This window comes from Podarcis bocagei (genome assembly GCF_964188305.1).
Source record: "Podarcis bocagei genome assembly, chromosome: 6".
Lineage (NCBI taxonomy): Eukaryota > Metazoa > Chordata > Lepidosauria > Squamata > Lacertidae > Podarcis > Podarcis bocagei.
In genome coordinates this window covers 78,595,170-78,860,611 of record NC_138130.1, presented here as the reverse complement: position 1 = coordinate 78,860,611, position 265,442 = coordinate 78,595,170, and the positions used below count along the sequence as shown (strand labels likewise).

The following is a 265,442-nucleotide window of genomic DNA, read 5'->3' as shown; positions in this document are numbered from 1 at the left end:
TCTGAAACTGATATTAAAACTGGAGAATGCAATGGGTATCTGCAACACACTGTTGCATTGTGGGATACTGTTCAAGATTCCAGGCTGCCAGCCTTGCCCTTCACAAAATGCTCCATTTCTTTCCTTCTCCCTCCAGTTTTCCACCTCACAACAGGCAGGCGGTATTCTGACTCTGTCCTCATTGGGCTGTTCTGTTTTGGTTTCACTCTCTAGATTTCTTTCTTTCTTTTTTGGAGTTGTGTACTTTCTTTGACTTATGGAAACCATGGGGCTCCAGTAAGCCTGCTGGTGCACTCATGTGCATTGATGGTGACATTTTGGCTTAACGTAAGTAAATGTACGAGTTTACCATTAGTATATAGGATATATGATGATGTGGTACAGCCCTCTAGACAACACATTGACCCAGTTGGTCATCTTATAACTTTTTAACCAAAAGCAAATGGATCAAGCAATCTGAAAATGTTTGGCCAGGGAAACTGGGCCACTGCAATGCAAATCGTGCATCTTTTGGTTTCTTATATCTTATGAAGGTCTTCCTCAAGGCGACCTGCAGTGTCAGACATAAGCCATGTTCTCTCACTATGAAGTCATAGTTCAGTTTGATGGGGTTGTATTCAAAAAAGGATTTCTATCTGTAAATCTTTGTTGGATTTCAAGAAGCAGCCATAAAAATGAAGATAGTGTGGCACCCCTCTCTTGCTCTTTCAAACACACAAACACACACACACACACACACAGAGAGAGAGAGAGAGAGAGAGAGAGAGAGAGAGAGAGAATAGTAATAACTGCAGCACTTGTGCCAATAAAGCTAAAGGCCCACTAAATGTTTCTGCTGACCCAGAGAAATGTGTCATAGCTAGCCTGCAATCATTTTTGCTGGGTCAAAGTATCATGTCCAGGAAAAATAAGGTTATAATTCTGTCATGAATAGATCTATCTAATTAAATCTTCAGCTTCCCGCTGTGAGTGAATGACTGATCCTATAAATGATCTGGCAATGCTGTCATGGACTGTCCGTTCTCATTTTTGTTTTGCTTGAATGATATTTTGTCAGTGGTGTGTAGGGCCTATGAAAAGGATTCACAGAAGCCCCATTAGCCCACATAAAAGGGATTGGACTACATCCTTTTCACCACACTTGAGGGCAGCAGACTAGCTGCAGGGATCCAGGGCAGGCTGGGCTGCACACACTGTTTTGTACTCCAACAAAGGGGCTCAGGAAGAATGCCTGAGACAGCTACCTCAATTTGTCTAATGGTAGGGCTGGCCCAGTTTGGCCTTATCATTGCATGTATGTTTTTTGTTTGTATATCGGAAGGATTTGGAGAGTGGTGAGGTATTTGTTCAGGCCAATGTACAACAGGGAGATTAGTTGTCATCCTTTTGTCTTAGCTCTGGTCCTTTGATTGCAGGATCTTCACCCCTTGTGGAGCTCCTGATGGCCTCCTCCATCTCACTTGCCTGCATATGCCAAGCACTCACTCACTTTATCACTGCATGTGCACACAGCAGTCAGTGATAATCATAAATCTGATCGTTAACTCTCTGAAGTGTCAAGGAATGACTGCTTTATTGGATGCCTTCTCTGTGGAATAGTGAAAGCTGGGGTCTTAAGTGTGCTGTTCAGATGCAGCTATTACTTCTTAATGAATGGGTAGGAGAAGGTCACACTGATGAAATCATTTATTTGCTTTACTTTGAGGAGGCTGGAGAGGTTTGGGTGCAATAACGATTTCGGTCCATTTATCTCATATTTCATCATTGACTGACTGACTGACCTCTCGGTGCTTCAGAATGAACATAGCTTCATAACCTACTCTCAGAAGTCTTTCCTTGTTTTCTTTTCAGCTTCTAAATATACAGGAAATGGTCTCTGTGGGGAGGAGGTTTTAAGCAGCAAGAAAATCCTTATTTTTCCTCTGTAGTGCTAATAGCAGCTTCAGGGAAGTGACTGCTGCGTACACACACACAATACCCTTCAAGTACATTTGAAGCACACTCTTTTCCCTAAAGAATTCTGTAGTTTACCCCTCACAGAGTTACAGTTCCCAGCAACCCTCAGCAAACTACAGTGACAAAATTGCTTCACATAGGCTGGACAAGTGGTAGAAAAATACTTTGTATATTGTCTCCAGGGCCAGCCTGCCCATGAAGTAAGGTGAGGCAGTGTTAGAAGCCAGAGTCAGGAGTAAGTCGGCCATAAAAAATACTGGTGTCAGTCCAGTTAACTCCATGGCAAACTAAAACAGTGCAGGCCATGTGAGCACAGAAACTCTTCCCAGTAGGTCTTGTGCCAATGAGGTAGTTGTGAGAAGCCTGCACCTTCCCCCGGCATAACGGAGAATAGCAACAACCGGAAAAAGATAGACATAATATTTTACAAGGACAGGAAGAAACATCACGGACTGAATAATTGCCACACACAAGAAGAAGAAGGATAAAGTTTGAGTGCCTCACCTGTAGTTTTATAGATCATTTAATGTGTCAATATGAATGGAGGTTGTTAATATTGCAGTTGTTGTATGAGGGATTGTTATTTTGATTGGAGTGTAATTGAAATTAATAAGATTTTGGAAGGCAGAAATAAAGTAAATCATCAAACCATCAATAATTCTAGCACACCGGGGGGGCACCTAAGTTATATAATTTGGTATCTGAATTATAGGTTTTAGTAATTGTGCTATAATTTGGCATTGTTATAATGAAGCTATTATTGGATTATTGTAAATGAAAACTAATAAAAATTATTATAAAAAAAAATTCTTCACAGGCTTTGCTGCATCACAAGATTTTGTAGCCATGGGGGGTGGGCTTATCTTTTAGTGTGCGTTTTTTTACTTGTATGAACACTTGCTCAATGGATTGCCTTGTTCCAGCTTTTGCATATAAGTTATATGATTAAAAAAAAAATAATGAATGTGTTTTAAAGGTATAGTGTGTCTGTAGCATTAGTGGAGGACTACAGCTGGCAGGTACATGAGACAAGACTTTTTGGGTAGTGATGCCCCAGTTTTGGAACTCCCACTTAAGAGCAGATAGACTGGCTTTGAAGGGGTAGACTGTGGTGTATTTTTAGGCAGATAGTTTAATCTTGCCTGTTTAATCTTCCCTTTAAAAAAATAAAATATCATTTTTATTCTGCCTTTTTAATGCTCCCCAGTTGTGTTGAGATTTGAATTGTTGTAAACTACCCTGGAGGCCCTTTTGGGACCGAAAAGCAGGTTAGAAGCATTTGAATAAATGTTATCTATGCAAACATTCATATTCTGCCCTTCTGGAGCAAAAGTACCACCCAGGGATGCAGCTTTCAAACCATTTCAAAATTACAATTTCACAAAAACATCAATATCCACAGAGAAAGAATCATGTTGCATCCGCTTGGATCTGTTTAGAAAGGAGCCCAAGAATCCTATGCTGATGAAAGAACCCTAAACTGTTTAATTAATGACTGTTTATTCTGTCAGTATCCCACAGTTTCCAAACAACCTGCTGTCTTCAAGCGATGTTGGTCTCTCCAACAGCTGCAATGCAAATTCACAGTGGGGTTCAGTGGGCTGAGTAAGGATTACAATAGGCACAAGGTGTCATGATTCATTACACAGACTGATTGTTGAGATAGATGGGGGGTCCCAGCTTGCCATTGTCTCCGCAGACTGAGAATTTTAATGAGTCCTTCATTGCTCATTGCAAAGTGTGATTGAGTAGGGGGCATTCTGCAGTCATCAAAGAGCGAAATTCAGATTCCTTCCAAAGGAAGAAGAACTGGGTTATACCATCACAATTTGACCAAGAACACAAATAAGGAAATGAAATTAAATGGTGTGAACTCTGTGGACACTTGTGTTTTTATCTTGTGAACCACTCTGAGATCTTTTGATGAAGGGTAGTATATAAAGCTAATGAATAAAAATAAATAAAATAATAGTCTTGAGTTGACTGTGGAACTCACTCCCACCAGAGGCATAGATGGCCACAAACTTGGATGCCCTTTTTTTTCTTTTAAGGATTGGACAAATTCATGGAACGGCTACTAGCTGCAATGGGTAAGCTCGGCCTCCATGGCTTAGTGTGAAGTGATCTAGGTGTCTGAATGTCAAGAGAAATGGAGGCGAAAAAAGAGTTCTGTGTTTTGGGCTCTCTAAGCACCTTAGGGTGCAGGCTATCTCCTAGAAATCAGATATGGGAACAATGGCCCTTGACTGCCTGTTGGAGTGCTTAAATTGTGCCTCTGCTCAACCTATATATTTACAAATAACATATATGAAATATTATAAAATGTCAAAATTGCCTTTGGAAATTCTTACTGCTTGGAGAAGTTCTATGTGTGCAACAATGTGGTGAAAACTCACATAATAAATATTCAACAGGTTAGGCATTTAGATTTTGGGACACGGACTTTTAATTTTTTTTATCCAATGGTTATCAGAATGTTCTGCAGAGAAAGCTATTACTTAAAAAGCGAATCTATTCTGTCTGGTGACTTGAGGTTTTATTCACGTATCGTCACCTCAGGATCTGAGCATGACTCAAAAGCTCAGTGCTTGAGGAAATTGTCCTTTCCTTGGGCCAGCTTCTGTATTACTCTCTCTCTCTCTCTCTCTCTCTCTCTCTCTCTCTCTCTCTCTCTCTCTCTGTTGTTCACCTTTAAAGCATAGAATCGTTCTGGGATCAAATCAGAAAACAGGATGGCTTCTGTAATTCCAGGAATGTCTCTGGAAAATAGGGACACTTGGCAGGGGTGGAATGAGGCTCTATTTCACCTGAGTCAAAGTCCCAGTTTGGCACACACCCAGGCAGAGGGCCTTCTCGGTAGTGGCACCCGCCCTGTGGAATGCCCTCCCATCAGATGCCAAGGAAATAAACAGCCACCTGACATTTAGAAGACATCTGAATGCAACCCTGTTTAGGGAAGTTTTTTATGTTTGATATTTTATTGCATTTTTAATACTATGTTGGGAGCAGCCAGATGGGCAGGGTATATATTATTATTATTATTATTATTATTATTATTATTATTATTATTATTATTTCCACATTTGCATACACACACACAGAGGTTGGGAGCCTCAAGGGCGCCCCTGTGGAGGCTTCACCTGGGGCAAAAAAAACTGGCTAGCCCTCCCCCCCCCCCATTATGGCTCTGTGCCCAAGTGAATGAATTGAGCCTGTGTACAGGACGAGTAACCCAGTGGCACAAAGGGAAGGTAGGAAGTGACTTGGCAAACAGTGGAGGGACCAAGCAGGAGGGACACGGTGTGTATAAAGTTTGAAGCTGGCATGTTAAGTAAAAGACTTCGGTTTACAGAAACACTGCCTGATTCTTTAGTGGCTGCCAGCAACACCACTTGGAAGCACCTGGGCTCAGCATGCTTTTGCACAAGGCTCCTGTTGATGGATCTTAGGATTTTATATATACACATATAAAAACAAAGTAGAACCTGGAAGCCTGGAGTCTGGAGCCTGGACTATAATCATTAGGCAGTGTGGTGTCTGGTGTCTGCCCTGGGTCCCCAGGGCCTGCCAGCCGCTATTTAACTTTCCCTCAAGGTCCCCAGTGTAACATTGTTCCAGAGTATTGTGAGGAATTAAAATAGCAGCTCCCACTCTGTGCTCTGATGAGGCCTCCTGCCAGCGGGTAAGCTCAAGGATGTCAACCAGAGATAAGAACATAAAGCAAGCCTCTGACCAGGCCATCCCATTCTCCCAGTGGCCTGTGGGAAACCAGCAAGCAGGACACAAGCCAGCGCCAGATTTACGTATAAGCTAAACAAGCTATAGCTTAGGGCCCCACTCCCTTGGGCCCCCCCAAAAAATTTAAAGGGAAAAAACTGGATGTACATTTCCAAAATATAAGATGAAAAAACAAATAAAATAAAACCTACGTACAGCAACAGTGTTTTGTGTTGTGTAGGCTCCTACAGTCGTACCTTGGGTTACAGACGCTTCAAGTTACAGATGCTTCAAGTTACAGACTCCCCTAACCCAGAAATAGTACCTCAGGTTAAGAACTTTGCTTCAGGATGAGAACAGAAATCGTGCGGCGGCAGCGGGAGGCCCCATTAGCTAAAGTGGTGCTTCAGGTTAAGAACAGTGTCAGGTTAAGAACGGACCTCCAGAACGAATTAAGTACTCAACCCAAGGTACCACTGTATTTATTATGTGCAAATGGCTTTAGATACCTATTAGGACCATAAATTACCATATAGCATACAGTCATACCTCATGTTGCAAACGCTGCAGGTTATGTCTTTTCAGGTTGCGTCCCGCAGCAACCCAGAAGTACCAGAAGGGGTTACTTCCGGGTTTCACTGCTTGCGCATGCACAGATGCACAAAATGATATCACGTGCATGCGCAGAAGCAGCAAATCGCGACCCGCCCAAGCGAGCACAGACACGGGTTGCATTCCGTTCAGGTTGCAAACAGGGCTCCGGAACAGATCCCTTTCGCAACCAGAGGTATCACTGTATATTCAACACAAAAAACAGTGACAATTTGTTGTTGACAAAGGACAGCTGGACATATAAAGGGCCCCATTACCTTCAGTAGCTTAGGGCCTCCTCAAACCTAAATCCGGTCCTGACTTGAGCACAATGGTACTCTCCCCTGCTGTGGGTTCAAGCAACTGGCATTCAGGAACATTACTACCTCTGATCAGGAAAGGTCTTGCTCAAACCTGGAAACGACCCAGAACAGTGGCCTGGAGATGGTAGATGGGTGCCTGGAGCCCTAGGAGCAAGGGAGCTGTAAGGTCTCCCTGAACACAAGTATGTTTCATCAGCACCTTCTTTCTTTCTACTGACTGTGGTTGCAGGATTTGTGCAAAGTGCTTCCTTTGTCCAAAGTGCTCCATCATCAAAATCCTCCTGAGCCCCTTTGTTAAAAAAAAACCAAACAAACTCCTGGCATTCCTCCAGGCTTTCCATTTTACTGTCAAGATATAGAGCCATCATTGTCTGCTGATTGGACCCTAACCTCTCATCGTGGTGTGAGAACTAATATTAAAAATACATAAGCCAAGTCTGGGAGGGAGAGGACTTTGAGAGACACTTAATACCACCCCCAGTTTCCTTTCTCTGTGCTGCAGAACTATTATGATGTGCCATCTAATTGAGCTGGCTATGCAAGGTGTTGGCATACTTCCAAGTTACCGTAAATGTCATATATATTTGCATAACCCAGCTGGCAGCATTATAATTGGGAGAAAAATAGCCATTTTGTTTGAGCAAGATTGCTGCAAACAAAATATGGGAAATAGGGTTTCTCCACCACCACTTTTATGAAGATATCCTCTATGTTTGCTCCACAGAATAACTATTATACTCTCCTGTCTCTTTGCAGGGCTCCACACATCATCCTAAAGTTGTTATTTCTGCTGATTCATGGATCACCAGTGACTATAATGTACGGAAATGAGTTTAAGAGAGGTATAAATTCCAACTATGGTGGGGAGCTGGTAAAGTTACATCCATTAGATCTTCTGAGTACAAAACTGAAAGGTTCAAGGCCCTTTTGTACCATAGTCTTTTTGTGCAGACTAAGGGAAATCACGTTATCTTAGCAACCAAGGTTGTAAACCTATGCGCTAGGAATATGCCTCATATTTGGATTAATCCCAAATCAAAATTGGGGAGCTTTGGAGGGATTAAGGACTTGTCAGAAGAGAAGGGTGATCTGCACAAGGCAGTGTGAGTTGAAGTGACTACCTCTAAATCTCTTTGTGATACCTTGACAATTAAGATGCTTAAAAAATGCAAAATGGGAATGACTCCAGGGTTGGGGGGAGGGGGGAACAATACCAGCAAGAAAAGAGAGTAGATAGATAGCTCAGTTGTGCCTGACAAGTCAACCTTGTAATTAGAGGGAATTATTTTACCTGAAAAGCAAATCTTTTTTTTTAAAAAAAAAATCTCCTCCCAATCAACTTTGAAGGTGTGTTGCACAAGAGCCCTGATGTCGCCTTTCTATAAACCCCAGTTATTACTTAGAGGCCAATTTCCTACCAAAGGTTAAGTCCGGAAAGCGCTGCAGCTAACCTTTTGTAATTTGATAGGATTAACATCCTTAGAAGGGACGCGGGTGGCGCTGTGGGTTAAACCACAGAACCTAGGGCTTGCCAATGAGAAGGTCGGCAGTTCGAATCCCTGCAATGGGGTGAGCTCCCGTTGCTCGGTCCCTGCTCCTGCCAACCTAGCAGTTCGAAAGCACAACAAAGTGCAAGTAGATAAATAGGTACCGCTCCAGCGGGAAGGTAAACGGTGTTTCCGTGCACTGCTCTGGTTCGCCAGAAGTGTCTAAGTCATGCTGGCCATATGACCCGGAAGCTGTATGCTGGCTCCCTCGGCCAATAAAGCAAGATGAGCGTCGCAACCCCAGAGTCGGCCACGACTGGACCTAATGGTCAGGGCTCTTAACATCCTTAGAAGGAGTAATTTTGTAATTTCTATAATTTCCTGCCCCAAAATCAAAAAGTTATAGATGTTTCCTTTAAAAGGGGGGGGGAGAGAACATTTAATTGCCCAGCACAAAAACCATTAGAGCTATTTTCTTGTAATAGTGCAAGAACAGGTTTTATCTACTCTAGAGGGGAAGCCTTGCCTGCAAATTTCAGCCACTTTTGTCAAAAGGAAGAAAATGCTACAACCATTTTTTAATTTCCTGGTTGTGAATTGGGGGTGGGGGTGGATAATGTGGACTCAGGCGGACCCAGATCTGAACTGGACAGCCTTCAAAGTGCTCAGCTTTTCCAAAGCACTGAATTGGAGTCTAAACTGAATCTTATAGTTGGTGTCACACCCACATTTGCATGGGAGTAAGCTTCATAGAAGTAGGGCCTGCTTGGTTCGGATTCAACCCACAAAGACAGTGCACTGTTGAGTCCCAACAAGCCCAGAACACATCTATTTTTAACAGCTTCAATAAAAAGTGTCCATAGGCCTGTTTTCATTGGCATGGTACCTGACGATGTGTTGCCTGGTGTTCCATGCAGGGTACAAGTTGGAAAAAAAAACCAAAGTCCTTTGCCAAGCTGCCTAGTGGTGTCCTGTTTGCTGTTCCTTCCAAGGTGGTGGTGGTCCTGGTTCCATAAGGTTTCCTGACAGAAACTTCCTGCAATCTCAGCTCACGTAATTGTTGGCAATGTGGGAAGGAGCAGGCACTTTGAGAAGTAGGCATCTGATTTATTTTATGGACTCGGAGAAAAGCTGCAAATCTGCTGACTGCGGGTCTACACTGTGATCACAACCCCCTGCAGTGTGGACAGAAGAGAAATGGACCGAGGGTGCAAAGTGGTTGCAGGTGCTCTGTGAACTGTAGGAGACACAGGTGTACTACTCCTTTCAGAGCCCCCGTGGGCAAGAACACGACAAATTGGGGAATTTTCATTTCAGGACTTAACTTCCAGGCAGTTTCTTGCTTCTTAACCTTTATGTTCTAATTTATCTTAAAGACTCAAACTGCAAGATGGGTGCTATTACCTTTCTGTGCTTCTGCTAAGGGCTACATGTACGCGGCAAAGTGACAGAATCAGGGCAAAGCTCGTAGAAGCACTTGATGATGAAGCTTCCTCTAGGAAAGAGCTGAAAAAGCAATATATATATATATATATATATATATATATATATATATATATATATATTCCAACTTGCTACCTGGGAAGCTTTTAGCAAGGCTTCCAGAGAAATGTGCTCCCCCCCCCCCCAGCTTGCAGTGGTAATGCTGAGATAGAAGCCCTACTTCTTTTGAATCCTGTGGGTCTCTGTGGCAAGTCTATTCCTGTTATCTTGGGTCAGCCTGAAGGGAGAAAAGGTAACAGAACATTGAGGGCAAAGAGGAGGAGCAATGTGGCCATCAGCACAAAGTCACCAAAGTTCTTAAAATGATAGAATTGTATAGTCGGAAGGTGCCACAAGGGTCATCTAGTCCAACCCCTTGCAATGCAGGAATCTTTGGTCCAACATGGGGCTCAAACCCACAACCCTGAGATGAAGAGTTTCATGCTCTGCCGACTAAACTATCCCCATAGCTGTCAACTTACAGATTTGAAAATAAGGGACCAGCAGCCTCGAAAATAAGGGATCAGCAGCCAAAATAAGGGATCAACAATTACTTTAATAAAATACATATTTTATTGCGTGCAAATGGCTTTAGATACCTATTAGGTCCATAAATTACTATATAGCATATTCCTTCCAGTAGCACCTTAAAGACCAACTAAGTTAGTTCTTGGTATGAGCTTTCGTGTGCATGCACACTTCTTCAAATACACTGAAACAGAAGTTGCCAGATCCTTCTATATAGTGAGAAGGTGGGGAGGGGTATTACTCAGAAGGGTGGTGGGAATGGGAGATTGGCAGATAGCTGAGATGAGCCTGTTGACGACTCTTAACGACTGCAATAGGTCTTACAGGAAAAGGCAAGGGGTGAGAAGGTGAAAAATGGCTTAGTCATGTATAATGAGATAAGAATCCAATGTCTTTGTTCAGACTAGGTCTCTCCATGGTTTTGAGTTTGGTAATGAGTTGCAATTCAGCAGCTTCTCTTTCCAGTCTATTTCTGAAATTCCTTTGTAGTAAAACAGCTACTTTGAGATCTTGTATAGAATGTCCTGGGAGATTGAAGTGTTCTCCTACTGGTTTCTCTGTTTTGTGATTCTTGATGTCAGATTTATGTCCGTTTATTCTTTGGTGTAAGGTTTGGCCTGTTTGTCCAATATAGAGAGCTGAAGGACACTGTTGGCATTTGATGGCATACACAATGTTAGACGATGAGCAATTAAATAGTCCCGAGATGGTATGTGTGATGTTGTTGGGGCCAGTAATGGTGTTGTCCGGGTGTATGTTATCGTCTAACATTGTGTGGGGTAAGGGACTGTCCCGCCAAATAAGGGACACTTGACAGCTATGACTATCCCACAGGTGAGAGCCACGCTGAGAACCATTTCCCACAATAAGCAGAGGACCAGGTTGAATTTGCACCAGTTGATTTCCAAGGCCAGGGCTCAACATAAAGTTAAAATTTTGAGAGGGAGAGAAAATGTTTGTTTGAAGTGCATTTTAAAAGTTGGGTTAAATAACTTGCAAGTTTGAATGTCGCATGTTGAGTTGATAAGAACAGGTTAATGAAAAACCTACATATTCATCCCCTTAAAAAAAACACACCTCCCTCCTTTAATTGTTGAACTATCACTGCGTTTCACACAATTTCACTTCTGGTGCTTCACAGGCTTTATAATTAATCAAGTTACTGGCTAGCATATTTGCAGTGCATAAAGCTATTTTTTAATGTATTAGCCCAGTTGAGATATCCGGAGGTTTCTCACATTCAAAAAACATTCCTGTCTTGCACGTCATTCTAAAGATAGTGAGAAATAATAATTTCCTTCTAGGGTAAAAGAACACACACACACACACACACACACACACACACACACACCGGTATAATTTAATTCAAAATATGGTTCTAGTAAAATACCCCTGAATGGAGTAGTTTTGCTGGTGGTGTTTTCCTCTGTGTGCTCACATTCATTCTTGATCTTTTGCTGCTATGCCCCTTGAGCAAAGCAGTCCCCTTCTACCAACTTATATTACATCATCATCATCATCATATATATATATATATATGCAGGTTTTGGTGTCTTCGGGTATCTTCCCGTGTAAGAGTTGGGGTGTCTAGGCGACGTTTCGACGAGGTCTCACTCGTCATCTTCAGGCTGGTGCTTTCGGCTTCTTGTTACTAGAACAGAGCAGGATCTCAGTGTTTGAGTTCCTATAAATACTGTTGAGGGGGTGTGGTGTATAGCCTCCAACGTTCTGGGCAGAGAGGAAGTTCCCAGGTTATTGTGCCTTTTCTTCTTTTGTTCATTAATTACTTGAGGGATATCTTGAGTGATTTCTTGAGTGATATTCTGAGTACCACTTAGGAGGGTCATTAGGTGTGGATTAGTTGCTAAAGCTTTCGTGTCTTGACCTCTTGAGCTTGTGAAGAGTTTTTCTGAGAAGATGGCTGTACTGCACTTAGTTGTGCTCTGGCTTGGCTTCGTGTATAGGGGCGAGCTGTGGTTTTGTGCCCTGTGCCAGCCAGATCTGTGTAGGGATTGCAGGGGGGTGCAGCATCCGGAGGTGCCACTATGGTTTGGCTACTGGATGGTGTCTGTAATTTATCTGTGGAGAGGGTCTGGGTTTGGGTCTGGTGTGGTTGATTGGAGATGGCGTTCTGTGTGCCTCTGGTTCTGGTGTCGGTTTTTGTGGGGAGGGCTAATTTCCAGATGTCTGGCAGGCGGGACGTGTCGTCACGCTTGTTCATGTTGTGAGGGTGTTTCTCTATCTCGATGGCTTCCATGATTATTCTCTTGTGGTGATGTTCCATGTTAAAGAGCAATTTGGAATCTGCAAAATTAATTTCGTGTCCTGTTTCTTTCATGTGTTGGTAAAGAGAGGAAGTTTTTTCTTCTTTTTTGACGGCATTCTTGTGTTCTGCGATACGTGCATTTATTCGTCTGTTTGTTTGTCCAATGTACGTGGCTGGGCAGACTTTGCAGGGTATTTCATAGACCCCTTGGTTTTCTAACTGGATCTTATCTTTTGGGTTTCTGAGGATATTGGCTATTTTTTGGTTGGTGCAAAAGGCTGTTTTGATATTGTGTTTATGGAGGATTTTGCTAATTTTATCTGTAGTGCCCTTGATATAAGGAAGGAGGGCCATGCCATTGTTTTCTTCTGTGTCTTGGTTTTTGGGGGGTGTTTCTTTTTGGATTAGCTTCGTAACCCTGTTTTGCTGGTATCCGTTGGCGATTAACACATTTGAGAGATTCTGTAACTCAGTTGTCAAGTGGTCTTTGTCAGCCAGGCGTTTGGTTCTGGAGATGAGAGTCTTGGCTACGGAGTTTATTTGTGCAGGGTGGTGGTGTGATTGTGCATGTAAGTAGCGGTTGGTGTGTGTTTTTTTCGGTAGATAGTGTGTCCTAGGGAGCCATCAGGTTTTTTGTAGATTAGGACGTCAAGGAAGGGAAGTTGGTTGTTGGCTTCTATTTCCATAGTGAATTGTATTTTGGGGTGTAGGCTGTTGAGATGTGTGAGGAAGCTATCTAGTTTTTCCTTCCCGTGTGGCCAAATTACAAAGGTGTCGTCAACATATCTGAGCCAAAGTTTGGGTTTGTGTTCTGACTTGTCTAAAGCATTGGTTTCAAAGTGTTCCATGTGCAGATTTGCGATGACCGGTGAGAGGGGTGATCCCATAGGTGCTCCTTCTATCTGTTTGTATCTTTGTCCATTGTGGATGAAGTACGTGTTGGTTAGGCAGTGGTTGGTCAGGTCCAGGATGTATTCGGGGGGATTGTATTTGTTTTGAATGGCTGTCAAGGCTTCATTAATGGGCACTTGTGTGAAGAGAGATACAACATCGAAGCTCACAAGTAGGTCATCGGGATGTAGGTTTTGCTTCTTTATTGTTTCTATGAACTGGAAGGAGTTTGTAACGTGTGAAGCGATAGATTCTGCATAGGGCTGAAGTTGCTTAGCGAGAAATTTAGCGAGATTTTGTAGAGGTGAGCCTATGGAGCTGACTATTGGTCTGAGTGGTGTTCCTTCTTTGTGTATCTTGGGGAGACCGTAGAGTTTGGGGCATCTGGATGATTTTTCTCTGGGGATGATTCTTAGCTGGATTTCTTCACTGATAGGAGAGGCTTTTATTTTGGATTTGGTGGTTTTTTCCAGATAGGTGGTGGGATCTGTTTTTATAGGTTGGTAGGTAGGGTCTTGGAGTAGATTTGATAGTTTTGCTTGGTAGTCCGATGTGTTCATCACAACAGTGGCATTACCTTTGTCTGCTGGGAGAATGATTATGTTGTTGTCTTTCTGAGTGGAACACCACTCAGACCAATAGTCAGCTCCATAGGCTCACCTCTACAAAATCTCGCTAAATTTCTCGCTAAGCAACTTCAGCCCTATGCAGAATCTATCGCTTCACACGTTACAAACTCCTTCCAGTTCATAGAAACAATAAAGAAGCAAAACCTACATCCCGATGACCTACTTGTGAGCTTCGATGTTGTATCTCTCTTCACACAAGTGCCCATTAATGAAGCCTTGACAGCCATTCAAAACAAATACAATCCCCCCGAATACATCCTGGACCTGACCAACCACTGCCTAACCAACACGTACTTCATCCACAATGGACAAAGATACAAACAGATAGAAGGAGCACCTATGGGATCACCCCTCTCACCGGTCATCGCAAATCTGTACATGGAACACTTTGAAACCAATGCTTTAGACAAGTCAGAACACAAACCCAAACTTTGGCTCAGATATGTTGACGACACCTTTGTAATTTGGCCACACGGGAAGGAAAAACTAGATAGCTTCCTCACACATCTCAACAGCCTACACCCCAAAATACAATTCACTATGGAAATAGAAGCCAACAACCAACTTCCCTTCCTTGACGTCCTAATCTACAAAAAACCTGATGGCTCCCTAGGACACACTATCTACCGGAAAAAAACACACACACCAACCGCTACTTACATGCACAATCACACCACCACCCTGCACAAATAAACTCCGTAGCCAAGACTCTCATCTCCAGAACCAAACGCCTGGCTGACAAAGACCACTTGACAACTGAGTTACAGAATCTCTCAAATGTGTTAATCGCCAACGGATACCAGCAAAACAGGGTTACGAAGCTAATCCAAAAAGAAACACCCCCCAAAAACCAAGACACAGAAGAAAACAATGGCATGGCCCTCCTTCCTTATATCAAGGGCACTACAGATAAAATTAGCAAAATCCTCCATAAACACAATATCAAAACAGCCTTTTGCACCAACCAAAAAATAGCCAATATCCTCAGAAACCCAAAAGATAAGATCCAGTTAGAAAACCAAGGGGTCTATGAAATACCCTGCAAAGTCTGCCCAGCCACGTACATTGGACAAACAAACAGACGAATAAATGCACGTATCGCAGAACACAAGAATGCCGTCAAAAAAGAAGAAAAAACTTCCTCTCTTTACCAACACATGAAAGAACAGGACACGAAATTAATTTTGCAGATTCCAAATTGCTCTTTAACATGGAACATCACCACAAGAGAATAATCATGGAAGCCATCGAGATAGAGAAACACCCTCACAACATGAACAAGCGTGACGACACGTCCCGCCTGCCAGACATCTGGAAATTAGCCCTCCCCACAAAAACCGACACCAGAACCAGAGGCACACAGAACGCCATCTCCAATCAACCACACCAGACCCAAACCCAGACCCTCTCCACAGATAAATTACAGACACCATCCAGTAGCCAAACCATAGTGGCACCTCCGGATGCTGCACCCCCCTGCAATCCCTACACAGATCTGGCTGGCACAGGGCACAAAACCACAGCTCGCCCCTATACACGAAGCCAAGCCAGAGCACAACTAAGTGCAGTACAGCCATCTTCTCAGAAAAACTCTTCACAAGCTCAAGAGGTCAAGACACGAAAGCTTTAGCAACTAATCCACACCTAATGACCCTCCTAAGTGGTACTCAGAATATCACTCAAGAAATCACTCAAGATATCCCTCAAGTAATTAATGAACAAAAGAAGAAAAGGCACAATAACCTGGGAACTTCCTCTCTGCCCAGAACGTTGGAGGCTATACACCACACCCCCTCAACAGTATTTATAGGAACTCAAACACTGAGATCCTGCTCTGTTCTAGTAACAAGAAGCCGAAAGCACCAGCCTGAAGATGACGAGTGAGACCTCGTCGAAACGTCGCCTAGACACCCCAACTCTTACACGGGAAGACACCCGAAGACACCAAAACCTGCATATATATATATATATATATATATATATATATATATATATATATATATTCTGCTATGTACTTTACATGGGGCTACCTTTGGAGGTGACTCGGAAACTACAGTTAATCCAGAATGCAGCAGTTAGACATGTGCCTGGGAGTGGCTGCTGGGACTATATAACACCAGTCCTTAAGAATCTACACTCATACCCTCCAAAATTTATCCGATGAGAATAGGGACATATTATTATTATTATTATTATTATTATTATTATTATTATTATTATTATCATCATCATCATTAATTATGTATACCCTGCCCATTTGACTAGGTTGCCTCAGCCACTATGGGCAGCTTCCAACATATATAAAAGCACTATAAAACATTAAATACTTTTTTTTAAAACTTCCCTATACAGGGCTGCCTTCAGATGTCTGTTTAGGATTGCTGTTCTGAAAAAATGGAAGGCCACAGCCACATTGCTTTTGATTGCTTTCCATATTACAAAAGATGTGATTCCTTCGGAGACAGCAGCCTTTCACTCTTCTTGTTTCCACAAACCGTAAATTCAAAAAATCATCAAATAGCACCAGCCATACCACTGAATGCAACACTGCATAATACGTACATAAACTAAAAATGAAGAATAACACTGATTTGCACATAAGGAAACTCTTCAAAATATTTCTTTCTTAATAGTCTAATAACCTTTCCACCACTCATTACAATATACACTAGGAAAGTCTCCTTTTTATTCAGTGTTTTAATCGATTTTGGGATCGAAAGGGAGGACTGAATTTCAACTGTGGAAACTCAACAAGGCTGTGTGTGAAGAATGTTCCCTCTGGGTTATTTGCTTTTAGTGGCCAAATATTATTCCTTGTACACAGAAAATCATTTCAGCTCCCCTAAGGCTGCAGGTTAAAGGGCTTGGGTTATGAAATTTACTGGTACAGACTGAGCTAGATGCTATAATTGGTGCTCAGGCTGTGAAACTTCACTGATGGATGATCCAGAGAGAGAGTTTAAGGAACCCTCAAAACAACTTTCTCCCTCAATATATTAGAACCACTTACATAGTAGGTGGTCCTGTCCATGCCACATCCTCCAGATAGTAAAGACAAGACAACCTATGTTTCTGACCTCACCATCCAAGCTCAGCTTTTCTCTGTGGGTTGAACCACACCCATTGCTTCCCATGTTCCCATGTGTTTGCCCTCTGGAACTCATTCAGCCATCTGTGGCAGTAGCTTGAATTTGAAGTCCAGAGGAGTATAGAAGGGAAAGTGCCAGGGCTTCACCTGAGATAGAAGTAATTAAGAATGACAGGAGGAGCTTGGAAGCAAGTCATTAAGTCATCAGTGGAAACCATCAACCAGGCTGGTGAGGGGATGAGGTTGCCAGGGTGAGAGGGGGATGATGTCACACAGGAAAAGAATGTTGTCTTTAAAAAAAACAAAAAACAGAGGTCTGGATAAGGGGGCAAGCAGACAGATGGGGAAGAGTTGCTCAAGGCAGTGGTTCTTGAGAAGAAGAAAGAAAAATGGACAGAACTTCATGAGTGGCTAAGAAGGCCAGAACATCTTGCCAGGCTGGGACAAAAGCCCAGAGATGGCATGCAGGATGATTATGATTATGATGATTATTATTATTATTTATTGAATTTATATACTGCCCTATACCCAGGGGTCTCAGGGCAGTTCACAGAATAAAATCAATATATAAAGCCACAAAATACCTAATAAAAATAAAGACAACAACCCAATAGCCCCCCCCCAAAAAAACCCCACATTTTAAAAGGGCATAGGATGTAAATCAGATCAACCAAAGGCCTGGTTAAAAAGGAATGTTTTTGCCTGGTCCCTAAAGGTGTATAATGAAGGCGCCAGGTGAACTTCCCTGGGGAGAGAATTCCACAGATGGGGAGCCACTGCAGAGAAGGCAGTGTTGCCACCCTCCGGACCTCTCGAGGAGGGGGCACACGAAGAAGGGCCTCAGAAGATGATCTCAGGGTCTGGGTAGGTTCATATGGAAAGAGGCAGATGCCTTGGACTCCAATGCTGCACAGCGGTGGGGAACAATCCCCCATTGAAATGTAATGCTCTGAACTCTCACCAAAGCAGACCCAGGTGTAAATATGTATACAACAAGCCATATTTCTTAAAGGCCCTAGTTGCCACAGTGCTTTGATTTCCCAACAGAAACACAACCCTGGGCGAGGGCCTGCAACCCCCTGGAATCTTGTTACCACTCGGCAGAGATTGGGGGTGGCACACAACCTTTGAAACAATGCCATCACCCAACTCCTCCAGACTTTCTTTGACAAACAGGGAGGGCTAATCTGTTGCCCTCCAGATATTGCTGGACTACAACTCCCAACCCCCCTGACTATTGGCCATGGGGCTGATAGGAGTCCAACATCTGGATGGCCATAGGTTATAGCCATCCCATAGTATTTTATAGGCCCCCTCACCATATTTGTCACCCTTCTCTGGGCATGGCCCAGTTTGTTTATATCAGGGTTTCCGAAACTCGGGTCTCCAGCTGGTTTTGGACTACAATCCCCATCATCTCTGACCACTGTCCTGCTATTTAGGGATGTTGGGAGTTGTTGCCCAAAATAAGCTGCAGACCCAAGTTTGGGAAACCCTGGTCTATATCTTTAAACTATGGAGCATCTTACCTGCCCACTGCCCTGCTCACCCCTTTCATGCCCTGGCCCTGTCCTTGCCCAACTTTGTTGCTGCTAATAAACATGGATGCTGGAAAAAGCCAGGAGAACTATTTCTAACATTGAGACATATGGCAGTACATCCCATGGCCATATATATTTTTTTAAGAAAGGTACAAGGTTGCTATCTTATTAGCATGCTTTAGAGCCTGCTAGCACCCCTGATATCAGCAGAGCCTGCCAGGATGACAGAGCAAAGCCCCCCCCCAACAATGCTTGCAAATATCTGAGATGTTAGTGCTCTCATTCCTCCCCCCCATTAATATTCTGCTGATGGAAGTAAGTCAGCAGGAGATAAGAGGCATGATGGCATGTTGCGGCTTATGAAAAGAATATCTGAAACTGAACAGCCTGCTGCACATGAATCCTCATGGAGATGGGTGGTTTTCTTGATACATCAATTCAGGGTTTTAGCTCAAATTGCCAGCAGTGAGCATCGCAGCCCATTAGTTCAGCCAGCCAGCTCTGCTACAGATTTCCTAGGTAAGAGCAGAGGCGTTCCAACTGTAAATAAGTGCGACAGATGGCATAAAAGCAGCAGTATACAATGGCAAAAGCATACAGATATTAGGCTGCGGAAAACTCTTCCGAGCATGAGCTCAAGGCTCCAGCTTTTGCACCTGGGTAGACGTCTCGGAATTGATGGACCTATTTGTATTCTAAAAGAACTTCTGTCAGACTTGGAGCAAAAGCAGCCTGCTTTTCTATAGAGAACTTCTCCATCGCACACAGTTTTACAGGGAGTCCATAATGACCAGCGCTTTGCGGCTAGGTCAAACCCTTTGCAGACCAGACATGTCACAAGTCCAAAATGTATCATGCTGATGCATAAACAGTTGAGTCTGGATAGACTTAGAATCAGAGAATTGCAGAGTTGGAAGGGACCACGAGGGTCATCTAGCTCAAACCCATCTAGTCTAATCTCGAACCCACAACCTTAAGATTAAGAGTCTCATTCTCTACTGATTGAGCTAGCTATCCCAGTTAGACTTATTGAAACACACACACACACACACACACACACACACACACACACACTGCTTAACAACCATAATCAGCATAAATTATGACTGCAGATTAAAAAATTATAATTGACAGCCCCTCTTGGTTTTTGAATATGAGAGCTTTGCCACAAGCAACATATCACGAATGGCTAATGCAAGGATGGACCTTCTAGTTAGAGGCTTGATATGGGTTAGAATCCATGTGATGGAGTGAGCGCCAGTTCCTGCCAACCTAGCAGTTCGAAAGCACATCAGTGCAAGTAGATAAATAGGTACCACTATGGCAGGAAGGTAAATGGCGTTTCCGTGCACTCTGGCACTCATTGCTGTGTTCTGTTGCACCAGAAACAATTTAGTCATGCTGGCCACATGACCCGGAAAGCTCTCTGTGGACAAACGCCAGCTCCCTTGACTTGAAGCGAGATGAGCACCCCACCCCATAGTTGCCTTTGACTTTGACCCAGGGGTCCTTTAACTTTTTTTTTTAACCTTTACCAAGGGTCATTGTGAATATCCCTGTCCTCCACAACTCAGAGCTGGGGTCACAGGGTGGATTGTTCCACAACCATGTGAGGTCCATCTGTCTAGCTTGAGGTGAATACTGAATAGTCCAGGAGCCCAGTGCTCTTACTTGAAAGAAGTCACTGCGGAGGGGAAACTAGTGACACCATGCACAGCCTACATCCCTCCAACAGAAGCCCTTGAAAGAAACCTGCTCAGTTTTCCGAGTTCGAGTCTGCATTCTTGCAGTTTCTGAAATTAGTTCTCACTTTCCCCCTTGATGCCGTCTGTCTTTGTCTAGGCTGATCCATCAACAGATGAGTACTTGCTCTGCCGCCCTGTATTTCTATGCTTTGTATCATCCACAGAACTAATTACTTGTGATGCCCACTGCCTTGTTAAGCATCACCTCCTCATATACTTCATGTTGAGGTAAGGAGCTACCTTCATGAATCTATAGGAGAAATCCAGACTGCTATTATTTTGTGTGATGTAGCTGCAGTATGGCAGTCTACATATGTCTCAAGACCTGACTGCCACTAAGGATGGGGTAGGAATACGTTCGCTCTGCATTTTAACTTGTGCGATTCACACATCCTAAACCAAAATGTGAATCAGAACACAGGTCTTTGAAATTCATAAATCTTCAGAATTCATAAACCTATGAATTTCCCAGTACATTTCTTCAACCCAAGATCTGTGTAGAAAAGCATCCGCTAGGAAACAATGCATGTGTACATTAGTGAAAATAATGTACAAGAACACATTCTGTTTAAGGGGTAATTGCTTGCAAAAATGCATATTGTTATAGACTCGGGGGCAGGGCTGACCTGGATGGTAGCTATGGATCCCTTCCAGACCTGTGATTCCAGATCTATGACATTAGAATCTGGAAGAGTGAACATCATGAATTGGTCAAACCAGTTCCCTTCTTAAGGGTGAATGGCTTTGGCAGGCCTCAGCAGCATTGTTAAAGCTAAGATGATATCTCTCTAGCACAGCTATGATAAGCAAAGGCATAAATATCATTGCCAAGTCCCATAAAGGAAACATTTACACTTGCCTCTAATAAAAAGTCTGTCTCCCAGTCACTCTGTTGAATCCTCCCCTGTCATTGTGAAATGACTGCTGATCAGTGTTGCAGACTCAAGGTCACTCTAACTGGGGATGCGACAAAGATAATGGAAGTGAGATGATGGTTCATCAATAAACGCAAAGAAAAGCAATGAAACTAAACCTTGGCTTCAGATAAAGTGGAGGATCAATTCACAAACCAAAGAAAAGGTACAATGCTTTTGAAGTATGGTGCTATTGAATGTTGTCATAGAAACATTGAGGGTGGTTGCTGCACCACACACACACACACGCGCGCGCGCGCGCGCGCACACACACACACAGCATTTTGCTATCACTTTGTATCTGCTTTTCATCATTAGCAAAGTGTTCCTTGGGTAGAATTTGTAAATGTGAGTGCCTAATTGCCTGGATGACACTGATCATGTTGGAAAGTTGGAGAGAGCGGAACAAAAGCTTTGAGACAAGAACTCCTAATTGTGACCACCAAGGAGAAAAGGCAAACTTGCTCCACTGGGCTACAAAGGAGTTGGATGGGAGGCGACTTTACATCTTTGTCTTGGATCCTCAACAAGGAAAGCCCCAGGGTGGAACTGAGGAGCGCTTATTTAATATATTACAGAGAACATGAAGCTCAAAGAATGATTCAGTGAAGGTGGTTTTTATTCACAAAATGTCTCTAGGAAATTTAGAAGGTGTGATACTGGTGCAGGTGTCTGCAATGTACCACCTTGGATACAGATGAACAAGCAGGAGCATCAATGCAAGTTACATTGATGGTCCAGTCCCTTAATTTACTGTGTGGTGTTCCTTGTTTCAGAACAAGTCAGGGTCATATAAGAAACACTCTGTGTAGTTTATAGTGTTCAGCATCCTCCTCAGATTTCCATAACAGAAGGCATGGTGATAAAGAACTGGGGCACAAAACTGTTGTGTGATATGAACAAGATTCCCCCTCCCCACAATGAAACTGAATTAACATGAACTTAGAAAATTAGTTGCATCTTGGTGTTGATGGAATCAACAGGACTTCAGGTAGTTGCAACTAACTTGTCCCACAGAAGGTCCCAGGGCAATATCTGAAGGTGCATGGTAAAGTAAGCTTGTTGAAGCCCAGCAAATATGGGTCTGGTCAGCACTCAGAGGGGCCGCCATCTTGTTTCAGATACTTTTATCTGACAGATGGAGTGAACCTGGTGAGTCCTATATATTTATATCCCTTGCCCCCATGAGCCAATTTTGACAGGTGGAAGAGATCACCCAACTGTAAATCATTTGATGTCTAAACCAACCAGGAATGACATCCCCTCTCATCAGTTGATGGGCAGTGAGTTCAATCCTGCTTTCTAAGGGGAACTCACTCATGCAGCCCAACCAAGAAGGATTGAACTTCGGTGGGGAGATCAAACCTGGCTTTTGCAGGGATCAGCTGCACCAGATGATGGGTGATAAGTTTAGTCCTGCTTTGGAAGTGATTAGAAGTCTTGGTTCCTTCTCCTTTTGCTCCTATTTTAGCTCATAGTGGTGGATGAAGGAAGCAATGGGCTGGCAGAATTTCATTCAGCATTTAGAGATCCCACTACAATTTGTCAAACGAGATTTCTGAGAAAATTTCTGGGAATTTTATCCCCCTCCTCCCAAATCCAAACTGTTGGAGATCCATCTATGAGATCCATGTATGTATAGGGATTTGTTATTTTCGGGAATACTGGGAAATAACAAAGTAAAGAGTAATAAGCAAGAGTTGTACAAGATTATGATTCTAGCTGGAATGGCAGTTATTGCTTTGGGATGGAAAGAAAAGGCCAAATGGAATATGGAAAAATGGAATAATTATGTTTTGAATACGCACAATTAGAAATATTCGCACAGATAGTGGCAGAGGATAGATGGGAAGATAAATGCCAAAGAATCACAAATAAATGGGCATTTTACAGGAACTGGATAGAAAGAGGGGAAGCCAACCCTAACATACAAGCTTGAATGAACAAACTGTGTACATGGATAAAGATATGAAGAAGGAAGGCCTGACCCGGGGGGGGGGGGGCTGGAGAGGGGAGGGGGGAAGTAAACCAGATGGTATTTTGAATTGATTTCGTTATGTAAGCCTTTTTTTCAGAAACCATATATATTAATGTTATGTAGTTAGGCATTGTAGTATGAATTAGTTTTGTTCTGTATTCTTTGTTTTATAGAATATATATAATAATGTTATGTTACTAAGCAAATTTAATAATAATAAAAAAGATCCATGTATGTGTGTATTTTTTTTTTTAAATCATACCACCTATTCCCTCGCTCTCAAGGTGGCTCACAATATCAATATTCAAAATAGCCAATTTGCTCAGTGAAGAGGCAAGCAGCCGTATCCTTCACTAGCTTCATCTCTCATACCATCATCAAATGATTGCATCTCAATTTGTTAAACCGATTCAGCCCATAATCATACCCAGACAGTCATTTAAGGATGTTCCCTGTGATCTTCCTGATTTTGAAGGAAAATTAAAATAGAAATGGGTGCTATCATCCTACTGATGATATGGCATTCCTGGTCACTGCGTGGTCTCCCCCAGCAGCTGTACATAAGCATGACTAAAGCTCCCATAACACATCAGCACAGTGGTACATGAATCATTTCCCACAATGTCATTAGGGTGAGTTAACCATGGAGGCAAGGCCAGTTCTGCAGCTCATTCCAGCCTTATCAACGCTCTTCTTCTCCTGAGGAACAAGCTCTCCTGTCATATTGTGCTGGTGCAGATGTGCTAATGGAGGTCTTTCTCTGGATCAGAGGTTTAACACAGATGTGGAGAGAGATTTTTAGTTTTTGCTTTACTACCTTTTCAAGCTCTTTCATAAGCTGTTTCTTGAGCTGCTTAGATTTTAAGAACCAGGTGTTTCGAATGCTAAGGATTTTCAGGTTTTTCAGGCTCCTGAATGAGGGTGGGTTTTTTTACCCCAAAAGGAGTTGAGCTACAATACAGTGCTGTACACCACTGAGCACCAGAGCTTCTTCCCCTTTTTGTCTTGTTCATTTGAGGTGCTCCCCCTTTCCCTTGGCTGTCTTTTCTTGTGATCTCTCCTGCATTAAACATTAACTTCTATGTTTCCTATACCAGAGTTATGAACAGCCCCCTTAGCACTCATTCAAACAGTAAAAACATCGAGGAAAGTAAGAGTAAGTCCCTTTTTGTGGGGCTTGTTGTGGCATTAATCAAAAACAAAGGTGAGCTTTCAACACAGCTTTTAAAACACCCCCCTTTAATATTGTTATAAGTTTGTGGGGTCCCTGTACTCCCCTTGTAATTCTGGACCCCTCCCCTGTTCTAATTCCAGGGTGCCAGACATTGAATTTAGCATGTTAAAAATATAAGCCATGTCAAAATACAAGCCAGGCTAATAAATGGTCCACCTGGGGACCATTCAAAGAGCTCAAAGAAATGGTTGTTGTCCCATTAAGAAGGCCATGAACAGAGACTCTGTGGGCCGGACAGCAAATGGGGAAAGTCACTCCCTGAGGTGAGAGATAGCAGGGAAATGCCAGGAGTCTGTGTTGTCAACATGCCTGGTTTTTGTGAATGACCATTGTTAATAATGCACTTATGCCCATCTGTACTTTTCTGCATTTCATTTTCTTCTTATCTCACACCCAAACCATACAATGGATTACAATCTATAATGCAGGATAAAACTTCATGCATCTGACAAAGTGGACCATAGCCTACAAAAAACTTTTCCTTAATAATTTTGTTAGTCTTTAACAAGACTACAAGAGACTGGCAATGGAGTTGTTGTTGTTGTTTAGTCGTTTAGTCGTTTCTAACTCTTCGTAACCCCATGGACCAGAGCACAGCAGGCACTCCTGTCTTCCACTGCCTCCCGCAGTTTGGTCAAACTCATGCTGGTAGCTTCGAGAACACTATGCTCAATGGTAGCCCTCTGGAAATAATCAAAGATGGCAGTGTGCTTAAATTCAAATGTTCTTATGGAATTCAGGGTGCTTTGCTGCGTTAGATTGTAACCTTAGAGAGATCTCAGTAGCCTATGTGTAAGAGGGAGAATCTTTAGATAACTTCGCTCTAGCAGTGTTTCTCATTATTCCAGTCCTGCCTAAGCTCTCAATCACAATGGCTATAATGACAATCAGAAAGAACTCTCTTCTCCGATACTATTTCCAAGGGCAGCTCTCAAAATCTTTTCCCTCCCCAAAATAAATTACTACTTTTAAGCTCTCTAATCATTAGACCAGCTTAACTCTCCCATCGGAATATGGAGATCAGTCTAACTTAAAGAGTGCTTCCATTGATTGAAGCATGTCCTTTGTTTCTTGATAATTAATTTCTAACCTGGACCATAGTAAGGATGTAATCAGATTCTTGGTACCAGTTCAGACTACATTTCAACAGACTTTTCACCCATACCACTTCTCCTCAGTTTTAACTATTCCCAGTCCTTTCCTTTAGCTTTTTCAAAAACATTATTGTTTACATGTTTTTATGATGATGAGCTGGTGAAAACTCAATGAGTCGGTAATTGCCCACTGAAGTATGCATCTTCCTTCAGGGTTATTGTCTGTTCAAGTGAAGCTGAGGGGTGAAGGACACACACACACACACACACACACACAGAGAGAGAGAGAGAGAGAGAGAGAGAGAGAGAGAGTTACAGATCACTCCCACCAACCAGTCCACACACTCTGCCCAGAAAAAGGATCAAAAAATGTCCTTTGTACTTTTGCATGGATCAATAATGAAAAGTAATAAGCATCAACAGGATGATAGGAAACTGTTTATTATAATGTACAGTGGTACCTCAGGTTAAGTACTTAACCTGAAACTGTTCTTAACCTGAAGCACCACTTTAGCTAATGGGGCCTCCCACTGCTGCCGCGCCGCCGGAGCACAATTTCTGTTCTCATCCTGAAGCAAAGTTCTTAACCAGAGGTACTATTTCTGGGTTAGCGGAGTCTGTAACCTGAAGCGTATGTAACCTGAAGCATATGTAACCCGAGGTACCACTGTAATAATAAATAATGCAATTATGTTATTACAAAAATATGTATCAGACTCACATTTTAACACTAACAAAATATAAGCAGAGTCTATGTTTGGTTACATTAATACAGGGGTCAGCAAACTTTTTCAGCAGGGAGCTGGTCCACTGTCCCTCAGACCTTGTGGGGGACCGGACTATATTTTTTTGGAGGGGGGAATGAATGAATTCCTATGCCCCACAAATAGCCCAGAGATGTATTTTAAATAAAAGCATACATTCTACTCATGTAAAAACACCAGGCAGGCCCCAGATGTAACCCCAGATGCATTTTAAATAAAAGGACACATTCTAATCATGTAAAAACACGCTGATTCCCGGACCGTCCATGGGCCGGATTTAGAAGGTGATTGGGCCAGATCCGGCCCCCAGGCCTTAGTTTGCCTACCCATGAATTAATATATATTGATTCACATTAAGATGCCAGACAGCAACTGTGATTTCTGTGTGAGGGTTGGCTAAGACACAAGGGACAAAAAAAGTGAGAAGGTTAACAATAAAACAATGAATGTTAATGTCAGTTAATAGCTAATATAATCCACTCAACAGGGAATCAATGAGACAGAAGTTAAAGTGAATACACATTTTAGCAGTACCAAGTTAGCAGACAGTTATTGAAATAATTATTTAAAAATTCCACCAGGAGATCTGCAAAGAGTTGTTGCTACACAAAAATAGAGGCCAAGCAGACTAGGGGACAGTTCAATACTGGATCCATTTGTTGTGAATTCTGCCACTGTCCCTACATCAAAGTGGAAGCCACATTTTCAGAATTCCAGTTGGTCTGAGGCAGGGGTATTAATGGCCAGGCCAAGTCCTGTGTGAGGAGAGGAATGGCTGGTAGGCAGGCGAGTGAGAAAGCAGCATAGGAGGCAAGAGGACCCAGGTGAGCTGTTTAGCAGAGAAGGGAGCTGTATCAGAGAGTGGGGAGGAGAAGAGGCAAGGAGGTTTGGGTGAACTGTGAGGGGGTATGCAAGGGGGATTGAGGTATAAAGGGAGGAGATCTGGTCAGGTGTAAAGGAAGGAAGGAAGGGTTGGTCAGGTGCAAGGGACAGGAGTTTGGCAAGAGATTGGTGGGTAGGTAACAGTGGCGTAGCGTGGGTTGTCAGCACCCGGGGCAAGGCAAGTAATTTGCGCCCCCTAACCCATGGATTTGCGCTCCCTAACCCTAACCCCCAGATGTTGTGCCCGGTGCGGCCGGCCCCTCCTGCACCCCCCATGCTACGCCACTGGTAGGTAAGATTGATGAGTGGAGCAAGCAGGGATGACAGCCCCTAGCTTCTAAAATTTATATCAAACTGATCCCAGGGCAGTTGCCAAACACATGATAAAAGATACAACAGATCCATGAAAAATGCAATCATCTAAAATAGTCATTGAAACTGGCTGCAATGGCGGTTTAGCCCTGGCACCCAGGGAGTTTTGGGGTAGGCAGTTTTCATTGGGACAGTGGAGAAGGAGGAAGGAGATTCATCTCCTTCCCCATCCTGGAATCCTGATCTCCCCATGGCTGCTATTTAACAAGCACATCCAGACATGATATAAAGATCTGTTGAAATAGTCACGCAGGGGACTTACAGGAGCGTCTGCCTGATGACTTGTCGTTGTAGCCCCATTTCCTTGAACCAAATACAGTACCTCAATATTTAGTGCTGTGTGTGTAATCAGGGAGTAAAAATAGCAGACAGTCTGCACAAAAGGAACTGTCTCAGGCAAACGTGTGGCATAAACAGTAAAGCCTCGCAATGTGTTTACAGCCAGCCAGCAGAAGCTTATGCAAATAATCCAGCTGGCAAATTGAAAACCTGCCGTGAGTGTCTAATGAAGAAAGGAGGGGGAAAGAGAGAGAAAAAGAGGAAGAATTAATTTCTTAGGAATCATTTAATCAAGCAGAACATTCCAATGGGTTTATAAAGGGTAATCATGACTGTCCCTTGGTCCTGGGAAGAAAACAAGTTTGGGACAAGAGAGGACAGCCTTTCAAACATCCTAAATGAAGGCATGGATAAACAGACAAATTATTCATAGAAAGCTGGAAAGTGAAGCAAGCAAGTCTAGTCAGATATTATGCAGTGAAGCACTAATTTTTATATACAAATTCAAATTCTTACAAGTGGGGCCTGCAATACCATACTGCAGTGTGGAGTCCTCCTACCAAGGTTCCTGCCAACTTGCTGGCTCTACCTTCCTAAGATACTCCATTCCATTCCTCCTCACCCTACCATCCTCCCAGTGTTCTGTTTTGCCCCTCAACAGTCAAGTCTGCATTCTTCGCCTATCTAAGTAGGTTCAATCTTCATTGAGTTGTTTTGGGGTTCATCCCCCACTGTAGGGTTCCCCCCCCTCCTGCAGTTCTGCAAAATTTGAGGCTTTCAACAGCTTCTTGAGTGGTGCCATTTTGGCTACATAAGGATCAGTGCCTAGAAAATTGAATTTACTATGCCATATGGGATATTCTTATTTTTAAAGGATTGGATGGTTTCACAAAAGTTGGGTCTATCACAAGCATGGGGAAGCTGTGGCCTTCCTATAGTTTTTGGACTGTCAGCTCCAGCCAACGGAGGCAGAGCACAGCCATCAAGGCTAGTATCCATCAATAGCCTTTTCCTCTATGACTTTGTCTAATTCTCTTTAAAAGCCAACTAGGGTTGTGGCCATCACTGCCTCCTGCGGGAGTGAGTTCCATAGATTAACTCTGCACTACGTGGAATATGGATTCCATGTTCCAGTATGTTTCAGCATGCATTGCTATTTCAGGGTTCATTCCTCCTTGCTCATGTGGACACCTTATTTCCTTGCCCCTTGAAGAACGCTCGCCCATGTCACACACAGACCAATACAAGCATAGCCTTCGAAGGAGGCAAAACATGATAGCAATCCTGGTTTTAGACTTGGCACCCTACGAATGTGATTCAAAGCAAATGAAGGATGTTGATGCTGCTGAACCAGCTTCGTCATTAGTCAGATGACACTTCATTGCTCGAAGGCACTTCGCAAATATTAAATAATTGATGGATTCTCATAGTTTTCCAACAGGGAAGAAAACAGTGTGAACTGAAGGGGACACGTCAAATATTTGATAAACATTTGACAAGGTGCTATGGTGTTCTTGCTTTATTTCTTGCACACATCACTAAAAAGAACACAGCAGCATAATTTTCTGTGCTTAAAAATATATATTTCCTTTAATATTTATTTATAGGTTGCCCCTCAACACATATTTTCAAGACACTTAACAAAGTCAACACATTGCATGATTTAAGACAGAATAGGGTTGTCACTTTGCAATGTGTATGCTAGACACAGTTTGGTCAAAGACGTCTTACTGTCTGAGGCAGAGCAGTGCATAGACACCTAAGCCAAGCTGTGCAGTACCCAAGGCCAGCCAACTTGTTTTTGACACTTGAGGAAGGAAGTTCTCACGAACACTTGGCAGCAAAAATACAACAATAACAAATTAAATGACCAACAAGTTGTTGCCTGTTCACAACATCTTAAATCAGCTACCTGAGATGGTCACCTCAGTCTGCCTAACACTGAGGCTGGCCCTGTCACAGATATTTAAATCTGCCAACACAGGAGGTGACAGAGCCATCAAGGTTTTCCCCATCTGTTCTCTTGTTGGTCCTGTATTCAGCTTCTTCCCTCTCCTGTTGTGCTGCTCAGCTACAGTCCTGCTCAGCACAGCAAGCAAAGGAGGGAGCAGACAACAGGATTATGGAGAGATCAGGCAGAGCCATCTCAAGACGAAATGATACCTTTGGCAAGTGGCCTATTTGGCCCCATTCTCTCTTTGTTTGACTAATTGTTTGTCATGAATACCACATTTTAAAAATTGCATTTGTAACCCATTTCACAACTTCAGTGTACGATGTGCACAGAAGATTGTCACATAGAATAAACCTACATCCCCAGCTCTGTTCAGAGTCACTCACAAGTGCACCATTGGTTGAATAAGCAGTAAAGTCAACATTTCCCCCATGAATTGGAAATAACAATGACACAACTGTGGCCGTTCAGGTCAGTGTTACAAGCTTTACAGGAGGAGATTGACTGCTTGTGGAATGTTTGTTTCAGCCATCACAGACTCCCCTGAGCCAGCACCCCAGCAGGTCATCTGCTCCTAAATCCACAATGTTGTGTCAGGAAGAAGGTTGGTCTTTGCTCCATGGTGGACTCTTAATGGCCCCATAGCTATCCCTGTGGTCTCTTCAATACCTTTTCTCTCTCAAATGTTTCGCTTTCCCTCTCTGAAACTTCTCACCAATCCTTTCCCTCAGAAACTCCTCAGAGAATCTCCTCTTGAGACTGCAATCCTATACACACACCTATCAACTTTCTAGACAGACATGTACAGGGTTGCACTGTAAATCCTCTACAGTAGCTCCTCAGACTAAAAAAAAATAATTGCATTCCAGGCATCATACATTACTTGTATATATGTAGGTGTTTAGCTAGATGATAGATAGATGATAGATAGATAGATAGGAGATAGATGATAGAGATAGATAGATAGATAGATAGATAGATAGATAGATAGATAGATGATAGATAGATAGATAGATAGATAGATAGATGATAGATAGATGATAGATAGAGATAGAGATAGAGATAGAGATAGAGATAGAGATAGAGATAGATGATAGATAGATAGATAGATAGATAGATAGATAGATAGATAGATAGATAGATGGATGGATGATAGATAGATGATAGATAGATAGAGATATAGAGCATGTGTCATCCTCAAGATATGCTGGATGGGTAGGGTATAAATAATAATCATTATTATTACTATTATTATGCTTAGGACCCCGACTGAGCACCAATTAAAAGCTTGCCCACTTCAGCTTAGGGATCTGAGTTCACCTCATCCCTCCCTACCTACAGTCACTACTGGGATAATAATTATAACTACAGCTATATATTTCTTACTTTTGACAGAAGTGGATGAAATCTGTAGGCCCTTCAGAGTGGATAAAGTCTGACAAAATACAAGCCTCAATGACCCTAAACACAACAAGGCTGCTTTGTCATCTTTTGAAGTAATTGAAATAAGCCACATTGCCATCTAAAGCAGGCATAGGCAAAGTCGGCCCTCCAGATTTCCCAACCCTCCAGGGACAGGAAAGTGCAAATGCAGGAGAGGAGAGAGGGGAAAGTCCCATTGCACAAGCAGTAGCCCTTGCAATGTAATCCTTGTGATGGGAAGTAGCAGTAGAATACTGTCCATTATGTCCAGAGTCTAGAACAGTGGTTGGGAACCTGTGATCCTCCAGATGTGGCTGGACTACAACTCCCATCATTCCTGAGCACTGGCCATGTTGGCTGCTGCTGCTAGCTTCCCCATCTCTGATCTACAACTACTTATCTGCACCCCTGCCTCTGGTCCAGAAGATTTCCCTTCTTTTCAGGTACTTCAGAGAGAAGAACACAATATTTTTTTTAAATGACAGATAGATTGATAGTTTATTCATGTATGCAAATCACCAGCTGCCACTGGCTGAAAGATATTAATAACTCTAATTAAACTGGAGTGGAACTGAAGATGAAACACTTGATATGGGTACATGCTTGACAACTACATCCTTATTGTAACCTCTGGTTATTTCATGAATTATGCTTCTAATAGGAAATATTGGTGGGGAAGCAAATGACCATAATGTGGTCAGCATGGAGGAGGAGGGGCAAATGTGTACAGTATTTGCACATGGTGCACATAATATTTCTTTTTGCTTTGTCCACATTGTCCAATTACATTTTTTGTTGAGACCTATAAATTAGGGGTAGGGAACTGCTGGTAAAAAAAGGTAAAGGTAATGGACCCCTGGATGGTTAAGTCCAATCAAAGGTGACTATGGGGTTGTGGTGCTCATCTCACTTTCAGGCCGAGGGAGCCGGCATTTGTCCACAGTTTTCTGGGTCATGTGGCCAGCATGACTAAACCGCGTCTGGCTCACGGAGGACTGTGACGAGTGCCAGAGCACACGGAAACGCCGTTTACCTTCCCACCGCAGTGGTACCTATTTATCTACTTGCACTGGTATGCTTTTGAACTGCTAGGTTGGGAGGAGCTTGGACAGAGCAACGGGAGCTCAGCCCGTTGCAGGGATTTGAACCGCCGACCTTCCGATCAACAAGCCCAAGAGGCTCAGTGGTTTAGACCACTTGTCCACATTGTCCAGTTACTTTTTTTGTTGAGACCTCTAAATCAGGGGTAAGGAACTGCTGGACCCTTAAGCAGATGTAGCCCCATGGGCTTCCCCACCTGGTCTGCAGTATCCCCTCCTATTGACCTATTTGGACAAAACACAAAGAATGGAAATTACCTACCATTTTCTTGTCGATTCCATCACTTATTTGTGTATAAAGTAACACCACAGGATGAGGTTTGATGAACCAAAGAAAATATATGAAAAGATTATGGTATTCATGTTATGCATAAAACATGTCTGGTATATAAAGCACGTCATCCCAAAGCAATTTTTACTGAAATAAACTAACACTTTAACGACCCAATATACTAGACAATATATATCTAGAAAATATGCTAATGCCTTCATTTGCTTAATGTGCAGAGAATTAACTTCAAAATACCATGTACACTGATTGTCAGGCATCCTTTTTCTGTAACAAATGAATGGTGGATTAGTAGAGATTGGGCGCCGGTGGGAATTTGAAGACACAAAGAAGGAACTGTTCATTCAGCACCACAAAGAGCACATTAAAGAATGTCGTAACTAAAAATCAGGGGGAACTATTATCCAAAACAATTAGTCCCACTCTCACAGCTTGCAGGAGCTGTGGGGAATCTGCAGAGACACCCTCCATGCTTGTTTTATAGAAGCTGTGTCCCACAGCAGAGAAAACACAATATCAAAACTCTCAATCTCTCCATTATTATTAAACTCCTGGCATTTTCAGACTCTGTGTCTGAATGGTAATTCAGAACCCCCTTGAGCCGTGAATGTTGCGCCAAAGCAAGAGGAGATACAAACTTTTATTATTCCTACATTCTCAGCTGGTGACACAGACTGCATTATTGGATGGGCTAGACTAGAGAGCAGTAGTTAATCTCATGAGAGACAGCATCCCACATAATCTTAGACTAGGCTGCTGCTAGTGCACTCTCTGGAGGCCTTAACTTGATTGTATCTTTAAAAAAAAAAAACATTGGTGCCACTATATTTTATACCACTGTGCTGTGCTATGCAATGCTATAGTGATGGTGTGATAGAGATATTTGTCCTTTATTTATGTGCAGCCAGGATATTCATAGATAAGTAAAGGTTAGCTATCAGAAGAATCAGGGCCACAAAGCATGAGCTAGCCTTTCAGATGTTAAAAATTGTATATAAATATCTGCATGTGGTGCCCAGATAAACAGATGCTTAAAAACTAAAATTACTTTCCCATCTCTCTCTCTTTTTCCTAGTGTTAGTGGTGAGCGTCTAGCTGCAAATCTGTGCAATGCTTTCAGATGTTCGGATGCAATGTTTTGAGAGGCACATGATGCCTTTGACACAGCTACGCTTCGCTGCAGGGATGTTGCAATAGTTGCTCTGATTGCTGCATAGTTCAGAGGCCTTTATGTTTGTTTCTCTTTCACCTCTGCCATTTTGCAAGCTTCCATGTGCAGATAAAGGAAAGCAAACGCATGTCCACTCAAAGTTGTAAAGGAATAAAAGCCATGTCACTCTTTCCATCGCCATTGTGTTTGCCACAGTGGCAGCACTGCTGCAGCCGAGCTCTTTGTAGCAAACCAATAAGGTGTGAAGGGGCACAAAGTCTGTACCAGAAGTCAACGGTTATTCAGGGTTCTAAAATACACACCCCTGAGCATTAAGGAGCATTACTGGTCTCTAAAAAGAGACTAATAATTTCACAGAGAATTGCATCATTAGTTTTCTTTCTTATTATTCTGGGCAGCTAGGTATGAAAGTTAAGGTCCACTGTGTGCCTCACTATGTCACTGCCAGAAACTTAATAGCAGGGACTGGATCGCAGCATCGCTGCCTTTCGACTTCCACTGAATCATCTGCAAGAAGCCCTCAGCCATTGGCAAAAGCAGAATACTGACACAGCAGTTTTTTTCTCCTCCTCCAATTGCAAACTAATAATTAAGTACAAAGGCTCCAGTCCATAACCATGAATAAATCTCATGGGTAGCAACAATCAATGGGTTGGTCTCAACTACCTGTAGCTGGACCAGTGCTGAAGAATAAGGATCTGATCTTACGATGGCAGGTTGGCTTTCGTCACCCTATAGTCCTCCATGTGGCTCTTACAACACAGTTCTATTTATACTTATTCATATATACCGTATTGGCCCGAATAGAAGATGCACCTGAATATAAGCAGCACCTTTAAAATTCGGGGGGGGGGGGAGGAGACAATACCTGAACATAAGCTGCTCCCTTAAAATTCCGCAGGCACTCACACCCGTTTCAGTTTACTGTATGTCTGTTTCAGCAGCAATATAGTAAAAGCCAATTTTTGTAAGGTCGCGAATTTAAGCTGCACTTTAACTTTTCAAGGTCGGAATTTGGTGGAAAAAAGTGTGGCTTATATTCGGGCCAATACGGTAAAATTTGAAAGGTCACACACCATTTTGTAACATTTTGGTTGGTATGAAAAGGTATTACTTTGATATGAATATCAATTTTATATTTTCCCCAATATCTTGAAATTGTTTGTCTAGCTGCCATGAGTTCTTTATCTCTGGCATTCTCTTGCTCATCTGTAAAAATGTTCAATAAAGCTATAATTGATTATGAAACTACCTTTTCTTTCATAATTCTACTCATGTTTTTGAACACATTATTATTCCGAATGATAGTATCTTTAAAACAGCTAAATGTTAAACGTTTTGATGTTTAGGTAAATGTTAAATTATAATTGACTGATCCAGTATATATTACAGCATTTAATATTTGATACAGATATATATGTGATGAGTGACGAGTCTTGCATTTTCTATTGACTCTATGAATTTGTGAGTACAATACAAATGACATTTAGGATGATGAATTGTCTGTTATTCTGGAGGGCCCTTGTTAAAAATGTTGTATCTCCAGAGGTTACTCTAGCAGAGAAATATCTTCAGTGAATTAATAGGAAGTATGGATGGACTGAATGAACTCTGAAATGTCTAGTCCCAAGAATTACTACAGCTTAACACAACATAATTGGAAGGTTGGATATAGTTTTTATTAAGAAACCTGTGAGTTCCGAGTAAATGTCATTTAGAACAGCTTAACAGGTCTGGTTTCTGGGCAAAATTAGGAAGACTAAAAGTCAGCAACTGATCTTCCCTTTACCTACTACAGTAGTACCTCAGGTTACATACGCTTCAGGTTACAGACTCCGCTAACCCAGAAGTAGTACCTGGGGTTAAGAACTTTGCTTCAGGATGAGAACAGAAATCGTGCAGCGGCGGTGCAGTGGCAGCGGGAGGCCCCATTAGCTAAAGTGGTGCTTCAGGTTAAGAACAGTTTCAGGTTAAGAACAGACCTCCAGAATGAATTAAGTTCTTAACCCAAGGTACCACTGTATAGTAAATGAGTTAATAAATACCATTTACTATTTTTGTTTAAGAGTTCGCAGTATGCATGCATGCAGCATTCTCATTGTTTAAAACCGTGTTTATGGAAGACAATCTTACTTGGCTACGCCAAAGAAGAAGAAAGAAGAAGCATGCAACATTGTCAGGGGAAACCCTGTTGAATTTCAGTTTACAAAATGACAAGCTTCCTCCACTATATCCACAAAGCCAACAAAGCAATGTTGAAATGTCTAGCTATCCTTTTGCTGTGAAACTCTCAGGGGTCAGAATCTGTATTGTACAGTATGGGTGGAAAATGAAGTGGTGCCCAGATGTTGTTGGACTACCACTTCCACCATCTCTGGCCATTGGCCAGCAAGGCTAGGGCTGAAGGGAGCTGGAGTCAAGGCTAACCAAAGGCAACCAAAATGATCCAAGGGATGGAACAACTCCCCTATGAGGAACGGTTGAAACATTGGAAGCAGGGGATTAGATTAGAGAAAAGGCAAGTAAGAGGAGACATGTTAGAGGTGCATAACATTTACACATCCTATGGAGAAAGTGGATAGAGAGAGGTTTTTCTTCACTTCTCGTAACGCTAGAACTCAGGAACATCCAATGAAGTTGTTTATTCAGGACAAACAAATGGAAGTAATTCTTCACACTGTGCAGATTTAAACTATGGAACTCACTTCCACAGGAGACTGTGATGGCCATTAACTTGGATGGCTTTAAGAGATTACTTCCACTGTCAGCGGCACTGTGCTTCTGAATACCAGTGGCAGAGTGCTGTTGTGTTCAGGTGCTGCCTGTATGCTTCCCACAGGTATCTGTTTGGCCACTAGAACAGGATGTTCAACTAGGCCTCATCCAGTAGGATATTCCAATGTTCTTATGAGTCGAACAACATCTGGAGGGCTACAGGTTTCCCACCACTGCATTTGCTAAAATCAAGTCAGGTTTATACCTGTCTAATACCTCAAGCAAGTGGCAGGAAGTTCTAGGAGCTACTGAATCCTGGGTCTGCTTCCTTGTGAAGAGAGAACACTGGAGGCATGGTGCTTTTGTAATATCTGTTTATCTACAAATGTACAAGCTGAGCATGGAGGAAAAGCAAACATCCAGACAGACAATTCCAATTCCTCCAAAAGCAAACAGCATACCACTCCCAGGCCGAGAGAAAAACTCTGTCTCTTTCATAGGTCACATTCCAGTTGCAAATTCTTTTTCTCCAGCCGCCAGCTAAGCAAATGGAGTGTACTAAAGATAGGAGCCACCATATGTGAAAAGCTATTAGGCTAGCACCTTCAGCTAGTTCGAAAGACATGAAGTAGTTATCACTGTCCTTTATCAACCATTCAAGCAATGTTCTTCTCTTCACTTAACATGATACACACAAAAAATCTGCCATAACATCCTTTGACATTGGTTTTTGTGGGTTTTGTGTGGACAAAATATGAGAGATGATAATAATAAAAATATTGATCCAAACCTGATATATACCAGTTTTGCCTGCAATTGATGGAAATAATAGATTTTCAAATGTTGTGGTGCCACTGATTACAGTAGATGCTCGGGTTGCGAACGTGATCCATGCGGGATGCACGTCCGCAACCCGCAGCGTACGCAACCCACAGCGGCTCATCTATGCATGTGCAGGTTGTGACTCGGCACTTCTGTGCATGCGCAAAGCGCGATTTAGCACTTCTGTGCATGTGCAACCGCCCAAACCCGGAAGTAACCCGTTCCAGTACTTCCGGGTTTCAGCGGTCCACAACCCGACAAAACACAACCTGAAGCATCTGTAACCTGAGGTATAACTGTACAGAACACCAGGATGATCCTGTCTTTTGATTTCACAGCAAAATACTCCTTCTGCTGTGACTGTACAAACCAATACGGGAGAGACATGTTTTGTTTGTTGTAGCTGAGATGAAGCCATCTGGTTGTGCTGCTGCTGTACTGAGCACCTCTCCAGTGGTGACTGGTACCCATTGGGCAGAAAGGAGGACCAGCAGTAGGTGGAGCCAGAGGCTATGACAGGCTGAGCCAACTAATGCCACTTTTGTCTCCCTCCTCCTCCTTGTTACGTTCCACACACCATTAATTTTAAACACAAGAACCCAAATAATTATGGGAACTGCAGTTTAGTCAGGGTGCTGGAGACTGCTGCTCTGTGAGGGGGTTAACTACAATCCCCATGATTCTTTGGGGGAAATGCATGGTTTGTAGCACCCTGAGGAGGAGGAGGAAGTTGCCTCAGGTAGTTCTGGCCTTCGCTCCCCAACTGGTTGAAAGAAGAAGAAAGGCAGGTGGGCAAGGGACAGGTTGATGGCAGGCTGAGGTTGGTGAAGCTGTACCTCTTTAGACCTAATGGAGCAGACTCCGCTTTTCCAGAAAACATCCCAAAGTCCTGTGGATCCTACTGCACGAAATCTTTGTTGGATTGCAGAAGGGTACCTGTTCTCAGTGGCAGCCTGCCCCATTTTGCTGCCTGAGGTGAAACAGAAAGGAGCCGCCCTGTGCCCCGGCCAAAGCCTTGCTTACCTGGGTTGTGTGGCGGCGACTTCCGGGTTCCAGCGAGATCTCTGCAAGTTCTCTTGGGGCTCTCACAGGATCTCACCAGAACCTGGAAGCGGGGGTAGATTTTGGTAATATGCTGCCTTGGTCAAGGCCAAAAATGGGATCTTCTCAGTTATGGACCTTCTCAATTTTGCGTCCCTTCATATCAGCATCCCGTGCACGGGAACCTCTAAAGGTAAAGATAAAGGTACCTCTGACCATTAGGTCCTGTCGTGACCAACTCTGGGGTTGTGCGCTCATCTCACTCTATAGGCCGAGGGAGCCGGAGTTTGTCCATAGACAGCTTCCAGGTCATGTGGCCAGCATGACTAAGCCACTTCTAGCAAACCAGAGCAGCACACGGAAACGCCATTTACCTTCCCGCCGGAGCGGTACCTATTTATCTACTTGCACTTTGACGTGCTTTTGAACTGCTAGGTTGGCAGGAGCAGGGAACGAGCAACGGGAGCTCACCCCATCGCGGGGAATCGAACCCCCGACTTTCTGATCGGCAAGTCCTAGGCTCTGTGGTTTAACCCACAGCACCACCCGGGAACCCCTAGCACTGCCCTAAATCCTGCGTTGCTGCCACAGCTTCTCCCTTCAGTAGGGGCACCCATAGCAGCTGCCCTTGGATTCTGGCTGCCTGAGGCGGCTGCTCTTGTCTGCCTCATGGCCGGGACGGTCCTGCCTGTTCTCAGCAGGCCAGGTGAATTATGTATCTGCTAAACGAGAAAGTGGGGAGGGGTCTTTAAAAAAACAAACACGTGTCTGGAAGGAAATGGAAAGCAGAGCCTTCGCATCTCACATATCTATGCGCAGGTAGCCTCCACCCCACCCGCTCTAGAATATGCGAAGGGAAGCGACTGCGGCCAAAGGTGAAGGAATTCGATGGGGAGTCTTTATTCTAAATAGGGCGAGAGCCGGCTGCTGATTGGGCGGCGGGGGCCTCTGCCCTCCCAGGGGCGGGCCAGCGGCAGCCACGCCCCTCGGGCTCTTGCCAGCCGCTTCTTCGGCGGAGCGCAGTGCTGGCCGGGTGGCTTGTAGAGCGAGGCGGGCGGTAATTCGGTGTCGCTCCGGCTGCCCAGCGCTTCGCAGCCTCGTTCCTCCGGAGAAAGCCAGACGGGATCCCGCCCGCGCAGGTCAGTGAACCGGCGTCCCCTCCGCGGTCTCCCTTTCTGGATTGCACGCGCGCCTTCCCTAACCCTCCTCGGCTCCAGATTTTCCTCACCTTGTTCTGCTCAGAGAGGCTTTTGAATGGTGTCGTTTAAAGTCCTGCCATCGGAGCAGCCTTCCCGCCCCGGAGATCTCCCGGGACAGCCTGGCATTTCCGCAGCGTCCCTCCGCCGAACGCAAAAGGACGAGGCGATCCCCCCCGGATCCGAAGCAATTTGCCTCGGAAAGAAGCCTCGCTAGAACTTGCCTGTTTCCAAGGAAGTAGTAGTCCAGGATTGCAGCCGAGCAACCCGGTTCTGGGTCGGTTTGCTAGGAAAGCCTTCCACGTGGCTTACTCCCGAGTAAACATACAAAAGAACGCAGCCTTTAGGTGCAGAAACCGGCCTTTTAGTTTGCTTTCAAAAAAGGGGACCTGTGGGAGGGGGAGCGAAGGAATTAGATTAGTTTCTTTCTCGCTTTTTTTTTTAGGGGACGGTTTTCTTGCCTGGTGGAACGGTTTGGATCTCTTTAAGTTTTGCAGGGCAACCCTAGGCATGCCTACTCAGAAGTAAGTGCCACTGGCTTCGGCAAGACTTGCTCTCAAGAAAGCGTGTCTAGGATTGCAGCCTCTGTGACTCCCTTAACTGCCTGCCCCCCCAAAACACCCGCCATCCCCATTCATTTATTAACCCAGGTTGCAGGAACATCACCTGTCGGTGGAAAACCAACCTGTGCTACAGAGGAGCAAAGCTCTTCAGTGTTACATACAATTTGCCCTCTGGCTGGTGTTTAGAGGGCAAAGAGTTTCCGGCAGGTATTTTTGTGCCCATTCTGCATCATCTCCAGATTAGAGAGTTTTGCAAAAATGCTCTTCTCTCCCCCTCACACCTGCACACTGTTGCAGACACACACAAAGCGGGTGATAGGAAGAGGGAAATATCTGATTTGCACAGCATGAATAGCCTCCTGCAAAATGAATTATCTACCACACTGGAGAAAAAGATTGGGCAGTGCATCTAAATATATCTATTTCAAAATGCAATCTGGAGATTTATAGGAGGTTCTCATCCATTCAGATTAACCCAGGGATGGTTTTCCAAAGGTATTTCCATTGAGGGAGTGGGAGAAGAAGCAATGCTGTCTTTAAATAGTAAAGGGATCTGTTGCTGATCAATTTACAGCAGAATTTTACAGATGTTTCTTTGGAAGTAAGGCCCACTGTGATCTGTGTGACCTTATTCTCCAGTAAATGTTTCTAGAATTATGGACCCTTAAGGGCTGCAGAACAGATGGATGTGCATAATCTAGTGACTTGCAGCCAGATGTGCGAATTGCCTCCATATTTGAAGAAGTGTGACCTGTGAAGGTTGTCACGCTCACATGCATGTCACATGCGCTACAACTTGACACTGCAGTCATCAAGTCTTGGACATGGATGTGTGAACTTCTCAGGCTGGCTTCATTGCTAATATTTTATGAGGTGACAGAGAAGGTTTCATATGGATGGAAGCAGAATAGAATATGGGGTTGGGGGAGATAATAACCATTGGCTTTTATTTGCAGTTGTCCTCTAATCACAATAAATGGCTGGATAAGACTTCTGAAGCAGAATATTTGACAGACCTTAAAATAAGGGGTTTTTTAAAGTTGTTTGTTTCGCTTCTCACTTGGTCATCCTAAATAAATATTTCTGGTCAGCATATGTGTAACTAAGGAAAGTGAGATGTGAAAACATCTTTGGCTACCTGAAGTGGTTGTTTTTGTTTTATTTAAATTTTCCCAATTGCTCTTTTGAAAGCCAATGTCATGCTTTGCTTAATATGAAAAGTTTTTTGTGTTCTACTGGCCATTACACTCAGTTTTGCTTTTTCTGAATAATTTTTAAAAAGTCAATTTACAGATCGGCACCTATCCCTTGTTTAAATAACATTGTCAAGCAATATTTACAACTAAATACAGTTTACTCAAAATTATTTATTAGGTTTTCCACACTCTGCCATTAAAAATATTTCTCATTTATGCTCAAATTGCTATTGAGATATATTAGTGTGTACATAGGGCCATGGTGAGTGGGGGGCACTAATTAAATTCTGCAAGTTGTAATGAACTTTGAGAAAGTTTGACTTCAGCCCTAGAGAATGAAATTGTCTCTGCTGTTCGCACTGCACTGAAAAAAACCTATTTTTTCTGTTGTAGTAAAAATAACTCTGCTTCTCCAGTGTAGATTTACTGGGCTTATATTTTGGGTCCAAATTGGCCATTTCCTTAAAACCTGCTCAGTTAAAATCCTCCATTCTGGCAAACCTAAGCCAATAATTAATGCGCAGCCTCTGGATTTTACATCTGAAACAAGTTATTCTTCTTTCCAGCCTCAAAATGTAGGCTTGAGAAAGAGCTGGAACTGACAAAAGCAAACTTTTAAAAGTTGATCAAAATACTCCTTCCATTTCAGAAATAAAGCCAGTCCACTACTGAAGTTGCAAAATTGTTTTCACTATTTAAAAAAATATTGTCCTGCTGCAATTTCAAAACAGCCTTTGGTCTTCTTGACCACTGAGCACTGGAAATTGCAACTTCCCCTGAAAGAAAGAAAGAGAGATCTGCAGGTATTTTTTAAAAGTCTAGCATGTTTGAATGGAATTCCACCCAGAGGCCATGTTTTAGACAGCAGTATGCAGAGAGCACTGATTTAATTTTCTGATGTTCAGTTTTTAGCTAATCCCAAGAACAAAGAGAAGAGAATTTGTGAAGCAGATGTCACAGTGCTATTTGCATTTGTGATCATAAGGATTGTGTCCTAGTGATAAAGCAATAAAACTGCCAGCACATTTGCAAAGCTAAGCAGGCCCCAGTATGGTTTCAAATTTGGATGGGGGACCGCATGTTGAGATTCCAGCATTGCAGGGGGTTGGACCTTGATCCAATAGAAATGCCTGCAAAAAAAATAATTAAAAGAAGCACCAGGTGTCCCACACTCTGTCACATAGATGTGTGTCCATGGGCAATAGCCCTTCTCCCATTAGAGCTGCAGACCCCCCTACCCAAGAGATTTGGATAAACTGTACACCGTCGCCCTGGGGGCTCCACATTCTCAGTGAGAAGTACCACCACTGGTCCCCACAAACAGTAGCAATGTAAAACAACAAAGGTGATGGTATCCTTGAATAGATCTGTGGGCAGGTGCCTAGCAAATTTGCAGCAAGACACACCCCATCACTCTTCTGAGTTGTAGCGGAACCCAGCAGTTCTGCTACAACTCAGCAATAGCCAGCCTAGTAGACCTGCCAGAGAACTGGGGAGAGAGATGGAATCTGTGGCCTCTGCCCTTTCTTTGTTCTCATAGTGCCTGGTTTGACCATCAGTCAACATCCTCTCCATCTCATGCTCTATCAGCACCTCATGCTCCAGCTGCTCACTCTCGGCCATTATGCTCTCGTCCTTCAGCTTGTACTAAAGGCTCGATTGGTTACGTTTCCACTTCTGCAAGCTCTTGCTGGAATGTGGTTGTTGCATGTCACAGATGATGGGAGCGGCAGACCAACAACATCTGGAGGACCACAGGATCCCCATTTCTGTTGTACCATATGCCAAATACAGTTTTTGTATACACCTAAAAAAAAAGTAGGGTTGCATCCAGTGAAGCCCATTCTGTTCACTCAGGGACTTCTGCTTGTCCAATGGGACTTCCTTTCTTGAAGCTGTTCCTATAGTTCCCCTTACCCCTTGGAGCAGATTTCAGGCGGTGCAGGAATGTGTAGAGAAAATAAGAGGAAGTCCCATTGTACAGGTGAAATTCTTTGTGCTAATGGGACAGCCTTGTCACATTTGCACTGAATGGGTTGTATTCAGCATACAGCACATCTTCAAACAATTTAGGCTATTAGGGCGGGGGGCGGGCTGTGATTAGCTGCAGTTCTCTGCTGAGGGTATAAGGAGAGAAACATGGGCTGCCTCTCTATAATGCCCTGATCTAGTAGCTGCTCGTAGTGAAATTCTGAAAGCATGCTATATCCAACGCTCTTCAACTGGAATATATTAACAGTTTTATGCCGAGTGATGCTGTTACTTTTTCCTTTTGCTCCCTCACTTCCTCCCCGACTTTTATTTGCATTCCAGGGCCAGTGTGCTTTTTTCGCTGGAGGATTCTGTAGGCATTGTTGTCTCAGCTGTGATTGAGGACCGCTGCACTGCATGCAATTTTGGGAAGGAATAATCAAATGCTGTGCAGCGTGTGAGAAGTGCCTGTTAAAGGAGCTCCTAGGGCAATGGGAGAGGATTGGAACAGAAGTGGAATCATTTATATTTGTCTCATTTGAAGACAATGCCACACATTCAGCCTCTCCAGAGATTTTGTTTTCACAGACAGAAGTAGGATCGATGGAGAGGAGCGGATGGTTGTTCTCTGGCATCAGGGACGAAGATTGTGTGTGAGCTTCAAACCTCACATGCATGTGTACAACTTTCCATTGTATGACATCTTGTTTCCGTGATTAAATTTTAATGTGTCATCAACTTGGAATGATAAAAGACAGGGTGTGGCTGGCTTCCGTTATCTTCTTTTGGCACCGAATACCAGTGTGATAAATATAATTATCAATACGTTTTGGTATTAATGGTGTACTATATTCTGCAGTAGTTTTGTTGCATTCGATAGCTTCCTTTATTACATTCTGGCTGATTTCAAGGTTGAGTGGTTCAGAGTTAGAATAAGAAAAAAGCAACATAATAAGAGATTCAAATGCAGCCCTGGAGAATTGTTTATCTACTCAATCAAAGTATGCTTAAAGAATGGGAAATAGAAACATCCAGAGATTCTGCCAGATTCTTGTCTTTCTCACGGAAAGAATCTTTCTGAAAGCAGATCTACTTCTTGCTTTATGTATCCAGAATGGGCCTTGTCTGTGGTGGCTCCCGATTTGTGGAATGCTCTCCCCAAGGAGGTGTGCCCAGTGAAAACGTTCCTCTTCAACCAGGCCTTTGGCTGATTAACATTCAAAACCCTTTTAAATGTATTTGTGAGAGCAGGGGATTGCTGGTTTGTTCTTATTTTTTATTATGTACCTTGTGGTTTTTATGTTGTATTTTTATGTTGTGAACCGCCACTGGATCTGCGGATGAAGGGCAGTATACATATTTAATAAATAATAACAAATAAATCAACAAATAAATTGTTTTGTATGTGTGTGTCTAGAAGACCATATTACCATTACAGTTAATGTTATTAATCACATTCTAAACCAATGTTTAGACACAAATACATTTAAAGCAAGATTTGAAGTGGATACTTGTGGGTTACTTTTGTTCAAAACAAAATCATCTTCAACTGTTTCTGAAAAATGCAGATAGTGAGTGCCTGCTGTATGTATCTTGACAGGAATGTTATTCCACAGAACAAGGGCAGAAATACTAAAAGCCCTGCTCTGAGTTGCTGCAGGCTTCTGAGATCTTTGGAACTTGCAAGAGTAGCTCTCCCACAGAGCTCAGGCATCTACTGGGCATATTTGGGATAAGGTGACCTCTAAAGTAACCTGGTCCCAAGCTGTACAGGACTTAAATGTTAGTAGCAACACCTTGAACTTCATCCAGTAGCAAATTGGATGCCGGTTCAAATCATGCAAGCAAAGTGTTATGTGCTGGCAATAGTTTTCCCCACAAGCAACCAATCTGCCTTGTTCGGTACAGGCCACAGCCTCCAGATCAATTCTGAGAGTAGCCCCACAGATAGCGCATTGCAGCAGTGACACAGCTGTGAGGTTACCGTTACGTGAACAACTGTGGTCTAGCTGTCCCAATCCAAGAATGGCTGTAGGTGACATACCTGGCGAAAGGCCAGGAGTGCCTTTGAGGACACCTGTTCCACCAATGATAGAGGAAAGTGCTATGAGTCAAAGGTCTGCCTTGCTCTGCAGGTCATTCCATATAATATCATGGCAAAATAAAACGGTTTGGTCATCTGCCAATCATATCACCAAAACAGGGAGAGACCCAAAGTTGGGCCCCCAAGGAGCTTGCACTTTTGCTGCAATTAGCCAAGGGACAAGCAGAACCTTCCACTTCCGCTCTATAATAAGTCTAGCACAACTGGTTAATTTGTCAGATGTCTACTGAATCTCTTGATTTTCACTCCAGGGTCTCTTCCAAATTCCCAAACTCAGTCACTGAAGATATCATGTCTAGTTTTAATTAGCTGGCACTTGATGTAAACATTTTATTCATGCCTGAGAAAGTTGTTCCGACGTTGTGGTTAGATTTGCGCCATTAGTTGCACCAAACCTCAAAAGTGAATTGTTTGGCAAGAGTATGGCTGCTGTGGCTGTAGTTCAGACACCTTCCTGTTCAGCCAGGGCCATCTGGCACTATTTGTGCACATAGAGAGTGCACAGATTTCCAGCAACATTAGACTGCCTGCTCTCGGTTATAGTACCCCAGCAATTTAAGAAAGAAACTATAAGCTAGTGTGTAAAGCTGGCATACCCAGATTGTGAGCCACCAAGCCAAACAGCCTTGCATCCATGAATTGTGATTTTGCTGTCTATTGATAGGTTTTTTTGTTGCTCCAGTTTGCTGCTCTTTTATTGGGTCTGTTCTGTGGCTATTGTATGGCTTTTTCTGCAAAGCATTCTTCTGATTTTATGTTCTGCTCTTCAAACTTTGTAAGTTTATCGGAGAATACTTAGGCAGCGAGTGCCTAATAAATGGAATTAATATAATTAATTGCCTTCCGCCACCACTGTGTGGCTGAGGGCCAAACAAGATAAGACACCATTCGAGCAATTAGCATGAATGATTGTATTGTGTGGCTGGCTGTTAAAAAAACATCAAAGTCTAGATCAGAAACGGGAGGGAGCAGTAGTCTTAAATCTTTTGCCTTCCGTAGGGGTCCTAATCTCTCTCTGCCCCCTATGCCTCTTTGCACTGGAAGACAAGTTCCACTAGCATAAATAGGATACTTTCTCCCAATGCAAATACAGTCGTACTTCGGAAGTCGAATGAAATCCGTTCCGGAAGTCCGTTCGACTTCCAAAATGTTCGGAAACCAAGGTGCGGCTTCCAACTGGCTGCAGGAGCCATGGAAGTCTGGTCAGACGTTCGGGTTCCAAAGAACGTTCGCAAACCAGAACACTCATTTCCAGGTTTGCAGCGTTCGGGAGCTAAAATGTTTCGACTCACAAGGCATTCATGATCCAAGGTACAACTGTAGCAGGTGTGGGGAGTGGTCTGGATCAGAGCAGAGCAAAAGAGTTAAAAGTGCACACCACCAGTGTCCTGATGCATACTAGACTCCCCATGCCTGCTCTTAATTTTTTTTAAGCCATTAGCACAATTACTAATTGCAATGGTCTTGCCTTATTTTGCCTCAGATTCTCAACTTAAACCAAGTCTGGCAGGTTAGTGAGCACGGTTTCAAAAAACAGCTAAAGAGTTGTCCTGCTAAAAACTCACATTGGATTTGGTTCTTGGAACTAAGCCATCTGAGTTGTTGTATTAGCAGCTAGCAAGCACCAACTGAGCAGCTTTCTAACCATCCTTATTGCCCTAGTCCTTCCTCAAGGGAGAGAAACTTTGAGCTGCCAGATGTCCACTGACCCTTCTGGTCTGGGCCTTGACCTGAAACCAATGCCACCTCTGTTACTGAGGATGATGTGGGAAGCCTTTAAAGCTGATTGATGGGGCCACTTGGGATGAACTGGGGTCCCCAAATCTGTAGGGGTGATAATTGGGTTCTCCTCATCTGAGGTCTCAATTCTGGTGCACTGTAGCACATCCGTTGCATGAAAAACTTGTCTGGAACGGTCCCAAATTGTTGTTGTTTTGTCAGCAACAAGAATTATGCCTTTATCTGAGTTGGAACATTGGTCCATTCAGCTCTGTGCTGTCTACCCTACCTGGGTGATATTGAGCTAAGGTTTACTCAGACTAGACGCACTGAAATTAATGAAACATAACTTAGGTCCAGTAATTTCCATAGGTCAACTAAGTTTTGCTCAGAATAGAATACCATATACTGGGTATTGAACCTAGGGCATTCTTCACAGAAAGCTCATGCTCCCATCACTGAGCTACAGCCCTTCCACTAAAAGATTTTGTTTTAAAAATATCTGTCCCATCATTTATCATTGCTGATCTTAGGACTGTTTACATCATAAAGAAAGACTAGAGCAATTAAAAGTAATTAAAAATTCAAAGGGTAAAGATTGTGTAGACTTGTCTCACATAAAAGCCTGGAGGAACATATACATTTTAAGTTGGCACCACAGTGAATAAACTGTTGGTGCTGACTTTTATCTCCAAAGAGAAGGTATTCCACAAATGGAGGGACCCCACTAAGTAGTCCCGTATGTGCATTCCTGCTAACCATACCATTTCTGAATAAAAAATTCCTTCCAGTAGCACCTTAAAGACCAACTAAGTTAGTTCTTGGTATGAGCTTTCGTGTGCATGCACACTTCTTCAGATACACTGAAACAGAAGTTGCCAGATCCTTCTATATAGTGAGAAGGTGGGGAGGGGTATTACTCAGAAGGGTGGTGGGAATGGGAGATTGGCAGATAGCTGAGATGAGCCTGTTCTGGTAGCAGAACATTTAGAAGAACCCCTTCTGAAGATCTTAATACCCAACAAGTTGATGTCAGGATGGCGCTCCTTCAAGTCTGTGGGTCCCAAGTTCTGCCTTTGGTCTAATCTGTCAAGCCCAAGAACTGCAAATGAAGCCTCTGCAGCTGCATTTTCATAGAGGTTGGCAGATAAAATAGAGTAATAGAATCAAGATTTACACAGAGAAGAACCACAGGCAATAAAAATGTAAGGGAATTTATAACACTATGCAATCAAGGTTATCTGAAAGAACACTCAATTTACTGCAGTATGTAGAGCTGAAATTGATGTGATCCTATCAGTAGCTTACATCTGAACTCTTCTGAGACTGACTCTTAAATGCCGTTCGCCCTCTCCAGTTCTGCTAAGAATGGACTTATCTGCATTGTTTTGAAGCCATTTGCTCCACTCTTTTTAAATAAATAGACAGGTGTTCAGGGAATGATTTTAATGATTTACTATAAAGTGGATATATAATGAGCTGTGAAGAGTTTTACTCAAAAGACAAAAGAGGAGACAAATTTTAAAAAGAGAAGGAAAGTAGGAATTGTATACCGTAGCAGGGTCATTCCCATGCCAAATGGCTCCCCAAGTGAGGAGCATCTTTGGTGAACATGCATGCACACACATCTTCCATCTGTTCAACTCTCAGATCCCTTGTTTTTGTTATATCGCCATGCATGATTTATCCCGTTAATACAGTACACAATTAATTTGCTTCCCAGGATCTGATCACAGTCATCTTGCCATTTGTTGATTGGACACTGGTGTTGTACATATTTTTTTTTAATCAATGCAAGCCGCACAGATCATTGTACCAATTGTATGACTATTTATACTATTTGTTTCAGCAGTTGAGTGGATAATTACAAAGCCAGTAACAGGCCTGAGGTCTAGCTTGCTTGGAGGCAAGATAACAATCACATGAGCCAAAGGTAGGAGGCACTCTAATGACCTGGCTGGAGTCAACAGCGCCAACCAGAGGCCTGTGGGAAACCAGCAAGCGGGCCCCAAGCAAAGAGAACTCCTCTGCCTTGTGGTTTTCACCAACTGGTATTCAAAAACATTATTGTCTCTGGTTATGGAGACAGAACATAGCCATCATAAAGGTAAAGGTACCCCTGACCGTTAGGTCCAGTCGCAGACGACTCTGGGATTGCGCTATAGGCCGAGGGAGCTGGCGTTAGTCCACAGACAGCTTCTGGGTCATGTGGCCAGCATGACTAAGCCACTTCTGGCGAACCAGAGCAGTGGATGGAAATGTCGTTTGCCTTCCCGCTGGAGTGGTACCTATTTATCTACTTGCACTTGACGTGCTTTCGAACTGCTAGATTCTGCAGGAGAAGGGACCGAACAACGGGAGCTCACCCCGTCGCGGAGATTCGAACTGCCGACCTTCCGATTGGCAAGCCCTAGGCTCTGTGGTTTAGACCACAGCGCCACCCGCATCCCTATAACCATCATAGCTAGTAGCTTTTAGTAGACTTCTCCATGAATTTGTCCAATTCTATTTTAAAGCCATCCAAGTTGGTGGCCACCACTGCTTCTTGTGGGAGCAAGTTCCATAGTTTAACTATGCTCTGTGTGGGAAAAATGACTTTCTTTTATCCGTCCTGAATCTTTTCACATACAGGTTTATTGGAGGTCAATGACTTCTAGAGTTACGGCTCGTCACATGGGGCAATGGTCAGCAGTTTCTGACAGCACATAAGCTGGCTTTCACATCCAAACCAACTCACACTCCCTTGCTTTAATGAGATGCACATTCAAATATATAGTCCGACACACAGTCTAAGGCAATTCATATTGTGCAATGTGCAGCTAGACCTGGATTTGGGCATTTACATTCATTAAAACCATACTATTAAGCTTAGGATAATATGTCTACCATACAAATGAGAAATTTGATGCCATTGCTTCCTTTTCTGCTAAACTAGGCATTTATAAGGCGCATAGACAAGGCGACAGAGAAATGAAATCAAATTGGGTATAAATTATTTACCGTAGCTGAAGTTTTAAAGATATCTGAAGCTATTTATAGTATTGTCAAGACCCTTACCTTTAGATTACTATTGCAATATAGCGGTTATTTTATGCACGCTTTTGCAGAGATCTAGTGGCAAATTATTTCGCTCTCTTAGAAATTGTGTGCTGAGGCATCTTTTAATCCGTCAGAAGAGAAATGGTGCTTGGAGAGACTTGTTTGCATGTCTTGAAGATCATTCATCTCTTCTGGGTTTTCTCACAGACAGAAGAGCTGCTGGCATCTTGAGGAAGAAGCTTCTTAATTAGGTCAGAGCAGTGGCAGCTAACCTGTGGCCCTCTGGCTCCTTCTGAGCTCCAGCTCCCATGAGTCACAGCCAGAATGACCCATAGTCTGGAATGGCAGGAGTTCTAGTCCAAGAACTGCTGGAGGGCCAAAGGTTAGCCACCCCAGTGTTAGAGGAACCAACAAGAAATAAAGAGTGATAAATGAAAATATCAAAGTAGAGTATTATCGGTAGCAATGTTGGCACATATTTATGGAATCACCAGATTCTTTTAACCTCGTTTCATTTTATCCCACCCTCCATGTTTTTCAGGGTCAGTTTCTGAGGCTCCAGAATTGGAGTGGATTCCAAACAGACTTCTGCTAGCGCAATGGGGCTTCATCTCCTCCTCCACCCCCTTGCAGTTCCCCATATGCCCCCAAAATATGCTTCAGAAAGACCCCGGTAAAAATCCCACTGTGCAATCAGAAGTCCTTTCCACTCACACATGGACAGTGTTGGATACAATGATATAGTTATGGAAGACCTAACCACACAAAAAACCTAAACTGGTACAAAACAGTTCTGAGTTCAGCAAAAGACTAGTTGATGGGTTGGTTTCAAGAGATACCAAAGTCTGCAATGCCCAGATTTCTGTACTTAGGAGATTACTAGCAGCACTTAAGTAGAAAGTATACAGTGGTACCTCGCAAGACGAATGCCTCGCAAGACAAAAAACTCGCTAGACGAAAGGTTTTTTCCTCCGCGATTTGCCTCGCAAGACGAATTTCCCTATGGGCTTGCTTCGCAAGACGAAAACGTCTTGCGACTTTGTTAAGCCGTTTAAACCGTGCTTCGCAAGACGAAAAATTCGCTAGACGGCAAAACTCGCGGAACGAATTAATTTCGTCTTGCGAGGCACCACTGTACATTTAAAATCTTACATGCCAAGCTTTCTGTTACCACTTGCCTCTAAGAAGAACCAAAACATGAAGTTGAAGTTATTCGCTTGCTCAACATTCTAGCATTGCATCAAATAAGAAATGAACTTTTAAGTACTATAGTCTAATTTTTCCTCTCCCCCTTTTCTTTCTTACAGCAACAAAGGATAACACCATCCAGATTTATTCTGACCTAAGAAGTGAAGGATAACAGCCATCACTGGGTAGCTCAATATGCCAGCTTTCTTCTGGAAGGTTGCCTTTGAATGTTAGGTCTCCTCCATTTATTTTACAACACACACAAATAAAATGTCGGAACTCCACCCTACCTCTGGATTAATATCAAATATGGAAAATGGGACTTTTCTGGAGCTGTATCCCACCTCTCTCTCGACATCCATGGATTCATCTTCTGGACACATGTCTAACGTCTATGTCTATGTCTCAATATTCCTCAGCCTCTTGGCATTTCTTCTTTTGCTATTAATCATTGCACTTCAGAGGCTGAAGAACATAATCTCTTCCAGTTCTTCCTACCCAGAATACACCAGCGATGCTGGGAGTTCCTTCACTAACCTAGAAGTCTGTAGTATTTCTTCCCAGCGGTCTGCTTTTTCAAATCTTTCCTCCTGAGAAGGAATGAAAGAGAATACATTGGGGGATGGAACAACTTTGTCTAACTCTTGGGAGGAAGTTGTGCATGCAGTATTTTCTTTGGAGGACTAGTAGTCATAAAAGAGGTGACTTTTAATTTTCACTTTGGTTTTTCTTTCCCTTTTTAGTCTGCATTTCCCCTCTTTATTAATGACATTTTTCATCTCTGAGCAGTGAAATTGATGAAGGTCTCCTGCCTGTAATAGTGTTGTAGCATTTCCCCAACCCATTTAAACTGGGTCTTCAAACTTAACAATGGGAAGATTCTGCTTCCCGGGCTTTGTCACCTATGGTTTTATCGACTCAAAGCTTCAGGACTTTAACTTCCTCAGAAACACCATGATATCATACAGGATATTACTAGATCTCTGAAAGTTATTTATCTCACCACTGAAAGAATCTGTTGTGCCGTAGTTCTAGAACTTAGAGCAACTTTAAGACAACAAAGCTTAATTTAATTTAACAATTTAATTCAAAAATTTGTCGCTGAGGTCTCTTGTATGTTTTCCTGTATACAGTCGCCGTGTTGTCTGGTGTGCTTGTTTTATTTTAGCCAAATGATTATAATAAATATGTGGGCTCATTCCATTTCACACTAAAACCGCATTTGGTAGACTTGCAGATTTTCATGAGGACTTTGAATTGGAAGAATTGGGCTGTGTCCAAAGTAGATCTAAGAAAGAACTGTGCGAGCGGGAACCAGACAGTGGCGATTTCCCGCTCTCAGGTTGCTTAAATGGAGTACACCATGCCCCCGGCCGACCAGATTGGTCAGCCTAGGGTGTGACGTGCCAGGGACTCCCTATGATGCGGGGGCTAGCCATATCCCCGCAAAAGGGGCGGGTTTGCGTCCCGCTCGCAACTCCATTTCCCTGGCGAAGGGAAATGGCTTTATCAGTACAAGGATTTCGCCTACTTCACCTCACCCAAGCACCCCCTAAATCTGTTCTGGGGGATCTCCCAAGCCTCCAGCGCGGATTTGGGTACCAACCTGTGCTTTGAAGGCCTCGGTGAGCTCAACACCTTTGAGGTCATTGGTTCCATTGTTCAACTGCTGTTATCATTAAAAAGTGTTTTCAAATGCCCAGTCCAAATCTACCCTCTTTTAAATTAAGCCTGTTAGCTCTAACCTTGCTATGTGGCAGCCCTTCAGAGAAATAAAAAGTGTTATCATGTCTCCGTTCCTTTAAATGTTCCTCATTGGACTTGTTTTCCATATCTCTGATCATCTTCATTACCTTTCTCTGAACTTCTTTCCAGTTTGTCTGTGTGCTTCTCAAAGTGTGGTGCCCAAAAGTGAACACAGTGTTCCAGTTGAAGATGGCCTAGCACAGAATAAAGTGGAAATATTACTTACTGTGACAAACTATTCTAAGAGTTCCCTGGGGAGAGGAGTTGATTCTTAAGGCACTTTGAAAACTGTGAGAAGAACAGGGGTCGCCTAACAATTCTCAGAACCCTTAACAAACTACAGCTTTCAGAATCCTTTGGGGGAAGCCACAACTGTTTATTTTTTTTATTTAATCATATTTATTGAAGTTTCCAAAACTCAAAAAAGAAAAAAAACAAAAGAAAAAAAAATAAACCTTTACAATTAAAGCCTTACTTTCATTAACATCTTTCCAGGACTCCCCCATCCCCCTCCCTATTGTATTCCCCTTTCATTAATTTGATTCCACAAGTTCTTACTCCCAATTTAAAACTTATTTTGTTTAACCCACTATTCAATTTAGTTATATAACCACTTTCCCTTTACATTCCACCATCCCTCATCATTAAAAGAAAGTTTTTCCCCCAAGGTCCACCCCAATTTCCTTCCACGAATTCCCTTTTTTGATAAACACGTCCAAACAAGGTAAAAAATATAAAAAGATTCAAAAAATAGTTGTACACCCTTTGGATTCCAGATCTCCCCCCACCCTTCCCCGGTTTCGATTCCCCATGTCCATCAGTCTATCTACTGTCAGCCTGGAGATCTCACGTCCATAGCCGGGGGTTTTTTTTCCCCAGTTCCACCTTGCCGGTTGTTTTTTTTAAAATAATGTTTAACTTCAGACGCCCAGTCTTAAAGAGGCCCCTAACAGGCCTTTAGTTTTCCTTGGTCTTTCACAATGATATGGCTCCTCCCTTGTTCTTTCCAAGTCGTCATCAGTCCTTTGTTCTTTTTTCTCACTTTCTCAGTTTCTTTTCCTGTTCCGCTGCAAAAACATTCTAATTCAAAAATTTGATACCTCTACAGGGGTTGTTGTTAGTTCAGGAACAAAAACTTGCGTCCAGTCCCTTCCATTCTTCAATAGATGATTCTATTGTCTCCTTTAATATAAACACCTCTGTAGACAAAATACTGTTTCGTTTTTGCAGCTTTCCCAGAAGATAACAAGTCCTGTGCGATTCCAAGAGTATTTTTCCACTTACGACCGTTCTTGTAATGTCCCAAAACCCCTCTAGGGGGATTATAGTAACTTTGTTTCCTCAAATCCAAAAGTCAAATTGTTAATCCTTATTTTTGACAATTTATATCCAAATTGTAACAAAACTAACCAGCAAAGTCCTCATAGCAAAGTCCTCTTTATATACTCCAACTTTGACAGCTACTTTGACAGCTGTCAAAGTCTCTGTCTCTCTTCGCCAGGCTCTCTCGCGGATCGCCCCGGTTCCCGGGGGGGTTGCACTTTCACTCTCACCATCCACTCTTCTCCTCCAGCACAGTTCTTATAATTTCCCATCGTGGAATTAATAATTTTTATCAATAAACAGAAGCAAGCTCCTTTCTCGACCTTAGTTGCCAAATCCTTGTTTTAAAATGTCTACAATAGGGGGGAGACTGACTTCCTTTTTGGATCTCCCCCGCTCGTGCCGAATCCGAAAATAATAATAATTTTTTTTCTCCTTTTAAGTCCGATTTCCAAATTACTCACGGGTTGTTGTTTATAGTCCAAATTTTCAATAGAAGAAGTCAGCGCTCTCCGTCGAATGGCATGCGGCTTCGCTCGGCAGGGAAAGCAGAGGACTCATAGCACCACGCCACCCCCATCACCCGCTCCGTAGCCTTTAAAAAGGCTCCTTCGCGGGTCGGGGGGCGGTAACGGTGCCCGCCGAGTCAACCATGTCCACGGGCTCCGTGCCCGTGGTTTTTGAGGGTCCCCGCGTCGCCAGCGCGGTAGGACCCAACCCCTGCTGAGCAGGCTCTCTCCGGAGCTCGGAGGGAGTCCTCCATTCGGCGATGGCGCCAACCCGGAAGTCGAAGCCACAACTGTTTAAAGCACTATGGTGTGACACTGGATTCTAGTAACCTAAGATGTAATTCATCTGATACTGAAGACTTGGACTCATTTAAAATAGCTAGATATTTCCTTATCTACTGCCTCCAAGCAGCCTTCCCCTTTCCCACAAAACCCCACTGCTGCTAAAATCATTTGAACTAAGATACCAGGTTGGTCAAGGTCTCTCTTCTGTTGCTGAAGATATCCTGAATATTATGTTGCCCAAAAGTGGAACTGTTTAAATGAGATTGGCTTACTCCATTAGCACTCTGCTATTTGTCCTCTAAAGTCAGAGTGGGGAACTTGTGACCCATCTGACTCCCATCAGCTCCAGCCAACATGGCCAATGATCAACAATGGCGGGTATTGTAGTCCTGCAAAAATGTGTGAGGGGGGTGGCAACTGTTCTTCACCTTGCCCTAGATCATGGTGGAATTGGCTGGTGTTAGAGACAAGGGAAACTTGTTCTGACAGCCTCAGCAGCCCCACCAGCAGTAGGAAAGTCCAAATTTGGGTTTTGCGTTCTTTCATATCTTATACCCTGTAATAATAAGTAAACAACATGTTGACGAAATTTGCTACTTGTTATGAACTGAAAATACTTTCCTAACAACAACAACAACAACAAAAGATTAAGGATTATTTCAGATAAAAAAGATGCTGGATAGAAATAAGATGCAAGAAAAGGCAACGGGCAATGCCTGGAGATATGGATCAAACCCATCAAACTATCTCTTTCTTGCTGTGAGACAGAATCATGAGTAGCTACTGCAATTAAAAGATTGTAGCTTTCTGCCCATTGCCTCATATTTTTCAATCATCTTTGTGTGCGATGGTGGCTTCAGGAAACACCATCATTCCATATACATGTTAAATAGCACTAGGGAGAGGGCAGTATCCAGTGGAACCCTGTAGCACAAATGCCAAGGGGCTGAGGAGAACTCATCTTGTGTTACTCTCTGAACATGGCCCTGCAGGTAAGAATGGAACCAGCCTAATACATTGCCTCTAGTACTCGTCCCATGGAGCCAGTCTAGGATGATACCATGGTATCAAAAGCCACAGCAATCAAGCAGAAGTAGCAGGTTACACTTCTCCTGTGTCTATCACAATAAAGGTCACCCATCAGGGTGAACAAAGCTGATTCAATTCCAAAACTGAATTCTAAATTGAGATTGTAGTTTATCCATGCCATCCAGGAATACCTCCCATTGCACATATTCTCAAAAGCGCCATTGATGGCAACATCACGGTGTCCTAAGAATTTGCGCCAGCTCACAAGTACACCCTAGTCCAAAATCTTTGCACAATTTACAAGACCACTACATATGAATAAACATTCGTGTTTCCCTGCCACCGTTTCAGCTGTGTGGGCTGAGACTGATACCCACCCAAGATAACTTCACAGAAGGGAGATACCAATGATGTGTAAGCTTTAGTGAGGGTTCAAGGATTCGGCTTTCTGTGTATATCCATGTGTCAGTAAACACTGCTTTTCACAGAACACTTAATTTTCAATGGTGACTGTAGGGCCTTGGAACCAGTAGGGTGAAAAGCAGAAAAGTCCACAGCAGATGGAGATGGAGCCAGGGACAGGAAGAGCCAACCTATGCCCTCATTCTCCTCTGTGGTGTATTCTCCACCGTGGTGCAGTGGTTAAGAGCGGTAGTCTCGTAATCTGGTGAACTGGGTTCACGACTCCGCTCCTCCACACGCAGCTGCTGGGTGACCTTGGGCTAGTCACACTTCTCACTCACCTCACAGAGTGTTTGTTGTGGGGGAGGAAGGGAAATGTTAGCCGCTTTGAGACTCCTTCGGGTAGTGGAGATAAAGCAGAATATCAAATCCAAACTCCTCTTCTTCCCATTGAGTTCTACAAGGACAACACGGAGGGCTCATCCACACTTAACCTCTGCTCCACATTGCTAGGGACAGGTCAGGGCTTTCCAGGCCAGTGACTGAGTGGTGTTTTCTGCTGAATTGGAGCAAATGGCAATCAGGTTTTGTGCAGAGTGCCATTCGCTCTGATTCACTGGTAAAATGCAGATTTTCCTGGGGAAAGTACTAGGACAGGAAGGGGGTGGGAAGCCTGGGACAGGAAAAATAAGCCTGCTCAGACACAGACCTGGAAAGTCCAGACTTGTGCCTGGAAAGCATAGAGCAAGGGTAAGTGTGAATAAGCCCTGAGACTAAAGAGTAGGAAGCCAACAGGCAGTGCCACCCCCACCCACACACCCCAGACTTCTTGTACATAAGTAAAAACACAGGCTGGGAGGGGCTGGCCCTATTCATCCCAGTGGATCATCTGCCACTGCTTACTTTCCAATGCAACGAAAGCAAAATCCTAAGCGTAGCCGCAGATAGACATGAGCACATCTCACACAGACTGGAATTTCACTGCTTGCAACCTTTTCAACACTTCTCACTCAAGCACCAGATGGTTATATAACTAGGTCCCTAGATCCATGCCCCTTCCTGTTGGTTCTGGGACACTTGGCAAAGGTGACCCTCTTCCTGGCAGGTGTTTGCGGTGGCCTGACTGTCACCTTCTGACTGCACACTGCTGCTTGCTGCTTTGTCATCGTGCTCCCCATGTGCTGTTCTTGTGTTTAACAATTACGTTCTTGCTTGTTTCAAAATCCCGTAAGACTGGTTGTGCATGAAAGCACCCAAAGCAAATGTATTCAGGGGAGGCCACATGGTGAATATTCTACCAGGACCTCCAGACTTTGAGCAGAAGGTAAACAGAATGCGAACATTTTCATTTCTGTTACAAACACCATGATTTCCCACATGCATCGCTTTTCATTGATATTCAGCAGAACTGAGATATCACTCAGCTGTACAAAGCCAAACGAGGCTGCGTCAAGAAACCAAACACCTCTGTTACTGAAATATGGCAGTGCTCCCTGCTGTGAAAAGCTGCTGGGAGGTTGGGGTTGCAGAACTGGCTGCAACACCCGACCGACAGGGACTTGGCCTTCCAGAAAGTGGCTTCCTTGGGGAAGCATCAGAGGGCCCAACCCACTGTGCTGCCATTTCCAACCATCAAAGGAAATGAAAGCCGTGTGTGTGTGTGTGTGTGTGTGTGTGTGTGTGTGTGGCTGCAACTGTGATATTTTCATTTTGGGAGCCAGGAAGTAAACTGCAGTTTGAACAGGACGAAGCATAAGCACAGCAGGTCTGGCTTACCACCTTGGGAAGTAATTGAAATAATCCACAATCTGATTTTTTTTAAAAAAAATGGTATCCAGAGTCTAAAGTTACCTAAATGCAAACATACCTCTGTTTGTGAAAGGAAAACAAGGAGGGGCCCTGAGACTGAGTGCTACAGTCAAACCCATTCATAAAATTCAGGCCACGGTAATATCTGGCACATGAATACTTAAGCAATCGACAACCATGAGACGCTGCACCAGTTTCCCTGCCATCTGCTGAGAACAGAGCTAACAAAAAACATGTCAGTGGTTTCTGTAAAAATATCTACTTCTGTAATCTGATGGTAAAGATCTGCATAATTCCAATCTTGAGACTAAACTCCTAGAAGAACTGCTAAGCAATCACTTCAGATGCAATTTTTGCTTAGCTGAAGCTAAAGCCCATGAATTTCGATGGAGAGCATATAAAAAAGGATAAATATAAAGATGTGGGGGGCCCTACCCCCCTGGCATTGTCATTTCCCTGTCCTAGAATGAAGTCATCTTGGTGTGAACAACTGCAAAGTGATCTGGAATAAGCTTTGTAGTTTAAGTGAATGCTTAGAGGTGATGTGGCATTATCTTGCATAAAAAATATAGTAATGACATATATGCTCCTTTTATTAAACCTGTGTTTTTATCCAGTAGTGACGTAGGGACCACAATGAGTGCACTGAGGTTTTATTATTTGTTTTTAGATCTAGGCTTTGCCCTATTCTAGCAGTGTGATCAGCTAATGTTTAGATTATGGAATGAATAGTCTTTCAGGGAATATGCAATATGCATTACTTCACTTTCTCTGAAATGTGGTAAGTCAGTCCTGATGTATGCATGAGTGCTTTTAAAATGCCACACATCCCTGACTCACTCAGGTCCATGGTGTAGCAGCATTTGTACAGCAGACTTCAGAAAGCACAGCCGTCTGTCTGTCTGTCTGTCTGTGGTGAGAGGAGGAATTGGGGATCAGAAAAGTGCTTGAGAAGGGGAAGCTGTGAAGGCGCAACATGACCTGACTGACAACCACCAGATCTGCACCTACAACAGCTCTAACCATGACCTCTCAGACAGGGGAGATTGTCCTGTAACTTCAAGAATCTCCAGAATGTGGCAGCTAGACTGGTGACTGGGAGCGGCCACCGAGACCACATAACACTGGTCTTGAAAGACCTACATTGGCTCCCAGTACGTTTCCAAGCACAATTCAAAGTGTTGGTGCTGACCTTTAAAGCCCTAAACGGCCTTGGTCCAGTATACCTGAAGGAGCGTCTCCACCCCCATCATTCTGCCCAGACACTGAGGTCCAGTGCCAAGGGCCTTCTGGCGGTTCCCTCAGTGCGAGAAGCCAAGTTACAGGGAACCAGGCAGAGGGCCTTCTCGGTAGTGGCACCCACCCTGTGGAACACCCTCCCACCAGATTTCAAAGAGAACAACAACTACCAGACTTTTAGAAGACATCTGAAGGCAGCCCTGTTTAGGGAAGCTTTTAACATCTGATGCATTACTGTATTTTAATATTTTGTTGGAAGCCACCCAGAGTGGCTGGCGAGGCCCGGCCAGATGGGTGGGGTATAAATAATAAGTAGTAGTAGTAATAGTTGTTGTTGTTGTTTGTTATTCAACTGCTCCAAGCTATCCTTTCTCCGGCAGGGGAGTCAATTTCTAAGAAGAGTCTGCTGAATCATGCCAATGGCCCATCTAGTCCAGGAACTTGTTCTCCCAATGCCCAAGCAGATACCTGTGGGAAACCAGCAAGCAGGATTCCAGCACAAGAGTACTCTCCAGCAATTCCTGAATGACAAGGTGGCCATGTGTCCTACTTTACAGCAGACAATCCTCTATTTGGAGCATTGTCGGAGGGCAGTCCTCTATTCGAAGGGCTGTCTGGTCCAAGTCCAGCTTAAAGATAGAGAAACATAACAGTGGTCTTTAAATTGGCCATTAACAGTGGCCCACCTGGACAGCAGACAGGTTCCCCACTGCAGGGAGATGAATTATAGTTCTGTTTACCATTATTATGTCTAGATTTGCATATAAAATAGCATATAAAACAGCATGTGCAAATTTTATGGCATTTGTATGGCAAGTGTTATGCAGATCTCTGTCCTCTTTTTAAGTGATGACTTTCTTCTTTCTAAGTGGCTGCCCTACTAAAGGACAAGGTAGGTGCCTGCCAGCATTTGCTAGAAGCCAGAGGCCACGTTCACAGCCGGATGGCTCTTTAAGGTCGATCTCTAAGATGGTATGGCTTGGGTGTGTCACAGAAGGAGGATGGCAAAGCCATAAAAAGCTGTAGTTGGTTGTATCTGTTTATTAAAGTATTCCTTTACCGCCATATCAAGGTGGGTGGTGTACAACAACAACAACACAAAGCAAAAGCCCATCATTAAAAGCAATATAAACATTCCTCAGTGACTTGAGGGAGGCACCTGAAAGTCAGAAGTGGGACTGCCTTTGCGTCCTTGTTAAAGCTATTTTATTGGGATGTGCTGACCAGCATCTCAAAAATAGAAAATTTTACTGCATGTATTTCCTCACCCTTTCCAAATACACACACATTTTAACTTTTTATTCAATTCATATATCTTTCACTCTATCCCCCTTCATCTTTAAAGCTGACGGGGTTTTCTGCTGCGTAATTTAACAGATGAGCCTGCGGAGCTATAAAGCTTTTCAGCCCGCCGCCCTCCATAATACTGAACTTCATGTATCCCATTCAGAAGGCCTACTTCACGAAGAAGAAAATGCTCTGAAGCCTCTAGTCTTCTTCCCATTAGGGCTTCTGCTGTTCCATATTCTGCAGAGGCCTTTGATATGATAATGAGGCTGGGGTGAGGGATCTCCTGCCTTTAAAAAATGTGGTACAATTCATATTTTAACTCTAAAGGCAGCTGGACATGTTCCAAAAAAGTGTCTGTGGGAAATGAACATTTGTGGCAGAAAAGTGGAAATTTGTGGAGTTTAGCTGATGAATTGCACAATGAGTTGATTTCAGCAATGTGCTCATTTCAGAATACGGTACAGTCTTGTCATGAACTAGTGCTGGGATCTTCTTCCAGGAGAAAATGTTCCTCCTTGCAGATGTAAAGTATTTATTTATTCCTACACACACAAACAAGAGATGCGGGTGGTGCTGTGGGTTAAACCACAGAGCCTAGGACTTGCCGATCAGAAGGTCATCGGTTCGAATCCCCGCGACGAGGTGAGCTCCCGTTGCTCGGTCCCAGCTCCTGCCAACCTAGCAGTTCGAAAATGCAAGTAGATAAATAGGTACCGCTCCGGCAGGAAGGTAAACGGCATTTCCGTGCGCTGCTCTGGTTTGCCAGAAGCGGCTTAGTCATGCTGGCCACATGACCCAGAAGCTGTACGCCGGCTCCCTCGGCCAATAAAGTGAGATGAGCGCCGCAACCCCAGAGTTGGCCACAACTGGACCTAATTGTCAGGGGTCCCTTTACCTTACACATACACACACAAGTATATTTTATTCACTTATATTTTTCAGTAACAGCATAAGTCTCAGGGCCTACATATTTATTTATTTGTTTGTTTGTTTACTTCCCACCCAATATGGGCCTTGGGCCCATCTGCTACCTCTTCATCAGTAGTTGATTCTGCTTTCATCTGTGACATTTGCTCAAAATCCCTGATCAGATGATGGCAGTGGAACAGAGCACATTTGCTAATGAAGTGTTTTATTCAGAGATGGCGTCCTGGAAAAACGAAATCCTCTGGGGATGGGTATTTCATTGGCTCAGATGTATTTTCCTGCCCATGAAAGTGTGAGAGACCACGATCTGTGAGTGAGCTGAATTTGAAAGTGGATGGCTTTAATTTGCCATGGCTATTATGTAAAATCTCTGCAGGAACATATTCAAAGCATGGAAGTTCCCCAAAGGGAAAAATGATCAGTGGTTATAATCGACCACCACACACCAGGAATCACTGCAATATTCATAAGAGCAGCGCCCTTCCATGATAGCTGCGTTTTAGGATTTCTTGCTTGTAATAACTTAGCATCACAAAACACCATTTGTGCAACTTTTTCTGATCAGATCCCAGCCTTGCAAAGCAGCACAGGGCTGGTTCGGGGAGGGCAGCATGAACACACACCCCTTCAAATGTGCCTGGGGCAATCACCCCAGCAGCGACCCCTGCCCCGGCTGCACCTCTGGAAATACCTCATTTTGATGTGTTTCCTCCCGAACAAGCTTTGATCCAAATTGAGAAAATTCTACCAGTGTTTTAAGGCAGCAATGTCTACACAGCCTATTATCTTAAGCACTCCCCCCCCCCCATTTCTACCTATAGATCTTGAAACGGGGAAAGTTCCATTGATTCAAATGGGCTTTTGCTTAGGTACTGATAGGGCTGCAAGAATCACAGTATCTGCTTCCGTGCAGTTATTCCATCCACTCTCCCCCACCACTGAAAAGAAAAGCATATTATCGCATTATTTTGTTGAAATACCAAATTTATATTTAGAGCCAGAATGAGCAGATGGAAGCAATTTTAACTAACAATTGTACATCTTTGATGTGTGCTACAACAAATCCCGCAAACGCTACCAATTAGTTTCTTCCTCTCTGCTTCCCTCCCACCCCACCCTGATCTAATTGTGTAATTTATGATGTTCTAAAGGGCAGGTGTCCTAGTTGGGACTGAGCCATCCAATTCTCTAGCAATGCTGATCTGTAAATGTGGGAGGTGGAACAATTGGGGCATTGCTAAGTTCACAGCTGATCATTAGTTCAAGTTTCTAAAGGGCAGTTTCCAAACCAGACCCATCTATATAAGGAAACTGAGCTGCTCGTGTTAGATCTTGGGAGGCTTATATTTTTAAAGTTCGAACTATAAGAGCAGGGTAGGATTGTTTTTTGACAGCAGCTCAGTGGTAAAGCCTACGCTTTCCTTGTGGTATGACCCAAGTTCGGTCTCTAGTTCAATCAGGGATAGAGAACCTGCGGCTTTCCAGATGTTGGACTCTCAACATCTGCAGGGCCACAGCTTCCCCATCCCTGAGTTAAGAGAAATAGGTGACTGGTGATGTGAAGGAACTTCTGCCTGGGATGCTACAGAACTGCTGCCAATCAGGATCGACAATCGTTGAAGGTATTCCACTGGTGCAATGCAAGTTGCTGCCAAGCTCGGAGAGTCCTCCCCTCACTTCAGTAACTTCACAGATAAGAATTAACAAGCAGTTGATAGATTTACAGTCCTTTTTATTACAGCTTCATGTTGCAAGCACAAATACACAGCTCTCCGCAAGGAGGGCAGTTGCCTACTCTAAACCCGCCTTCCGACTTCCTTCTGCAGCAAGATGGGCGCCAATGGGAAGTTCCTCCCTCCCTATGCCTCCTTTGTTCTCTGATATGTTCAGACCTCTGAGTCCATGGTGAGGAAGGGGGTCCCCCACACTCTCGATTGACGTCTCTCCTAGCTGTCCTCTCCCTTCTGGTTCCCTTGTCACTGTCTCGTAGCTGGGTAACTCCTTTCTAAGCTCTTCACCTTCTGTGTCTGGCTCTCTCTCTGCTTCTGAAAACACTGGAGGGGGCAGGAAGTTGCTATATTAAGAACATAAGAAGAACCACCAAGTGGACCAGGCCAATGCCCCATCTGGTCCAGCATCCTGTCCTCACAGCTGCCAAACAGATGCCCATGGGAAGCCTGTAAACATAACCTGAGCATAACAGCAGTGTGGCCAGAAACTGGGATTCAGATGCCAACTGTGTCCAGCAGTGGAGGCAGAACATTATGTTACAATTCTATCTGATAAAACTACCTCTAATTATTGAGACAGGGTCCTCTCTGTGGCAGCTCCCTACCTGTGGAATGCCCTCCATGATGGGCATGGAGTTTGCGTCTTGTCTCTCTCATTATTGCCTTTCAGGAGAAATTTCAAAACATTCCTGCTTACTCAGGTATTTGATGGCTGAAAGGTAACTGGCAACATTGGAATTACCAACTGTGAGGCTATGTGGCTGCTTTTAAAAGTTTTCAAATGTTCTAAATATTTTGAAACGCTTTTAGATGGGGTTTTAAAAAATATTTTTAATATGTTTTTAGCTCAGTGGGATGAGCATGAGATTCTTAAACTCAGGGTCATGGTATTCAAGCCCCATGTTGGGCAAAAAGATTTCTGCATTGCAGGGGGTTGGACTAGATGACCCTCGTAGACCCATTCCAACTCTACAATTCTATGATTTTGTTTTAACTTCATGGTGTGCTTGCTATCCTGAGGTCTGTTGGGATAGAAATTGTAAGTAATAATAACATCCTCAAGATGCTTCGCATACTTTATTGCAGAAATCCTTACAACAGTGCTGTAAGATAAGCCATGTGAAGCGATCTTATACTGAGTTAGATCATAGGTCTGCATAGCTCATAATGGCCTACTGCTTTTGGAAGAAGCTTTGTAGGGTTTCAGGGATGTGTTTCTCCCAGTCATGCTGCACAATATTTTAATTATTGGTGATGCTCAACACTTAATAAACCTGGGATTTCTGTTTGCAAAGCAGGTATTCAACCACTGCACAATGGCAGAGTGATTTAGGCACACTCATATTTCTCTTTTCCAAGAATTGTAACTGCATGATACACAATGTGCTGTTGTTGTGACTGCAGGGAACAAAAGAAATATGTATTCCATCAAACTACTTCAAAGAAAAACTTCAGTGCAAGACGTTGTGCCAGTCGAGTGTTATGCTAAGTTGCCTTCTGACATTTTAAAGGCCATTATTTGAAGGCCCTTTCTTAATTTAATGAATCAGAAGGATATCTAGTTCTCTACAGTTCTCAGCTGGAAAAGACTCCTTAAAGAGCTTTAATTACCTGGCACAAAAGCTAAGACACAATCTGGGACCACTTGCTGGCTTCTATTGTTAGTTTCTGGTTTGGAAGAATCCTCCCTTCAGCAGTAACAGTTTCTTGTTTGGAATAAAATTCTTTCATGAGACAGCTAAGTGGTGGTTTCATTAGAAAGATCAAGCATGATGTCACTAACATTCATGAAGGTCTTTCAAATACTAAAATTATTCTGATTGTTGTTTTCCATACGGATCTGAATAAAACATGGCACAACCAGGATAGATTATGATCACTGGGTGAAAATAAAAATCCAGAATGGCAAATGATACTGTTTTGATATGTAATCAGGTGGCATAGTTGTGTTTTACAAATATTGCAGTGATTTTTTAAGCAGGAAGAGCAAATGCAATTCAGCTGTCTCGGGTAACAGCACAGTGGGAGCACTTGGGAGCCAAATGCAGTAGCAGAAATTAGATTCCTTCTGCAAGATACTGAGGTTTTAGATTTGATATGCTTAGCAGTCATGAAATAAGAGGCGAGGTCCTGGTTAACTGGTGAACCTCAGTAACTGGTTAAATATCAGAAAGCAGGGCTATACGGACTGTTCTCTCAATGGAGGGATGTGGAAGGTAGAATTCCCTGAGAATTGGGACTGGAAAGCTGTGGGAAAATATTGTTAAAACAGAATAACTATAGAATTGTAGATTTGGAAGTGAGCTTGAAGGTCATCCAGGTTAACACTCTGTAATGCAAGAATCACAGCTAAAGAATACCTGGCAGATGGGCATCCAACTTCTGCTTTAAAACCACCAATGAAGGAGTCCACCACCTTCTGAGATCATCTGTTCCACGGCTGAACAGCTGTCAGAAAGTTATTCCTGCATACAGAAGCAGGTAGAACAATTCTTCCTGAAGCGGGACCATCATGACTTCTGCAAGAGTACTGTAAGTCCTGTCTCACTAACCTATTAGAATTGTTTGAGAGTGTCAACAAGCATAGAAATGATCTGATTGACAACAGTGCATTTTCAAAAAGCTTTTGACAACATACCTCTCCAAAGATTCCTGAGTAAGCATAGCAGGCATGAAAGAAGAGGCGAGGTCGTTGTGTGGATCAGGAACTGGCTAAGTAACAGGAAGCAGAGAGTAGGAATAAGTGGACTGTTTTCCAGATGGAGAGATGTAGAAAGTAGAACCAAGGATCAGTATTGGGACCTACCTGTGCTTTTTAACTAGTTCATAAACTGTCTAGACTTAATAACAATGATGAAAGATTTTTAAAAAAATGAAAGATGTTCCAGTAGCACCTTAAAGACCAACTAAGTATAAGCTTTCTAGGTATGAGCTTTCATACACACTTCTTCAGATACTCTAGACTTTGTGAGCAGTTTGCTGATGAGATGAAGTTGTTCAGGGTCTTTAAAACAAAAAAGGACCTCTCCGAACTGAGTGAATGGGCAGTAAAGTGGCAAATGCAATTCAAAATAAACAAGCATAAAGTGATGAACATTAGTGCAAAAGATTGCAATTTGACATATGCTACCCAAGGTGATGGGAGCCCTGCTCATCTGTCAAAATGGCCCATATTGGCTGGGGGGGGGGGAGGGATACAACCCACTATTCAGATCGAATTTCCTACCCCAGCATAATCGGCTTCATGTGATAACTTCACATAATAAAGCAAAAAGTTGTATTTGACTCTGCATATATCTTGCTTGTAAGCTAAACAAAGGTTTGTATTAGATTTATAGCTCTTGTTTACCTCTAGAAGCAGTAGAATTAAAAGCCTTTCGAAATCCTTTGTAAAATGTAATTTTAACAGCCCAATCCTGTGCAAAGTTAGGCACCGATAAGTGAGTTTATTAGGTGTGCCTTGACTCTGCAATGGATTGTGATGTAGAACTGTTCTAAATGCTACTCACATTGTATATGATCACATCTTCACATATCTTTCAAAGAAGCATTTTAAAATCCCACATTGTCATCTTTGGTGGGGTTTTTTTTAGCATTTTATAATACTGAAGTACAACAATTGTAAGGTAATTTGCATTTAGATGGTTTTTTTCTGTAAGGTTAGCATGCCATTAGATGCACACATTTCTTAGTCTTGCTTTACAATGACGTTTTTAAAGCTACATCTGATAGAACACCCACCCACTCACCCTCAATTCCTTTGTGTATTTTAAAAAATATATAACAAGATAAAAAGCACAATAGTCCATTTACAGATACATTTTAAATAATAAATTATGGCTAGGGAATTTGCCACTTATGAATTTGCTCTATACTCAGACAGGCAAATTGGCTCCTCTTGCTAGGTACAGTATTGTCAGTCTACATTGACTTGCAGTTTCTCTCCCTGATCTCAAGTAGAGATCTTTAACTAGAGATGCTAAGAGTGAACCTAAGTTATTCTATCCACAAAGCTCTACTATTGTGCTAAGACAGGCATCCCCAAACTCAGCCCTCCAGATGTTTTGGGACTACAATTCCCATCATCCCTGACCACTGGTCCTGTTAGCTAGGGATGATGGGAGTTGTAGTCCCAAAACATCTGGAGGGCCGAGTTTGGAGATGCCTGTGCTAAGACCTCTCTCTACTTGACTAGCTCATATGATAAAATAAGTTTGTTTGTTTCTTAAAACTGTGGCCAGATTTCAGTAGAATAACTTTCAGTACCAGGAAAGCTTTATCCCAGCTTTGGCAGTTACGTCAACTGCACCCCTATCTGGAGAGGGCTGACCTTGCCACAGTGGCCGATGCTCTCATTATGTGCAGACTACACCACTGCAACACAGTCTCTTTGGGGTTGCCTTGAAAGAAGATATAGAAAGGTTAGCTGGTTCACAATACGGTTCACAATATAAATCCTGTTGGATTTCTATATCAGCTGCACTACTTACCAGTGCCTTTCTAGGCCCAACTGGTTTTGACCCTTAAAACTGGGGTGGAGAACCTCTCGCCCACTTTAAGTTGCATAAGCCGTAAAGCAAATCATGAGCTCTCTAAATAAAATAAGGCATCTAGTGTTTGCTGTTAGACAAGATGACACGTGATCGTTTCCAAGTTGTGTACTGACTGAGGTGTGATCCACTCAATTTTATATTCATTGTTTGATAAAGCTGTTATAGAATTATGCAACTATATCTCTATACACTCACACACATATAGCATGCCTATTCTCTTCTGTGGTATGATGCAACAAGATACATATTCTGCCCAGGAATGAACCCACATTATGACACCAACCTGCTGCTCTATATTGTTACAAAGATGAGCGCTGCACATCATAGTTGCCTTTGACTGGACTAAACCATCCAGGGGTCCTCTACCCTTTACAAAGGCTGGATGCCACCCCAATCTCTGCTGTGTCTCAATCTGTGTCAAGATTTCAGGAGGTTTCAGAACTTCTTATACTTTTTTCAGACGTTTTGTGCATTCTCAACTGCAGTCAACTTGGACAGACCCCTCTAGTCCCATTTTCACTTTTTCTTCTCATGATGGGTAAACTTTGCATCTGTTTAAGAAACCGTATGTTCTGAGAGTACTGGAAGACTGCTCCCTGCCTTGCAGGCCTTTTCCCACCAGGCTTGGGAGGGCAAGTCCCTGACTGACTCCAGCTACAAAAGCTAAAGCTGCTGAACAGGCTCTTGGGCTGGGGCGTTGTTTGGGTTGTGTTTTCTTTAGGTTGTTGTTTTTTGTGCAGCTCTTGCTGTTGTTGCAATTAATGTTTAGTATCTTTATTCTGGATTTTACCATTTATGTGGAAATTGTTCAGTTTGGTCATGTACTTTCATGTTTTGTTTATGACTTCTTTTGTTATATTTGCAGTTACGTATTTTTTTATGTTGTAAGCCGCCTTGAGAACAGTGTGAACTATGGAAAGACCGCCTACAAATAAAATGATTGATTAGAACTGTTACATTGTAACCGGGGAGTAAAACACACTAAAGTTGGTGGAACTTACTTCCGAGTAAGCGATTTTCCCCGACCCGCTATTAGAATCTGCCCAGACCACTCGCCCGTCGAACAGGCTGCCAACACGACGGCGCATGCGCGCGACGAATCCTCCCGCTACTCCAATATCATAAAGGAGAGCGCTTAACCCTAGCGGCCTTTTTTGAACATGCGCGACGTCGGGCTTGCAACGCGCACGCGCAAGCGGGGAAGGATGGAGGGGAAAGCCCCGCCGCCGCCTCTGCGCTTGCGCGCTTAAGTGAGCTTCCGGGGAAAAGGAGGCGGTAAGGTCGCACGCGCGCCGCCTTCGCCGCGCGTGCGTAGTAGCCGGCAATCTGTCAGCGCCCGGCCCGTGGCGCCCGTTTGCCGTTGCTGTGGCAGCCGAGGGGCCCTGCGGGAGGCCCTGGCTGCGAGGCCTGCCGGAGGGACGGAGCCTTCCGGGAACACGAGCGGCAGCTCGGCCGCTTTCTCCTCGTCGTCGCCTTCCCCCTCCCCGCCGCAGCCGCTCACGCTGCTGGTGATGCAGCCCTGCGGCGGGGACGGGGAGGCGGTGGGCGCCTTGCTGCAGCCCCAGGTGGTGCGGCAGCAGCAGCCGCCGTCGCGGGGGGCCTCGGAGGCGCCCTCGGGCCTCATGGTCTTTTACGAGCTGGGCCCGGCGGCGGGGGGCGACGCCGACGGCGAGGGGGGCGGAGGCGACAGCGCCGGCAGCCCCGGCGGAGGCCTGGAGGATCTGGACGACGACGAGGAGGGCGGCGCCCAGTCGGGAGGAGGAGGAGGAGGAGGCGGCGGCTGCAAGAGCTGCACCTACAAAGGCTGCAGCGAGACCACCACGCAAGTGGCCAAGCAGCGCAAGCCCTGGATGTGCAAGAGGCACCGCAACAAGATGTACAAGGACAAGTACAAGCGCAAGAAGAGCGACCAGGCCTTGGGGGGCGCTGGAAGTGGCGGAGCAGGAGGAGGCGCCCCTTGCTCCGCCACAGCCGCCGCCGCCGCCGCCGCCTCTCAGGCTGGAGCTGGGATCTCTCCCGGAGGCAGCGCGAGAATTGAGGTGAGGAGAGGGGCACGGGGAAACCGCTGAAAAGAGCTTATTTCTGGAGTTGGGATGCTGGGAACCAGAGAATCGCAGAGTAGGAAGGCACCCCCAAAGGTCCTCTAGTCCAACCCCCTTCAAGGCAGGACTCCAAGTATCCATCCTACCCCCTCTTAAAAGCCTCCATGGAAGGAGAGACTGTTCCGAGGGAGACTGTTCCGCTCTCCAACAACCCTTCACTGTCAGAAAGTTTCTCCTGATGGTTAGGCAGAATCTCCTTTCCTGTAACTTGAAGTCATTGGTTTGAGTGCTCCAGAGCAAGGACAAAACAAGCTTGTTCCATCTTCCTCGTCGCACGTACAGGCAGCCTGTTTTCTGTCCTGAGGTGTGTAAAGCAGGAAAATGAGTTCTTTCCCTTTTTGCACAGCAGTGTAGCTGTAGTACCATCACTGGCCCTTGAACATGGGCAACCATCTCAGAGATGGGAACCTGTGGCCTTCTAGATGTGGCAGGACCTTGGCTAGAATGATCATTCCTGACCCCAGCTGGCTGGCTGGCTGGCTGCCTGTGATGGCAGGGAAAGGCCATGAGCTCCTGGGGGACCACAGGTTCCTCATCCCTGTTCTAAGACTAGGTATATTTTGAGGTGCTGAAATAACTTCATAATGCTGTTTTTGTGGTTGCATTTTGTGTGTGTGTGTGTGTGTGTGTGTGTGTGTACCATCCCTGTGACAACATTGCTGCACTGGTGCAATGCCCACAGGTTATGCAGATAGTTTTGTTTGTTTATTTGTTTAAACATTTATGCGTCACTTAATACCATGTATCAGAGGAGCTGAAAAAACCATACTACATATTTAAAACATAAATTAAAACATCAGAGTACATCACTCAGGGGGTGTTGTTGTTATTGTTGTCGTTATATATTTTGTGTTTTTATACTACAAACTGCCCTGTGATCTTTGGGTGTAGGGCAGTATAGAAGTTTAATTAATAACAACAAACAACAACAACATTATTAATGGTGCAAAGTCCCCCTGAAATAAAACGGTTGCTAACTTGGACCCTGAAATTTAGCAGAGGCAGTGCCTGCCTGATTTCTAATGGGAATGAGTTCCATCGTTTTGGGCCTATTATTACACTGAAAACGTGACTCCTAATTCACAAGTGTCCTGATTTTTTAGTTTTCGGAGTCCAACCTACACATTACAGCCAGCTTGGAACTGGTGTGAAACCAATCTGTCATGCCTTCCATGAAACAAAGTGGGGAATTTTTAAAGGCTGCTATGACATTTTTGTCACAGATCTCTGTTAGAGCTTTTTACCTTTGTCACAGAATTCATTATTTGGCAGCCATCTTGATTAAAAACAATTTTAGCTGATTTAAATGTATAATGCATGGGTCAACAAACTTTTTCATCAGCCCTTGTGGAGGGCTGGACTATATTTTGAAAAATATAAATACCCTGACAAGCTGGTCGTACAGCTGCCTCTGGTCCTGGAGGAGGTACACACTCTGCACGTGCTCAGGAGCGCGTCTTGGTTCCGCCCACTCACCGGCGTTGTTGACCAGCAGCCACTCCATCAGCCCATCCCTGTGGAGCTCCCAGGTAGCGTGCACCACGGGCTGTGGCCCATCATCCGAGGCCATGCACGCAGAGCACCAAGCAGGCAGCACACAGCTCGCCATCCAGCTGCTCCAGCGCAGCCGCCGAGCGCGCCACCAGCAGCAGTGCCAGGCACGGGGCAAGCAGGCGCACCAAGCTCTGGCTGAAGCCCTGCGATGTGCCCGTCACGATGCCCATGGCGTGGCCCAGACCCACTGGCCGCCCGCCAGCCTCTCTGGGTTTACCTCAGCACATGGGCAGCGAGGCTTCGGATTGGCTACAGGAACTTCCTGCAGCCAATCCAAAGCCACGCCAGCACTGCCGCCTGCCCAGAGCCGTCTGCAGCTTTGGATTGGCCGCAGGAGCTTTGCAGCCATCTGAAGCTGCGCCAGCGTCACCGCCCACCCAGAAGCCATGCCAGCATCACGGAAGCCAGTCCCCGTGCGGCGAGGTGTCCACAGCGCATGGGGACTGACCAAGCAGGCAGCAGGGTCCACGGGCTGGATTTACGAGCCTGGGTGTTGCATCCAGCCCCCGGACAGTAGTTTGCCGACTCCTGGTATAATGTAAATCTGTCTTTAGTTACTCTTGCCAAGAAACATTATTAATCATCTGCTTTACGATAATTGTGTGTCAGTGTCATAATAATAGCTGAGAGTTGCCACTCAGTTGTTTCCATCAATAGGATAGGGAGGGAAGCAATTTTTAGCTATTCCCACTTCCCCAGTAGTCAGCACTAAATTGCACTGTGTTCATAATTTTTCAGGAAAAGTCATTGAGAAGTCTTGTGTTGAAACTTCCCATTAGTGCTTTCTAGTGAGAATAAGTACATTTCCCCCCTCTGTTTTTTGTGTGGTCAGGATTGCACTGAAAGTTCAGTTTCCATGTCAAAGCAAAGAACAGGAAACATTGGTGATCGGCCAGCCAAACCTACACTTTTGGAACAAGTGTTGAACCACAAAAGACTGGTAAGTGCTTCTGGCCTTTGAAATAGAAAGTGTCCAGAGGATTCCTGCATCATGATGATGATATTTAAAAAGTCATTTCATATGTTGAACATAAGTGATCATGTTTTCTCTTGGCACATCCTCTGTACCACTTTTTTAGGCCCTACATGCAGAACTTAAATCCAGCTCATGAGAATGCTGAATGCATCAAATGAAGAGCAGAGGGCCTTATCTTTTGGTGCCTGGTTAGGTGTGTTGCATGCTCACCACCTCTATTCTGGGAGGTGGGAGGTGTATTTTGGCGCTAAGAAATCCTTGCATACCTTGTACTCTGTGTGTGGAAGGGGAAGATTGCAGACATTGTCTAATTTGGTGTCTTTTGTCTCTTTTTAGTCACTTCTGAGAAGTCCAGAAGTTGTACATTTTCTCCAGAAACGACAGCAGCTACTAAGTCAACAAGCATTGGAGCAAAGGCAGCAACAGTTTCCAGGAGCACCAGTGTGAGGATAGGAATGTAGTTCAAATACCCTCAGCTCAGTTTCATGTTGGAATGGTGGATGAAGGAAAGAAGTTGATTAACAGAGGCCTACAAGCTGTTCTAGCTCTTTTATGCTGTGGTTTTATTTTCTATTGGACAAGTAAGAAAACCTATTTGGTTTCCCCCCCAGAATTTATTTATTTGTAATTGTTTTTGTTAGCTTTGATACATCTTCTCTCCGTCCACTGAAGCTTTCTGTTAATATTTTGGAAGCCAAGTTTTAGTATTCTGGGAGAGAGAAATTAATAGATCAAATAAAAACCAATTTAATTATTTTAATGTTTTACTATGTGAAAATTTTTTATATCTTGCATAAAGTTATTCTTCGATGACAGTCATTGAAAAAGCAATACTTACTTTCTATGGAAGTTTTAAATTGTAAACTTTGAGCCAATCTAGTAGCCTCTGTTGCTCAGGGATGTAGGAGAGGGGAATGCTGGGCTTACAGCTTTGTGAGGGAAGTTCAGCAAGATTTGGCCCACCATTCTAACACTGGTGTGACATTTGACACTGGCCAATCTAGTCGATCAGTTTCTATATTGCATTATAAAATAATGTATACTCGGTTGGTATTAATTTCATGAGCATTTTTGTAAACATGATTTAAGTATTAGTGTGAGTATTGCAGTATATTACTGACATGATTCATAAAGAGGCATCCATTTGAGCTTATTTATATTAATTTTATATTTTTAATGACTTGTTTACTAAAGAACACAAATTGTTCATACAAGGATACATTAAGGTATCAGTTTTGTATCTTTGTAATTTTCAGGCTATTTTTGAACGTGTTCAAGGATTTTTTGAAACTTTTTGAAAAATGTCCTTTAAGTTAACTTTTGTACATCAGATTTTTAAAGCATTTAAAAACTGTACATATTGTATATAATTGGTGTCCTGTTCTTTCATAGCAATTTCCTGACTAGTTATTGATAAGCTGAAGTAAATGTGTATGTTTTCTAGGCTACTATTTTTAGAGAAAGAACTCTAAGCTGTGTTGAGTGATTTAAAAGATATGTCGCTTGTCTGTTCTTTCATTTGCAAATTAAATGTTTTCACCTTGACTTGCAGTTTTCAATTCTGCATGAAGGAAATTAACTGTTGTTTACAGTAACCTTCCTTGTCAGATTTATTATATCATGGGGCACATAACTGAGTCTAGTGCAGTAAAATAGGAATGAAATATTCCAGCATTTTGCTAAGAGTGCTAATCTTAGCTCATCAAAAGTGGCATTATCTACCTTGCAGTTGAATCGTATAGATGTTTTGGGACTACAACTCCCATCATCCCTAGCTAACAGGACCAGTGGTCAGGGATGATGGGAATTGTAGTCCCAAAACACCTGGAGGGCCGAGCTTGCCTATGCCTGATATAACCCATTGCACTGAGTGAGGATTTCTGTCCACATGCCCCTTGCAATCTCCTACAGTTAGTGCAAGGTGTCGTAACAGAAGCTACTTTGGAGCTAACAAAGCAAAGAAGCTTTAGGAAAGACAACATTTATTAGGAGAATATCTTAGATCAGATGTGCACGTAAAAAGGGTCCTTGGTCTGGAAGCAGTCAAATGGATGGAAATATATACCTCAGAGTTCAGTTGAAAATTGTAATACAGATGTGAGAGGATCATTATGCAATTATCATATTTGAAGTGGTGCTAGGTATACCGAGTTGACAAGATTAAAATAAACCTTTCTTTTGAACATACAATTGAATACCGGTACTTCTTACCTATAGTGTACAGTGATGTGCCCTGCCCTAGAGAAGTATATGCACTCCAAACATGCAATAGTTCATTTGTACAGACACACCTCTGTTAACTGCAAAGATGGAAGCAAATGTCCTATACATAAGAAATTGATGGGCAAACCCTTGTGTGCATGGAAGCTATGGATACATTCAGTGCCTGCTAAAAACATTCTTGTTTAGACAAGCCCACCCAGATGCTTAGACAGTTGAGGTGATTGTGTTTTTGTGCGTTAACTTCTGTATGATTTGTAGGATTGTATTTTTTTTCTTGATTTTCTTGTCTTTTTTTGTAAGCTGCTTTGAGGTTTCTTACAAATGGTGTTTAAATTTGGGGGGGGGGGATAACCAGTGCTAAAAATCATGCTGGAAGAGGCAATGGCTGTCAATGTAGCTAATCTATATGGATATAGAAGCAATGTAAATCTCACTACAAATTAGGTTTGTACGGATTTGTTTCCAATAATATGACTACTGCCAACCATCATTTTGGTAGTATGGAGAGCAAACTGGACAGGTTGTTTTTTTTCCTGAATTGGTGCCATGTGCAGCTATTTTTCATTCAAATTTCAGCCATAATGCAGTTCAAGTAGCTTTTGTTATATTAATTCTTTTGAGAAGTCTGAGTTGTTCCAGCTTCATGTGTTGTATTTTCTTTTTGACATATTCACCCTTAAGTGACAGGTGCAAATTTTTGGTTTGTATGTAGTAATGTTAATGGGAAATAAAAGAGCACATCACATTCAAGCTTGTAAAATGATTAGTAGGTATGAAAGTGAATTATGAATTCTAAAGCTATTTTGTTCATTTATGCTGGGCACACCAGAATTGGGCTGTTTTTTATGTTTGTTGTTGAGTGCCACCTTATTGCCACTTCACTTGGAGCAGCTGTTTATCAGAATTTAAACAGATCGTTTGAACTATCAAGAAACCTATTTACTCTTGTCATGTAAATTTGAAAATTAAGAGTTTGAATTTGTATACAAGCTTTGATGAGGCTCTTGAAGCACAGATATAGTAATGTCATTATAAGGACTTCATGCACAAATTTCATGAATGAAATTTTATAGCACTACAAACAAGATAAGGATTAAACCGATCTTTCACTAGGGCCTTTGAGTGGAAAAGTGTACTTTGTGTTTGGTATAAGGAAGAAGTTACCTGTTACTTTGCCTACATGAATGTCATAAATTGTGTTCTATACTGTCCTAGAGCAAAATTACTTTACGTGCGGATTAAGCAAATTTGCAGATGGTGGTGTTAGTGTGTCAGCTCTGAAAGATGGAGAGGCCAGTTTGGCCTTAGCAACCCTCTGAACAACAGTGATAAGGTATAAGCAAATTGTCATTACAGTTCTTTGTATTTGCTCTTTAATGGCACCCTTCTGCTTCTGTAGGTACATTTTATTTTTGTTGTTCTGAGTTGCTCCTACTCTAATTCTGCTGTTGACCCATTTATTGATATGTTACTGCTTTTCAAACGGAATAAACTTCTGTCTAAAAAATTGTCAACTCTAGACATGAAAATAAAGCTGCTGCATTTATTTATAGAGTAACTTTATTAACAGTAAAGACAAAATTTTATCACTGGTACAGCAGGGCAATTAAGCTGTTCATGACAGCATGTCAAATTTATTCACTGGCCAGCCTTTAAACAAGAAGCTATAGGAAACAAACATCTGCTTTTTTACTCAACTAGTCTAACTGCCCACAGTGACAGTAGAGCTTTTCAGTGCCTGTTTACAGATTTGAGAGTGGCTTTGAATTCTGGGGTTAAACAATGTTTGACTTACACTGCAATTGTGTAACACTCAACAGTAAGCCCTACTGAATTCCATAGGGCTTATCTCTAGGTAAGTGTAAAGGACTGTCTGGGCATAGCAGCTGCCATATCAGTTTCCCTGCCATTCTTCTGTGGGTAAGGCATTTTTTCTTCCTCCTCTCCATTTTAGTCAAAGTGAGGGTGTAGTGTCCCTCCGTTTGTTTGTTTGGGAAACAAGGAGCTTTGAGCACATCTTTATGGCTGCCCCTAACATAACCTGTTTCCCCCTACTCTATTGGCAGAACGTTTTGTGCTGGTGGAACTTTGCATTGGTATATTAGGGGACTTCTTCCCGCATTTCATTTTGCAGAGGTATCTCTGTTCCTGCTGGTGGAGCAGCACTTTCTCTGCTTCCCAAGGCCCCTAAGCCAGCTTTCAGAGGTTGGGATTACTCCCTTAAAACTCCTGAGGCAAAGTTACTAGGAGCACTATAGTCAACATTGTAGAGCTGTTTGCTGCAACCTTTCTGCAAGAACTAGAACATTTCTTGTAGCAGCTTTTGATCTGGCTGTTATAGCGATGGAGGACGCTGCAGAAAGAAACCAATCAGAGAGAACAATTTATATTGCATTGTTTTCCAGCTGCTATTTCACATTCAACTTGGCTATGACTATTGGGTGTCAAAAATGAAACCTTTGCAAAGCCACATGCATAGGTAGGTGAGTTTATGTCTGGGGTGTTAGTATGCTTTAATTTACCCAAAATGTGAATTGTGGTTTCTTCCTGCTTCTCTAGATTAAATATCAGATGTAGTAGTATGTACTCGGACTCATAATGATCATGTATACTTGAGTACATCTATTTAAACCTTCCGAAATAGTTACAAATGCATAGGTCATATCCTGAATGAAGATAAGCTCTCTGGCAATTATCTATCAGTATATATTTGTTTACTAATCAAAGGATACTGTGGCAGGAATGAAATTCTGCTACAAGGAAGATGGATTTGTTACAGATAGCTGTCATATGTAACTGATTAATTTATTTACACCTTATTTGTGATTGTTTTACTTTCAGTCGAGAGACAAAATCGGGGAAACAATGAAATGTTCTGCACGTTAAAAATATTCACAAATAACAGTCTAGATTCAAGTTATAGTAAGGAAAGCACCACCAAATCCACAAGACAGATTAATATCCAGCCTTTTGTTTTTAAACCAATACTCCACAGGTAATGTCTGAAGGAGAAATAATGCTCTCTTTATATTTGGGTAGCTATTAACATTACAAACCACAGCTGCAGCTGTACCTCATAGAATAGAATCATAGAGTTGGAAGAGACCACAAGGGCCATCGAGTCCAACCCCCTGCCAAGCAGGAAACACCATCAGAGCACTCCTGACATATGGTTGTCATTGGGCCCATTAAACACTGGCTGCTGTTGTTAGTGCTCTCACCCTATGCACTTGCTATATTTTAGGGTCACTAATAGGCAGAGAATGCCTGACTGGGCGGAAGCTCACCTAGTCCCTATTTCCAGAAGAGTGACGTCCTTTCCAAAAGAGAATGTCCTTTCCCCTCCTTTAATGCTATGGGCATAAGCTACAGAAGTGTCTCTGTTTTATTGTAGGCCTGATACCATGCTTAGCAAAGTTATTTTCCCCCCTTAGTATTTTGGACAACTTAAGTCAAAGTCTTCAAGGATGAGAGGGATATTTGTTCTTTGGCTTGTGTTTGTACAGTACCTCTTCAGGGGACTGAATTGACCAACAATTTAGTGCATCCAGTATTCTGGGTCACCTACTGGAGGCACCAGCCTTTTCTGGCTTCTCACCCAAATGTATAGCATATGGAAAATGTGATCTGCATAACCCTGAGATGCATTTTAAATAAAAGGACACATTCTATTCATGTAAAAACACATTGATTCCTGGACCGTCCGCGGGCCGGATTTAGAGGGCGATTGGGCTGGATCCGGCCCCCGGGCCTTAGTTTGCCTACCCATGGTGAAAGTATTGATTACTTAGAGGGATGCTTCCTTTTTTTTTTTGAAGAAGAGTTTGGATTTGATATCCCGCCTTATCACTACCCAAAGGAGTCCTAAGGCGGCTAACATTCTCCTTTCCCTTCCTCCCCCACAACAAACTCTCTGTGAGGTGAGTGGGGCTGAGAGACTTCAGAGAAGTGTGACTGGCCCAAGGTCACCCAGCAGCTGGAGGGATGCTTTCTCTATTTAGATGCATGGCTGTTTACACATTCAGCCAGCCTAAGGAATCTCCCAGAAAAGTCAGGCACACACAGCATTTAATAAATTACAAAACAATAATTATACAAATACACATCATGAGCAACGTTTCTCAATTTCCTACATTCTCAAAGCAATTTTGCTTGCCATGTTAGATGTATAGGTTTAGTACTGAATAATTCATTATAGGATTTTAATGCCCATCTACCCAAACACTACTGTTATGCATATTTCACAATGTTTCAAATGAAGTCGATGAAAACTGTCAAATTGCATAAAATTACATATTCTTGAAAATTAGTGTTGCACAAGAAAAAAATAAAACCTCTATTCGGTAAGTTAGGAACATTTATGTAGTAACATTTTCTACATGTCCACTTGGAAGGGTCATGTAGTTAATTGGGATTGCCTTCCAGCTGTGTATAAAACTGCAGCCTTAATAAGCTTTTCTGATATTAATTACAACCTTGACTAAGTCAGGAAGCTTTATTAGACTGAGCTTACTATGCTTAGTAAGTTCCATGCTTAAGACTGCAGTTTTATTTGTATATATCTGAGTAAGCACCACTGAATTTAGTGGGATTTAGTTCGGAGTATCCAAATATGGGATCCGACTGTAAAATTCACATAAACCAGAGGAAATAATCTATATAGTGTGATGATTGCAGTCCAATGTGCATCTTTTAATGTCTACATTTGTGACTTTGGGAGGAAGACTTAAGAAGCATCTCTTAAGGTTTTCACTATGAGCTTGTTCCCACAATTGACTTGGACGACTGGCTTAGGCAAAATGAAGTACTGTTTCCACAGATAGTTAACTTACAGCATTTGCTGCCACACCACGAGGGGATGGGCTGTAGAAATGGCTTTTTAAAATGCTTTGGATAGGGTGATCAACAACTATTAGCCACGGGGCACTCAGCATAGGACTCTGAGCCAAAAGGCCAGAGCTCCACTCATCAAAATTAGCAGAAAATGCAACACAAGGCTAGTTGACCACATTTTGAAGAGACCCTCTGGTAAGACCACTTTAAGTAACATGCATTGCTAGCTTTAAAAAAAAAAAGCCCACTCAAGGAGACCATTCCCCAGAGTCCCAAACTGCCAACTGTACTGTTGAATGGAAGCAGTATGGTTAAAGGCAGTATGTCTCGGAACACCAACAAACAACAGAGGAAGACTGCCTTCATGTCCTTTGAGAACATTCTGGAAATATCTGCCGGATCATGGTTGGAAACAAGACTTTTGGCTCGATGCAACAGAACTCCTTGCAGTTAGTTGAAGAACCTGTCTTTACTCATGGTACATTAAAGGTCTGCCCATGAAAACTAACATATGTTCATTGTTCCATACAACATTTCAGATACAATTACCTCTTGGTTAAAAACTATGGTCTGGTAATCTCTGTCTAGGAATCCTTCATTTTAGGCAGTGGGATGAGATGCGTCTGATCACAGCAGTTCATTATGTGGGAGTGTTCCCCAAGGGCTGTGGCTCAGCACTTCTACAATGCACAGTGCCAGGTTTCAAACCTGGATGAAGGGCACATATTCTGAGCCAATGATCCTCTCGCTGTGAATCCCAGCTGTGTGTGGCTAGCTGTGGTTACTGGTGGCTGCAGGTAAGCACTTTTCAAATACTAGCAGCATCTCATCCACTACCTTCCTGTGAGAATTATTTTGCAGGTAATTTTTTAATAGGAAAACGGCAGCCCTGAACACTAGGATGCATTAAAAAAATAATAATGACAGAACACTCATAGCTCCACAATGATAAAAGATTTTCCACAAGAGGCTTCAATGTGCTTGGAATTGTTGACACACATATCTGCCTCAAAACATGTCTTTTCCTTAAACTGGCCATCGATAAATAGCTTTTCTAGTAAACGGCTTTTAAATATTTCAGGCAGCACATCTCAACAGATGGCACATTTATGAGAACATTGAAAGGCTATAAATTTTATACTGGCTGATAACTTGGTACAAAAAGTACTATTTAAAGGGGCCATTTCTATATGAAGAGCCGGAACAGAATATTGAAGGAAATGGTCTGGTCCCCGTCCCCCCCCGACCCTTGTGGCAGTAATTAGTTTATTTCTATGTGCTGGGTTCAGTTACTTCTGCTCTATGTGGCTGAACAGAGCCTCTAACTTAGAAGCTAAGGATGATTTAATAGCCATTAACTGTCCATTATTAGAAACATTGGAAATTAAGGATGCTGGCAGTTCAGTGATATTTCAGAGTCTGTGCTCCTAATTACCACTGCTGTCATGTGCTACACAGCTTCTGGAAGGTGCAAAAAGAACACTCATTTGATTCTTAGCGCAGCAAGTGTAAGAAGATACCAAAAAAACGAAAACAAACCTGCACTAATTAGACTGTGAAACAAGTAACCTAGATACTGTTTGGTGAGAGAAAGAATCTTCCATGTTCGCATCAAACACAGGAAACTATGAAGTTTCTATCTTTTAAAGCAATATGCATCCTGCTATTTTTGAAACATCTTTATATAGGCACACTTTTTTGAGGTAGAGACTAGCAATCCTAGGTATAACTAATCCTGTCTGAAGATGCTACGTCAATGAGGTGCACTCATATGACACCATTAAATGTTGTCCATATCTATTTTTCTACTCGTGTACATTTTGATGTCCTGTTTCGTTTCTCCTATTCACTCAAAATCCCAATAAGCAGCAGAGATGCATATTTGTAGCAAGAGCAATAATCTGCCCAATTCAGAAAGATGGACCTACCTGGCAACGAAATGCAAAAAAAAAAAAAAAGACTGTGACAACTGAATACAGAGTAGGGGATAACCACACTTCAGGGTTGCCAGGGCTACTTTTTTTCTAAAACCCCATGATCTACTAGTCAGAGTCAGGTGCAAAAAACACAAGAGTTCCTGTCTGAACACATTTTGAGCCCAGAAATTTGTTTTAGGTACTAGAAATGAACTGAACTCGCTGTCCTTTCCCATAAAAGTCTACTCCTTGTTAGCTTTCTCCATGTCCCTTGTTGATCTACTGCCTATCGCCCCAAGATCTATTAGCAGATCCTAATCTACTTTCTGCCCACCCCTCAATTACAGCCTTTTAAATCTGTTCTTCTGCATTTCACTATTATGTTAATTCTCCCTTTCACATACACAAAAATGCAGAATAGGACATTTTACGTGAAAAAAGTTAACTAGAGAATTCAAGGAAGGAGCTACATATTACAGTAAGCAAGGAGCAGTTGCCAGAAACATTTAGGGCAGCCTTTCTCAACCTGTGGGTCCCAAGATGTTGTTGAACTACAACTCCCATCACCCCTAGCTAGCAAGGCCAGAGCTCAGGGATGATGGGAGTTGTAGTCCAGCAACATCTGGGGACCCACAGGTTGAGAACCACTGATTTAGGGCATTAAAGAAAATGCATAAACCCATTAACACCCAGTACTGAGTACTCATGTCCTGGTATCAAGATGGTGCACGTCCCCCACCACACACATAAACAAAGAGGGTGTGGAGGAGGAGTTGCAGAATTTCTTGATGCCACAACACAGGAACTTTGTCCTAGACAACACTGCAGGGGGAAGAACTAAAAACACTGGCTGTATTCAGCAGCGGCTGCATGTGTCTTGGATAAAGTGGGGCGGCATGGGAAAATGCCCCGGGCCGAGCGTATTAGGACAATTGTTCTAGGGACGTTACTGGTCACACTACTGTCTTCTTAACTAAATAGACATAATACATCACATGAAAAAAAGAAACAAACAAACAAACCCCGGCATGGGAGGTGAGAATTAAATGTGTGAGCACCAGCCATCTGCTTAGTGTAACACATAGTTCCAGCAATGGCCATCCTCCTTTTGAAAAGCAAATTTTAAAACTTGAGGCTTGAAATGACGTGGGCACAGCATGGTTGAAAACTCGGGTTTGTGTGAAGAATCGGCACAACTTCTATGAGATCTGCGGGTGGGGTTTCCTTGCCAAGCATAGTTTTGCTCCCTTCCCATGACTGACAAAGGTGCAATAAATTACCCCAAATAATGACAAATAGGCCATTTAATGGAGGGCAGGCCTGCAAATGGTATTTATTTGTTATAAATAAATGGAACCTCTGCGATCAGATTTCGTGTTGAGTACTGCCTGCCAGGGGCAAAACAGAGGGTATTCAAAGCCGTCCACTCCTGAGCTTCCAGAGGCTATTGCAGAAAGTCGACAAGATGGAGCTTCATCTATTCTAGCAAGGTTTTTACAAGCCAACTTTGCTTGATTTGCAAAATGCATATGGGCCTGTAGAATTTAACTTTGCTTAGTGCATAATTTTATTAAATTATTTATTTATTTATTTATTAAGAATACAAATAACACTGGACTTATTCCATTAACCACAAACTGGCCTGCTAAACCCAAACATCAATACCTTTGTCAGCAGGCAGCAACACAACGGATCATACAACCATCTTATGAACTGAAAAACACTGAACATAGCATGACAAAAATCCACCAACAATATACTATATACATAAACCTTCATATATTTACAGCTACATACAGAACTTTAGGTTGGCTGCAAGGTGAGAAAGTTCTGCATCCCATAGGTGGCTGGTAGAGGATTCTTAAGAAACGGAGGAGATTGGGTTATGAGGAGAACCCATTTGCGTCAGCACCTTATCTAGCCATTGCAATGGTCCATGCAGGTGGATCTCGATCCAGCACGGAGTACTCGTGACATCCTGCCGATGATACTCCGCTCCCCAGCCCTACAAAACAGGAAGAAATGCCAAAGGATTTTAAAAAAACACCAAACACTCTCATGGTATTTGCCATCTTATTCTTCTTTCCATCAAGGCAGATCAAATTGTAGCAATAGAAGGTTGTGATGGCCAATGGCTGAACAATAAAGTATAAAATTAATTGTGGCAAGATAAATCTGTTCATTCAAGGAAACTGATCACAGACAAATCTGCAGTAAAGCAAAAAGCTCCATTGCATTGTCTCAAATTTGAACAGATTTTATACTCTCTTAGGTCATTATCTAGGATGCTAAAGGTCTGTAGCTCAAATGCACTTGCTTTGAGGATGGTTTCTGAACATACAGAGGCCCAATTCACGCTTGAACGACTCACAAATGAACATATGAAATGCATTCACTGAGCAGCACTGTGCTTGGAGACGATAAGATTGTGAGTTGCTGTTTCACACAGACAAACCATCACTCAGTGACAAATCATCACCCATCACAAAAGCAGAATTTTTTTTTCATAAGGCATATATTATCAGGGGAAGAGAGATAAGATTTGTGACCCACTTAAGTGAATATTTTCTCTTTTTTAAATAATAATATTTATTAGTTTTCCAACAAATTGAACACCACACTACAAAAAACCAAAGTGAATATTTTCTCTTACCTCGTTTTGGTGTAAGGCGCAAACCTTGAACATATTTATTGTTTTAAATGTGTACATTAATGCCAGGTAATCACTCCTATGTAAATCACCCAAAATTGTTGTTTTAAGGCTGTTCTATTTGTTACTAAGTTGCAACATGTCAATCACAAGCCGTAATAGGATACAGAGGTGGCAGAAGGAAGAAATCAGACTTTGCACAGAGAGAGAGAGAGGCCATCTGTTATGCTGCATAATGCTCACGTCTGACTTTATATGAATGAAACGGTGTCTGACACAGCATGGCGCCTATCAGATTCTTGGTTCATTAAGTGGTTCTTTAACCCCCTCTGCTGGTGGTTTAAAAACACTGACAGGTATAAAAAAAAACCTAAGATCATGGCCACTGGTCCCATCACTTCCTGGCAAATAGAAGGAGAAGAAATGGAGGCAGTAAGAGATTTTACTTTCTTGCGTTCCATGATCACTTCAGATGGTGACAGCAGTCATGAAATTAAAAGACACCTGCTTTTTAGGAGAAAAGCAATGACAAACCTAGACAGCATCTTGAAAAGCAGAGACATCACCTTGCCGACAAAGGTCTGTATTGTTAAACCTGTGGTTTTCCTAGTAGTGATGTATGAAAGTGAGAGCTGGGCCATAAAGAAGGCTGATCGCCAAAGAATTGATGCTTTTGAATTATGGTGCTGGGGGAGACTCTTGAGAGAGTCCCATGGACTGCAAGAAGATCAAACCTATCCATTCTGAAGGAAATCAGCCCTGAGTGCTCACTGGAAGGACAGATCGTGAAGTTGAGGCTCCAATACTTTGGCCACCTCATGAGAAGAGAAGACTCCCTGGAAAAGACCCTGATGTTGGGAAAGATGGAGGGTACAAGGAGAAGGGGACGACAGAGGACGAGATGGTTGGACAGTGTTCTTGAAGCTACCAGCATGAGTTTGACCAAGCTGCAGGAGGCAGTGGAAGATAGGAGTGCCTGGCGTGTTCTGGTCCATGGGGTCACAAAGAGTCGGACACGACTAAACGACTAAACAACAACAACAAAAATGTCCAAGTCACAAAACGCACTGGTTTTGCTTCACTGGGCCCCATGGGATACCCTTTATATACAAACCTGGTGTGCCACCAGCTTATATGATTAAGATACTAGAAGCCTTTCAAAGGATTCTAGGTAAGTATCAGGAGTATCCGATTAGTACAGGCTGTTCACCCAAATAAGCAGATTGAATAACTAGATGTCCTTGTGTATAATTAGACCAGAAGATTGCAACAGAAGAGTGGGCACCTGTGCAGATGTGGCTATTACGTGGGTGAACAAAAGCCGCCCATGTTTCCTTGCCTGCCTTCCAATAACTATGGCCAGGAATAGGAGGGGCCACCTTGACAAATTACAGAGGCATGTGGCAATTTCCCCAGTCGCTCTGACTTGAATCCTACGTGACGGTTGGGTAGAAATGAACTTACACGCAGCGCCTCACGCAAGCAACACCTGCTCCCCGTGTCTGTGAATTGCAGAACTTGCTTTGCTGGCTGCTGTTCGGAAAAAGCTCCGCTGACAATTAATCGTGCCACATTGGCAGCTCACACCCGTCAGGTTGGGGGTAGAGAAGACAGGAAGGAGTCCTTACTTTGACGAAGCTCATTCGGATAGTGCACATCTTGGTCAGCTCATACACCACCTCGAAGCCGTGGTTCACGGACTGGGCCAGCAACTGGGCAAAGAGCTGGTTGTTGAAAATCTTCAGGCTGCAGCCGCTGGGGATCTTGCAGACGGTGGCAGGGTGGAAGCCGTGCTGGTAGTTGCAGTTGCGGCTCTGTACAAAGATGCTGCTGTCACTCACGCACTCTGCGTACACCTCTCCCCCCACGTAATACAGGTGGACACCTGAAAAGGGGGGTGGGGGAGAGAGGAGAAAACAGAAAGGTTTCAACATAGATAAAAGCAAATTTATTTATTAATTCACTGCCATTTATGTACCGCCTTTCTGCCAAGGCACCTAAGGCAGTTTACAATTTTGTAAGTACTGAGACAAAAGATGGACAATATTACTATTATTTTCGTATCCCCCACCCATCTGACTGGGTACATGTAAAATTGGGGGTGGGGGGGGCATAGTCTGCCTGCAGCAGATCCCTTCATCAATTAAATTTACCAGTTCATAATAGTACAGTGGTACCTCAGGTTACATACGCTTCAGGTTACAGACTCTGCTAACCCAGAAATAGTGCTTCAGGTTAAGAACTTTGCTTCAGGATGAGAACAGAAATCATGCTCCAGCGGCACGGAAGCAGCGGGAGGCCCCATTAGCTAAAGTGGTGCTTCAGGTTAAGAACAGTTGTAGGTTAAGAACGGACCTCCGGAACAAATTACCGTATTTTTTGCACCATAACACTCACTTTTTTCCTCCTAAAAAGTAAGGGAAATGTCTGTGCGTGTTATGGAGGGAATGCCTACGGGTGGCATGCCTACGGATTTTCCTCCTCTAAAAACTACGTGCGTGTTATGGTCGGGTGCGTGTTATAGAGCGAAAAATACGGTAAGTACTTAACCCGAGGTACTACTGTATACTATTTGCTTAACAGTGCATTATGTGATATACAGTACAAAAAAGACACTTTTATTTGAGAGAGAGACATTATAGTCTTAAAATATAGACCACTCTAAAAATCTGTGCTTGGAGAAGGAGTTTGGCAGACATTCCTCACCTAAGTTTTGAAGGAGCCTACTTGCTGCAGGCTTCTCACACTTCTCACTCTTTGGAAAGCAAAGAAAGTGCTCCTGAGTGGCCTGCTCATCATACCTCCTTGTGTAGAACCCGTATCCAAGTGCACAACCCACCCTTGGGTGCCTTGGAACGCAACCCCAGTGTAAATGGGGAGCTGCCTGCGGTCCTAAACATTTGCTACCACTGCAATAAGGGGCTTGCTCTCACCCTTTCCTATGTGCCTCCTGGTGTTTTCTATAGTGGAATTCCTGTTCACATTAGACAGCAGCCCAAGGCAGAACCTGTTCTTATTGTTCGACGGATCTGTAAAGCCATCTATCAGTATGCTTCGCGAAGAAGCCTGGAAAGTCTCTCCGACTCGGTTGTTGAGTTCATAGTACGCTACCGAACACCAGTGCTGTGGCTCCTCATAGCAAACGGGCCGGAAGTCTGGAAGGAAAGTCAAGAATGAAGAAAAGAGGCACGGCCATCTCTTCCCTCACAACAATATGTCTAGTCACATATGCTGTCAGGAGTTGCCTCCATGGCAAGTTCCTTTTCTTCCTAATCTTCCAGCTACATCATTCCAAAATACTGTTAAGTGTATATTCAGACAGCTGGAAGGTACTGGTTCTGGCTGCAGTAAATGATAAAAGGGATACTGATCAAGGGGGTGGAGCAACTGACCTATGAGGAAAGTTTTTGATATGTTTGGGCACCATGAGGTGAGTTTTGATGCCCCCACCATGTCATCTGATTCTACCCTGATTAACTTGGCGCGATGTGTATTTAGCAAATTTGTCCTGAAGTGGATCTGATCCTTCTGTGTTCATAAAATTCAATATATTGCTTTTATTTTCCGATTGGTGACAGCCCCACCATTAAGTACGGTGCACTTCTGACACTGCTAAAGAGTGCCTGACAATTCATCAAATCCACCAGCCTCAAGTTAAAAGCTGCAAGTCACTATCACTCCTAGCACATGGCAAAAACAAGGAGTAACTCATGTCCTGAAGCAGGTGGAATAATTCTGTTCTGATTTGAATTATAGCAACTCAGGAAAGGAGTCAAAGGGATCACAAAGTACCCTGAAAATATCCACTTGCTGAGCTGTGGAATGGAAAGGGCAAACATGACTTGAGCAGCCTTTGGAAAAGGAACAGAGGCTAGAACAGAAAGCATTAGAGTGGCTTTGTACATTACAAGGTAAGATTTATGGCAGACGTAAGCAGGCACCAGTGCATTTGCTTTCCGCTACACATTGTAAGTGTGATGTTCCAAGGAGAACTGGACCATTAGCACGTCCTCTTTTCAGATGTAATAATATGGTGATAAATGAAAAAGCGAGGTGTACTTTGGCACCGCCTGTCTCCTATGTGTTGAGGAAGGATGACTGCAACCTTACTCACCACTGCAACTCGAGACAGTAACAGGTGCCTTCAAACTTCAATATATCAAATATTGTAAGCAGTTCCGATAGTCTTATCTCAAAAACAATGTTAGAGATGGTAAGTTCAGAAAAGGACAAATGCATTAATTAACCTTCACTTTATCAAAAAATAAAAAGTGGATTTAGCTTACAAAACCACAGCTGTAATCAGGAACATGGAAAGCAAAGTGTTTTAGCTTACAGGGCCGGAGGTGGCACACACATTGATTTGGAAAGCAGCGGGTAGTGGAGTTATTCTTTGCTCTCTCAAAATGTAAGCTCTCACAGCTTTTGCAATAAAACTGATAGGCAGTAGGTTTAAGTCAAAGAAAAGTTATGTGGGAGATATCCTGGAAAATTCACTGCCAAAGGATGCTGCACGGCTTCACTTCCTTACCTGCTGAAGTGGGATTTCAGATTATGTTTGCCTCATGCTGCTGCATGGCAAACAGATTTGGAAAATATGGGGTGTCTCAACAGCAGCATGCCTATAAGGGCTCTTTGGATAGGCCAACAGGCCTATCAGATACTAACCAATGGAATAGTGGTCTAATCTGCCTTTGTCTGTGGAGATATTTTTTTTTAAAAAAAAATGCTTTAAAGAAGTGCCTCACGTAGCCCTGGAGTTGGTGGGATCACTGGTTGTCACATACATAGAAAGCACGACCTGAATGTGGACTAGAATGTTTCTGCTTCCTTGGGCTTTCATTTATCAGACTAATGGCTGTTTTCTCAGCTCAGAGGTAGCTTTCAAACAACTAGCTAGTTTACCAATATTCCAGCCACATCAATTAGAACCGTACCAATAATACTGTATTCTAGTGGTTCAGCACTGGAAGCAATTTCATTAAGCATCACTTTTAATCCAGGTTAAGGATTTGATTTTTCCCCCCTGCTGTCAGAGGCCTATAAATCAGGCATAGCTCAAGTCATTTCCCCCTAGAAAACGATACAAGTATTTACATACTTTCAGGTTCTCCATCGGCAGATTTACCTCCATTGGGCAATGACAGGACTAACTGATTCTCTGCGGTTGCATGTATAGAGCGTACATGGTGGTTTCCTGGCGTTTCTCTCATGTTGTAAGGCGGAGGTGGCGTTTCGACTAGAGAGGGGGGATAGAAAAGGAGAAAGCTACTGGGCCTGCCATTTCATTAACTGACTAGTTTACGTTCACTGGAGAAGGAGCAAAACCTTCTGACTTAAACTGAATCCGTGTCTCATCCAAATTAAGATGGATTTTCAAGGGTTTTTGTTTCAGATGAAGGATCAGACACAGGGCCCAAGATTCCCTTGTAAACATTTCGACAGTGCACATCACATGAAATGATGAAAGCAATACAACTGTCAGCACCAAAATTGTATGGACTGTATGCTTTCATATGAACCAAATACCACACAAAAGTTGATATTCTATGTCCCCAAAAAGATAAAAGGTAAAGGACCCCTGGACAGTTAAGTCCAGTCAAAGGGGACTATGGGGTTGCAGTGCTCATCTACTTTCCAGGCCGAGGGAGCTGGTGTTTATCCACAGGCAGCTTTCTGGGTCATGTGGCCAGCATGACTAAACCACTTCTGGCGCAACGGAAACCAGAGTGCATGGAAACGCCGTTTATCTTCCCGCTGCAGCGGTACCTATGTATCTACTTGCACTGGTGTGCTTTCGAACTGCTAGGTTCGCAGAAGCTGGGACAGAGCAATGGGAGTTCACCCCGTCACGGGGATTCAAACCACCAACCTTCAGATTGGCAAGCCCAAGAGGCTCAGTGGTTTAGACCCTAGCGCCACCCGCATCCCTCTTGTCCCCAAAAGAGAAGTCACTGTAGACCCATTCATCAGCACTGGAAACGTGTTCAGGGAGACTGCCGCTTATTTATTTTTTACCTGTAAGTTGATAAGGACTTCCTGGTGTAGAGGAACTTCCGGGGGAGTCAGGGTAGCTCATGCTGCTAGGGGACTGAGAGAACATGTGGGGGGACGCCGGGAGAGGGGGGCATGGAGGATGCTGGAAAGAATCAGGGTAGGTCGCGTTATGAGGCATCAGTGGCTCACTGTGAAGAGACGCATTCCGGAATTTGGCAAGGAGGCTGAGGTGAGGGTTGAACTCACTATGTCTTGGAACCAGAACAGGAGGCAACACTAGAACAAGAGGGAAAACATGTCCGGCATTAAAAGCAGTTAGGGCACAGTTTGAACTGGTGTCAGGCAGTTTCCCTGTTTGCTTCTCTTGCCCAATTACTCTGGAAGCAGCTCTCCAGAATCTCCTGAACCTTTCACTTAAGAGACGATTGAATCTGAGATCTCCTGCAGCAAAGCACGCACCACACCACTGAACTGTGACCTCTCCCTAGTTACATGAGATGCCACTCCTAAGATCTGGCATGCCAGTCACGTTACCAAATTTTCATGCAAGAACGTATGCAATTCCTGGAAGGGGGGGGGGACATGCAAATTCAAATTAAATAACCTGTGAGTGCATATTAGGAATTTCACAAGTAGAGACCTGTGAAAATTCCTTGTCCTTAAGGCTGCAAAGGTCTGAAGACTGGTGGGCAAAAGACACTGAAATCTCAGAAACCACAGGTGGTGGGGGAAGAAGGAAGGAAGGAAGGAAGGAAGGAAGGAAGGAAGGAAGGAAGGAAGGAAAGAAAGCATGACGCAGAATTTTCAGTGGTGCAAGTAGCAAGGCTTCAATGCAGTATCTGAATCACCTTGGCATACATATTTTAAAGACAAAATTTATAGGGTACAAAATCTCAAATAACAAAACATATTTAGTCTAAGTATCCAATTAATATAATTATTCAGAAAATGTAAATTACTGTTTCCTAAGTTCTACGAACTGATAAAATTTAAATCATGAATGCAATTAATATTCTAAACTTCAGGTCAACAAATAGAGAAAATGTGCAAAAACATGCTATGTATAAAATGGGAAATGAGGCTGGCTGGGAAATAACTGGCTTCCACACTAGCAAAACAACAACCACAAGAGAAAACTCTACTGGATCTATCCCATCAGAAACAAAGACGACTGTATGACAATAATAATATAAGGGTGGTGATTAGGGAAATCACACATATATTTGGAGAATTTTACCATTATACATGAAAAAGCCACCTTCCCACCACTGCAAATGGAGGGGGTCCTTAAAATAAAAACCCACCCATTCGACATTTACCAAAAGTTGACAGAAATTTGAAAGGTCAAGTATTACAGGAGTCAGAGAAACTATTATATCTTTATAGGGCAATAAATCTCAAGGGCCAGATGGAATTACCACCAGAATATGATAATGCTTTCTTTCTGACATATTGTTAACTCCATTAACAGATGTAATAAAAAATACATGAGAACAGAAGATTTGTTGACTCATGGGTCTAGAGAAACGCTGGCAGGAGATCTATGACTGATCTCTCCCAACATTTCCCCCCACCCAATCAAACACACCCATGGGGAAGAGGGAGTGCTAATTTGACTAATAAAGGGGTATGGGACTTGGAAGAAGTGTTTTCAAGTCTCCCTCCCTGAATTATTTTCCCCAATCTAATTCACAACCTGCCCCTGAAGTTGCAATTGGCCAGGAAGGAGAACAATACTAGGCAAGCCAGGAAAGGATCCAAGGAATGAATCATCATATCAACCAATATCATTATTAAATTTATGATTACCAGGTGATGGCAACAGTATTAGCAAAGAGGTTTAAAATAATTATAGGACACAATATTCATTTCCCCCCCTGCTCTTCAGCAACACCCAGGTTGCTAGACTAAACAGCAACACCCAACTTGCATATATCACTGGTAAGGCAGTCCCTGCCCTCAGGATTACAATCTAAAATACACAACATGAAAGGGAATGGGGATGGGAGGAAAGAGGAACATTGTAGTGTCCTTCCATGGGGGAATGTGGCAGTCACATGGTTCCTTGGCATGATGCTATGCTATGATGAAATGTCATTTTGGGGCATTTAGTGGGGATGGTTTTTTTTTGGGGGGGGGCAATGGACACCCAGAAGAGCTCTGTTGCTGCTGCCACAGATTGCAGCAAAAGAGACATTTTTAAAAATTATTTATTTAATAGAGAGAAATCACAACCACTTGCGTAAGGTCCCAGGTTTAAATCTCCAGTTAAGAACTGCTAAGTGTTCCCTGTCTCAGTCCCTGGTGTGCCTCTGCCAATCAGGGTAGGCAATACTCAGCCAAATGGACCAATGGTCTGACTCAGTTAAGGGCTTCCTGTGCACACACCCCACTTGAATCTTATTGAATCATCTTAAGCTCAAGATACATAAATGCAAGAAAGAAAGAAAGAAAGAAAGAAAGAAAGAAAGAAAGAAAGAAAGAAAGGGGTTTTTCGTGGCTATATCTGTACTACACTGCAAGTGAGCCAATGGAAGAGATTGGCTGAAGGACAAAAACACATATTCTTGCCATAAGAACAGAAGCAATTATTGTTATTTTGGCGGAAAGTCCATTGGAGCAATGCCACAGTCAAACGGAAGTAAACAATATAATTTACTCAAGAGTGGACAATTTTATTGCCGAGTTAAACAGATGTCAAACAGATAAACAACTACACAACTTTCCAAACACAACTGAAGGCAGGACTGTACTGGGATGCCTTTTAATGTTTGATGTTAAAACATTAACATCCTAGGTGGGTCAGGACTATGCAGTGAAACAAATGCCTCCATTTCCCTCCCCACTATCCTGTGCAACCTATAGGACATATGAGATCACACAAAATTAGGGTTTTTTTATCGTGTTTTTAAAAAGATGTTAGTTGAAGATATCAATTTTAAAAAATATTTCCAGACAGGAACTTAGGTTAAATTCCAAAAAGCAGATACATGAGGTGCATAAATAACTTTGGTAGAGACTAATCAGGAACTGCAAGCAATCAGGAAAGCAGGTTGAGCATTTTAGAGGCCAATTCCCAAGACTGTAGCTGAAGATCCATATACAAATACACATCGTTCATTGATTCATAACACTCCAACGCACATCATTTCCAGATTTGGGCATAGCCTCTGCCCATAGTCTCAGAGACCAGGTACAATCCATGCTTTCTCTCTTATGCTCCTCCAGTGCTCTCTCAGAAGAAAGGGCAAGAACTAGCAAAACAAGGAAGACCAAAAGCATAGGCTGTTGACTGCTTGGCAGAGAAGCCTAATTCCAGAAGCGTTCAGGTTAGGCTGATCCCTGAACCAGTCTTGTGTACTGGCTTCAGAAGGTGAGGCCGGCCAACGCGGTAAAGCCCAATTATCCTAGCAATGTGAGAGAAGGTGAGCTCATCTGGGGCCTAATCCTCTCCAAATCATCAACAGGATTTTCCAATCCTTTCAGAGTGCAGGTGTGACAATATTGTAGGGCAAAAAACAACCACCACCTTAGGCTCTGTTAATGAAATGTCTCTTGTTTGTTTTCCTGTGCTTCCTCCTACAACATCCTGTCCTGAATTCCCATGAGCGTCCACAGTACCAGCAAGGCAAAAAGCAGCTGGGAGAACATAGATTGGGTAAATGGTGTCAGGGTACCCCAGCAAAGGGTTAACGAGTCCATGCCCTAGGGGTGCTTTTCATTGGATATCTACGTATTGGGTGACTGATGAATTATTCCTTGCATAGCATCTAGTATGGCTTTAAGAAAGAAGCTTTTAAAAAAACTACCTTCTGAAGTTTCAGCACCCTGGACAAGTACAAATATGAGCAAGAACCACAAGGAGAGAGGAACCTTTGGAGAAGGAAATGCAATTAACGGTACCTACATTCCAGGAATATACTACCACAATGGCTTTTTTCACACCTGATTTGTGACTTTAGGGCAGCACTTGAAGGAGGAGACAAGAGTTTGCAAAACCACAGCAGCAAAGTAAGTTGAGTTCCACTGTGCCAAGCTGCACTTGAGGTAAAGCAATCATTTGTCTGCTTCATTCAGTGCAGAACAGAAGCACAATCCAAATTTGCCATGGCACATCTGACCAATTTAGGGTAGCTCTGTAACTACACAGAACATTATAGGCTGAGTTGCAAATTATTTCATTACATGACCACAGCACTGTTCTAACAGTGCAAGTTTAACTTGGTGTGTGATTTACACTGAGAGAGCGGAGGAGAAAGGTTGAATCTTACCTCCCCAGTGGAATGTTCCCAATCCAATCCCCAATTCTTGACATTTTTTTTTAATGCAGCGTATGGCAGATATGATCACAGATCTCCAGCATCTCGTCTAGTCTCCCCTTTATTTTGGAAAATGTGTCATGTATTCTCCTATTATTACATTTTTACAGGATGTTTTAGAATTGGCATGAATTTGTTCAATTTCAATTGTTTTATGATTCTGTATATTTGCAAGGTTGCAAAGAGACTGTTGTTAGCTGCCCTGGGCTCCAATCAGGAGGAAGGGCAGGGTATTTAAAACAAAGAAACAAATCACTAAATAAAAACAAAATTTTGCCTTCTCATCAGTGACTCTGAACTTGGCTCACACGCTTAAAAAGAATAAATCCCATAAATAAAAACAAACGCTGTATCACAACAAATCACAGCGGCCAAAAAATTCATACTGACACAGCTTGCTTCACCTGATGGCTTTTAAAAAACCATGATGTTTGATTGCTACCACTGTCACAAAGTAGCCTTTAAGATTACCTCCAACCCATGTTTAGTCAGATTCATCACAAGATTTAACAAGGCTGTTTCTATCCTGAAGCAGCAGAACTTGGTTCCTGGTTAAAAACAGCAACGTAGATTTCTCACGTAGAAAACTCATTCAGTTTTATTTCTTCATCAAGAAGTCTATATTTTCCTCCTATTCATAATGAAATTTCTTACAAAATATGAAACCCAATGCAGTGGTAGCCTTTGCATCAAAATTTATTTTTAGATTGGAGAGGGTGCAATGCTCTGGGATCTACTATCCAAAATGTTTTCTCTGAAATCTCTCTGATAATCATAATTTGATCTTGGATCCCAAATTAGCACTTTTGTCATCTGAGAGCAACTTTAACCCTACGTTTCCATCTCCAACCCTAATCTCTTTTCTCTTAGCTGCTGCCACGATGGTGATAGCTGCCAAATGGGAAACAGGGGGAAATGTTACTTTGCCTTTGCAGTATGCACGTGTATGGGGAAAAGCAATTTCGGAATGCTTGACCCAACGCAGGAGAGTTGTTAATGGACAGGCGAAGAGAGACAAATTTTTAGGCAAGCGGTCTTTGTTCACTGGTCACATCCATAAGTCAGCCCAGTTGTTACAACTCATGTATCTCTCTGGAGATTAATCAATAAACTTTATCATGTATGTACCTTACTGTTACTTTTTGTAACAGACAACCCAATAATAGGTACTCCATGTGTTGTTTTTGTTTTTATGTTTATGGTATTACTGTTGAAACCCAATAAAACATACGTACTTTTAAAATTTATTGGGATGATTTGCTTACCTGGGGTCTCCACACGTCGATAATGGTAAGGATTAATGCACACTTCTTTCTGCTTTGAGCCAAACGGGAACTCGCAACATTCCAGCGCTTTCAGTTCATGGTGAGACTGCAGGTCAGGCCAGCGCCACACTCTGCAGTAGATGACATGGGGCAGCCCTTTGCGATGAGACACTTGCAACCGCCCATCCAAAGACCGCGGGATTGTCACACACTTGCTGGGCTGCCCGGGGCAGCTGAGTGCCCTCTCCAGTTCCTCCATGGCTCCCTTCTTCTTCTTTAGCTTCTTCACCAAGGAGTCAACAGCCTTTTCCGCCCACTTCTCCTCTTCATCTCCTTGCTTCCAGCCCAGCAGTCTCTTTACAGCCGGGCTGGTGAAGGAGAACAAAGAACTGATCGAGGTGCTGGAGTGCATATGAATCGGAGATAATACGTATGATTGCAAAGCGAGACCCCAGATATGTAGCTTTCTTTTTTTAAAAAAATAAAAAATGAGGCCCAAATTTCGGCACTGGGGAAAAAGCTGCTTTCAAAATCAGGCTCGTCCACACATATCCTAGGTGGTGTTAGAGATATTTCATCGCATGTGTCTTCCAGTATTGGACAATTCTGCAATAAAAGAACAGTGTTCTGTCAGACATAATACAGATCCTTTTTCATCTCTCTTTTTAAAAACTCACCTTGAAACAGAACCAATTTTGTCTGTTTGTTTTTCTGCTTTTTGTTCACCAGAGTAAAATAAATAAAGACAGCATCTTTCTATATATCACAACCAGACACTTCAGCACCAGCAAAATTCAACAGGCACAGGATTGCAGCCACTTTAAAATAAACTTTACTCACTATGTAAATTACTATAAACTGGGTATAGTTAATGTCTTTTCTCATAAAAACAAAAGCAGGGAGAGCCAAGAAAGGATCTTGAAACACTATAGTTCTGCCTGTGAAGTTGCTAACCTAGTAGTACCACATCTTTAGATATCTAAAAGCCCACTGGACTGAATCCAACCAATCCATTTTATTTGCACAAGGACTTCCATTTCTGCAATGGAACTTCTCCCTCTCCTCTCCAGATCTACTCCCGAGTATTACGATGCAATACATGCAACAGAGAACAAATGTGTAAAAAATTGGCACTGTTCTTATTATGGTGGAATGATAATTCCAAGGTTATATTAGTGTTAATCTGGGTCCTGCTGGACCTCACCCAGCAGTTATAATATTGTTATGGGTTGGCAGGAGGCAAGGATCCCCTAAAATTCCTGGGTGCCAGGTTGTTGGTTTGACCAATGGATTTAGCAAGGCCTAAGAGATAAGTCAAGCCAGCTTCCTCAGGAGATTGGCTGAGAGGCGCCATCAAGGAACAAAAACACATGATCGCAGTCACTGCCCTGACAAAAGGTGGGGCTTTCGGTCTCAGACAAGAAGGGGGGTGGAGTCCCTCCCCCAACTGTGTGATAACTAGCACATATTTCTGATGACTTGTCGGCACAACAGTTAAAAAAGAGCTAGAGGGAATCTATACTATTTCTCTTAGGAACTGCTAAAGCTGAAGGAGCACTTCATTCTTAAAATTTCACTTTGTGTTCTTGGCGCTGTTCTTATTTCAGTGCGAGCCATTCTTAGTAGCTGGCCTTTGGAGGAAGAGCCCATGGAGGCACTAGTACTTTTATCAGCCTTGCCAATTTACAATGGGCAAGAAGATGCCTGCGGGCTGGGAGAAAAAAGACTCTGATGATGACATGACAACTTGATCGAGAAGAAGAATAAAAATTCTGTGCCGCTCCGTATGAATAGTAGACGTACACTGGTGACATGCCCTTGACAGGGAGCATGCAGACACTTAGATAATTTTAGACTCTGGACTAAATGGCATTATTGTGGCCTCCCTCTTTAGATGGTAATTCAAAATGTGGTAGGGCAGCCTTGATGCATTTAGGGGGCCTTCTGCTCATTCTGCTGAGCAGGCCCTGGACTGCAGATCCAAAGTCCTGCCCCAATGGCACCAGTCATCGATATAACAGTTTAAATAAGTGGGCCAAAGACATTTCCAAAGACCTAAAGCCCAAAAGCGTTACAAAGGTCAGCTGGCAGTGACTTCAAAGCCCCATGGCCACTATGGAGAAAGCTTCTTCCTCATGCCCACCAGTTTCACTGATCTCACAGGTGGACAAATGAGAAGGTATTCCACTGTTGATTTTAATATGCAGGCAAGAGGGGTACAGGTGCAGTAGGTTCTTTGAGTAACTTGGACCCAAGCGGTTTAAAGGCTTTAAAATGTTACGAGCCACCACTTCAAATCGGTAGAGCATGAGACTCTTAATTTCAGGGTTGTGAGTCTCAGCCCCATGGGGGCTGAACTGGATGGCCCTTGTGGTCCCTTCCAACTCTATGATTCCATGAAATTGGGAATGAAAGCAGAGTGGGAACCAATGTGGCTGGTACAACAATGGTGTCACAAGATGCAACCACCTAACTGCCCCATCAGGACTTGGTGGGCTGCATCTCAAACCAGCTGAAGCTTTTGAACGGGCTTTAAGATGCATATAACGCATTGCAGCCGTCAAAGCTTAGTGTGACAAGCACACAGATTATTGTGCCATCTCTGAAAGCAAGACTCCAAATTCCTGGAGCTGCGATCTGTCTGCATTTCTGTGTTTGCTTGTATAAATCTACTCCTCTCACTGTAGGAACACGAACATGTCTTCATTCCACTGAAATATTCCTTCACACACAATTATTTATTTATCTGTTCGAGAAAACGCATATCCTTCCATTCTGCAGTTGAAAAAGATTTAAGAAAAAATTACAGTGCTCAGGGAAGATTATATCGTTTGAAAGCAAAACAATGTTTCATAAAAAACAAATTACGCAGCAGCAAAAGGCCAACTGGAACCAATTAAAAACCAAGTTGAGCTTCAGGCTATTAAGAACCTAACCAAGCAAATTAAAAGCTTGTCTTGATTCCTTTCTTTCAAAACAGTTCTGACCAGGAGGCAGAACATAGGCTATGCCAGCTAGGGGAACATCTGGAGGGCCACAGGTTCTTCACACCTGCCTTCAGGAGTGGGAAAGATGGGTTTGGGAGGAGGCAGTTCTTTGGTGGATATTTAAGTCACACATCTTAACAGTTCAGACAGGACAATTTGGTGCTAGGAAGTCCACCCGTCAGCCTCACTTCTTTATTTCACTCACACTCCAAAAATGTTGTGATGGAAGAAGGAGGTGCTGTGCAGAGCTAAAGAGCAAACCAATGGTGCAAAAAGGAGAGTAACAAATCTGTCTGTCTATCTGTATGAACTTGAGGGACTGGGGAGACTTAGGCTGCCATACTAGACACAGGTACCTGGGAGTGTTCCACTCACCTCAGTGAAGCCCAAGTCCAACCAAAACACATGCCTGCCATTTTACTGTTAGAATTCTTATCTGTTTCCTGATTAAGTTAATGTAACTTTATAGCCAGGCAATCACCAGATCTTAAAACTAACATTTCGGAGTGCTTGTGGTTCCCCCACCTCTGCTTCCCATTTTAAACAAGGCTTTAAATAAACATTGTTATCTCTTTCGGTCAGATTAAATAAGTTACCTGTGACATCAGCATGACTCCGCAATGCTGTTACTGCTGGTGGGAGATAAGACCAGGACATAGGCATTTATACAAAAATAATTATATTTTAAAAATAGGCAGGCTTGCTGGTTGATGCAAATGAAAGGGAGTGATTTTTACTAATTACCTAAAACAAAAAACCGGCAGTGGTCACTTTTAAAATCCCAGGCCCATCTAAGCATGAACAGAATTAAGAGTCTCTCAGAAATGACAGTAGTGATATCAATAGACATTTTTCAAAGCCATGCCACTGGCAGTGAGAGAGTCAGTGTAGTTTATTGTTGTTTTGATATGAGACTCCCATGTATAAATCTCTTCTTGGCTATGACATTCCCTAGAAAGGTTCAGGAAGTCTCTCAGGGCCTATCTTTACCTCACAGGGTTACTGCAAGGATAAAATGAGATTCCTCATATAAGATCACTGTTCTAGCATCAGGTTTTTTAAAGCGCATAATACAAAACGTTGCTCAGCAGCCTAGCCTAAGCATTCCTCTGGATTTGCTGCTCCGTTTTAAAAGGCATAGCCCTCCTTTCTGCTTGGGTGATGCAAAGACATATACTCATCAAGCATAATGCATAATTTCAGGGCTGGAATTACACTGAAGGCCACCAAAGGCAGTCACCAACACTGATCCTCCACACCTTGGGGGGGGGGGGACTTAGCCAAGTGGCCGTTATCATATTCTAGGATACAGTGTGCCACAGTGAGTCAGCACGAAGGAGCAAGATACACCATCTGCATAATAGCACCAGTGGGAAATAAATGACAGCAACAAGATATTAGATAGTTCGAGCAGTACTCGATACTGACGTGCTTTCAGAGATTATTTTCTCACACAGATGATGTAAGTCCCTGGAAGAACAAACAGTTTTGCCTTGCTGTTCCTTTGAACTTAACAGAGGTGACACGACCCTACAATCTGCAGGAACACGTAAGGCGCATACGAGTTGTACAATGCAAAACAAATCTTGAGGTCCATAGTTGTGAAGTCATATCCTTGAAAGCAGTGGTTCTCAAACGTTTTTCCTCTGGACTGCCTTGGTGCATTGGGACAACCTTTCACAACTTTCAGGAAGCAGGCCATACACACTGAAAAAGCTATGTTGGATTCCAGTGCGGTGCATCTGTCCAGTGACATAAATGCTGCACCAAAAAGGCATTGAATAGACTAGTATTGTTACAGGCTCCAGGAGCTTATCCAGGGTTCAGTTTCCTTGGAATGAGAGACAGTGCAGACTGTGGTGTCTATATGGTTTATTTACACATATGTACAACCTGAGCCTACGATAGAGGGGCTCACAGCATTTACACCCCAAAAGTTCTTGCTTCTCCCATACAGTGGTACCTCGAGTTACAAAGGCCTCAGGTTACAAACACTTCAGGTTACAAACTCCACTAACTCGGAAGAGTTACCTCGAGTTGAGAACTTTGCCCCAGGATGAGAATGGAAATCGTGTGCCGGCAGCGCAGTGGCAGCAAGAGGCCCCATTAGCAAAAGCACGCCTCTAGTTAAGAACATTTTTAGGTTAAGAACGGACCTCCGGAACAAATTAAGTTCGTCACTAGAGCTTCCACTGTATTCACAGCCTTGGAATAAAGGAGAAATTAAGCATGGGTCTGCCTCTCTGGTTGCTGCCTGCTTCTTGCCCACCTCACACACACACTGGCTTTTGTTTTTCTCACTACCAGTCAGGTGAGGGAGGGGCCCACCTATTTGCTATTTGCCCTCTGGCACAGTGCTACTTATTTTGTCATACTAAGATGGTCCTGGAAGTGAGAGCTGGACCATAAAGAAGGCTGATCGCCGAAGAATTGATGCTTTTGAATTATGGTGCTGGAGGAGACTCTTGAGAGTCCCATGGACTGCAAGAAGATCAAACCTATCCATTCTGAAGGAAATCAGCCCTGAGTGCTCACTGGAAGGACAGATTGTGAAGCTGAGGCTCCAATACTTTGGCCACCTCATGAGAAGAGAAGACTCCCTGGAAAAGACCCTGATGCTGGGAAAGATGGAGGGCACAAGGAGAAGGGGACGACAGAGGACGAGAAGGTTGGACAGTGTTCTCAAAGCTACCAGCATGAGTCTGACCAAACTGCGGGAGGCAGTGGAAGACAGGAGTGCCTGGCGTGTTCTGGTCCATGGGGTCACGAAGAGTTGGACACGACTAAACGACTAAACAACAAGATGGTCCTTAGGACTATTAACTCACACACAGAAGCATGGAATCCTCCATTCGATTTTGAACCATGCTGGATCCAGGACTCACGAGTTAGAAGGGACTCAGGCAACACACTGACTACCCCTCACCAAACTCACAACACTATAGAATAATGGGCTGGGACTAGTATCTTTGTAGTTCTTGAGCTGAACAAAATTGCAGTCCATTATATTCTAGCAGTAGAACTGAAACAGTGGGCTTTTTTCTTATTATCTACCCATATATATCTGTCTAGACAGGCCTCTCTCGAGTCTGTGGATTGATTTGGCACTTTCGGTGACATTGAGACCAGTGACATCATCCAGCAGCCTTTTTCTATCTTGGTATTAAAAGTCTCACTTGTTGTACAGCCATACAGATAGAATGGAAAAAAATAAAACATTACTAGCCCTGTAAAACACCCATTAGCTCACTCATAAAGAAGAGAACACCCTGTGTCTTTAAAAAAAATAAAAATCAAAGTTTCAGAATCTCCACACATACACACACACACTCCAACAAGTACACCACTTATACACTTGTGTATTTATTTAAAGCATTTTCACTCCACTTTTCAGCCAAAAAACAACAACTAAACAGCTCCTGGAGGAGCTTACGCATATCAGTAATAAGTCACCTCCTGTTCTCAGGCTTACAACCTGAAATACACGACACAAAAGGAAAAGGGATGGGAAGGGAGAACGGGGGGGGGGCGAGAATTGGCAATGCATTCATCATCATTGTACACTTTGCTACCCAGGATAATACCTAATGACTCCCTATCCACCCTGCATGGTTCCATCACACATTTTCTTTGTTGTTAATGCTGACATTGTGCACCCACATTTCTCAGGGGCACAACAAAACTCCACAGGTAAACCACTGGTTTCACAACACAAAGAGTTTGCAATTATAATTGCAAGCAGACAAACTGGACAGTAGTGCCTATCCCCAAACAGTCTCTAAACCCAAACAGAAAGCACCCCTACAGCCCCGCAAGACTGCTTCTATGAGACAGCACCAAAAACTTACACCTACTTTTTCTCCCTCTTGCCAAATTCTGACTAATCTTTTAGATCTCCTGGCACAAGCATTCTCAGGCAGAGAACAAGCCCCACACCTTCATCTAAAAACATTGGTGTGCCCTCAGTTCCTCATTCTTGGGTTAGCTCATAATCATCTTAGTGATCCATCAATAGTAACTGCAAAAGATCAAGCCATACCAAGGCAAGTGAGTGTTTACTCGCACAAAACAGTATTCCTATAATATTTTGGTTTTTACATTTGCAGAGGTATTTTCAGAACATAGCATTGTGGTGCCCACAAATATTTTTGTTAATAGCTATTTGAGCATGTTTTAGTTGGCATCCTTCTTACAGTCTGTGATTGTCACACTGTTTTTCTCCCAACAACAATTCCTGTCTGCTTGAACTGCTAGAAAACAAGTGATTTGACACAGTCCAGAGCATGCGGAGATTCTCCTTTGGGCCAAGCAAAGCTGGCAGTCTTTCTGGCAACTTCTACCTCTTGAAACAGCTCTCCTTACATACATCTATTTATAAATTTGTAAAATAATAGGAGAAATGGTTGTTTCAGGCTGCACAGCGTGAGAAAGAGGCAATTTAAGCCAGGAACAGGGAGACTGTGACTCTCAGTGTTGGGACTCCATGTCCCATCATCCCTGACCACTGGTCCCACTGGCTGGGGATGTAGGGAGTTGGAGTCTACCCACACTGTAAGCTCTACAGAAAGTGAAGGGACAGGAAGATAAGAGTGCTGAGTAGGCAGGTGCCAGAAGGTCAAAGGGAAGAGGATGAGCTGGACAGATTACACCTGAAGTCACCTAGAGCCCAGCAACAGAAGTTCTGAAGACAGTTCCTGGAGCAAGGTTTCTAAACTGCAGAGGCTACTCCATTAGAGCACATGAAGCACTCCCCCACTAACCTCATTCTTCCCTCAGCTAACCCCCAGCCTGCTTCTTTTTTACTTAGAGCCAGTCCAAGGACTAACCCTGTCTATCTGCTCCCTCCTCCTTAATCTCATTGCAGCTCTTGTAGAACTCAGCAGGAAGGGGGACAAAACAAGAATTAGTTGGCTTTGCCTGCAATTGACTCTGGCGCCACCTTCTGTTGGCCTCCATGGCCTTCCGCACAACCAGTCCACTGAATCTAATAACAGAGGAGCAGAAAGAATCCTAAGTGATGTCCAAATCTCAAAAATCCTGTTAAGTCTATGAAGTTGGCTAAGGCCTTAGGTGCAATCTTCCAGCCTTATATGTAGAAACGCAAGTGACTTCAATAGAAGCTAGAAGCAGCTGCAGGGAAGACTAGACCAAGCAAGTTTTGTGGGGGGTTTTTAAGTTGAAAATGATTGTGCCGCATATCATTAAGTAAAGTTGGTGTATATATGCAATGTGAGGCCACAGTAACATGGAACTACTCCGTGCCTTTCTGGACCTTGGCAGCTATTGGGTCTTCCACACCACAGAGAGAAATTTTCCAATGCAAATGGAACTACTGAAAAATGCTGCCTTTGCCCACAATATATGACACAGAGAAATAGGAATTATTTATTTCTAGCCAGTACTGCATTGCATCAGACCAGCCGTAATGTGGCACCTTAATATCACACAAGATGGGGATGATCACGGTGAAAGGCATCACTCCACATGTTTTTGTAAGCAATATCTGTCCACCGGGCAGCAACAGGGTCACTGTGCCATTGAAATGGCAGCATTTTTGAGGGAGAGGCCATGTATGTTTCAGGTAGCTCTCATGTTCACTGGCAAGGCCCACCTGTGCAGCTTAAAATGATGCATGGCATGTCGTTTCCAGTTAAGGACCATGAGGCTTTCAGCTGGGAGACGACATACACTATGAAATCCAGCAAGAAAATAATGTCCTGTGCATAATTTATAGCTAAAGAAAAGTGTTGCAGATCTTCGCATCTGAAAAGAAGCTGTACGCAACTGATATTTCCTTCCCTTTTCCCAATATAAGGTTTTGCCTGCTCAGATGTTTAGTTCTGGGCTACTAATGTTCTTTGCAATAAGTGCAAGTGGTCAAAATTGCAAATGGACAAATTTCAAAAGCAGCTACAGAGCGGATTCAAACAAAGTTCCTGTACAAAGAGGCATTAAAGAATGAATATTGGTGATGTCTTGACAACTGAATATTTAAAAGAAGAGGGGGGAATATATGACAGGCAATAAAGTTACGTTAGTAAATTTCATGAGAAAAATTGCTAAGGTTTCTCTGTCAAGCCTAGCAGCACAAATGTATTTGGAACAATCCACAGATAAGTTTTGGTTTTTTAAAAGTGCTAGGATGTGATTTTGTGCAAGTCCTGAGCATTTCAACATGCCATTTTCAATGTAATGGTATACTATAATTCCAAACAAACTCAAGCCTACCCACCAGAACTGAGCAGCGTGCAACTGCAGGCACATTTTTACTTCTTCACAGTAAACCACAGTTTGAAACTATGGCTTACTGTGACGTGTGAACCAATGAGAGATGGGGCTCAAAGTCTCCTGTGACACCTAAATAATGCATCTGTTTATAAATACAGTGTAGTTGTCCGTGGGTCTCCTCCATCAAAGTAGTATAGAATACATACTCAGAATGAGCTGGAGGGAAAGCTAAAAATAACAGGAATGCAAAGAACCACCTTGATAGCTCAATGCAAAATACCATACGGAATCTTGCATTTGCCTACATTAACATTAACAATCGTTTTCATATCAAAATGACAGGACAATGAGTTTTTGGCATGAGAGAACAAACCCATAACCCTTCAATAAAATTTTCACCAACCAGATGACCGCCAATGTTTTGGACTAGAACACCTATTAACACCTTCCTGCCTCCTTTTCTTGAACATCTGGCCTGTGATATGTTCTAAGTCAGCCTTTCTCAAACCTGGGTCCCCAGCTGTTTATTGGAGTACAACTCCCATCAACCCTGACCACTGGTCCTGGTAGCTAGGGATGATGGGAGTTGTAGTCCAACAACATTTGGAGACCCAAGTTTGAGAAAGGCTGTCCTAAATAGTTAAGACACTTGTCTACTCTCTTTCCTTTTCATTGCAGTCCTCACTCTATAGTTGCTGCTGTTGTTTTTTTACTTAACTCTAACCCTAATCAATGCACAAACCAAGTGAAAGGTCTGAAACACAAATGCTATTTCTGTTGCTCAGTATAACTATTTATCCCAGCACATTATTGCTTATTAGCATGTAGCTGGATGGTATCTAAAAAGGAGAAAAAAGAAGCTCCCAGCTTACACTAAAACAATTAATTCTATTTCATCTTCTTGTCATTCTTGTAATTAATATAAGCAACATCTTCTTGCAGGGCATCGGTTCAGTTTAACCCTCTGCATTATTTAACTGGGATTCAAAAACCCTGGAACCATGTACTAATATAAGTACACAGTTGCAAATATGAATAATGTGCAATGTTACTCCTATATCTCAGTATTGGGGCTTCCTGTTTCCTGAATGGAGAACCGGGTTATCCTTATGTAAGGGCCATCAGAATAAATGACACAGAGTGACATGGAAAGATGTTTCCAAATCAGGATTGGTATACACAACAAACTTCCCCTCCCTGCTGGACAGGTGCCTGTGCTGTCACATCCACCTGCGTTGGCAATCTGCTTGGGTGCGGAGGCTGAATTAAAGCTCCCCATCAAGAGAGGTGGAAAAACAGGTGATTGGTGCTGCCAGAGTTTAGTGGGCAATGAGGAGGAGATAGGAAACCTTCACCTCTGTTTTTAACTAACAGCTGTTTATAATTATGCCTGAACCCAGACAAAATGTTGCTAGTCTTTAGGGTGCTTTATTAAAAGAGGCTATCCTCAAGCCATGGTTTATGAAGTTGGCTTGTTTCCCTAAACCAGAGTTAGCCAACAACATAGCACTCCCCAAAGCTTGTGAACTACAACTGCTGTAATCCCCGACTATTATTGCCCATGCTGGCTGTGAATTGTAGTCCGTAACATCTGAAGGGCACCAGGTTGACAACCTCTGCCCTACACCATAGCCATTTTGAGACATTGTACAGTGGTACCTTGGTTTAAGAACAGCTTAGTTTATGAACAACTTAGATTAAGAACACTGCAAACCCAGAAGTAGGTGTTTTGGTTTGTGAACTTTGCCTTGGAAGCAGAACATGTTTCACTTCCTGTCGAGTGTGTTCCATTTGTAAATTGAGTCCCCCGCTGCTATGGGAAAGCATATCTGGTTTAAGAACATTTTGGTTTAACAACGGACTTCCGGAACGGATTAAGTTCGTAAACCAAGGTATAATAGCAAATACAGTGGTGCCCCGCAAGACGAATGCCTCGGAAGACGAAAAACTCGCAAGACGAAAGGGTTTTGCGGTTTTTGAGGTGCTTCGTAAGACGAATTTCCCTATGGGCTTGCTTCGCAAGACGAAACGTCTTGCGAGTTTGTTTCCTTTTGAAGCGGGAACTGGGCTGGCAGGGAGCGAGCGAGGGAGCGACCTACCTTTTCCAGAGGGATCCTCTTCTGGAGAGGGCACAGAGGAGGCAGGTGGGCTGGGATCCAGTGGATCTGGCTGGGTCTCTGCGCCGCCGCCGCCTCTGCCTCTCTCTCTCTCCCCCTCCCCACGTGGCTGCTCCATTTTGCCCTAACTGTGCGAAGGCAGGAGGAGGCGGGACAAAGGAGGAGGAGGCATCCACTGCGCTTGGGCCGCCGCGAAGGCGCCTTTGCGGGGGTGGGAAGAAGCCGGGAGCAGCTGCCGAGACTGTGGGGAGCCCGGCGGCGTGGCGCAAGGTAACGGGGGGAGCAAGGGAGAGTCCGCGCCGGGCGCTTCGTGCGTCCGCCCTCGGTTCCTGGGCTCGAACTTCCTTTGGCACCTCATGGAGAGAGAGGGAGAGGAGCGGGCTGGGGCTTTGATGTGGGACGCGGTTTGGCGGAGCGAAGACGCGGCAAGGCTTGGCGACAGAGGAAGGGGGGCTGTTTTCGTGGGGAGGTGGGAGGGGGTGTCTTTGCCTCTTCCCGGCAACAGATCCTCCAGGCTGGGGAAACTCCTCCTGCTGGGGAGCGACCCGCTTTGTGCTTTGCCCGCTATCCCATTATAATACAGTACCAGGGTGCATCCGTGCTTCGCAAGACGAAAAAATCCGCAAGACGAAGAAACTCGCAGAACGGATTAATTTCGTCTTGCGAGGCACCACTGTACATAATATTAAGCACAGCTTCAGGTTTACAGGCAGCAATAAGCTGTCAATGACTGAAATGGAAGCAAAGCTTCTGATCACTGCAACCACTCCAGAAGCTAGGAGGAGAGGCCAGAAGCCCAGGTTGCATGCATGCAACATTGAACCATACTTTAGAGTTGTGCCTGAATCAGACTATATTCAGATGCCACATTCCTCTTCCTCCAAAGCATGATTTGATCAGGCCGGAGCAATAAACCTAAGCACAACCTCCTCCTTTCATCTCTTCTATCACACATCCACTTCTCATGGAGCTCGCCAGTGACTGGATACTAACCCCAGATAGCAATCAAGGTGCAAATGAAGGACTGATAGCAGTGTCTAGCTCCCTTCCAGCCAAGGGCCAAGATGTCTTTGAGGAGGAGATGGTCTGCCTGAACTGATTTAGCAAAGGGGGCTTTCCAAGAGATAGCAAGGAATCATTAATTTTAGGAACAAAAGGAAAGAGGCTGGGCTACCTTCGAGATACAGATAAGGAAAGAAACATCCCAGCCCCCTCTCGACTAGCAAACAAGAAGGAAACTGTACTTTATTTTGTTAGTAAATTGTCCTTCCTGAGCCTTAGCAAACTTGTTTCAGTCATGCATTACAGTGGTGCCTCGCAAGACGAAATTAATCCGTTCCGCGAGTCTCTTCGTCTAGCGGTTTTTTCATCTTGCGAAGCAACCCTATTAGCAGCTTAGCGGATTAGCACTATTAGCGGTTTAGCGGCTATTAAAGGCTTAGCGGCTAAAAGGCTATTAGCGGCTTAGCGGCTTAGAAAAAGGGGGGGGAGCGAAAAAAATCGCAAGACTCGCGAAGCAAGCCCATAGGGAAATTCGTCTTGCGAAGCGCATCGAAAAACGGAAAACCCCTTCGTCTAGCGGGTTTTCCGTCTTGCGAGGCATTTGTCTTGCGGGGCACCACTGTATATTTGGACATAAAAGCAGCATGTAGTTAATAGTTAAGGCACTGGAATAAAAGGCTCAAATTGGGAGACACTGAATCTCTGGGGACAATGGCATTTTTATATCTCTCCAAAATGAAAGTGAAGACTTCTGCAAGGAGCACAGCAAAGTCCTGGCAGCCAGTGGGGCATAAGTCATGACTATGTGTTGGACTGGGACGCGGGTGGCGCTGTGGGTAAAACCTCAGCGCCTAGGGCTTGCCGATCGTATGGTCGGCGGTTCGAATCCCCGCGGCGGGGTGAGTTCCTGTCGTTCGGTCCCAGCTCCTGCCCACCAAGCAGTTCGAAAGCACCCCTAAGTGCAAGTAGATAAATAGGTACTGCTCCGGCGGGAAGGTAAACGGCGTTTCCGTGTGCTGCGCTGGTGCTGGCTCGCCAGAGCAGCTTTGTCACGCTGGCCACGTGACCCGGAAGTGTCTCCGGACAGCGCTGGCCCCCGGCCTCTTAAGTGAGATGGGCGCACAACCCTAGAGTCGGACACGACTGACCCATACGGGCAGGGGTACCTTTACCTTTACCTTTATGTGTTGGACTAGAGTTGTGGAGCCCCAGGTTCAAGTCTCTATACAGCCATGAAGCTCACTGGGCAATCATGGACCTAACTTACCAGGAGAAAATGATGACAAGATACATGCTGCTTTGAGCACCTAGAACGGCAGGTTTTTTCCAATGTAATAAATAAGTTAGGTACAAACTGAGAATTATTTCAGACACAACTAAAAAGGGGCAGTGGAAGAGTGGGAGCCTGAACAAATTTCTTTATCTTGTATCTCTTTCCTAGTAAAGTAAGGACATATTCCTGCTGCAGGGAAATGCACAATGTATTTTGAATTAGGTAGGCAAGCGTGTGAAACAGGAAGTGCAAGTCTACCTTCCCTCTCCTCTGCTTATCATCATGTTTACTCCCAACTCAGATTTGGCTTAACACCTAACTCCCAGGTGTGCCCAAGTGCCAGTTCCTTCACCCAAGGAACAAATTCCACTTTCGGGGAGGTGTGAGAAAGACCAGGACCAGAGCATCTGCATGTAATAAGAAATCATCCTGCCAGCGATGCAGAGCTTGGAAAAGCTCCATTCAGTTGAGTCATCAGCAGAGTAAGCGCATCCTTCTCCTGCCTTCCCTGAAGCTGAAACATCACATAATAAGAGAACTAACCACAGTGTGGTCCTCACCACACAACTTAGTCATGAACCGCAAGTTCGCAGTATGTTTCCACAGCTTTTCTCAGCATTACGTTGTCCCAGCTCAAGGCAAAAGTCTTTAAATATTGCATCTTTAAAGCTCACACCCCCATTTTGGCTTAAAAAGGGGAGAAGATTACCAGTGTTACCAATGAACAATCTATGGCCCACACTGCAGAACTGTCAGTACAACCAACGTAGTCTGTGTCCCAAAATAAAATATGATTGGATGCCCTGTTAATTGTTCAGTAATTCAAGAGGCGGGGATAATTTGCAGGCTGCTTTGAACCCCATGTAGCAATACAAGGAAGTCTCCTAGAGGAGTGACCAGTGTGGTGACCTCCAGATTTTACTGGACTCAAAGGCTGGTTGAGACTGATGGGAGACGTAGTCCAACGACTTCTAAAGGATATCAAATTGGGAACAATCCACTGGGAATCTACAATGAACTGTTTTCCACATGGGCTCCATTAAAATTAATGTGAGCTGTTCAAGAACATGGATTAGTACCCAACAATGACAAAAAAGTATATCTGAACCTTATCTCTAGTATTTGAAATTAAGTGTATTTTCCGCAGCCAATTAACCCACTGTTCTCTCGTATAACTTATGGAACAGAACAATGCTATATCCGCATTCTCAGAATTAGTCCCATTGTTTTCAGTGGGGCTCATTCTCAGGAAACCGTGTGCAGGATTGCAGTGTAAGAAGACACAACATACTAAGAAATTCAGTTGAAGGCATGTTCATTTTAAAGGTCAAACACAAATCAGCCCAACAGCAGCAGCTTTGGCAGCAGCTGAGGCAATTATCAAATCAGAAAGAAGAGCTCTGCGTGGGTGGACTATAAAGATAATCTGAATGGTGACCATTGTTCTACCCATTGCTCTGGGATATACTGCTCTTAAAATAATCTTACTGCAGTACCTTTAGATTGCATTGCAGAAGACAATAGCTGCTTATCCCTAAAGACTGCCTTTTAAAAGTATGTATTTACAGACTTCATTGTGACATCTCTCTCTCTTATCTGCAGTGTCCTTCCTGGACAGTCACAAACCTGATTACATTCCAAGAAACCTGCATATCATTTCCAGACTATGAGAAAATCCATTCCCTGAGGACATGCTACCCCACCTTAGAATATGATTTTGCCCTTTAGAATATGAGCATTTGATTATGCATGTATTACTTCTCTATTCGTAGAAAGGGGGAAGTTATTAATTATGAAATGGAATGTTTAGCGCTGGGAACAAGCATGAAAACACTTAGTAACTACAAATTCGTCACTTCCACGCGTATCAGTAACAGGAACAAAGCTAGACATCTTCCCTAGTGCTCTCTTTGTCCAATTCTCTTTTAAAGCCATCTAGGTTGGTGGCTGTCAGTCCCCTTTGGAAGTGAGTTCCATAGTTTTAACTACGCACTGTTGGGCACACCTACCCCGCGGGGAGTAAGTCCCAGTGAAGCTTACTTCTGAGTAGACATGCATAAGATCATACTGCAAATCTTAACCTCAAACTGGGGCCAAGCAGGTTCGAAGTATTATGCTTATGGCACAATAAATCTATTCCATTTTTAAAGAGCCATTTTTATTTTGATGATGATGTGGGTAGTCTTTAAAGTGCTCCTTTATTTCTGATGATGAGACTGTGCGGATACATTTCCTTAAACAAATTGTATCCATAACATAAGAAATTAAAATATTATTTTTATTTTTATTATTAAAAACACGTAAGAAGTTAAAAAATGAACACTTTTGATTCGCTAAGGAGAGAAAGGAATCAAAATAAGAGAGACTGAGGAAGGCTTGACAGCGTTTAACCAGCCGTGAAAACGTTTCGCCTGGCGACCCTCCTTCCCATCACAATGGCGGCGTCAGTTTGTCTCCTGTCTCTAGTCTCTCCTCCCAAAACCGCCTTTTCGCTGCCTTCTGCAAGGACCTCACGTTGTAAACTTAAAAAAGTAGCGAAGTGGGGAGGGAGGGAGCGAGCGGGAGGGGAAGATAAAACAGAATTATTCCGGCGGAGAGAGAGAGAGATTCGTCCTTAGCGCATTCCCTTTACTGGCACTAAGAGTGTGATCTTCTACAACGATGCCAACAAGGAGCAGTGGCAGCAGGTTAATAATAGACGAGGGCGATGTCACCGCGCGGTCAGTTTACACTACACTGTTTTGTTGGTGATTCCGGTTCCAGAGCGAAGCGATCGCGACGGCTTCGCGCGCCCTTCTGTTGATAGCGGGGGTTACCCCGGGGAACGCCCGGCAGACCGGCTCCCGCTGCGCTCACTGCGACTTAGTCTCGAGTAGGTGGCGCGCAGGGTTGCAGCCCGCCACGGAAGAGAGCAGGCTAGCCATGCGTGCCGATCCTAGGCATGTCTACTCAGAAGTAAGGGCCACCGAGGATTACTCCCAATAAAGCGGGCACAGGACGGCAGCCTAAGCATCTCCCCATGTATTTTATGCATGCATTATAGGCACAAGATAGACGAGTCTCGTCCAGCATGGTCAAATGAGAGGTACTGTGTGTGTGTGTTCTCGCGCGCGCGCGCGCATACACACATACACGCATCATGGCAAGTCCCCTCGAGGGGCTGGTTCAGGGCTTAGCACCTTCTGCTGAGCCGAGGTTAGCCAGGATGCAGCTCCCGCCTCCAATGAAATGAAGTGCAATGCAATGCAAAAAAGAAACATGAAAAGCTTGCAAGCAGCAGCTCATCTGAGGGAGGCTGCAGACAGCAAAAAGTCGGGAGAGCAGACCTCAGACGACTAGCCAAAAAAAGGGAAGGAAATAAAAAAAAGAAAACCCCGGGCGGGGGTGGGGAGAAAGTATGCGGGTGGCGATGCCAACTCCAGCCAGTTTTGTGTTTCTGGCAGGGCAGGGGAAGGAAAGCCTAAGTTTCTTACCTGCCCGTGGGGCGAGCGCCTCTCCTTTTCTCCCTAGCCCGCCGTCTCCCTGCTGGCGGCTGCTGGTGCCCTAACTTCTCTGGAGCGAGTTGCTCTCGCTTAAAAGAAAAAAAAAAACACCTCCAAGAGTACTCACCATGCAAAGGGAGCCGGCGGCAGTAACCCGGCGGCGGCAGGGGCCAGCGCGAAAGCAGCAGCAGCAGCGAGCGAGCAGGCAGCCTCCGCCGGCGTCAGTCAGGCGGGAGCCTCGCAGCTTGTATTAGTGCGCCGACCTGGAACCCGGCCAGGAATCCCTTCTCTCTCTCTCTCTCTCTGGCTGGCTGAGTCTGGCTGGCCCGCGAAGGCGGGAGAAGGGAGGGGGGAGGGGAAGGGAGGGGTGGCAGCGCGAGGAGGGAGGAGGCAGGTCATCTTGGCTGCTTGGCTGACCCTGAGGAGCAAAGCGAGCGCTTTCGCTTTTGTTTGGGTGGCCCCTGCCTCTGCCCAGGCGCCCCCCCCCCCGCCGCCTCCTGTGCATGCAGTCGCTAACCCTAAAGTCCTTCCCGGCTCTACCATTAGGCAGAGAGTGGGGCTGCCGTCTCAGACAACTGGGTTTGGGCAACTGAAAGGACTGGAAGTTATTATACAGTATACATGAGGCGTCCAGTCCAACCCCCTGCAATACAGGAATCTCATCTACACAGGTAGCTATCCAAGCTGTGCTTAAAAATCTCCAAGGAAGAAGAGTCCGAGGGAGACTGTCCCGCTGTTGAACAGCTCTTACTGTCAGAACGTTTTTCCTGGTGTTTAGTCGGAATCTCCTTTCTTGTCAAGCAATCAGTTGGGTCCTACTCTCCAGGGCAAGCTCACTCCATCTTTCATATGACAGCCTTTGAAATATTTGAAGATGGCTATTATATCTCCTCTCAGTCTCCTCTTTTCTAGGCTAAACATACCTGTGTCCTCCTCATAAGGCTTGGTTTCCAGACCCTTGATCATCTTGGTTGCCCTCCTATGCCCACGTTCTGGCTTGTCAACATCCTTCTTAAATTGTGATGCCCAGAACTGAACACAGTATTCCAAGTGTGGTCTGACTAAGGCAGAATTGTTGTTGTTGTTGTTGTTGTTTAGTCGTTTAGCCGTGTCCGACTCTTTGTGACCCTATGGACCACAGCACACCAGGCTCTCCTGTCTTCCACTGCCTCCCGCAGTTTGGTCAAACTTATGCTGGTAGCTTCGAGAACACTGTCCAGCCATCTCGTCCTCTGTTGCCCCTTCTCCTTGTGCCCTCCATCTTTCCCAACATCAGGGTCTTTTCCAGGGAGTCTTCTCTTCCCATGAGGTGGCCAAAGTATTGGAGTCTCAGTTTCAGGATCTGTCCTTCCAGTGAGCTCTCAGTGAGCTCTCAGGGCTGATTTCCTTAAGAATGGATAGGTTTGATCTTGCAGTCCATGGGCAGAATAGAGTGCTACTATTACTTCCCTTGATCTGGACACTATAGTATCTGGACATCTATCTATCTATGCACACATACAACTGTTTATATGTATAATAAAATCTTTAAATGTGTTTAATATTTGATATTTTACTTCCAGGAATGAGAAGAGACACTTTTGAGATTGCCAGCCTCAAGCACCCAAATAACTTGAGTGGCCTTAGGGTACAAGGCACCTTGACTTAGCGAGAGGGGCATGATTTGGTACTATCATGCCACCACCTCCACTGTTGTCAGAAATCATGTCTACTCCTGCCCCTCCAGGGGAGCCTGTTACCTTGCCTGTCCCATCTTCCTCTGAGAAGGCAGTAATGCCTCCTCCATCACTCAGGTCACAGAGATGCCAGTGCAGGCATGAACAGACACGACTGGTTCAGCCTTCCTGGAGAAGTGTTAGGTTGCTTGCCCAGTCTAAGGATCAGAACCGGAGACTTTCTCAGACCACTGGATGCCTTCCCGGGTTCATCTAGTTTGGCAACTCCTCTTTCCTTGCACAGCCAACCCCAGCCCTCAGGGCCCATGACATATAAATTATAAGGGGTAAGAGTAGCCACAATCACTTCTGGTTTTCGCCCTGCTCACTTACGGCTCTGTACCCACCCATTGCTAGTATATGGCCCCTGATGAATTAACTTGTGAGAATGTGGCCTACACAACCACTCTTAATTTAATCCAAAGAAGTGGCCAACTTGCTGCCTATTGCACATTCCTGATGTTTTCCAGATTATAGACAGTTTTATTTGTTCTCTGGTCAACAATATATGCAGGTCATTTTCTCAGCGTTATTGTTAGAGGAAAGTAGATGTGGATAGGTGAACAGCTTGATAGAGTGTTCTCTTTTTTCAGAAGTATTATTCAGATCACTACATGGATCATAGCTGTCAACTTTTCCCTTTTCTTGCGAGGAATCCTATTCGGAATAAGGGAATTTCCCTTTTAAAAAAGGGAAACATTGACAGCTATGACATGGATTCTGGGCATATTGTGGAGGAACAAGATACAATAGAGTCTAACTAGGTTACCAAGTCTAGGTCCTGTCACATACTAGATTGTACCCTAGCCTAGAGTATATTGTTCAATGCAGGGAACATCAATGTGGCATATATGGGCATGCATTCACCTGCAGATGCCTTCCCTGATGTCTGCAGTGTGTTCTCCCTGTTCCACCTTTCCACTTCTGAAAGTAGGCATGAAAGAAACATTCTGTTGTAGCCAATATAATATTTTGCGGTGTGTGCTTGGTTTGCACTTCGCTTGTGGTGACCACAACAGTTTCTCCCGTTTGCAAATATGTTCACCAATGCCAAAAGATTGGCAACCTCTGGTTTAATGAATAATCTCTGCTTTTCAAATGTTGCAAGCCATGTCATCTGCCCTGGAAGGCTAATCCACATCATAGCACATCTCACAGGAAACCCTTCGCAGCAATGAGGTGTCAGTTTATTAAAAGCAATATTATGCAAGAGTATTGGTACATTTGCTCATTTCTGCCAAGAGTCATAAGAGACCAACTTTGACTCCTCCCCTGACTTCTAAATCTTCCATCACACACCCAACGCCTTGTGACTCAGAAGTCCACCCTACTTTGGGAAAATAAAACGAATGGGCAGAATTCACCGGGCACTCTTCCTCCTCAAGCACCATGAAAATAAATGAAAGCTGTACAATACTATATTTGTACATCTTGTATTTAAAGTGCCTGAGCTAGGTTGAGTCCAATGAAACTGGGTAACATTAAAGCACTGGTTTCACTCACAATATGCAGCTGTTCTCTCAAATGTACACACCTCAGCTTAAGTGTAGCTTACATTTTCAAACTAGATGAAAGATGGTTTGAGGGGAAATGCACCAAACAGCAGTATTGCTCAAGAAACTACAAAATTGGTATCTATTGTGGAGCCTGAGTACATGGCAAGAGGTACACGGTTTTAGCCCAGCTGGCGATTGAAAATGTCTAGGCTCCACTCTCCCTTCTATGGTTCTTCAATTTAAAACCATACTTGTACCAGACAGCTCTTCAGAAGAGGACTAACATCTGAGAGTCCTTCAAAGAGGGAGCTGCCCTCTATAAAATAGGAAACGTCGTCCCCAATATAACAATTCAAACATTTTTATAATAAAATCATAAAAGAATCGGGGCTTCAGTCATTAATTGGTGTTGATGTGCTTATGTTGACCCAACATAGACAGGCAATGGATTTTACAGTTTTGAACTGGCTGAAGCTTATTGTCTGGCTGGAGGTTCCATTTTTTAAAGCAAAAAAATAATTAAAAAATCAAATGTTTTCCATCCTCTTCCTCGCCACAAGACTTAAAGCGCCATATGCTAGTTGAGAGAAGCCCCATGTAAGTATGCACTAATGTAATAACTGAAAATTTGATTAAAATAACTCCTGTAATGACATCTTATCAGAATGCAGAATGAAGACAAACTTGGTTATTCCAGAGACAGATTTATAGCACTGGAAATGCAGATAGAGCTGATGGACTTTTCACCCTTCAACTCCAATGAATGTCTCTTGAGTGGAGGGAGGGATCCATAGATCCCCGTTGCTGTTGAAACAAGGAACTTGAAACACAAAAGTCTGGGATCAGACAGACAAGTATTGTTAGGTTGGCCTCTGAAAATACTGGCAGGAAAATGTCTGGAAATGATTTTTATTCTTAAATATTTAGAATACATAAACATTAAATAAACACCTTGGTTAGCAAGTGTCTGCATGAGATGACATGTTGTATGAAAGAAATTAAAAGAAGCAAAGGAATAATAAACCAGGGAAGTGACAGCTATGTGAATTGTATATAGAAAAACCCACAACAGTGGAGGGAGAACAAACCCAATGCCAGATTTTCTCAACAATAGGCAAGAAATTAACAGGACTCAGCTGTTTATATTTTCCATAAACATTAAACAAATTAGCCTTCCTAGCCTTTCTGAAAATGGGATTCGGTGAGACCAGGATGCAGAATGCCAGCTGATGCCAACTCTTGCCAATTAAATCATCCCTACTGGGGATTATGGGACGCGAGGCACTGTGGGTTAAACCACAGAGCCTAGGACTTGCCGATCAGAAGGTCGGCAGTTCAAATCCCCGTGACGGGGTAAGCTCCTGTTGCTCGGTCCCTGTTCCTGCCAACCTAGCAGTTTGAAAGCACGTCAAAGTGCAAGTAGATAAATAGGTACCGCTCCGGCGGGAAGGTAAATGACGTTTCCATGTGCTGCTCTGGTACACCAGAAGTGGCTTAGTCATGCTGGCCACATGACCCGGAAGCTGTACGCCGGCTCCCTCGGCCAATAAAGTGAGATGAGCGCCGCAACCCCAGAGTCGGCCACGACTGGACCTAATTGTCAGGGGTCCCTTTACCATTTACTGGGGATTATAAGGCTAGTCTTATAATTTTATTTAAAATTTCCCTTTTACCTTGGGGTAGCGAGTTCCTAAGCAAGCAAATGGTGGGCAGCCACAGCACCTTCCCTCAGGTGATACAGGACCCAGGGTGGCTTGGAGGTTGTTGCCAGAGGCTGTCCCTCCCATTCTGTAGGACTGCATCAGTCTCTTCCAACCTGGTGGCCTTCAAATGTTTTGGACTACAACTTTCATCAGCTGCTATCAACATGGCCAATGGTCAGGTATGATGGTGTCGTAGTTGGAGACACCTTGAGGACACATTTATTGTCTTTGATGTAAGTTTCATGAACCTCCAACCTACACTTGGAACTGTGCACAAAAGATAGGGTTTCCACACAGTCGCTTCCAACTTTTGTCCAGTAACGTTCTGTTAAACTACTGTACAAGGCAATCTTCCTCCCTCCCTCCCTCTTCGTTCGTTCGTTCATTCATTCATTCATTACCTATATTTATATAAAGCCACCAAATCACATTGTTCTCTGGGTGCTCACAAACATAAATGATGAGAAATTACAATTAAAACAACAAAGCAACATGCAGTCCATGTTTCCAGAAGAGAGAAGAATAAAACCAAAATCGCAACACGTGATAAGTGGTTTAAAATATGGATGAGAAACATGTGGCTCTCCAGATGTTGTTGGACTCCAACTCCCACCAACCTCATCCAGCATGGCCAGTGCTCAGAGAGTTGTAGTCCAGCAATATCTGGAAAACTGCAGCTTAGTCCTCTGCTTTACAACACACACATACACATTCACGTGGCCTGAAATGGTCATAAACAAGGCAATAGGCAAGCTTCTGTGATAAAGGCATCCTTGCAAGTGTCACCACTGAGGAGGCCAGCTGATGATTAAATAGGAGGGAGACCAACATGTATTCTGCTCTGAGATCTTTGGAGGGATGTTGAGATAAAAATGCCTTAAATGAGTAGCTGAAGTAGTTGGAAGTACAGTTGACCAAATGCAAAGCCTTAGAGGCAACACTGGGCACCTTAGAGTGTGGAAAGCGGCAGAGTAGTCAATTCCTAATGAACCTCACTTTTGACAACTTTGTGAGACTCTCTTGGCCAAAGCATTAACAGAAGCTGGGAAAATGTCTAACTGGTTTCAATACTTTTGAAATTGTTGTGTGTTTTTTAAAATTTTTTAAATGTGGTGTGTTAAGCGGGACTTGTTCCTGCCATTTCCAGAAGAGACTCAAATAAATGGAGATTTTTTAATTTTATTTTTAAAAGAGCGGTCCTTCTTTTTGGCCTGCAGAAATGGCAAATTGAGAGAATGCCAGGGTTTGGCACTTAGTGATTTAGCTGACATGCTTAACTGTGCTTGAGATGTCTCCATGCTTGCCAAGGCCCAGTGGAAATGACTCAGCAAACATTTCCTTGATTAACCTCCCTTGACAAAGGTGTTCACATTTGTAACCCTCTCCCACAGGATTTATATCTATGCTATCTTTTTCTTATTATTTTATGTATGACTGTAACATAGTATGCATTGATGACGAGATATAATAGAAAAACAAATAAAAAATATTATTTAAAAAACCCTCTCTCACAGAGAGAGGGAGAGCATTTTCGCATGACGTGGTAAGTCAAAGTATGGCTTCCTGGAACAGAGCAAACATGCAGGCCCCCAGAGAGGAGCCCTCAGCTGCTTTGTTCTTCCTCAATCCTTTTCGTTTCTGTGCCAAGGTTTGGCTTAGCATGCCATCCAAACTGGAGCTTGAGATTAAGATCTCCTCGCTCAACACGAACTATAGCCAAGGTTCCTGCCTGGATGACATGTTAGGACAACTCCTGACTTTGCTCAACATGGCCAAGAGCAAAAAGGGTCAGGGATGGAAAGACCCCTGCCAGTTTGGCTTATTGTGTTGTGAGAACCAGCCTCACTCTTCTGTGCCATATATTCAGTGGTGTAGCATGGGTTGCCAGAACCCGGGCAAGACAAGTATCCTTGGCACCACCTGCCGATAGGCTGGAATGAAGGAGCAATAGCTCAATGAGCTACCTGAGTGGCAGCTGTGGCGCCCCATGAGCGTCCAGCATGGTGGAGAGTGGGACGGGAGATTGGTCGGGAATGGGTATCTTTCTAAAGCTCGTGCAGAGTGCGCCCTAGCAGCTGTCCATCATCCCAAACCGCCCATGCAAACACTTGGAGATTTTCTGTGTGAGGGGGAGGGCGTGCTCTTATTTATTTATTATTACTACTTTTCTTTTTCCTTTTGAAATTTCCCACCCCTAAGAATTTTGCACCTAGGGCAACTGCCCCTGTGGCCCTATCCATGCTATGTCACTGCCTACATTAAGTGAATGTGTGCCAGCATTTGGAGCAGAAATTGAATTTATATGGCAGCCCGCCTAGGTTCTACAGCTTACGTTAGGAATGGATTTGGGGGCACAGCTACAAGTTACCTTTGTGTGTTCCTTAGTAGAAGTAAAAGTTGAATGGTCTCCCTGCACCCCTGCCAATAGTAAAAATATAATCAAACTAGAGAGACTGTTTGAGTAACCTCCTTTCATTGCGAGTTGCAAATTGCTGTCTGAGCCTCACCGTGCCCCATAATAGTAGGCAGAAACCATGTTTCAGATGTAGTACTTTCAAGCCTATATACAGGCAGAGAGCCCGAGGACAAACTTCTGGTTTGTTTGTTGTACTGGGATGGGGGCGGCGATGCTGATAAGCGAACAGTTTCTGATTAGCAGTACTTTATATTTCAATAGGGTCTTTCATCCCAGAATTATGAAGTATTTACGTCAAACAAGCTAGATTCTATGGCTAGGGAAATTTAAATAGGCGAACTATGAGGAACAAGCATTATATCTGCCTTGGAATATCTCTCTCTAAAATTCCCTTGCATTGTTCACATCAATTAAGTTGTTAGCAGTGCTAACAACCTCAATGTCTCTGACAATTCATAGTAGATCAAAGTACTGATGGCTGTGCTAGTCCTACAGAGATAGCAATGCAAAAATCAGCTAAATGATCTATTTTATTGGACCAGTCAGTAACCTAATGGTGATGCACAAACTTCTCTGTGTCAAAATAAATATTAAACAACTAAAGTGCATTCATTTCAGTTTCTGTGTGTGTTTAAGCTGCATATTAGGTATGGACAGAAGGCAGGCATGACAGAAGACAGGCATTTCTTCAGCGCCAGTGGTGGGAGCAAGCCTGGGTACGTAATATGTTGAATGGTCCTTAGCTCAAAAGTAAAAAATAAAAACAGCTTGCAAAATGTTGACTCAGTAGGTCCCAATTTGTTTCTGTCAGCAACAATATGAGATATGCTTTGACATGGCCGAGAAACAGCACAGGGCAGGGCATTTGCACCATAAACACACATTTTAAATGGTATTCCATTTTGTTGTGTACAGTGGTACCTCGGGTTAAGTTCTTAATTCGTTCCGGAGGTCCGTTCTTAACCTGAAACTGTTCTTAACTTGAAGACCACTTTAGCTAATGGGGCCTCCTGCTGCCCCCACGCCGCCGGAGCACGATTTCTGTTCCCATCCTGAAGCAAAGTTCTTAACCTGAGGTAATATTTCTGGGTTAGTGGAGTCTGTAACCTGAAGCATATGTAACCTGAAGCGTATGTAACCCGAGATACCACTGTATTGTGTTTTGAATTGTTGTGACCAGCTTCCAAGTTCATGTACGATGATAGGGCAGTGATATAAACCTTGTTTATTTAGAAGTTCAGCTTTCGTTGCTGAGTTTGCTTAATGTTGCAGGATAAAACATTGATAGGTTTACACATTAATAAGCTTTTGACTAGGGTGCGGGCACATGCTGTTGTGTGTTCTTGGGTGGGAAATGGGTCGAATGGTCATAGTTTCATAGAAAGCCAAGTGTGGTATAGTGGTTAGAGTGTTGGACTAGGACTTGAGAGACCAGGGTTCAAATCCCCACTTGGACATGAGGTGAAGGCACATCAGGTCCCCAAACAGCACACTAGGTCTCAATCTTCAGCAGTGGACTGATAGGTTCTAGTGAGATAACATTTCACCCTCTTCTGTTGCAACAGCAAGCATGTAGCACCTCTGCTTGGGAAGAGACAAAAATTGAAGAAAGGAATGCTCCCTTGTCCTCTGCTTTATAGGTAATCATAAAAGGGCTTCATTTGGTCTTGATGATTTGTACAAACTGCACTGGGTTTCCATGCTGTGATATTTGTAATGTTTATTGCTGAGACTTCAGCTGGGTAAGTGCCGAACGACTCTGCTCAACCAATCAAGCAATGAATATTGCTTTACCACCATGGCTCCACAGCCACTAGAGTGGCTTTTAGGATGATAGTGGTCTGCTTGATTGAAAGCCACAAATGTATTTCTAGAAAAGAAAAAGGGCCCATTTGATTCTGTTTCAAAGATACAGAGAGACTTACATGCACTCCAAAAACCTAAATCGTTCACTCCTAGTTTTTTGTCTGTTTGATGTGCATTAATATACTATGAAAGTAGCTGAAGAGTATGTACTGATGCAGTCCAAAATATTATTCAGAAGCGTGACCATAAAAACAGTATCAAGACATATTCAAAGGTTAGGCTTTTCCAGGACAATGGATGGATAACAGCTATTGAGAAATGCTGTTGTTTGATGCATTATCCCTTCACCAGCTTCCGTCCAATTAAAAAAATTAAGCTGTGGTTCCATGGAGATGCAAACATTTGAGACACCCCTTGCATGTGTGTGGACACCCACAGGTGACACCTTCATTGTTTGGGGGGCGGGGTTTGCAGACGTGGGACAACAAATCAGGTAATGAGCATTGCGTGAACTACCTCCTCACCTTCTCTCCAGTATGTACAAGTAGATATGCGACTTGCTCAAATACAGTGCAGGGAAAACGACCTTGCTGCATCTCAAGCTGCTAATATGTTGCACAGCCTCAGTCTCCAAGTGTATTAAACCACAGAATTGTAGAGCTGGAATTGTTCCTGAGGGTCAACTAGTCCAACCTCCTTAATTCAGGAATCTCAACTAAATCATACATGACAGATGGCCATCTATCCTCTGCTTAAGAACCCCAAAGGAAGGAAAGTCCACCACCTCTTGTGGAAGTCAGTTCCACTGTCAAACAGCTCTTACTTGCTTTGGAAGAGATAACAGGGATGTCAGCTGTACCCTCACCCCTTCCTGTGGAGCAGGAAGCCTCAGTGGAAGCTTTGATCAGTTGATAGAGGAGGCAGAACAGGACCTGGCAGTGACTGAATGGGAGCCAGTCTTGTTGCCTAGAACCAGAGGCACAGTCTTGTTGCCTAGAACCAGGCACTGCTTTTGGAGATGAGATCACACCCACCCACCCTGACAGAGCATGTGTTTGCAACCTCAGCATTCCTCCAAGGCCTTGTCTTTAAAAGCTTGGCAAGAAGGGCAGGGCAGCTTGTTGGGACACCTGCACCGCTTCTGTCCAGTTCTGAACTTCTTGCCTTGCTCCTGAACTGTAACCCCTGAGCCTTGTGTCTGCTGCTGAGCCAGCATCATTACCTGCTGAAAGAAATGTATTTTTCTTACCTGCAAGCAAGAGCCTCTGTCTGCATGTATTGGGTGGGAGCTAAGACATGCCATGAGATTGGCTGTCTATTTTCGCCTGGCCTCCAACCTAGAGGATTATAGGCTATGGCCTGTGGATCTCCCTGCAGTTTACTCTCCTGGTGAATTATTCTGGTGTGCTCTAATACCCGATTCACAGGAGTCCTGATTCAACAACACCTGACAAGGACTGAGAGAACTTTCCATGCAAGAATGGGCAGGAGGCTACACTGAAACCTGTGAGTCTGGTACACATCTCATAAGCTGTTTCTTCCTCAGCAAAGATATTTGAGCTCAGGGGGCCCCATGTAGGCAAAGGGGTCCAGTTACCAATACAGTGGTGCCTCGCAAGACGAAAATAATTCGTTCCGCGAGTCTTTTAGTCTTGCAATGTTTTTCGTCTTGCGAAGCACGGTCCGTCGCAACTGCGCCTCTTCAAGCGGCTTTAAGAAAAAAGCGCAAGACGTTTTCGTCTTGCGAAGCAAGCCCATAGGGAAATTCGTCTAGCGAAGCAACGCAAAACCAAAAAACCCTTTCGTCTAGCGAGTTTTTCGTCTAGCGAGGCATTCGTCTTGCGGGGCACCACTGTACAAGCTTGTAGACTGACTCTCAGGACATCTACTGATGTATAAAGAGCACCCTGAACTTCACTTTCCTTCTGGTTGATAGTGACCTCTGTGGTAAGCATTATCAAGGCAGCCTTGAGTATGTAAAGAATCTCCACATCAGGTGGCATACTGGAACAGGAAATAAAAAATGCAATGATATTTATTCTCAGAAGAAAGGCCGGTGCTGTTTTCATGAAATCACTAGCAGAGTGTAATTTAAGGAGCTTGGTGTACAGATATGAAGTTTACATTAACACTCTGAAGGTCAAATAAGCATGCAAGGTCAAATAATTATATACCTAATTGATTAAAAGAGTACAGATTACATTACTTCACTTCAAAATGTCTACATTCAGAGACAGGTTGCAGTCATTGGACTTGTATTTAGGTCTTTTGTTTGGACAAAGGTTGCTTAAGACATTTGATCATTTTAGCTTCTGTTTGTTGTGCTGCTAGTACTATGAGTTTATTATAAAAGGCTTGCAAATGCTAATTTACAGTTAGTAAGTAATGCATGTTCCATCATGAAGCTGACAAACCAATCCAAACTTTTGCCCTAAGACATCCCATAACTAAAATACCCCCACGGGAGCTTGGGCCATGGTTGAACTGCCTCTTATAAATTTGTTTCCTATGGTTCTCCAACAATCAAAATCTCTAATAAAATATGTTTTAAGGCAGTATAGTGAGTCAAGAGCAATTGCTCAAGGTACATTGAAATTTCCAGTATTTATTGGTGCTAAGCTTGTAGGATTCCTTTGTATATATTACTTTTCTATGAAACCTTTCTATGAGTGTCACTAAAATATGTAAGTTTTCAAAAAAATTAGGTTTGTACAAGTATTCAGGGACATGATGAAAAGCCACTGCTAAAAATAATTGCAATATGCCTTTTATTCTCAAGCACAATGACATGGTCTTGATAAAAACTATTTATGAAAGAAAAAAAATCCCTATGCACATGCAACATCTTCATTTAAAGGTCCATTCCTGGGATGCCAGCAAGATTTCACTCTCATAACTCATCACCTTAAAATTAAAGCATGTGAAATATTTCAGTTATTTCATAGACGGGTAAACTGAGCCATGGAGAGGCCAGTGAGCTGTTTAAGATTACAGAGTCATTAATGTTGCCAAGAATAACAGCCAAAGGTTACAGATTCCTATCTGTCCTCCTTGTTGGTACACTAATTATTCCTGTTGTTTTTGTTTATAAAAGGAATTTAGTTTAATAAACTCTTAAACAGGAAATATGAGATTGTCATTATAAACCACTGGACTATTAAACACCAAAGTTCATAATATACAACATTTTCAGATAGGAGAAAATTGGACTTGACAAATAAGCCATGAAAACTGGAGATCAACTGGAGAATAGCTTGGGAGACAAAAATAAAAGTGAAATTAAATCTAATTTCAAAACAAGAAGAATGGATGCCCCTGCTGTGGAGACTTCTTACCTTCCTTAATGAGACTTTACGAAGTGCCCTTTTTAGGATGTTAACAGACAAAAGGGCTCATATTTACTATCTTCATGGCTGAAGAAGAATTTGAAGCCGGGTTCACCTGCTCAAAAATCCAGCATTAGCCCCAACACAATTTTTGACTAGGGTCATATGACTAGGGTCATATTTCAAAAAGTGAAAATCCGGACACAAAAGTTGTTGAGCCAAAAAATCAACACTTCTGATGTTTGAAGGACGAATCCTGCCTATGTCTGGGAAATTCCAGATGTATGGCAGCCCCATCTATGACCATCGGTATAGCTCTGAGTATCACGTTTTGTTTTTTAAAAAAGAAATGAAGTTGAAAAACCCTACCTGGTATGTTAACACACAGCAGACCAAAAAAAATGAAAAATAAAAAAAGACAAAAGGGAAAAAATGGGGACCAAAGGTGGACAAACTGACCCAGAAAGAGCACAATGTATCTTTTATCAGAGGTACTACCCCTCCTCTGACACCTCAAACTCTCCATTGAAACACTAATAATTTCCCGGACGCATCCAGTCAACCTCTTGTGGTTAATTCTAATAAGCAAAGTTGAGCAAGGCAAGGGTCAAGGGGGTGGCTAGTTGGCAACACTCCTTTATGAGTTATGAGGTTACAAAAATGTACAGTGGTACAGCGGGTTACATATGCGTCAGGTTACATACGCTTCAGATTACAGACTCTGCTAACCCAGAAATATTACCTCGGATTAAGAACTTTGCTTCAGGATGAGAACAGAAATCGTGCTCTGGCGGTGCAGCAGCAGCAGGAGGTCCCATTAGCTAAAGTGGTGCTTCAGGTTAAGAACAGTTTCAGGTTAAGAACGGACCTCCAGAACGAATTAAGTACTTAACCCGAGGTACCACTGTATAGGCAAATTGGCACATAGAATGAATTAATAACCTGTGACATTTAAAAAAAAGAGATTAAAATTAATTTTTAAGGCACTTGGGGACTGAGTGGACCATCCTTCCTGTTATAGTACTAAAGTTTAATAACTGTAGTTGCATAAGTAGCAATAAAAAAGGGGCTGGAGGTTGTATTCCCACCCCCCTCCCACCATGCACAATTTCATGACTTATTTTAAAATAATGTTTTGGACTACAATCCACAGGGAAATATTATTCTTAACAATCATGTTATAGCACTTTCTAATCTATGAAGTGGTTATTTACATGCTGTTTAATGATGCATTTATCTTTAGCAGTTTCTCATAATGTATGTTTGACATGGATATATGTCAGAGATGCATGCAGAACATTTGACTAACGATTTAGTTATATCCGAGCCAATTACTATCTCGTTTAGTTTAACTGCCTGAGTAGTCCTCAGGGCTTTATATACATTGGTATTCAGGATCAATTATATCTCTGGCAGGTTTACCACAAATTAGTTTTGTGCTGCAAACAGAAGCAAATCCACAGATTAGTTTTTAAATTAGGACAACATCTGAAGGGCTACAGATTCCTTACTCTTGGTTTATGTGAAATGCCTGGTGGGATCTCTAGATTTATGTGACACTGTGAAATGTAGCAGAAACGTGAGTCATATAAATCAATTGGCAGAGGTGTAGCTGTGTAGAGTCTTGCAGAGTCGACACCTCCCCAAAATACACCTGGTTCACCCCACACGTTCATCTTTTCAGAGCTATATTTGGGGGAGGGGGTCATTTTGTTGCTGCTGTAAATAATTGGCAATCAGAAATTCTTGTCAATCTACTAATCATCCAGAGGATATTCTGCTTGCCCTGTTTTAGAGTTTTCAGGTAAGATTCGTATAAATCAGTTAGTTAGCACCACCTAGTGTTTGATTGTGTTTTTAAATATATACGTATGTATCATGCATCTTCTCCTGCCAACCTAGCAATTTGAAAGCACGTGCAAAGTGCAAGTAGATAAATAGGTACCACTCCAGCAGGAGGGTAAACGGCGTTTCTGTGAGCTGCTCTGGTTCGCTAGAAGTGACTTAGTCATGCTGGCCACATGACCCAGAAGCTGTACGCCGGCTCCCTCAGCCAATAAAGCGAGATGAGCGCCACAACCCCAGAGTCGGTCACGACTGGACCTAACGGTCAGGGGTCCCTTTACTTTATCATGCATGTTGCTTTGGGTAAGATTAGATCTAAGCTGGTGATTATGAGTCTTGGATCTGAATCTTTACATCACCTGCCTCTAGAGTCCCCTGCTACATCCCTAGGACTCTGATCCTTATCCTTTAGCACCACCCTTATTTTATGTATGCCACTACATCAAAAACACTACAAGTGCGTTGTGTATGTTTTAAAAGGCTGTTGCTTGGTAAAAATAAATAAATAAATAAATAAATAAATAAATAAATAAATAAATAAATAATAAGAAAGATGTGACTTACACCATAACTGTAAAGTAGGGTATAGGAATAAGTTTTCCAAGTGCCAAAAGTTAAAAGAAAATCTCTAAACTAAAATCTCTTCTACCATGCACATTCCTTGTTGTTGGCATATATGTGCATATGAGGCTTAAATCAATTTGCCCTGAAAGGTCGGCAGTGCAGTTAATTAAAACTTGCTTTCACACTTCTACTGTAGGTATTGTATTAACAAATGTCATATGTTGGATAAATAGAATAAGCGAGACAACTGGTGCATCTTGGAAAGCTGTTTTTATGGTACCTGTCTTTAGAAATGTTTTAAATAAATAATTACATAAAGTCGATACAGCCTTAGTAAGAAAATTGTGCCAAATTACCTAGTGAACCCATCAGTGCATAGGACAACTGGCTGCAACATTTATTTATTTAATTTAAATGTATATGCTGCTTTTCCATGCAAATATGATCAAAGCAGCTCTCGACACAACAAAGATGCAAGTCGATACATAACGACTATAACCATCAAATACTGAAGAACTTCAAAGCATAGCATGGTGATCCAAATAACTCAGTTTGAGTATACAGTATGAACATCATATTTTAAGGTTGTTGTAAAATAAGCTATAAAGGATTGAAACGTCAGTTAATTATAAATAATCATTCCAACCCAATCACATACCAACAATAATAAAACCATTGCGGCCTGTGTTTTGTTAGCCCCAAAATGGAAAACGGGCGAGGTCCCAACCGAAGAATAATAGGAACTCAAGTTGACAGAATATGCTTGCAGACATAACATATAGAATAAGCGAACAAGAAGAACATACATTCAGAGAAGATTGGAAAACGTTTATTGAATATATGGGAAATAATTGTGTAAAGCTGAAAACGCTGGCAGCATTAAGATAAATTCAACAGTGTCAATAAGTTTTGATGGATGTAATAATGGAATACTGAATGGTATAGTTTCTGTAAAATATGCAGTGATTTATGATAGGTAAAATAAACCACGGAAAGAGGAGGGAAGTGACTGATATTGTAAGGATGTTTAAATGAGTACTTTAAATTGTAAAACAAAAATTAATTATATATCATAAAAGCAGCTGCCACTTCAAGTTACTGAATACAGGGAAAACATATCACCACTATTATTTTAATATGGCTTCATTTGGTGTTATGTCATAGGCTGAAGAAGTCCTATGTCAATCGAGGACATCTGTTGGAGGAGAATCGACAAGGTCACGGTTGTCTGTAGTTGGGAATGTTTGGATGGTCTATGGTCCTAAGCTTATGGGGTGCAATTTCAACATAGAGACAGAAGAGGAGCCCTTGAAAGGAGACGCTAAGCGCGCTAACCAGGACGCACCGTTACTTGCGCGCGCGCGAGAGAGACGCCGGGCCTCGTTTCCAGGCAACTGTAGCGGGGGTGGGGTGGTGGGGTGGGCAAAGCTCCGTGACGCTCTATCTGCCGGGAGGAATCTCTCTATGGTAATCGGAGGCGGCCGTTCCGTCCGTGTCTCTGTGGTTGGCGGGGGATTTGGGTTGATACCCGAAGCCCCGTGTAACCGCCGGACCAGAGGCGCCCGGGCGGGCGGCGCGTGAAGGAGCCCCGTGGCACCTCGGCCCGCTTCCCGCGTACCAGCTTCCTGCGTAGGAGCAGCGGCCTCTCCAGGGAGCGGGGAAGGGATGCTCTGGGGCTGCCCGAGCCCGCGAGCGCTTTCTCGGGCGTAAAACCCCCGCTGTGGTCGGCGGACCTCCTCCGAAGGTAAATGGACAGCCGGAGCCCCCTGAGCGCGGCGGGACTTGCCTGTGAGGAGACCGGCTGCGGCGGGGGCGGCGTGGCGGGGCAGCGGGTTTAGGGACGCACCGTTCGGTCGAAGTGTCCGGGGTTTTGGGGGTGGGGGTGGCGAGTAAGACCAGGCATCTTGGGGAGTAAGTAGCGCAGCCTGGCGCTTTTCAAGCCGGAGGTGCGTAAAATGCGCGTCTCACAACACAAGTAGCGCTGCTCCATAGGGGCAGGGGAGGAAGGGGCTCTTGGCGTTTGGAAGGGTCCTCACAGGAGATCCTGCTATACCTGGGTGGTATATAAAACGCCCAGTGGAAACGAAAGAGTGTTTAATGCATTTTCTCTCTGTGTGTTTTAAAACAGAACTCTATACAGTGGTACCTCGGGTTCCATACGCTTCAGGTTCCATATGCTTCAGGTTACAGACTCCGTTAACCCAGAAATAGTGCTTCAGGTTAAGAACTTTGCTTCAGGATGAGAATAGAAACCGTGCAGCAGCGGCGCGGCAGCAGCAGGAGGCCCCATTAGCTAAAGTGGTGTTTCAGGTTAAGAACAGTTTCAGATTAAGAACGGACCTCCGGAACGAATTAGGTACGTAACCCAAGGTACCACTGTAGAGCACATGTTTTTTTTCTACTTCCTCTCAGTTCTCATAAAGCTCTGGTTGGGAAAGTGCATGGACTTGGGTGGCTGCCAGGGGGAAATTCAAGGAATGCACCTGGAATGCTGTGAATCTGTACACAAGGCTTAGGTTGATGGCTGCCTCGAAAAGGGAGGCTTGTCTGGGAGGCGGCTGCCCGGAGTCCCATACAGCTGTTTGTCTCTGTCAGGTCTCTCCTTTAAGGAGGCCACAGAGGTGTGTGAGCCGGATGACAACCATTTGAGGTAGGTTACGCTAGAGTGAGAGTGGATGATTTACCCCGGGCTACTCAGTGAGCTTTATATATGAATGGGGATTTGAACCTGATCCTCTGGTCCTGGAATAGGGTACCTTTTTCAACTCAAAGGATGTGTTTCCTTGTGGGCAACCTGAGGATTGCGTGCCCCTGGTGCGTGGGGCAGGGACCAAAATAGGTGGGGCAGGTATGCACCCTTGCCTTTGTACAGTTGGCTACAAGCTAGGCATGCAAAACTCAAGAGGTTTCTTACATGCACAACTCAGCATCCTCTGTTTGGACAAGCAGGAAGCATTATACTTTAAGGACCCATTCTAGCCAGGCAAAAACACTCAAGGAAGAGCAGGGTCAGTGTGTGTTATGGCCTTGGGAGACTCCCAAGGGCCATATGGAAAAGACTGGAGAGCTGCATTTGGCCCCTAGACCTAAGTTTTCTCAGCACTGCACCCAGCTGGCTGAATGATCCTTTTACTCCAGAAGTCGCTCATCTGCACTGTTACGTGCTATTAAAAACTATGTGTTAAAACAGTTTACATTGGATGATTAATCTCATTTTTTGTTGACATTTGCAGAAATAAATTTGATACTTGAGCTTAACTTCTATAAAGCGTAGTTACTTTTATTAGTAAATACAATTCCAACATTTGATACTTTACATTCTAGAATAGGGACAACGCCCATAATCCCCAATCATTGATTTACTTACACTTAGCAGCTGTGGCCTTTTCTCCCTCCTTTCCCCCTTCCCTCTTTCCTCTATTACGGTAGTTGCTTTCATTTTCACTTCAAAAGATCACCATTACATTGCCAATGTGATTCTCCTTAGGTAAGTTTGCAATCCTGTTGGACTGTCAGTGAAAAGCACCAGTCAGTGAAAAGCACCATGGGGAGACAGGGAGAGTTATTCCTATCTCTCACTTCCTCCTGCAAGTTCCTTTTAGGGGCCAAATCATACTTCGTTTTAATCATGCTTTTTGAAAAGTGCACCAGGTGTTGCTGTTTCTTTATTTTGAAGAATAAAAAGAAGCCTTGGATTCGGGGGCAATATGAATTGAGCTCACAACAAAGTCTGTCACACTGGTTTCCTACGCCTTCTCATCCCCCCTCCTGCTGCTGTTTGCTCTGAAAGATGCTGAGCCAGTTTGACACAACTGAAGTGTGCTTTGCTTTGACAGAAGGATTGTGCAGTTTGAGTTGTGCTCCTCTACCTGAAAACTATCTGGAGCAAAGTCCTGGCCATTTTCTTTAGTAACCCCAGTCTTTGAAGTTGGCAGCAGGACCAAAATGGGCAGTGGCTACAAGGTGAAGTTGCAAGCGGTGAAAATGAAAGGAAGAGAGGGCTCTTTAGGGTTGTTGCTACTAACCTTGCCTTATAGCCCCACCGTATGCATCATTATGTGGCAGCACCAGGGAATGCACCAGGATTAGGATTGCAGCTGTTGTACATCAAATGAGTGCTGACAGTGCCTCAACAGACAGGAGACGGAAGTTCAGAGCCTGCTATTTAATTTGCTGCCTCTCCCATACCAGCATGGGTCTTTTTATTGCTCCCTTTTATTGCTGAAACTTAATGAGTGTTTGTGCACAGGAGTTGCTGCACCTCTTTTAATTGAACCAACTTCTAATTAATTTTCTGGATGCAATCATCACCTGAGGAAATAATTTGTCTCGATATGTGTGGCTGACTTTTTCTTTGGTTTTGCTAATAGAAACTGCCTTGCTCTCTGGCATCTGCAAGGTACACTGCTTTTTCTCACCAGGGCAGCAGTTCCAAAAGATAGTGCAAGATTCCCAGAATGATTTGGATCCTTTGCTTTCCAACTCCCAGAAGCAGGATATTTATATACTCAGAAAGTTGCTTTATCACATTTGAAGTTAATATTAGTAATTGCTCTAAGTGTTGGAGCCAAGCCAGAAAAATTTAATGATGCCCGAAGCCGCACATAAATGAATAGAATATGCTTGGATTACAACTAACCAGCCTCATTGATTTCAATGGAGCAAGAACAGATTACTGTACTTTTCCTAAATGAAGGTCACTGTTTAAGCACCTACAGCACCACTAGCTGGAAGCTGTAGGAGGACAAAGGGAGATTACATTGTCCACTTGACACCTATTATCCAGAGTCTGTTGTCTTATCCGGCATAGGGAATTTCAGTAATTATGCCTAGTGTGCAGAAGGCAGCAGAAAAAGTGTTTCTTTTCCTTTATAGACTGGCAAACAGATCATAAAACTAGAGTTTATTACTACTTGTCAGAGGACATCTGAAATTCTAGATTTCCTAAGCACGAAGGGGGAGGAAGCATTTCCTAGGATATATCATAAGTTTAGATTGAAACAAGAATGACTGTTAATTGTTAAATGGCTATAAAGTGATTTTTGGGGGGTGAATGAACCAACTTAAACAAGACAGATGCTAGTAATGCAGCTGCATTGTGGTGCTCAGATCACATATAAACTCAAGCGTTAACCTGGTTAAAGCCTGGTTGAAATTCTGCTCCTATGCATTCATTTGAATCCTCAGGTTTCATTTCCAGACCAGATTATGCAAACTGTTTGTTACAAACATGTTGGACTTCCTGGGCAACTTGCTTCTTCTATAACTGTTGAATTTGGGAGCACTTTGGCTGCTAAAACTCCTTAGCAGGGTTTGTAACATGTAAGTGAAGAAGCAAAGTGCAGGGTAAGGAGGGTGGGAATCTGCTATTCCTATGCTGGGGTGGCATTGATTGAGCTCAGAGAAGACCTATTGAAATTAATGGACCTAACTTAGTCATGTTGATTAATTTCATTGTGTCTACTAAGTAAAATTTAGTTGATTCCCACTCTGGTCTTTATATGCTGCTTCCCTTTTCATGTTTATAGACCAGAAACGTAGGAAGCTGACCTTATTCTGAGTCACACCACTGGTTCATTGAGTTCTGTATTGTCCACTACCTGACTAGCCGCTGCTCTCCATGGTTTAAGGCAGGGAACCTTCTTACCCCTTCTTGAAGACACCGGAGATTGTACTTTGGGCTGTTTGCATTCAAAGTACATGTCTGATTACTGTTATAAAAAAAACCAGCTCTTCTCCAAACTGGTTTTATTTATTATTAACCCAGGAGCTATTCTGTGTGGGTGGCATATATGGTACATTTAACTCACAAAGAAATTGGTGGTATATCTTGAAGCTGGGACAGCTCACTTGGTAGAGCATGAGACTCCTACCCTCAGGGTTGTGGGTTCAAGCCTCACATTGGGCAAAATGACCTCAGGGTCATGAACATTGGGCAAAAGATTCCTGCATTGCAGGGGGTTGGGCTAGATGACCCTCGTAATCCCTTCCAGCTCTACAGTTCTGTGATCTATGACTTCCTACAAAGGCAGAGAAACCTGCAGGACAGAAATAAAACTGGCCTTGTATGTTTTGGCAACCGATTTTGTGAGGCCACTTTTGCACAGGCATCTGTGAGTGTTTCCCTGCTCCAGCTCTCCAGAATTTCCCTGATGTTACTTCTTTTCACATCTTGCTAGAAAGAAAAGAGAAATGGTGGGAGGAATTAAATGTCTCGGAAGGGGTGAGGGAGTGGCTTTCTAACAGGGGAAGGCTGAAACTGTTGACTTTTCTTTCAGTGGCTCCTGCAGTTTTGAGCAGACTCCTCCTGAATCCCTGAGAGGCAACAGAGGTTCCTTTATGGTGTGGGGTTTCAGGTCTGAAAAGTGCCCTGCCACTTGGCACTGGAGCCCTCGTAGCTGCGATAAGGACAAAACAGCTTCACCGCAGCAGGAAGAGGAGCAGCGGTGGCAGGATCAAGTAAGTCTAAGGGGCTCGCTTTCTCTTGGCTCAAACAACAGGAAGGAAACGGGAGCGAGTGGATGAGTTGTATCTTTGACTCGAGTCTCTGTTGCAGGCTGAATGGACCAGGCTAAATGGGAGCTTGATCACGTTTACTCCAGGGGAAGGATTTTCAGCGTAGAGAGCAAGAAGGACAGCTGAAGCCATATTAGAAATGATGAAAGTCGGGAAAGGGGTGAATTTAAAAGCATTCATTGAACTCAGGTCTTAGTTCTTTCACTTTCAGGTTATCTCTTGTCGGTATTTTCAGCTGACCTTGCCTTCAGGGTTTTTTTTTAGGTAGAAGTGTATCTGCCTGCATGTGTAAGGAATGCAAATGAACTTAGTCTGTGCTTTCCAGCATTTTCTGATGTTCTCCTAAAATTTCCTTTGGGAGCATAGGAAGCTGCTTTATACTAAGTCAGACTCTTAGTCCATCCAGCTCCCAATTGAACTGACTGGCAGCTTCTCTCCAGTCTTACCTGGAGATGCTGGGGATTAAACCTAAGGCCTTCTGCATGCAAAGTTAATGCTCTGTTATATTTATTACATCATCTTTTCCCCTTACAGGGACTTAAGGTGGCTTACAAATTAAAATAAGAACAGCTGAAAGTGGGGTGGGGTGGGGGTGGATTAATTAAAAAACCACATACAGATAATTGCAATAAAAACAGCATGGCCCAGTCAGTACAGTCATACCTCATGCTGCGTCCGCTTCAGGTTACGTGTTTTCGTGTTATGTCCCACGGCAACCCGGAAGTACCAGAACGGGTTACTTCCGGGTTTTGCCGCATGCACAGAAGCGCTAAATCGCGCCGTGCGCAGATGTGGCACTTCATGCTTGTGTCAGTTCTGTGTTACGGACTGGCCTCTGGAACGGATCCCGTCCGTAACAGGAGGTTCCGCTATGTCTTATTTCGTGCTTGCACCACATGTCTTTCTGTATGGGATATCCTAACACAGAAGCGGGGAACCCAAGGCTTGGGTGCTTCTTTGTCTGGCCCTTGGGACTTTCCCCAGGCTGCACCCTCACCGGCCCTGCCCTGCCCTGCCCTCTCCTTGAGTGCCTGGGTGGACGTGTGTGCGCACGTAGAAAGCTCTGAATTGTTCTTTTGCTGGAATTTAGCCTTCTGTACAAATCTGAGAGTCACATCTGTTGCCTCATCCCCCCTTTTGCCACCCAGCTCTGACATTTGGCATCCAGAAGGTTGCCTGCAAGACTATGCAGCCCCTGGACTGAAAAACCGTTCCCCTCTCCCACTTTATACATTTATTTATGCAGTGTCTTTGTGTCTGTGATTTTCAAATGCTTAAAATGGGCCATTGGTTACTGGGGACAAAAACACAGGTCATTTCCATTCAATGGTATATATCAACACCAAGTCAATACAGAACCTTGCAGTCTCCTATTTGCAGCCATTTCTCAATACACAAAGACACCATTGCTGTATATAATTGTGAATAAATAAATGAGCATTACTGCCAAAGCTGGAGTCCATAGTTAATACTGGAAAACAACAAAACACCGTCGGATAATATATCCTATACTTGCATTGTAGCTACACCATGTCCTGAGGTCTCACGATCACAGTGCCTTTTCGCCATATTGCTTATTTTGAATGTGTATTAACACTATTATTTATTATCTGCCCTTCACCCTAAGGTATCATGGTGGGTTACAACAATTTAAAAATACATTAAAAATGGTTAAACAAAAACATACAATTACAAGAAAAAAATTACAAAACATAGTGAACCCTGAAACTACACATCTCATGAGTTGGTGGTATGGAAAAATGTTCTTTTTGTCATCTTTCCTTGTATATTCCACTTGCTTAGTTTGTTGCAGGTTTGTTGCATAGCATTATTTGCTTAGAGGGCAGGTGCGAATTATAGTTTGCTGGTTTTAGAGCTTGCCACAAACTTGTAACTTTAACAAGTGGAAACAAGATACTTCATGTGAGAAACTGTCCATGCAATGGCTTAATTCTTGTGCTTTTTTATTTTCCTATCCCTGTTGCATATTTAATCACTTTCTACAACTTTTTTAAAATTTCTGCTTAGTTGATTTTGCACTTTTTAACCCCAATGTATTTATCCCCTTATTTTTCCTGCATCAGTTGTTTGGCACATAGCATTGCAAAGATGCATTCCTCAAAATCACGCACCTTGCCTATCTACCAGACATCAGATCATATATTCAGAGTACATGCTTCAGCCTCCCTACTTCCTTTTTGCATAGCTGTTTGCTGAGCTGAGACTGAAATGCCATGCTTGAACTTGCAGATTGAACAATGTGTGTGTGTGTGTGCGTGTGTGTGTTTAGCATTTAATGAGCTTATTTTTTACACATCTGCATTGCATTTCTCCTACTGTTGTGTTAATAATGTACTTGCAGGGGGAGGAACCATTGGTGACTTGCCCTATTCTAATGCTACCTTGTCATCTTAGGATGATATGGCTGATGAGGAGAAGCGGGGGGGGGGGGATTTTTAAGGCTGCTTTCAAATGTATATGAAAATAGGAGTCCGCATGTGTTTTGGTTCCATGGAATGAGTCTGGCTTCCCTTTACCTTTCCTGCATATGATTGTTTAAACGTGCAATCATATTGTGCCCAATTTTTCTATTTAGGCTTAAAAACTATTCCGGGGAGATGTGAGGGAGTTTTGTGCCGCAGGTGTCCAGCTAATAAGCACTCTTTCATCTTTTCTTTTTAAAGCTGAGATAACTTGTTGCCCCTGGGCTGGGTCCCCAGCAAGAAAACTGTCCACCTGACAACTATTTATTTTAAATCATAGTATGCCACCTTTCACCAAAATGATTACAAGTTGGTTTACCTGCTACTCCCCCCCTCCCCCGCAATTAAAAAAAAGTTGCCCACCACAGGAGTATATCTCCTGTTTTTATGTACTACAACTCCCATTATCCCTGAACATTAGTTGTGATGGAACCGATAGACCAAAATATCTGGAGGGCACCAAGATGGGAAGACTGCTTTAAACTCTACCTGACCCAGAGTGGTTTTATTGAATCACCCAAGAAAAGGGGAGTTCATACATTTCTTGAACAGCTTGTAACTTGTGACCACTTCAGGCAAAAAGATGCCTGCATTGGAGGAGGTTGAATTAGATGACCCTTGTGGTCCCTTCCAACTCTGCACTTCTATGATTTCAGGTTCTTAGGTAATTCATATGTTTCTTGAGCAGCATTTATAGTAATTGGTTGCTATAACATCTCTTCTCAACTAAATAGACTCTGTATTCATTGGGGGCATAATCCAAAACCTCCACTCATGCAGCCCACATGCCCTCTTGCCCCACAGAATATAGGAACACAGGAAGCTTCCTTATACCAGGTGACTCTCCACCTACCCTAGTTGTCTATCTAGCAGCTGTCCAGGCTGTTAGGTAGAGGGGTCTTTCCTACTCTAGTCATCCTCTCTTGCCAGGGATCTTCTGAATGCAAAAATACGCTCTGTCACTGAGCTATGGTTTCTTCAAACTGCTTCCTTAACACTTGGGAAATTAAGATTTTATCTGTGTATGAAGCTTACAGTTTTGGAGCTTGTTTTATTACAGAGGGAAGAAGAAAACCCCACTTTCCCACAGCCTGTGTATTTTGGTTTCACAGCCTTTGCACAGTGCTTCTGTTTAAAGTTTGGAGGGGTGATGGCATAGAATGACCTTTTCGTCTCTCTCTGAACAGGTCGACTCTTGTAATGCCTGCCTTCCGCTTATCGTTCAGCTAGAAAGACATGAGTTCAAAAGTCAGAGGAGACTTGTCAGAATGCGGCGTCACAGAACTCCTTGTTTCGTCTTGACTTTCCTGCTCTCCTCAAAGTGCACTGTGACAAGGAGACGTCAAGGACAGTGTTGAGGGAGCAGCGTATAAACCAGGCAAGGCCATGGGCTTGAGCTATGCCAGCCTTCGCGTCTCCTACAAGCTCAAGCTGCTCATTCTATTCACCTTGTGTGTCTTATTGGTGGGCTGGGCCACTTCCACTTACTTAGTGGATGCCGTGCACGAAACTCCAAGAGCAAAAAGCATCGTGGGGAGTTTCCGAAAACCAACCACTATCACAGAGGAGCAAACGGAAAATCCAGACAAGAGCACCATGCCTACTGTGAAACTGCCCATAATGAGGCCCCCGTGTCCCTCTCTGTCTCCGTATCTGCGTAAGTTGATCCATGTTTTCCAATCTCAGTCTTAAAGCAAGACTTCATGGATTTTGTGGCTTTAGCTAAGAAGTCTAAGAGGGGAGGATTCCCTCCCCCCCAAAAAAAAATCCTTAAGGCATCGGGGCGGGGGGGAGACTTCAGGCTTGTGTGCCTAATCAGGCCTGCCAGGCCTCCCCATTGGACCTGCAAGGCTGATTTGACCAAGCCATATCCACCTGCCATACCCCAATGTTATACAAGGTGTTGGGAGTGAGGCAGGTAAAGTTGCAGCTGTGCCAAAAAGGAGATTGCGTCTGCAGAGCCCTGTGTATAGTGCTCTGTGTGGTTCTTGCAAGCCACCAATGATCAGGTGATTGGTGGAGCTAGCAGGGAGCTGTCCATTAGGCTTTGAAGCCCCAACTATCAACAGATTGTCAGGGCTTCAAAGAGCTGTGCAGGGCTCTCTGCAAACACCAATGATCAGCTGATTGTCAGGGCTGCAGGCCTCATGGGATGAAAACAGGTCAACTGGTGTCATTGTGATGTCAGGTGACTGACATGTGGACAGTCCCTCCCACCTTTCACATTTGGCCCACAGTAGGTGGCGGAGATAGGGATCCAGCCTGCTGTCCAGATCCAGTTCCTATCCCTGTCTTAAGGAGAATTTGTCATTTGCACATAGATGAGAAAACACTTGTAGCTTGTAAAAATCAGCATTCTGTTTTCCTCTTGGCGTTACATTTCTCCGTCTGACATATCTTCTAGTACTATTCAAAAACATGATTCATATGTCACAGTTCTGTGGCTGAATCCTATGCCAACAAATATTAGAATTCAATGGAGATCCTTTGAGAAATTTCCATTTCTGTGCTGAAACTTGTGAGATGGCAGCCAACAGTGCTAATGTGAGCATCTCCTCCATAATCGAGGCACCCCACATAATTCCACTATTCAGATATTGCTGGACCAAGTGGAAAAGCTATTCCTGTACCACACCAATAATGTATGAGTCTGACCTTAATAACAGGGATGGTGAACTTAGAATCATAGAATCATAGAGTTGGAAGAGACCACAAGGGCCATCGAGTCCAACCCCCTGCCAAGCAGGAAACTTGTGGTCGTCTTACCTTCCACTGCTTTACAATTTTAGCAGAGTTCCATTTATGGTTTGCAGTTACTAGTTCCCAGTTTTGGGGTTATGTTTCTAGCCTGCTCTTAGGATTATGGTACAGAGTCAAAGGTAGGAGCCCCCGGGAACCTCTGGATGGAAGGCCTAATTGACAGCTGACCACGCTGAGGAAGAATATTGCTTGCCCGCCCCCAATCATCCTCCCCTTTCCCCTTAAGTATCTTAAAGAGTAGCTTGCTGGCCAAATCTAGCTACTTACAAAAGATTTTAGTGTATAGTTCCAAGTTTAAAAAACAAAGCATCAAATAAACCTCCTCAGTCTCCGAAATGGCTTCGCAAATTCCTAAGCATTTAAGTTAATTTGCTCTTACGACTTACAGCAGCTGTGTTTATAGTTTACGAAGATGAGACTGAAGTCATGCCTTTTCCCATAGGAGGCCCTAGCAAGCTTTTCTTTAAGGCATCTCTCACCCTGGAGGAGGTGCAGAAAGAGAATCCTCGAGTGTCAAAGGGACGCCATCGCCCAGAAGGCTGCTTAGCTCAGCAACGTGTCGCAATATTGATTCCACATCGCAACCGAGAGAAGCACCTGTTGTACCTGCTGGAGCACCTTCACCCATTTCTGCAGCGGCAGCAGCTGGACTATGGCATTTATATCATCCACCAGGTGGGTCCATACAAAACATCTGCAGCTAGAGATGAGGGGTGAATCCAAACCTTCCTGCCCCGTGGTTGTGTCTAGAGGTCTTTTGACTGTTGTGTCTGTTTGTGCAATTGGGGATCAGAACACTGCTTCAGGCACATTCCACATCATTTCCCCCAGTCCTGATACAAATCCATATCAGTGTGTTACCAGCGGTTAGGAGTCCCCATGTGCACCGGTCCTGATGAGTTTCGTCTTCTGCTGCAAGAGCTTAAAGCAGATCAGATGAATTAAGCGGAGCGGGTGGCAAATTAACTTTATGCACTGTTGGTAGAGCATTGTTCTCAAAGCTGCCAGGCTTGAGAAATGTGTCTTGCTCAAATAATTGCCTGTTTGTGTCCTGGGGCTTGGCTCGCGTTTTCGTGTGTGCCTGACTTCCTTCGGCTATGCTTGGTGAAGTTCCCTTGCACTCACTGCTTTAGAGGTGGTGGTTTTTGTAAAGAATAAAATGTTCTTTGGCCTTCACCTTCCTTGAGCGCAAAATGTGGCAGCATTTATAGCAGTAGAGACACACATTCTTGGCTCACGCTTCACGTTTCATAAGTCAGTCTCCTATTAATAAATAATACGTTATCGAGTCAATTTTTTATTTTTTAAAAAAGGATTACAGTGGAAACTGGAGATGGTACATCTGGGTCTCTTGCCCTCTAGAGCTGCTTTACCTATCCATTATTTTATTGGCTGCTCCTGTTCCTAGGCTTGTAAGCTACATGGATCAAGATGGGGTGAGAGGGGTATAATGCAGCCACATCGCTGTAGCAAAGCAGGTTTGGGTCTGGTCAGGGCTTGGATAGGAGGCTTGGGAATCCCACGTCCACCACCTTGAGTTCCATGATGGATGTAATACTCTTAAGTAGACCAAATTGACATTGGTTTGATGCTCTTTTGTACACAATTACATTCTGGCTTAGTGAGAACCTAAATGAGGAATGTGATAACCATTTCCAAATCTCCTGGAATAATACAAATTATTGGGGCTAGGGGATGAGAGTTCCATTCCTTAAACTGCACCAGTCTTCTGCTCAGAAGTAATATTTGCACATGTATTCGTCATCTAATCAGGCAAGGTGGGCTAAATTTTTAGATACATTGAAGTACCGTGTTTTTCGCTCCACAAGACGCACCTAGTTTTTGGAGGAGGAAAACAAGAAAAAAAATATTCTGAATCTCAGAAGCTAGAACAGCAAGAAGGGATCACTATGCAGTGAAAGCAGCAATCCCTCTTGCTGTTCTGGCTTCTGGGATAGCTGCGCAGCCTGCATGTGCTCCATAAGACGCACACACATTTCCCCTTACTTTTTAGGAGGGAAAAAGGGAGTCTTAAAGAGCAAAAAATACGGTATGTTGCAAGTGCTGTACACTTGGCTAGAACTAATTCCTTAAGGGCTGACTTTCCACTTTCCACTGACATTCTACACAGCGATCCTGGCATCTCCAGGTAGGCCTAAGGAAGACCCTTGTCTGAAGCTGTGAAGAACTGCTTCCAAGTCATTGTAGGCCTGGACTGGAGAACCTCTGGCCTGGGGGACAAATGTGACCCTCAGACCTCTACCCAGGTCTATCCCAGCTTCACACCCTTCTTGAGTTTGTTTGCCTGGCTGGAATGTATCCTTAAACTCAGAAGAACATCTGAAGGCAGCCTTGTATAGGGATCTTTTTATTGTTTAATGTTTTATTATGTTTTTATATAAGCTAGAAGCCACTCAGAGTGGCTGGGGCAACCCAGTCAGATGGGCGGGGTAGTAATAGTAGTGGTAGTAGTAATAATATAAAATATGCCTCTTGCTCATCTGGATGGAGGATAAAATGAGAGTGTGAATGTGTGTAGAAACTACCCTACTATACAAGGGTAGGGTTTTCATTTCATTTTCACCGAGGCATTACGTTTTCCCTTTGGCCCTGCCCCTACTGACACCTGGCCCTTGAAAGGCTGCCCAGGAACAAATGTGGCTCTTGAGTTCAAAGATTCCTTTCCCCTGTTGGAGACAATACTGGACCACCTGTCCTTTTGCAGCACCTGCTTTTTGCCTGAAGCTGCCTAGAGTCTCAAGTTCAGTGCTGAAGTGACAACTTGCTTCATCTTGGCAGTCTCAGTCTAATTTAAAACAAAAGCAGCTAATAGTATGCCATTAATATTCATTTGTCAATACTTGGTTTTTATAAAACCAGCTCTGTATGAAAGAGAAAAGAGGAGCTCTTTTTTCCTTTTAAGAAGGCTTTTCATCTTTTATTCATTTCCTGTTTGCCTGGTGAATGCTATTCCGGAAGAGTTCTGAATGCTTTTGTGAGTGTCTCTGTTCTCCATAAGAAAGTGTACACATCCTTGCCATTATAACAGGCTTTAGGTTGCTGAAGGAGTTTCTCTCAATGTTAAAAGAGAGAAGGAAAATATGTATTTTTTATATATGTTTGTAGAAGAATAAGTGGGGGCAAAACAATATTGTCTGTTACACAGAAAGGAAATTAATATTCAATTTAAAATCTTCTTTTATTGTAGAGTGAATGAAATATGGCCAATGCTAGTGAACTTTACAATGCAAAATATAAGTTTGAGGCTGCAGTCCTAATTATTCTTACTAGTGAATAAGCCCCATTGAACACAGTGGGACTTACTTCTGGGTAAACAAGCAAATGATTAATATTGTCATTCCAAGAAAGGAGTCCATACCCCTGTATTTTAAAACTTAAGTTGCAAACTGAATACTAAATGTTTAAATTATCATACCTCTGTTGTAGTCAGTGACCATGGGTTGTGGAGATCTTTCCCAGAAACTTAACAATTCTGTTATAAGGTAAACAAGTAAAACTACAAGAACAAAAAATAAAATTTCCAATTTAGCCCAAGACCTAGGTAAAAACAACCACAAGACATTTGAATAGATTAAGCAGCCAATAGTCTTAGCAATAGTTCAGATGGAAGAGCTACTGATTGAGGCAGTTCTAGGAGGGGAACAGTCAAACGGTAGCTGGTCTCAGCCAAGTTAATGGAGGGCACCGTTGCTGCCCTGTGTTCTCCTTTACAGGCAGCCAGGAAGGGTGGCTGCTGATGGGATGAGAGACACTGTATATGCAAGACGAGTTGTTTGCAGCTAGAGCTGGATTGGGCTCAAAACACACATATGTTTTTATTCATTTATAATATTTCCCTTACCTTTTCTCTCAATCCCACAGCTGCTTTTGTGGTACAGTTGCTGTGAGCCAGGAAAGGATACTGTAAACGTGTGATCAGGAGGGCATCCTGATAGGAAGTTTACTTAGTTTTAACAGGTCTGACGTAAATTGCTTCCTTTTCTTGTTTGCAGGCTGGCAGTGCCAAGTTTAACAGAGCAAAACTGCTGAATGTGGGATATTTGGAGGCCCTGAAGGAAGAGAACTGGGATTGTTTCATATTCCATGACGTGGACTTGGTACCAGAGAATGACTTCAACATTTACATGTGTGGCAGTCAGCCAAAGCACTTGGTAGTGGGTAGAAACAGCACAGGCTACAGGTAGGAGCTGGGAGAGAGAACTTGCATCTTCTGAAGAAGAGTTGATTTGCATGCCCTTTCATAGTGATACAAGTAGGGACGCTAACAACAGGTGATTACCATTACTTGAATTTTGCAAGCAGAATTGAAGCAGGCACCCTAGCCACCCATCCTGTGTGCGTGTGTGTGCGCACACACACACACACACACTGCAACCCATCTTGGTCCCCATGAGAAAAAAGCTTGCCTTGGGAGCCATCATAAGACAGAAGGTGGATACAGTTTCTGGGAAGGTGAGAGAGACCTGGCATGACTCACTTTTTCCTTTGCATGTTTTTCTAAGCAATGGGGTGAGCAACTCTGCTCCCTCTTGAGTGTAATCTGTAAGGGACCACATGTCATCTGTGAGTGAACATGAAGCCAGAAGCAGGTGGGGCCAGATCAAAGTGTGGGTGGGACTACCCCATTCTCTTTCTTTTCCACCTCTCTTTTCCTCTGCAGTAGGCTGCTGGTGGATGGATGGGTTATTCTTACAGGTGGTATGAGCTGAATGCTGGGCAAAGGGCTTCTGAAATTAGACCCAACAGCTACATAAAATTAGCCTTAGGGCTGCTAGTTGCCAGCCTGGGAGAAAGATGTGGAGTGTCTTTTATGTATATATGTACACAGCCTTACCCATCTTCAAGGAGCTTCCCCTACCAGTTGTCCTGTCCATTGTCTATCATATTTTATATCTGTAGGGCTTTTTCCATTTCACAGAATGAAATGTCTTTGAGTCAGATTTCATGCCATAGGTGAGCTAACACTGCTTGCTCAGGACATGGCAAGGCCCCTGAGAGCATATCTCTACACACACTTCATTATTCATTTTTTTTGCTTCAGCAGATGGGTAACTGAACTTTTTTCTGGCTATAAAATAGTTTTTGATAAAGGCTATGTTTGGGTTTATGCCACTTTCTGAAAAGACTTTTTCTCCACCGCTTCTTATTTGTTCCTAGGTTGCGTTACCAAGGTTACTTTGGGGGTGTAACTGCTCTAACAAGAGAGCAATTTTCCAAGGTGAATGGATTTTCTAACAACTACTGGGGCTGGGGAGCAGAGGATGATGACCTCCGCATCAGGTAATTGCACACCTAAGCAAAGTGGGTGGCATAGACTGTGGGTGATTGGAGCTCCTTGGATATGACTCATACGTTGCTTAAAATGAATGCAGAAGGGGAAGAGAAGTGCTATGGGCGAATTGGAGATGAGAAGCTTGTGCAATATAAATAGCATAAATAGGGATATGAAACCTAATAGTTTCATTCCAAGATTTTCCTAACAGTCATTAATTTTGCAATATTTCTCTAAATGAATTTTTAAACTTTCTGCCAATCTTCATCCACCGTCTCCTCTTCCTGGTCTCGGGTTCTGTCAGTCCTTTCTGTCTGTTCCATCTAGTCCATCAACCTGGTGATCTTATGTCCGAAGCTCTTAACTCTTTTCCATGTCCCTTCTGCAGATCTTCTTCATAATTGTCTCTGAGGAGTAGATCTCGGGGGAACAACCTAAGAATGTCTTTATCCCTTCTCAACCGGTCAGCCCATTCTCCATGGTTAGCACTAAAATCCAAAAAATATTCCAAAGCATACTTCAATGTCCCTCCAAAGTTGAAGGCCTCGACCACTCCAATCTCCTCCTGGCCCAAAACCAAATCCCAAAAGTCAGGACATCCCTGCATAGGAGGATATAACCAACTTGCCATCTCCAGTCCCGACAGGACTCCGTCTCTCCAAGTCTGACTCACTCCAGATTCAGTCATCAGAAACGACAGCTTATGTTCCTGCAAGGCCACATCTCTCTCAACTTGTATTACTTGAGGTTCAACAACAACCTCCTCCTTTGACTTCTCCGCGGCTTGCCCTGTCAGGGCAGATTCCTGGGTCAATTCTTGAGCAGGTTCTATATCAGTGTTCGCTGTTTGACCGAAATTATCCGTTGCAGTAGTCATCAAATCCATCTTCGCATGAAGCTGCTCCAACAAAGCACTTGTCCTGCACAAAGCAGACACTAAGGCTTCCTGTGTCAACATTCTTGTCCAAGGTCAATGTCTGTTTCTCACGATCCTTAATCTCTACAGCTGTAGAGTTCCCCAGGTCCACTCCAACAACAGTTCAAAAGCTCCCTCTAGAGGAAACAATTTCTATTTGTATCCATCCTTTTACAAGCAGATCCAGCAACAAAATTGCTTTCGTTTTTCAAATTTTGTTCCTTTTTAGTGCAAAAGGAAACATTGGAGTCAATATGTTTCTCTTATTTGACCATCTGTCAACATACGTTATTATTCACAGTCAATGAACTTTCCCAAAACGTCTATCTTTGACAGCCCGTTCCCAGGTTCAAGAAGATAGAAATGTATCTTTCTTTACTCCCTCTCCTGCAGGCTTGAACAATTTAAGATTTCCCCCCTCTTCTCCTGCTTCCAAGGGGGGTTTTGTAGTTTTAACCAATGGAAATTTAGTCCTTTACAGATAACTTTCCAGACTTTAGCTTGCGATGTCTTTGCTTCAAGCTATTTACAAAAGCGGAAGGCAGACTTCCTGTTTAGACCTTCCTGCTCCGGTGCCAAATTACGAAGTTTAATAATCCAATTTTCCATTCTACTTACGGGTACTTGTTTAGAGTCCAATTGTCCACAGGAAAAAAGTCAGCGCTCTCCGACAACAGCAAGGCGGCTTCACTCCGTGAAAAGAGCAATCGATTCGAAGCACTGCGCCGCTCACCCCACGTCGCTCCGGATCCCCGTAGCCGGGTTTCACCGCGAATAGGGGAGGCGCAAAAGGTGCCAGCCAAATCCCAGGTCCACAGGCTTCTCCCGCCTGCGGTTTTTGATGGGTCTCCGCCTCGCCGTGGCGGTCCAGACCCTGATTTTCACGGAGCGGATTCCTCCAGATCAGAGGAAATCCGCCATTGCCGGTGGCGCTAACCCGGAAGTCCGACACTAGTTTGAATTGACTGCACTTAGATGAGATCATTACGGGGAGTTACTGGTTGACTAGTGACCAGAAACTGTCTGCTTGCTGGAAGGGTTGTAGCTCAGTGATAGAGCATCGGCTTTGCATGCAGAAGGACCCAGGTTCAGTCTCCAGGTAGGGCTGGGAACAACTCCTGCCTGAAACCCTGGACAGCCACTGTCAGTCAGTGTAAACAATTCTGAGCTAGATGAGCCAATGGCATATGGCAGGTTCGTATGCCCCTATCTTTTAAGTTGACCTCCTTTACCTAGCTATTATTTAAGGCCTTTCCTAACGTGGGCAGCGGGAAAGAATCCTGCTTTCTCTTTATTACATGTATATGCTTAAGTACTAAAATTGGTGAGGACCACCCACCAAAGAAATATTAAAAGGAGGAGGGGAAGAAGGACTGTAAAATGGGCACAGCATTCAAAATGAGATGGGGGGGGGGAGGGCTCATAATGCACTTTTGCTTCAAACACCAAAGCACCATCTAAGAAACATCTATGGTGATGCCACAATTGATTTCCAGCTGGCAAAATACACCTGCAACAAACTGCATTATTGCCCTTGAAAAGCAGGTGCATCACAGCAACTAAGGACAAAGTATGACTTGAGGGGAACCCCCCCCCCCCGCCAAGAAAAACAAACTTATGGTTGGAGCTAATGGTGGTTATAATCCAAAATACATGGAGGGCACCATGGGGAAGGTCATTCATATTTATTAACATCACTTTCCCAGAAGGATGGAGGAGTGGTGGTGGTGATTGTGAACTCAGAAGGTATCTTGTACTGTTGAATGACAGCTTTGAATTTACAAAGGGTATGACGTTCATGGAGACAGACTTGTTTCATCAAAGGTTTGTTTTTTTTAGACTTCAGATATTGAGCAGGTCAAGTTAGTTGACTAAACTTCAAAAAAATGCAGCTGATCTCTTTCTCAACTTTCTTTTATCAACTTGCATGCTGGCAAAACAGCTATTTTCCTCACAACACCGTTGGAATGATGTCATTGGACGGTTCAGTGATGGTTGTGGTGTCCCCACCAATAAATTGCACAGCCTGGAACGGTGCTTAATAGCAGTGTTATCTCAAATTCTGTCTGTCGCAAATATCTTGTGCTCATTATTAGCAGCAAACTGTGCAGATATTTTAAGAGTACAGTGCTACCTTGGTAGTCGAAAGCCTTTGTTGTTGAACAAATCGGCTCCGGAACGCCGCAAACCCGGAAGTGAGTGTTCTGGTTTGAGAATGTTTTTCGGAAGCCAAATGTCTGACATGGCTTCTGTGGCTTCCGATTGAGTGCAGGAAGCTCCTGCAGCCAATCGGAAGCCGCGCCTTGGTTTTTGGACCGTTCCAGGAGTCGAACGGACTCCCGGAACAGGTTAAGTTCAACAACCAAGCTACCACTGCATTTCAAATTTTTAACTTCTCGTGTAGAAATTTGAGAAACTTCTGGACACTGACAGCTTTGCACTGGGAGAGGTACAAATGTCTAGCATATCTGTTATGCTATGTTCCTGCTGCTGTCGCTAGAAAAAGCAATTTCTAACACATTGAAGCCACAGAAATGTGCAGTGTGTGGAATTAAAAAGAAAACAGTAATCATGGTAATATTAAAACATTAAGTCTCCTGTAAGATGTGTATCATAATCAAATTTCTCATAAGTCAGCATTTCTGAACTGCTGGCTCTTCTTGCTGTTGTTGGGGAGTCTTGCTTGCCAGCTGCGTTGACAGTTTGATTGGCTTTTGGTTACAGGATGTGTTTATTGCTGCCTCAGAGAACTTGTCCTTTCTGTTTACCTTCCTCTCTGAATGTCAACAGAACTGCCATTTACAAGAAAATAAATACTGCAAGCTGATAAAAAGGAAAGATAGAAGCATTGTTCCTCTTGACTGAATGCTAAAAAGGGACGGGCTGGGATTGAGAGGCAGTCTTTTTCTGTAGATGGCAGCAATTTTCAGTCCCAGCTGTGTTTATCTCTTGCAGGAAATACAGCGACGAGTCTTGTTGCACCTTAAAAACTAGCAAATTTATTATGGTATAAGCCTCTTTAAAAAAACAACCAGAGTCTACTTCATCAGACACAATTGATTTAATTAACATGGTGGCACTTTATTTCCTCGACCATCTTCATGGTGCAGCATGTGCCTTATTGCATTAGTAATGCTGCTGAAATTTTGAAAATATGTCACTGATAGCGTTATTTTTTCCAGAAGTCAACTTTGGCTCCTTTTGAAAGTTTATTTATCTTTTTTTATATAATAATATTTATTCCTTTTACAACAATTTAAACACTTACAGAAAAAACAAAGAAAAAAATAGTACATTACAATACAAAAACACTACATAAAAATTAACAAAACAAAATAAAAACAATTTAAAAACACATCAAAAGAGAAGAAAGAAAAAAAGAAAAAACTTCCAATGTCTTATCTTTCTTTCACATATTTCAACGGCCTCCTCACACCTCCCTTTTTGTATTCCACTTCTATTAATTATTTCAGCAATTCCTTTCCATCTTCCCGTTTTCTATCCTATAATTATCTTAACACATTTTAACCTTATTTTCCTTTAATACTCTATTAATCTATTTATACTTAATTCCTTATAACATTTCTACTGAAGCCATATAACTTCATTCCAACATTCTTCTAACGTTCATTAATTTTACAATATTTCTATAAATAATCTTTAAACTTTCCCCAGTCTTCTTCCACCGACTCTTCTCCCTGGTCTCGGATCTTGCCAGTCTTTTCCGCCAATTCCATCTAGTCCCTCAACTTCATCTGCCATTATCCAACACTTCAGTGCTTCTAAGAGACAACCGTTCTCTCAGCCAGCAAAAAGCAGATGGTTCGCAACAAAGTTTAGGGGTCTGGCAGGGCAGGTCCACCTCCTTCTTTAGCATCCGTCAATATCTTAAATTTTACTCGAGGCTTCCTGCCCTGCCAAACAAATCCAGAAACATCCCTCTGCCACCTCCTGAAACAATCCATCCCATCCAAAACTTGCACTATTTGGAACAAAAGCAACATCCCCGGCAACACAGCAACCCTCATCCTCACCACAACAGCTCGGCTCAACAATAGCAACTTCAGATTTGTCCATATTTCTTAATCCCCCTTCTCTTCAATCCAACGTCCTTCACAGTTACCCTTAAATAAATTCACATTTTTGGCGGTCATACTGACCCCCAAAAGCCTCTCTTTCTCAACCGATGTTAGTTCTGTCTCCTCCTGAAGCTCTGTCAAGCTTTCCTTTCCCAATTCAGGTAGGGCTCTGGTCCTCAAATTCATCTGTTTTTCTTTAAATTCCATCATAACAGATGTCAACTTATGTTCATCGAGTTGCCTTTGAATGGATGGGGCTCTCTCACACTCCACTTGTATTGTTTTACATTTAGCAGCAAGGGTTTTCTCCCTGACTTCATCCGCAGTTTGCCGTGTCAAGGTAAATTCCTGTATCAATCTCTGGATGGTTTCTGTGTTGGTGTTCACCTTTTGTCCCAGATTGTCTGTTTTCCTGTGAAGCTGTTCCAGCGAATCGTTTATTTTCACTAATGCGACCACTAAGGCCTCTTCTGTCGACATTTCATCTGTTTTTTCCTTTCCATTTGCCATAACACTTGAGAGATTCAAGGTCAATCTCAGAGTCTCACAATTTTTATCTTGCAGCTGGAAATCCCCCTAGCCCAGCTCTTATAAAGTAACTAATTTCAGAGACTTCCACTAGGGGGAAACAGTTTCTATTTATAATAGTCAACAATGTCCCCTTTAAACGCAACTCATACAATCCAAAGTTAGTTTCAGATTTCAGTTACTTTTTACTCCTTTTTAGAAGCAGCCGGAGACAATAGAAACAATGTATTTCTCTTACTTTGCTAGCTGTCAAGGAACGTTCTAAGTGCTGTCAATGAACATTCCAAAATGTCAGTCCTACTGGCAGCCCGTTTCCAGGGTCAGAGCGGTGGTTAACTCCCTTCACTCTCTCCTGCAGGCATACTCAGTCCACAACTCCCCCCCCCCTTCTCCTGCCTCCAAGGGGGGTTTTATGCTCTTTACCGATGGAAATTTAGTCTTTTACAAAAGGCTTTCCAAGACTTCAGCCTACAGCCTCCTTGCCTCAGTCTGTTTACAAATAGGGAAGGCGGACTTCCTGTTTTGAACCTCCCCATTTCGATGCCAAATTAAACATTTAAAATCCGATTCTCCCGTCTCAGCTCTACTCACGGGTAATTACTTTGGAGTCAAATTGTCCACAGGAAAAAGTCAATGCTCTCTGGCAACAGCTATGCGGCTTCGCTCCATGGAAGAAGCAGACGATTCGAAACACCGCGCCGCTCACCCCACGTCACTCCGGATCCCCGAAACCGAGTTTCCCCGCGAGTAGGGGAGCCGCAAAAGGTGTCCGCCGAATCCCATGTTCACAGGCTTCTCCCGCCTGTGATTTTTACGGGTCTCCGCCTTCGCCGTGGCGGCCAGACCCAAATTTCCACGGAGCAGATTCCTCCCGGTCAGAGGAAATCCGCCATTTCCGGAGGCACCAACCCGGAAGTCTCTGAAAGTTTATTTATCAGCTGGGTCCTGTAGGAAGGCATTTCGTTTCTTCTTTATCGAAAACCATAAGTATCCTTGCATCTTGTGAACCAACTGTTTAAAAAAGGAGTTATTTTTCAACCATGTCAACTGGTAATTTGATCTGGGGTCTCTCCATATCTCTGGCTTCTCTTTCTCCCTGTACCCTTCACTGAGGTCTGTTTATCTGCCAGTGAAGGTTTTATCAATAAGTACATGGATGCTGCACATGTCCAGCGCTATCAGTCAACATCAGCTACTTATTTTATGGTTCCAAGATAAAATAGCCTAAAGGAGTGGCTCTTAATTTTTTTAATGATGATCTGCAGACCATCTTATTCCAGAGTCTAGATAAATTGTCGCTGCCAGCTTACAGTCCCTGGTGCATATACCCTTCCCCTGAGATGAGTACATCAAAGCCTTGAGGAGCTGAAATCCAGTGCTGGCAGCAATTTCTAGTCCCCCAGAGCTCTGCTGGACATGGATAGAGTAGGACCAACATGCAGCAACATTTGCAATTGTGTGGTCTGAGTAGCAGCTGTGCATTTCTGGGTGGGGCTCACCATGGGCAGAACTACATGTTACACAGGCATGCCAGCTCCTGGTGGCTTCTCCTCCCCCTCCTAAGGAAAAGCAGAGTTGAGAGGAGAAGCTAAGGAACATGGAAGTGGTGTGTGCAATTGTGCTTCCTCCTCTGCATTCCCAATCCCTGCTGCACGTCCTGCAGGGTCCTACTTGAATTTTGTAAATGGAGATAAAGTCTTGTCTAGAATTCTGCAAAGGGAAAAAAATCAGCTTGGGGAACAAAAAGGTCCTGGGGAAATGTGGTGGGCAGGCTTCCGTGCTCCTAATCTCCTCATCAGAAAACTGTTTTTCCTTGGTTGGGGGATTCCTATGTATTCTTGTATGTAATTTGCAGTTTGTGGCTAGAGCAGTGGTTCCCAGATAGCTAATTATTGAGGATCCCCTATTTTTAAAAAGCCAAAGCCATGGACCCCCTACTTTTGAAAAAAAATACCTCTATGGTCGTTACCTGTGCAAAGCAATTTTTTGAAGAAAATGTGGGTTAGCCCCTAGTAGGCAAAGGATTGTAGGTATACTAAAAACAGACCCTAAAATTTGTGATATTGCCACAAATTGTCTATCCCCAGACAGTAGGAAAAACTTGTCTCCATTGCTCCACTACAACTGAATAAAATAAAAAAGCAATTGTGTCCCTAACGTGCAAGTGTTCTATTTGCAGAAGGCTTTTTTATATGAGAGAGTATTCAAACATGCCATTCCTTACTTGTAATCAGAGATGGTACACCTTAGCAAAACTTTGCAGCATATGGTTCTGCTAACTGAAGGATCTTGCACCTTCAAGACATAGGTGAAGGCTTGGTCAGGGCTTGATACAGTATTGGTGAAGACTAAATAGAAAACAGCTGGAATTTTGTAATGTTGGTAATAGTAGCAGTAGTAGCTTTAGTAGTGATGATAATAATTTATTATTATTTAGTCCTCCTGTGCCCAAGTTTCATCCCTGGCTTAAAGAGATTAATTAGTTAAATACTTATTTTGAGTGAGGTTTTTATTCTTGCTGTTTGCTTAATAGGAACAACCAACTTTTTAATTTATTAGGATTCTGCCGTACATCTGTTTCCTCCCACCCCCAAATGTAGCCACATAGCTTCCCACAGAAAACATGGAAACAACATCCACGCAGGCTGCCTTTTGCACTAAATAGGCCTGGGCCCTCACCGTGATGGTGGCTTCACTTTATTGCAAGCAAAACCACTTGGCTTCCTCCAGCTGGCGCTGGTAGCAGAGGGACTTGGGAACAGCAGTGGTTTCACCAGCGATATACAGCTGAGTGAAGGCACTATCCCACTCTGCCCTCACACCGGAAGAGGGAGGAACAAGCTGTATTGGAGAGGAGCAATACAGCTTGTTCCTCCCTCCGCTTCTCAGCTGAGGGGTGCATGGTTGCCACTCCCTTCAGCCAAGCAGTTAACGGAGCCTCCAGCCCACCGCTGGCTCGTTCAGTTGGGGGGCGGGAGGCCTCTTCCACCCCCCTGCTGAGCAGTTCATCAAAGCCCCAATGCTCCTTGGCTTGCATATGAGCCTGAGAGGCATCGGGACTCGCTCACTGTGTAGGACTGGGCCATGTAACTCGGCTGCTTCTTCCTTCCCAAAGGTGGGAAGAAGCAACCGAGATAAATTCCAGTCATGGTGATATGTCAGCGTATACTGGTATTTAGCTGCTGATATATCACAATGTTGAAAAGGAAGTATCGCCCAGCCCTAGCACTAAACTAAATCATCAGAGGGTGAGCTGTTGTGCTAACCATAGTAGCAAATTGCTTAGCTCACATTCTTAACTACATTCTTTCTGTAACTCCCCTGTGGGAAGACATGCTCTGAGCCTCAAAAGCCTAGTTAAGTCACCCTTTCCCTGCAGAGCTGGCAGCCCCTCACCCCTTCCTTGTGAAGTGTTCCCTCTTCTCCCCTCTTCTCGGCAGGCATTTGACACAGCGAGCACAAGAAAGTGCAGCGCCTTCCCAGCCTCCCACTTGTCTGTCCATTCCCAACAGCAAGGGCTTGGTGGACTGGCTGGCTGGGCTCCCTCACCCACTTGCTTGCTTACTCGCTTACTCCAAGGCTGCCTCAGCTCCTGGAAACCAGCCCCCCGGCCAGCCCCAGAGGCACCATTTACCTGGGGAGCTTGTAGCCAGGGCTGCTGCCACAAACAGCCTTTGGGCAGCAGAGATGTGAGAGGGTATCAGAGGAGGGAGGGAAGGAAAGAGGGATGGAGGCCAGTGCTCCCTGTGGCACCCCTGACCATCATTTAAGGCACCCCAGGGTGCCACGGCACATTGGTTGAAAACCACTGGCTTAGCTATTTCCCTTGTTGGATTTCCAAGATGAGACAAGAATCCCAAATGCATAAGGCAAGAAAACCCTACCTACAAGCAGTGGGATAGACCATTAAACCTGATAGTCGTTGAATGCAAATAGAAGTTCTTTTCAGTTAAAAAGTAGAGAGCAAGGGGAAGGGATTGCTTACATTTTTTTTTTAATGATAAGCATGTGAATCTACCCTGTGGAGCAAGCCGTTTGCACTCTCTCTTCTCCCATCCCCCTCCAATTGCAAGAGCCCTAAGAAACTGTATCAGAGGTTTTTGTCCAATCCCAGCACACTTGCCATCCAGAAACTTTTCCACAAGTTTTTCCCCTGCCAGCAAGCAGGTGCTGGTCGTGAGCAGAGGCTAGATGATCCGTGGATGACTTTTACTGTGCAATTAACAAGATAAGTGAGTCTATGGCAAGGGACCCCCTGGGTGTGTGCCCTCTGGACCCCTAGGGATCCCCGGACCCCTAATTGGGAACCACTGGGCTAGAGAACGTCCATACTCAAAAAGAATGTACTTGGTGCCTCTGTTATCCATGAGTCCAATAGAGGGCAGCAGTTCCCTCTGTTATACTCTTACAAAACGAAGTCGGGTTATAAAGCAGAGTGGGAAAGGGTTTGGGGTTTTTTTTGTTTGGGTTTGGTTTGGTTTTTTAGAACTTGTTTTTGCTCAGTGCTGTACTGATGCGCTGCTTTTTGAGTCTGATAGTTACTAGTGATTAGTTAGGCCTTGTCCTTCAGCAAACTGCTTCTAATTGTAAAAAGCCTTCCGTGGATTTTGTCCCTTCAACGTGACTGCCTAGAATCCCTAAGCAAATGAAGTCTTGAGCTGTAATACCATCATTATTGGTTTTCTTTCACTGGTTGTTTTACAGCTCTGAGTGTCTCTGTTTGGCATGTGCACTATAGGAAAATAGGAAGCTATGTTATATCGAATTAAGCCACTGGTCTGTCTAGCTCAGTATTGTCTACACCCAGGGGTCAGGAGCCCAGCTCCCACAAAGACATTTTAAAGGCCATAGAATGTTAATCAGCCAAAGGCCTGGATATAGAGAAACCTTTTCACCTGGCACCTAAAGATACAGTATGTAATTAATCTGCTATACTCAACAGCTAAGGTCAGGTGCAAGCTGCATCCCCCTCCCCCATGATCTCTTTCAGTACATGCCTTTGGGTGAAGTGGGGTTCTAACCAGAATATGATGGTTTTTTAAATCAGCGGATGGACAACCTGTCTATGGCCCACCCACAAGGAAATCGGATTAGGAAGAAGCAAACTAGCACTTGCTAGCCTTGATTCTCTTATTTGCACAGCCAGATTGGAAGCGCTAAATGAATTTAAAAGGCCCCAAAGTTTGCCCCACCCCCACTGAGGGATATCTGAAAATTTGAGACGGTGCCCCACATTTCTAATAACAAAGGTAACAGTTAAGGGTCTTCCATTACAGCTTGTACAAAAATGTGCGGTGTGGCTGTCATTTCAGTTGAAGTTTATAGGGACCTGCGCACTGATGCACTAGAGGGAGTGTGAGTCAGATGCCTATTGTTTTATAGTTTTGAGCTGGGGGAGGTTGGGAGGTTCTGATCATCATTCTCAAACCTCACCCCCCCAATCTCCATGACATGCTTGCAAATCATTGCTATATTTGCATTTAGAGTTGAAATGCAGAAGATGAAGGTTATCCGGCCTTCTCCTCATGTGGCCAAATACACAATGATCTTCCACACGAGAGACCAAGGCAACGAAGCAAATCGACAGAGGTGAGTCAATGAAGTCATATTATGGTAGTAAAGCTAGGTGGATGGGAAATGGGTGAAAATGCGACATACGGTCTAAGCCAGGGTGGCCATTATGGTGCCCACCAGAAGTTTTGGACTAAAATTTCCAACAGCTCCAGCCAGCATTTCCAATGGTCAGGGATGATGGGCATTGTCTCCTGCAACATCTGCAGGGCACAACATTGACTAACCCTGGTCTAAGCATAGTGTGGGCACGGTACCCATATAAATGGATTGTGAAACACCAAGCCAGACAATATATCATATATAGAAGTTGTCCTTACTCAGGTCTGTATTGCCTCTTAAACTGCAGTTTGCATCTTCGGCCACTGGAACTTAAGATTCATCTGCTTTCAGAGTTTTACATATCGTACCTGTCTCTAAAACAGAACCTTCATGACGTTTTAATTCATGCCCTCTTTTCTGTCCTCTCTCCACCCCACCCTACCCATTTTTATTTTTAATTGTTCAGAATGAAACTCTTGCGTCAGGTATCTCAAGTGTGGAAAACAGACGGGCTAAATTCCTGCTCTTACAAGCTGCTCTCCGTGGAACACAACCCTTTGTACACCAACATCACAGTGGACTTTGGCATGCCGACCAAGATTTCATAACCATCTCTTGTGCCTAATGAACTGTATGGATAATCGAAGACAATTTCCAGGGCCGAGAGCAAGCACCTACGTTTTTGTTGGTGGTTTCCCAGAATCAAGTACATTACAGGGGGAAGAATAGGGTCCCCCCCCCACCCGATCTCTAGTAGCTTTGTTAGATGTTTCTTCCTGGACTTCAGGACAGTACTGGCCTGTTGGTGACTGCGGTTAACTTAAATAACTCTATGATCATGGTTTTTTCTTTGATTAAAAATATTAATTCCTTCCTCTGGAGGGAATTGACTTCCACTGCCTGAAAGCTATCTGTTTTGATAGCTGATGTTGAATCTCCACCATTTTAAAGTGGAAACAAGGATATAAGGACAATACTGCCATGCTTTTTCCAAGGTGCAAAGTTAAAGGGCTTCTTCATCCAATGGGCAATTCTCTTTTAAATAGGATAGCCCTGTTGGAAATGGCTTTTTCTTCAGCCAGTTGAACAAGCATTCATCATAACCTCCTGAGGTAAAGGTATCTGATGCCACCGTGTTAAGGATACCCACAGGGAGAATGAGGGAGATTTGAAAACTCGCAATAAAATATGGAGCATATTGAAAAGTATTCCATTGTCTTGGTGAAGCTTTCCAATTACATTGTCAGCTTAAGGGTGTGTGAGAAACCTTATTTAATTCTGCAGCTGGTTTGTAAAAATGTTTGTGGTGCTGTTGCCTAAGGACAGCAAGAGAATGCAGAGTGAGAGGTTGTGGAAGTAAATATTGAAGGTCCTCCATGCAGTTCCTCAAAGGCATAATGCACACATGTAAAATGGTCTGGAAACAACTGCTTGGGGGGGGGCATGACAAAGTGGTTGTGTAGCTTCTAGGTGCATTTCAGGCCACGGTACTAAAAGTAGAATATGTTTTCAGGGAGGGGGAGTGAAGTTTCAACAGTTCCTAGAAGGAAATGTTTTGCATTTTGAAGAAATTATACAACTGATATTTGCCCACTGATCCTGAGCGTTTTTCAATAAAATAGTTATTGGATTTGGGTGGGTGTTCAAAATGAAAGTGGGCTGTAATGCTTAGAATAGATAAATCACCGAGACTTACATCAAGTCATGACTAAGTCGCATAGACTTCATTAGACCTGCTCCTATGATTAAGCCTTTGTTGTTACAATTTCAAGTTGTCTGTCTGCAAATCGCTCCGTAGATACCATTTGTCACTTCACTTAGTGGATATGCTTTCAGTTCCCCACAGTTTGCAAGGCAGATACAGGCCACGACTGTCTGTGCATGCGTGCATCACTGCAACCTGGAAGTGGTCAGAAAATGGGCTGGACAGAGGAGGGACTGGCTTACACGTGCACCGCCGACACATGCGGGGGTCAGGAATGCATCCCCTGTGCAAAATGGCCACTGCCTATACGCAAGGCGTATTTTGTGGGTGAAGTGACCAATAGGAACTTGTGTTGGCCTCACCCTCAGTGATGCTGCACAATGCATAATCGACTAGCTGAAGAGAGCTTTTATGTGCATGGAAAAAGGGAGATCATTTGCATCCCTGTGGAGCAAACCCTGCCCTTATTGAAGCAGCTCCCTTAAGAACATAGGGAGCTGTCTCATAACAAGTCATACTATTGTCCATCTAGCTCTCCAGTGTCCATAGTAGCTGGCAATGGCTCTCCTAAGATTTCAGTCAGGCAGCCTTTTCCAGGCCTACTTGAAGATGCTAGGGATTGAGCCAGGGACCTTCTCTATGCAAGCCAGACACTTCCTTCAGAATAATTGTGCAGAAGGGGGAATGCTGCCAGTACACAGGGCTACCCTGCATTCCTGTTGCCTGCTTCACACCTAACAAACATTGTAATATGGTTGTTCTACACAAGATGAAGTACTGATGCATCTTCGCTGTACATTACTGAATGCACTGCATAAGCAATTTGCAAATGCTTAATCTCTCATATGTCAAGTCCCCCTGCCATTTGCACTGAAATAAGTAAAGATGATCACCGCCTGTTTATAGCACAGTCATCAGATCTCAAGGCATAATGAAGCGATGAAGTAAAGGCTTCTGTTGACGGCTTTGAATAGAAAGAAGAGGTTATTAATTCTGCTAGAGGCTTGTGGGGAAAAAGAAAAGAAAAATCGAGTTGGTACCAGAAAGTTTAGCAGCATATTCCCAAGAGCTGACTGATCCATATCAGGGATGCTCTGAGGAAAAGAGGCACAGTACAGGATGCCCTAATGGAAGACACAGAAGCACCTTCTGTAAAGCAAAACCCAGCATTCTGACACACGATTAAATCGTGCATGGTCTCAAAGTGGACTAGGTGACCCTCATGGTCCCTTCCAACTTGACAATTCTATGATTCTAGCCAAGCGCAACAGAGCTACATACACCTAGAAGCAGGTGTCTTAATTTTTACAACAAAAGTGCACGTGGGGTGCAAACCTTGGCCACTCTCACACCTCACTATCATTTATCTCCGTTTAAGATGGAATTGCTTTAGGGAGGAATGTGAACTAGGGAGTTAGCTCCTAACACCCATGCCTTACTGTAAAATGACCATGTGCTCTTTTATATGGGAAGGATGCAAATAACTCATAGGCTATAGTCTTCCCTTGCCATGTACTGTATATCAGAAACCTCTGGAGCAATGCAAAGCCTCTAAGGAGAGAAATGATCCTTCAGAAAAGCAGGTAATGATTGCAGCTGAGACAAAATGCTAATACTCAGTGCAGTTTATTTAAATTCATTGAAAAATAAACTTTTACAAAATTAACACTTTGAAACACATTTAATACTTAACTGCCACCTTAAAGCATTAACACTGGTGCAAGAGAACAGAATTTATAATGCAAAAGATGTCTAAAAATAGAACAAATACATAAATTTACGTTACATTCATACGGTTAAGAGGATACAGTAATGCCAAGTATCCACATCACAGTGTAACTGGTTATAAGATCTAACACTTGCTCTTCAAGAACTGTGCAGGTGAGTAAGAGTGCAGGGTTCAGTAGACATCGCACTTTACAATGGCTGCATGCTTTTCCACAAATACACAAACTTAATACGTGTTCATTCGTGGTGACTTTATTATTTTACTTGTAAATAGAAGCTTTAAAAATGCATCTTCATGTCTGCGTACCACACAATCCTTTTGTACCCAGCAAACTCCAGCACTGCAAGAGTCAAATCTGCCAGAGTCAGGCTTTGTTTCCATTGCTTTTGCCCTCAGGTGGTAGGACGGGTGCAGCCCCAATATCCACAGTAATGTTAACATACAAACGGTACTTCTTCTTTCCCAAGAGTTTGTATTCCAAAGAATTCATCCCATCATCTCTCCACGTTTTTTTAGTGTTCAGTTCAGCAGGCCTAGAGGGGAAAGTAAAGGTGGAATGATGTGAGGCAGGGACAGTAGAGAGAGAAAAATGCTAATCAGATATCAATGTTACAGGTCTAGGTTTTTCAGCAGAGATGAGGAAATTTTCTAGCATTATGAAACATGAATACATAGGCGAATTCTTGCAAAGAAAAACTTCCAAGTAGGAGGTGCCTCACCCAGGAATGTGCTATTAAGCACATGAGGCTCTTTTGGGAAATTTGGTGGCAGACTGAATACCTTCACAAGCAGAGCCTTCAAAACCAAAAGGGCCAGGTGCAGCCAAAGAGTGGCATAGTTTTCAATCTATCTGAGTGCTATGAACCGAGGGCAGTCCAGTAATCTGCTTGGTGTGCCTCTGAGCATATACAGTATCTCTCAGCTCAAAGCAGCCACAACAGCTAAGGCTGAGAAGAGTTTCTACGTCAGATGATGTAGCTGATAGGCACCTCTGCTCTTCATTTATCTGCATTCCAGTAGAGCTGCTGGAATGCCTCAACTCTGGCTGTTGGGGAGATGTTTACCAATAAGATATTTAAATATTTTGCTCCATCCTGCTGGTAGTTGCATTGATAAACAATGAATTTGAGGTGCCAAAGACTGTAAGTCTCTACTACTTAAATATATATCCTGGCTCAAGGGTGAGGGTGTGGTTTGATCTGGTGCGGATGCAATGTGTTACAAGCCCTGTCTGCTGGGAAGTGTAGTGCATGTAAATCCTGTCATGGAAAGAAGAAAATCTGTATTCACCTTTTAAGGTTCTGTACACGTTCAGCAGCTTGTCCATAGTCTATCATTTTGTAATGCCCAACATAAAGTGGAACGCGATCTATTCCCATTCCTGCGATAGCAATCCTTTTGAAGTGAAGAGATGGTGAAAACGTTAATTTACGAGCATAAGTACATGCATTTCAGAACATTTCTCCATAAAAATGGCAAAATCAAGGCAGACAGCAACAAAGGTGAAATGGTTAGGACTGGCATATTCTAAGGGTTCGTGATTGTCAATTATTTTCTGTCTAGCAGTGACACAGACACAAGATGGCTGGATAATTTGCTCTTGGTGGGTGGAATTATATAAGATCAGGCCAGCCGTTTTCTTTCTTGTCCTACCTTGGGTGCATTGCTCTGCCTCTGCTCAAAAATGGCTCACAAAACCCGAAATAACAGATTTTAGCACCAGCCTCTACTCTGTATCAGGGTTAGGGTTAGCAAACCAATTCTTTGAAGTTCAATCTGATGAGCTTCAATGCTGTTCCTTAGAAATGGTTTTTCCTTTTTTTGAAAGGGGGGCAGGCATACGAGTAACATTGTCCTAATACAACCACATTTGCTGACAATGGCTTCACAGCCTCAGTGGCCAGTATGAAAGCCTATCAGGCTGGTGATGCCGTGTCAGATTTCTCTGCTTCAACTGCACTGGGCCAAAGTGAGAACTGCAGTTATCAAGTCTACATTCCAAAATACTTTCCCATCTGCTATTCTGCACTGTTTTAAATTATTTATCATTCATTAACAATTTTTAAAAGGAGGAATTAGAGAAGGGGGGGGGGGTTGGTGTCACAATAATTATTAGGCACCATAGAATCACAGGAGGAGATCCTCAGGAATGGCAATTAATAACAATAAAATGGACCAATAGGGAGCATGAAGGGCACAAAAACAATTTGGCATCACACTGGAGTTAGTCAATGTTAACACATTTTTAACAACTAGAAAAATGGGGGGGGGGATAATTTTGCCTTTCAACAGAAATCAACAAATTTGGGGACATCTTGAGGGGCACAAAACATGGGGCAGGAAGGCCTGGATACTGCCCACAGGTTAGTCACCTTTACTTTGAACAGCAGTTAGAACAAAGTGTTCCATTTACATTTTTATATTCTGTCAACCGTGTTTGGGAACAGAAGAATGCCCAGGAAAGATGAACAGAAATTTCACAAGACCTTGCCACATTCATGTTTGATAGGGCTGATCTTTGCTCAAACTAGCAACTGGCTGACATTTATTTCAACGCCCAGTAGGAAACCACCTTGTCACCTTGCAGCCCCCTGTACACATCCCAATCTAAAGTCTTTTTAGCTGTCTGCAAAGGCTTGTATGGGTGCCCTTTTATCTCAGACAGCAATCTTCTACCCTTTATCATAAACTGCTTTGGAAATTCCTACGCAGCTTGTCACATGGTACAAGGAGTTTGGATTTAAAAACAAACAAACAACAGAGTGAAAATTTCTGTTCCCTGCAGTGCAGCTTCAGGCTTGTTTATAGATTCTTGCACCATAGAGCCCCGTCCTTGGAATAGCAGATTTCAGAGGACGGTTTTCAAATGTTCTGCCATTTCAGCCAACTTTTCTCACACTTTTCTAACTAAAGGTGCAAAACAGTGCTTCTTTGAATGGAAAACACATTCCACATGCAAAAGGGCACCTTTAAATCCAACCTATCAAATGAAGTAATTACCAACCACTTTCTGAACAGAGGTCCTACTGAGTGATGGAGAGCTCTCACTTCATTCTTTTAAGCAGGCACAACTTAACTGTTGTTATGTTTGAATTTATCACAACCTTTTTCAACGCCTGTTCCTCAATAGTACCTTTCAGCAATGTCATCATCTTCACCATCTTTGTCCCAGAAGGTATTTGGAAACCCATTTATCTTCATGTAATGCTCTGGGGTCAAAGCAATTACACCACCAAAAAAGGACCAGTAAGGGAAACTACAAAGAAAAATAAACCTAGATCAGTTTACCAAAAAAATAAATAAATAAAAATTGCACTGCACTGTGGAAAGCAAAGAGTACATGTGTCTGGCACAACAAACTAGAATACTTTTATTTTTATTTGGTCCTACATGGAGCATCAGGAAACAATGACTTTCACATTCATGCAAGTTTTGTGAAGACAGGGAGTATTAGTTCTGGAAAAAGTTCAAGACTTCAGTATCCTTAAAAACATACCTTCCAAGTTTCTTCTCTCTTACATCTCAATGTTAAGGCCATGATTTAAGCATACTTAGAAGTAAGAAAATACCAGAAAACAGTTTTTCCTTACAACAGAAACAAAGCACTTTGGAATGTGCTTCCAATGAACACCAGGAGGGCACTTGCAGTATTGGCACTTACACACCTGCTTAAAACTCAACGGCGTTCCTAAAGTGTGCTGTGTTGATGTATTAGGCTTATCGAATGTATTTTCTACTTGTTTTATGAAGAACATTTTATTGTTGATTGTATGCTTCTCACTGCCACATTTTTTCTAAAGGTTTGTTGTATTTGCAAATAAAAATAAATTGCAAATAAATTCAATGGGATTTACAATCCCAAATCAGATTGCAGTTCAAAGTGTCATACAAAAGAAGCGCATGCAGGAGAACACCTGTGTGGTTTTATGCTCCGTACCCTAATCCATATGCATGCGATGTTAGAAAGGGAAAAGGAGTAGACGTATTCTGTCCAATTGCATCGTAAAAAATGAAATTGCCAGAACCTGCAAAACTGCTGGTTGACTGCAAAGCACTTGGCCCAGTGTTAACCCTTATAATTTTTAAACAATTATTATTTAATAAATTCATTTTAATTTGTACTGTTTACATTTTTGTACTACTTGTGTTACATTTCTTCTCCTCTCCCCAGCCAATGGTAATATGGGCCTAGTATACTTTTACTTAGGATATTTATTACCTGTAGTATAACTTGTCAATAGCAGTGGACAGTTGTTTGGGGAAATAATCATCACAGGCATAAACATTATAATCATTCTCTGGAATGAGGTCCACATCATGCAGAAGCAGGCAGTCCCAGTCATCGTCTTTCATGGCCTCGCGGACTCCAACGTTAAGAAGCTTTGCTCGGTTAAATGGGCCACTTCCAGCCTGAAAAGAGAAAACGAAAATCAGCCTTAGAACACAATGATGAATTGGTTAGAGGGCGCTCATAATATATTGTGCTGCTTTTGTGACACTGAGATGTTCGGCATGCTTGGCGTATCAATCAGTTGTTGAAGAAACTAGTTTGCAGTCTAGCAACTGTGAGGAAAGACAAAATTAGTGGTTAGGAAGGGATCACCACCTCACACAAGCAGCTGGACTATGGGATGAGAGATAAGGAGGCTAAAATAAGGGTGAAGAATAGCTATTAAGTAAAGAAGAACATGAAGAAAGGCAAGTGGAGAATGAGGATCTGAGGAAATGGAAGAAGCAAAATGGAGCTAATAATCACTGGACCAAGATTGCCAACATTTCAGGACTGGAATATGTTAACAGCTGTAAAGTGTTTACATGGTTAATAATGAGTGTGATGACCACAAAATTTGTAACATACAAGCCTGATATCAAGCCTGATATCAATTGTACACATTCACACCTAGAAATGAAAAACAACTAATTAACCCCTCCACAAATGGCCTTCTCTTCAGTACTTCCCTTTTGTTTCTGATCTTTACATGTGATTTTATTTTTTATTTTTTAAAATCCCCAGAAGATCACATTATTTCATAGAAACATCCATAGGAAGAGTTTGGACTAAGCAGCACTCATAGCATGTACTCCATCTGGCATAAAAGCAGCATGGCTGATTAGAAGATTAACCACTTGAAATTTAGAAAGCAGCAGCATCCTTGACATTTCAACTTTTTTCTCCACAGAAGCAGATTTTGATTTTATGAGGAGCAATTTATAGACAGCCGTATATCGAAACTGCAGGCACACTCCCATATTCTGTACTTATCAGACATTTGCGTTAGCTCATTTTATTCAAAAAAACATGTTAAAGAGACTTGCAACGTGCCTTTGGTTTGGCTTACCTGATGAATCAAGTAGATACAGTAGTTAATCTGCTGGCGCTGAAGGAAGGGATGGAGATAATAGAGGAAGTGCTGCAAGTGTTTCTCGTGATTCTTGTGTGGCACAATGACAGCAGTTTTGTAGCGAGCCTCACAGTGTGGAGGGCTGTAGTGACCACCTGACTGGACATACGGGTTTTTGCTGATGATCGTTTCTTCACTGGGTAGTGTGTCAAATGTGACGGCTAAGGGTCCAACTGTATGAGAAGAAGGGTTAAGTGGGTGAGTTTCAGAATAAGTTATTCATGGAGATAAAGTCTCCTACGAGGGTAGTTGGTAGAGCACAGGTGCTGATTTAAACATTTTTCTTCTACAAGAATGAGTGTGGGAGGCTCTGGCTGAGCTCAGACATAACTGACTAAACCACTAATTAGCATTAGGAGAGCAAGCCTTTCCAAGCCTCAGGCCTGTGCATTTCCCCTCTCCTCTGATAAGGATGCAGAGGAGATTAGAGGCTTCTACTTCCATTTAAGATTAACTGGTTTAGCATTCGGTCCAAACCCTAAACTATGGCTAAACTAAACTAAAGCAAGCCAGCTTCATAAGAGTACAATTTGATTTGCAGCTTGCCTGAGCTTAGATGCCCCCAGCAAGCTGCTGCTAGTTTAAAATGAATGCTTCTTTGCACTTGTGCAAGGATGAGTGCATGATCCCAAGGCTCATCCAAACAAGGCCATTATGTCAGAACGCAAAATCAATTAGGGACAGGCAAAAATCACCCAATCCCTTGCAATAAGAAGCTAGTCAACTGCTTTCTTACAAACTCTAGGTAGTTTTTAAATTCCAGCATGTTTTTATATAAGTACTTCACAGAAAATATATTTAATTGTGGAATCAGTACTTAATTTGCCTTTAAACAGCAAGAGCTATTAAGTATACAATGCAGCTTCCTTGGGTCAGTGGGGTCATAGCGCTTCAATTAACATTTTTAAATTAAAAGTGTTCCATTTTCACAATCAATAGCAGCCTTGAAACCAGAGGCTGGTATAAAGCTATACATTGACCAACTCTATTTACTATTCTGAGGGACTGATCCTTCTTATGCCAAGGGAACACCAATTGCTATGCCAGCACGCAGTTGAATATGACATTGCACCAGCACAGCAAGGACACTACAACTAAATTGCATATATAAGCTGGTTTAGAGTGAAGGAGGAATGGATTTACTGCAGACTAGAGTATCCCCATACTCTAATCCTGTATAGAACAAACGTTGGTTCCTTTAACTCAAGCAGATCTAATGATTGCACCTGTACAAGAAAGAAATGGAAAACAAGAAGAGCATACAGTGGTACCTCGGGTTACAGACACTTCAGGTTACAGACTCTGCTAACCCAGAAATAGTACCTCGGGTTAAGAACGTTGCTTCAGGATGAGAACAGAAATCGTGCTGCGGCGGTAGCGGGAGGCCCCAATAGCTAAAGTGGTACCTTAGGTTAAGAACAGTTTCAGGTTAAGAACGGACCTCCAGAACTAATTAAGTTCTTAACCCGAGGTTCCACTGTACTGTGTGACTTCCTTCATGCATCCACAGGAGACAGACCACACTGGGACAAGCACTGCGAGTAACAACACCTGGCCACACTGTTTGTTGATCTCTTTTAACAGCTGAATAAATCACATACAGTGGTACCTCAGGTTAAGTACTTAATTCGTTCCGGAGGTCTGTTCTTAACCTGAAACTGTTCTTAACTTGAAGCACCACTTTAGCTAATGGGGCCTCCTGCTGCCGCTGCAGCACGATTTCTGTTCTCATGCTGAAGCAAAGCAAACCTGAAGCACTATTTCTGGGTTAGCAGAGTCTGTAACCTGAAGCGTATGTAACCTGAGGTACCACTGTAATTAGAATGGTTTGGAAAATAAGAGTAAGTTATGCAGAACAAGGAGGATTAAAAGGTTCAAGATATTCAGTTGGCTTCATGGGGAGGAAAAGGGTAGGAGGAGAGCATAGGAAGTCAAACCACACTTACTTAAGGCATATAAAATTAAAGTTAACATACCAAATAATAATAATAATAGTAATAGTAATAATAATAATTAATAATAATAATCCGTGCCCATCTGAGTGGGTTGCCCCAGCCACTCTGGGCAGCTTCCAACAAGCTCTCTAAACTAGGAGGGATCAGATCTGCTGATTCAAGGGGAAAAGGCAATTACGGTTCTCAGTAATAGTAATGGCAGGGGAGGATTTTGGTAATATGGTGCCCTGGGCAAGGACAGAATTTGGGACACCCACACACCCAATATTCCTTATCTTCACAATAATTCCTTTTAGTGCTGTTGCTTTTAAAATGGATCTTCTCAGTAGGTGCCTGTATAAATATAGGTTTTATTATCATTTTTATTATTTTGTGCCCCCTCAGCTCAGCGCCCTGTGCAAAGGAACTGCCTGCACCACACTACAATCCAGAACTGGTTATGGCCATGGTTGGTGCAGAAGACTTCATTGGTAACTAAGCAGATTATACTGATGATTCAATCATGGGTACACTCATCTTCTCAAAAAGCAGCACAGCCTACTACAAACCTTACCCTTCAAGAATATGGAAATGAAGTTATTTCTTCTCACTACTAATGAGGACCCTAGACATTTACTGCATACAAAAGCAAAGAACACCATCTCTTCCACAACCTGACTACACTATTTGGATTGAGTCAGCTATTACTTTTTTTTCCTAGACAAGGGCTGAAAGATTGACAGTGTCACTTTTTCAAGTGTGTGAATTTCATTACTGCAAATCTACTGCTTTCCCATCAGGAGTCACAGAATGGCAACTATACTTTGTCTGGCTCCTATTTGCTGATATTGCCACTGCCGCACAGAATGATTTACACAAGCTTTATCAAAACCAAATGAATGCTGCCTAGGATATAGTACCATCACAACTCCCTCTCATTTCACTCCCCACCTTATAATATTGGCTTGATCGGAATGTAACAAGAAGAGAGAAGAAATGGGGAACTTATAGTCCTCCAGATGTTGCTGAACCACAACTCAGGTCATATCTGATGGGAGGACAGGGACTGATGGGAGTTTGAGTCCAAGTCAGCATGCTTTTGCTAACCATAGTTAAGATTAAACACAATTTGGGTTTGGATGACACAGCAAGCTGGAGGTTATTCCAAAACAGTAATAAACAATTCTGAACTCGCCGTCATGTGGAAAAAACACAAGCCAAGGGTGATGACTTCGCTGCAAAGAAAGAATTGGTCAACTGAAATCATAGTGATGTTGGGTGATGGACAGGTGAGAGGCCTGTCAGAGTTGGGGGGGGGGGGGAGGAATCGGCTTGTCAGCCAGATCCTGTTCCCTACTCCTGTGCTAGACTATGGCGAGCATTATGTCAAAACCTGTCCAGCAGTAAGAAAAACAGGCATTGGAATAGACCAGTGTTTCCCAACCACTGTTCCGCGGCACACTAGTGTGCCGCGAGATGTTGCCTGGTGTGCCGCGAGATGTTGCCTGGAGGGAGGCGTGTGAGTCGGGCGGCGAGAGGCGGGGCGGCGGCGGCGAGGAGATGCCGCCCAGCGCGGGGCTCTCGCTGTCTGCCTGCCTGGCTGCCTGCGAGCTCGGCGGGCAGCGCCTCCGTCCGCAGCGCCCGCCTCGCGGCTCTCATTCCCTGCCCCTGCCAAAGCTCACCCAGCCAAGCCGCGCTCTCCTTCCTGCCTCGCTTTGCTGCCTCCTCCCCCCCCACCCCCAAAGCTTGGAGGTTCCCCGGCAAGGGGGAGGGGAAAAAATTGAAACTTACACTTTCGTGCGTCCCTCCCGGCGTGACGCTGTGCGCTGACGTCACGGGGCTGTAATGGTAGTGTGCCTCGAGATTTTTTTCATCAAACAAGTGTGCCTTTGCCCAAAAAAGGTTGGGAAACACTGGAATAGACAACGCAAGCACAAGAGCCAGTTCCCTACCCCTGTGCTAAACTATGGTTTGGCCTTATGTCAAAACCAGTACAGCAGTAAGAAAAACAGTCATTGGAGCAGATAATGCAAGCGCAAATCCGGAGTCAGGCAGTTACTGAAAAAGATTAAGTTTTTAAAAATAGCAGCATGCAAGATAAGAGGTACTGGATGCTAATATCTAGCACACTAAAAAACATCTTAAGATGAACAGAAATTGTTAAAAAGGATAGCTACTTATAGCAAAAGCAACTGCTTCCAATGGAGGATTAATATAGGAAAGTAATGCAAAAAGAACACAATCCTACAACCCAAAATACAAAAGCAAGTTCACTAGCCAAAATAGCATAGGGTTTCTTAAATTTCAACAACAAAGGCAAAAAGTTAAAAGGACAATCAAAATCTCTTGTCAGACTAATGTGGACTGAGTCTCAAATGCCTTATGTATAAAAAGTCCAAGTGTTGGGCAACATTTGTCAGATGAGATTAAGATACAGTACACCAATGGAGCTTTGCTCATGAGGTAGCTTAATAATAATAATAATAATAATAATAATAATAATAATAATAATAATAATAATAATAATAATAATTTATTATTTATACCCCACCCATCTGGCTGAGTTTCCCCAGCCACTCTGGGCAGCTCCCAATCAAATGTTAAAAACAGTACAGCATTAAATATTAAAAACTTCCCTTAACAGGGCTGCCTTTAATAGCAAAGCAATACAAAGCCAAAGTTGTGTATCTGCTGTTGTATGGCAGATGTGTGAGTATGAATATTTGGAAGAAGTGGGAAACCAAAATCACATCTCATCAAAACCCAAGTTATGCAGAAAGTCAGGTCATTGACTGCCCCTGTAGCATACAGCTATCACCTGGAAGAAGGGAACAGTTGCTAAACCTGTCCCCCAGGCATAGCTTGGAACGCCTGAATATAAATTTGTCTGCTTCTGTGCCTGCATTTTGAGGATATAAAACTGAAATCACTCCTGAAGTAAACTGCCTTACTTTCATTAGTAATGCATAATTGGGGTGGGGGCAGTAAATACACACAGTACAGTACTGCCTTTCTGACAAAGTCAAAACTTCTTTTACTGATTTAACAACACAAAATGTATAATTTATTACCTAATTAGCATATGAAAATTGTATTATCATACAATCGTAGAGTTGGAAGGGACCCAAGGGTCATCTAGTCCAACCCCCTGCAATGCAGGAATCTCAGCTAAAGCATCCATGGCAGATGACCACCCAACCTCCGCTTAAAATCCTCCAAAGAAGGAGAGTCTGCAACCTCCAGAGGGAGACTGTTCCACAGTCAAACAGCTCAAACACATGGGTCCACTGGAAGGTCATCCAATATCAAATCAATGTTTCCTGTAGTAGCCAAGGTTCTCTTAGCACAACAAACCAACCATTTATCAAACACATAACAAAGACAATCCCCAGCCAGTCAAGGACAGAAACAAAAGTAGTTGATATAGCTACAGGTTTTTATGATGCTGTTTGTTGACTCAAAAAAGGAAGCACATACACTGTTTAATGGATATCCTGCAATTCCAGCGCTAGAAAATACAAGCCAACAGGAGTACTGTGTCCAGTTCTGGGCACCACAATTCAAGAAGGACACTGACAAACTGGAACGTGTCCAGAGGAGGGCAGCCAAAATGGTCAAAGGCCTGGAAACGATGCCTTATGAGGAACGGCTAAGGGAGCTGGGCATGTTTAGCCTGGAGAAGAGGAGGTTAAGGGGTGATATGATAGCCATGTTCAAATATATAAAAGGATGTCACATAGAGGAGGGAGAAAGGTTGTTTTCTGCTGCTCCAGAGAAGCGGACACGGAGCAATGGTTTCAAACTACAAGAAAGAAGATTCCACCTAAACATTAGGAAGAACTTCCTGACAGTAAGAGCTGTTCAACAGTGGAATTTTCTGCCAAGAAGTGTGGTGGAGTCTCCTACTTTGGAGGTCTTTAAGCAGAGGCTTGACAACCATATGTCAGGAGTGCTCTGATGGTGTTTCCTGCTTCGCAGGGGGTTGGACTCGATGGCCCTTGTGGTCTCTTCCAACTCTATGATTCTATGATTCTAGGAGTAATTTCCCATCAAAATTCTATATTCTAAAAGAATGATGTAATATTTGAAATTAATGCTACTAGGAAAGATGCTTTCACACATCGGTCCCAGTATAATAACCACCCAACATACAGGTAAAGCATTCCTAAAACCCAATCAGCTTAACTGGAGAGATGGAATGCAGCAGGTTTCCCTCTACCCAGTCCTGGCAGTGTGGGGTGTGCTCTGTGAGCAAGGTGGATCCCACTGCACCCAGCTGAGGTTCTTCTGGAGCCTTAGTCAGTCCAGCTACTACCAATGGGCCTGATCCAGGCCCCTCTGCAGGACCAGCCAGAAGCTGGCACAGTGAAAACTGGAAATTTTACTGTGTGTGTGTCCCTCCTTATCCCTGAGCAGTACAACCAGGAAATGGAAGAGATGGTGGCTCCACTACTTCATGCAGCCCTGCTGCTCCTAAGTGCGAGTTAGGATCACAGCCAAATACAGCTTTCATGTGCAACTCAAATCATTAGGATGCATTACCAACATCAACCTGCTACAATACATACCCAATATTGGTGACTCAGTGCAGTACCGCATATTTGCCTTATCAGGAGCAGGAGTGAACAAACTGAGATTTGTATAGACATCCTCTGTTTTTGAATAGTCCAATGGGCGAGGTAGCGGAAAAGAAGTCTGATATACAGTTGAATTGCTGCCTCGGTACAGGATCAAGATGAATATTGCTTGAAAGATTATCAAAAAAAGTAGAAAGCAGGGATTTTCTACTCGAGAAAGGGACATTTTCTTTCCAAAAGCCATACTTAGGCTAAACACTTAATTCTTCAAGACACACCGACATTTTAACTTCATGGGTACAGTGCAATGGAACAGTAAATGTTCTCGATGGGTAGCTGAATAAGGGAGCTAGCATCTTTGGAAAATGCCCAAAGTTCTCACAGGATATAATGCAACCTATATTATTATTGCAGATCAAACATCTTAGATTTTAAACATCTTCATCCATTCTTCTATTATTCAATCTGCAATTAAAATGAGAAAAGCAATGAAAAGGTGCTAACATATTTGACTTCTAACTGGATATAATGGCAATAAACTATAACTAGGAATACTGTTTTAAAACTAACAATTGTTTAACCTCTTCCATGTTAGGTGGTCCCAGGTTCATCTGGTGTCTCCGGACAAAAGCAGCTCAGGTAACATGACTATGAAAGCCCTCTGCCAGAAGCTTAGAGAACAGCCACCAGTTCAGCTTGTACAAGCAAATATAACCAATACTGGACTAGTTACAGATAGGTAGCCGTGTTGGTCTGCCATAGTCAAAATAAAAAAAAATCCTTCCTGTAGCACCTTAAAGACCAACTAAGTTAGTTCTTGGTATAAGCTTTCGTGTGCATGCTTATACCAAGAACTAACTTAGTTGGTCTTTAAGGTGCTACAGGAAGGAATTTTTTTTATTTTGACAATACTGGACTAGCAAGTGAATGAGAGGCAGCTTGATGAAACTGGATAAAAGGACTGACAGCAGAAGCAAAGTGGGAGGGCTGTAACTTTCAGTTCATTTACGTATTTAATTTATATAAATGTATGAGCATTTATTGGAGGCAATCTATAATCACCTGTTTCCCACTTGCCACTGTGGAGTGGAACAGTTTCAAAATGCTGGTATGTAAAATTACGTTTTTGTGCAGATCCCGATCTCCACACTTCAGATTAAATTCTGGGTTTTTAGCCAATACATTTTCTTTCCATTACTGAAACTCTTGTTTCAGGAGAAAGATTAACCCAAGCATAATTATTACATATAATACCATAGGATCTAAAGCAATATTGCAATGTAAGTACTCCTATTCATGGTTCCAGTCAGTTGGCCAGGCCCTCTTTCAGGAATCAGAATAAACTATTTCTCATCCCAACCCTGAGTTTTATGTTTCTCTTTTCCAGCTGAGACTTTGGCATTCTTTGGCAGCTAAGAATAAGTCAGTCCTTTTTGGTGGTGTGTTTGCCTAGATTTAAAATTTTAGAAACTGTGAAGCCCAGGCTTCCAATTCAGTGAGAAATTCAAATATATTCAATACTTACTTAATTATTTATCAACCGTAAAGTTGTTTTGCTGCTTTAACAATACAAAATACATAATTTAACACTTAATTAGCATAATATTATACTTATTTGGCATTTTTCTTAATTTTACAAAGCAATGCTATGTATACTTATTCAGAAGATCAGCCCATTTTGCAAAGTGCACGTAAATGCAGTATACGACTGGACCCTTACTTTTGTACAAGCAAATATAACCAATACTGTACAGTACTAGCAAGTGAATGAGAGGCAGACTGCAGCACCCTATGCTACTTAAAACACAGGTGTCTTAATTTTTACCAGCTGGGACACAGGCAAATAAAACTTGAAAATAGAAATTACAAATGTTGTAGTAAACAAACAAACAAAATGCATTACTTGGGAAGAAACAGCATTGCATACTCACAATATTAAGGACTGGCAGCATATTTGGCTATCAAGATAAACTTGCAACAGCAATGAAAACACTGAGCACACCTTGCATGAGTGTTCACAGGAATTATCATTTTCTAACACAGTAAAATAGATTGTTCTACATAAAGCCATTACAAAATGTGTTTTAAGTAAACTGTTGTCCACATCCAGAAGAAAAAAAATTTATTAATAATATATTTTCTCATTGCTGTTCTCACATACTGTCATTTTTATTGGCTAAGTAATTGTACTTTATGGCCTTTCTTGCTGTTATATGAATTATTATGGCAGCTGGGTGTTTTGAACTACTTGAATATAATCCCAGTAGTGCAAGAGTTTCAGTGTGGTTCACTGCTAGCTGGTTGACTCTCTCCATTCATCTGAGAACAGGTGTTCTTTCAACCAGACAGGAAAAGTTGAATGTAATTTGATCTGGCACTCAAACATGTCCTAGGTCACTGAAACGAGAATGACTGTTCTTTCAAATGGTCTTCGACTCTCAGGGTTTTCAAAATCCAGAACGCAGTGTCCTTGAAGCACAGGGGAAATACTCAGTTGATCTTATAGAACAGTATAGCACACCATTAGAATATCTCATGCCTGAACCCCAGATACTGTTTTTAATATCAGGAGTCAGTCATGGAACATGGGGGTGGGGAGGAATACAGACAGATCGACACAAAGACTTTCAACTATATGCAGAGACTTTTCACAACCGCTGAGAACCAGCAGGATTGGTGGGGACATCTTAAAAGGAGGTAAAAGAGCCCTGCCATCTCACCTTTCTCATAGCCAAGTGACCCAAGTCACATGCGCAGATGCAAGTGACAAGAAGCCTCTTGGAGAAAACTGCCTACACGGGCAAACTAAGGCCCGGGGGCCGGATCCACCCCAATCGGCATCTAAATCCAGCCCGTGGACGGTCCAGGAATCAGCGTGTTTTTACATGAGTAGAATGTGTCCTTTTATTTAAAATGCATCTTGGGTTATTTGTGGGGCATAGGAATTTGTTCATTTTTTTTTCAAAATATGGTCCGGCCCCCCCAGAAGGTCTGAGGGACAGTAGACCGGCCCCCTGCTGAAAAGGTTTGCTGACCCCTGGCCTACACTCTACAACAGAATGGAATAAACTTTCTACTGACAGAAAATGTACAGCGGAGGGCGGGGGAGGCGGAGAGATAGGAGAAAATTACAAGGGATAAGAAGTTGACTTTCCACCTCCACCTCTACCCACACAGAATAAGTCTTGAGCATATTTTTCTCTCAGAAGTGGCGCTTCTAAGTGTCCTTAGCAATCCAACCATAATGTGGTGTCTCCGGGGGGGGGGGGGGAGCTTCAGAAGAGGGTCAAGCAAGCCCCTGAACTGTGCTACCGGAAGGGCAAAACAGAAATAAGAGGAGAGGCCAGTAATCCATCTACAGCAGCGGTCAGCAAACTTTCAGCAGGGGGCCGGTCCACTGTCCCTCAGACCTTGTGGGGGGGCGGACTATTTTTTTTTTGGGGGGGGGAGAACAAATTCCTATGCCCCACAAATAACCCAGAGATGCACTTTAAATAAAGAATACATTCTACTCATGTAAAAACACCAGGCAGGCCCCACAAATAACCCAGAGATGCATTTTAAATAAAAGGACACATTCTACTCATGTAAAAACACGCTGATTCCTGGACCGTCCGCGGGCTGGATTTAGAAGGCAATTTACCAATGATCTACAGTATTGTGCAAAACAGGAAGCTTGCACATTCACACTGGAAGCCATTTTTGGATCTTCCATTAGGCCCAGGTGAAGCTGGGTGAGAGCTTCCTATTGAACACAATTGAGAACCTCGGGATTTTATCATAGCAGTGAATCAGTAAGCCTCTAGCCGGTGGGGCAGGAAGGATTTTCTTCTAACCTGTATGCTTGCTATGGTGGCTATTTCATCATTACATCTTGCCTTGACCCTGTTCGTACACTGCTTTGTGAGTCCTCAAAAAGTGACTAAAGCTGCTTTTAAAAAGCGAACCCCTTGCTGGCCTTTTGCAACTCAGATCTTCTACGTGTGTGTGTGTGTGTGTGTGTGTGGCGGTTGGGGAACCTCTTATTAATTTATTTCTCACAAACATGGGCATAGCCAAATCAATCAAAAGCTGCCCCCACCCCAAATCAATCAAAATCAATACAAATCTGAAGTTTGCCCTCCCCTTATAAAAGTCAGCCCCCACTAACAAAAATCCTAGCTATGTCATTTTAAAAAATCACGTACCAAGGCCAGTAACACCGCCTGTTATTCCCACAATGTGTGTCTGAGAGGGATTAAGTCAGCGTATGACAGTTTGGACTCCTTTATTATCATTATTATTGCCCTCCAGAACTGTGACGTTTCGCATTTTTCCTCTGAGGAGAAAACAACCGCGGAGTGAGGGTGGAAGAGGAGGATTGAGAAGCGGACACAGCAGCGCTGGCAGAGGCTGGGTACGTTTAACTTAACTCCCACCCCAACCCCCCCAAAAAACCACCCCTCAAAAGTTGAAGCGCAAAGTCCCATCATCGCCTTACAATTCGCCCCACAGCCCAAATCCAGGGCTGAATCCCGCGCCTTGAAATGTTTCACACCAAGCAAGACCCGAGTTAGGAAAAGCTACTCCGTGTTTGTGTGTGGAGACCGAGAGCGAAGCGAAAACCCCTCAATTTAGCTTTCGGTGCCGGTAGTAGGCGACCGTCCCTCACCCCTATCTGCCCGTTTGCTTGTTTATACAAGTATTTTTTTATTATTATTTTAAAGGCTGCAGTCGAGACGACTTTGGAGAGTCGCTTAACTCACTCTACGGGACAAAGGGCAACGTTATATGTCTTGACTTCTTCCCCAGCCCCCGGCCTGCTTGGGTTCCCGGCCCCAACCCGCCACCTCTTGACGCTTCACACGAAGCCCCGTTCCCTCCCCCCCCCCAACCCACCCCGCTTCTCAGAGAAGCCTGACGAGCGAACAGGTGCCGCCGAGGGCGAGAGATGGGGCTGCTCACCTGTCCGCCTGAGAGAACGCGCGTGTGCAACACTTCCGTCCAGAGGGCTGTCGTCGGGACCCGCCCACCTCCTCACTTCATCCCCGTGTTTTTTTGCATAACAAGGGTTTCTAGGACTACAGCTCCCGAAATGCAACGTGACGCCTAGGCCCTCTCGGTGGGGTTAGCGTTGCATGCTGGGAATCGGAGTCCACTAAGGCTCCTGCCTTGCTGTAGTCAACGGAGAAGGAATCGGCGCCTGTCAGACGGAGTCTCTCTCTCTCTCTCTCTCTCTCTCTCTCTCTCTCTCTCTCTCTCTCTCTCTCTCTCTCTCTCCCGCCCCCCCCCCCGCGCGCTCGCAGAACTGACTCCTCTTCAAGCGAATCCTTCCCTCTCGTTCTCTAAAGAAGAGCAGGGAAGAGATTAAAATCTGAGAAGAAAATAATATTTAATACAAAAGCAGCAGCACAGTGTCAAAGTGGACGGAAGAGCTCTGCTGGATAGGAACAAAGGCTGATCTCTCCCTATCCACCTTCTGCACCTCATACATAATTTTATGTCACATTCATGCCACATACTTGTTTCCCCCACCCCTTCTTATCTAAAAAGCCTCAGATGCAAAAGGCCCTTAAAAACCATTTCCCCTCCCCATAGGCTCCACATTATATTGGCTGCCCCGTTTTGCAACTTTCGTTGTGTGTTGCAAAACATAAGAGATATAAGTGACACAGCTCTCGGGGCTGTTACAGTGTGAGAGTATCGACATTTCATAGCAGAAACATAACAATTTATTTTGTGCCTTTACATTAAAAGGAAAAGTTGAGAAGCAGCAAAAGCATCAGAATGACGAGTAGATGTGGCTGTCAGCTTCCACTACATTTATAGACATACTAATATTGTTTTTAAATATCATCACAATCAATTATTAAAACCAAGTTTACCAGTTAATTTTTAAAATGTGGCTTTATTTGGTAGGTTCAAGCTTAATATATTGCTGTCTTAAACCCCTTTGGGTTGATTCCACTATCTCACCAGTTTTGCTAGTTCTAATATACACCACCAACCTTTGGATTTTGGGACCTAAGTGCTGTATTCAGGAATGAGACAGATCGGCTAGGTTAGCCCAAGGCCACAGAGACTGCACGTGGCACAGCAAACTTACTGACGCAAAGCAGGTCTAAGTCTGTCAGAAAGAAGGGTAGTCTGTGCTCCATGAAATCCTTCAGCAGAACATTTTACAGATATGTTTTCAAGCTAGATCCCAATACTCAGTCCAATTTAGAAGGTCTGCTGCCATTGAAGCAAAGCAGCATTCTGAAAGCAAAGTTTAAGAGAATGGACAAGGGTAGCTTATCCAGAGAAGAGGGTCTGCATTATAGGAAGGTCTCTCGGGAGATGTGTAAGGTAATGGAACAGTAGCCATAAGACAGGGAACATCTTTTCAGATATTGTTCTGTGTAGAAAATATACTCCACACATTCTCCAAGGATCTCAAGGTAGCATTCAATGCATCATTCCTCCCCCTCCATTTTTATCCTCACAGCCCATCCTATAAGGTGGGCTGAGAAAAGTTGGTGACTAGCTCAAATTCTCCCAGTGTGTCTGATGGGTGAGTGGCGATTTGAGCCTTGGTCTCCTTGGATCTATTCTGACACTGTTACTACTGCGCCAGCACCAAAGGGAGGGGCAGTCTACACGAATTCATTTTAATGTCTGAAATAAGCCTCTGCGCATACAGATTTGTGTGTGTAGGCATCTCTCCATTCTATCTGAAACTGTGCCATTCTTTCTACACCAAATAACTTTTGAATAGGAGCTACGTGATGATGCAAATCAAGAAGATAGGGTGCGGCAGAAAGAGAAAAACAAGAACCCCATGGAAAAGGAGGTGGGAAGTCGACAAAAATAAGAGAAAAGACGAAATGGTGTATTGATTGTATTTCTTTTAAAAATGTTGAAACTTAATAAAAAAAATTAAATATCCAAATCAATCACCTTTCCACATGAGGCTGAAATTTGACTTGCAACTGTTTTGCAATGCAAATGAGAAACTGGCATTGGGCAAAATGCTCATTCAAATGACAAATGTACTTCCTCGTTCTACTCTGCTTTAACAGCAATCATTCATTTACAAATAGACAGGCTGATCAAGCCACATACTTTGTTTTTTAAGCCACAGAATGTAATGTACACTTTGTAGGACTAAGCACCATGAAATCAGTGGAACTTGCTGTGGGTGGATGAGGAACAAGAATAAGGTTGGGCTGCCAGAATGTCAAAACACACACACACACACACACACACACACACACACACACACAACACCACCAATTTTTAAGTACTTCTTTTCATCCATAAGAGCTGGATGCTTTTATTTTTAAAGTAAAAATAGAGTGAGGGCACAAACTTGCAGCCCTGGACAGCTTCACTGCTAATTTGACTCTTGGTCATAAATCCCCTGCTGTTTTTTGATGGGTGCACCTCAAAACCAAGAAACTTGTGTGATGAAGAAGCATGAAGAACCTGCATGAATCCTCATAACTAACTTTTTAATAAAACATGGTCATTTCTAGATAGCTGTAATCGGCAGTCTAGACAGGTGGATAGCACACAATTCTCAAGGTGCTCTTCTACACAGAACGACCTAGCTTCAGACTGCTTAATCAAACATTGAAGCAAACGGGAACATTTGTTGCAAGCAATAACCCCCTTTTTATTGGTCCCCAGGAACTGTCAGCCAAGAAGAGTCAGACTCAGATGGTTTCCATCTTAGCCCATGTAAATAGAAAGATTGGAGGCTGAACAAACAAACATGGCCTAAAGCAAATGCCCCTGTTACTCCAATGTGAACACACACAAAAATGTTTTGATCCTGTTTTGGTTTTCAGAGAAATCCAGCCTTCGTTAAATGTAATTAATATCCATTAAGGCTCTCCCTAATGCTATGCCAATATAAAAACAGTGTTGTCAAATGGACAAAACGTTACACTTTAAGCTAGGAAGCCTCTGCAGTTGATGTTGCATAATTTTGGGAAATCATGTCCAAAGAATCAGATGTTGGTGTGCATATGTGTGTTTGAGCCTTCAGAGTGGTGGGTGAACAAAGGTAGGGTGTTTTTGTTTTTGTCAGGAGAAGTGGGAATGTTCGGATTCCTTTGCTTCTGTGTGACACCATTTCTTTATACCTTTTGTGGGCGTGTGAGGGCCTGGGGGTACAAAACATGGAAATTGGAAGGCGGGCAGCTGGGTGGGTGAAATGTACTCTGAGAAAACCTTCAGTTTTGTGGAGTTTATATCAGTTTGTAATAAAAACTGTCAGTCATCGGGTGTGTCTGTCAGTGCTTGCCTGGCTATATATCCTTTGTTCACACCCCAGGTCACACCTGATAGGCTGGTTCAAACTTCCCTTACGGAGCTAGATTGGACAGCTCCCACGGCCAATCAGATTACTACATTCTAAAGTTCTACCTGCCTGTTATTCTAGGATTAAAGCTCCAGATACAACAGTGGGTGACAGCAGGAGCAGCTGCAGAAGGTTGAACAGACCTGGCGAAGCCTCAAAACATGCTGACAGCATCTCTGTGGTTTGCTTCCTTTTTCCTATTGCCTGATGTTTATCAGCAGTATCACTGCAGACACTGCTTCCTGAAACCAGTTTCATTTCTTTCCTTGTTAGGGTGTATGGCAGCCCTAACAAATAGTAATAATAAATAAGTACTGTGCTGGATCTAGACACATCAAAGAAATGTTTCAGTTAAACATGTTGTAAATTTAAACAGGGAAAACAGGTACAGGAAAAAAATGGAACCCCACAGCGCCATCTGGTGGTACACTGTTATATCGCACATAAAGGTAAAGGACCCCTGACAGTTATTATTTTTTTAAAAAAATATTTTTATTAACAACTTCAACATAAAAACTATCAAAACATATCATATTCATTATTTTCCCCCCTTTCCCCACCCCCTTCTAACCCTCCCCTTCAGACACTTCCCTCAGTTCCTCTCTCTGATTTCTCAGCACATATTATTTTCTGCATGTTATAAAATTATACCTATCCTTACGTTATCCATCTATCATGTTATCAACCAATAAATTTGTGTATGTTTATTTGAACCCTTCCAAGGAGTCTAGTTAATTTTGTTGTCTTTTTAGATAATTTGTGAAAAGCTCCCATTCTTCCTTAAAGTTACAGTTGCCCTTGTCCCGCAGTTTGTATGTCAATTTAGCCAGTTCTGCATAACTCATCAATTTTTCTTGCCACTGTTCTTTCGTTGGGATTTCCTCATTCTTCCATCCTTGTGCTATCAAGACTCTGGCTGCTGTTGTAGCATACATAAATAAATTCTTTATTTTTCTTGGCAGGTTTTGTCCTAGAATCCCTAACAGAAATGCTTCTGGTTTTTAAACATTTCTTTCAGTTCATTGTATATCATTTCCCAAAAAAATTTCATTTCTCTACATTCCCACCACATATGATAGAAAGTCCCTTCTTTTCCTTTACATTTCCAACATGTGTTTGACCCGGTTTTGAACATTTTTGCTATCTGTACTGGTGTAATATACCATCTATACATCATTTTCATGTAATTTTCTTTCAAAAGAGAACAATCTGTAAATTTCAGATTTACTTTCCACAATTTTTCCCAGTCCTCAAATTGTATATTATGTCCTATATCTTGTGTTCACTTGATCATAACCGTTTTGACCTCCTCATCTTTTGTTTCCCATTCTAGCAAAATACTATATGCTTTCTTCAACAGCTTCACTTCTTCTATCACTTCCTTTTGAAATCTAGAAGTTGTATAACTAAACCCTTTCTTGTTGTCTTCCTTGTACATCTCATGTAGTTGTCTGCAATGTAACTAACTCTGAAAATGGTCTTTTATTTCCTCATAATCTTTTAATTTCCATTTTCCTTCTTGATCCTTCAGCAAATCTCTGTATGTAGGCCATTTCCCCTTTTTACCAAGCGGCTTGAGCAATGAAGCTTCAGTTGGTGATAGCCACCAGGGTGTTTTTTTTGTTCTAATAGACCTTTATATCTCTCCCACACCCTCATTAATGATCTTCTAATGATATGAGTATAAAACCCTTTGTGAACTTTCCCTTTCCCATACCATAAATATGCATGCCATCCAAATCTATTATCATGGCCTTCCAAATCTAATGCCTCTTCCTTTTCCAGTTTTATCCAGTCCCTAATCCAGACCAAACACGCAGCCTCATAGTACAATTTAAGGTCTGGGAGGGCAAACCTGCCTCTTTCTTTTATATCTGTAAGTATCTTATGTTTAATCCTTGGCCTCCCCCCCCCCCAACTTAGAAATATCCTTCTGCCATTTTTTGAGGCAGTCATCTTTCACCATTACTGGGACTGTCTGAAAGAGAAAGAGCATTTTTGGCAATACATTCATTTTTATCGTTGCTATTTTTCCTAGTAGGGAGAGGTTCATTCTACTCCATACTTCTAAATTCCTTTTTATCTCAGACCACACTTTTTCACAATCGTCTTTATACACTTTTATATTTCCTGCTGTTAACCATATCCCAAAGTATTTTGCTTTTTTATGGATTTCTATCTTAATACTTTGCTTCAGCTCTCTTTTCTTAGGACCAGAATGGAGAGCCAGTGTGGTGTAGTGGTTAAGAGCGGTAGATTCGTAATCTGGGGAACCGGGTTCGCGTCTCCACTCCTCCACATGCAGCTGCTGGGTGACCTTGGGCTAGTCACACTTCTCTGAAGTCTCTCAGCTCCACTCACCTCACAGAGTGTTTGTTGTGGGGGAGGAAGGGAAAGGAGAATGTTAGCCGCTTTGAGACTCCTTCGGGTAGTGATAAAGTGGGATATCAAATCCAAACTACTACTACTACTACTACTACTACTACTACTATTCTTCTTCTTCTTCTTCTTCTTCTTCTTCTTCTTCTTCTTCTTCTTCTTCTTCTTCTTCTTCTTCTTCTTCTTCTCTTCTTCATTTTTTTACTAATAGCTTAGTTTTATTTCTATTTAATTTAAATCCTGCCACTTCCCCAAATTCTCAAATCTTTTCTATCACTCTAGGAAGAGAATTTTTTGGCTCCTCCACCGTAATTACTAAGTCATCAGCATATGCTTTCAATTTAAATTCACTTTTTCCAGTTTTTATCCCTATAATCTCTTTATCTGCTCTTATATTTCTTGCAAGTACTTACAGGACCAGAATGAACAACAGTGGTGACAGCGGGCATCCTTGTCTAGTTCCTTTTTGCATCTTGCACTCATCCGCTATGACCTGATTTACAATTAGCTTGGCCTCCTGTTCTGAATATATTGCTTCTATTCCTTTTAAAAATTTAGATCCACAATCAATTTCTTCAAGCAATTTTTTTAATGAAATCCCAAGAAACATTATCAAAAGCTTTTTCAGCATCCATAAACATCATTGCTGCTCCCCCCCCCCATTTTTTACCTCCAGGTATTCTATTACATTCAGAATATTTCTTATATTCGCTTTCATTTGTCTTTTTTTATAATAGTTTTTTTATTTGCTTTTTTCCAGGGTAAAAATACAACATCAATAACACAACAAAAGCGGTTTTACAGAAAAGAAAAGAGGTTATAAAGAAAAAGAAGAAATTCACTTTTTCAGATCAATTTTCATAATCAACCAGACTTCCCCACGTCCTCCATCCCCTGCCTTCTTTACAATAAAAAATAAACAGCAAATTAATACCTTATTTCAGTTGTTTTTGTGTTTTCATTTAGTTATATAATCCATAATTTATACGTTTCAAAATCTTAAAACTTAGTTTCTATCATTTACCAATTTCAATACTGAGGCGTGTTTTTCCAAAGCACTTAGCAAACTCTCAACATTCATATAACTTATAATGTTTTTGTAAATAGTCCTTAAATTTTTTCCAGTCCTCTTCCACTGCATCATCTCCCAGGTCTCGGATTCTGCCTGTCATTTCGGCTAATTCCATATAGTCGATCAGCTGCGAATGCCATTCTTCCAGCGTGGGTAGTTCCTGTGCTTTCCAGTATTTAGCTATAAGAATCCTTGCTGCTGTGGTTGCATATAAGAAGAAGGTTCTATCTTTTTTTAACACTCTCTGGCCCACAATGCCCAGGAGGAAGGCCTCTGGTTTCTTGCAAAAGGTGTATTTAAACACCTTTTTCAACTCATTATAAATCATTTCCCAAAAAGCCTTCACCCTCGGGCATGTCCACCAGAGGTGAAAAAAAGTTCCTTCAGCCTCCTTGCATTTCCAACATTTATTATCAGACAAGTGATAAATCTTTGCAAGTTTAACTGGGGTCATGTACCACCTGTATACCATTTTCATAATGTTTTCCTTTAAGGCACTACATGCCGTAAATTTCATACCGGTGGTCCACAACCTTTCCCAGTCTTCAGACATAATGTTGTACCCAATGTCTTGTGCCCATTTTATCATTGCTGATTTAACTATCTCATCTTGGGTATTCCATTCAAGCAGCAAGTTATACATTCTTGAAAGCACTTTCGTCTTAGGTTCAAGTAGTTCTGTCTCTAATTTTGATTTCTCCACCTGGAAACCAATTTTTTTGTCCTTTTTAAAAATCTCTAGAATTTGGGCATAATGAAACCAGTCTCGCACCTTTCCTTTCAATTTTTCAAAACTCTGCAACCTCCAAGTATCACCATCTCTCTCAATTATATCACAATATCTCAACCAGCCACTCCCCATATTACGTAGTTTTATGGCCTTAGCCTCCGTCGGTGATAACCACCTCGGGGTCTTGCTTTCAAGTAAGTCCTTGTATTTAGTCCAGACAATAAGTAAGGCTTTCCTGACAATATGGCTTTTAAACAATTTATGAGACTTTGCCTTGTCGTACCACAGATATGCATGCCACCCATACACATTACTATGCCCTTCTAGATCTAGGACATCAGTGTTTTCCAACAGAAACCAATCTTTCATCCAGCAGAGAGATGCAGCTTCATAGTACAATCTTAAGTCCGGCAGGGCAAACCCCCCTCTTTCCTTTGCGTCTGTTAATATCTTAAATTTTATTCGGGGCTTTTTGCCCTGCCAGACAAATTTCGTAATATCTCTCTGCCACTTTCCAAAACATTCCACTCTGTCCACGATCTGAAGGGTTTGAAACAAGAACAACATTCTTGGCAATACATTCATCTTTACCGCAGCAATTCTTCCCGACAAGGTAAGTTTCAATCTTGACCAAGTTTCCAAGTCCTTTTTAATTTCTGACCAGCATTTTTCATAGTTGTCCTTAAATAAATTCAAATTTCTCCCAGTCAAATTAACCCCTAGGTATTTCACTTTTGTAGCCACATTTAATTCTGTTTCCTTCTGAAACCCATCTATTTCTGCAGATGTCAAGTTTTTTGCCAGAACCTTAGTTTTTTGTTTGTTCAACTTGAATCCCGCCACCCGACCAAACTCAGAAATTAGTTCAAGAGCTCTTTTTGTACTGATTTCTGGCTCCTGTAGTGTCAAAACCAAATCGTCTGCAAAGGCCTTAAGTTTGTATTGCTTTTCTCCGACCTGTATTCCCTCCACCAGCTGATCCCTCCTAATCCAGTTCAGTAAAACCTCCAGGACAGAAATAAATAACAAGGGTGATAGGGGGCACCCCTGTCGTGTCCCTTTTTCAATTTTAAACTCCTCCGTCACCACGCTGTTTACTATCAATTTAGCCTTTTGTTCTGAATAGATTGCTTCAATACTATTTTGAAACGCCCTTCCCACTCCCATCCCTTCCAAATTTTTCTTCATAAATTTCCAAGATATATTGTCGAAGGCCTTCTCCGCATCTATAAAAATCAGAACTGCTTTTGTATTCATATTTGTCTGAAGTAGCTCCAAAACATCAATAATATTCCTAGTATTATCAGACAAATGCCTACCAGGGAGAAAGCCTGCTTGGTCCTTATGAATTACTTCATTCAAAACTTTTTTCAGTCTGTTTGCTAAAATATCAGCAAAGATTTTGTAATCCATGTTTAGGAGTGAGATGGGACGATAATTTCTGAGTTGAGTCTTTTCAGATTCCAATTTTGGTATCAGAGTGATGAATGCTTCTTTCCACGATTCTGGTGCCCCCTTCCCTTCCATGATCTGGTTGCATACCTCCATTAATGGTTGTGTCAAATATTCCATCAAAGTCTTGTAGTATTTGGAGGTAAGCCCATCTGGGCCCGGGGATTTGCCTATTTGCAGATTCTGAATGGCTCTTTCAATTTCCTGTTGTGTTATTCTACAGTTCAGGGTTGTTTGTTTGTCTTGTGTTAGCTTTTGCAGGCCATGACTTTTTAAGAAATTATTTATTTCAATCTCTGCTTGTGGTCCTTGGGTGTACAGCATTTTAAAGTATCTCTGGAAACACTTTCTAATTTCTTCTGGTTTCTGAATACATTCTCCTTCAACCTCCAGATTGGTAACAAAGTTCAATTTTTGTCTCTTCTTCAGCTGCCATGCCAGCAGCTTCCCACATTTATTCGCCGACTCAAATGATCTTTGTTTCATCTGTTTAATTTTCCATTCGATTTCTTGGTTTATCAATTTTGTATATTGTACTTGATAAAATTTTATTTCTCTTAAGACCTCTTTTGATTTTGGATTTAATCTCAGTTTTCTTTCTCCCTCTCTTATTCTTTCCAAAGTCTTGTCCTTTTTACCATTCCAGAGCTTCTTTTTGATGGTGTTCTGTTGTATCAGGAACCCTCTCATAACGGCTTTACTCGCGTCCCAGATTGTCTTCTTTTCCACCGAAGTATTCAAGTTTATTTCAAAATAGTCTTTCAGCGTTTTTTGGGCCTTCTTCACAATCTCCTGATCTCTAAACAAGTAGTCATTCATTCTCCATCTGAAGGATCCAGCTGGTGTGAGTCTCAAGTCCATTTTCAAAGCATTGTGGTCGGAGCAGGTTTTAGGACAGGTCTCTATTTTTTTTGTCTTAGGTGCCAGTCCTCTTGATATCCAGATTTGGTCGATTCTTGTCCATGATAGATGGGCCTCAGAGAAGAAAGTTCCCTCCATGCCTAGAGGGTTCTTTGTCCTCCAAATGTCAATCAGATCCATATTGTCTGTAAGTTCAAAGAAGGTCTTTGGAAGTCTGCCATCCTTGTTCAGGTTTTGGTTTTGTGACTTATCCATGTAGGTAGAGACTACCCCATTCATATCTCCCATCAAAATGATGTTGGTATAGTCAATATGATCCAGCATTGTCTCGTGCAGTCTCTTGTAAAATTCCGATTTCCCATCATTTGGTGCATATATTCCAACTATCAGAAATTTTTCTCCTTGTGATTGTATTTCAATCGCCAAAATTCTTCCTTGTTCATCTTTAAATACCAATTTTGGTGCCAGGTTCTCCTTTGCATAAATCACTACTCCTCTTTTTTTAACCTTGTCTGATGAAATAAACTCTTGGCCTAGTTTCTTATTAATTAACACTCTCCTGTGGAGCCTGGTCACATGCGTTTCTTGAAGACAAATAACGTCCAATTGCTCTTTTCTTAAAATGTGAAAAATCTTCTTCCTTTTTTCGGGAGAATTTGCGCCATTTATGTTCCAACTAAGTAACTGCAGAGACATCCTGGATCAATTTATTTGTCAGTAGGGGTATCTCCTTTGTCTTCTTCACCTGGAGGTGGAACCGGGTTGACACCAAACGGAGGAAGTGGCCAGGCTCCTGCTACTCCTTTCCGAAGGTCCTCCCCGTGATCGTTTAGAAACTTTTCTTGCTCCTCCGCTGTTCTAATTCTTACCTTCCTCTCTTTCAAGGTAAAAGATAGTCCTTGAGGGAATTCCCACCTATAAGGGATTTTATTGTTTCTCAATAGGCTTGCTAGGTCTTTATACGTGGTTCTTAAATCCAAAAGCTGTTTTGGTATATCTCTGAAGATTTCTGCCGTCTTTCCCTGTATCACCAAAGAATTTTTAAAATGTAGGCCGAGTATGTTGTCTTTTTCTTGCTTTGATCTCAAAATGATCAAGCAATCTCTTGGTTTATCCTTCTTGACCACTCTTCCTAGTCTAAAAGCGGTGACTATTTTAAAGTCCTTCTCTTCTGTCAATCCCCAAAATTTGGAGATTTCTGTTGTCAAAAAGCCGATCAAGTCCTCTTTTTCGGATTCTGGAATATTTCTCAATCTGAGATTATTTTCCCTGTTTTTCAATTCTGCCAGGGACAGGTACGCTTGCTGTTCAGTTACCTGTCTACTCAGTGGCCTCACCTCCCCTCTTAATTCCTCTATCCTCTTTTTGTTTTCGTCTGTTTTTGTATTTACTTCTTCAACTAATTTTCGGTTTTCTGTTGTGGCCTTTTCAATATTGCTTATTGCCTGTGTATTTTTAGTGACCTGGTCTGTCAATTTATTAATGGAAGCTGTCACCTGATCAAATTTAGCAGATTGTTCATCAAATCTAGCTGCCTGTTCGTCAGCTTTCTTATTCAGTGCTGCCAGTTGTTCCAATATTTCTTTAGAAACAGGATCTATCCCTCCAGCAGCCATCTCCCCTAAGGGTGGTTGTATAATTTGTCCTTCTTGCAGACCTGTCACTATTGGAACCGACGATCTGCGTAGCTGTCCAGGCAAAGTTGTTTGCACAAGTTCAGATTGTTTTGCTTTCTTTGCAGCCCTTGTTTTTGGTGCGCCACTCATTCCACAGCTGTCCCAGGATCAAGGTCAAATTGTAAATCCCATGGGAAACAATCCAGAGAGAGTAAACATCCAGAAAAAAAAAACCGGCAGTTCTCAGAGACTATTAGTTCTATAATCCAGTAGGGGGAGCTCCCAAAAACAAATTTAGGAGAGAAGGATAAAGAGTTTCCGCCATTAAATTCCCACAAAGAAGGAGAAAGAAAAAATAAAAGTTAAATAACATCCAAAACAGGGGGATCTTCCATTCAATTTTAACTGCAGAGAATAATAGTTCTTAACGAAGGTGCATGCAACAGTTCCCTTTTCTTTTCCAGATACAAAATAGCCCGATCTAGTTTTGTGTTTTATATACAGTTACCGCAGTCCGATACAACTTATATCCAAGCAGATCGGGAGCCGGGTTTCGAAACTTTGTAATCCACAGATAGGGAAGAAGAGAGACCACAGTTTTAATCCACTTACGAAGCTGTTATAACTTTTTTTTTAAGATTTGAACAGTCTAGATCAAGTTTGCAAAGTAAATTCCAACTTCTTTTAAGCTCCTTTCAATGCTTCCGCTTTAGAAAAGTCTTTGCTTGACACTTTAAGCAGAGCCGGAAGACTGACTTCCTTTTTAGCGTCTCCCGCTTTCAGCCGAATTTCACCAAATTAATTCCCAATAAAACTTTAGATTTCTTACTCACGAGTAAGTTGTTTCAATTCAGTTGTTGAAGGAAGAAAGGTCAGCGCTAATCAGCAGCAGCCGCGCGGCTTCGCTTCCGCGGAAAGAGCGATGGATTCACAGCACCGCTACCCCCTCCACGTTCCGATACCCCTTACGGGGTCTCTTACGGGGTCTCTTCCGCTTTCATTTGTCTACCTGGAAGAAATCCTACCTGATCTTGATGTATACACTCTCTTAATATTTTTTTCATTCTAGTGGCTAAGATATTTGCAAATAGTTTATAATTATTATTTAATAAAGAAATAGGTCTATAATTTTTTATTTGCAGCAAATCAGAATCTTGTTTTGGAATTACTGTGATATAAGCTTATTTCCATGTTCCTGGGATTTCACCTGTTTTTAAAATCTCATTCATCAGATCTTTGAATGGATTTACCAGCTGTTACTTAATTTTTTATAATACCGTATTTTCCCCTCTATAACACGCAGATTTTTTTCTCCTAAAAAGGAAGGGGAAATGTCTGTGCGTGTTATTGAGCGAATGTGTGGCCCCTGGAGCCGAAAAATCAGGCAAAAATCAAATCGCGCTTCACGGAGAAGGGAAACCTGAAAAGAGGAAGCGGCTGCTTTCCTGCATTCTGCCTCAGGGTCTTACTGCCCACCCTGTTCTGTTTCGGTTGCTGTTTGCTCAAATGGAACAAAGAGCAGGGAAAGCCCCTCCCCTCCAGGCAAGCAGAGGGGAAAGCAGAGTGTCGTTCCTTCTAGTTCCTCTCTGTGCTCCGGTGCTGCTGGGGGAGAGGGAGAGAGAGGGGGGGAGGGAGAGAGAGAGAGAGGGGTGGGAGGGAGAGAGAGGGGGAGGGAGGGAGGGGGAGAGAGAGAGAGAGAGAGAGAGAGAGAGAGAGAGAGAGAGATGGCTGGCTTGGGTGGGGAGAAACTTTTGCCTTTCTTTCCTCCCTCCCATTAAATCCCTCTCCTGCATTCTTAGCCAGCTGCTTCTCTGCACACCCCTCTCATGTCCCTTCTTTGTTTTTCCTTCGCTCCCCACTTAAAACATGATTACAAAGCATAGATCCATATGGATCCTCAGGATCTTTGCATTGGGTCACCCCAAATTCACCATCAGATCACATAGCATGTCCATGGCTACAGCCTGCACCAAAAAAATCACGCACCCACTGTTGCCTGGGGCTGCAATGGTGCAAAAATGTGGTTACAAAGCATGGATCCACAGGGATTCTCAGGATCTTTGCATTGGGTCACCCCAAATTCACCATCAGATCACATAGCATGTCCATGGCTACAGCCTGCACCAAAAAAATCACGCACCCACTGTTGCCTGGGGCTGCAATGGTGCAAAAATGTGGTTACAAAGCATGGATCCACATGGATCCTCAGGATTTTTGCACTGGGTCACCCCAAATTCACCATCAGATCACATAGCATGTCCATGGCTACAGCCTGCACCAAAAAAATCACGCACCCACTGTTGCCTGGGGCTGCAATGGTGCAAAAACGTGGTTACAAAGCATGGATCCACAGGAATTCTCAGGATTTTTGCATTGGGTCACCCCAAATTCACCATCAGATCACATGTCTGTGGCCACAGCATGAAGCACAAAAATGATACATCCACTGTTTCATTCAGAATGTTTTTTCCCTTGTTTTCCTCCTCTAAAAACGATGTGCGTGTTATGGTCAGGTGCGTGTTATAGAGCAAAAAATACGGTATTTTGCCATTAATCCATCTGAGGACACCTGACAGTTAAGTCCTGTCACGAACGACTCTGGGGTTGCGGTGCTCATCTCGCTTTACTGAACGAGGGAGCTGACGTTTGTCCGCAGACAGATTTTCCAGGTCATGTGACCAGCATGACTAAGCCACTTCTGGTGAAACCAGAGCAGCATACAGAAATGCTGTTTACCTTCCTTCCAGAACGGTACCTATTTATCTACTTGCACTTTGACGTGCTTTTGAACTGCTTGGTTGGCAGGAGCTGGGACTGAGCAATGGGAGTTCACCCTGTTGCAGGGATTCGAACTGCCAACCTTCTGATTGGCAAGCCCTAGGCTCAGTGGTTTAGCCAACAGCGCCACTCGTTTTGCACATACAACACATATAAATCACTTGTTTTTCACCAGTCTAGCTGAGTCCCCTGATTAGGATCATAAGATCTAAGTTGTTCATGTCTGTGAAATTCTCTCCACCGGTTGAAGTGAATCTTCAGCCTGCTCACCCTTTGCTAATTAATTGTGGATATTCTGGAAGTAAACATGCTGAACTACCACTATCAGATCTAGTCTGGACCTCTTCTACCATCACCTTGTAAGCGTCTAGTCACAGTCATTATAGTCAGTTCCCAGTCAACCTTCATAATAGCTCTATACTGGTTTCGTATGAGCATTTGAGTCTCAGATCATTCCATATACTCAAGACTTTTTCTTTTATTTTCCAGGTCTTAAATTGTAAGTGTGTGGAGAGGTACTGTGTTATAAATTTGTAAACTGCACTGGTAGTGGGTTCCAAATACTTTAATAAAGAAACAAACATTTTGCCTAGAATCCCACTGACTTCAGCTCTGTAAACCTAGTGGGGGATGGGAGAAATCACAAAACTGCACAAAAATGGGGTGGTATTCTAAAGCTGAGGCTCCAATACTTTGGCCGCCTCATGAGAAGAGAAGACTCCCTGGAAAAGACCCTGATGTTGGGAAAGATGGAGGGCACAAGGAGAAGGGGACGACAGAGGATGAGATGGTTGGACAGTGTTCTTGAAGCATGAGTTTGACCAAACTGCGGGAGGCAGTGGAAGACAGGAGTGCCTGGCGTGCTCTGGTCCATGGGGTCACGAAGAGTCGGACATGACTAAACGACTAAACAACAAACATTCTTTTGAATGTCCGAATAGGGCTTTGAAAGGCTAGACAGTAGTGCTGGAATAAAAGCTGACTTTGATTAAAAGGGTGTGGCTCCAGAGTCCCTAAAAGTGATGATGCTAATAAAATGAAGCAGATATACTATTGTTTGTATTAAGTTGTTGTGGAGTTAAGACAATAGTCCATCCTCTATTTAAAGCACATCCCTCCAGATCTAAAATGGTACTATATATTAAATAGGCTGCAACCATATGCATGCTTATTAAATTTCTGGGAAAAGGTGCATAGGTTTCACTGTTAAGTTCCCTTTTAGACTGCATTGTTTTCATTCTTCCCATCCTTTCAAATCCCAATTAAACAGGGATAGTTTTCTGAATCCAAACTGAAGTTCTTATCAAGGTCACAGGTTTCCTTTTTAAATGCAGATTTATTTATTTATGGGTCTTCTTGAACTAAAAGTTGACTTGATAGCTTTTTAAAAGCTACAACAGTCTCCATTGAAGCATGCCAAGGGTACGGTAGCTATTCTGAGTATCATCTGAGCTTAGCTGCGGAGCAGGGTGGGTGAGGGAAATGACAATGTTAGACTGACTATCTAAGCACCATGCATGAAGCTATCTTCACAGCCAAAGGTCCGTCTTTCTCATCTTCACGCATCTGCCTCAGAAATTAAACCAGTGCATTTTTTTCCTAAACGCAGCTAAATACAATCTTCAACAGAGCTTGAAATTAAGTTTGTGCAAAGGATTGTGGATATCTGAAGAAGGTATCAGCATTCCTCCCCCACATATATTCTTGAAATATAATTTCTCTTTGAATCAGTCTTGAACTAGATGAGAGAATCAGCAACAACAAAAATACATCATACCATTTAATAACTTAAGATGCATTGCATTGTCTCTTTTTGTCTTCTTATTGATTTCCCGATTACACCTCCATCCTTGGATCTGTGAATCCGTATTTGCCTTCATTACCCAGTCCTGGCTTTTCCGTCCTCGTGTGCCAAACCAAGACCTACAGAGATAATGTGCACCTTATTAGGATGTCATGGCTGAGCCTGAAGGCAAATATTGGCAAATATGCATGGCAGCCATTCATGAAACCTCTGGAACATATACATCTGAACAGAACTTTACTGTCTGAACAGAAGAATCTCTGGAACATGTATACATCGATAGGAGCTGCAAGCCTTGTTGGAAGGGCATGTTGATACTGCTCTATCTATTAATGAATTAACGAATTAAATGTATATTCTGTCCTTTGTCACAAGATCTCTGGGCGGTTCACAGAATAAAATATAAGATAAAAACACCAAGTAAATAATTAAAACAAAAAAGAAAACAAAGCAATAACCTTCCCTTTTAAAAATGAAAAAACCCCAATTAAATAACAATCACTCCTACTAATGTGGGATTCATCTGAGTTGAGGTAATTTTAATCTGTTTTAGTTTTATAACTGTGTACTTAAATTACGCTTGAAATTTAATTTTATTGCTTATCTTTCTGTAAACTGCTTTGAGGTGGGTTTTTATTTTATTTTTTACAATCAAGCAGAATATGAAACAAACCAACGAACAATTCCATGAGCACTGATCCCTTTGTAACCAAACAACCCCCATATTTGCACAAGAGGGAGGGGGATCGGAGGGCTTGGCGGAACCCCAGTGTTTGGGAATACCCCAAATGAAGACGAAGCATACTCTGTAGCCACAGAATGTTGAGCCATAAGACATTTCATAAAATATCAGTAAAACGTTAACGTTCATTGCAGTAAGATGCTAAAACATGCTGGAAACACTCAGCAGTGGGTGCCCACCCCATGGCAGACCTGGGTGTCTCAAATTTCAGGGGACCCCTGTGTGACACTAAAATCCGGTCCTCCCCCCCCCCCCCCGCCTTCCGTTGGATGTCATAGTTACGGCTCTGTGCCCAATGCAACAGAAGCTCTGTGCCTAACGCAACAGAACTGGACGCTCTCGCCCAAATCCACCTTTGGCCTGCATAATCTCCAATGAGAGGCACCTTCCAGAGTGGAAGTGGATGGCAGGGGGGCAAGGCTGTTGCGCAAACATTCAGGCCATGCTAACCTTTGTGCAGTTGGCGGCTCTGGGCTCCAGTTCATCCATCGTAACCAGATCCTGCAGAATACTAGTTTCTTGGTAACCTGGTTTCACTCCGTCCAGCTTGAAAGTGGCCTGAGGCTTCTCCAGGATCAGCCTGAGGCTGATGGCAAAGCCAGCCATGTCAATGGCAAAGGGCCGCGTAGGGTCATACGCCACCTTCCAGCCCACCACTTTGCCTGCTGGGCTCAGCTTTAGGGACTCGTACCTCAGGCCCCCGGCAAAGGCAACTGGCCAGACAGACACCTTCTTTGTGTAGCGCATCTGCTTGTCAGAAAGAAAACAAAATTGTGATGGCCGTTCCTCTGAGAATTCCTCAAGCGTTCCACTTTGATTCCTCCGACTTCCCTTCTATGCACCCACCTTCTGAAAAGCCCGACAGGTTAATGAGCACAGCAATAGCGTTGTTAAAAATGGTAGCACAAACAGCACAATCCTAACCATGTCTACTCCGAAATAAATCCCATTGAATCCAATGGGGGTATGCTCCGAAGGCCAGAACATGTGCTCTTCCACTGAGCTCCAGCACCTCTCAATTGTCATCAGCTTGGCATCTCTTCCTATCCACCCAAATAATGCTGTCCGCTATGGACAGGGCAATGCACTCAACCAATGTGCCTGAATCATGGACCCCAAAGATGAAACCACCCTAAACTCGAGTCTCATACCTCTTCAAAGATCTCTAGGCTATAGGTGTTGTCATCATCAGCAAAGTAGACCACACCCTCTGGTGGTGGTGTGGTGTTGAAATTCTCCCTCAGCCAATGCAGTCCAAGATTCCTCTGCAACGTGCCCCTTGCTTTTTGAGATGGGAACCAGAAAGGGCTCTTCAGACTCTTAGGCGTCTCAACGTTCAGGTGCGTAAAATTGATCCCTGTCTTCTCCAGCAGATTGGATACTAGGTTGGTCCTTCTGGGAGTGTCTTCCACCACCACCCAGTGGAGGTTCTGCACGTGGAGGAACGTATTGGCCAGACGGGTCAGCTCAGCCTTCTGCACTGGCCGGCTGTAGGTAGGGGTGATCACAAAGATGGCAGGCAGAGCCTCTGACCACGGGGGAGGCCTGGAGTACACATAGCTCCGGATTGCTTTTGGAGCTGCTCCAGCAGCCGGCTGCCGAGCACATGATGAGAGTCCATCCTCCCTTGCGAGTGGTGTGCTATTATTGAAGAGAAATTTGACCTTCACGTTTTCATCTGTTTCCTCTAAGGCAAGTCGAATAGAGAGAATAAATCATAAAACACCCACTGCAGTGCCACCAAGACCTTCATCACATTCACATTTGTATTTTAATTATCCCTGAGCACTGTAATTGCAATGGGGTAAAAAGAAGCTCTTTGTAAGGCTGGGCTTGGTGCACTTACTTCTCAGAAGGTTGAGGTAGCGGGTAGATGGGTACTGATGCAACAGTGTAAGAAGAAGCCCCCATGGCAACACAATCAGAAGTGTAGTGAGAAGGTTACGTCTCCTCAGCATGCTGCAGAGATGTCCCACTGCCTGGGCATCTCCCTACATTTCAGAACAAAGTAGCGGGGGGAGTTATGAAAGTGTATGGATAAATATAATGACACTTGGAACGCACTTGTAAAATTATAATGACTTGTTAATAATTATATACTGGTCGGAATAACAGCATTACTTATATACCTAAATACCGTATTGTATTACAGTCCCCCCCCATTTATTATTTCATTTGCATTTTCAAAAACAGGAACAGGGAGCATACTTAGCCCCTTCCCTCTCCCTGTTCCACTTACAACTTCGTACCAAATACAACATGTATACATATACCATATGACTTCCCTTCCACCCTTATCCTGGTTCCTTTGCTTTTCTACTACTCTGCGTAATCCACATCTTTTTAATCATCCAGTTTGTTATCTATTAAAAACTCTATTTCATCTCTGCTAGATTTACTAAAGTCCTGCTAAGCTATGTATTGTTTATACTGGTTCTTAAAATTTTCAAGAAACATTATCCATTCCTCTTTTTTTACTTATCTTCATTTTCTCTTATCCTGTACACCAGACCAGCCAGTTTGGCATACTGAAACATTTTACACATTTGGAAATTCATGACAAAACTGCTAGAACAAATTAGAAGTGGTTCTAAATTTCTAAAAGGAATAGCAGCGATTTACTCAGAACAAAAAGCAAAATTAATTATAAATCAGGTGAAAACGGATGACTGTAAGATCCAAAAAGGAACGAGACAAGGATGCCCATTATCACCATTATTGTTCATCCTGGTACTGGAAGTACTTGCCAGAAACATAAGAGCAGACAAAGAGATTATAGGTGTAAAAACTGGGAAAAGCGAATTTAAGTTAAAAGCATATGCAGATGATTTAGTGATAGCAGTGGAAGAATCTAAAACTTCACTCCCCAAAGTAATAGAAAAAAATTGGGGAAGTGGCAGGATTCAAGTTAAATAGGAATAAAACAAAATTATTAGTTAAAAATATGAAGGAAGAGGAAAAAACAGAGTTAGAACAAGATATTGAGATTGAAGTCCACAAAAAGGTCAAGTATTTAGGGATTTGGTTAAGATCAAGAAATATAAACCTATTTAAAAATAATTATGAAAAAATCTGGCTTGAGGTAAAAAGAAATTTAGAAATATGGAGCAGAATGAATCTCTCATTGTTAGGCAAGATATAGGAGATTAAAATGAATGTGTTGCCAAAAATGCTATTTCTTTTCCAATCAATACCACTCATCCTGAAAGATGAATGCTTTAAAAAATGGCAGAAAGAGATTTCAAAATTTATCGGGGGGGGGGGGGGCAAAAGGCCAAGGATAAAACATAAAATATTTACAGACACAAAATATAGAGGTGGGTTTGCCCACCCAGACCTCAAATTGTACTATGAATCTGCTTGTCTGGTATGGATCAGGGACTGGATGAGGTTGGATAAGCAAGAGGCATTAGAATTAGAAGGACACGATAACAGATTTGGCTGGCACCCATATTTATGGTATGGGAAAGGGAAGGTTCACAGAAGTTTTTATAACCATATAATTAGGAAATCACTAATGAGAGTATGGAAGAGATATAAAGACTTACTGGAACAAAAGACCCCTTGGTGGCTTTCACCACATGAAGCATTACTGCTCAGACTTGGAAAGAAAGGAAAATGGTTCACATATGTTGATTTATTAAAGGACCATGATGGAAAATGGAAGTTAAGAGATTATGACGAGATCAAAGATCATTTTCAGAGTTGGTTGCACTATCAACAATTATACGAAACATATAAAGAAGACAGTAAGAAAGGATTTAGCTATACCAGATCTAGGTTTCAGATCGAAGTGATTGAAGGGAAAGTGAAATTACTGAAGGCTGCATACAGCATACTGCTAGAATGGGAGGCGAAAGATGAAGAGGTAAAATCAGTCATGATCAAATGGGCACAAGATGTAGGTCACAACATTATGATGGAAGATTGGGAAAGGTTATGGAAAATTGATCTAAAAATTACACATTGTTCTTTGCTGAGGGAGAATTATATGAAGATGATGTATAGATGGTATATGACACCAGTGCAGTTAGGGAAAACTAGCTCAAATATATCTTGGAAGTGTAAGGAGAAGGAGGGGACTTTTTATCATATTTGGTGGGATTGTAATGTAATTAAATTTTTTTGGGAAATGATATGCAACAAATTGAAGAAAATGTTCCACCTAACATTTGTCAAAAAACCTTTAGCATTTTTGTTAGGGATTGTAGATTGTAGGGAAAGACCTGTCAAAGAAGTTGAAAAATATGTTTATGTATGCGACAACGGCAGCAAGAGTCTTAATAGCACAAGGATGGAAGACTGAGGAAACTCCGACTAAAGAAGTATGGCAAGAGAAATTGATGGACTATGCAGAATTGGCAAAATTGACATGTAAACTACGGGACAAGGATAACTGTGCCTTTAAAGATGAATGGGAACCTTTTACAAAGTACTTAAAGACACAACAAAGTGAATTGGACTGCTTGTCAGGTTTTGAATAAATACTCACAAACTTTTTATTGATAACAAACAGTTAGACAAATTAAGGATCTATACAAATTTGTAACATGCAGAGAATAGCATTTATAGAGAAACCAGAGACTGGAACTGGGAAGTCAGGGGGTATTTGTTTTATGGGAGGGAGGGGGAGGGGGGAAATGGGGGGGATTAAGGATGATATGTTTTAAGATAATATGTTTTGTTTAAATTCTTAATAAAAAATCTATTAAAAAAAAGAAACATTTTACACAGCCGTTCTTCCTTAGTGGGTACTATACTTGTTCTCAACCTTTGTGCCAATAAGGTTCTAGCTGCGGCAGTGGTGTATAGTAATAAACTCTTTTGTTTTTTGTGGACCTCCGTTGTTTCCATCCCCAAGAGGAAAATCACAGGTGGGGAAAGTTTTTAAAATTATCTTTAAAAAAATTCATTATATATAGTTTCTCAATATTCCTTAATTTACAGGACCACCACATGTGGAAAAAATCTCTCATTTTCATTACACTTCCAACATTTACCTTTTTTAACAAAAAAGACATTTTCACCAATCTTGTGGGTGTTAAATACCATCTGTGGGTCATTTTCATCATATTTTCTTTTATTGCAAAACATGTTGTGAATTTCATATTTATTTTCCACAACTTTCTCCATAATTCATAATCAGTATTGTGACCCACACCTTGTGCCCACTTAATCATGCTCGATTTCACAAATTCATATTTAGTTGTATTGTACAATTGTATTGCATTATAGTTTAAAGCACATTTTGTTTTCATTTTTTTCATTTCTTTCACTTTATTTGTCCACTGAAAATTTTATCTCATATCCCTGACAACGTGCTCTGCTTGCTGCAAGTAGATATATCCCCACATACCTGGTTTTCTCTTCTCCTTAGTGAAGACATATTCCTGAGATCATTCTTTCTATGTTTTTCAGTAGCGAATGATTCTTTACTCTTTACAGCTAAGGTGTATACATTTAATGATTGTATTGCTGTCTGCATATGTGAAACCTTGATGACTGAAGGCTCTATACTTTATATGTCTCATTTCCATGTAATAAACCAATCTTTATTTACATTATGGTGTACAAAGCTCTTTATGGGCATCAGGGTGAAAGGTGTACACCATTTTAAATGGAGGCACGTACTGACTCCATGCAAAATATTCCAGTCCTCTCAGAGCTGTACGCTGAAGACGCATGTGTGGTAGGCGTGTATGTGGGTTCAGACATACACCTTGTAACAGTGTAAAATGAGACTACAGTTTCAGTCCAATTCTCCATAGAGTTTGCTTCTGCAAAGTGACTCTTATCCTCATCCTGCACATGATAATTTCTTCATTTGCCCCTTGAAGTAGTAAGCTTTTACATATGTAGTCAGACAAAGGTAAAAAGAAAAACCTTGAATATTGTATATGATTTTTACTTGCAAGAGAATTCACATTATGGTAAGGGTTGTGTAGACTTGGCTGGATTCCATCTGTTGGCCAAAGAAGAAGTAGTTGCAATGAATTTGTTTTCTTGCCAGAAAGAACAATCTGCTCCAATTGTCAGTTACCCTAGGATTACAGAACTGAAGGGGAACTTCACTGGATTTTCCTAGAAGGATACACTCTTTTGTGCTTGTAACTCTCTCTATAAAAAAGAAATTATGCAGTGTCCTTGCATACTGAAGACACACCTCTTTACCCTTACCTTTGACACATGAGATATACTGATTGTATTTGTTTTAAACTGATTTTTAATATCAAAATTTTAAATTGCAACTGTAACCTGCCCTGGAACGTTTTGGTAAAGGGCAGGTAAGAAATCAAATCATCACCATCACTCATTCTCAGTAGCATTCTTTTTGGGGGATGCTACAGTGGGTAGATATTTCCTATCAATTGGATCTTATTTCTGCATGTAGTCTTAGAAAATTTCAGAATGAAATGTCTATGTGAAATTTCCTTCATCCAGATCTATTCCCAGCCAACCTGTCATCAGTACAGAGTTATGTATCCACAGGGAATTCTTGTTCCTCCTGCTAAAGCATAGGAAGCAGATTCAATGGAGCAAAGAGCAATGCAACAGAGACCTACTTAATTCTACTTGAGTAGAAACTAGTCTTTCTGCCATAGAAAGATCCTTGACAACTTATCCTGCATCCTGGAGTAATAAATGTTAACCGTGATAATGAGCCTAAAAAGACGAGCGGGAGCTTGTAACACAACAAGCAAGCTAGTTTCCCCCCCTCGCCAACATTTCCAGTAGCTCACAATAGCAATGTCAAGGTATTGTCAGTTATCTCTTGTGCAGATGCGTAAACAAGCCCAGAGAAATGATTTGTTCAGAACCATATGGCTACGCAATGCATAGCTTGGAACAAAAAAGCATATGGTGCATGGACCTTTCCAGACAAAGATTAAAATGAGTTTTATTTTTAGCGCTTTATTAGCACGAGCCGTGATCCAGCACCAGTGATATAACTCATATCCTGCCCTTATGTAATGTTTCAGCTTGGGGGCATAACAACATCTCTGCAACGGAATGAGCTCCATATGGAACAATGTTTTGAGATCTGAGCAACATCTGTGCACGCTAAAAGAAACATCTGGAAAGTCCCTCTGCTTCTCCCCACACAACAAGGCCTTCTGGTGAAATGAACTCTTTGTAAGCAGGAGTCTCGACTGTCTTCTCTGCTCCCCGCAATTGACTCATGGTTAAAAGCAGAGATACGGTAAGAAAACCATATAGTAAGCACAGAAAGCAGATAGGGAGAAGGAGGAAGCCTTGTCAACCATGCAGGGCCCAAGATATTTAATGAAATAAACCCTGCTTTACACAGATAAGCTGGTGAATGTGTTCCCCAACTGTGACGCTTCAAACAGGAGGTGGAAGATCACTTGGATGAATGCTTCTGAAATGAAAAAAAGATTCCCAGGACGTTGAAAACTCTTGTATTGTCGGAGTAGAAGGGAAGCTGGGTTGGACTCTCACATTTAGTTTTCTACGTGTGGGGATTTTCCATGTGGAAAAACATCAGATCATGCAAATGCTCCTCATCTCCTGCACACACCCTGAAGCAGAGAAGTCCAAGAACACTTTTTATGTCTTATTTTGCTGTTTGTGTGGACTAAGCAAATATCAAGGTAATCGAAGAGTGCTATAGTTCGGGAAGGAGGGTTGCTGTGCAACCACAAACTCACTTTTAGCTCCCAACCCCTGCAAAAAATAAAATAAAATATTTTGACAAGGTCTGTGAGCTTTCAGGTCTTATGGACTTTTATTGAGCTTCCAGAGATAACCACTTTGTGGTTCCTTTGAGCCCTATTTTTTTCTCATTCCCCATGAGCCTGTTAGCAGCTAGGCATGCACTGCAACACTTTGTTGCAAGTTCCCATTTGCTGCTGCTGCTTGTGAGACACAATTCATTACACTAGTGGGGAAGAATGGAGGAAAACGCTTTCTTGCTTTCAGATGACTGACTTTTGGGGGACCACAACATTGCCTTGATATAAAATGTACAGGGTTGCAGTTGGATGCTAAGTTCTTGTGCACTTCTATATCACTGTGATATATGACCCCTCAAATTGAGCTATTATTGAATCTACAATCAGTTAAAAACAAAACACAAATTCCTCTCACCATTGACATATATCTAAGTAATCAATTCTCCTCCTGTAGAAAAGGTATCCAAAATATTTGTGGCATTTTTACCTATATCAAATATGTTATGCCAGGCATAGGCAAACTCAGCCCTCCAGATGTTTTGGGACTACAACTCCCATCATCCCTGACCACTGGTCCTGTTAGCTAGGGATGATGGGAGTTGTAGTCCCAAAACATCTGGAGGGCTGAGTTTGCCCATGCCTGTGTTATGCCCATATGAATGTGCTCCTTGAAATTGTTTTCCTAAAACATCATTTGCACCTGTGATTGTATGACAATGGGTTGCTGGAATGGCTTTCATATAATGTCTTCTGGCTTCAGAGGTACCCATGAACATCCGGTATATAAAGCCATTGTCTCTGTAGCACCATCTGTTTCGGTTTTGATATTTAGGAGTAAGATTGACAGAGCAAGAACTGAATTTGTTATTCATGAAGAGTCTTTGAATTTACAAATGTATGCATGATTGGAAGTGGATTCCTTTTTTTCTACTTTCTCCCCATGAATACACATATTTTCACAAGCAGCTCCGCGAGATTGGATATCCATTTTGCAATATGGGATTTATTTTTTGATATTTGTGTACATTGTGTCTTAACATTTTCAAGCTGGCCTCATCACTTTTCAGTATTTTACAATGCTCAGAATCTATTTTAGTTTCTTTTCCATAGTTTGTTATAAACCTTTTTAAGCATAGCCACCTTGAGGCCTTGTGGTTGTGTATATTGACAGAATATTTTATTGGGCAGGGTGGGGGAAGACTGCAAAAACCCTTTTCTGCCTGTGCCATTTACTACATCAGTGCTACAGGTTGACCACATAAAGAGCCCAACTTCCAATGGCTTTCAACTTTCCCCTTTTTAAAAAGGACACTCCCTTATTCCGAATAGGATTCCTCGCAAGAAAAGGGGAAAGTTGACAGCTATGGCTATAATTCTGTAAATATGAAACCAGTGCCACTGGTTTGTGAAAGGAATGCATGGAAACTGTGCAACTTCCACACTGGAGTTGTTTCCTGATGGGATTCAGTCAAGTACTGGCAAATTTAGGTTGTGCAATTAAATATTTGGGGCTCTTCTGTGACAAACCTTTTAAAAAGAGAGAGAGAAATACATTTGTGGTATCAAAAGCAACTGGAAAGTGTGAGATAACGAAGCAACATCATATACTCTTCCTGAAAACAAATCAGAATGGATCCTCAATAAACAGCCAGCAGCTGGGTCCAATCCCTCCTGGCTTCTCCTCAGACCACACTCTCCAGCCCCATCCCACTTGGCTGTCCATCAATCCCACCCAGGAGCACTAGGGAGGGGGGTGTGTGTGTGTGAGAGAGTGAGTGAGTGAGAGAGTGAGACACTGCCAGTTAGTGGCAGCTCCCTCAAACCACTGGGAAGGGACCACTGGTTCGCTGCCGCAATCCCCCCTTCCCTCCCCACCTGGCTTCTCCTTCTTCACATTCGCTCCTCCTCCTCCTTGGTTGCCAGGTGAAGCAGGTCTGAAAGGGGAGGGACCGGCCCATGGACCAGCCGGGCCTAGAGCCAAACCCGGAGGAGCCGCTGATGCCAAGGAAGGCCTGTGGAAATACAAACGTAGTGCAAAGGTGCAGTGGCCATCGCCAGAGCCACAGCTGGGCTGAGGGTCTCTTGCTGGAGGGCACTGAGGGAGGAGCAGCCGGATGCTGCCGCCGCTGCTGCCCAGAACCTGAGGTGACGCCTCTTTCCTTTCCTCCCTCTCCTCTCTCTCTCTCTCGTATTCCCCCTCCCCATTGAAAAACTTGTAAGTTTATGTTGATTAAAATCATTCTTCATTTTAAATATTGTATTGTTTTCCCTGTTTTGTGTGTGTACTACAAATAAAATATGTGCAATGTGGAATTTGTTCATATTTTTTTCAAACTATAGTCCGGCCCCCGACATTGTCTGAGGGACAGTGAACTGGCCCCGTTTCAAAAGTCTGAGGACCCCTGGTATATAACCTTTTCTTCTGCTCTGGAGGGTAGGACTCAAACCAATGGCTTCAAGTTTCAAGAAAGGACATTCTGGCTAAACATACAGAAAAAGCTTTGACAGTAAGAGCTGTACAGCAGTGGAACAGACTCCCATGAGAAGCGGTGGACTCTCCTTCCTTCGAGGTTTTCAAACAGAGGTCGGATGGCCACCTGTCATGGATGCTTTAGCTGAGATTCCTGCCTTGCAGGGGGTTGGACTAGATGACCAATGGCGTTCCTTCCAAGTTCTATGAACTCCAGTGCGCAGTTGGAATTGACGGAGAACTAGAGAGGCCTAGACAGAGAGTGTGTATCTCTGGAGTGTTAGTTGAAACTGGGTAAGTGACCTTGTGGGTCACTTCACAGGTTCCTCTTTCGGGACTTTCCTGGAAGGCGTGCCTGCTTGCTACAAATGTGTTTTCCTAACATTGTAAAACAAAGCAAATACTATAAACACTCTGTACAGTGTAATCTCTTACAAATAAAGCTTTTATTGGAAACGGCCAGTGGTCTAATTAAGCCATTTTAGATTCTGAGATGAAAGGTCTTACATGAGCCTCCTTCTTTAGGTAGTAATGTGCACTATATACTTCAAAATGTGGTAGGCAAGTTCTGCTGCAATTTGGACGTCACCTGGTGGGTGGGACCTAGATTCTGCCCCCAGAGTCTTGCCCTGACATCATCACCAGTGGAAGTTCTCCTTTGAAAAGCCTCTTTACTGAAGGGAAGATGAGTTATCAGCAGCGTCTGATTTTGGGCAGTGTGGGCAGCCCCTGCACAGGGCACCAAGCTGAGAGGCTGCAAAATTAAGAACATCCATCATTGAAAAAGATCCATTTGGGGGCGCCAAATTTTGGCCTCGCACAGGGTGCCATATTGCGAAAGATTACCAAAGTCCACCCTTGATACAAGTTATCTCCATGTGCTGTTTTCATAGCATGTTTAATAATAGCCAAGTGCCCACCATCATAAACAAACATCACAAAACGAGTTCGTTGACATTTCCTCTCTTTCTCTTGTTAACACTGCGGTTGTTTTCATTTTTGCTTTGACAATACAGAAGGTTAATGTCATTCATGAAATTCAAGGACTACACCACTGGTCCCAATGAGATGCCACAAAGCCTGCTTGAAGCCTTTCTTCACAGCTCTTTATAAACAACTCACTCTTCTCAAAGGACCTTCCTCTGTTAAGTTCTGAAAGCATCCTTCTGCTGGTCTGTAGCATACATGTTACAAGGTCACACCTATAACATTATACCATACATTTAAAACACTCTTATACCACTTCAGCTGCCATGTATTCCCCCAAAGAACCCTTGCTAAGCGTGCTGAGAGTTGTTAGAAGACCCCCTCATAGAGCTACAATTCTCAGCATCCCTTAACAAACTACGTACAGGGGCAGCAAAGCTTCTGAATGCTGTTTGGCGGTCCTGGTTGGCTACTGTGAGAATAAAATGAGCCATTGGCTTGATCCAGCAGGCTTGTTTTATATTCCAAGGTAACTACAGTTCCCATGAGTCTCTGGGAAGAAGCCATGGCTGTTAAAGTAGTATAACAGGGTTTTAAATGTATGGTTTGGATGTGACCTTACCTCATACAGTTCTGCTGGTCAATTACATCCCCTCATCACAAGGCAAGGCCAAAGATGCCACAAACTCTGTCCCATTTATTTTCATTTTCTGGAATCTGGCCTGTCTCTCCACATATGCAATGCAGGTGAGGGCTTTGTATAAAGTGGGACCTTTGGAAGTTATTTATCCAGCTGCCAAAACATTTCAAAGGCATGCCCTCAAGCTATGTCCTTCTTCGATCTGTGGCTCAACAGAAGGCTGCCATCAGGAGCAGGGAACCTGCAACACACCAGATGTTTCTGAATCCCAACTCCCAGCCAGCTTGGCCAATGGCCAGGCACGATGGGAGTTGTAGTCCCACAACATCTGGAGAGCCATCCTTGACAGGAACCCTGAAGTCCTTCTTGAAAGCTCTACTTCACGCTCTTCACACACAATCCTACCAACATTCCACTTTCTGCATTTTTGTTTCGGTAGCCTCTGGGTAGGCAAACAGTCCCCAAGAAGCAGGGAGCTGGTGCTAGCTCATCTAGTCTAACAGGAAGTGGCTTTCTGGAGATTCAGACAGGAATCTTTCCAACCATGTGTGGAAATGCAGGGGCTGAGACCTTTTGCAAAGTAAGGTGTGTATTTTACCAGAATGGCCTGTGACAGCCAGAGACTGCTACTAGTTCCTAGATAACACGATGACCATGTACATACGCAATAGACAATCGTTATAGAATTCCTTCGAACCATAATAAGTACAAAATGAAATCTTTAGTCTAAAAGTCTCTGAAAATCTTTAAATGAAGCAAGGTACCAGACTTTGTACGATGAAAGACAAGCTGTGAAGCTTTGTGTATTCAGCAAATATGATGCCCAACACTGAACAGTGATTCCGGATATTGACTACTGCTTCATAGAATTCTTCATCAGTGTGGTGGGAGGATATAGAATTACTTCATAAACTGAAAATAAAATTTTACAGACGATGAGCTGCATGACATATCACTTTACAAAAATTATAAACTATAATACAAACAGTAATGAAAAAGAGTACATACCCCATCTTATTTTGAATGAATGCATATAAATGAAAATATCAAATGCTGTGGAACAGTGCTCATATAATAACGTAGTCAATGCTACTAACAGATTTTATTTTGTACTTATTATGGTTTGAAGGAATTCTATAAAGATTGTCTATTGCGTATGTACATGGTCATCATGTTGCTTAGATATTGCTGACGTTCTCTTTGCAACACAGGGGTTTGTTTGGTTCCTAGGTTCCTAGATGGCAGTGACACTTCTGTGCATACCAGCTAGGAAGTAAGTCCTAGCCAATTCAATGGGGCTTGACCTGACTAAGCATGCTTAGGAGCAGATAAGAAGGCACAGGATATGCAATGTAGTTACCCGACTCTTGTTGTTAACAACAACATGACACACAGATATTTAACTGATGAAGCTTTTCCTGGTACGATTTTAAAAGGATTAGGTTGCTGCTACTTTTCTTTTTCTTTTTGCATATCAAGCTGCTCTTAAAGTCATAGCTGCAGGCCAGTAAAAAAAAGGTGGCAACCACAGTGAAAAACCTGGTCACATTTAGAAAGGGGGTCTTTCTACCACCATTAACCATGATTGCCCTTCCTTCCTCTATTGCCTGCAAGCTTGAGCTCAGAAGAGAAGAAGAGTTTGGATTTGATATCCCGCTTTATCACTACCCAAAGGAGTCTCAAAGCGGCTAACATTCTCCTTTCCCTTCCTCCCCCACAACAAACACTCTGTGGGGTGAGTGAGGCTGAGAGACTTCAGAGAAGTGTGACTGGCCCAAGGTCACCCAGTAGCTGCATGTGGAGGAGCGGGGAAGCGAACCCGGTTCACCAGATTACGAGTCTACCGCTCTTAACCACTACACCACACTGGCTCTCTCTTTACTGGGGAGCCACAGTAGGGGCTTGAAAGGGTTACAGCAAAGGTTTAAACTATTCCTGCACACAACGCAATGATAGGTGAAGCTTGAATAATTGGATGATGGGGGATGGAAACTGTTCATCTTTTGAGCAGGGAGGAGGTGATTTGCATCCTGGGTGGCATTGCACTGACCATGATGGGGATTTAAACTGCTGTGCCCACTTGACGTTGTGCACTCTTTTCTTCTCTTCAGCAATGCTGCTGCCGCCCCCCCCCCCAGAAAATTGGGTCGGGGGGTTGACAGGCCACTGGGAAAGTCTGGGCAGTCTGGATCAGTTCCTTCCCTGCCCCTGCTAAATACCCCTGGGGGTATTCCAGATTATCAGTAGTTTCAGATGGGATTCAATCGTATGCCACCAAATTCATGTTGTGCATTTAAAGTGTATTTGGAGATCTTGCATGGCAAGCCCAATCTTCCAGCCTTGCTCCCAAACTGGACTATTTGCAACAAGGAAAGTGATGGGGAAAATGCCCTGCGTAGTGTGGGGTCATTTGCTTGATGCAACATTGTATAGCTTCCCCACATATAAATTGGCCCTCAAAAGCACAGCAGTAGACCTGACAGGAAGGAAAAAAACACCTTAAAGAGGTGCCAAGTTCATATAATTTCTCTTCTCAGTTGGACCTCATCCTTCTCTCGGTGAAAAGAACAAAAGTGGCTTGGTCTTAATGCTAGAGGTTCAGTATGGGCCCCAGTCCCCATTCTTCAAATATTTTCTACAGCTAATGTTCTCTGAGATTTCCCAGGATTCTCTTTGTTCTATAATGAGGTGACCTCCATGATTTCCCACAGAAGCAGCAGCTGGCAAGGGAATCGAAAAGCTTGACAAACCTTTCCTGCCAACCTTAACTCCCACATAGCCTCTTTCTCCTTTAAATTATACTTTCCTCATTACTGTGCTTCTAATTATTTTGCTAATTTAAGACACCACTTCCCCCCCTCCTGTAATGCAGCGAGCATGAAATATATATGACATTTCAACGGAGAGTATAAAATTGGCTATTCCCTATTGAGATTCAGAAGAGCAGAGGGGGGGAAGTGGGGAAGTATATTTTCCATAAAACACGCCAGGCGACCCAGGTTGATTTAATGGCATAGGCAGAAAAGACCCATGTTACAAACAAGCTAAGAAACAAATAGGTATCCTGCCATTTCTGAATCATTTTTAGGGGTGGCTCAGTTGCTAAAAAAAGTGTCCTTCTAATTCTTGGGTGTGAGAATTTCCACACATATGTAAAAACACCAGCAGTGGGCTTTTGTGAGCACAGCCCACCACGGAAACAAACATTTGTGCTATCATGTCATTCTACCTTTTCAGGCATTTGGGTCCATCAATTCTTTGTTTCTTTGACTCTACATTGGTCCCAAACCTTATTGATGTGCTGACAATACTTTTCCAATTACAAATATAAGAAATTACTTGCAGGTGCTTTTGTTTCCCTTTAACACTCATAATGGATGAATATTTCTGTTTTCAGTAGTCATTTCCCTCCCCAGTGGTTCCAAGTCTTGTTTCTGGGTGATGCTGCATTTTTTTGCCACCATCACATGTATTTAAAGCTTGGAGTCAATTGCTCAGTATGGCTGAACACTTTCTGCTCACTCCAAACATGTTGGTTTTGTTGGAGTTCATAGCTGTCCGGACAGGAAATGAGTTGAGTTTGATCATGCAAGTGCACCGACAGTTCCAGAATGTGTAATAGTTCTACAAAGCCACAAGAATAGAAGAACTGACCAGCTGTATCTAACCAAAAGTCCACCTATTGCAGTATCCCACTCCCAGCCACGGAATTTAATGAAGACCACTGCCTAGCTATTAGCCAGGATTTCACCCACTTGGAGAAGACGAGAGAAGCTCTGGATTCAGAACATCTTCTCTTGTGAAAAAGATTTAGCCAAATAATACCGCACACAAGGATTTCATCCCGATAAGTTTTAGACAATGGTGTCATTCACACATCATGGTAAACCATAGTTAATGGTTTCCTGTGCACATGCTGGTCTTAGCCAGCTTGCCCCTCCCAGCTTTCAGGGCCAGGAAACAAAGCACATTCACTGGCTTAGCATTACATCTGAACCAGGGACCATGGTTTGTTTCACTCCCAATAAATCATGCTCTGTATCCAAGGCTTCTTCTTGGCTTACTGATCATGGGTTTGTTGCAGCAAACCAAGCCATCCTCCCTGGTTCAGATATAGCACTAAACAAGGGATCATGGTTTGTCTTCTTCATACACTAGTGGGGAGGAGAAACAGCCCCCTTTGTGCATTCACAGCAAACCGTTAACTATGGTTTACTGTGACATGCGAACTGGAACAATGAGGCTCTTGGGTTCAATGGACCCACTTTCTAGCTCAATTTATCATTCCGATCCAAGAGGAACTGGAGATGGCTGGAACCATGTATGTCACTTTGGATCTTATATACAGTGGTACCTCGGGTTAAGTACTTAATTCGTTCTGGAGGTCTGTTCTTAACCTGAAACTGTTCCTAACCTGAAGCACCACTTTAGCTAATGGGGCCTCCTGCTGCTACCGTGCCACCACAGCGTGATTTCTGTTCTCATCCTGAAGCAAAGTTCTTAACCCGAGGTACTATTTCTGGGTTAGCGAAGTCTGTAACCTGAAGCGTCTGTATCCTCAAGCGTATTTAACCAGAGGTACCACTGTAAAGGGAACTGATGCAGAACTCAACAAAGCCAAAGAATGAACCACATGTACCTCCAAGCATGAACTGCCCTACCACATTCTTCTGGGGGGGCAAACCCCTCAGATTGAATGAGGTTTTAAGCTACTCTGAGAGCTTCTCTTCCCCCAAAGTGATGTTGGCATATTCCATTGTTCCCATTGCAGGGATAGCCTCCTTTTGAACTGCTGTGGCATGGAGCAGATTTGCAGAGGCCCTCATCCCATTGCTTCACAATGCAGAGCTTCAAAAATCAGGATGCGAGGTTACCAGAAAGAGCTGTGTCCAAAGTGAAAACCTGGTTCTTCTTCCCTTGCCCTGGAAGTGGTGGGTGTGTGCGTGTGCATGCACACACACACACACATACACACACATTTATATTTTTTTAAAGTCCTTCAAGAAATAAATACAAACGTAGAAACAATTTCTCCTAGCTGCATGATGAATGGCCATTGTACAAAGCAACTGGACTTGGGGTTCTACATTCACTTCCTTTCAGTCTTTCAGTCATGGCTTTCGGGACGTGGGAAGCTGGTAGCTATGAACACAAGTAGGATGTTATTCTTCATTGCTGCATCAGTTTGCTGCTGAGCAAGTGTAGAGATGAGAACAGTTGCTACCTGCAAAACAAATAGGGGAGGGGGGATTTTTAAAGAAATGTGTATAGGTACTCAGTGTGTCTTAGGACATAGTCAACCAGATCATTGTCAAAGAACACCTTGCATCAACGCAGTAGAATCTCTGCTTACGATAAGATTTTTTTCCAATGAATCCAGATTTCCAATGAATCAATCAATGAATCAATTAAATAATACACATTCAGGACGTTAATGCTGCAGTGATGGCGGTGGCAGAGGGGCGGCCACCACCTTGACCTCAACCACCACATTTCCCCTTCCTCCGAGGCTTCTATCTCTTTTTTCCATGAGCCTGGGCAGCCCCTGAGTTGTTGGATCTTCGGTGGTGGTGGTGGTAGGGAAGCGATGCGTGGTGCATTGTGCATGGAAGGCGGAGGAGAGCCAAGAGTGGCGGTGGCAAGGCTTGGGCACCGCAATGCCTCCCATCAGAGCAGCCCCAATCCCATTCCTACTTGCGTGCAAGCAGGAGGGGGCGGGGATCCCTCAGCTGGGAAGGGAGGCTTCCCATTGCCTAACTGAGAGATCCCTGCCTCCGGCTGCTTGCATGCAAGCTCTGATAGGCAGTGTGAAGCCTCCCTTCACAGATGAGAGATCCTTGCCCTGCTCCTGTTTGCACGCAAGTAGTTGGTAGGCTGCACCGATGAAGCCTCCCTTCACAGCTTAGTTGCTGGGGTCAGGGAAGGTGGAGACAGCCCAGAAGCTGCATCTTAGAGCGCCTGCCCCACCATCATATGGGGATTTCCAAGCAGCTCCTGAAGCCAGCCAGAGACAACTGCTCCAGGCTGCTGAGACTGCCACTGCTGCGTTTCCCGGGGACATTAGATGAAATCCGGGGACATTCCGGGGATGGAATTTGCCCGGGGAGTTATTTGCAAATCTGGGGACTGTCCCCGGGAAACGGGGACATCTGGTAACTCTAGCCTAGGAGGTTTCGCATGCTGACTCACCCACCTCCCAAACTGGATTGCGTGCATCTTTTATACTTATTCTTATGAAACTTCTTTTGATCCATTTTCAAAAACAATGTCTCACACGGGGGGGGGGTGTGCTATCATTTAGGAAAGGCAAGTTCGAAGTGACCTTGGAACTAATTTCATGGCTGTAATAATATAATATTATTTTTAATTACATTTTCGCTCCATCCTTCCTTCGAGGGCTTCAGGGCTTCAGAAAAAATGGTCTCCCTCCAGTATTTACTTATGCTCACAACAACCCTGTAAAGTAGGTTCAGCTGAGAGAAAGTGGCAGGTATAATAAGGTCACTACGGTTCCCAGGATTCTTTGAGGGGAAGCCACGACTGTTAAAGTGACATAAGAATGCTTTCAACGTATGCGATGGATGTGACTGAAGTGTTATAATTTGCTCTGCTTCTTTCTTCCAGCTTTATGGAGTTAGCCAGGAAACCAAACATCTTGTTTTTGAAACTAATACATATATTGTGGAGGAGGTTTATCACAGCACTGAAGTGAAATGGATTATTCAGATGGATTTGGGCTTTTCAAGATGGCAGTGGTGTAACAATCCTAAGTAGAAGAGTTTGGATTTGATATCCCGCCTTTCACTCCCTTTAAGGAGTCTCAAAGCGGCTAACATTCTCCTTTCCCTTCCTCCCCCACAACAAACACTCTGTGAGGTGAGTGGGGCTGAGAGACTTCAAAGAAGTGTGACTGGCCCAAGGTCACCCAGCAGCTGCATGTGGAGGAGCGGGGAAGCGAACCCGGTTCACCAGATTACAAGTCCACCGCTCTTCCTCATTCATTACACTTCTTTGCACTTCCTTCCCAACCATTTGGAATGCCTACAAAATAGGAGTAAGGAAGTAATGGATCCAAAGTTACAGGCAAGTCACCCAGCTCGGCAGGGATTTGAACCCAGATCTCCTGGAAGGCAGATCAGTGACTATCCTCACTACAACACACTGGCTCTGATGCAAGACCCACAGAAAACGAGTAGGAATCCCAGTTATATTACTTTCAATAGTGTTTGCCCTTGAGTAGGTTTGGATGCCTCCCTCCGCCTCTCACAATCCAGCGCAGGGCCAAGCGTACTCAAGCCAATTTATTTTAAGGGAGTTAAGCTTGCTTAAGTCTGTGCTAAATTGTGCCCAGTGGGTTGAAGAATATAGCTGGGTAGGGGGGGGGGAAACAACACCTGTTCTTGAACATTTTATTTTCTGCCCAGATCTGAAGAAGTTCTATTATAAAGAGGATTGTAAGCAACTATCTTTTACTTTCATGGTTAAGGATAGTTATTTATGCCATCCAGTCTCCTAGAAAAGCGGGAGAGGGGAGGGGAGAGAGAAAATTAACTGGCAACTTGGAGGCAGCTCCAAGACATATGCTTGCTGCAGGCAGAAACAAGCTTTTTACATCAGCGATGTAGAACGGAGACAGAGCAGCTGCATAAAATAGCAAGAAAGGAGGAAGAAAAGCAACCCCTCCACTCCTTGTTATTGTGGGGGCTTATTATATAACCCCCCCCAAAAGCAACCACAGTCATCTTTTTGATTCTTCTGGAGGGCATTTTTGAGGGTTGCAACAACACAAATGAGTATTTTCAATCCTACAGCTGAAGAAGATCTTGCAAATTGACCATTTAGCCTCGGGGTTCCCAAAGTGCGAGGAAGATCTCCCTAGAGAGATGCAGACAGTTGCTAGGCTAAATCAAGCTTTTCCATGAGACACTGCAATCTGTGTATGTGTGGTTGGCCCAGGAGGCAGCAGAGAATGGGGTTGGGGGGGGGAGAAAACAGCATTTCTACACACACACAGTGAAAAACTTGACTTTGTACAAACCAAGATGTCTGTGGTGGAGTGACTTTGCCTGTTCTTGTTGCAGTTTCCTGATATCTGTCTGTCTGTCTGTCTGTCTGTCTGTCTGTCTGTCTGTCTGTCTATCTGTCTGTCTATCTGTCTAAAATGAAGGGCAGGATGAGCTTTGAAGTATGTAGGTATAAATATTTTGTAGATGGCAGGTAAGTTCCTGGCTTACCTGCCCTGTGGAACGCCCTCCCATCAGATGTCAAGGAAATAAACAACTATCTTACTTTTAGAAGACATCTCAAGGCAGCCCTGTCTAGGGAAGTTTTTAATGTTTGATGTTCTGTTGTGCTTTTAATTCTGTTGAGAGCTGCCCAGAGTGGCCGGGGAAACCCAGCCAGATGGGCGGGGTATAAAAAAATTATTATTATTATTATTGGTCAAAACTAACAAATTACACATTTAAAAATCACAATACATAAATTAAAAATCGCATTTAAAAATCACAAATTGGTTTCTAAAAATTCTGGCACAGCAGGAGAGAGAGATATATATAGACTGCTCACACTTTAGTGGCATAAAATGCAGGGAGATGTCTTCCCTCTGCTGTGATATAAATCACATGTTTACACTGCTGTACACACCAGAGAGGAGCCGGGGTGTCTTCACCCGATCCACATTACCTGATTCATTTCCCTGCACCTGCAACCTGCCCTGAACTCCTTTTCAATGAAACCACCATCCGTGCATGTGCTGCCATCCGCACGTGTTTGACAGACACCTGAAATGCACACACCTTAACAGTGGCTGGTGTTTTCAAATCAGATGGAAGCTGAGAGCAAACCCATCAAACAGCGGCAATTCTCAAGAAGCTACAGGACAGATAGGGATTGTGGCAAACATCACGCGTACTCGGCTTCACACACCAGCGGTGGGAGCACAGTGGAGCCGAAGTAAATGGTAATGTGTGCATAAAGATATATAGAAAGAGATATAAAGATAGCTAGACCTGTATCTATTTCTCTTCCTGCATATAGACAGAGGTAGACAGAGACAGGCAAAGCTTCATAAGATTAATACATTCACACTAGGTGTTCTGGAGGGAGAAAAGGTAAACATGTGGCTGCTGTTTTCTGTGGCAAACCCACTGCAGACCCCAGTACTGAAGTTAAAAGGAGCAGGTGACATTAATGTAATCTGCCTGGGAGCCGTGCCAGTCAGAGTAGACAATACAGTGGTACCTCAGGTTAAGTACTTAATTCGTTCCGGAGGTCCGTACTTAACCTGAAACTGTTCTTAACCTGAAGCACCACTTTAGCTAATGGGGCCTCCTGCTGCCGCCGCGCCGCTGGAGCATGATTTCTGTTCTCATCCTGAAGCAAAGTTCTTAACCTGAAGCACTATTTCTGGGTTAGCGGAGTCTGTAACCTGAAGCGTATGTAACCTGAAGTGTATGTAACCCGAGGTACCACTGTATTGGGCTGGATGGACAAGCATCCTGACTTGGTATTAAGCAACTTCTTATGTTCCACACTCAGCATTTAGTTTGGCTCCCAATTCAGGTCATATTTTTTCCCAGGCTGCTTTCCCTCTTTAATCTACAAGCCAAGCCCAAGATGGACACAACCCATTTTTATATGCAGAGAGAATTAGGGCACCGTCTTTCAGAAACTCTGACATAAATCCTGTTGGAATTAACCGGAACAGAAGCCTCAGTCCCTGAAAAGCCGTGTTTTGGAGTCGTCAGCAGATACTAATTCCCCTCACTTTGTTACGCTGCTCCAAAGGCTTTACAATATGTCCTTTCTGCGCCTTTCTGTGAAGCCAGGATCAGATTTGTAGTCCCTGACCTCTGCCAGGCTATGATGGTGCTGCCTGAGGGTAACAAACTTGGTCGTGTCCGGGCCAAGAGGGCTTTATCGTTTCAGTTCGCAAAGATAGCTAAACTAGGATTTTCTCAACAAATCGTCTCTTCTTTTTTTTGTAAAAAACCCCCTAAAAACCACAAAGAAGCTAATATTTTGGAGAACAAAGAAGTATTTATGCTGCAGTGCTGCATATAGGTGGTTTCAGATTCTTGCCTTTGGGCAAGTTTAACTATTAAAGGAAATCAAGCCTTCCCTACCTTTGCCTTCCAAGTCCATTCCACCGGCTCAACCTAATGCTGTGATGTAGAATTCATTTCCAGGAGGTCCCTTGCGGCATGAACTGTGGTTACATGACATACATAGCTAAAGGAAAACCTTTGCAAGACTAAATTAACCATTGCCTATGCCCTGGAGACTGCCCTGACTCTTATTTACACAGCCAAACACTTTATAAGAATCTGTACCAGAGGTTGTTCTTATCATGGGCTGAGTCAGGGCCACTCCAGACTGGGCAATTTGGGTCCCCCCCCCTGCGGTGTATTTTGCAATATGTCATTGTCCCCAAAATGGTACATTAATGCTGCATTTGTACTGGATCATTCTGCTTTATTAACTGTTCTGCGATGCTTCCCCAACATTACCACTTGGAAGGGCACTCTTGTGCTATAGAACAATGACGAGATGAAAAACAAACAAAAACCCAGCAACATTTTCAGTTTTAAAAAAATTACAGGGTTTCTGCAGGAGCCAGAGGGCATGGAAGTAGGATCCTGTAGAATGGCCCAAATATCATATTGAGTACAAATTATTATGGCATCTGCAAAGGCCCTGAGTTCCAGTAGGTTAGGACACATTTATGCCATACATGTAAAGCACCATGAATACCACTTTAAACTGCCACAACTTTCTCGAAAGAGTTGTAGATTTTGTTAGGAGACCTCTGTTTCCTTCCCAGGGCAAAAATTCCCAGAGTGGTTTAACAGCCAATTCCTCTTCACATGGAACTCTGGGAACTGGAGTTTTGTGAGGGGAATACAGGGGTCTCCTAAAAACTCTCAGCACCCTTAACAAACTACAGCTCCCAGAATTATTTGAGGGAAGCCATGGCTGTATCATAGTGCTTTAAATTTATGGTGTGAATGTGACCGTAGCTAGCACAGCAAAGATAGTTAGGATGACTGAAATATCTTAATCTTTTCAGGTTCTGCATCCTAGGTAAGGTAAAGGTAAAGGGACCCCTGACCATTAGGTCCAGTCGTGGCCGACTCTGAGGTTGTGGCGCTCATCTCACTTTATTGGCCGAGGGAGCCGGCGAACAGCTTCTGAGTCATGTGGCCAGCATGACTAGGCCGCTTCTGGCGAACCAGTGCAGCACACAGAAACGCCGTTTACCTTCCTGCCAAAGCGGTACCTATTTATCTACTTGCACTTTGACGTGCTTTCAAACTGCTAGGTGGACAGGAGCAGGGACCAAGCAATGAGAGCTCACCCCGTAGCGGTGATTCGAACCACCGACCTTCTGATCGGCAAGTCCTAGGCTCTGTGGTTTAACCCACAGCGCTACCCGCGTCCCATTAAGTTATTCAGAAGAACTATTCACAAGCCTACAATGAAGTACACACACACACAAACATGGGCATAGCCAGGATTTTTGTTGGGAGGGAGGGGGCAGAACCTTAGTTAGCTATGTATTTTTATTGATTTAGGGTGGGGCAGCTGCACTTCCCTGTGTTAGAATTCCTGCTCCATGATTGCAGTCATGGGATTTTTGTCTTTCACATGACGGTATGTTTTGACTCCACAGAGTGGGATGTGACAGAGACAGGATGTTTGTGTTACTGTGTTCCGTGAAGTGGGACTATTGTCCTTTGTTCTTTTTCCTCTTTGCTGTCTGATGCTAGAGAGAGAGGGAGTCATGTTGCAGTGCTCCGTGTGTGTTTATATGTAAATAAAGTAGATTAGCCAACATGCTGAGTTGCTGAGGTCTGTCATGCAATGCTGTAAAGACTCTGTGGATCCCTAAGTGTGCCAACCGAGGTTGGCATCGGTCGCTGTGATGTTCGGGCAGAAAAAAGCTTTTGAAGCTCCCAAACAGTTTACCAGGAGGGAGAGAACATGCCAGTTGGGCATGTGTCTCTGCCAGGGTCCTACTCGAGTGTAGGCCAAACTCCTGACACCCTGCCCCCCTCCCCCGGCTATGCCCATGCATGCAAATACTTACAGAATAAGGTGATTTCCCAATTACACCTCCACCCTTGGATCTGTGAATCCGCGTTTGCCTTCATTAACCAGTGTTGGTCTTTCTGTCCTCGTGTGCCAGACCAAGACCTACAGAGAGAGTGTGCACCTTATTAGGATGTCATGGCTGAACCTGAAGGCAAATATTGGCAAATATGCACGGCAGCCATTCATAAAACCTCTGGAATGTATACATCTGAACTGAATGTATACTTCTGTCTGAACAGAAGAATCTCTGGAACATGTATACATCGATAGGAGCTGCAAGCCTTGTTGGAAGGGCATGTTGATACTGCTCTTTCTATTAATGAATTAATGAATTAAATGTATATTCCGCCTTTTGTCACAAGATCTCAGGGCGGTTCACAGAATAAAATATAAGATAAAAACACCAAGTAAATAATTAAAACAAAACACAAAACAAAGCAATAACCTTCCCTTTTAAAAGATGAAACAGGATTTCGCAAAAAACAAAATCAATTAAATAACAATCACTCCTACTAATGTGGAATTCATTTGAGTTGAGTTAATTTTCATCTGTTTTAGTTTTTTAACTGTGTACTTAAATTAGGCTTGTAATTTAATTTTATTGCTTATCTTTCTGTAAACTGCTTTGAGGTGGGTTTTGTTTGTTTTTTACAATCAAGCAGGATATAAATTTTATTTTTATGAAACAAATCAACGAACAATTCCACGAGCACTGATCCCTTTGTAACCAAACAACCCCCATATTTGCATAAGAGGGAAGGGGATCGGAGGGCTTGGCAGAACCCCAGTGTTTGGGAATACCCCAAATGAAGACTAAGCACGCTCTGTAGCCACAGAATGTTGAACCATAAGACATTTCATAAAATATCATTAATGTTCATTGCAGTAAGATACTAAAACATGCTGGAAACACTCAACAGTGGGTGCCTACCCAGTGGCAGACCTTGGTGTCTCAAATTTCAGTGGACCCCTGTGTGTGATGCTAAAATCTGGTCCTCCCCCCTTCCATTGGCTGTCATAGTTATGGCACCATCTGTGGTACCCCAGAAGCTCTGTGCCCAATACAAAAGAACTGGATGTGCTCCCCATAATCTACCTTTGGCCTGCCTAATCTCTGATGAGAGGCACCTTCCAGAGTGGAAGTGGATGGCGGGGGGGGGGGAGAGGGGGGGAAGGCTGTTGTGCAAACATTCAGGCCATGCTAACCTTTGTGCAGTTGGCGGCTCTGGGCTCCAATCCATCCATCGTAACCAGATCCTTCAGCAGGCTAGTTTCTTGGTAACCTTCTTTCACTCCGTCCAGCTTGAAAGTGGCCTGAGGCTTCTCCAGGATCAGCCTGAGGCTGATGGCAAAGCCAGCCATGTCAATGGCAAAGGGCCGGTTAGGGTCGAACACGACCTTCCAGCCCACCACTTTGCCTGCCGGGCTCACCTTTGGGGACTCGTACCTGAGGCCCCCGGCAAAGGCGACTGGCCAGACGGACACCTTCTTTGTGTAGCGCATCTGCTTGTCAGAAAGAAAACAAAATTGTGATGGCCGTTCCTCTGAGAATTCCTCCAGCGTTCCCCTTTGATTCCTCCGACTTCCCTTCTAAGCACCCACCTTCTGAAAAGCCCGACAGGTTAATGGGCATAGCAACAGCGTTGTAAAAAATGGTAGCACAAACAGCACAATCCTATCCATGTCTACTCAGAAATAAATCCCATTGAATCCAATGGGGGTATGCGCCCAAGTAACTGGGGCTAGGATTGCAGCCTACACTTCGTGCTTACTCAGAAATATGCCCCATTGTGTTCAATGGGTGGCAGTGTGCAAAGGATTGCAACTGATGGTTGTGATTGATGATAGTTCTTGCACCTTTATTTTTAGATCTTATTATGATTTACTTGGAAATCATTTAAATTTGGCTGTGTACTTTCTGATGCATTTTATTTTTATGCCTTTTTATGTTTGGAATTTAGTGATGTATGGAAGTGAGAGCTGGACCATAAAGAAGGCTGATCACCAAAGCATTGATGCTTTTGAATTATGGTGCTGGAGGAGACTCGTGAGAGTCCCATGGACTGCAAGAAGATTAAACCTATCCATTCTTAAGGAAATCAGCTCTGAGTGCTCACTGGAAGGACAGATCTTGAAGCTGAGGCTCCAATACTTTGGCCACCTCATGAGAAGAGAAGACTCCCTGATGTTGGGAAAGATTGAGGGCACAAGGAGAAGGGGACGTCAGAGGACGAGATGGTTGGACAGTGTTCTTGAAGCTACCAGCATGAGTTTGACCAAACTGCGGGAGGCAGTGGAAGACAGGAGTGCCTGCCGTGATCTGGTCCATGGTGTCATGAAGAGTCGGACACGACTAAATGACTAAACAACAAATATTTGGAATAATAATAATAAATAATAATAATAAAAAATGTTATTTATATCCCGCCCTCCCCAGCCGAAGCCGGGCTCAGGTCGGCTAACAACAATAAAATAGTACAATATTCTAAAAACATTTCATTATAAAAATTAATTAAAATCAAATTGTTGGCAACCATTAAGCTAAGGTTCTGTGGAGATTGCCAAAGGAGGGAGTCAGGCTGTGCCCTGACCAAAGGCCTGGTGGAACAGCTCTGAATTATGTAAATCTTTTCATGTTGTAAGCTGCCTTGAACATGGTTATAACTATGGAAAGGCAGCATACAAATAAAATGAGGAGGAGGATGAACGTAAGGTGGATGAGGTCAGTGGTCCATCTAGGCCAGCATCTTGCTCTCATAGTGGCCAACCAGGTGACCATGAGAAGTCTGTACGTAGGACCACTCTCCTCTGCTAAGGTTTCCAGCAACTGGTATTCAGGAGCATTAGTACCTCTGACTGTGGAGCTAACCATCATAGTGAGTAGCCACTGATAGCCTGATCATCCATTAGTTTGCCTAATCCTCTTTAAAAATGGTAGTTGGTAACTATTACTACCCCTTGTAGGAGCAAGTTCCATAGCTGAACTGTGTGAAGAATTATTTTCTTTCATCTTCCAACCTTAAACTTCAGTGGATAACCATGAGGTCTAGTGTTATGAGAGAGGGAATTTTTTTTTATTCTCTAACCGGTTTCTCCACAGCATACACAATCTTATACACTACACAACATCACAGATTTGTAGAGTCCAGGAATATTTTGCCCAACATGGGACTTGAACGCACAGCCCTGAGATTAAGAGTCTCATGCTCTACTGACTGAGCTACCCTTCAGGGTACTTCTATCCTGTTGCCTGTTCTCTAAATTAAAAAGCCCCATGTATATTAACCTTTCCACACAGAGGAGTTTCTCTATCCCCTTGATCATTCTGGTTGCCATTTCCTGAACCTTTTCCAACTCTACAATATCCTTTTGGAGGTGAGGTGACCAGAACCGCTGTACACAGTATTCCAAATTTGGCTGCGTGGTAGATTTGTTTCATGATATTCTATTGGCAGTTTTATTTTCAATTCCCTTACTAATGGTCCCTAGCATGGAACTTGCCTTTGCACAGCTGGGAGTAGAAACCGAAGGTCTGTCACTGCCAGCTAGGATGCCATGAGCATGCACATGAAATTCAGATTTTGTACTTCACTTTAAGGTTGTTTACAATGATTTACATTTGCCATTTTGCCACTCATTCACTCAGTTTGGAGAGGTCCGTTTATTTTATTGTAGAAAATCCTTTTCTTGTTTTAATGACCCTGAATAGTTTAGTGTCAGCAGCAAACTGGATTACCTTACTGCTCACCTTGATCGATTATGAACAAGTTAAAAAGCACAAGGCCCATTACTGATCCTTGGGGGCGGGCCTCCACTTTCTACATCCATCCATTGGGAGAACTGACCATTTATTTCTACTCTCTGCTTACTGATCCGCAAGAGGACCTCACTTCTTATTTCATGACTGCTAAGCATAATCAGGTGTCCTTGGTGAGGTACTTTGTCAAGAGTTAGCTAACTGTTGTTTACAATGACTGGCTGAAGCTCTTGAGGATTTCATACAGGCCTATCTTTTATTTTAGACATGCAGGGGATCCAATCTGGGACCTTTGGGATTAAAAACAAGTGCTCTACCACTGAGCTCCAGCACCTCTCATTTGTCATATGGCTGGCATCTCTTCCTATCCACCCAAATAATGCTCTCCACTAAAGCGAGGGAATGCACTCAACCAATGTGCCTAAATAATGGACACAAAGATGAAACCACCCTAAACTCGAGTCTCATACCTCTTCAAAGAGCTCTAGGCTATAGGTATTGTCGTCATCAGCAAAGTAGACCACACCCTCTGGTGGTGGTGTGGTGCCAAAATTCTCCCTCAGCCAATGCAGTCCAAGATTCCTCTGCAACGTGCCCCTCGGTTTGTGAGATGGGAGCCAGGAAGGGTTCTTCAGACTCTTAGGAGTCTCAACGTTCAGGTGCGTAAAATTGATCCCTGTCTTCTCCAGCAGATTGGATACTAGGTTGGTCCTTCTGGGAGCGTCTTCCACCACCACCCAGTGGAGGTTCTGCACGTGGAGGAAAGTATTGGCCAGACGGGTCAGCTCAGCCTTCTGCACTGGCCGGCTGTAGGTAGGGGTGATCACAAAGATGGAAGGCAGAGCCTCTGACCACGGGGGAGGCCTGGAGTACACATAGCTCCGGATTATTTTTGGAGCTGCCCCAACAGCCGGCTGCCGAGCACATGATGAGAGTCCATCCTCCCTCACGAGCGATGTGCTATTATTGAAGAGAGATTTGGCCGTCACGTTTTCATCTGTTTCCTCTAAGGCAAGTCGAATAGAGAGAATAAATCATAAAACACCCACTGCAGTGCCACCAAGACCTTCACCACATTCACATTTGTATTTTAATTATCCCTGAGCACTGTAATTGCTATGGGGGAAAAAGAAGCTCTTTGTAAGGCTGGGCTTGGTGCACTTACTTCTCAGAATGCTGAGGTAGCGGGTAGTTGGGTACTGATGCCACAATGTAAGAAGAAGCCCCCATGGCAACACAATCAGAAGTGTAGTGAGAAGGTTACGTCTCCTCAGCATGCTGCAGAGATGTCCCACTGCCCGGGCATCTCCCTACATTTCAGAACAAAGTGGTGGGTGGAGATATAAAAGTGTATGGATAAATATAATGACACTTGGAATACACTTGTAAAATGATAATTCTTTGTTAATAATTATATACTCGTCGGAATAATAGCATTACTTATATACCTAAATACCGTATTGTATTACAGTCCCCCCCCCCCATCTATTATTTCATTTGCATTTTCAAAAACAGGAACAGGGAGCATACTGGTACTTAGCCCCTTCCCTCTCTCTCCCCTTTCCCTGTTCCACTTACAACTTCGTACCAAATACAACATGTATACATATACCATATGACTTCCCTTCCACCCTTAACCTGGTTCCTTTTCTGCTTTTCTACTACTCTGCGTAATCCACATCTTTTTAATCATCCAATTTGTTATCTATTAAAAACTCTATTTCAACTCTGCTAGATTTACTAAAGTTCTGCTAAGCTATGTATTTGTTTATACTGGTTCTTAAAAATTTCAATAAACATTATCAATTCCTCCTTTTTTACTTATATTCATTTCCTCTTATCCTGTACCGTCAGACCAGCCAGTTCGGCATATTGAAGCATTTTACACAGCAGTTCTTCCTTAGTGGGTACTATACTTGTTCTCCACCTTTCTGCCGACAAGGTTCTAGCTGCCGCAGTGGCGTATAGTAATAAACTCTTTTTTTGGGGGGGGGGGACCTCCGTTGTTACCATCCCCAAGAGGAAAATCACAGGTGGGGAAAGTTTTCTTAATTATCTTTTAAAAATTCATTATATATAGTTTCTCAATATTCCTTAATTATTTTGCAGGACCACCAAATGTGGAAAACAATCCCTCATTTTCATTACACTTCCAACATATACCTTTTTCTTTTTTATACATTTTCGCCAATCTTGTGGGTCATTTTCATCATATTTTCTTTTATTGAAAAACATGTCGTGAAATTCATATTTATTTTCCACAACTTTCCCCATAATTCATAATCAATATTGTGACCCACATCTTGTGCCCACTTAATCATTTCACAAATTCATCGTTAGTTGTATTGTACAGCTGTATTGTAATACGGTTGAAAACACCTTTTTGTTTTCCTTTTTTCCTCTCTTTTACTTTATTTGTCCACTGAAAATTTTCACATATGTTTGTGTGTGTGTGTGTGTGTGTGTGTGTGTGTGTGTGTGTGTGTATGAGAGAGATTTCTATCCCTGACAATGTGCTCTGTTTGCTCCGAGTTCTGCTATATCCCTACATACCTGGTTTTCTATTCTACTTACTTATCCTGAGATCATTCTTTCTAAGTTTTTTAGTAGCGAATGACTCTTTACTCTTTACACCTAAGGTTTGAATATTTAATGACTGTATTGCTGCCTGCATATGTGTAACCTTGATGACTGAAGGCTATATAGTTTATATATTTCATTTCCATGTAATAAACCATGGGTAGACAATCTGGGTCATGTGGCCCAATCGCCTTCTAAATCCGGCCTGCGGACGGTCCAGGAATCAGCGTGTTTTTACATGAGTAGAATGTGTCCTTTTATTTAAAATGCATCTCTGGGTTATTTGTGGGGCATAGGAATTTGTTCACCCCCCCAATATAGTCTGCCCCCCCCACAAGGTCTGAGGGACAGTGGACTGGCCCCCTGCTGAAAAAGTTTGCTGACCCCTGTAATAAACCAATCTTTATTTACATTCTGGTGTACAAAGGTCTTTGAGCATAAGGGTGAAAGGTGTACACCGTTTTAAATGGAGGCATGTACAGTGGTGCCCCGGAAGACGAATGCCTCGCAAGACGGAAAACTCGCTAGACGAAAGAGTTTTCCGTTTTGGAGGTGCTTCGCAAAACTAATTTCCTATGGGCTTGCTTCGCAAGACGACAATGTCTTGCGAGTTCCTGCTGGTTTTTTTTTCCTCCCCCCCTTTTTCTAAGCCGCTAAGCCGCTTATCAGCTGATCCAATCAGCAGATAAGCCGCTAAAAGCCGCTAATAGCGCTAATAGCACTAATCCACTAATCCGTCAATGGGCTAGCTTTGCAAGACGAAAAAACCGCTAGACGAAGAGAATCACAGAACGGATTCTTTTCGTATTGCGAGGCACCACTGTACTGACTCCAAGCAAAATATTCCAGTCCTCTCAGGGCTGTATGCTGAAGACGCATGTGTGGTAGGCGTGTATGTGGGTTCAGACATATACCTTGTAACAGTGTAAAATGAGACTACAGTTTCAGTCCAATTCTCCATAGAGTTTGCTTATGCAAAGTGACTCTTATCCTTATCCTGCACATGATAATTTCTTCATTTGCCCCTTAGTAGTAAGATCTTACATATGTAGTCCAGACAAAGGTAAAAAGAAAAACCTGAATATTGTATATAATTTTTACTTGCAAGAGATTTCACATTATGGTAAGGGTTTGTAACTTGGCTGGGTTCCATCCATTGGCCAAAGAAGCCACAGTAGCAATGAATTTGTTTTCTTGCCAGAAACAACAATCTGCTCCAATTGTCAGTTACCCTAGGATTGCAGAACTGAAGGGGAACTTCCCCGGATTTTCATAGGAGGACACACTGTATTGTTGAAGGAAAGTAAATGCATTTCCTTCTCTTAAGCTTCTTGTTAATGCATGTGTGGCTGTAAACAACCAGAGGGCCCTGTCTGTGTAGCAATCCAGCCAGCATTTGTTGGTAGCTCTCTGTCTAAGTTAACTCCACTCCTAAAAGCTGAGTCTTTTTTTTTACTGTCTTCTATTTCTTCCCTTCTATCTCCATGCATCCTGTAAATAGTTCCTGCATGAATAAAACCTTTGAATTCCAGATACTGATTATTCTAATCTAATCCACCCAAGCTGCAAGGTCTGCTAACACCTCTTGCCTTTCAGAAAGCCTGGCACCATCCACTGGCTGAGAAGGTGCAGCTGTTCCAGTGCTTCTCCACCCCTTTCCTTCACTCTGTATTCCTTTTGTATAATGTCTGTTAGACTGTAAGCCCAACAGTAGGCAGAGTCTTATTTTGTAAGCTTTGTACAACACGTAGAAAAAAAGAGGCAATTTATAATAGTGCTAAATAATGGTGATGAGAATGATGTTGCTAGGTATAAGAACTTGTAGGCGACAACATAGCTTTTTTATTTTTGTGAAATCCTAGCACTTACAGATGCTTTCTGCGAAACCCCGGCTGGATTTTCTGCTATTATCTGTAAGAAACCTGAGACAGGCACTCACACAGAACTGTCAACTTTTACTCTCTGTGGCATTCACTCTATCAAGAAATTCTTGGGAATTATTTCAGTAGTTAGTCCCACGCTCTAACAGCTGCCTTAATACATTTTGCCCCAGCACACTCTGAGACCAGAAGTGAGCTTGTCATAGATATTAGGGATGTGCATGAGATTCAGACAAACCCTGAATCCTGAGCTGAAGCTGCTTTGGGAAAGGTTCTTGTCTGAACCAGAATGGGGTCTTTCCAAAGGGCCCTGAAGTGAAGCTGGGGCAATGAAAGTGATTTGGAATGCTTTGGATATTCAGGTAAAAGCCTAAAAGTGAAATCTTTCCTTCCAACTTTGCCATATGAGGAAAACTCTACAGAGGTGAGGGAGAGGGTTGGGTGGGAGAGTTGCATTTGGAGCCATTCTCTTGGCTCTCAGATTTGAAGTGCCTGCTGGCTGTGCCTGCCACCCAGTTGCTAAGTGAGCACCCAGACCACCAAGTCCAAACTCCAGTGGCAGCCCCCCGAAATGAGCCACCATTGGCAGCAGCAGCTACATTTTACGTTTAAGATAATACTTCATTTTCTTGCTAATTATGCCACTTTCAATGTGCATTCTATACCTGACCTCCTTTAGGAATGTTTCATTTTGAAATGTCTAAGAAAATATTTTGTCTTAATTTTGCTGTGTTAAATGTGTATTTTGTATTTGACCTTCCTCCGTAATGTTTTATTTTGAAATCTTTAAGATAGCATTCTATTTTCTTGTTAATTATGTTGTTTTCATACAATCATAGAATTCTGGAGTTGGAAGGGACCTTGAGGATCGTCTATTCCATCACCCAGCAATGCAGGTATACACAGCTGTCCCATACGGGGATCGAACCTGCAACCTTGGCGTTATCAGCGCCATGCTCCAACCAACCGGTCCAAGATCACTGAGTATATATATTTTATATGTGAACCTCTTCTGTAAGAAGTTCTGCTTTATTTTTTAATGTTCTATTTGACGTTTTAATGTAGGCTTGTAAACAACTTTGAGATTTCCCCCTATTTATAAATAGAAATGAAAAATAAAGATCATCAGAGGGAATAATCTTACCAGTGTTTTCCAATCACAGCAATGCATCACCTTGATCTGCTCTGCGCTTTTGCTAGTTCTGCTACTGATGCTTGCTTCCTTGGAAAATGCTGGGCATTTAACTCCTTCTGCCTTTGCCAATGCCACGCATCCACTCCCATTAAATCAACTCTGCACTTAAGTTTCTGTGGCTTTTAGTGCCAACTGAGCATCAAACAAGCCTGAAGCTGTTTTCCCTTTCCTTATAACTTATAGCCTATGCACCTGTCTTTCTGGTATTTTGCAAGTTACTTTCCTAAAGGCAACTCTACCATGCATGCCAATTTCATGCAAAATTGTTGACTGCAAAATGTCAGGGATGGGGGAATGACTCCCTTTTAGTTCTCCTCAAGAAAATCAACTTTAAAAAGTACCCAGCACAAAAGCCCCTGCACCAATCCTTTTGAATTATGGCAGCTTTCTTGCTTTGGGACACCTGTCTGATATGTATTATTTTCACACACAATTATTTTCACACCTATTGCCCACAAAACAATAGGGGAATTAAGTTAACTCTTTTTAAAACCACCTCCAAACTGTAAATGCTGCCCTGGCAGGTAAAGCACTGCAGATGTATTTTGGCAGAATTCATCCTCTTAGAAATGCCTGAAAACTTCATCCATTTCTGCCAAAAACAAACAAACTGGTCAATATTTTAATCAGGCAAGAGACATGAAAATGAAACAAATATTGGTCTTCATGAACTGAAATTCAAGCAGGAACTAACAGAAAATGGGTGGGGAATCTTTTTTTAGCTCGAAGGCCATATTCTTTTGTGGATTTTGCCAGAAAAATCATTGTTTCCTTAGCTCCTGGGGTGTGATAACACATCCATACAAAGTATATCCTGACAGGGAGCAAATGTTGAAATAATGGAGCTTGGGGAGAGGTTTGACTCCACACTCCTAGACAGTCCCATGAGTGTAAAAAGTGAACCATTGCCACCCTGTTGCAGCTGAACCAGGCAAAACATGTTTAATAAATAGGCACTCTTATGGTCTGATCCTTAGTTCTGAGTAAAAATGCCAGGATTACAACTAATTGCCTCTCTCTGTGTGTGTGTACACACATAAATTAAATAATATTTGTTTTTTAAAATATGGATCTCTTTAGGGATATGGATCTCTAAAGAAGTTCCTATGCTGGACCGTCTTTTTCTTCAAACACTGAAAGCATAGGATTTCTTTCTTCTGTACTAATGCTATCGACACCTGAGCAAGAGGCAAAACTTCAGCGGGTGAAGCTTTTCCCTTCACTGAATTCCCACTCTAGAAAAGGGCTCTGATGTGGCAGCAGTTTTGCCTGTCATAAAGGTGCCAAAAGGCCCTGATGGAAAGAACCCAGCAAGTCTAACGAACTGTCAGCGCTACGTGCAAACAAGCAACGGACATCTTCCCATAATCAGTCTCATAATTACATTCAGTTACCTAGTTCCGGGTAGAGGAACAAAAACAGTTTCGGCAGTGTGTTAAGTTTGTTTGTTTTTTTATGAAATACTTTCAAGTTAGCCAGCAAAAGCAGAACACTGGAAGCAGTAGCTGCAAGAGCAGAGCTAATAGGCAGGAACAAAGCAGCTACGTCATAATCCTGTCAGCCATTTCCAATCCCTCTCTAGGATCGCAGTTTTGCTGATCAAGGCTGACAGGAGTCCAAGAACATCTCAGGGACCACAGGTATCCCACCCCTGAGTCAGAGCTGTGATTCTCCTGTCCCTGCCTGCAATATGTAACTGCTGACAGTTTTGAAATTTAGGAGAAAACCCTATTCATAATAACGGCACTCCTTCCCTTGCTAGGCGAGCACACCTCATCAGCCATGCTGCAAAATGACTCACCAGTTATCTGTCACAACAGAGGGCATGCCTTGACACCAATGGCTTTGAGGAAGAGAGTCTAGCTGGCAGGTTTGTTTAGCCCCCTGGCCTTCCTGGGATCTGCCAGGAGTTGGTGTCCTCTGAGATGCTCCTCAGGTGCAGAGTGTATACATTTGGCACTTCCTTGCAGGCCTTCTTCCACATTCCTGTCTGTCAGGGGGGGACGGTGCTTTCTCTGGAGGCCTAAGCAGACACAGACCTCATTAGTCACAAAGCAAAGTTTCTCACCTGCTTGGAAGAAATATGACCGTGGCCGTTCCTGATACGAAAAGCACAACTACAAGTATTTCATTTGAAAAGCTGATTCACATACTTACCAGGCATCTTCACGCGTCCCTGTGCTACAGCCATACGTTTACAAAGTCAATTATGTCACTGCTTTTAAAAAAACAAAAACTGTTGCTAAAGGGTTGGATTTTTTTAAAAAAATATCTCTATCTTGTTTTCTCTAGGCTGAGTACATACACAGGTGCTTCAAGCCTTTTCTCAGATGACAGGTTTTACTTGAGCTCTGAATCTTTTCTGATTTAGCAACATGCTCCTAGGACTGTGATGTTCCTAGTAATCTACATGAGGCCTTGCCAGTGCAGCGTAAAACATATTATTCCTGCTTGAGCCTTGGGTAGAATGTTTCCACAAACCAGAATTGAACTGGCCTTTTGTGCTGGAGTGTCGCATAGCTGACTCACATTCAGTTTGTTCTTCACCATGAGTCCAATCTTCACTTTACATGTGCACAGCTAGTCTTCCTTCCAGTGTTTAATTAGTGTTCTTTCCAAAGTTTACAGTGACATTTGAGAAAGACCAAGCAGTCATCATCAGTCTAGTGCTCCAATTGATGTCAATAATTTTGCCATTTTACCCCATCGTATAAAAAGGGAATGTTCTGAATGGGAAGGAGAGCACTTTCGCCATGACGACACACCTTTGCCAGCATGCGCTCACACCTCGAGAATATAAGGGTCGTCCTACTAGATCAGACCAAAGGCCTATCTAGTCCAGCATCTTGTTCTCACAGCAGACAACCAGATGCCTATGGAAACGCCACAAACAGGATAGGAGGACAAACACTCCCCCCCCACTTGTTATGCCTAGCACCTTGTATTCAGAGGCACACTGCCTCTGACACTGAAGACAGCACAAAGCCATCATGACTGGTATCCATTGTTAGGCTTATTCCCCATGAATCTGTCTAACCCCCGTTTCAAGCTCTGGAAGTTGGTGGGCATTATTACTCCTTCTTGTGGGAATGAATCCCATAGTTAAATGATGCACTGTGTGAATAAATACTTCTTTTGTCTGCTGCCAGTCTTTCAGCATTCAGCTTCATTGGGTTTTAGTGTTACAGAGAGGGAGAAAAACACCTCTCTCCATTCATAACGTTATACACCTTCAGGTCAGCTCTGGGTGCCCAGTGTGTGCTTGTGCTGTACCGCCCCTAATATTCCACTTAAAAACCTGGGAATGGAAAAATGCCATGAGAAGTTTTGATACTTAATGGCGTTCTGCAAAAACTCAAGCAACTTTTGTTAGGAGTTTAGAAGAACTGTGAAGGGCAGTGACATGTAACAAAAACAGATGAATGGAAAACAATTAATGCAAATTAGGCACTGGGAGACGTAGAGAATGACTAAAGAACTATATGCAACAGGGAAAGATCCACAGCTGGCAGGGGAAAATGCTATTGTGAGTGTGCATTTAAATATACCAGGGACAAAAGAAATCCGAACAATGATGTAACTTGTTCTCATTACTAGAAGCAGAGGGCAAAACGGTTAATAGTGAGCAGTGAAAGCAGTTGTGTTTAAAACAGATTCCCAGATTAATTATGGAAAGGAGTGGGATGATGCATTCATGACACATAATGATGATGAACTACTTCCTGTTCCAACTGTATCAAGGGACAAACACAAACAGATTTAAACGAGCCAGCCTGAATAACTTGTTCCAAATCATATTTTGGATCTCTGAATACAACACATGCACAGAATAGAGCAGTTAACACAACATTTTCACCTGGTCCCTTTACTTTTTCTTGCAAAGACCCACTTCACTGAGACACGTGCTCACATGGCAACATCCCTTTAATTAACATGGTGTCAGATTTGTAACGTCTGAATGCACTAGATACTTTCTAGAGGGCTTTGCTCAGGAGCAATGAAATAACAGCAACCAGGGGCTGCTTTTTTTGACCTTTTCAAATGCTGCTCTAAAAACTATGATTTCAAAAGTACACCTACAGGACTCAAAGGATGAACAAACCAGTGTTTGGAAACACATCACGAAAGTATACTGGTCAGGTAGTCACAACTGGTTTCATTTGGGTGGCCACTTATACAAAGAGTCAAAAAATGTAAACTACATCACCAAAAAGAGACAAAAATGGGGGAGATGTGCATGACATTTGCATATACACTAGTATTAATACAGTAGTTTAAATGAAGCTTGTAAATGTTGGAACGGCTCTGAAAACTAGGATCAGAAATGAGCTCTCATCACTCCCTGTTCCCTTTCATCACCTTTCTTCTTTTCTGAAGTTTCCTCTTCTCAGCTCCCATATCTGTTAATACCTGCTTCAGAACTTCATTCCTAACCACCTATAACAACATTCACTGGCCGAATGATGGATGCCTTCAATATGCTGCCTAAGATCCTTGAGCCGATTTCCAATTATACACGTCTCGCTTTAATTTCAGTCATCCATCATCCGTTTTCCTTTTATATAGAGATATCTAAAGGAGAGCTTCATAATTAAAAGTTTGAGACGCAGCCTTTGAAACAGATGCTTCCCCTTTAACTTAATTGTTCCTGTCGTCTACGGAACCAGCTAATAATTGTGCGTGGGGCTTATGAGTCAGAAGGATTGGCTAAATAAGCATGGGGAACCTGTAGTCCTCCAGATGTGTTGACCAACATCTCCCATCATCCCAGCCCAGTGGTCAAGCTGTCTGGGGCTGATGGAAGATGACTATAGTCCAGCATCATTTGGCAGACCACAGGTTCCCATCCCTGTATCAAAGGAAAGCAAGTATTGGTTTCAAGTCAAAGAGGTAAAATGAATATAATTTTGTATGTGAAGAAGAAGAGGAGGAGGAGGAGGAGGAGGAGGAGGAAGAGGAAGAGGAAGAGGAAGAGGAAGAGGAAGAGGAGGAGGAGGAGGAGGAGAAGGAGAAGGAGAAGGAGAAGGAGAAGGAGAAGGAGAAGGAGAAGGAGAAGGAGAAGGAGGAGACTCTTGGAATTAGCAGCCATTCAAAGATTGTTGACAGTGTGAACAAGCATGCTTTAGATCTGTCATTCTACACATATCTGCCCATATCTTTACAAACAAAATCTCTCTGTAGGAAGCAGATTTGCATATCCATCTGGAGTCCCAAGAAAAAGCACAGAGCACAACCTTCCATTTCACATGCTACACTCGGCAGGTTCGTTTTGAACAGTTAAGTATGATACTCAAATTATGGAGCAATTAATTTTAACCAGCTGCAAAGGTAAAGGGTGTGACAGCCTGTATACATGCCAGACAAGGGATTATCTCTCCATAAAGAAATCTGGCCACGTGGCACAATTGGCCATATATATTTGTTAGTTTGTCCTTCAAAGCCGGTTTCTATAAAAACTTTATTGGATGATGTTATATACCGTATTTTTCGCTCTATAACATGCACCCGACCATAACACGCACATAGTTTTTAGAGAAGGAAAACAAGAAAAAAAATATTCTAAACGAAACAGCGGATGTTTTTGTGGTTCCTGCTGTGGCCACAGACATGTGATCTGACGGTGAGTTTGGGGTAGCCCAATGCAAAAATCCTGAGGATCCATGTGGATCCATGCTTTGTAACCATGTTTTTGCACCACTGCGGCCCCAGGCAACAGTGGGTGCGTGATTTTTTTGGTGCAAGCTGTAGCCATGGACATGCTATGTGATCTGATGGTGAATTTGGGGTGACCCAGTGCAAAAATCCTGAGGATCCATGTGGATCCGTGCTTTGTCACCACGTTTTAAGTGGGGAGGGAAGGAAAAGCACTCAAGGGACAAGGAACACGCGTGGGGTGTGTGGAGAAGGATGCTGTTAATAATGCAGAAGAGGGGTATAAGAGGAGAAGGCTCCTCTCCTCTCCCGCTTTGCTTCTTTAAAGCGAGCAGGCTCTCTGTCCCTCTCTCCTCCCCACTCAGCGGCTCTTCTCCCGCTTTGCTGTTTCAAAGCGAGCCACGGAGGAGGGAAGGAAGGGGAACCATGGATCCTCTGCTCACGACTGCAGCAGATCCCCCCGCCCCGCCACCCGTAGGCATTCGCTCCATAACATGCACAGACATTTCCCCTTACTTTCTAGGAGGGAAAAAGTGAGAGTTATGGTGCAAAAAATACGGTAAATATGTGGTTCTTTTAATTGTCTTTTTTTCTTTTTTGTCACCTTTAAACCTTTTTTCGACCTTTTTGAGGTGACAAATTCTTTTTCTTCTTCTTTTTTGTGCTTAATTTTGTTATACTTACCTTTACTGTATGATTGTATTTTAAACTAATAAAGATTTATATTTTTTTAAAAAACAAAACAAGCAAACAAAAACAAAGCCAGTTTCTGTAATCGTTGGCTCCGGTGAGTAGGCCTTGGCAGCTGGGTTGCTGTCCAACTGCTAGCTATTTCCATTCTAGCTGCGTGTATGAAATTGGCCCATACAGGGGGAGATGACTGGGATGGACGCTTTGATGGTGGCGATGAGAAGGAAAGGGGCTTTAAACCTCCAACTGCTGCTTATCTGGATTAGGCCCTTGCACATAGTATTTATACTGGAAAGAAACATCCCCTTAACAGCAATGGAAGACATCCTAATGCAAAAAACACATTTGGATGGCCCAGTCTTTGCTGTGGCAGGCAAAGTTCCCAAACTGGATCATTCATATATGGACATATATATGAGCCTCTCTGTTTCTTCCCCAGGGTGAATGGAGCTAAAATCACCTCTCACCAGTGTAACTACAACGCTTAGGTCAAATTCACCTCATACTTTTAAAGCTTGTGGCTTTCCCCCAAATAATCCCGAGAACTACACCCTAAATAGCTACAATTCCCAGCACCCTTAACAAACTACAGTTCCCAGGATTCTTTGGGGGGAGCTATGCGATCTTAGGGAGGGGAAAAAACACCTTTCTATCTGTACGCAGAAAGTGATTTTGGCTCTGATCACACTATGAAAGCAAGAAACATCCCTCCCTTCTCTGCATTAAACCTTCCCTGAAGGGATCACACACAAGCAAAGTACACACCCCTCTGATTGAAGTTCTAACTTAACACACGGCTGTATGTTTTATACCAAACAAACATCTTGCTTTGCTCTCAGAGGGCAGTGAATCTGGGTCAGGCTGTAAATGCTTTATCACGTATTTGTAACCAGGTGTGTGATGATGCCAAGAAAGAAATAGGAACATTAATTTCAAGAGTGGGATTAAGGCCCTTTTCTCTATGCACCAGGCATGTGGTTGGTGTGCAGATCTGTGTGGAGTCTGGAAGGGAATTTGAAGTTTTTTGGTTGGTGAGATTCACACAAATATCTGGTGCCCCTTACGTTACCTTTAATGCAAACTGATAGGCAGGAACCGCAGTCCGGGAATACATTGGGGGCCAGCCTTTCTAATCTTCCTACATCCCTCTAAAGAGAACCAAACCTAGGAGACGAAAAAGAGGAAGGAAGTTTAATAAAAGTTTTGCCATGCTCATGAAAACCAATTATTTATTTGTGCCACAGAGTATTTAATTGCAGAAAGATAAAACATGTTTTCTCTCCTTAAAAATGTTGCAATCTGTGTCTTTCAAAGGGAGAGTTTAAATCTATGACCCTTAATGATGACTGGAAGATCTGCACTCAAGTGTATTAGGCTGGTTGCGACAGTAGGTGAGGTTGGGGGTGGACTTTCTGCTATGTGCTCATTCCAGTGGTGGAAATGGCATTGGGGGGGGATCTCAAACATAGGAGGGACCCCCATATGAGGTCTGTGTTGGTTGGCCAGGAAAAAATAGTTATATGAAAAGGAAAGTTCCTGGATGCCAAGATCCATGCTTGGGGCAAGTACTCTTTGGGGCGAGAACCCCAGCAGAGATTTAAAATCACAAAATATGCAGCAAAGTAAAGCGTGGAAATACAGGCTGTTAGACCTTTACAATACGCCCTTGTGAGTTCCTTCCAATGTTTCCCTCTTCCCCCAGCATAGAAAAAGACCACACATTTGCTAAGTTAAAAATGGCTTTCTTAATAACTCAGATTCATGTGCTTTTCCATATAGAAGTCAGAAAAGCTGCACAGGCAGTAAAACTCGTCTTAAGTTACTGTGGTGAAAGAACCTGAATTATTGGTATAGGAACACAAGCATGGCTTGTGAAAGCCATGTGGTCTGAGCTGCAGCAACCATCTCAGATCTCCTCACGCGTTGAGCCTCTCTGGTAGACCGAAGGAACAAAGACTTGATTGCACAGTCCCTCCCAAAGTGAGCTAAGTCTGGCAGGACAGCTTACTTTATGGTCTTAACCCCTTCATGCATAAGATTTAAGCATGTTGGTTGTATGAGTCTAGTTATTCCACAGTCTGGAGGTGACACACCAACCTAAGTACATTTTCCCTGCCACTTTCCTAATCACAAAAGACATTTTAAAAAAATAATTGGACTGGTAGCGCTTGGGCAACAGAATGCATTAATCCACTTTCATGGTGAAAACCTAAACTTCCCACTATCCACCTCACAAAGCTATGACAGTCTGGAGGTACCCTCTAGCATCCAGAGACTCAAACCAGGTTTGGACGTATCCTTAGTGAGCTGCCTAGGTCTGTCGATACTCAGGCCTCAGAGCCAAGGAAAACCAGTCCCTGTGATTGGCAGCCTCTGTATAGGCCAGGCCTGTACTGGCCAGAACAACAAGAACAACAAGAACAAGAACAAGAACAAGAACAAGAACAGGATATTGGGCTTCTGTCCAGGCCTGATCAACATATCAGTGGCCTTTGCCCACTGCACATCAGATTCAGCCCTAGTTTAGCACAGACCCTGCTCAAGTCAAGTTCTAGCGCCAGACAGCAAGGCTCTTCCTGGGCCTGGATTCAAGTCCAGCCATGCATGGCCCAGCCCTGACATTCAGATATGCACCACATGAGTATTTTTGATTTTAAAAAAACATAACAGGGCAGGCAAATAACCTGCCCATCTGGCCTTAACAGCAGCACTGGAAAACATGGAGAAGTGACTCTTTCTTTCTTTCTTTTTCTTTTAAACTAAACAGGACACTGTGCTGGTGAGTACAGATGTGTCTGCCTTAAAATTTGTCACCAGTTGGTGAAACAAAGTCAGTATTGCAAGTCCCAAGCCTGGATGCACGAGCTGCAGTCAGCTGCATTTCACAGGCCAGCGTGCATTTGTGGGCCTGTGCCAGAAAGGATCTAATCAGATCTGCACAAATGAATCCCGCACTCATTCGGTGCCTTGTAAACATGCGCAGAAATTTGCCACATCTCGATGTGCCGGTTGCTTCCTGCTCTGCGGCTTCTTCCCCCCAGCAGCCCATAAACACCCTGAGAAAGTCCATGCAGATTTCATGAGTTGTTGGTGCTGGAAGATGCAGGCAGAAGGCAGAGCGGGGAGCCTTTCCTCCATTATTGATGAGGCTGACCTCTCTTCAGACAAGGGATGCATAATTCATGCCGGCTCGGGTGTCTGTGGTGCTTGGCAGCTCTTCTTTCTGCTCCCTGAAATCAGGAGGAACTTCCTGTTGCCCGTTGTCACCCTCCTCCCTCCACATCCCACTTGGAAGGGAAGGGCCATAGCTCAGGGGCAGATCATGTACCCAGCATGTAGAAGGTCCCAGTTTCAATCCCTGGCATCTCCATCCCTGTCTGATATCCCAGATAACAGCTGTCAGTCAGTGTAGACAACAGTAAGCTGCCATCGGAACAGGGAAGGGAGGGAGAGGGGCGGTTGGGATACAGGGAACCTTCAAAAATCTTGCGAAGCAGCTCTGCACCTCGTCAGTCTGAGGGTGGGGAAAGCCACAACTTCAGGGTGAAGGAGGGGAAAGGGCTAGAGGATGCTGCTGGGAGCCTCAGCACCACTCCTTGCCAAGCCGGCCAGGAGGGAAGCACTCCTCTTCCGTCGCCCACCTTGCGCACAGGTGTAAAATGCAAAGAAGGAAGGAAAAGGCTGGGGGTGACTAAGCTCTTATGTTGGGAGAGGACACAGAAACAACCACTCCCACATTCTGCTAGCAATTGAGGCAGACATGAACTTGTGGCTCTGCACTGTAAATAGTTTTGCACCATAATAAAACCTGTAAAAGACAGGTGGGAGTCCTGACTGGTTACTCGCGAGCAACCACCATTGCCATCTGACATAGACGGACTAATGGTCTGACTCAGCATAAGGCAGTTTCCTACTATCTTAGAACAAACAGGTGTTGTGATATGGGGTCAAGTACAGAATTTGCTATAGATCTGTATCTTTTCACCCCCAGCCTGCTTCAAAACACCCAGGGTTTATTTTTTTCTATTTAAACTGTTTTCCTTGTGCAACAAAAGATGCCGTCATTACCGAGCGAGAGTTGTGTGCATTCCAGATATCTCTTTGGCCGAGTAATACTCGCTATCAGGATATTGTGTTTCCCCCAGCAGCTACACAGCGGTGTTTTTATTACTGGGGGGGGGGGGGAAGCAGTTGTCTCTACTCCTCTGCTGTTAATGTCAGTTGCAACGACGACGAGGGCTGTGTGAGATACAACTGTGCAGATGTCATATGTACCTGCTGGAGAGTGCCTGTGAGGGGCACAACAGTTGTGTGATTCTCCACCCACCCACCTGTATCTTGAAGTGGTAACGTCACAGAATTGTGTCACATTTTCTGTGCCCACCCCCCGAAAGAGGTAGGTCAGCCCATAAATACACACCTGAGGGGTGTGTGTGTGTGTGTGTGTGTGTGTGTGTGTGTGTGTGTGTACAAGTCCTGGAAAATCCAAACACAGGATATATATTCATTATCTACTTTATTTGTCACGCTTATATCCCACTTTTCCTCCAAGGAGCTCAAGGTGGTGAATGTGATCCTCTCCATCATTTAATCCTGACAACAATCCTGTGAGGGAGGCTAGGCTGAGAGGCAGTGACTGGCCCAAGGTCACCCAGTGAGCTTTGCGGCTGAGTGGGGATTCGAACCCTGGTCTTCCAGGACATAGTCTGCAAGGGCTATACTGGCTACAAAATGAGGTTACTAAGTTGGTCTTTGGTCTTTGGTTATTTGAACCTTGGTGGCTCATGCCTTCACATGCCACAGAAGGCTTCTTTGAAACAGCTACCCAGCCTGATCACGTTTATCTTCAGGTAACTCTGAAAATTCTGGCCTGGAAGGTTGCATTGTCATAGGAAAATGGTAAAGTGCCAATAGACCATCAGATCCAAGGCAACGGAGTCAGTAGATCCCACACCTTTCCCCCAATGGACCACTGGAAAATACCTGGGGGTCTTGGTGGACCACATAAATGATTTTTTTCTCTGCAGCTTGTACCATTTGTAATGTGCTGGGATACATTCCATGCGGTTTTTAATTGTATTTTTTATCACCACTTTCATTTCTTAAATTGTATTTTACTATTTCACAATTTGAATTCTACAGAACTCAAATTGTAACCCAATAAAAATAAATACAAAAGGTAATAGAAGCAATAAAAATACAATTGAAATCCATATGGATGTTTTAATGCGGACCCACTTTTCTTTCAGACCACCTGAAAGAAAACTTCCAGTTCACAGTTTGGTAACTCCTGCAATAGTTGACAGCTGGCTTCTTCCAGTATTCCCTTCCCTTCCCTTCCAGTACTCCTCTATCTGCCTAGAATCATAGAGTTGGAAGAGCCCGAGGGTCATCTAGTCCAACCCTCTGCAACAAAGGACTCTCAGCTAAAGCATCCAGGACAGATGCTTAAAAGCCTCCAAGGAAGGAGAGTTCACAACTTCCTAAGGTAGACTGTTCCACTGTTGAACAGCTCTTACTCCTCAGAAAGTTCTTCTGTTAGTTAGAATCTCCTTTTCCAAAAGTTTAGTCAGAATCTCCTTTCTTGTAACTTGAAGCCACTGGTTCGAGTTCTACCCTCCAGAGCAGGAGAATCGTATCTCCTCTCAGTTCCCTCTCTTCCCTCAATCATTCCTCATAAGGCTTGATTTCCAGACCCTTGATCATCTCGGTCGCCCTCCTCTGCACACATTCCAGCTTGTCAACGTCCTTCCTAAATTGTGGCGGTCCAGCTCTTCTGTGGAGGATGAACTGGTGCTTAGATTCCAAAAACATGGGATGCTTTGTACAAATCTGAACCTTTTTAATACTTGATTAGACTGGGGACACCAAATGGTAACACAGCAATCAACACTTAGCATCCATTCTGAAAAAAGCAATGGAGCACAACCAATTTCTTTTCTTTTCTTGTTTTAAAAAAACCCACAGTACATTTTCCTGCCAGCGCACTGCAGTGAGGAGAGCTATGTTTGCAAAGACGTTCATCCTCAGTTACGCGAAGGGGAGGTGGGCTAACAAGGGGATTCAAATCAGCTACAGCAGATTTATCAGAGTGGGTTCAACATACTGTTTGAGATTACGGTTTATCCATATCATTCTACGGACTGTGGGAGCAGCTGGTCACTAGGCACAGATCACCCTAAGAAACAGGATAACACTGACTCAAGGAGGTAGCTACTGAGATGGAGTTCTGCTAATCATGGGCTTGGCTTCTCCTCGCTCTTTCATTGTTATGCAGACTTAATGAGATAGTTGTTTAAGCAGATCCTTCCCCCTCCCCTCTAAAAGAAGCACATCTGTAATGAGCAGGTTTCTCACACTGCTTTCCGCATCAGAGAACGGCTCTGCGCAGATTCCCCGAACTGGTCCTCTTGTTATCTGTATTGTGTCAGAGCTCAGCTGCACGTTGGGGATGTACTGTTCATAAGGAAAGAAAAAGTTGCAGCATCCAAAGCAAGAGGGGGCAGGAAAGGAGGCAATGGTCACTCTGTTACAACCTGCATGGGGGTGTTGATGGGAGCAGTGGCAGTATAAAGGCACTGGGTGCCAATTCCATTTATTTAGCACATTTTCACCCCACTTTTCCACAGGGCTCCATGGAGATAACATTGAATTTATTTTTTTTAACTGCCAGTACAACACACACACATACACACAGATATAGACTCATAGAATTGTAGAGTTGGAAAGGACCCTAGGGGTCACCTAGGTCAACCCCCTGCAATGGGGTTTACGGGACCACCTCTCCTGGTAAGCCTTGCAGAGGACCTTAAGGTCTATGAATAACCATAGTTTAGAGGTCCCGGGCCTAAGGAAGTCAGACTATCCTCCACCATGGCCAGGGCCTTTTCAGGATTTAACCTCCTTCCGTCGGGCCTGTAAGACAGAGCTATTCTGCTTGGCCTTTAATTTGAATTCAGCCTGATCTTTTATTTCCCTTTATTTTATTTCGAACTGCTAGGTGGGCAGGAGCTGGGACTGAACAACGGGAGCTCACCCCGTCGTGGGGATTCGAACCGCTGACCTTCTGATCGGCAAGTCCTAGGCTCTGTGGTTTAACCCACAGCGCCACCTGCGTCCCGTCCCCTCTTTAGCTGCCTCCTAATACAGATTGTTTAGGCCAGGGATAGGGAATCTGTGGCCATCCAGATGCTGTTGGAGGCCAGCTCACATCAGCTCTAGCCAGTATGGCTAATGGTAAGGGATAATAGAAGCTAGAGTCCAAGCACATCTGGAGGGCTAGAGGTTGCCCTCAAGCACTCCCCATAATACCACATTATGGTATTCCAAAAGTCATATAGGCAGGTGTGTTCCTGGCTAATAAGACCCTGTATCTTAGCCCCAACCCGTGCAGCAAGCTCATTTGCACTTGCCCCTCATTGCAGGTCCACGTTTTTTAGAAACACAGGACTCAACTACACAGCTGTAAATAAAACATTTTAAACCTGTTGTAAAGTACAATATACAAATGTGACACTATATGCCGGCACTGAGCCATGCCAAATTCAATGTATTTTTCAAAACTTTTTTAAAAAAAAGCATTTTCACAGTGTTTTTTATATGTGTGTAGATTCCACCACAGTTGCACCTCATGGTCCAGGAACTTCCTTCCAGCATCCTTGCGTGAGCTATGCTTCATCACCATTAGGACAATCATAGGAAACACTTGGGAAGGTAAACAAAAGGCAGCCCTTCTCACCTAGTCTCAGGTTTATTCTGAACACATCCACTTATTACCTGGTTTGTGAAATTGGCTTTTGGTGGAGAGGCTAAATGAAGCTTTAGGGAGGCGGGAAGGAGAAAACAACAATGGTTTCAATTTACTGGAGCACTTCACTGAAAGATTTCTATCCTGTAGTTTGGGGGTAGTGCCTGAATGGCAGATTTTGTGCACATGTAAGAACTGGAAAGGGACGCGGGTAGTGCCGTGGTCTAAACCAGAGAGCCTAGGGCTTGCCGATCAGAAGGTCGGCGGTTCGAATCCCCATGATGGGGTGAACTCCCATTGTTCAGTCCCAGTTCCTGCCCACCTAGCAGTTCGCAAGCATGTCAAGTGCCAGTAGATAAATAGGTACCGCTCTGGCGGGAAGGTAAACGGCTTTTCCGTGCGCTGCTCTGGTTCACCAGAAGCAGCTTAGTCATGCTGGCCACATGACCCGGAAGCTGTCAGAGGACAAACGCCTGCTCCCTTGGCCTATAGAGTGAGATGAGCCTGGAAACCCAGAGTTGTTCACGACTGGACCTAACGGTCAGGGGTATCTTTACCTAAGAACTGGAAGGCCTTTTTTTTCTCTTCATCTTTTCAGCAGCTCAAGTACACCAAACTTCAGAAATGGGCTTGCATGGACATGTTGGTCCAAGATCTTTGGGTGCTGTAGTCTTTCAAATCATGTACAGTGGTGCCTCGCAAGACGAAATTAATTCGTTCCGCAAGTTTTGTCGTCTTGCGATTTTTTTCGTCTTGCGAAACACGGTGTCGGAAAGGTTTTGGAAAAGCTTCAAAAATCACCAAAGTCTTCAAAAACCTCAAAAAAGGCTACCACACCGCGTTCTATGAGTTGCTCCTCGAAGTCAAGTCGCAACTGTATTAACGGTGTTAAGAAAAAGGAAACAAACTTGCAAGACGTTTTCATCTTGCGAAGCAAGCCCATAGGGAAATTCGTCTTGCGAAGCAGCTCAAAAAACGCAAAACCCTTTCGTCTAGCGAGTTTTTTGTCTTGCAAGGCATTCGTCTTGCGGGGCACCACTGTATTTTATATTTGACTTCACTTAGTAATGCTTTCTTTTGAAATGTTTAAGATAATTGTTTTGTTAACTTTGCTCTGCTAAATGTGCATTCTGCAGTTGACCTCCTCTGTAGTGTTTTGGGTTGTGTGTTTTTTTTAAAAAAAATTAGGATAATATTTTAGTGTCCTGTTAATTATGTTTGAATGAGTGTTAATTGTATTTAAATGTATACTTTATATTTGACTTTCTTCAGTAATGTTTTGCTCTGGATTGTTTTATTTGATGTTTTAAAGTAGTTTGTAAACTGATTTGAGATTCCTCCCCCTTAAAAATATAAAGCAGCATAGAAATGAATTAATAATAATGATCATAATAATAATAAAGGTAAAAAGGTAAAGGACCCCTGTATGGTAATACCAGTCAAAGGTGACTATAGGGTTGTGGCGCTCATCTCGCTTTCAGGCTGAAGGAGCTGGCGTTTGTCCACAGACCATGACAGAAGCCAAAGCACACGGAAACACTGTTTACCTTCCTGCCACAGCAGTACCTATTTATCTACTTGCACTGGCCTGCTTTTGAACTGCTAGGTTGGCAGGAGCTGGGACAGAGCAATGGGAGCTCACCCTGTTGCTGACCTTCTGATCAGCAAGCCCGAGAGGTTCAGTGGTTTAGACCACAGTGCCACCCGCATAATAATAATAATAATAATAATAGTAATAATAATAATAATAATAATAATAATAATAATAATAATAATAATAATAATAATGTACTGGGTATACGCTTTCATCCTGAATCTTTTAGCCTCCCATCCTGTTGGTTACAGTGGCTTATTGATTTCTAACAAGGCACCCCTGTTCCAACCTTCGTTTTCATCTCCTACAGCACTCAGTGGACTCATGATACCCTTTGTTTTATTTGAGGTTTTTTTTTAAAAAAAGAATAGCACATATAATATACTGGGGCCAAAATGTCATGCACACTTAACTGGGAGAAAGACCTACGAACTTATATCAAAGTAAATATGCACAAGTTGTTTGCATAGGACTTGTCACTGATGTACTTTCCCTACCTGTTGCCCCGTTCTTTTGCCTTTCTGCATCCACCAGGTTGTTCCAGCGCTGGATACAGGTCCCTATAAAGTCCTGTCCTAGGCAGCCACCTAGTGGAAAGGCCATCCTGGTCCTGATGCAAATGGCTAATTAGCCTGTATTCAGACACACCACTGCAAAAAGGCATGTAGCACCAAGCCAACCACAAACCTGGGAAAGCACCACTTGTAAGGCGGAAGAAAGTCCAGATGTTTCAAATGAGATTTATTCTAGTCCTGTCACAGGTTGGATCAAATCATTTCTCAGGGGCACTATAAATATACAAATAGTATATGCCCTAAGAATGGGATCATAAAATGTAGGACATAATGCACTCTCATAGTCCTTCCACTAAATCAAACAAAATTATCAAGTTCCTTTAAATGTTTTCCCCCTCTCTTACACACATATATCAAAAACCCAAATGTCTAAAAATTAGACAACTCTCAAACATGAGAACCACCTAAATGGAGCCTAAAACCTGTTTAAAATTACATGCAATGCTGCCTGAACAGCAAATGCAAAAGAATAAACTAAATATTTAAACAGTAATTTTCATCAAATGCAAGGAACATAACAGCAAATCCTGATGCAAGACGCTTCCAAAATGTTGTGTGTGTGATACCAAGAACCATGGTCTATGTAGCCAAGTGCTACTAATGAACTCAGGGAATATGTGTGAGCACAGCTTTCATATCCTAGATCTGTTTGTAGGGGACTTACTTTTATTTCACAGTCAGTCACACTCTGCTCCAGAGAGGATGGTTGTACATGTTGTTGCTTGGAGCTTAAAAGCCTGATCTCGTGCTGCTGCCGCCAGCCCAACTGACAGAGAATGTTTCCTATGTGCATTCAAGCAAACCCACCCTTCAATCAGTGAAAAGATAATAGCTGAACTGGATGGATGATATGGGCCGGAGTATAAATGCATATCAAAGCCCACAGGCATCTGAATGGCCACTGTGAGAACAGAATGCTGGACTAGATAGATAGGAGTTCATGACATACAAGTTTCTGTGCGTGGCGTATGTAGTTCCTTAAGATGAACTCACCTGCTTAAGAACACACAGGCGACTAAGGCCAGCTGTCGCATGCCTTGTATCTACTACAGCTTACATGCTGGGGCACAGGGGCAAAAAAAGAGCAAGCAGTCTCTTGTTAAAAGTTGCTGGACAGAGAGGCTGAAAACCTGCATTTTCCATAGCAGCAGGGGAGCACAAAACCCACGTTCAAGACATTGGTTGTCTTTAGAGCAGGAATGAGAAACATGGGGCCCTTCAGGCGCATGTGGACCCCAACTCCCAAGTGCCCCACCTAGCATGGCCAGGGATGATGGGAGGTGCAACACCTGGAGGGTGTCCTCTGCTTCAGAGGAGTATGCCATGTTGAATCACAATCCTTCTCCTGGTGTCCCCGGCTTATATGTGGATTGTGCAAACTTTTGTAGTAGATCCAATAACTGTGGGTTGCTTCGGGGTGGGGGGTGGGGAGACCCAAAAATAAAGAGGCAATACATTTAATTAGGATCAAGTAAAATGTCACAGTGCAGCTGGCAGGCTTTTGTGTTCCCCTGATATTCAGACTGGATCAGTGTTCGAAACTCCCATTGTTCTAGGTGCATTTTGCAACAGGGAATTTAATTAGTGCGAGCAGTTTCTGAGCTCTGGGCGCAGCACTGCACCTAAGATTTCAGATTAAAACTGCAGAGTGAAAGGAAAGAAGGACCTCTTTCTGCCTCCCCACTTCCAGCTACTCTCTGAAGACTGGAGAAGAGACCCTTTTAAGAATATTAGGGGTGCAAGGTAAGGACTAGATCATGTGAAAAATGAACATAATATTTTAGCTGCGATTCATTCATTTTCAGTTTATTATTCTTGTTATAAAAAGCGCACCTAGACATTCTGTTGTTGCGCCCATAACCTAGGTTTAATGTGCCATTTAGCTCCTAGCTTTCATATATCAGTTTCTAACACTGGACTGGATGTTAGGCTAAGAAAAAGTTGGAATGAGAAAGAAAAGACCCTGAAGTCTAACGTTTGTAACAGTTGCAAGGAGGAGGTGTTAAGTACAATCCCATGCCTACTTGGAAAAGTAAGTCCACTTGTGTCCAGTGGGGCATCTGGATACAGAATGGCAGCTTTAATAAGGTTAGAATCAGTGTGTTTCAAACCTGGGTCTCCAGTTGTTTTTGGACTGCAATGTTCATCATTTCTGACCACCGGATGGTGGGACTTGGGAGTCCAACAACATTGAGAGACCCAAGTTTGAAACACACTGAATTGGATCCTGGTGGGTGCAAAAAAACATGGCAGATTGCACTAAGGTTGTACTGGGATCCAAAAACAAGGGCTGTTCCCCATTGAAAAAATAAAACCCACTGGTTACTTGGTTCTGCCTCAAGGCATTGTGGGGAAATATTACCTTTTGGCTAGTTGATTTTCCCCCCCTAGTGAACTTTCTCAGACAGCACAAAGGGTAACTGAGGGCACTGATATTTTATTTTGATGACAGCAACACTGGCTCTTTCTGGATGACAATACCATAGGAAACAGATGGGTTTTGATAAAACAAGTTATTTATATCTGTGACTAATCTTAGTTACTCACGTCATGCTAAGAATCACACATGTGTGCCCCAGAAGAATCAGTGATCAGCAAGAACTAGCACATTTCTTTTTGGGGGGTGGGGTGGGGAGGTATTACTTATAACAAGCCCAGAGCCTTGCTGCTGACATGTCACGTGTGGAATCGGCACAGCTTCCTCACCTCCAAGTGCCTGTAGTGGTTCCCTGGGGATGCCTTGACATCAGCTGCTAGTTGCATACCTGTCAACTGTCCTGCTTTGAGCAGGACATCCAGGAATTACAGAAGCCACACCTGCTTCAGATTGGATCCCGAGATGTCCTGTTTTCATTGCCAGGAGTGTGTGGACCTGAAAGATGCCCATGTTTGGAGGCCATGCTCTCTTGCTGGTTATCTGGAATGGTGCAGCCCTGAAAGATGCACATTTTGGGGAGCCATGAATCCTGTGACTCACATGGAAGTGCAGCCCAGAGAGATACACACCCCGATTTTCCGCTGCAGGATGTTGGAGGGCATGTAGTTGGTCAACTCATCAAAGAGAGATCCTGCCTCTCTCATTGGCTTTGCTTCCCCATTCCTGTCAGCATTGCCCTAGAGCCAGTGCGCCAACTGGACTCGTGTACTTCAACCCCGACTGGGCTAGGCGAGCTGGGAAGCACTGCCAGAGACCTCCTTCTCACAGGAAACGGTCACAGTGCTGTGGACTCACAGCTCAGAGCTGAGAGCACCGGATTCACTGTCTCAATAATACAGTCGTTGCGCAGCAGAGTTTTGCAGAGTCTTGCAGAGTATAAACCACTCGGAGAGCAGCTCTGTAGAATATCTTCCTTTTATTCTGTAACTACAACTATGATACAAAACTATACACAGAGCTGAATATTCTAAGCATAAATCAATGCTACACTGAGAGTCTGCAGCTGCACTTAGCAGCAATCTTATCTCTAGAATCTTTAACACTCTCACTTTCTCCGATACACTGACTGACTGACTCTCACTCACACAGACAGATTGATATGTTGCTGGGCAGAATAAGTACATAGGCAGGACACGCCTCCTCCTCTCTGGAGAGTCAGCAGAGACCATCAGGAGATCATCAGGAGATTCTTGGGTATGGGAGGGGTGAAATCTCCATCTTCAGCCAGGGGGGTGGGGGGCCAACATTGTTGCTGCTGTGTCACTAGCTCTTCGGCACCTGTTTGGATCTGAGGCATCGCATGAAATGAATGGCACTACAGCAAGAGATGAGGAAATGTATTCGGCCTGAGGGCCACACTCCCTCCTGAGCAGCCTTCAGAGGGCCACATGCCTGGGGTGGGGAGGACTAAAGAGACATGTAGGTGTAGCAGCAATGGCAATTTTTTTTACCTTTGTTCATTTGGTTAGCTGCTACACACACCCAGGCAAGGAAGAGGCATTTGATCAGGCACATTCCAACCAGGCAAAAACTTATAGGGTGCAAGAAACCAGAGGCCTTTCTTCTTGGAAGAATAGGTTTGGAATTGCCCAAGAAAGATGTCAGATTGCTTTTGTATGCCACAACAGCTGCTAGAATTTTGCTGGCCAAAAATGGGAAATCACAAGAAGTACCAACAGTGGGAGGAATGGCAGATGAAGATGATGGATTTTTCGGAGCTAGCCGACCTGACCGGAAGAGTCCGCGACCAGAAGGAGGAGGAGTACTAGGAGGAATGGATGAAAATTTAAAGACTATTTAGCTAAATATGCTAAGATAACTTAAAAAGAAATACTTGCAAGTACCAGATTGGCTTAGGATTTAAATAAGTGATGTTATTGAATAATATATCTAAAGTTAAAATGAAAAGAAAGAAAGATGTTAATTGATTAAGTAAATTTTATGAGAAATTAGTTTTGGAAAACTGTTACAATGATATGCATAGAAACTCAGCCAGGGGGATTCGAGGAAGTCACCTAACAATGTTAACAAAAGTGGAAGTAATATAGTTAGGATTTATGTTTATTTGTTTGTTTGTTTTTTGATGTTTGTTATAAATTTGGAAAATCAATCAAATTTTAGGAAAAAAACCCCAACAACTCTTGGGGTGCAAAGTAGGACCAGTAAAGGGTATGGCCTGGGGAGAGGGCCAGATAGAGAGGTCTGAAGGGCTGCTTCTGGCCCCCAGGCCTGAGGTTCCCCACGCCCATGCTACAGGTTACCATAGGTGTCAGCAGAGGCACCCACAAACTATGCAGTCATCCTGCAAATTATTTGACTCTTGATAAAATTCAGCAGAAAAGCCTCAAGCTCATTGAAGGACCTGGGCTCCAGCTACAGGCAAGTATTGAACCCACCTTTCACCCATGGTCCATCCAAGCCCATTGCAGATGCTTCAGAGATGCATTGCCTGTCATTCATTGCAGGCAGGACAAGTGGCAGCCTTGAGCCAAGATGAATGAGGGATGGACTCCAGCTGCAGAGTTCACATGTGGTTCTAAAACTTATCCACTGCCTGGACAGCTGGGGCTAATGTAAACAACATATTTTATTTTTGTTTTATTTATTAGATTTATATACCGCCCTTCAGCATAAGATCTCACGGTGGTTCACAGGATAAAATACAGGATATAAAACATTCTGCTTAGTAGTGGTCATGGGAGTAGGGCCACTAGCTGCAGAACTTGCAAAAGTTTCCAAACTACTGTTAAAAACATTGATGAATCTTGTGGCACCTTACATAGCAGCCAACATATTATGGCACTAGCTTTCACTGAGTGTTTACATCTTTTCCTCTCTATCCATGCATACCTGCCAACTTCGGGTAGCACTTAATTTATCTGATGAAGTGGGTTTTCGCCCACAAAGGCATATACCGCAGTTAATCTACTGAGTCCCAAAGAAATCTTTATTGTTTACTTGCTGCAGCTGACTACCATTGCTACTGCCCTTCTGGAAGTTAGGCTCCTTGAATCCCATTCATTGTTTGGGGTTGGACAAGGTAGAACATATCAGGTAGAACAGATTCATTAGGCCCCTTCACATTTTATTTATTTTTCAGCCTCATGTCCTCCAATCATAAAATAAGTTTAGATCTCGAGTTTAAAGGATGCAAGAATGCAGGGTCTGGGTTTGGAATTGATATTGCCAATTGAAAATCTAATTCCACGGTTCAGGGGCCTCCTTGGAGAGGAGTTGGAAGTAAAGTTAGTGGCAAAAGTACATTGCAGATTCTGCCTGGCGCACTCGGTGCTTGTGCCTTGATTGGATGTGCAAGCCTGCACTTTCCCATCAGCACCAATTGTTACAGTCTGAATTATTAACAGTACATCACAGCAATCAAATCCTTCCAAATCAATGATCAAGATTTATTTATTTGTATTTAGTCATCGGACCATCACAAAACAAAAGTTTAACAAGGTAACATCAATGAAAGATAACTCGGCCCCAAACAAAACTACATGCAGCATAAACAAACTTAAAATGCCGAATTCCTCTGGCAGATCACAGCATATCGCTTTCTGACATTCTCACAAATTGAAAGTGAACAAAATCTTTGAATGTTGCTCACATCCCTCAACTTTCCCTCATCTCCACTTTTGCTGCATTTCAGTTTGCGCCTTTGCTGTTTTAGGGGCGTATGTGTGTTGAATTGATATGAACTAAAAACAAAAGTCGATTATATATAAATATGCACATATGCATAGTGACAAAAGTTCATAAATCTTCATCCATAGCCACAAATGATCCAGAGAGAAACCACATCTCTCCAACAGAACAGGAAAAGTATCAACCAATAGGTTTGGGAGGCAAAAAGCCACAATTTCTATATATTTGGGCATACATATATCCCAGCAATATCAATGCTGCATACATAAACCTTTTTTAAACAAACAAACAAACAAACAAACAAACAAAAACAAACACCTCCAATGAGGGAGAGTCTACAACCTTCTGAAGTAGTCTGTTCCATGGTTGAACAGTTCCTACCACCAGAAAGTTCTTCCTGATGTTTATTTAGAATCTCCTTTGTTGTTATTTGAATAACAAGACCCATTGGTTTGGCTCCTACCCTCTGGAACAGCAGAAAAAAGCTTGCTCCATCTTCCATGTGACAGCCCTTCAGATATTTGAAGATGGCTATCGGATCACCTCTCAGCCTTCTCTTCAAGCGTTTGTATAGATTTCACAACAGCTAATGTGTGGTGAACTTTCTATGCAATGGCCCCCTTCGCCAACCTGGTGCCCTCCATACATTTTGGGTTGCCAAGTCCCATCAGCCCCAACCAGCACGGGACAGCACCAGGCACGGCAAAGGGTGCCACAGAGATTTCTCAACCCTTCCCCCAGCTCTGCTTCTCTGCCATGCAAGCATATGGAATTGTTCGCAACTCTTCTGCTTGAACAGAATCACATAAGCTTAAGGGGAAGCCTGGGCATATTTTTGGTTGTAATTCAAGGAGCAGAGCCTCTGCCAGTCCGGAAGCAGCAGGATCCGATTCTGCTCACAGGAACACAGAGAAATATCATGTATGGGAAATGAGAACAGTCAACATGTTCCTAGGTGTTCTAGTTTCAAAGCAGTGATTTACCAAGCTGACTTGCACTGCAAGCTTCCAGTGTTCCATGCCGGAAGAGAACGCTAGATTTGTGGCTGAGGAAACTGAACGCCACAAAGAAGACCCATGATTCACTGGGGAGTCACACAGAGTGTGATATATATCTAGTACACCCCGGCCCCTTTTCAAATGCACAAAACGTTGGATGGCAATCTGGATCCTGCTCTAGAGTGGACTTACAGAGGCTGACGTTGGGCAAATCATTACTCCTCAACCTTGGCTTCCCATCAATAAAACGGGAAGGAAAAAGACACAATCTACTTACTGTTATGAATTTGTGGTGGGTGGGTGTTAAACTGTATGCCAGACTCTTCTAACCCTTGGATCCAGCAAGTATGAAAAGCTAATCAAGCCTTCTCATTCTGGGAAATAGCCAAACTAGCTTCCCGGTGAGGTGATGGGCAAATGGGACAGAAAAAGCCACAGCTGAGAGCAGAGCTGGGGCCGGGATGTGAGCTAGAAGCAGCAAGCTGGAGCAACATTTGAGAGCAACACTTGATTCTGTTTGAATCCAAGGCTGCAACTATAGGAGAAACAATACCCTTTTTGGGGTGGTTGATGCTGTGAACCCCTCCATCTGTCCAGGGGTCCTTTACCTTTTTACCTTATACAATGGCCCCCAATATTTACCTGGTTTACACGAACAAATATCTGAATGGGGAAAGCCATCTCCCCTGAACTGGGAAGCAAACTTAAGTGTGTTCTTGATACTGCTAGTGATTCTACCTTGGTCTGTTCTTGGTAGGAAAAGGAAGCGTCAGGAGTGAAGGGACAAAAAGAGGAAGGTAGGGCATGATGGCGGAAGATGCACAATGGTCACAGGTTCAATCCCAGGCGTCTCCATGTAGGTCTGGGAGCTTCTCCTGTCTGGACTCCTGGACAGCTCTCCATAATACTGAAAACATGGCCTGACTCTGCATAAGGCACCTCCTTGTGAGAAAGCAGAGATGGATTACGGGGGAGAGGTGAAAAGGGGAAGGGGGCTGAGTGCGAGAGAAGAAGAAAATAAAAGGAGCGTCATCTAAGAAAAATAAAAGTGGGGATAAACAGTCGGCTGAGCCTCTGCGGTTTCTCCGAAGGCAAATTAACTTTTCTTTCAGGCTCTCGCCTTAAAATTGCAAAGAATGTAGCAGCACAACATCAGCTCTCCGATTTATTAATTCCATCCTATCCTACAAGGCTGCCAAACAAAAGCATCTGTGTTTCCTCTGGAGGAGAGGATGAAGGGGCTCATTCATGGTGGAGGTGGGGAGAGCAGCAGCAGATAGAGGAGAGCCATCCCTGCCTCATTCCTCGCTCCTTTTCACCTTTGTGCGGATTTGGGGAAGGGGGAGAGAGAGAGAGATGGGGAGGGGGATTGCACATGGAGATGAAAAGCAACAAAAAGGGCGTACAATGTTACGGAACGGAGGAGAACAAGATCAGATGGAGCTTGAAAAAGTCTAGGCAAGCTGCTCAGCAAGAGCACTGTCATTTCAGCCCTCCCTCAACCCTGCAAAAGAGCCATCTTAAGCCTATGTGGCTCCTGTTATTTTCCTTTAGAAAACAACTGTTCTTCTGCTGAGGCCATTTGGTGTGCCTTAAAAGTCTACTGGAGCATCTGCTTTGCATGCAGAAGGTCCCAAGTTCAACCCCTGGCATCTCCAGGTAGAAACCTTGGTGTGAAATCCTAGACAGCTGCTGCCAGACAGTGCAGGCCAAACTGAGCTTGATGGACCAGAACTGAAGTAGAATTGATTTATTACGGTCGCAGTCTGGAAATGAGCTTGATGGACCAATCAATGGTCTGATGTAGAATCATAGAGCTGTAGGGGAATCCAACCCTCTGCAAGGCAGGAATCTCAGCGAAAGCATCCATAACAGATTAAGCCTCTGCTTAAAAACCTCCAAGGCAGTCCACAACCTTTCTGTCAGAAAGTTTTTCTTTATGTTTAGTCAGAATCTCCTTTCTTGTAACTAGAAGCCATTGTTTTGAATCCTACCCTCCAGAGAAGAAGAAGAAGAAGAAGAAGAAGAAGAAGAAGAAGAAGAAGAAGAAGAGGAGGAGGAGAAGGAGGAGGAGGAGGAGTTTGGATTTGATATCCTGCTTTATTACTACCCGAAGGAGTCTCAAAGTGGCTAACATTCTCCTTTCCCTTCCTCCCCCACAACACTCTGTGAGGTGAATGGGGCTGAGAGACTTCAGAGAAGTGTGACTAGCCCAAGGTCACCCAGCAGCTGTATGTGGAGGAGTGGGGAAGCGAACCCAGTTCACCAGATTACGAGTCTACCGCTCTTAACCACTACACCACACTGGCTTGTTCCCTCTTTCATGTGACAGCCCTTGAGATATTTGAAAATGGCTATCATATATCCTGCCAGTCTCCTCTTTTCCAGGCTAAACATCATCATCGTCATCATTATTAATATACCGCCCTATACCTGGGGGTCTCAAGGAAGTTCACAGAATAAAATCAAGATATAAACATACCCAACTCCCTCATCCGTTCCTCATAAGGCTTGGTTTCCAGACCCTTGACTATCTTGCTCGCCCTTCTCTGCACACGTTCCAGCTTGTCAACTGGTTTAAAGCCATTTATAATTTACAGATGCCTCCCCCCCCTACTATGTTTTTGAAACCCCAGGCCATGGTTTCTCAAATACAGCCACAGGGGACGATGGGGTACGGTCCCAAGGTCACTACATTAAGTTTGGAGCCACATAGTGTGACTCTCCTTGCTCCCACCAGTGACCACTGCAGGAGGAGGCGAGGATCCCGTTTCCCTCACCCTGTGAGCTCCTGACATTCGCTGTAATATGCTGCCATGTTGAAATTTCTTTGGCTGTGGGGCACGCCACAGATTAAATCTTGAAGGTGTTCAACTGTGAACCAAAGTATAGGGAACGTGCCCCTGCAGGTGACTTTGTAAAGAAAGTTAAGGACAACCACAACGATAGCATTATGCAGTGATGCGCTCAAAGGGCAGGTGAGGCCAAGGAGTGGGGAAGCTCTCAAAATACAAGGGCATTGCTTTCTGTGCTGATTATTTCTGAGTTGTCAATTGCTTTCAATATAGTGGCGTTCTTCCCCGATTCCTTCCCGCGGCCCCTCCTGCCCCCCACCCCCGCAACTCATCACACTCCTGCCTTGAAGCCTCTTGGAAACAGGCTACCAATTCTCTGAGTGCCAGACAGAAGGAATTTCCTGGCTGATTGATTTCTGGCTTGAAGTAGCCAGCAATTGTGAAGTCTCATCCTAGGAAAGCAGCCAAACTGGGGGAGTCTGTAGATGGGACGGCATCCAAAACCGTGGAGTGGGGAGGCTGGGGCAGCCGGGCAGGAGCATACGAAACGGCGTCAGGAGACGGAGACCTTTCTGCCTTATGCACGGAGAATAAACAAGGAGAAAACGTATTAAACAACAGGGGGACGTCCGTCGTTAAAGCAGAAGCAAGTCTTTAAATTAAGCCGGGCACTTTGCTGAACCTTGGGAATTTGCACATGCTTAACCAGGACAAGTTGGGAGCCAATGGATATTGCTGCACACCTTGCACGCTGGCCTCAAGGGACTATCTGATATACAGCGAACAGTGGCAGCCCCCTCTCCTCCACCTTTCCAGTCAATGGAATCTGTGTTTGATTGCTTTTTAAGGCATCCGTTGCACTACTGTTAATAGGAGCTAACAGGGTTCTACATCGGTCAGACCACCTTTGATTGAGACGAAATCAGATCTACAGTCTGAAGGCAGGCAACACAACATCACTCCCCGCAAGCTAAGCAAGCCAGAGTCTGGCTAGTGCTTGGATGGGGGACTGCCTGGGAACCGTGTATATGCTGGGTCCCTCTGGGCTGTCACTAATTCTCATTAAGGGTTCAAGAGTATCCTGTAAGTTTAAGTTTGCACCATTACCCCTCGTGCTCTCCCAGCTGAAACAGGGATGTGCTTAGCTCAGTTTCCTACATATATCTTGGACTTGCCACTTCTTTCTTTAAAAAACGAAATGAAAAGCTTATATGGTGACCCTGAAATTGTTACCAGTGTGGCTATGGCTGCTCAGTCATTTCATCTTGTTTAGGGAAGTTTTTAATGTTTTATCTTGTTTTTAATATTCTGTTGTGAGCCGCCCAGAGTGGTTGGGGAAACCCAGCCAGATGGGTGGGGTATAAATAATAAATTTATTATTATTATTATTATTATTATTATTATTATTATTATTATCAGTGAATTAAAGCACTTCCTCACCCTGGCAAAACAGACCTGCTTTTTAACAAGAAACTGACCCCTCTTTTTCTTTTTTTTTAGATTAGGAAAGTGACAGGGAAATGCATTGTGTGGGATGAACAAATAATCAACGGGGAAGAGGATGAACACTCAGAAGCAAATGAAGAGGCTCGCTCATTGTCACAAACGAAGCAGAACAAATGTCCAATGAAGACTGGGCACAACGCAAGCATATCAGGATGAATGCACAATAAATAGGTCAACTGGAGGAACTTGAGTTCCAAAATAGGGGGGAAATAGCATATGCATGCAGGGAATAAATAAAATGAAATCCCACTTAAACACACACACACACAACTTCAGCATTTGTAAACATTATCAAATAAGTCACACATGAGACCATGCTCTACTAGACCATGTTTGTTTATCCAGAATTATTATCATCCCCTGCTATGCACACCCAGCATCACTAACATGGATTTGAAGCCATGCCAGTTTCACATTATACAGGGAGATGGAGAAAGCCATCTCTGGGGCCAAGCAGCACTGATATCGGAAAGAAGACCATCATTTGCCTGGCCCCATGTAGGTCTGCTTTACAGACATTGCCACCTCACTGAGAAAAACCAAACCAGCTGAAAGGAGATCCTGCACATTGCAAGGACCATGCATGAAAGCAATTAAAATGGTGGTGAGAAGTCAATATGACACTGTGCTCCCAGAATTCTTCAGAAGTCCCCCCGACCTCTTCTGCTTCAGCCTCCGAATCTGAACTGCTCCCTGTCACAGGCTCTTCCTGCTCACCAAACCCTGCTGTCACTTTGGTATCTAGCATCTCTTCCCAATCTTCCCCCTCTGATCTATCCTCAGTGTCCCATCACCAATCCCTGGGCTCTGAGCCTCCCACCTCTGGGATTTCCCTTGGGGGTTCCCAGTGCTATTTTTCTAGAAAAAGAGGTGCTGGAACTCACACTGGAAACCGCCCTTGTTCTCTTGGAATGGCAATGGCGCCCACCTGGGAGACCCTGGGGGTTCTCTTGGGGGGTTCCCTAGCTAGCGCTTCCTACTAGTCATTATCGCCCAGCCAGCCCCCAACACCAACCCTCACTGCTCCCTACAGCCGTGTAAGGAAAGGGCACGATGGTTTGGCGAGTTGTAAGGGGAGGGCTGGCGAGGTCTAAGGGGGGTGGGTGGGTGGGTGAGCAATACAAGCAGGGTCACAACCCTTAGTTCTGCACAAAACTGGAGAAACTAGAAACTGAGAGAACCAAAAATTGACAGATTCATCCATCCCTACTTTGAGCACATATTAGCGAGGGTCCACCCACTGGAGAAGCATAATATGATCTTTTCACAGTAGAACTGTAGTGCGTCTATCCAAAGTCTGTGATGGGCTGGCAGCACTTCCCCAAAACAAAATTGCTTTTGCTTCTCTTAACGTACTGCAATATGTAGCCACATAAACCTGGCAACTCTGCACCATTACGATTAGCCTTAACAGGTTTGCATCAAGTGTTTAAATTTTATGAATGCTCATTTCTCCTTTTTATTACATTGCTTCACTTAGCAAGCAGAGAGCTACCAGAGCTGTGGCCATTGATGCAAAATACCTGGGACAACTGAAAGCACACTGGCTCAGAACAGTTTAGCCCGGCCTTTGTATTCCAGCCTGGTTCGTAAAACAATGCCTCAAACAGGCTTCACAGCTGATTGCAGTGTCCTTTCAAAGGAGCAAAGGGCAGCACAAATTATACACTGAACCGTCAGATTCAGCTGCATCCAATTGTTTTTGCTCTTGAGCTACAGGAAACCTGTTGCATCTGTTGGTGTTCTGAGCACCGAGATATAATGAATTATGCTTCATTTCTTCACGGAATGAGGCAGCCCCCCAAAATGGCTAAACCTGCATTATTTTCATGGCGACACTGATTTTCATTCCCCTCCTTTCGATGACATGAGGTGCTTTTCTTCAATGAATAAATTGTGTTTAATTGCAAGACACCCACTTTTTAGATAATGTAGCATGAAAGCTACGTGCTTTTAACCATTAACACCACTCCCCCCAAAAGCTCTTGTCAGTTCTCAATAGAATCTCATAGAATCATAGAGTTGGAAGGAACCCTGAGGATCATCTAGTCCAGGCATGGCCAAACTCGGCCCTCCAGATGTTTCGGGACTACAGTTCCCATCATCCCCTGACCACTGGTCCTGCTAGCTAGGGATGATGGGAGTTGTAGGCCCAAAACATCTGGAGGGCCAAGTTTGGCCATTCTAGTCCAACCACCTGCAATGCAGGATTATGCAGCTGTGCCTTATGGGGATCGAACCTGCAACCTTGACATTGCCAGCACCACGCTCTAACCAACTGAGCTATTCTGTGAGGCAGTATCTTTTCACTGGTGGGCATAGACTTAAACCCACCACCACCAGTTTAATCAACAGTTGTTTCCTATTTATAAAGATATAAAAAATAGTTGTTTCCCATTTGAAAATATATAATTTTATGAATGACCACACAGGGCCATTCCAGAGTCGCTTCTGCTCCAGGGTCTGCTTCCTCTTAGGGTCAATGTGTTCCATCTGCTATCTGCACTTTGGGATAGAGGAAACTGCTTGAACTGTAGGGCAGTCAGCTGGATGGGGTACAAATAAAATTATTTATTATTACATTACATTATTATTATTATTATTATTATTATTAGGTAAAGGTAAAGGGACCCCTGACCATTAGGTCCAGTCGTGACCGACTCTGGGGTTGCGGCGCTCATCTCGCTTTATTGGCCAAGGGAGCCAGCATACAGCTTCCGGGTCATGCAGCCAGCATGACTAAGCCGCTTCTGACGAACCAGAGCAGCGCATGGAAATGCCGTTTACCTTCCCGCTGGAGCGCTACCTATTTATCTACTTGCACTCTGACGTGCTTTCGAACTGCTAGGTTGACAGGAGCAGGGACCGAGCAATGGGAGCTCACCCCGTCGTGGGAATTTGAACCGCTGACCTTCTGATCGGCAAGCCCTAGGCTCTGTGGTTTAACCCACAGCGCCACCCGCATCCCACATTATTTATTATTATTATTATTATTATTATTATTATTATTATTATTATTATTATTATTATTATTATTATATATTTGAACCCAGGCCTCTTGACACTCTAACCACTACACCACACTGACAACAGGGAGACTTCAGCAAAGCTATTTCTGTGATAACTCCTTTGCTCTCTGGCTTTCTGGTGTCTTGGACACTGAAGGTGGTTCCAGATGGGTGAGGAATGTCAGGAATCTGCCGTATACTGAGTGAAGTCACTGGTCCAGGACTATCTACACTGACTGACAGCAGATTTCAGGCAGGCTTCTCTCTCTCAGAACTTCTGCATGTAAAAGAAGATGCTTCACCAATAAGCTGCAGCTGTTCCCAGGTGGGTGCTCACTTTGGGATCCCTGCTCCCTGTGCAAGCAGGTTTTTGAGGTCCACATGACATTACGGGCTTCAAAACGCCAGCCCACATATTTCCCACCTTTAGAATCTTGTGAATTAAAAAAAAAACCTGTTGCCAGCGCTCCATCTACACTATTAAACCCCCATGTGGAAGCCTGAAATGGAACCATCCCAGGGGGCAAAGGGCCACAAGTAGCTTATATGAGTACCAGGCGTTGTAGAAATGACATGGCCCAGGTCCCCCTGTGCCGAGGGTGCTGTTGTTGAGGAGAAACAGCATTTTGCAGGGTTCCTGGTGCCTGGAACTTTGCTATTTCAGCGAGAGAAAGAAGGATTTACAGGCTGCCAAAGAGACCTCCCGTTGCCGCCATCAGGTGAGTTTCAAAGAAAGTGAAGGTAAGAAAAGGAAAAGGCTGGTCATTTTACCTGCTTAGCTGTGTTTGTACATGTTTGTATTTTATACTCGGTGGCTGATGCAAATAAATATCTATCTATAAACAGGGAAGGGGTTCAGAGGCTTCTCAGAATTTGAGTTTTCAGGGGACAATGGTTGAATTTGGACCCTGGTGGCTCCTGATTATGTCACTGAGAGCATCACACAGTCCAAATTTCAGAGCAGGCTCTGCATAATACATTTTTTTTAGAAAACAGAAAATAAAATTACAAAGAAAGCGTTGTAAAGATTACAAGGAAAGAACATAGATTAAACACCACACAAAAACTACAATTTAAACTAGTCTGCAAAGCTAACTTCCTTATCGCTACAATTTTTCATTGAGACAATGGAGTTCCAGACATCTTAAGTTTTTTTTTAAAAAAAAGTATGAAATCATTCCTCCTATCTGAAAACCCAAAGACTCCTTGTATAAAGCAAATCGTTGGGGACTAGCCGTCCAACATCTTTTTATAGGATTTTCAAACAAGTTATTAAATGCTTTCACTAGTGCCCCCTCCTTTTTAAATCTATCTTGCTAGGACTTTCGAAAATCTAGTACAAATAATTATTGCCAAAGTCAACATAAAGAACACTTGCTTCTGTTTCTCCGCTGCGACACAACATTTCACGAATTTCAATACATTTTCTGATTCTGGGGGTGAGGATGGAATCGTTTGCATTAGCCAAAGTGAAATGAGCTCATTAATAACACATAGCACCGACAGAATGCATTTGAAGCACATAACCATCATATTACATCAGCCCTGTAACATATTCCTCATGTGTGTCTGTGCACACTTGTGTATGCTATGGGCACCAACCAAGTCTGGCCTTGGGAGAGACCTGAATGAGATCACAGTTCTGCCACTTATGTTACACAAATGCCATGGGATTTACAGAGCATCACTCTTCCAAACAAAAATTCAGACTCGCTGCATGCAAAATTCAGCACCCCTTCTCATCTTGCTCCAATGTCCGTCGTGTCCACCCTATGTGACATTTTTGGGCAAATGTGATATGCTGCTTCCCCTTACATCAAAAGTGGCTGCCTATTCCTGCCCCCCCCCTTCAGCAATGCTCTCTCTAAAAGCGCCTAGAATATCACACTTCTCTGGGCAACCGTTGCTCAAAAAGTGGAAATGATTCATTAATGGATATTCAGCGTGTTGGTACTTTTGATTGGCTCTGGCATACAGCATGCTTTTAATTCTGTATCAATAGACTTTCAAAACACACAATATAGAGTTTTAATTGCTGCAGGGTTCTCTCCTCCTCCTCCCACTGGCCTTTTATTCAGTGCAGAGTTAAGTGCACTGAAAGTGATGCTAAGAGGCTGCTGGTGCTCCTGCGAGACAAGCATGGCAATCATACTCTGCGTGCTTCTGACCCCCCTGCAGGGGGACTCACAGCTCTCGCTCAATGAACAGCGTTTAGGTACAGAGTGTGCCACATACATAGCCAATCCTATATTCAAGTTACGCCAGCTGCAATGAGGATGGCAGTCACTACTAAATTCCTGTTGCACAAGTGGGAAAAGGCATTACGCCGGCAGGTGATCTGAGTTCTATGCAATTCACGCTAGTTGCTGATCAGCAATTCGTTTCCAGGTTCAACGGGAAGGTGCTGGTGTTAATCTTTTAAATCTCTTAACAGCTTGGGGCTTGGATTCCTTAGGAACCACCATTTTCTGTACGTTTTACACCTCATGAGCCATCATCATCTGGGGACCTGTTCCAATTCCCTCCATCTCAGTAGCCAAGGGTTGGGATTTGTGTTGTGGGATTTGTGTTGAGCAAAGTCAATTATGCCCTATCACTATACTGTGCTGGGTGATCACTGAAGACACTGCGGCTTTTTTTTTTTAAGGTTTTTGGTTAATTGCATGATTTTTGCTGGGTCAGTTCCATGTCACCTTTGTGCTGCTGGAATTTGTTAAACAGGTTGGATACTGCTAACTTTTTAATTTAAATGTCCATTGTTGTATTTCAGGGACTATGCTTGTTTTATTCTTTTTTTCCCTTGAGTCTTTTTGGAGAAATTATAAAAGAGTGTGTGTGTGTGTGTGTGTGTGTGTAAATTTATACTGTGACTGCAATACTACTGCAAATCACAGAATCAGAGTTGGAAGGGACCATAAGGGTCATCTAGTCCAACCCCCTGCAATGCAGCAAACTTTTGCCCAACATGGGGCTCAAAGCCATGATCCCGAGATTAAGAGTCTCGTGTTCTACCGACTGAGTTATCCAGGTCAAAACACAAAGCACAAATTTCATATTTAAGACATGGGGCTACATTGCTGTCCCCTCATGCCTAGACACACATGGTAAAATACGTGGACACTCTGGCAATGGGAAACTTGGGGAAAAGCACTTAGGGCATTGCACTTGCCAATCAGGACTAACACTCCCCTCTCCCCTCCTGCTGCAATCTCAATAATTATCTCCCAGCAGCTGTGAAAAACATGCATGCTAAATACAGCAGTGCAAGTAATGCCCAGGTTGTTGACTTTGGATTGAAATCCCTCCAGAAGCAAATGCAACTCTTGCAGGGGTGACACCGGTTCCTGATCCTGCACCAGAGGACACAGCACATGTACGTAGCTAGGACTTGGAAGCTTTCTACACACAAGACACAGTGAGATGTGCATTCAGCTCATTTGAAGGTTAGTAACCCAGTCCTAACCGCAGCTCGCACCATCCTTTGCTCTCAGGGTCCTCTCCTCTCCCCCTCTGCTATACAATGGCCTACAACTTGAACCTCCAATACTTTCTGCAGTTCTAGTTCTATCCCCCACCTTGACTTGTAATGCTCCCTTCTTCTCCAGAGGCCGATTCACACATTACACAGCAAGAAATGAGCCAACAGAAAAGCCCTGATCACAATCGCGTCTCATAGACCCAGCAAGACCCATGTTAGGCACATTCACACTTTATCCTTTTAGGTGTGCCCCCAAGTAATGTGTGAAGACACTCATGGCCTCTCACAAGTAATGTGTGAAGACACTCATGGCCTCTATAGCAGGTGTGCCCAACGTGACATCCTTCAGACGTTGGCCTCCAAATTCCATCAGCCCCAGCCGGCTTAGTCAGAGATCATGGGAATTGGAGTCTGGCCACATTTGGAGGACACCATGTTGTCTACATCTGTAGATCAGGCCTGGTATGACAGCCAACATCTGCTTCTAACTGGCAGAGAGATTTTACTCTTCTTCTTCTTTTGCTTCCTGCTCCACAGCATGCCTCTTTTATATCCGCTGCCTGGCAAGAAGATTTTACAGGACGAGAGCCGGGTAGTGGATGTGTTTGTAACCCATGACACAAATGCTGTATCTCAGCGCAAAGTCAGACAGCCGGGCACTATGTTGAAAGGGGCATTTTCTCCACCTCCTTGTGCTGCTGGCAGGTTTTTTTAAAAAACGGTGTGGCAGAATATACTTGAAGCTTTCCCGGCTGGTCACTTGAACTAAATTTATGGTCACCACTGGCGACCAGGCAGCCATATTTCTGAGCTCTTGTCTAGTGAAATCGGCCATTGCCAGGCACTCTCAAGCTACTTACTCCTCTACCTCTTCCAGTCTTTGGCTCCCATTCCTTGGCTCTGCTTCTCCCCTTAATGCTGATTGCCATTTCAGTTCTATGCCCCCCCAGCTGTCCCCTAGCACCTTCCATCACTTTGTAATAGCCTCAAATAAAGCAGGCTGGCAGCCCCTCAACTTCCTCCAGGCACATCACGGTCCTGAATTTCAATAGCCACTTCAGGTTAGCTTGATCAAAATGCAATTGTCCCTCCCCCCCCTCCACCAGCCCACGTATATAATCAGGGCTGCAATGGCCTCTTCTCCATGGTCCCTGTTCTAAGCCAAGCATAGTTGTGTGTGAGAGAGTATGCTAGATTGCTAAGGCTGTTTTGGACTGTAGAAGCAGATCAGGCTATACAAAAAGCACGAAAGTCCTACACTTTCTCCATCTCCCTGCTTTGGAGATATGATCCTTCACTTTCTCTTTGGACTGAGGGCAAGATTCATATGATCAAATCTGGATCAAAAACGGTCTCCCCTTGTTTTTTAAATCTATGTAGCAGGGAGATATTCAGCAGATACGGCTTATCTATCACTGCAACACCATGGCAGAAGTTGTACCTGCACAACTTCCCCTTGGAATACAGATTTCCAAGGCGCAAGAGCACCTTTCAGATATTAGTAGCCTGCCATTCATCCTCAGACATTGTAACTTGGCTCAGCACAGATGTGGGACGCCTGCCGTCCGGAGCACATCTATTAAACCTTTTCCTGCATTACATCGGTACAGAACATACACGACTGTAGGTCTTCACTGCCATTGCATGCACTGTATGCTGATCAATTTGAGCTGCATCTCATCAAGGGCTTTGCTGTGGGATCTCTTTAATGTCACAGCTCGGCACGGGAACACGCCAATCTCCACGAGCGAACCCCAAGTGCTCACCTCTCGCCAATATGCAACTACAATTTGCCCACGGTCCCTCTTGCACCTGATTATGGCTTCCAAGTCAGAGAGCGAGGATGCTGAGCTCATGCCTCTCATTTGGGTAATTAGACCTTGTTTGCACCTGAGTGGTTTAGAGTGGCACAGAAAGTGAAGCTGTTACCCTCATCAGATTCATCCTCCCTTAAACAATAATTACATCCTAGAAAAGGAAGAAGACGCATCCTAAATAGAAACAAGCACGGCAAGGGCAAAGGAGGAAAAAAAGAGAGAATATTTTCTTCCACTTAGCGTTCTAAAAGTGGTCCAATCTTCTGAATCTTGGATTAATGCCTCTTGCCAAGTTGTCATACTTAAGACTTTTTAAAAACATCCTGGAACCTTTTTCTTTTGTTAAAGCACCGCGACTCCCCCCCCCCTTTGTGTGTGACTCCTTTTGTTTAATCCAAACAAAAGAGGAAGATTTGATTGGGAATTGGAGAATGCAGTGGGTCTTTGCATGCCCATCTCTGCCGCTGCTTTCTTATCCTTAGGTGAGCAGGCTCCCCGGCAATTTGCAACAGCACATCTGTTTCCCCCTCTTCCAAACGTAGTTAAACACAGGTGACATTTCAGGTAAAGATGATGGGAGGGTTAAATAATGGATTGGATAATATCCTCTAGGATTCTTTCACCGGAGCGTTAAATATGGGAGGGATGTAGAAAAATGCATTATTCCATCCCTTGTAAAAACATCCCCACATCTCTCCGTCTCTCTTAAATCCATCAAATTTGCTGAGGATGAGAAAATATTCATACCTAAGGAGAAGGGTGTTATTCGAGCCATTATATATATCTTAAAATTCATGGCAATTGTTTGCTTCGCTTAGCACCTTTTAAAGTTAACTATGTCCAGTAGAGACGGGACTCTCTTACAAAAAGAAGGGGGGAAAGTGGGCAATGTCAAGGGTGTTTAGTCTTAAAACATTGTCCCCCTAGAAAGAGAGAGACTCTCCTGCCCCCCCCCCACTCAACATTTATTTATTTATTTAATTTAAAAGAAGAAGAAGAATACGGTGAAGATCTCTCTGTTCATGACACAGACCTATTCCTCTCCATGCGGTTTTTTTGTTTTTTGTTTTACCTGAGGAAATAAATGCGTCGGCTTGTTTCGCGGGTAAGTTGCGACGAGGATCTCCAAGATCACCCGGGCGAGGGTCTCCGGCGGGATCTCCCGGCGCTTAAAGGCGGCCGCGGCACCCTGCTCCAGGATGTGAAAGGAGGCGAGCAGGCAGGCGTCCGTCCGGCTGCAAGGCTACAGGTCTGCCGGCTGCGGCTGCAGCACATGCCCCAGTGGCGGCGGCGGCGGCGTCTTGCGCGCGATCCAACTCCGGGCCGCTGCCTCCTCCTCCTGGCCAAGCCTCCCGCCGACTGGAGCGCAGCCGCTTCGCCGGGCGCCCTTACAAAGCAGCGCCGCTCGGCGCACCTCGAAGCTTGCGGCTCTGGGTGGAAGGAGGTGGTGAGGAGGAGGAGGAGGAGGGTTTGCTTTTAAGGCCCCCTCGGCGGAGGAGACGCCGAGCAGCGGCCCACATCCCGGCGCGCCACCTTAAGAGGAGGGAAAGCGGGCTGAGAGCGAGAAGGGCGACCCGGGAGGAAAACGGCACGCGCGCCTTGGTCCCGTCTGGTGCAGAAGGGCTCGCTTGCTCGGCAAGCAGGCAGCTTGGAAGAGCCTGCCTCATCTTTCTCCGACACGCCGCCTTTTTAATCCCCAGGGGGTGCGGGGGTGCGCCGGAGCGGAAACCCCTACGCGATTTCATTCCATAGGGCGCCGCCGCCGGGTTCTTCTGTTCCCACGATCGCTAACCCGGGTTGGAAAACGAAAAAGCTACGCACATACTCGCATGCGGGGAAAGACGGGGGCTGTGACTGTGAGGAGACCGGCTGGCTGGTGGGAAAGCTCACCAACCCCCAATGACCACGGTTTAATGATGCGGATGGCATGCGCAAAGAAGCGTGTTGAGGGAGGGGCGCTTCCTCATGGGGGTTTGGGGTTACAAACGGGTCGGCTTTAGAAAGGGTGAATCTGGATTAGATTGGGTGCGAGCGGACTGACAGGTTGATGGCAACGCGGTGCTGTGGACGCTGCAAAGAAACTTGCAGGCGCTGATCCCAGGACAGGCAATCTTATAGAAGGGACCTGATACGTAGAAAGCGGCTTTGGGTATTTTGGGAACCAAGTGTTGAGAGCGGAGGAGAAAATGCAGGAGAAAGCCATGTTGAAAGGACTCCGAGCTTAGCAAGGCAGCTCTGCCCTTTGCAAGGGAACACCTGTATGTATTGCACCTGCGTGTCCCATGACAAACGTGCAGCGAGTGGGGGGCAATATACTGGTCTGTGCTCTCTAGGAAACGGTAGGCCATTCATGGTTAGTAGATGTGTGTGTCCAGTAGGGGTGGAGGGGAGAGGGGAGAAAACTGAGTCTCATTCAAAGGTGTGTCCATCTTATTTGCACTTTTGGAAACAAGGCATGAGCCAAAAACACAACCATCCTTTGAAATTTGCACTTCTCTGAATTCTGCAATGCAGTTCTCCTGCCAAGCAATGTGTACAAAAATGCATATACTAGGGTGAAGTGTCCAAAAAAAGTGCATATAAAGCAAAAATGCATTGGATCAGGGAAAAAATGGCTTACAAAAATGTGTATATTAGGCAGCACTGCACATTTTTTTTAAAAAAGGAGACATTTGCACTAAAACACTGTTGAGTATCACAAGCATTTGAAACAAAAATTTGCAAACTGATGTCAAAATGTGGAGAATTGAACTTAAGACTGGAAAAATGAAAAACTGAAATTGGCAGAATCGCCCATCCCTCCTATCCAGGGAGCTTGAAGACATATGTATTGCTCCCTAATGAAGAAGGGTTGCAACAACTGAAAGGCTTTCTGCAGCTTAGAAAAAAGAGGGATGATGTGATAGAGATTATACAAGCATGCATAGTGTGAAGAAAGCATATAGATCATATTTTTCTCCCTCTCTCATGATTGGGGTCATTCAGTGAACCTGAACGTTGGAAGATTCAGGGCAGGCCAAAGAAAGCCCTCCTCTCAATACAGCACACAGTTAAACTGTGGAAATCTCTAAGATA

The 265,442-nt window shown here is 43.3% G+C and overlaps 7 protein-coding genes and 3 long non-coding RNA genes across 20 annotated transcripts; 6 read left to right on the top strand and 4 right to left on the bottom strand.

The window, feature by feature from the left end:
• The first annotated feature begins 39,285 nt into the window (after window positions 1–39,285).
• Window positions 39,286–52,846, top strand: SERTM1 (serine rich and transmembrane domain containing 1). Of its 3 annotated transcripts, XM_081198064.1 has the most exons (3): window positions 39,286–39,414; window positions 50,605–50,736; window positions 51,371–52,846. In XM_081198064.1, exon 3 carries the CDS (start codon window positions 51,522–51,524, stop codon window positions 51,843–51,845), a length of 324 nt encoding a protein of 107 aa, XP_081054190.1. In that variant the 5' UTR covers window positions 39,286–39,414; window positions 50,605–50,736; window positions 51,371–51,521; the 3' UTR covers window positions 51,846–52,846. The 3 variants fall into 3 exon arrangements, with proteins under 3 accessions (XP_081054190.1, XP_081054189.1, XP_081054191.1); XM_081198063.1 differs by lacking the exon at window positions 50,605–50,736 and having other exon boundaries at window positions 39,292–39,414; XM_081198065.1 differs by lacking the exons at window positions 39,286–39,414; window positions 50,605–50,736 and adding an exon at window positions 39,439–39,818.
• A 16,538-nt stretch (window positions 52,847–69,384) lies between these two features.
• Window positions 69,385–76,467, top strand: RFXAP (regulatory factor X associated protein). The gene is made up of 3 exons (XM_081198029.1): window positions 69,385–70,132; window positions 72,582–72,689; window positions 73,062–76,467. The coding sequence occupies exons 1-3, from the start codon at window positions 69,605–69,607 to the stop codon at window positions 73,170–73,172; spliced, it is 747 nt and encodes a 248-aa protein (XP_081054155.1). The 5' UTR covers window positions 69,385–69,604; the 3' UTR covers window positions 73,173–76,467.
• A 4,130-nt stretch (window positions 76,468–80,597) lies between these two features.
• On the bottom strand, window positions 80,598–113,230 carry SMAD9 (SMAD family member 9). Of its 3 annotated transcripts, none has more exons than XM_081197972.1 (7): window positions 113,145–113,230; window positions 95,929–96,534; window positions 90,366–90,620; window positions 89,449–89,586; window positions 87,281–87,502; window positions 85,976–86,232; window positions 80,598–83,702 (listed from the first exon to the last, which is right to left on the bottom strand). In XM_081197972.1, exons 2-7 carry the CDS (start codon window positions 96,338–96,340, stop codon window positions 83,559–83,561), a joined length of 1,428 nt encoding a protein of 475 aa, XP_081054098.1. In that variant the 5' UTR covers window positions 96,341–96,534; window positions 113,145–113,230; the 3' UTR covers window positions 80,598–83,558. The 3 variants fall into 3 exon arrangements, with proteins under 3 accessions (XP_081054098.1, XP_081054097.1, XP_081054099.1); XM_081197971.1 differs by lacking the exon at window positions 113,145–113,230 and adding an exon at window positions 113,009–113,121; XM_081197973.1 differs by lacking the exon at window positions 113,145–113,230 and adding an exon at window positions 113,009–113,121 and having other exon boundaries at window positions 89,476–89,586.
• Window positions 113,231–121,435: 8,205 nt separating this feature from the next.
• On the top strand, window positions 121,436–181,120 carry LOC308589180. The gene is made up of 2 exons (XR_014009133.1): window positions 121,436–121,519; window positions 180,953–181,120. It is a non-coding gene; the product is annotated as an uncharacterized lncRNA (long non-coding RNA).
• On the top strand, window positions 129,333–159,447 carry B4GALT4 (beta-1,4-galactosyltransferase 4). 3 transcript variants are annotated; one of them, XM_081198004.1, is made up of 9 exons: window positions 129,333–129,632; window positions 134,167–134,347; window positions 134,445–134,564; window positions 138,075–138,544; window positions 140,090–140,322; window positions 143,661–143,848; window positions 144,826–144,948; window positions 155,948–156,052; window positions 156,543–159,447. In XM_081198004.1, exons 4-9 carry the CDS (start codon window positions 138,274–138,276, stop codon window positions 156,682–156,684), a joined length of 1,062 nt encoding a protein of 353 aa, XP_081054130.1. In that variant the 5' UTR covers window positions 129,333–129,632; window positions 134,167–134,347; window positions 134,445–134,564; window positions 138,075–138,273; the 3' UTR covers window positions 156,685–159,447. The 3 variants fall into 3 exon arrangements, with proteins under 3 accessions (XP_081054130.1, XP_081054131.1, XP_081054129.1); XM_081198005.1 differs by having other exon boundaries at window positions 134,445–134,593; XM_081198003.1 differs by lacking the exon at window positions 134,445–134,564.
• Window positions 159,746–176,543, bottom strand: LOC308589099 (beta-1,4-galactosyltransferase 3-like). Of its 2 annotated transcripts, none has more exons than XM_081197998.1 (7): window positions 176,368–176,543; window positions 171,415–171,888; window positions 164,850–165,085; window positions 163,730–163,920; window positions 162,644–162,766; window positions 160,801–160,905; window positions 159,746–160,043 (listed from the first exon to the last, which is right to left on the bottom strand). In XM_081197998.1, the coding sequence occupies exons 2-7, from the start codon at window positions 171,665–171,667 to the stop codon at window positions 159,875–159,877; spliced, it is 1,077 nt and encodes a 358-aa protein (XP_081054124.1). In that variant the 5' UTR covers window positions 171,668–171,888; window positions 176,368–176,543; the 3' UTR covers window positions 159,746–159,874. The 2 variants fall into 2 exon arrangements, with proteins under 2 accessions (XP_081054124.1, XP_081054125.1); XM_081197999.1 differs by lacking the exon at window positions 176,368–176,543 and adding an exon at window positions 176,302–176,353.
• On the top strand, window positions 175,728–178,337 carry LOC308589159. The gene is made up of 2 exons (XR_014009111.1): window positions 175,728–175,819; window positions 178,160–178,337. It is a non-coding gene; the product is annotated as an uncharacterized lncRNA (long non-coding RNA).
• LOC308589106 (galactosylgalactosylxylosylprotein 3-beta-glucuronosyltransferase 1-like) lies at window positions 180,613–196,054 on the bottom strand. 2 transcript variants are annotated; one of them, XR_014009077.1, is made up of 5 exons: window positions 195,030–196,054; window positions 194,335–194,870; window positions 193,634–193,930; window positions 192,415–192,560; window positions 180,613–180,668 (listed from the first exon to the last, which is right to left on the bottom strand). XR_014009077.1 is itself a non-coding variant. In XM_081198009.1 (4 exons), the coding sequence occupies exons 1-4, from the start codon at window positions 195,139–195,141 to the stop codon at window positions 192,474–192,476; spliced, it is 1,032 nt and encodes a 343-aa protein (XP_081054135.1). In that variant the 5' UTR covers window positions 195,142–196,054; the 3' UTR covers window positions 190,406–192,473. The 2 variants fall into 2 exon arrangements, 1 of the variants encoding a protein (XP_081054135.1); XM_081198009.1 differs by lacking the exon at window positions 180,613–180,668 and having other exon boundaries at window positions 190,406–192,560.
• Window positions 189,128–189,720, top strand: LOC308589151. 2 transcript variants are annotated; one of them, XR_014009099.1, is made up of 2 exons: window positions 189,128–189,508; window positions 189,552–189,720. It is a non-coding gene; the product is annotated as an uncharacterized lncRNA (long non-coding RNA). The 2 variants fall into 2 exon arrangements; XR_014009100.1 differs by having other exon boundaries at window positions 189,546–189,720.
• An 11,359-nt stretch (window positions 196,055–207,413) lies between the features above and the next one.
• Window positions 207,414–264,247, bottom strand: LOC308589105 (galactosylgalactosylxylosylprotein 3-beta-glucuronosyltransferase 1-like). 2 transcript variants are annotated; one of them, XM_081198008.1, is made up of 7 exons: window positions 263,440–264,247; window positions 228,224–228,445; window positions 221,933–222,077; window positions 221,238–221,773; window positions 218,217–218,513; window positions 217,006–217,112; window positions 207,414–210,138 (listed from the first exon to the last, which is right to left on the bottom strand). In XM_081198008.1, exons 3-6 carry the CDS (start codon window positions 222,042–222,044, stop codon window positions 217,026–217,028), a joined length of 1,032 nt encoding a protein of 343 aa, XP_081054134.1. In that variant the 5' UTR covers window positions 222,045–222,077; window positions 228,224–228,445; window positions 263,440–264,247; the 3' UTR covers window positions 207,414–210,138; window positions 217,006–217,025. The 2 variants fall into 2 exon arrangements, with proteins under 2 accessions (XP_081054134.1, XP_081054133.1); XM_081198007.1 differs by lacking the exon at window positions 263,440–264,247 and adding an exon at window positions 233,834–233,929.
• Window positions 264,248–265,442: the final 1,195 nt, after the last annotated feature.

Bases quoted from the DNA above. Each gene is read 5' to 3' on its own strand.
- SERTM1 (XM_081198064.1), top strand. From the start codon at position 51,522: ATGTCGGAACTCCACCCTACCTCTGGATTAATATCAAATATGGAAAAT.
- RFXAP (XM_081198029.1), top strand. From the start codon at position 69,605: ATGCAGCCCTGCGGCGGGGACGGGGAGGCGGTGGGCGCCTTGCTGCAG. The intron at 70,133-72,581 runs GTGAGGAGAGGG...TTGTGTGGTCAG, and splicing joins GAGGCAGCGCGAGAATTGAG to GATTGCACTGAAAGTTCAGT. The intron at 72,690-73,061 runs GTAAGTGCTTCT...GTCTCTTTTTAG, and splicing joins TGTTGAACCACAAAAGACTG to TCACTTCTGAGAAGTCCAGA.
- SMAD9 (XM_081197972.1), bottom strand. From the start codon at position 96,340: ATGCACTCCAGCACCTCGATCAGTTCTTTGTTCTCCTTCACCAGCCCG. The intron at 89,587-90,365 runs GTAAAAAATAAA...CCCCCTCTCTAG, and splicing joins AAGTCCTTATCAACTTACAG to TCGAAACGCCACCTCCGCCT. The intron at 83,703-85,975 runs GTAAGGACTCCT...CCTGTTTTGTAG, and splicing joins TCCGAATGAGCTTCGTCAAA to GGCTGGGGAGCGGAGTATCA.
- B4GALT4 (XM_081198003.1), top strand. From the start codon at position 138,274: ATGGGCTTGAGCTATGCCAGCCTTCGCGTCTCCTACAAGCTCAAGCTG. The intron at 143,849-144,825 runs GTAGGAGCTGGG...ATTTGTTCCTAG, and splicing joins AGAAACAGCACAGGCTACAG to GTTGCGTTACCAAGGTTACT. The intron at 144,949-155,947 runs GTAATTGCACAC...ATTTGCATTTAG, and splicing joins GATGATGACCTCCGCATCAG to AGTTGAAATGCAGAAGATGA.
- LOC308589099 (XM_081197998.1), bottom strand. From the start codon at position 171,667: ATGGCTTTTGGAAAGAAAATGTCCCTTTCTCGAGTAGAAAATCCCTGC. The intron at 165,086-171,414 runs GTATGTATTGTA...CTTCTCATACAG, and splicing joins CACTGAGTCACCAATATTGG to TTGGACCCTTAGCCGTCACA. The intron at 162,767-163,729 runs GTAATAAATATC...TTTTCTTTGTAG, and splicing joins ATTGACAAGTTATACTACAG to TTTCCCTTACTGGTCCTTTT.
- LOC308589106 (XM_081198009.1), bottom strand. From the start codon at position 195,141: ATGCTGAGGAGACGTAACCTTCTCACTACACTTCTGATTGTGTTGCCA. The intron at 194,871-195,029 runs GTAAGTGCACCA...GACTTGCCTTAG, and splicing joins CTACCTCAACCTTCTGAGAA to AGGAAACAGATGAAAACGTG. The intron at 192,561-193,633 runs GTTAGCATGGCC...TTATCTCTGTAG, and splicing joins GAGCCGCCAACTGCACAAAG to GTCTTGGTTTGGCACACGAG.
- LOC308589105 (XM_081198008.1), bottom strand. From the start codon at position 222,044: ATGCTGAGGAGACGTAACCTTCTCACTACACTTCTGATTGTGTTGCCA. The intron at 221,774-221,932 runs GTAAGTGCACCA...GACTTGCCTTAG, and splicing joins CTACCTCAGCATTCTGAGAA to AGGAAACAGATGAAAACGTG. The intron at 218,514-221,237 runs GTATGAGACTCG...TCTGACAAGCAG, and splicing joins GCCTAGAGCTCTTTGAAGAG to ATGCGCTACACAAAGAAGGT.